Genomic DNA, 288,358 nt, shown 5'->3' on the forward strand with positions numbered 1-288,358 from the left:
GGGGAAGGAGGAGGAAAAAGAAGGGAGGGGGAGGGAAGGGGTCCCAAGAATAACTTTATTAATTAGTACAAAATGTATGGCTGAGATGGTTTATTTTATTATACATGTGGTTTTATTTGTGGTACGTTGGAATGCAAACCTTGGAATAATTCTTTAAAGTAAGGCTTTACCAAAAGCTATTTGAAAGTTACAAATCTCCAGGGGAGTTAATTTACAAGCACAGGCTAAAGCTGGCAGCTACTGGCCTGGGTGGATGAACTGTGACTATTACACTAGGCCCTAGAGTCCTGAAATCTTGGCTCTTCATCCTAGAATCCTCAGTAACTCACTGTGTGTAATAGGGACTCGCTTCCCTTGGGCTCTTGAAATTCTGCTTCAGTTCCATGACTGCTAATACAAGACTCAGCGCTACAAATAATCAAAATCTGAGGTCAAGGATTTCACCCCATTGAGCGGTAGGGGGCGACTCATGACTATGCCTTTTGTTTTTACCCCAGCTGGAAGAAAACCTTTCCTGCTTTCACAGGAAGTCATTCCTGAGATTGTGGGCTCCATTTCAGAATGAATTCCTTCTTTCATTATTTTTTATTTCTTATAACACAATCGATGCAGTAACAAAGACCAAAGCCTTATTTGAAGACCAAGTTAAAAACAAAAAACAAGTACAGGATGTGGTGCTGATCTAAGATTAGGATACAGCTCTGGGATGGGAGGGCTTCCCTTGTGGCTCAGCTGGTAAAGAATCCGCCTGCAATGCGGGAGACCTGGGTTCAATCCCTGGGTTAGGAAGATCCCCTGAAGAAGGGAACAGCTACCCACTCCAGTATTCTGACCTGGAGAATTCCATGGACTGTATTGTCCATCAGGTCACAAAGAGTTGGACACGACTGAGGGGCTTTCACTTTCATGCAATCATTTATGCTTTCATTCCATGAGTCAATGAGACACCTTCATTTTCTAAAATTGGAAAGATTTATGAATCAGAAAAAATATACAGTCTGATTATAATTCTGTTCCAATAATGAGAACTGACCACTCCCATTTGAGATGATATATGGTATGTTATGGCCCATTCATATCTTGGTTGATTTTTTAGCAATGTAAGCCTATTTTGAGGGGAAAGGCAAGTGTTCTTAGCACTTAAGTTTTTGTCGTTTAGCTGCTAAGTCATGTCCAACTCTTTTTCGACCCTGTAGACTATAGCCCTCCAGGCTCCATGGGATTTTCCAGGCAAGAGTACTGGAGTGGGTTGTCATTTCCTTAGGCCAGGTTTGTTCTTTCACAAAGAGCAGGGTCAAAATAAATGTCTTTGTATGAGATGGGGCTATTTTATCCTTGTATGGGAATGGAAAAATTAATGAGTCACATTTATTTCTTGGATAATTAGAAACCCCACCACCCCACGGCTCTGTCCCATAGCTCTTTCTCGTGGCAGCAATTATGGGGAATCGTAGCATCCATCATCATTCCTTCTACAGGGACTAGAGCTGTCCGTCTCCAGGCAAATGGACAAGGTTATGAGCAGAGAAGAGTCTCAGCATCATGGCAAGGCCTAAAACCTGCATTTGAAAGACTGGAGAGGAATGAGAAGCGAGTTCTTTCCCCAGGGGAAAGTGGTGATTCCATAATGTCAGACGAGTTCCAGTGAGAATAGTGAGGAAAGCTGAACAAAGCATCGAAGACAAGTGCGTGAAGGTGAATTACCCAGGTATTGAGGGTTTGAGGGCCAAGATCCTAGAAAAAAGGGTTAGTGGAGAATTTACTTTTGAGACATTTGCCCATTCTTAAGAGGCAGAGACGTTTCCAGCCTCTTACGCTGCTGCTGCTGCTGCTGCTGAGTCGCTTCAGTTGTGTCCGACTCTGTGCGACCCCATAGACAGCAGCCCACCAGGCTCTCCCGTCCCTGGAATTCTCCAGGCAAGAACACTGGAGTGGGTTGCCATTTCCTTCTCCTATAGCCTCTCACACTAAAGGGACAAAAATTGGAGTTCAGAGCCCCCAAGGAGGAGGAGCCCAGGTAATCACCTTGGGCCTTCGGCTGGGAGTTCCAATGCGCTACACCGAGGACTGGGGTGAAAATAGAGAAGCTCTCCCAAAAATTGAAACCCAGCTTCCAATCAGCTCAGTTTTTTGATTGGGTTAAGGCAAGGTTTCTCAGTCTCAGTGTTATTATCATTTGGGGGCAGCAAATGGGGCTTCCCCAGTAGCTCAGTGGGCAAAGAATCTGCCTGCAATACAGGAGACGAGGGTTCCATGCCAGGGTTGAGAAGATCCCCCAGAGAAGGGCATGGCAACCCACTCCAGTATTCTTGCCTGGAGAATCCCCATGGACAGAGGAGCCTGGCAGGCTACAGTTCATAGGATCACAAAGAGTTGGACACAACTGAAGCGACTTAGCACACACAAATGGGACCAGCCTGTGCATTGTAGGATGTTGAGCAGCCTCCCCTGGCTTCTACCACTAGAGGCTAGTAGCACCCTCTCCCAAGTTCTGACAACCCGAGACATCTCCAGGCATTGCCAGTGTCCCCTGGTGAACAGAATCCTCTCTGGTTTAAAACCAGAGTATGAGGGTATCTCCCCAGACCTTACTGCCTGCCAGAAACAGAAGTAAATCCTACCATCATCCAAAGCCTCAAATTATATCTGTAATTTTTTCATAAATGATATCCAGTACGGAATAAAAGCATCACTTTAAAATAGATGATAAAGTTGATAGACATGAAAAGAAATAGACAATCCACAATCATGGTGGGATATTTTAGAACACATTTTTAAGGAATGGATGGAATAAATAGAAAAAAAAATCAACAAGGTTTGGGCAATGGGGTTAATAACCTGTGAAGAAGGGAGAGTTTCTGGAAGGAAAGAGGAGGGCAGTTCCACAATGGTGAATGCAGGCTTGCTGGGGGAACAGGAGGCATTAGGGAAGATGAACAGATGGTAAGCAAAGACGTGTCTTTGTGGCCCACTTATGCTGAAAGCCTAACGCTGTAAGACCTCCTCACTGTGGGTGGTACAAGGGAACTGCCCAACTGAAGAGTTTTTCTGTTCATTCCTCTTAAGTCTATACTAGCTGCTCTGTGAGATCTCTGTTCATCTCAGTCCACAACTGTAGCCTCCATTGTGTTCAGTGATGCTTGTGTTAACAAAGACTAGTAAGGCAGGCAAAGGAGTGGTAAGTGCTTTCAAGATCAACTGGGGAGTATGTCTCCAACAGACCTGCAGCTGAATTCTCTTTTTCCCAGACCCCTCCCATGGAGGCACCAGCAGGTACCACCAGACTTAGCATCCTATTGTCTAAAGGCTGTTTTCAAATTAGGACACAGTAGGACTGACTATCCGGAGAAGGCAATGGCAAGCCACTCCAATACTCTTGCCTAGAAAATCCCATGGATAGAGGAGCCTGATAGGCTGCAGTCCGTGGGATCGCTAAGGGTCGGACACGACTGAGCGGCTTCACTTTCACTTTTCACTTTCACACATTGGAGAAGGAAATGGCAACCCACTCCAGTGTTCTTGCCTGGAGAATCCCAGGGACGGGGGAGCCTGGTGGGCTGCTGTCTATGGGGTCACACAGAGTCGGACACGACTGAAGTGACTTAGCAGCAGGACTGACTATCTGATTCCTGTTCCCACTCTCCCCTCGACGTGTTAGCAAAAGCCCTCCAGGACACAGAAGAGGAGCCTGTCCTTCCTGGGTTACATGGGTATTATTGATACATGCTATATGGCAGACATTATTCTAATCGCTGCCAAGATGCAGAGAGTATAAGACAGGACATAGAGACGGGTAAGACCTGTCTTACGGCAGAGACCTGTCTTTGCCTCCAGGGAGCTCCTCCCAGCCTAGTGGGGATGAAGGGGTGAGTGGAGGAAACCAAGTTAACCAATAGCTTGAACACAGTGTGTGGAGGCTGTGCATGGCAGAACATAATTTGCTAATAAAATGCAGGTATAATCGGGACAAGTAGTTCATGGAGAGAGAGGACAGTAGGTCAGGGGAATCTGGCTTAAGCATCTTCTGGACAGCAGGAGTAACATGAACAAAAGTCTGCAGATGGAAAAGCAACAAGTTCATTCAGAGAAAATTTTTTCTTAATATTTATTTTTATTTATGTGGCTATACCAGGTCTTAGTTGCACATGGAGAATCTAGTTCCCTGCTCAAGGATTGAACCCTGGTCTCCTGCACTGGGAGTGGAGTCTTAGCCACTGGACCACCAGGGAAGTTGCCATTCATGAAAAATTTACTCAATAGTTGTTGAGCACCTACTCTATACCAAGCATTGTGCTGGGAGGGAGACGGACATTGGCGAGCAAGACTCAGTCCTCCTCTCTAGGTTGCTTAGGGCTGATCCAGTAGGGAAGTTTGAAAAGGAAACAGGCGATTTCCAAGCCTTGATGGGGAGAAGTTCTACAGTGAGCTGTCTGGAGTAGCTAGAGCATGGAATGTAGGCAAAGAAGTAGTGGGAGATAGTGACTCCATCTGTCAGGTTAGGCCTTAGGCTTCCCAGATGGCACAGTGGTAAAGAATCCGCCTGCCAATGCAGGAGATGCCAAGAGTTGCGGGTTCAATCCCAGGGTGCAGAAGATCCCCTGGAGGAGGGCATGACAACTCCAGCATTCTTGCCTGGGAAATCCCATGAACAGAGGAGATTGGCAGGCTACAGTCCATGTGGTCCCAAAGAGTCCAATACGATTGTACATGCAAGCATATTATGCCTTAAAACTTAAGGTGAAGGAATTCCCTGGTGGTCCGGTGGCTAAGACTCTGTTCCCAATGCAGGGGGCCTGGGCTCGATCCCTGTCAGGGAACTAGATCCCACTTGATATAACTAAGAGTTCTCATGCTGCAACTAAATATCCCACATGCTGCCACTGAGATCTGGTGTAGCCAAATAAATAAATATTTACAAAAAAACCAAACTTAAGGTGAGGCTTTGTGTGTGTGTGTCAAATTTGATTGGTAATAGGGAGCAACTGATGTCTGTTGGACAGAGAATTTGTGCATTACACATGTGAGTTTTAGGCAAAATGCCGTCTTGTCCTTGATTCCTGCCTCCACCAAAGCCAAGTCAGAGGTCAAGGTGGAACGGACAGCAGCATGTGTGTGATTGATAGGGTGGATCTTGAGGCCTGAGTTCAAGCTTGTGGAGCCTGGAGGTCCCCTGTTAATATCCATCCTATCCCCACTGCCTGAGAAGATAAGATACCTGACTTGATGGAGAGTCGATACTCAGCAGCAGACACTCTATTTTTTTTTTCTGGAAAAAAACATTTTTTAAAAGCATGATCACTCTTTATTGCCCCAACTCATCTGCTAAAACCAGCATTTATAGTGCACATGTGAGCTATGTATATAAACTGCCAGAACATAACCAACCCCATCTTTGAAGCTCTGTATTAGAATCAGGTGCTGCTAAAGTCCAACAGGAAGCATTCACATACAGCGGTCAAATGCTACTAGCTAGTGACTTAGCAAGTCTGTGAGGCATTTGACATGACACATGATACCTTGAACCCAAGCTTCTAGCAGCCTGATAGAATGGCATGGAGGATTATGATGGAGCAGAGTCCTTGCGGCTCCTCTCTTACTGGGAGGCATGGTTAGTGGGGCAGCTGAGAAGAGACCCACTCTGACCTGGAGAGCAGATGCTAGTCAGATGCATCCATGCTGGTGACACTGGGCTCATGGGCTCTGTTCGTGGATGATCTCACCACCCACCTCTTCTGAGACCTTTCTTTATCCATTATCTCAACTGTCTTGTGTGTCCAACTTCTGTCTCTCACCTGATTTTCCCATCTGCATTAAAATATCCTCAAGTCACTGCTCCATCTCTCTCTTCCCTTGCAAAACCAAGTTTCTGGAGGGAGTTGTCTGCACTCACCACCTTTACTTCTTCACCTCCTGTTTTGTTCAAGTTCCTTTAGAATAGAGACTCATCTGGCTGGCACGAGGGAGCTGCCTCTTGCAGGGACACACAAGAAACTGTGTGCAAATCTCGAGTTAAGATAATGAAATAAAGCTAGTCCCGTAGAAACTTGGAATAAGGATGGCACGGCCATCAGGATCAAATGCTCCTCTCCCTTCCCCTGCCCTCCTCTCCTCTCTCTCTCTATTTCTCTCTGACCATCTCTTCTATTCTCCCAACTCTCTACATCTCACCTACCACCCTCTCATAAGGATGTCATCAGCTCCAGCCCACCTCAGAATCTTTAGCCTGGCTCCTACTGTCAACAGACATATGCCCAAGAGAGGTGCAATGTAATTAGCCTGGTAATTTCCTCAGTAGAGGTGAGGAGTCAGGTCTCTGACCTCATATTACAGGATGTGACTATCTAGGGCCAAGGGATCGTGCACAGGGCGGCCTCCGTTAGAAGGGTCTGCGGAGGAGGAGAGCAGACCATCAGAAGCATCTTTGTTTTCCTCCCATTCAGTCTTCAACCCAAGGCAATTGGCTTATGTGCTCAGCAGCCCAGAAGCTGCCCTCACTGAGGTCATAAACAACGCCTTTGTGGTTGAATCCAATGGCTAGTATTCATTTATTTCTGTCTATGAACGTTACAAGGCTTTTAAACTATTGACCCTTTCCCACTTCCTTTTCCTACAACTTTTGTGACATTTTAGTTCAGTTCAGTTGCTCAGTTGTGTCCGGCTCTTTGCGACCCCATGAACCACAGCACACATGGCCTCCCTGTCCATCACCAACTCCCTGAGTTCACTCAAACTCATGTCCATTGAGTCGGTGATGCCATCCAGCCATCTCATTCTCTGTCGTCCCTGTCTCCTCCTGCCCCCAATCCCTCCCAGCATCAGAGTCTTTTCCAGTGAGTCAACTTGTCGCATGAGGTGGCCAAAGTACTGGAGTTTCAGCTTTAGCATCAGTCCTTCCAATGAACACCCAGGATTGATCTCCTTTAGAATGGACTGGTTGGATCTCCTTGCAGTATAAGGGACTCTCAAGAGTCTTCTCCAACACCACAGTTCAAAAGCATCAATTCCTCGGTGATCAGCTTTCTTCACAGTCCAACTCTCACATCCATACATGACCACGGGAAAAACCATAGACTTGACTAGATGGACCTTGGTTGGCAAAGTAATGTCTCTGCTTTTTAGTATATTATCAAGGTTGGTCATAACTTTCCTTCCAAGCGGCAAGCATCTTTTAATTTCATGGCTGCAATCAGCATCTGCAGTGATTTTGGAGTCCAAAAAAATAAAGTCTGACACTGTTTCCACTGTTTCCCCATCTATTTGCCATGAAGTGATGGGACCAGATGCCATGATCTTCATTTTCTGAATGTTGAGCTTCAAGCCAGCCTTTTCACTCTTCTCTTTCACTTTCATCAAGAGGCGTTTTAGTTCCTCTTCACTTTCTGCCATCAGGGTGGTGTCATCTGCATATCTGAGGTTATTGATATTTCTCCAGGCAATCTTGATTCCAACTTGTGCTTCTTCCAGCCCAGCGTTCCTCATGATGTACTCTGCATATAAGTTAAATAAGCAGGGTGACAATATACAACCTTGACGTACTCCTTTTCCTATTTGGAACCAGCCTGTTGTTCCATGTTATCAGACTTAAAATAACAATATCACTCCTTAGCATTAAATATCTAAAATACCTAGTGTTCAGATTTCCAATTGCCTCACAAATGTCACAAGTTTTTAAAAACTTAGGATCTAAATGAAGTTTATACATTGTAATTATTGCTGTGTCTTTATCTTTTTAATTTTTTTACTTAAAAAATATTTATTTGTTTTTCTGTGCCTGATCTTAGTTCTGGCACGTGGGATCTTTGATCTTCATTGCAGCATGCAGGATCTTTTAGATTGGGGATGTAACCTCTCAGTTGTGGCTTGTGGAACCTAGTTCTCTGATCAGGAATTGGACCTGGGCCCCTTTCGTTGGGAGCGAGAAGGCTTAGCCACTGGACTACCAGGGAAGTTCTTGCTGTGTCTTTAAATGTCTTTAAATCTGTTTCTTCTCCTTCTCTCTCTTTCTTTTCCTTGCAGTTTATTTACTGAAATTAAGAGAAAAGAGACATATTGTCTTGTCCTGTAGTGATTCCCACATTCTGCGTTTTGCACCCCATGGTATCATTTAACTAGATGCTCAGTCTTCTGTATTTCTATACATTGGCCATTAGACTTAGAAAATCTTTTAGTCAGTTAGGGCCGTCATAACAACATACTGTAGGCTGGTTGGCTTCATCGGTAGAAATCTATTCCTCACAGTTCTGGTAGCTGGCAAGTCAGGGATGAGGGTGCCAGCATTGCTGGGTTCTATGAGGACCCTATTCCTGGCTTCCTGACGTGTCCTCACATGGTGGTGAGAGAGCTCTGATCTCTCCTCCTCTTCTTATCAGGACGCTAATTTCATCATGGGGGCCCCCACCCTCATGACCTCATTAAAGGGCCCACCTCCAAATAACATCACACTGGGAGTTAGGGCTTCAGCAAATAAGTTTGGTGGAAAGGGGGGCAGGGAGAGAGGAGTACAAACATTTAGTCCATAACAGAGAATATATTTTTTATTAGCAGCATCATTGCATCAGACTCTTAATATTTAGGATCTTAAGGTTGATTGGTTTTCCTTAGCAGTTTGAATTTCCTGGACAAGTAGACATGTCTAAATCTTATTACATTCTCCCCTATTTAAAATCCTTGGGCAATGCTCCCCTTTTCCTCAGGTTAAAGGCCACAGGAGTGATCTTGTGATTGTTCTCTGGCCACTGCAATTGGTCAAGGGGTGATTATGTGACCCAAGCTGTGCCAATCAGAGCCCTTTATCAGCCTCTTCTTCTGGAGCTGCTGAGACTCTCTTGTGCTATTTACTGACCCTAGGTGAGGCACAGAGGAATTCTTGTGAAAGTTCTCTTGTTTCCTTGAAGGGACTTCTGCACATGGTTCTTAATCCTGGCTGCACAGCCAGAGAGATTTTTTAAAACACACCAGCCCATGAAAGAAGCCAGACACTAAAGACCACATATTATGTGATTCCATTTTATGAAATATCCAGCAAATCCATAGTGAAAGAAAGTAACTTAGTGCTTACCAGGGGTTAGAGATGAGGAGAAATGGATGGTGACTGTGAATGGATCTGAGGTTTTTTGGGGGGATGATGAAAATGTTCTGGAATTATATAGCAATCATAAATGTATGACTTTGTGCATGTACTGCTAGTTGTACACTTTTGTGGGGTTTTTGTTTGTTTTATTTTTGGCTGTACTTTGCAACTTGTGGCTTCTAGTTCTCTGACCAGGGATTGGGTTCAGGTGCTTGGCAGTGAAAGTTCAGAGTACCAACCACTGGACCACCGGAGAATTCCCTGACTTGTATACTTTTAAAAGTTCATTTTATAGTAAATGAACTATTTCTCAACAAAACAATGTATAAGCCTAGACTCCCCCCAGGCGAGGATACTTTTGGAAAGCTCCCCAGATTATTCTAATAGCAGCAAGGCTTGAGACCCACTGTTAGAGTAACATACCTGCTCCCTTCTTCCCCACTCTCTTGCCTCCAGGAGAAGTGGAGTAACTAGACAGAGAGCTTTGAGTCTGCTTGCTTGACTTCCATCTCTGTACTTCCCTTACTCTTTCTCTTCCCTCTCTCTTTCTCTTCCCTCTCTCAGACCTGTTCTGCGGGAAAGATCTCAAGAAGCCCAGTTATGGCTGCAGATCTTAGTCTCTCTTATGGACTGAATTGTATTTCCCGCCATTCACATGTATTCACTTGGTGTGAATTTCTTTGGGCATAGGGCCTTTAACGGTTTCCCTGGTAGCTCAATTGGTAAAGAATCTGCCTGTAATGCAGGTGATCCTGATTTGATTCCTGGATTGGGAAGATCCCTTGGAGAAGGGATAGGTTACCCATTCCAGTATTCATGGGCTTCCCTGGTGGCTCAGGTGGTAAAGAATCTGCCTGCAATGCAGGAGACCTGGATTCGATCCCTGGGTTGGGAAGATACCCTGGAGGAGCGCATGGCAGCCCACTCCAATGGAGATTCTTGCCCACTCCAATGGAGAATCCCCATGGACAGAGGTGCCTGGTGGTCTACAGTCTATGGGGCCACAAAGAGTTGGACATGACTGAGTGACTAAGAACACAGCACAAGGTTAAATGAAGTCATCAGGGTGGGGCCTTGTCCTTGTTTAAAGAGGAAGACACACAAGGGATGAGTTCACACGGAGAAAAGACCATATGAAGAAAGAGAGAGGGTGCCATCTGCAAGCCAAGGGGAGAGTCTCAGGAAAAATCAAATGTGCCGACGCCAGCCTAGAGCATTCTGTTACTGCAGCCTTAGCAGACTAATTCAGTCTCCAATCCAGTTGTTTTGGTAATAGTGTAGGAGGTAGGCAGTCATATCTGTATATAATGATAATTTTGTCTTATCTTTTCTAATTGTTATGCCTCCAACTTTTAAAAATTGTGTTATTGCAGTGTCTAAACTTCCAGGAAAAATGCTGAATAATATGAGGAATAACAGACTTCCTTGTCCCGTTCCTTGACTTAATGAGACTGCCTCTAGTGTTTTATGGATAAATACGACGTTTGCTTGTCATTTCTGATTTCTAAATCAGATCGCTATAATGAAGTACCACAGACTGGGTAGCTTATAATCAACAAATATTTATTTCTTACAATCCTGGAGGCTGAAAGTCAGGGTGCCAGCATGGTGGGATGATAGCTCTCTTCTGGGTCACAGAGTTCTTATTTTATCATTATGTGGCTGAAGGTGTTAGCGATCTCTCTGGACCCTCTCTTCAGCTCAGTTCAGTTCAGTCGCTCAGTCGTGTCCGACTCTCCGTGACCCCATGAATCACAGCACGCCAGGCCTCCCTGTCCATCACCAACTCCCGGAGTTCACCCAAACTCATGTCTATTGAGTCGGTGATGCCATCCAGCCATCTCATTCTCTGTCATCCCTTTCTCCTCCTGCCCCCAATCCCTCCCAGCATCAGGGTCTTTTCCGGTGAGCCAACTCATTGCATGAAGTGGCCAAAGTATTGGAGCTTCAGCTTTAGCATCAGTCCTTCCAATGAACACCCAGGACTGATTTCCTTTAGAATGGACTGGGGCACTAATCCCATTCATAAGAACTCCATCTTCATGACTTAACCACCTTCCAAAGACCTCACCTACTAATATCATCACCTTTGGAGGTTAAGATTTCAACATAAGAATTTGGGGAGGTCACAAACATCCAGACTGTACCAGACACTTTTGTTCCAAATAACCCATCTTGACAAACTACCTTCTTCCTGCCCACCTGTCTGGACACTTCTAAGGTTTCCTCTGCACACTCACCAGACTATAAACAAAATGAACTATGGGCTATTTTTTGGACTGGCCACGCCCTTTCATGGCTTCATGCCTTTGTACATCCTCTTCTTAATTCCAAGAACACCCTTAACAATATTTAAACATCTGGCAAATGAAGAAGAACTAGATAAAATCTTATTTCCTCTTTAGACCCAGAACATAAAGAAGAGGGGCTTCCCACGTGGCACTAGTGGTAAAGAACCCACCCGTTGGGTTCAATCCCTTACAAAGATTCCCTGGAAATCCCAAGGAAATGGCAACCCACTCCAGCATTCTTTCCTGGAGAATCCCATGGACAGAGGAGCCTGGTGGGCTACAGTCCACAGGATCAAACAGAGTTGGCATGACTGAAGCAACTTAGCACAAGAAAGCACATAGGGAAAAAGATTCCTGCTTCTCTTCCTATTTGGGATAATATCAGAGGAAACATTCTCATCACCCTTGCTCTCTCCCAGGGGAGAGGTAGACAGGTTGATGGCACCACTCTCATCAGTGAGTTGGGTGACTGGTCTTAAAGGCGGGGCCCAGGCTCCACCCTTCTCTCACTTCCTGAGTTCACACATGGTGCTGGCCACATGGGTACGGTTAGTACCTCTTGACAGGGCCACCCTCCTCGGGGAGGAGGAAGCAGGGATCTGTCTTTGTCTCTTTTCTAACATCTCCCTGAGACTAGATGGGTAGATCCAATGACCCTTGCCCTGGGGTCCTGCTCTGTTCACTCAGCAGAGGAATAGGAGGACTATGTCTCCCTTGGGCCTAGGTTTAAGCATGTTCAAGTTCAGCTTTTACTGGAACTTCGCATGAAGGCTGGTTTTCTATTTCCTGTTTGGCTGGAGATCCTCAGACATATCCTATTCAGTTGGTGTTCAGCCTGGTGTGCGGGAAAGGTGAGAGACTCTCATCCAGCGCTCTCATCACATGCTTGCTGGGTAAATGAGGGAACTGACAGATGTCCTCCAGGCTCTCCCTGCTCTAGTCACGGTTACTATTTACTGAGTAACTTCTATGATCTCACTGCACCCTCTCAACAAGTCTATTGGCTTCCCAGGTGGCTCAGTGGTAAAGAATCTGCCTGACAGTGCAGAAGACTCAGGAGATGTAGGTTCAATCCCTGGGTGGGGAAGATCCCTGGGAGGAGGAAATGGCAACCCACTCCAGTATTTTTGCTTGGGAAATCCCTGGCAGACTACAGTCCATGGGGTTACAAAGAGTTGGATGCAACTGAGCACGGGCATGCAACAACTCTATCAAATGTGTATCATTATTTCTATTTTGTAAAAGAGGATATCCTCTATACCACTATCATACTAACTCTCCTAGAGAAATTCTCTGTTGTTGTTTTTTTTTAAAGTAGCCTCCAATGTGGAGAGAAGGGAACCCTTCCACACTGTTGGTGGGAATGTAAATTGGTACAGCCACTATGGAGAACAGTATGAAGGTTCCTTAAAAAGTTACAAATAGAGCTACTGTATGACCCTGCAATCCCACTTCTGGGCATATATCTGGAGAAAAACATGATCCAAAAAGATACAGGCACCCCAATGTTCATTGTAGTACTGTTTACAATAGCCAAGACATGAAAGCAACCTAAATGACCTAAACGTCCATTGACATAGGAATAGACAAAGAAGGTGTATGTGTGTGTCTGTGACACACAGACACACACACACACAATGGAATATTACTCTGCTGTTAAAAAGAATGAAATAATGCCATTTGCAGCAATGTGGATGGGACCTAGAGATTTTCATATTGAGTGAAGTACGTCAGACAGAGGACAAATACCAGATGACACACCTTATATGTGGAATCTAAAAAGGAATTACTCTAATGAACTTACTTACAAAATAGAAAAGATACTCACAGACTTAGAGAACGAACTTAACGATTGCCAGGAGAAGGGATCGTTTGGGAGTTTGGGATGGACAGGTACACACTGCTATATTAAAAATGCTAACCAACAAGGACCTACTGTATAGCACATGAAACTCTTCTCAGTGTTGTGTGGCAGCTTGGATGGGAGGGGAGTTTGGGTGAGTGGGATGACTGGTGTGTATATATAGCTGAATTCCTTTGCTGACAATCTGAAACTATCACAACATTGTTAATTGGCTATACCTCAATACAAAAGAAAAGGAGTACGTCAAGGCTGTATATTGTCACCCTGCTTATTTAACTTATATGCAGAGTACATCATGAGGAATGCTGGGCTGGAAGAAGCACAAGCTGGAATCAAGATTGCCAGGAGAAATATCAATAACCTCAGATATGCCGATGACCATCCTTATGGCAGAAAGTGAAGAAGAACTAAAAAGCCTCTTGATGAAAGTGAAAGAGGAGAGTGAAAAATTTGGCTTGATGCTCAACGTTCAGAAAACTAAGATATGGCATCTGGTCCCATCACTTCATGGCAAATAGATGGGGAAACAGTGGAAACAGTGGCTGACTTTATTTTTCTGGGCTCCAAAATCACTGCAGATGCTGATTGCAGCCATGAAATTCAGTTCAGTTCAGTTGCTCAGTTGTGTCCGACTCTCTGCGACCCCATGAATCACAGCACGCCAGGCCTCCCTGTCCATCACCAGCTCCCGGAGTTCACTCAAACTCAGGTCCACAGAGTCGGTGATGCCATTCAGCCAACTCATTCTCTGTCGTCCCCTTCTCCTCCCGCCGCCAACCTTTCCTAGCATCAGAGTCTTTTCCAGTGAGTCAACTCGTCGCATGAGGTGGCCAAAGTATTGCAGTTTCAGCTTTAGCATCAGTCCTTCCAATGAATACCCAGGATTGATCTCCTTTAGAATGGACTGGTTGGATCTCCTTGCAGTCCAAGGGACTCTCAAGAGTCTTCTCCAACACCACAGTTCAAAAGCATCAATTCTTCGGCGATCAGCTTTCTTCACAGTCCAACTTGCACATCCATACATGACCACGGGAAAAACCATAGCCCTGACTAGACGGACCTTTGTTGGTAAAGTAATGTCTCTGCTTTTTAATATGCTATCTAGGTTGGTCATAACTTTCCTTCCAAGGAGCAAGCGTCTTTTAATTTCATGGCTGCAATCAGCATCTGCAGTGATTTTGGAGCCCCCAAAAATAAAGTCTGACACTGTTTCCACTGTTTTTCCAGCTATTTCCCATGAAGTGATGGGACCAGAGGCCATGATTTATTGCCAAGTTCAGACTTAAATTGAAGCCACTAGACCATTCAGCCATGAAATTAAAAGACGCTTATTCCTTGGAAGGAAAATTATGAACAACCTAAACAGCATACTAAAAAGCAGAGACATTACTTTGCCAACAGAGGTCCATCTAGTCAAGGCTTTGGTTTTTCCAGTGGTCATGTATGGATGTGAGAGTTAGACTATAGAGAAAGCTGAGCACAGAAGAATTGATGCTTTTGACCTGTGGTGTTGGAGAAGACTCTTGGGAGTCCCTTGGACGGCAAGGAGATCCAACCAGTCCATCCTAAAGGAGATCAGTCCTGAGTGTTCACTGGAAGGACTGATGTTGAAGCTGAAACTCCAATACTTTGGCCACCTGATGCGAAGAGCTGACCCATTTGAAAAGACCCTGATGCTGGGAAAGATTGAGGGCAGGAGGAGAAGGGGACGACAGAGGATGAGATGGTTGGATGGCATCACCGACTCAATGGATATGGGTTTGGGTGGACCCCGGGAGTTGGTGATGGACAGGGAGGCCTGGTGTGCTGCAGTTCGTGGGGCCGCAAACAGTCAGACACGACTGAGCGACTGAACTGAACAATACAAAATAAAAAGTTTTTAAGAAGCAGGTCCCATTCCTCACAAAGCCGAGTCCTAGTGCCATCCATCTTCATTTTCCTGCTTTCTGGCAGCTCAGCCACTGCCTCACCTCTATATTGCGCTGGGTGTTACTGATCTTGCTGAAACATGCACTTTCCTGCCTTAGCTCCTGCTTTCATGCAGTCACAGATTTTATTGAGCACCTATTATGTGCTTGGTACTGAACCAGGGGCTGGGGACAAGGTGGGTCATGAAGAAAAATACAGTCTCTGCCCTCATGGGGCTTTCATGGACCAGGCCAACAGATTTGAACAAGCCCAGTGATTTAAACAAGTTCCAAAGGAGAACTGCAGGCTGAGTGTCTGTGAGACAGAGGGACATACCATAATTTGGCAAGCTGGGGAAGGCTGTTGTGAAGAAATGATGAATTTAAGCCTAGTTTTCCATGTGCTTGCTCAGGCCACCCTGAATATCTGGTGAATGGAAGAAGCTCAAACCTGGGGACTCTGTAAACAACAAGGTCCTACTGAACAGGGAACTATATTCAATATCCTGTGATAAACCATAATAGAAAAGACTATATGAATCACTTTGGTATACAGCAGAAATTAACACAGCACTGGAAATAAACTATACTTCAATAAATTTTTTAAAAATTAAAAAAATAAAAAAACTGGGACTCTATTGTCATTGTTTCCTTGCTAAGTCATATTTGATTCTTGCAACCCCATGAACTGTAGCCCACCAGGCTCTACTGTCCATGGGATTTTCCAGGCAAGAATAATGGATTGATTTGCCATTTTCTTCTCCACAGGATCTTCTCAACCCAAGGATCAAACCAGGGTCTCCTGCATTGGCAGGCAGATTCTTGATCCCTGAGCCACCAGAGAAGTCCAGACTCTATTACTAGCTGGTAATATTGCTTTGGCGAAAAAGGGCATTCGGGTTCCCGAACTAACTTTCTGGCCAACACGGTATTTTTGTGTTGCTTTTCAAAATCAGAATTACAGGTAATTGGTGTTAAAAGAACCCTGAGCCCAGAGTTAAGGTAGTCTTCCAGGTTAACTTTCTGTAGGCACATACCATTTGCCTAGCATTTATTAGATGAAGAGTGTTGAGCACTTTTGATGCATCAAGAACTCTGAGGACTGTGGTGACACCACACTGAATAAAATCTGGCCCCATCCTACATAGTGGAAAATATTGTCTTTTCTCTGTTGATTATAATTACTTGTTTGCCCTATAACCCAAATGTTTTATTGTTAGATTGTGTTCATGAGGGAAATTTATGAGCATACCATGAGTATATTTTTGAGTTGGTATAATTTCACTTCCTTCTTTCTCAAAACTTTTACTATTGGTAACACTGCACCAAAATTTCCCCTTTTTTTGAAAGCATGGCAGGGATATAGAAATTTCTTATATGAATGTGGAATTAGGTACAAAGAAGGAATCAGTGATTGTGATCAAGACACCTGGATTCTAGTGCCAGGTCCGCCCACAAATTAGCTGCATCAGTTTGAGCAAATTCCTTAAATTCTGTAGACTTTGGCCCTTCTTCTGTAAAATAAAGCTGTTAAACTAACCAAAAGTCCCCTCCCCCCTTAAATTTCTATGCTTTCAGGATTCTAGAGAGAATTATAAGGAAGAGAGAGTGAAACAGCTGGGACAATTAGGAAACTACTTCAAGAAATAAAAAAAGAAAATGAGGGGAAAGGAAAATTCCGACGAGAAAGAGCTAATACAAAAAATTTAGAACAGCAGAAAGGTAGAGAATCCACCTGCCAATTCAGAAGACTTGGGTTCGATCCCTGGGTCAGGACGATGCCCTGGAGAAAGAAATGGTAACCCACTTCAGCATTCTTGCTGGAGAATTCCATAGACACAGGAGCCTGGCAGGCTACAGTCCATGGGGTCACAAAGAGTGGACACAAGCACACGCATGAAAAGTAAAGCAAGGTAAAAAGGAGGAAATGGAAGCTAAAATGTTTTCAAAGGAATTGCAAATATAAATCATATGAAACTTCATTTTTTAAGCCAAAGAGGAAGAAGATGTCTGGTTATTTATATTTCTCTTACACTGAGATGAAATCTTTAGAAGTTCCTATGACTTGCCTCTCTAAACAATTCTAAAGAAAAAAAAAAAGAGCTAGTATTTTGTAACTACTTTGAGCTCTCAGCTTATTAATACTAGTAGACAGTTGTTGTGAGTGAATACGTGGTTTTTGAGAAGAGAGACAGAGAACGTTGTGGGCTAAAATGAGACAAAGTGGGGTCATACGTGAATGAATCATTCCGTTTTATCGGTTCTCCTCGAGACTAAGAAAGAACGATTACATTTCCCGACTTCCCTCAGCCTTCCAACAAAGCACAGTACAGGGGAGGGGAACACGGCTTAGCTCACAGCCACCTGACCCGCATGACAATGGGGCCCTGTTGCAGGGTGCTGTATGAGTGGCTTACTCGGATTCTGTTGGTCCATCAGAGGCAACACTGCACAAACAGAAACGGCAGTCCCTGAGCAAACCATCGCTTGGCACAGAAAGGAGGAAGGAAGCATCCATTCTGGGCTTTTCCCACCCTCTCTGCTCCTCTCTCTCAGTCCCAGTTAGCTTGCTCTTGTGGTCAGAAGCAGGCGGTAGCTCTCTGTCTCCTTCATCCTCTTAGGGGCTCAGAGACCCTGACATGTTCCTTGCATCCTCTCTCATTTTCCACATCCCTCAATAGGGGTGCTCGTGTGCATCATGTTAAGTAGCCTGAGGGTGCCTACCACAGAGTCTTATGCAGAATGAATGCCCCAAAAGGTTAATCATTCTTAGAATGTGTTTCCACTCCATGGACATGCTTTTTCCTTTTCAAAGAATAAGATGAATTGTTTAGAACAGAATACCACGTTTTGAAAGATTTCTCTGGAAAATGCTGTTACTAGTGCTAGGTATGGGAATATGAAATTTTTGTAATGGAAAAGTCATACAAGATATTACAGATAGATTCCATGGGACACTAAGTGTTAAGTCATAGAATCATGAATTTTGGATATGGGAAGAATAGAGAGCTTATTCGGAAAGGGAATCTAGGCCATTTCACCAGTAAATACGTTGTTAATCTCCCTTTTGCTATGGAAAATCATGACTTTTGGTGGTTTTGAGTAAACTGACCCACAATAGATGTGATCAAGTTAAGATGGGGTCATCAGTTCAGTTCAGTTCAGTTCAGTCGCTCAGTCGTGTCCAACTCTTTGCAACCCCATGAATCACAGCACATCAGGCCTCCCTGTTCATCACCAAATCCCGGAGTTCACTCAAACTCATGTCCATTGAGTCGGTGATGCCATCCAGCCATTTCATCCTCTGTTGTCCCCTTCTCCTCCCACCTTCAATCTTTCCCAGCATCAGGGTCTTTTCAAATGAGTCAGTTCTTCTCATCAGGTGGCCAAAGTATCGGAGTTCCAGCTTCAGCATCAGTCCTTCCAATGAATATTCAGAACTGATTTCCTTTAGATTGGACTGGCTGGATCTCCTTGCAGTCCAAGGGACTCTCAAGAATCTTCTCCAACACCACAGTTCAAAAGCATCAATTCTTCTGAGCTCAGCTTTCTTTATAGTCCAATCCTCACATCCATACATGACTACTGGAAAAACCATAGTCTTGACTAGATGGACCTTTGTTGGCAAAGTAATGTCTCTGCTTTTTAATATGCTGTCTAGGTTGGTCAAAACTTTTCTTCCAAGGAGTAAGCGTCTTTTTGTTTCATCATCTGCAGAGATTTTGGAGCCCAAAAAATAAAGTCTGCCACTATTTCCACTGTTTCCCCATCTATTTGCCATGAAGTGATGAGACCAGATGCCATGATCTTTGTTTTCTGAATGTTGAGCTTTAAGCCAACTTTTTCACTCTCCTCTTTGACTTTCATCAAGAGGCTCTTTAGTTCTTCTTCACTTTCTGCCATAAGGGTGGTGTCATCTGGATATCTGAGGTTACTGATATTTCTCCCAGCAATCTGGATTTCAGCTTGTGCTTCTTCCAGCCCAGCATTTCTCATGATGTACTCTGCGTATAAGTTAAATAAGCAGGGTGACAATATACAGCCTTGACGTACACCTTTTCTTATCTGGAACCAGTCTGTTGTTCCATGTCCAGTTCTAACTGTTGCTTCCTGACCTGGATATAGGTTTCCCAAGAGGCAGGTCAGGTGGTCTGGTATTCCCATCTCTTTCAGAATTTTCCACAGTTTATTGTGATCCACACATTCAAAGGCTTTGGCATACTCAATAAAGAATAAATAGATGTTTTTCTGGAACTCTCTTGCTTTTTCGATGATCCAGCGGATGTTGCAATTTGATTTCTGGTTCCTTTGCCTTTTCTAAAACCAGCTTGAACATCTGGAATTTCAAGGTTCTCTTGTCTATAGAATAGGACTACTTCTTGCTCTCACTAAATGTGAGGTTTCTGATGGAGATAACTATCAATACTTAGTATTTTATATTAGGATATTATACATTTGGGTTGGGGAACCTTTCAGATGGCTGAGTTGGTAAGAGCCCAGAAGAAAGCGAAGCGCTCTCTCTACAAGCCCTCTTTTGTGCAGCTCCATCGAGGGCAGGAGACCCTGCCAGAAGAAGCCAGGCACCACAAAATCATCTGTGAAGGCTGCTGATATTTTCACCCTGCTACCTCAAAATAGGAGCTTCCCAGGTGTCACAATGCAAAAGAATCTGCCTGCCAGTGCAGGAGAAGCAGGTTCGATCCCTGAATCAGGAAGATCCCCTGGAGAAGGAAGTGGCAACCCACTCCAATATTCTTGCCTGGGAAATCCCATGGACATGGAAGAGCCTAGAGGGCTATAGTCCATGGGGTCGCAAAGAATCCGGCACAACTTAGCAACTAAACAACAACCACCTCAAAATAAAAATACGTGTTTTAAGTATTTTGAGCTCTATAGAGATTGCTGTGGAAAATTAGAGGTAACAATATCTTCCTTTGCCTCCTTTTTTTTTTTTAAACTGGATTTCCCTTCCTCGAACTTGCTATTCATATCTTTCCCTCAAGACACCTTCTCCTTGGTACCTGGTGATAAATAATTCTTGTCCTGATGTCATTGGTGATTCCACAGCTGAGCAAAGGTATTATTTTTCCATTCTGTCAGGAACTCAGCTATTTATTTTCATTCATTCACAGACTTGTGGCTGAGAAGGATATTTTGGTTGAATCCATTCCCTTACTTGTTAGGTTGTAAAGATGAGTGTTAATGAAACACATCCCTAGTACTGTGGGCTTTTTTAAAAAAATGCGAAACCCTGTTTTACTATGTTAACCCCTGTTGACTTTATGCTTTTTTATTTTTAAACATCTCTCACCACTTACATTGAGTCATATAGAACCTGGAACTGCTACTAAGCCAATGACCTGAAAAAGGATCTGTGGCTTAATTACTTTAGTATTAGTGCTGAACTCTCTGGTCTCACTTTCCAACTCCAAAAATGGTTTTGTTTTGTCTGTTGAAGGAGGACTCTTCTCTCCTGGTGTTGAGAATATTTTTGTGTGCTTACTTTCCAGCTTCAGTGCTAATCCCCCCAAGGACATGGCTAGTATTCTTTTTCTTTGAGAGAGAAATATGAATAGTTATTTGGTTTTCTTTTCTTCTCCCCACATGACCCTTTGGCTTTCATTCTTTATCTGAAATGTAGGCTCTTTTTTGGCCCATCATTAACCTTTTCTCATGGGGTTTAAGAAGATGCTTTCTCACATTAGGTGCTAGTTATGCTTGAGGATTTTATGATTTAAAAAAAGTGATATTCACACTCATCTTGTCATTCACACTCTGTGCTATTTTTAGCAGACAGCAAGCTTGTTGTTTTAGATTTAATTAATAATGGAATTGAATTTCACAACTCTATTTTTTTCCATTCTCTCAGTGAGATACTTATAATAGGTCTCTAAAATCATCATTTTCAATAGATACTTTCATTTATCCAATCACCTTAGAGAACATATCACTTGTGGGTGGAAGTAAAAGTTACTCAGTTGTGTCCGACTCTTTGTGACCCCAGGGACTATACAGTCTGTGGAATTCTCCAGGCCAGAATACTGGAGCGGGTAGCCTTTCCCTTCTCCAGGGGATCTTCCCAACCCAGGGATCAAACCCAGGTCTCCCATATTGCAGGCAGTTTCTTTACCAGCTGAGCCACAGGGAAGCCCAAGAATACTGGAGTGGGTAGCCTATCCCTTCTCCAGGGGATCTTCCTGGATCCCTCTCTCCTACCTCCAGAGGTTTCTAGCCCTGGATTCTGGCTCCTGCCAGGAGGCTGAGCAAGCCAGGAAGGGAAGAATTCTGTTTGTGGTGTGTTTGTGCATGCACCCAACCCCAACATGTGTGTCCACGGGGTGAGTGGTGTGTGAGCATGTGTGTGAGCATGTGTGTGAGCATGTGTGTGTGCATGTCCCGGGGAATGAATGTGAACACATCTGTGCGTGCACTGAAAACACACCCCAGTGTGTCCACGTGTGTGTGCATGAGTCCATGTGTGCGCGTGGTGGCGACTCTAATTGCACTTTTGGTCTTCTTGCTCCAGGGGCCCCACGAGGCCCAGGGTGGCCACCTGCCCCCAAAATCCTGTGTGCTGACCAGGCCAGGTGACGAGACCTTGGCCTGTTTGTTGGCAGGACACCGAGAGCACTTCTATCATCTTAAAGGTTTTTCTGATTGAAGCTTTAAAAAAAAACAAATCAAACCAGGGTCTCCTGCATTGCAAGTGGATTCTTTACCAACTGAACTATGAGGGAAGCCCCATCACTTATGGGTAAATTTTTACAAGTATCTGGTTTATATGTGTCTATATTACTTTGTATATTTCACATTGTACTTAGAGAAAAGAGTCCACATCTTTTACGGTGACTGGATGGACCCCACGAATGGGAAAGGGGTGATGGGAAGAAGAGGGTAGAGTAGATAAGCTGATGATGAGCTCTTTGACTGATATTATTAGCTGAATTGTGTCCCCCCCAAGGAAATGGCAACCCACTCCAGTGTTCTTGCCTGGAGAATCCCAGGGACAGGGGAGCCTGGTAGGCTTCCGTCTATGGGGTCGCACAGAGTCGGACACGACTGAAGTGACTTAGCAGCAGCAGCAGCAAATTCTTATGCTGAAGTCCTGAGATTGTGACTGTATTTAGAGACAGGGCCTTTAAAGAAGTAGTCAAGGTAAAAATGAGGTTATCTGGGTGGGCCCTAATCCCAAATGAGTGGTGGCATCCTTATAACAAAAGATTAAGACACATACAGGGACTTCCCTGGTGGTCCAGTGGTTAAGACTTCACCTTTCACTGCAAGGGGTGAGGGTTTGATTCCCGGTCTGGGAGCTAAGATCCTACATACTTCTTGGTCAGAAAGCAAAAACATGAAACAGAAGCAACACTGTAACAAAGCCAATAAAGACTTTAAAAATGGTCCACATCAACATATCTTGAAAAAAAAGACACACACAGCGCACAACAGAGAGAGACAGTTGTGTAAGGACACAGCAAGAAGGCAGCCAACTGCAAGCCAAGGAGAGAGAACTCAGAAGAAATGAACCCTGACGACACTTTGAGCTTGGACTTCCAACCTCCGTAACCGAGGAAATAAATTTCTACTGTTTAAGCCACCCAGTCCTCAGTGCTTTGCTATGATGGCCCGAACTGCTCCTGGAGCTGGACACTGATTGCCAGGCCTTCCCTCCAGTGGAGCTCAGCTTGGAGGGCAGTGGGAGGGGCTTGGAGGAGAAGGGCAGTGGGAGGGGCTGAGATGTCAATTTGGAGATCTGCCTGGTACAACCCTGAAAGCTCAACAAAGTGTGTCATCATATATAGGCCGGCTTGCAGAAATGCGGCCCTCCTTGAGGGTAGAGAAGGGGAAACAGTGCATGTAAGAACATATACTCAGTATACAAATACACACTCCTGGGTCTAGGGGAGAGGGGTGACTCGGAGGGTGGCTGCAAATATTCACACTTTAATGATTTGGTTAGGGTTTCCCTGGTGGTTCAGTGGTAAAGAATCCGCCTGCCAATACAGGAGACTCAGGTTCAATCTCCAGGTCGGGAAGAACCCCTGGAGAAGGAAATGGCAACCCACAATCTCTCTGTCCATGGACAGAGGAGCCTGGAGGACTGCAGTCCACGGGTTGGCAAAGAGTCAGACACAAGTGAGTGACTAAACAACACAGTAAATTGGTTGCTGTCATACTCGAGTCCCTAATTACTGATGACTTTCCTAAGGAGTAACTATATCTCGACTTTCTAAAAATAGAAGGAAACAATACAATTAATTTGTACAGGCTTCTGTTACTCTCTGTATGGCTCTTTCTTAGTGATATGAGGAATCAGTATATTAAAAGGGACAGTAAAAGAAAATCAAGCCGTCCCAAAGAGACCTGTAAATCTTCCTTGGGCAAGTGCACTTGGTTCAGCAGTGTCCCTCTCTCCTCCAAATTCACATCCAGGAGGAACCTGTGAATGTGACCTTATTTGGAAACAGAGCTTTTGGCAGATATAATTAGTTGTTGAGATGATGTCATAGTGAGTTACAGTGGGCCCTAAATCCCATACGACTGGAGTCCTTATAAGAAGAGACGAACTGAGAGAGACACAAAAAAGTGGAGCGGGAAAGGCCATGTGACATCAGGGGCAGAGACTTGGAGTCCTGCAGCTGCAAGCCAAGAAATGTCATGGATTGCCGGAAGTCACCAGCAGCTTTGAAGGCGCAAGGAAGGATGCACTTCCAAGCCTCCGGACAGCATGTAGACCGGCCAATATCTGGATTTTGGACTCCTAACATCAGGAGAGATAGATTTCTATTGTTTTAAACCTCCTAATTTGTGGGACCTGATTATAGCAGCACCAGGAAACGGATACAGAAGGTGAGTAGGGCAGAGACAAGCATAGCGATTGACAAGTGTTTGATGGCTTGAAAGCATCCTACAGGTCCCAGTGAGAAACTTCACACCTGTAGTTCGTATTGTGTATGTGGGAAAGTGTCTAGCATAGACCCTTAGAAATAGCTCTCCCCTTCCTTTTATCATGTAAATATAGTAAATGAAAACTGCAGATTGATGTTCCGTGAGGACACCTTGAGGATATCCATTGTCTCAAATAAGATAACACATGTAAAGAATTTTATGGGCCTCTCCCGGTGACTCAGTGGTAAAGGATCCACCTGCCAATGCAGGGGACACTTGTTTGATTTCTGATCCAGGAAGATCCCGCAGACCTCAGAGCAGCTAAGCCCATGTCCCAGCTATTGAGCCTGTGCTCTAGAGCCTGGGAACCGCAATTGCTGAGCCCATGTGCCACAACTACTGAAGTCCGCATGTCCTTGAGCCCGTGCTCTGGAATGAGAGAAGCCACTGTGGTGAGAAGCCTAAGCGATAAAGAGTAGCCCTCACTCCCCGCAGCTAGAGAAAGCCTGTGCAGCGACAAAGACCTAGCACAGCCAGAACACAAGTAAATGTTTTTTAAAAAAAGAATTTTAGAATCAGAATGCTTCTGGGAGGTGATTATTGCACTTCTAGCATAAAGAATCTTCCATATTCTGATACAGAATAGTTGCTTTGGGATGGAAAATCTGCTAACTTTTGAGAGAAATCTTTCCCTTTATGAGAAGAATTATCATTTAGCAAAAGTTACAGAAATGGAAGTATTTGGGACTGTACTGTTTTCTTACATCTTTCAGATGTAAATTTGAAATGCGAAGCCCTGGTTTTAATGTTAAGTGTACTATAGGCTTGTCTTTTCTGCCAAAAGCAATTGTGTAAAGATGAGTGAGGTGTATATTTGAAGTTGGTTGTGAATGAAATAGCATCGTCCCTAAGTAGGGAATTAGAGAAAGGCTAGGCGGTGTGGTGGGAATCATGCTGGATTAGAAAATCCAAGGTTGGTTTCTGTTAAGCCTGATGTTGAAATGTGCTGCCTGATCTTATGGCAAACTGCTGCAACTCGCTGAGGCTTCATTCAGTTCAGTTCAGTTCAGTCGCTCAGTTATGTCCAACTCTTTGCGACTCCATGGACTGCAGCACGCCAGACTTCCCTGTCCATCACCGACTCCCAGAGCTTGCTCAAACTCATGTCCATCAAGTCGGTGATTCCATCCAACCATCTCATCCTCTGTCATCCCCTTCTCTTCCTGCCTTCAATCTTTCCCAGCATCAGGGTCTTTTCCAGTGAGTCAGTTCTTTGCATAAGGTGGCCAAAGTACTGGAGTTCCAGCTTCAGCATCAGTCCTTCCAATGAATATTCAGGACTGATTTCCTTTAGATTGGACTGGTTGGATCGCCTTGCAGTCCAAGGGACTCTCAAGAGTCTTCTCCAACACCACAGTTCAAAAGTGTCAACTCTTTGGTGCTCAGCTTTCTTTATTAGGCTAAATGATTGCTAGAGCTCTCTGTCATTCCACCACTGAGTGGGGAGGGGTCTGGCCATTGTAATGGGTTGAATGTGTGTGTGGGCTCAGTCACCAAGTTGTGTCTGACTCTTTTGTGACCCATGTACTGTAACCTGCCAGGCTCCTCTGTCCATGGGATTTCCCAGGCAAGAATACTGGAGTGGGTTGTCATTTCCTTCTCCAGGAAATCTTCCAGACCCAGGGATCGAATCCATGTCCTCTGCATTGTGAAAGTAAAAGTGAATGTCGCTTAGTTGTGTCCGGACTCTTTGCGACCCTGTGGACTATACAGTTCATGGAATTCTCCAGACCAGAATACTGGAGTGGGTAGCCTTTCCCTTCTCCAGGGGATCTTTCCAACCCAGGGATTGAACCCAGGTCTCCTGCATTGCAGGTGGATTCTTTGCCAGCTGAGCCACCAGGGAAGCCCAAGAATACTGGAGTGGGTAGCCTATCCCTTCTACAGGGTATCTTCCTGACCCAGGAATTGAACCAGGGTCTCCTGCATTGCAGGCAGATTCTTTACCAACGGATCTATCAGGGAAGCCTGTCTTCTTCATTGGCAGGTGGAAGGCAGGCAACAGACCCTCAAAAATGGGAGAGATGGAAAGGAGGAAACAGGTAGTGTCCATTCCGAGTATTCTCTGAAGGCCTAAACTGAGAGACTTTGCCCTACCCACCCCAACCTTGAGTGGCAGAAGGACTAGACTAAGTTAGATGAAGGCGAGGCTTCCAGCCTTTCTGCTGGACTGCTTTAGGTTCCTTATCTGACATTTCTGTAAAAGCTCAGTTTAAACCCCTGTAGCCAGCTATACCCGGAGAAGGCAATGGCAAGCCACTCCAGTACTATTGCCTAGAAAAATCCCATGGATGGAGGAGCCTGGTAGGCTGCAGTCCATGGGGTCGCTAAGGGTCAGACACGACTGAGTGACTTCACTTTCACTTTTCACTTTCACACATTGGAGAAGGAAATGGCAACCCACTCCAGTGTTCTTGCCTGGAGAATCCCAGGGACGGGGGAGCCTGGTGGGCTTCCATCTATGGGGTCACACAGAGTCGGATACGACTGAAGTGACTTAGCAGCAGCCAGCTATACCACAACAAATGCAATCACATGTTTCCAATCAAGAAGGAGGTTGAGGTAGATCTTAAAAGTCCTCATCATGGGACTTCCCTGTTGGGAAGGATACACCTGGTCAAGGAAATCCCTGGAAGCAAGCAAGGCACCAGGTGTTCCCATGGTTCATAGGTACCCAGGCTGACTCCCCACCAGCCCCCCAAACACAACCCAGAGCCAACAAAGGAACATTCTAAACATTCACAACAGGATGAAACCTGAAGTGATGGGTATTTGGGGAGATGGTGTAGGTCCTAATCTGTTGGAAGGGTTGAAATTTTCAAAACTGGAGCTGAGAGACATCAGACAGGAGGGGAAGTAAAGGAAGACAGGGGACTTCCCTGATGGTCCAGTGGCTAAGGGGGCCTTGGTTCAATCCCTAGTCAGGGAAGTAGATCCCACGTGCTGTAGCTAAGAGTTCGAATCCCACAACTTTCGATCCTGCATGCCACAACAATGACTCAGTGCAGCCAAAACAAACAAAGAAATATTAAAAAGTAAAGAACCAGGTGTTGTGTGGCAAGGCTCCTTCTGAATTCCACAAAGTGCAGCACACCTGGCACCTGGAGTGTTATGTTTCTTCCAAAGACAGTCTAGTCTAATATTACAAGATGAAAACAATTTCTTCCTATTAACAGTACTTCGGAATCCACTCCTGGAGCATCTGCAACCCTAGCATTATTGAACGAAAGAATTCTTCCTAGCTCTATTTTCACGATAAGGGCTCCACATTTAGCTGGGAATAGTTCTCTCTGAGTCATTTGGGATGCATGGTGCTATCCTTGAACATACTGTTTCTGATTTCTAAATTTATCTCTTGATAGAAGTGTGTGTGTGTGTTAACAGCTACATAACTGTTAGTGGATTAGAGAATTAGGGGTGGGACTTTGCTGGACTTGGGAAACTAAGATCCTGCATGCCACATGGCATGGCCAAAAAACAGGAAAAAAAGAGAGAGAGAGAGAGATTTAGGGGTAAGAGAAAGTATATCCAAATTCAGAAAGAGGGGAGGGGCTACAGTGTTGCAAGAGAATGACCAAAGGGGGAAAGGCAAATCAAAAGACGACAAAGAGCAGGCCCCAAATTCTCCTGGGATGGAGAGCATAAAACATTCTTTTATGCTAGTGTTGGGATCATGGTTTGTGGCACTGGAAGCTTTTCAACATATAGAGGGTCCTTTTTATAAAGAAGAATACAAAATAATGAATACAGAATTATGCAGAGGGCTTTGGATGAAATCCAAATGTCCTGAAAAGTGAAAGTGAAGAAGTCACTCAGTCATGTCCGACTCTTTGAGATCCCACTTGGTAGGACTGTAGCCTACCAGGCTCCTCTGTCCATGGGATTTTCCAGCAAGGGTGCTGGAGTGGGTTGCCATTTCCTTCTCCAGGGGATCTTCTCAATCCAGGGATCGAATCTGGGTCTCCCAAATTGCAGGCAGAGTCCTTTCCATCTGAGCCACCAGGAAAGCTCCTGAAGTCCTGAAGCTTAATGTAAAATAAGTAAGCAACCAAGATGTGTTATATGACACAAGGAAACAGCCATTATTTTGGAATAACTTAAATGGAATATTAAAACAAACAAAAGTCCTGAAGCTTAAGTTTTATTAGCCCCAGGGCAGATCCTCCATCTCCAGTGGGGAATTGTGCAGTTAGGTCATGACAGACGGCTGTTCTCTCCCTCCCTGTGCATGTCCTGCTCGACTAGGTCCTGCTTCTTTCATGTGATTATCCAATCCTCTTAATTTTAGGACTTAATTGGAACTGTCTACATGCTTGCCTCTGCCCCAGCCATTGGTTTGCCTTGTAACTGATAAACCAACCTGACATCAATCCTCCCTATAAATGTAGCCTCCTTCTCCCCTGAGTGGGGCTTCCCTGGTGGCTCAGTTGGTACAGACTCAGCCTGCAATGCAGGAGACCCAGGTTCAATCCCTGGATCAGGAAGATCCCCTGCAGAAGGGAGTGACAACCCACTCCAGTATTCTTGCCTGGAGAATCCCATGGACAGAGGAGCCTGGTGGGCTACAGTCCATAGAGTTGCATGACTGAGTGACTAACGTACTTCTCCCCTGAGTAAGAGATTTTTGCCTTGTCCTGCCTGCCTTTCACCGTCCACAGTGGGGGTGGCACTCTAGGACCCTTTTTTTCAGGAATGATAGGATATTGAATGAGGAATAGTGGACTCTGGGAGATGGTGATGGACAGGGAGGCCTGGCATGCTGTGATTCATGGGGTCGCGGAGAGTCAGGCACGACTGAGCGACTGCACTGAACTGAACTGAAGTTCTATCCAATAAACTGTTCATGTCCTGCAGCTGTCTCTTGGATCTCTCTTCAGTCTTGAGTCTGCGTAACTTCAAGGCTTGCAGGCCTGCAGGGTACAGCCTAAAAGGAATCCAGACCAACCTTCTTCTAGTTATATGATTAATATCTGTACTTCTACTTCAAAGTACAGATTTGAGGTAAAAGCATCTGAATCATACATACTAGCATATTTTGTCTTTAGCATATGTTACTATATGGGCTTCACAGGTGGTGCAGTGGTAAAGAATCTGCCTGCCAAAGCAGGAGACACAGGAGACTGGGGTTCCATCTCTGAGTTGGGAAGATCCCCTGGGGAAGAAAATGGCAACCCATTCCAGTATTCTTGCCTGTATATTCTCATGGACAGAGGAGCTTGGTAGTAGGGCTACGGTCTGTGGGGTGGCAGAGTTGGCCATGACTGAGCACAGACACATGTATGTTAATATATATGCCGTAGGTGTATCATAGATGTGTTAAAATATATGTAATATGTTAGAAATCTCTCAGGTTGAGGTCTAGAGGGGAAAACTTTACACATAAAGTACATTTTTAAAAAGTTATACAATAGAATTCTTTAACACTTTATAGCTTAGGACACCGTTTCAAAGACGAATTCCCTTAATCCTGACAATAAACTTGTGAAGAAAGTTATATATATATATTTTTTTTTATTAATTTATTTTTAATTTGAGGATAATTGCTTTACAATATTCTGTTGGCTTCTGCCATACAGCAATAGGAATCAGCCAAAGGTATATATATGTCCCCTCCCTCCTACCTCCCACTCCACCCTACGCCTCTATGCTGTCATAGAGCATCAGATTTGAGCTGCCTGCTTCATACAGCAAATTCCCACTGGCTATCTGTTTTACATATGGTAATGTATATGTTTCCATGTTACTCTTAATTTGTCTTAACAACAGTTTTATATTTTATCTGCAGTCTACATAGGGGAAATTGACTTGGAGAGCTGCCCAAGTACATCAGGCTTCCATTAATAGGGGTAGGGGGCAGGGTCCTAGGGCTCTGCTAGCTATCTGTTGGGGCTAGGGTAGGGGTGAGGGTAGAGAGAACGAGGCAAGAGGGTTCATCTAAACTGCCTGCCTCCTGACATGGAGCCTTCCTTTCTGTCTCTCTCCATCCCTTTGGACTTCTCAGCTCCAAGCTCGACAGGCAGAACAGTAAGTAATTTGCTCCAGATAGGCCAGGTCGGCAGAAATCAAGGGGCTGGTGTGGCTTTAGGGAATGCCTTCAGATCCAGAGCTTGTCCATCTCTGCAGGCAGAAAGTTCCGTGAAGCTTGCTCTCCTCCTCTGAGCCAGATTTCCAAACACGAAATCACAACAGAAGGGAAAGTCCAGATATTAGTCAGTGGCCTTTAAATGTAAGAGCCCCAGATAAAATTGTTTATGGGCCATGATTTTTTCCCATCCAAAATAAAAATAGTTTCACAGAATCCCAAGGGAGAAATAGGCCCATGCAGAAGTGATGGCATAGACTTGTTAGTGTCTGAATGTCCCCAGCCTGTCCCCTTTTTCCCACAGCTGGAGAGCTAGCCAGTTTAGCCGTCTATGTTTCCGCCCTCTCCCACCCTCCAAGGAAGGCCAGGCCTCTCTATGGGAAATAAGCCTAAGTCACCATGCAAGCGTGCTCAGTCGCTCAGTCGTGTCCTACTCTTTGCAAGCCCACGGACTGTGTAGTCCATCAGGCTCCTCTGCCCATGGAATTCTCCAGGCAAGAAGAGTGGGTTGCCATTCCCTTCTCCAGGGGATTTTCCCGATCCAGGGATCGAACCCAAGTTGACTGCATTGGAGGCGGATTCTTTACCATCTGAACACCAGGGAAGACATGGGCCTCATTGAAAACATTCCCTTGGAGACACTGCAAATCACATTGTATTATTCGCTGCCCCCACTCCCCAACCCTACATACCCCTCACTCCCTACGCTCATCCAGTCGGGAGCAGCCCAAACACCCTTTCCCCCAACACACACCCTTCACTGTGTTTCTGCAGGCACTTTGAAGAATTGATGTAAACTTCAGGGTAAAGAATGGAGTAGTATTAGGAAAATCCAAACCCTCAATTTCCTTGTCACTGGTGCTGCTCTATGAAAAGGTGAAACACTGTGAACGATTATTATTTAACCAGCAGAAGAAACAATGGGTTGAAAATGCACTGGGCAGCTTTTCCAAAGATGTACCAAGTTTCTACAGTCTACGGTCCATGGGGTCGCAAAGAGTCAGACACGACTGAGTGACTAAACACACACACACAATTCCACCTCTACCCCACCCCCAGCCCTGTTGCCATTGCTTTCCCATGCAGCACGAAGTCTTCTCTGAAAAACCTTTAAAATGACTATCTAACAGAAGGCATTACTGACAGTTATTACTGATTTACGATGTTAAAGGCCCCAACAGGCCATCAGCTTGAGAATTACAATTGTCAGAGGATGGACAAGCCACAGCTATTGCTGTGGTTTAAGAAAAGGTGCTAAAGGAAAAACTCTTCCTTATATTCTATTTAAAAGAGGATACAGGGCAGAAAAATGGCTTATTTACTTAACTACAGCTCACTTTGACAGCATTTAAGGTGTTAGGAAAACTCAAAAATATTAAGTTGTGTGTGTAGAATAAAAAGAGCTATGCCCTGGATTCCTGACTTGCCAAGGCAAAAGGTTCTAAATCCTGAGGTAATAAGTTACCTAAAAATATGTTTTTGTGTGTGGTGGAAGAATACCTTTTATACACACACATATTTAACTCTGTATTTTAATTTGAGGCATTAAAAACACATTAAAAATATCAAAAGAATATACAGAAATATAAAGTGAAAATTAAGTTTCTATTCGCCTTCAGGCCATTCCTGAGTGTCCCCCCAACCCCTTTTCCCATTCCTCAGAGGTAACCACATTTCCTGTGTTTTGTTTCAGAAATGTCCTGGGTTTATAAAAACAGAATATCTCTCCCACTCTCCCCCTTAAAAGCCCAAATGGGATACATTTAAGTACTGCTCTGCAACTTGGACCTTTTCTATTTAACAGTATCCTTTTTTTTTTTTTTTAATTAGCTTATTTAGAACTCTCTAATTTTTAAGCTATTTTTAAAATTGAAAAATAAATGCATAACAGAGGAAGTGAGAGACAGCTGTTTTTGGACAAATATGAAATTATCACTGTAAAGGGCTAATTATCTTTCCTCCAGAAGGAGAAAGACGAGATAGAGAAAACATATTTCATCTCCCCCCCACACACACACAGACACACACGCAAAAGCATTATTGCTGGTTTAAATAATAACGTGGGTCCTTGACAAGTCTGTCAGACTGTGCAACTAAAAAGCCAGAACTTATTAACCCCCAAAGTATAACAATGGAGGGAGAGATGATATTCTCTATTAAACAAAAGTATCTCTCATCTAGACCAATGTTGACTGTTTCCAGAGGGACTTCAGGGACTTTCTTCCAGTGCTTTTCAAATGAACAATATTACATATGTTAAAGTTCCAAAATGGTTGTTACAATTTCTAGTTGTCCTTCATAAAGTTATGGGAGGAGATATGGTAGTCAAATCCAGGAAATATTGGTGATGATTGGTTAAATGTGAAAACTTGGCTTGTGAGTATCTTAGGCTCTTAATGGTCCCAACTGCTGACTGAAGAAATCAGCAGTCTCCTGGCAGGCAGAATATACATTTAAAAAATATATATATCTTCTTTGGAAGATTTCTCATGTACAAATAAGACTGAAGAATGTTCTTGTAGACAAACAGCATACAAGACTGTAGACAAGTAGACAGAAGATGATGTTAAAAGCCAGATTTCACCATAGGACACTAGAGTCTAATGAGAACCCCCAAATCTCAGAAACAGTAAATGTGAGAATGAAAGACAAATCAATAATCAGAGTTGAGTCACTTACCATTATTATTTGTGTAAATTTAACTATGTGGACACATGTCCTCACATTCACTGATTTTAAGGCTGGAAAAACCCTCAGTGATCATCTCTTTTAAAAAGTAAGGAAACCGATGCTATAATACAGAACAGGCTAGAACCTAACTTCCTAGCGGACATACTTAAATTAGTATAAATGTATGATACATGTAAAGATACATAATATACATGATGGTCATTCATGTTTAAAAAACAGCATCGCACGAACTTTCTACCATAAACTGGGTGGCATCCTTTAAGGGCAGGAAGGTCTTGAATTAGGAAGTTGGAGAGTGATGAAGGATGGGGAGACCAGCCAGGTCTGGTAGAGTTGGCAGGTAAGCAGTACCCGAAGTTCAGGAGGTCTCCAGTGGACAAGGCAAGGCATCTGCAGCAGGAAACCGAGGGGCAACACTAGAGACACAGTGTTCATTCTTTCCACTCACTCTGCTTCCTGGGCTCCAGGCACCCCAAAGTCAAACATGCTTTCAGAGTGAGAGAAGAGAGCCATGTGCATCTGTGTCCAAAAGATTCCAGGAGCATCTTCAGCGTTTCTCTCTCTTAAGGACTCTGCTTGTTAAGCCTGGATTTACATACAGGTCATAAACCCCATTCCTGGGTATTAGTTGAAGACTGACGGGTGTGTTCTACTCAGCTGCTGTCAGGCAGATTTTTCCAATTAATTTCATTTAAAACAGTGGTGCTTAATCCTGGCTACACATCAGAATACTCTGGGGGAGCTTAGAGAAAGAAAATACTGCTGCCAGATCCCATCTCAACTAAATTCTGCTTTAACTGTTCTGAGATCCATTGGTAAATATGAAAAACTCCTTGCTGCTGCTGCTGCTGCTAAGTCACTTCAGTCGTGTCCGACTCTGTGCGACCCCATAGACGGCAGCCCACCAGGCTCCCCCGTCCCTGGGATTCTCCAGGCAAGAATACTGGAGTGGGTTGCCATCTCCTTCTCCAATGTGTGAAAGTGAAAAGTGAAAGTGAAGTTGCTCAGTCATGTCCGACTCATAGCAATCCCATGGACTGCAGCCTACCAGGCTTTTCCATCCACGGGATTTTCTAGGCAAGAGTACTGGAGTGGCTTGCCATTGCCTTCTCCGGAAAAACTCCTTAGGTGATTCTAATAAGTAGCCAGCGCTGGAATCGCTGATTTAAAACATCAGGGAAAGTTTCAATCAACTAATTAGTTGACTCAAAACGGTTACAGTAGCATTATTTTCTTCACATCTGGCAATATGATTAAAAAATAATGAAGTAATTTGCAGAACATTCTGTCATCATAAGACTTTCTCACTATTATTCCTTGTTGCTAAGGAAAGTCAACATACGACTGAATTCAATAATAAATCTGACACTGATGGTTCCACTGAATCTTTACCATCTTACTGCCATTATCTTCTTTGTCCAACTCACCTTATTTGCCATAGTAATCACTCCTTTTGACCTGCAGGCTGAGCTGTTTGGGCAGTCCAAAAGGCATAGTACTTATCAGAGATTCCAGGAGAGTTTGTCATCCTGTGACTTTCGGTGTTATGAAAATTCAACAGAGAAATTAGTGTGGACTGAAATAATTAGTCTAAAATCTGGAACTCCTTCCTAATTTTGGGCCCTCTCACTTTTATCTAGCAGAAGGTTAAAAGAATTGCCTTTCTCTTCTACCTTTTGTTTTTTTCTTCTTCCTTTCTAAGGCATTAGAAAAGGCAGGAGATAGACCAAGAAAGACTCACTGACTCATAAAACTGTCTTTTAGTTCAGCACCATCTGAGACCAAGAGCCTTCCCAAGATCACACAGCTAGATCACCCCTAGAGTGGGACATGGAACTGGGGACCTGACTCCCAAGCCCCATTCTGTTCAATACACCACCTGGCCTTTCAAGAGAGATCAAAGATACTTGGGAGGGCCTCCATCTTCCACAAGATGTTCTCCAGACATTTCATCCTTGTCAAACTAGACCCCTTTTACTTCCTTGGCATTAAGTCTTCTCACATGCATCCTGCTTAATTCGGGACATGATAGCTTATGAACTTTGCTCTCTTCCATCTCGTTATTAGAGCCCTGTGCAGTATTCTTGCCTGGAGAATCCCAGGGACAGAGGAGCCTGGTAGGCTGCCGTCTGTGGGGTCGCACAGAGTCGGACACGACTGAAGTGACTTAGCAGCAGCAGCAGCTGCTACTACCTAGTTTCTATTGTTACACGCTTCTTGTTGATTTGCATTTATTGAATGTTTGCTGTTGTCAAATGTCACAAGGTTCTAAGAGGAAATTCCAAAAGAGAAGACACTCCCGCTCGGAGGAGGAGAGTCTGGTTCTGGATAGACCCCATGGGTCGCATTTCCCAGCTCTCCTGTCTGGGTCTTTGCGGGCAGCTCAGGCCCGGGAACGAGGCGATTTAGGGCTGTACTTGGGGACTCGACCTGGCTTTTCTCAGTGCTGGTGAAAGTAACAAATAACCTGCCAGCATAGGAAGGAGACGAGGTCCCAGGAGGGGGCTTCTGCTCTAAGGGCCGCAGAGCAGCTGCGCCGCCAGCCTGACTCAACCAGGCCCGGGGTTCTGACCGTATCAGCCCGGGGAGGAAAGGAGCGCCCGCCAGGGGCGGGGCTTGAGAGGAGCCGTAGGAGGAGAGGGCTGGCCGGAAGGGAGAGAAGAGGCAGGAGAAAGAGCCTCGAGGGAGGAACCAGGAGGAGAAAGCCAGAAGAAGCCAGTGAAGAAAGCCGCGGGAAAGGTCAGCAAGAGGAACCGAAAGGTGAACTAGGCGAAAGGGGCGGGGAGGAAACGGGGAGGGGGCGGAGCCTGGGGAGTCGGGGGGCGTGGCCGGGAAGGGGTGGAGCAAGGAGGAGCCATGGGAGGTGCAGGGGGCGTGGCCGGGAAGGGGTGGAGCAAGGAGGAGCCAGGGGCGGGGTCGGGGCGGGGTGGGGCGGGGCCTGGGAAAGGGGCTGAGCCGGGGAGAGGCCTCCAAGGCCGCCGCCGCCGCCGCCGCCGCCGCCGCCGCCGGGGCGCGTTCTCCTCCCGCGGGTCGGTCAGCCGTGGCGCTTCCTCAGCCGCCGCTCCCTGAAGCGCGGGCTCAGGCGGCCCCGGCCGACGAGGTCTGCCCGCGCGAGCCGCCGCCGCCGCCGCCGCCGAGCCGCGGGCGCACCCGAGCCGCCGCCGCCTCCCTCGGCGTCCGGGGCCGGCATGGAGCTTTTCCAAGCTAAGGACCACTACATCCTGCAGCAGGGCGAGCGCGCGCTATGGTGCAGCCGCCGCGACGGCGGCCTCCAGCTCCGACCGGGTGAGGCTGGCGGCGGGGGGCGGGGGGCGCCCTGGGCGGGTCGGGGGGCGATGAGGGGGCGCGGCCGGGCCCCTCAGCCGGAGGCTGCGGATCGGGCGCCGCCTGCGGCCGTGGCGGGCGGGGCGGGCGCGAGCGAGGGCGCGAGATCTGTCATTATTTCCTGAGGGGAGGGAGCGCTCGCCGGGCCCCTGCCCCTCCGCGGGGGACAAAGGGCCGGCGACCCTCGTCCCTCCGAGCGCGCTTCCGCGTCGAGATCCGCTCCGCTGCCCGGGGAGAGGGGAACCCGAGTCAAGGCGCCCGCAGTCGGGGTCGGGCCGGCGCCCACCAGAAAGTTCGGGCGAGGTGCGCCTGGCCTTAAAGGCCGCCTCGTCTCGAGTGCCCTCTGACCCTCCTTCCGGGCAAGTTCTGGGTTCGAATCCCGGTCGCGCCAGTTTCCGTAGAAAGTCCTGCCGGAGCTTCAGTCCCTGTTCACATCTCTGTGTTGTTGGTCCCTTATCATTGTAGGCATGGCTTCATTCTGATTACCTCATAAGCACTCGATTTACAGCACCTTTTTTCTTTTTTAAATTTTAGTATCACAGTTAACCTGTAATGTTCAACTTTTATGTTTATGTGTGACTCAATATTGTGCGACACAGTCTCGTGGGTCCGTGTTTGGGTGTCGTGTAAGCTGTCATGAGATGCCTCACTCTACAACATTAGTTTGCGTTAGGAAAACTAGGTCACAGTGGTGAGTTAAGCAGGACAGTCCCTGCCCTCAAAGAGCTGACAGTCCAGGGGGCTGTTTCTCTGGAGGGGCTCGGGAGCCCCGCCCCGTCGAGGTTGCCGGTCTTTTTCCCTAATCACCGCAGAGATCTTTCCTTTTAGGAGATGTGAGAGAATAGGGTTCTTTAAGGAAATCGCGAGAGCATTTCGAGTTTACCTGTAATTCTTGTGTGTAATCTAGACAAAGAATTACGTGGTATGAATTGGAAAGTATGAAAGATACAAATCAGCCTTTTGTATATATCATAGCAGTTACCATGTATAGGAGGGTTTCCAAGGATTTGATCCCTTAATGTGTTATTCCCAATCCTCATAACAGCCTTACCAGGCAGGTGGTGGTATCCTCATTTTCAGGTGAGGAGACAGGTGTGAAAGGTTGAGTAACTTGCTGGAGGTCACAGAGAGGAGAATTGGCCCCCAAGACACTTGCTGACCGGTTCTACTACTTGCCTTGAAAGCTCTGGTGGTTGATTTACTAGAGCAGTGAAGGAGGACTTAGTTTTTTTTTTTTTCCCTAGTTTTTGGATGTATTTTCTTGCTATTACATTTTATTTCCTCTGTTCAGAAGGGAAGAGAAACTACTGCACCCAGATAAGATTCTTGATAATCTTGAGACAGACGGTGTTGTAGATAGGCTAATTTTGGCCAGTCTCCAGTCATTCTCTTCTGTTTTTCCTGATTTGATCATTTGCCTGGTCTTTCCCCCGACCCCCACCCCCAATGTTTGGGGAAGGCTTCAAGTGCAAACTGAGGGAAGGTAGATTGCAAAATTCTCCAGGCTGTCAAAGAGCCAGCTCTTTGGGTTCTAAGAGCTTAAAATTAACTATTTCAGCCAGATAGAACTTGACATCATCTTTAACTCACTGGACAGAACATTTTTCTGCACTTCATTTTCTCAGCTATAAAATGAGGGTTTGACTTTTTTGGTCTTTGTACATAATGAAATGTTTTTGAAACAATGCCAGTTTAAGTGTTTGTTCGGTGTGCCTCTTTGAGGACAAGAATTGACGTGTTTCATGGAAAACACTCAGGAAATCTCTAGGTCACTTGTGTGTCAGTATAGTGAATTGAGGCAGATATAAATAGGGGTGGGCGTGGTTGTCTCCATTTCTAGGGCTCCTCTCTCCTTTTCTCTCAGCTCCTAGGATTGATAGAGATGAACCAGACTGGTGGAATTACATGAAAGAAGCTAAGTCCTCTAAATAGATGACTTTAAGTGAATTATTTGTCATTCTGTTTGGTTTGTGTTCATTTCTTGTGCACAGAAACCTGTCCAGTCCTAATAGCTTTAGGGATAAGTTGCTCCCCTCAAGTGAAGTAAGTCAGCCCTCTTCCAGGGCTTCCCTGGTGGTTCAGATGGTAAAGAATCTGCCCCCAATGCGGGAGACCTGGGTTCGATCCCTGGGTCGGGAAGATCCCACAGAGAAGGAAATGGCTACCCACTGCATTATTCTTGCCTGGAGAATCCCGTGGATAGAGGAGCCTGGCGGGCTACAGTCCATGGGATTGCAGAGTCGAACACGATTGAGCAACAAATGCTGATACTGATTAGGGATAAGTTACTCCCCTCAAGTGAAGTAAGTCAACTCATAGGGTGATGGCTAGTAGCTTAACTTTCTAGTGGAAGAATACTTAAACCCATACTTCTGAGCTGAGGAAGCTCAGATGGGCTATAGTCTTAAGACTTTAAGGAAAATTAAGGGAAACCTGGGCCTATGTTTTGAATTAAGCTGTGTAATTTGAATTACCATTTATGTATCCAAAGTCCCTATCAGAAGGCAAATTAACTTTTTTCTGAGTAAATTGGTTGTAGTCTTTGCAATTAAGTTTATCTCACTTCTTGGATATAGCCAACCACAGCCAACTACTTCGGAGAAGGCAATGGCAAGCCACTCCAGTACTCTTGCCTAGAAAATCCCATGGATGGAGGAGCCTGGTAGGCTGCAGTCCGTGGGGTCGCTAAGGGTCGGACACGACTGAGCGACTTCACTTTCCTTTTTCACTTTCACACATTGGAGAAGGAAATGGCAACCCACTCCAGTGTTCTTGCCTGGAGAATCCCAGGGACGGGGGAGCCTGGTGGGCTTCCGTCTATGGGGTCACACAGAGTCAGACACGACTGAAGTGACTCAGCAGCAGCAGCAGCAGCAGCCAACTACTTTGGTCTAAAGTAGACCAAAAGCATAGAGGAAGGAAGAGGCCATTATCTTTCAGAAAAGCCTGTTTTGATCTTCAGGTGTTCAAGTACATATAGCAAGCAAATAAAGAACCTCATGCTCTAGACTTTAAATAGTTTATCCTATCTAGTACTCAAGACGGAGAAGGCAATGGCAAGCCACTCCAGTACTCTTGCCTAGAAAATCCCATGGACGGAGGAGCCTGGTAGGCTGCAGTCCATGGGGTCGCTACGAGTCAGACATGACTGAGCGACTTCACTTTCCCTTTTCACTTTCACACATTGGAGAAGGAAATGGCAACCCACTCCAGTGTTCTTGCCTGGAGAATCCCAGGGACGGGGAAGCCTGGTGGGCTGCCGTCTATGGGGTCACACAGAGTCGGACATGACTGAAGTGACTTAGCAGCAGCAGCAGTACTCAAGAGCCTTTCTAAAGAATGACTCTAGAATAATGAGCCCACTCATTGGAAAAGACCCTGATGCTGGGAAAAAGTGAAGGCAAAAGGAGACGGGGTCGGCAGAGGATGAGATAGATGGATGGAATCACTGACTCAACGGACGTGAGTTTGAGCAAACTCTGGGAGATAGTGGAGGACAGAGGAGCCTAGTGTGTTGCAGTCCATGGGGTCGCAAAGAGTCAGATATGACTTAGCAACTGTACAACAACTACAAAATGGAATGATGGCTTTTTAATTGTTAAAGTTTTTCAGATCTCTGTACACTAACTTAAAATTCTCCATTTTATTGGATCATTTCCCTCTGCTTTTACAGCCAGTTTTGCTGTTGTTTGTAATTAAAGCATTTATGATCTTTCATAGTTTCTTATTGATTATTCAACTGAATATGTTACTAGCCAGCTCCCTTTTGTTTCTAAAGGGCAGTATCATAAAACCAAAAGAGCCTGTGAACATTGTGATTTTTATGTTTGTGGCTATTGAACAACCTGAAATGGTATTCTTTTCTAGTGGTATCAGATGGATTATTATTGATATTTAAGGTTAAAATGACCATTTCCTTAGCTTTGAATGTTTATCTCTTTTCCTTATTTTGTAAGATTCTGTTTGGATGCCACCCCTTCTCTGTGCTCACCATAGTCTGCATTCCTGGGGCAGAATTGTTGGTCACCTTTTTGTGTTTCCAGGTGTTTTATACACTTGGTACATATTTTGTTTGTAGCTCTTACTGCTTCATATGAAAATAGTTTTGTTACTCCTTCTCCAGTAGACAGAACATTCCTCAAGTAAGGACTTTATTCTGCTTATCTTGGTGTCTCTGAGCCTGAGTGTTAGGACACAGAAGGCATTTTTGGTTGAGTTGAACTGAGTTAAATTAAGTTCAGGTTTTCTGTCAGTAATATCATTGTCATAAATATAGGATATTGTGTTATACTCACTCATTTCAGGGCCTATTTTGTATATCTTCTAACTAGGGTGGAAAATCTCTGTCCAGCTGAATAAGGAAATAAATGTGAGGAAAGATGCATTTCCACTTGTGATGTTTTTCTGATTTAACGTCACTTAAAAAAATTCTTTGTGATGGTATTCCTTATTTTCTTCTTTAATGTTGTTTACATTTTTTCTTCTAAATAGTTGAATATTTTTTCTGGTGTTTCCATTCTTTTAAGGATAATGCATAGTCTGGGATCATACTTAGAACTGCTTTTCGGGTTAGGGGCTTCCCTGGTGGCTCGTGAGATAGGAAACCTGAATTCTATTCCTGGGTCAGGAAGATCCCCTGAAGAAGGGAATGGCTACCCACTCCAGTATTCCTGCCTTGAGGATTCCGCGGACAGAGGAGCCTGGTGGGCTACAATCTGTGGGGTCATAGAGAGTCAGACACGACTGAGCGACTAACCCTTTCACTTTTTCACTATGTCTCTCTCAGGGTAGTGGCCACCAGAGGAAAGTATTTAGTTTTATTTTCAACCAGGGAAAATGGTAAAGTACTGTGTAAACATTCAGTAATCTTCTCAGAGTGGAGTTTCACTATCTGAGAATAAGGGCTGTAATTTAAAGACTTAAAAAGCAATGTAATACAGTCCACCGTTGGGGAAGGGTGATATGGTCTTATCTCTTTAATCTTAAAATTGCTTCCACTTGTCCTTGTAGGTTGTTCTGATAGACCACTGTTATATAATTTACTGCTGTGTATTGCTTCATTCTGAGACTAAGTGACCACAAAAAGATGGTAGAGCATGTCATACACGTAACATTCATAAGCATGTAAACTATTTAGAGATGAAACTCTGATAAATACAGGTGAACGGTTATTGGAGGGGATGCTAATTATTGTTAGAATGCACAGAAACATAAAAATGTGTTCATGTTTTTCCTAGTTATTTTTTGATAATGAAATTATTTTTAATATGTAGTATGAAACCTTTTTTGAATGAGAGCTTAGCTGCAGAACTGACCTCTAAATAGAACTTTTATCTCCTTTGCAAAATTATATTTTATGAAACTGTTCAGTTAAGCATTTTGTGTTATTTAATATTTACTTTGAAAAAAATTTTAACTTTACCTTTTAAAAAAATCATGTTTACTAAAAATTCACAAAGTACCATGACAAAATATTTTAATTTAACATTTTAATTTTAATTTAACAATTAGTTATTAAATATATTGTAAAAATCTTTTAAACCATTTTTGTTGCTGTTGAATAATCAGTTTTTTCTAGTGTCTGTAGTTTTCAGTTTCTTTTAAATTTTGCCAGGTTTATACCTTGAACACTTCTTACCCCATATTTTATATTTCTAACAGGCCAGCAATTAGATTGAGATCTGTAAACTTATTTTATGAACTTTTATTGTTACACATGCAAAGTAGAAAACACATCTTTCCAAAAACTTTCACCCTTTCTTTGGCTTTAAAAAAAAATAGTCTTTGTAGGGTGAATGATGACAGTTTTCAGAATCAAGTTTTACAGATAGAGGGAAGTTTTTGTGCATATTGTCTACTTTGTCAACTAAGATTAATAGTAGCTAATAACACTCTGTGACAACCTAGAGGGTTGGGAGGTGGGAGGGAGGTTCAAGAGTGAGGGGACATATGTATCCCTATGGCTGATTTGTGTTGATGTCTGGCAGAAACCCAACATAGTATTGTAAAACAATTTTCCTTCAATTAAAGATAAGTACATTAAAAATAGTAGCTAATAACAGCAGCTTTTATTTATTGAGTGTTTTTCTGAACCAGACACTGTTCTAAGCCCAGTATGTGTACTGTTTCATGTCATCCTCACAATAAAACTTAGTTTTTTCTAATTCTTATTTTATAGGGACAGAGAAGTAATTTGCCCAAGTTTAAAGAGTAAGAGGGAGAGCCAGACTTCCAACTCATTACTGACTCCAAAGCCAAGTTTTTCTCAATATTGACAACAATGTTTTATAAACCTACCTTCTTGACCACAAAGTTATAGGATTTATATATATATTTAATAATATTTATTTATGACTGTGCTGGGTTTTCATTACTGTGTGGGCTTTTCTCTTGGTGCACAAGCTTCAGTGGTTGTGGCTCCTGGGCGCACTCATTGTATTACCAGGGGCTTAGTTGCTCCGTGGCATGTAGAATCTTCATAGATCAGGGGTGGAACCTGTGTCTCCTTCGTTGGCAGGCGGATTCTTTACCACTGAGCCACCAGGGAACCCCTGGGATTTATATTTTTATGGGGAATATCTGAAACATGTCTGTAACAACCATACTCATTATCATATAGTCTATGTAGAGAATAAAATAGCCTCTCAAATGTCAAAATATGCTCATTGAGGAAGGATCTATGGATTGATAGAATAAAAGACTGATAATGGGACTACTGGCTCTTTGACGTTTCACCTGTCCTGACTCTTTTCTTGTAAAACTAGTTTATATAGTTACAGGGAATATTGTTTTTTTAATAGATTGACTAGTTTTTCCAGTTATGGTCAGTTTATCAGGTTCCTCAAGTTTTTAGAACATTTGGGGGTTGGGGAGGGAATAGATAGAGGGAAGATCTTGGAGCAGAAACATTGATAAGTACTGGATGGGAACTATTTCAGCTGGTGATGAGCAACCTGAAGCCTTCCCAGTCTAGCTTTGCAAGAGTTCCAGATCCAATTTCACAGACACCCTTTCAGAGACATAAAGCAGAGAGGGAATGGAGGAGGAAAAGTCTTTAGGGCACCCGCCTCCGAAGAGTGGAGGGACTGTTATAACATCACTGATTCCGAGGTGCTTGTGTTCTGACCAGGCCGTAACAGCAGAGACCAGGACTTGCCAAAGGCTGGCTTCAGAGGAGAGGCAATATTCAGGCCTTTAGGGCAGAGCATGAAGGTGTCAGGAACCAGGCTGCCCAGAGAGCTTGGTCTTTCCAGAATGTGACTAGATTGGTGCTGTTCCAGGATGTTCAGCCACATGGCTTCCCTTGTCCCACCTGGCCAGACTGACTCAGCCCACTCAGGAAGAGGGAGATGGAGAATTACTGTGTCCCTCCACGTGGCCCACTGCTGGTCTTCTGTAAAAATAGTAGGAATGAATGGAAGTAAGTCTAGTTTCTGGTTGACCCCATTTATCTTGAGCAGCAAAGAGGTTGTTGTGAGGATTAAATAGAGAACATAAAAACAGAGGACTAAAATGCTGCTGTCTTAACCAGCTTTTTAAAAGATGCTAATCTCTCATCATTTTATTCAGGAAAGGGAGGAATCTGAATTTTAGTTCTGTGGGATTCAACAGATCTTTTTTTGTTTTTAAATGAAAATAAGTGAGACCCAAAGACATTTTTTATTTTTCTCTATCTGGCCCTATGTCAAAAAATTGCTTGTTGCTGATTTTGGTTTTTATGATTTATGACAAAATTAGCTGATGTATTTGCAGATAGATAGAAGGCTATTGGAAAATCAAACTAATTTGGGTATAGTATTGATTGAGTGTATTCTCAGAGCCATAGTCTAACCTTGGTGTGGTTTTCTGGGGATTTAAATGTATTAGGTCTTTATAAACTGTATTATTATCTTTTTGTGCACCTTTATGTAAGCTGTACTATTCCTGTTCATATGTTTTAAGATATAACCCTTTAAAATCTAGCAAACACAAGTCTAAGAAGTAATCAAAATGTTTTAGAAAGTGAAAATCACTCAGTCGTGTCTGACTCTTTGTGACCCCATGGACTGTAGCCTACCAGGCTCCTCTGTCTGTAGAATTCTCCAGGCAAGAACACTGGAGTGGGTTGCCATTTTCTTCTCCAAGAATGTCTTAGAATCTCTAACAGATTACTCCTTAGCTGGGTTAAGTCATAATCATATGTGTCAGCTGACCATAATTGAGCTGAGGATGTTTGAATTAGATTATGTTTACCAAAATAGAGAAATAATACATTACTTCATTATCAGTAGATGTTGATAATACATTAAGTAATATTTAAGTCATATTTAAAAGGTGAGGGTTAACACTGAACATTTAGCATTATAGTACTATCACAACACATAGTGGTAGTATCTTAATTAAATCCCGTGCTCTGTTAAGATGACTCATTTTCTGGTTGCTGCGAGACCCTTAAAGGAACTGCTCTCATTCACAAAAAAGCATCCTCTCCTGCCAGATTTCTTTGAGGCTGGTTGAAGGAAGTACAGGTTGATTTTAGGTCAGTATTCCTTGTGTTTTCTTTTAAGTTACCTCATTTTAATTGCAAATTCTTTCAAATTTAACCTTGAATTTCTTTAACTTTATAGTGGGATATTTAAAAATACAAAGTGCATTATTTTATCTTTATGAAAATTTATGAATCTTATTCTTTGAAACCACATTTTTACTTACACTGAACTTCAAATTCCAGTTTCTGCAATGGTCAACATACATAATTTGAAATAGTCCTAACATCTAACTGAAATGTTGGGGCATTTTAAATATGCTACAGTGCTCTTAATTTTAGTAGTTTGCATGTATAATATTAATGATGCTTCATGGTGTCATTCATACATTGTTTTTATGCCAGATATATACAGTCTTCTCCCCATTTCCAGCATAATAGCCCTCCCCTCCCCCAGGGAACAGTTGTGATGGGCAGACCAAAGAGTTTCTAATTTGCTAGTCTCTCTCTGGGCACTTGTTTTTCTTGACTTCCAGGATTCATCTCCTGTAGCTGCATTTATCCCCCTTTGCACCTTTCAAATACTCCCCACCCCAACAACTAATTTAGTATTCTGTTTTGTTCTCCTTCCAAATTATATTAAGTCTGAAATTCTGTGAAGTCATCTACTTATTATTTCAACAAACCTTTATTGAAGATCTGACTGCTAGGCGTTGTGCCTGTATAAAAAGTTGGATAAAACACTCTCTGCCGTAGCCTAGGTAGTGGTCCAACAAGAGAAAGCCATACATAGGATTCTAGAGTGACAGAATCCCTTGGACTGCAAGAAGATCAAACCAGTCAATCCTAAAGGAGATCAGTCCTGAATATTCATTGGGAGGACTGATGCTGAAGCTGAAACTCCAATACTTGGGCCACCTGATTCGAAGAGCTGACTCGTTGGAAAAGACCCTGATGCTGGGAAAGATTGAAGGCAGGAGGAGAAGGGGATGACAGAGAATGAGATAGTTGGATGGCATCACTGACTTGATGGACATGAGTTTGAGCAAGCTCTGGGAGTTGGTGATGGACAGGGAAGCCTTGTGTGCTGCAGTCCCATGGGGTCGCAGAGTCAGACACCACTGAGCAACTGAATTGAACTGACTCAGAGTGACAGATACTATGATAGAGCTGAGTTCAGTGGGTGAACTGGATCTTGACATTCAAAGTCTCTGCTTTTTTCTAAGATAATGAAAATGTATTTTTCTCCCTAATAAAGAAATGGGAAGAAGGGAGTTCTTTGATTCCATGAAGTTCCTTCCAGCTGTAAATAGTCTGTAATTGTTTCTTATCTAAGAGTGGAAAGTCTTGAAAGAAACTGTCTATGTGACTGGTGAACTTTAATGGATTTTTTTTTTTTTTTGCCTTGCCAGAAATAACTTTGTATGCACAGTGCCTTGGTTCTAACTAAGTACTCAAAAAAAAAAAAAAAAAAAATTATGGGGATGACTAGTGCCTAACTGGCCAGACTGAAATAGTACAGTTTCTCCCCTGTACTCCCACCCCCACAGAACACTCTGCTATGGCCCCTGTTTGATCAGAAGCGGTTCTTGACTTGAGGCCAATTAAAATAGACCTGATGGTGTGTTTCTTTTCCATGGGGATTTTCTTGGTCCCTGTCTCCTGTACAATGTCACGAACCTCCGTCTAGAGTTCATCAGGCACTCTATCTATCAGATCTAGTCCCTTAAATCTATTTCTCACTTCCACTGTATAATCATAAGGGATTTGATTTAGGTCATATCTGAATGGTCTAGTGGTTTTCCCTACTTTCTTCAATTTAAGTCTGAATTTGGCAATAAGGAATTCATGATCTGAGCCACAGTCAGCTCCTGGTCTTCTTTTTGTTAACTGTATAGAGCTTCTCCATCTTTGGCTGCAAAGAATATAATCAATCTGATTTCGGTGTTGACCATCTGGTGATGTCCATGTGTAGAGTCTTCTCTTGTGTTGTTGGAAGAGGATGTTTGCTATGACCAGTGTGTTCTCTTGGCAAAACTCTATTAACCTTTGCCCTGCTTCATTTCGTGCTCCAAGGCCAAATTTGCCTGTTACTCCAGGTGTTTCTTGACTTCCTACTTTTGCATTCCAGTCCCCTATAATGAAAAGGACATCTTTTTGGGGTGTTAGTTCTAAAAGGTCTTGTAGGTCTTCATAGAACCATTCAACTTCGGCTCTTCAGCATTACTGGTTGGGACATAGGCCTGGATTACTGTAATAATGAATGGTTTGCCTTGGAAACGAACAGAAATCATTCTGTCATTTTTAAGATTGCATCCAAGTACTGCATTTCGGACTCTTTTGTTGACCATGATGGCTACTCCATTTCTTCTAAGGGATTCCTGCCCACAGTAGTAAATATAATGGTCATCTGAGTTCAATTCACCCATTCAGAGGAGAGTGAAAAGTTTGGCTTGAAGCTCAACATTCAGAAAACAAAGATCATAACATCTGATCCCATCACTTCATGGGAAATAGATGGAAAAACAGTGGAAACAGTGTCAGACTTTATTTTGGGGGGCTCCAAAATTACTGCGGAGGCTGATTTCAGCCATGAAATTAAAAGACGCTTACTCCTTGGAAGGAAAGTTATGACCAACCTAGATAGCATATTAAAAAGCAGAGACATTACTTTGCCAACCAAGGTCCATCTAGTCAAGGCTATGGTTTTTCCCGTGGTCATGTGTGGATGTGAGAGTTGGACTGTGAAGAAAGCTGATCGCCGAAGAATTGATGCTTTTGAACTGTGGTGCTGGAGAAGACTCTTGAGAGTCCCTTGGACTGCAAGGAGATCCAACCAGTCCATCCTAGAGGAGATCAGTCCTGGGTGTTCATTGGAAGAGCTGATGCTGAAGCTGAAACTGCAATACTTTGGCCACCTCATGCGAAGAGTTGACTCACTAGAAAAGAGTCTGATGCTGGGAAGGACTGGGGGCAGGAGGAGAAGGGGACGACAGAGAATGAGATGGCTGGATGGCATCACCGACTCTGTGGACATGAGTTTGAGTGAACTCCAGGAGTTGGTGATAGACAGGGAGGCCTGGCGTGCTGTGATTCATGGGGTTGCAAAGAGTCGGACACGACTGAGCGACTGAACTGAACTGAACTGATGGTGTGTTTGAAGGTAGAGCTTTTTGTTGGTAAGGACCTATGGTATCAGAATGACTATACAGACAATCCTAGATGGAAGAGAATAAGTTTTGAACAGTCTTAGGAAGTTATTTAAATACCAACAAAGACAAAGGTTACTTCTATTTTATGTTCAGAGTGCTAACTTTATGCTATTTTAATCTCACTTAGCAGCTCCAAACTGAGCTAAGGAAAATGCCAATTGTTAGCTCCCCCTATGCTCTTATTTAGCTCTCAAATCCTATTTCTGAAAGTCATATTTTTCTGAAGGACAGTTTTTGGGAGAGCAGAGGTCAGGAGTACATTGCAACACATTGCCATGTTTCTTGGGTGATGCCTTATGAATTTGTTATCCAAAGGTTTAGCTAAGCCTTCTTTGGACTGGTTATATTTTCAGTTTCCTAAGGTAATGAGTTGGGAAAATTGTCATTTAAGCTTGTACTTCCCTTCATTTATTTTCAAACTGTGTCTTTTCAATCTCTGTGCCCTATACTGGTATTCTGAATGTACTGTAAAGCCCACATCTTTTATAATCTTATATATATTCATCAGATCCTCTCAGGACCTAAGTCTTTTTCTTTAGTTGTCCTCTGTCCTTTTTTTGAGTTGCTCCAGGTCTTTCTTGAGATGTGGCAATTAGAGCTTTATACTTAAAAGAGAGAATCATAACAGTTTTTAGTTTGGATAGTGTAGAGTTAAAAAAATTTTTTTAAACTATTTTTACTTATTTATTTGACTGACCCAAGTCTTAGTTGCAGCATATGGGATCTAGTTCCCTGACCAGGGATCAAACCCTGGACCCCCTGCATTGGGAGCATGGAGTCTTAGCCACTAGACCACTAGGGAAATCCCCCTAAAAAAACAATTTTCTATTGAAGTATAGTTGATTTACAATGTTACGTTAATTTCTACAGTGTAGCAAAGTGACTCAGTTATACATATATATTCTTTTTTATATTCTTTTCCATTATAGTTTATCACAGGATATTGAATATGATTCCTGTGCTGTACAGTAGGACCTTGATGTTTATCCATCTTGTATATATCCTAGTTTGGTGCCGGGTTAAGAAGATCCCCTGGAGGAGGGCATGGAAACTCTCCAGTATTCTTGCCTGGAGAATCCCGTGGACAGAGGAGCTTGGTGGGCTACAGTCCATAGCGTCGCACAGAGGCCGACATGACTGAAGCAACTTAGCACGAACACGTGCATGCATATGTTAGTTTCAGTTCAATCACTCAGTTGTGTCCGACTCTTTGCGACCCCATGAATCACAGCACGCCGGGCCTCCCTGTCTATCACCAACTCCTGGAGTTCACTCAAACTCATGTCCATCAAGTCAGTGATGCCATCCAGCCATCTCATTCTCTGTTGTCCCCTTCTCCTCCTTCCCCCAATCCCTCCCAGCATCAGAGTCTTTACCAGTGAGTCAACTCGTCGCATGAGGTGGCCAAAGTATTGGAGCTTCAGCTTTAGCATCAGTCCTTCCAATGAACACCCAGGATTGATCTCCTCTAGAATGGACTGGTTGGATCTCCTTGCAGTCCAAGGGACTCTCAAGAGTCTTCTCCAGCACCACAGTTCAAAAGCATCAATTCTTCAGTGATCAGCTTTCTTCACAGTCCAACTCTCACATCCATACATGACCACGGGAAAAACCATAGCCTTGACTAGATGGACCTTGGTTGGCAAAGTAATGTCTCTGCTTTTTAATATGCTATCTAGGTTGGTCATAACTTTCCTTCCAAGGAGTAAGCGTCTTTTAATTTCATGGCTGCAATCAGCATCTGCAGTGATTTTGGAGCCCAAAAAAATAAAGTCTGACACTGTTTCCACTGTTTCCCCATCTATTTCCCATGAAGTGATGGGACCAGATACCATGATCTTTGTTTTCTGAATGTTGAGCTTCAGGCCAACCTTTTCACTCTCCTCTTTCACTTTCATCAAGAGGCCTTTGAGTTCCTCTTCACTTTCTGCCATAAGGGTGGTGTCATCTGCATATCTGAGGTTATTGATATTTCTCCCAGCAATCTTGATTCCAGCTTGTGCTTCTTCCAGCCCAGCATTCCTCATGATGTACTCTGCATATAAGTTAAATAAGCAGGGTGACAAGGTACAACCTTGAGGTACTCCTTTTCCTATTTGGAACCAGTCTGTTGTTCCATGTCCAGTTCTAACTGTTGCTTCCTGACCTGCATACAGGTTTCTCAAGAGGCAGGTCAGGTGGTCTGGTATTCCCATCTCTTTCAGAATTTCCCACAGTTTGTTGTGATCCACACAGTCAAAGGCTTTGGCATAGTCAATGAAGCAGAAATAGATGTTTTTCTGGAACTCTCTTGCTTTCTCCATGATCCAACGGATGTTGGCAATTTGATCTCTGGTTCCTCTGCCTTTTCTAAAACCAGCTTGAACATCTGGAAGTTCATGGTTCAGATATTGCTGAAGCTTGGCTTGGAGAATTTTGAGCATGACTTTACTAGCGTGTGAGATGAGTGCAGTTGTGCTTGATAAAGGACAGAAATGGTAGGGACCTAATAGAAGCAGAAGATATTAAGAAGAGGTGGCAAGAATACACAGAAGAACTGTACAAAAAAGATCTTCACAACCAAGATAATCATGATGGTGTGATCACTGACCTAGAGCCAGACATCTTGGAATGTGAAGACAAGTGGGCCTTAGAAAGCATCACTACGAACAAAGCTAGTGGAGGTGATGGAATTCCAATTGAGCTATTTCAAATCCTGAAGGATGATGCTGTGAAAGTGCTGCATTCAGTATGCCAACGAATTTGGGAAACTCAGCAGTGGCCACAGGACTGGAAAAGGTCAGTCTTCATTCCAATCCCTAAGAAAGGGAATGCCAAAGAATGCTCAAACTACCGCACAATTGCACTCATCTCACACGCTAGTAAAGTCATGCTCAAAATTCTCCAAGCCAGGCTTTGGCAATATGTTAGTTTACATTTGCTAATTCCAAACTCCCAATGCTTCCTTTTTCCAACCCCTCCTCTGGTAACCACAAGTCTTTTCCTCTGTGTTGGAGTCTATTTCTCTTTCATAGATTTGCTTATTTGTGTTGTATTTTAGATTCCACATTTAAGTGATATCATATGGTATTTGTATTATCTTTCTCTTTCTGACTTATTTTGCTTAGTATGATAATCTCTAAGTCCATCCATGTCGTAGTCCATGGTGTTTATATATATACCACATGTTTTTTTAACCATTCATCTGTTAATGGGCTTTTAGGTTGTTTCCCTGTCTTGAGTATTGTAAATAGTGCTGCTGTGAACATAGGGGTGCCTGTATCCCTTTGGATTATAGTTTTGTCAGGATGCCTACCCAGGAGTGGCTTACCTTTTAGTTTTTTGAGGACCCTCCATGTTGTTTTCTATAATAGTTACACCAATTTCCATTCCAGTCAACAGTGTAAGAGGGTTCTCTTTTCTCCACACCCTCTCCAACATTTGTTATTTGTAGACTTCTTATTGATGGCCATTCTGACCTGTGTGAGGTGGTATACCTTTTTGTAGTTTTGATTTGTATTTCTCTAATAATTAGTGATGTTAAGCATCTGTTCACATGTCTATTGGTCATCTGTATGTCTTCTTTGGAGATATGTCTATTTAGAACTTCTGCCCCAAAAAACACTTCCAAATATCCTTCATAATCAAAACCTTGTAGCCCTGTTGCTGCACTGTAATTATTAATAAATCCCTGTTTTAATGGAGAAGTCTAGAAATTCTTAGTATCCTTTTTCTAGGTATGTATCTCATCTTTTAACTGTTCTGAGTTTTTTTTTTTTCTTTCTATTTTTCCCTTAGGGTTACTTTTTAAAATGTATATATATTTTTATAGTAGCTTAACCAGCTTTTTGCCACTTCACTGTATTATGAGCTCTTTCTGCAGTTTATGGTACTTAATTACATGAAAATAGTTCAAAGCTTTGCCTGGACAGTCATCATCTTTGAATCAGACTGGTAGGATAAAACAGCTACTAATGCAGAGTCCAACTAGTAGCCTATAATCAGTTTGGCCTGTAATTCTCAACCTGGCTTACCTTAGAATCATCTGGAAGAAATTTACAAAATACCTATGCCTGGGCCCCACCCTGACCAACAGAGTCAGACTCTCCAGGTGTGGGGCCCAGGCATCAGTATTTATAAAGCTCCCAGATGATGACAATGATGGCCAGGATCCAGGGCCACTGAGCTGGAGTTCACACTGGGAAAGCAGCAGCTGCTAGAACTTTTAAATTGGATTAGCTCTTCAGCTTGCTGAATGCTGGGAAATAATTACTGTTAGAGTTGAGAGAAATGTGTATCAAATTTTGCATTTATAAGAAGGCAACTGAATCAAATTACTCCTTAACCTTTTCTTCTGGCCTAGTTAAATTTTGAGAATTGAAGTATGGATGAGATAACCACTGGACCTTCTAGTTCCTCATTGTAGAACCCTTTCCCTCATCTGTTTGACTTTGGTGTTGGTAATTGCCTTTTCAGAGCAATAATACCGTTTGTCTTTAGCAGGAAATGAAACTTGGGTCAGATTATGTATGCATACCTTGGACCTTTTTTTTTTTTTGACACAAGAGAAACTGCCTATAAACTTCAGCAGCTGTGTAAAGCCCAGGGTTGTTCTTGGGCTCAGAGAGCAACATCAGTTATGGCTCTTGGAATGAGTGACTCATGCTCTCTGCAAGCACACAGTACTTAATCACTTGTTTTCTGTATACCAGGAAGAGGTGGGCATATGAAAATAGAAGCCATGTACTGCCAAATGGGATCTGAAATAAGAGTGGAAATGTTGACCTAATGGGTCAGACAGTTGAGCTTATGAGAAAATACTTACGTTTTTGGGTGTATGTTCCTTTAATGATTTCACTAATTAAAATTTGGCATTATTTCCCAAATCCTACGCTTTTGTAATATGTAAGCAACTCTACTCTTTGCTAGATAATTTTGATAATCTGAAAATTTAAAACCTATTTGCAAACTTCAAATGTTTCTCTTTTGAAATTGTGTGCCACGTTGGAATATGCATTTCAAAGGAAGGATTAGAAGTCAGTACGGAGCAGATAAATTACCTGGCTATTCTTTGTGGAAGGACGAGCCCACTGGCCATTTTCACTGCCATTCCCATGCCTTCTGCCTCCGGAGTAACCATTAGTAATGGTGACAGGGTGTCCATTAATAAGCATATGCTAAGTTACAGTCCATGGGGTCGAAAAGAGTCAGATGCAGCTGAACTGAAGTTACTACATATGCTTAGACCAATATGGTTTATACTGGTCTCTGTGTGAACACTCTGCTACTGCTTTTATTTTTATTTCCTTAGTAACAGATTAAAAACTACACACATATTTTGAAGTGTCTGTTGTGTGTTAGACACTGCACCAGGCATAAAGTCATAGCAGATCAAAAAGACACACTTAGCCTCCCTTCTTGTGCCAGTTACGTCGCCTGCTTCAGACCTTCCTCCACTGGCTTGTCTCTTGTCTCTTTATTGGCGTGAGAAACTGTGAGCACTTCTTAGAGATTTTAAGATAATTTAAAGTTTCCCAAATTTTAGTTGTCTTTCATTGTGAGAAATCGCATCAGAAATCATCATTTATTACATTTGTTGAAAGATAAATACTTTTATTATTAAAAGTACCCCCCTAGCAGAGACTTGTGTTTTGGGACTTTTCTTATTTTTTAATATTTATTTTTAATTGGAGGATAATTAGTTTACAGTGTTGTACTGATTTCTTTTGCAGTATGAAGCAGCTATAAGTATAGCTTGAGTCTACCTCCCAGTCCCCCATCTCACCCTCTGTCATTACAGACCATCTTCCCACTGGCTGTCTATTTTACACATGGTAATGTTGTACTGCAAGGAGATCCAACCAGTCCATTCTAAAGGAGATCAATCCTGGGTGTTCATTGGAAGGACTGATGCTAAAGCTGAAACTCCAATACTTTGGCCACCTCATGCGACGAGTTGACTCACTGGAAAAGACTCTGATGCTGGGAGGAATTGAGGGCAGGAGGAGAAGGGGACGACAGAGAATGAGATGGCTGGATGGTATCACCGACTTGATGGACATGAGTTTGAGTGAACTCCAGGAGTTGGTGATAGACAGGGAGGCCTGGCGTGCTGTGATTCATGGGGTTGCAGACAGTCGGACACGACTGAGTGACTGAACTGAACTGAACTGAATGTATATATTTCAGTGGTACTCTCTTAATTTGTTCCATCTTTTCCTTCCCCGACTGTGTCCACAAGTCTGTTCTCTGTATCTGCGTCCCTATTCCTGCTCTGCAAATAGGTTCACCAGTAACATTTTTCTAGATTCCGTATGTATTTATTTTCTCTCTTTCTGACTGACTTTACTCTGTATAACAGGAGTCTAGGTTCATCCACCTCAGTTTAGCTGACTAAAATTTATTCCTTTTATAGCTGAGTAATATTCCTTGGTATATATGTACCACAACTGCTTTATCCATTCATCTGTAAATAGACATATAGGTTGCTTCCATGTCTTGGCTATTGTAAATACTTATGCAATGAACATTGGGGTACATATGTATTTTAGAATTGTGGGTTTTTTTAAGGGTATATTCTCAGTAGTGGGATTGCTGGGTCATGTGGTAGTTTTATACTTAGTTTAAGGAATATCCACACTGTTCTCCATAGTGACTGTATCAATTTGCATTACCAGCCACAGTGATTCCCTTTTCTCCACATCTTCTCCAGCATTTATTGTTTGTAGATATTTTGATGATGGCCATTCTGACCAGTGTGAGATGATACTTCATTGTAGTTTTGATATGCATTTCTCTAATTAAGGACAGAAGAGAAGCGAAAAGCAAAGGAGAAAAGGAAAGATATAAGCATCTGAATGCAGAGTTCCAAAGAATAGCAAGGAGAGATAAGAAAGCCTTCCTCAGTGATCAATGTATAGAAATAGAGGAAAGCAACAGAATGGGAAAGACAAGAGATCTCTTCAAGAAAATTAGAGATTCCAAGGGAATATTTCATGCAAAGATGGGCTCGATAAAGGACAGAAATGGTATGGACCTAACAGAAGCAGAAGATATTAAGAAGAGGTGGCAAGAATACACAGAAGAACTGTACAAAAAAGATCTTCATGACCAAGATAGTCACGATATCGTGATCACTGACCTAGAGCCAGACATCTTGGAATGTGAAGTCAAGTGGGCCTTAGAAAGCATCACTACGAACAAAGCTAGTGGAGGTGATGGAATTCCAGTTGAGCTATTTCAAATCTTGAAAGATGATGCTGTGAAAGTGCTGAACTCAATATGCCAGCGAATTTGGAAAACTCAGCAGTGGCCACAGGACTGGAAAAGATCAGTCTTCATTCCAATCCCAAAGAAAGGGAATGCCAAAGAATGCTCAAACTACTGCACAATTGCACTCATCTCACACGCTAGTAAAGTCATGCTCAAAATTCAGCAATATGTGAACCGTGAACTCCCAGATGTTCAAGCAGGTTTTAGAAAAGGCAGAGGCTGCTGCTGCTGCTAAGCCACTTCAGTTGTGTCCGACTCTGTGTGACCCCATAGACGGAAGCCCACCAGGCTCTCCCATCCCTGGGATTCTCCAGGCAAGAACACTGGAGTGGGTTGCCATTTCCTTCTCCAATGTGTGAAAGTGAAAAGTGAAAGTGAAGTCGCTCAGTCGTGTCCGACCCTTAGCGACCCCATGGACTGCAGCCTACCAGGCTCCTCCATCCATAGGATTTTCTAGGCAACAGTACTGGAGTGGCTTGCCATTGCCTTCTCCGAAGGCAGAGGCACCAGAGATCAAATTGCCAACATCCGCTGGATCATGGAAAAAGCAAGAGAGTTCCAGAAAAACATCCATTTCTGCTTCATTGACAATGCCAAAGCCTTTGACTGTGTGGATCACAATAAACTGTGGAAAATTCTAAAAGAGATGGGAATACCAGACCACCTGACCTGCCTCTTGAGAAACCTGTATGCAGGTCAGAAAGCAACAGTCAGAACTGTACATGGAACAACAGACTGGTTCCAAATAGGAAAAGGAGTACGTCAAGGCTGTACATTGTCACCTTGCTTATTTAACTTATATGCAGAATACATCATGGGGAACACTGGGCTGGAAGAAGCACAAGCTGCAATCAAGATTGCCGGAGAAATATCAATGACCTCAGATATGCAGATGCCACTACCCTTATGGCAGAAAGTGAAGAGGAACTAAAAAGCCTATTGATGAAAGTGAAAGGAGAGTGAAAAGGTTGGCTTGAAGCTCAACATTCAGAAAACAAAGATCATGGCATCTGGTCCCATCACTTCATGGGAAATAGATGGAAAAACAGTGGAAACAGTGTCAGACTATTTTTTTGGGCTCGAAAGTCACTGCAGATGCTGATTGCAGCCATGAAATTAAAAGACGCTTGCTCCTTGGAAGGAAAGTTATGACCAACCTTGATAGTATATTAAAAAGCAGAGACATTACTTTGCCAACCAAGGTCCGTCTAGTCAAGGCTATGGTTTTTCCCATGGTCATGTATGGATGTGAGAGTTGGACTGTGAAGAAAGCTGATCACCGAAGAATTGATGCTTTTGAACTGTGGTGCTGGAGAAGACTCTTGAGAGTCCCTTGGACTGCAAAGAGATCCAACCAGTCCATTCTAAAGGAGATCAATCCTGGGTGTTCATTGGAAGGACTGATGCTAAAGCTGAAACTGCAATACTTTGGCCACCTCATGCGACGAGTTGACTCACTGGAAAGGACTCTGATGCTGGGAGGGATTGGGGGCGGGAGGAGAAGGGGACGACCGAGAATGAGATGGCTGGATGGCATCACCGACTCTGTGGACATGAGTTTGAGTGAACTCCGGGAGTTGGTGATGGACAGGGAGGCCTGGCGTGCTGTGATTCATGGGGTCGCGGAGAGTCGGACATGACTGAGCGACTGAACTGAACTGAACTGAATCAAGAACAGTGTTGAGGGACCGTCTTTTAAAACAGTAATAACTTAAGATGTTAGTCTTATTAAAAGTCAAAGAGAATAAGCAATTGGTGGAAAAAGATTTCTAATTCACTCTTTCATGCCTGTTCCTATTTACCTATCTATCTGGTCCAGTAACCGTTGAATGAGTCCCTGTTGTGTGTCAAACCCTGTGCTAGGCTGCAGGTATGCATCCCATCCTTCCACAAACAACAGCCGTGTAATTGATCTGCTGCAGCAAATGTATTGCTTCCTAGCCCTTCTTTTGAAAAGTATATTCTGTAAACAAAATAGGTCTAGAATTAAATTGATAGAAAAATTGAGACTTGATAGTCTTCTTTTTGAGTCTTAGGAGTCTTTTAATTGGTAAGTTGAAATTTTACATTTATTATAATTAATAACAACAACGCTGCCTCTTACTCATCTTTTCCATTTGTTGTGCTTTTTCTCAGTTTTGTTGTTGTTGTTCTATCACCTTTTACTATGTTCCACTGGGTAGTATAAATTTTATTTTATTTTTTTTGTTTTTTGGATGGTGTGAATTTTTTCAGATGTCTTCTGTTGCTGATTAGAAGTTACCCATCCTGTTTTTCATTCTTGTGTTTCTCACAACTTCAGACCAGTACTTATTTTCACATATACAACTGAAGTCTACTGATGTCTGCAGCATATTAAAAAGCAGAGACAGTACTTTGCCAACAAAGGTCTGTCTAGTCAAAGCTGTGGTTTTTCCAGTGTCATGTATGGATATGAGAGTTGGACTCTGAGCGCTGAGAAAGCTGAGCGCTGAAGAATTGGTACTTTTGAACTGTGGTGTTGGAAAAGACTCTTGAGAGTTCCTTGGACAGCAAGGAGATCCAACCAGTCCGTCCTAAAGGAAATCAGTCCTGGGTGTTCATTGGAAGGACTGATGCTGAAGCTGAAACTCCAATACTTTGGCCACCTAATAAGAAGAACTAACTCACTGGAAAAGACCCTGATGCTGAGAAAGATTGAAGGCAGGAGGAGAAGAGGATGACAGAAGATGAGATGGTTGCATGGCATCACTGACTCAGTGAACATGGGTCTGAGTAAACTCCAGGAGTTGGTGATGGACAGGGAGACCTGGCGTGCTCCAGTCCATAGGGTCACAAAGAGTCGGACACAGCTGAGCGACTGAACTGAACTGATGTCTGTGTCTTTTCCCAAGCAATGTTTTAACCTCCATTTAGACTTTACCTCTTCTAGATTTTTACTCTCCAGTGTAAGGGACTTCGGGGAGGGTAGGAAGCTGGCAGTCATGCTTGATTTGCCATTTGGACCTGAATTGGGTTGCTAAAACTGAGACTGCATGCCTAATTTTGCGCTGCATCAGAGCCCTGTATCTATTTCACATTCTGGAAGAAACAGTTTTGGGGGCATATATAAGCATTGAGATATTTCATAAAACCTTTATTACTCTCAGAAAGCCTTTAGGGATTATGGCCTTACCATAAATTTTAATGCAAAAAAACATTGAAGTTTTTTAAAATATCCTTTCCTTTAAAAAAAAACCATATGTAGACCCTTGATAAAAAAGTCTATAGAGTGATTTATTGAGTGGTAGTGTTCTTGCCTGGAGAATCCCAGGGACAGGGGAGCCTGGTGGGCTTCCGTCTAAGGGGTCACACAGAGTCGTACACGACTGAAGTGACTCAGCAGCAGCAGCAGCAGCAGGAACCTGGAATTTTAAATGCATATACATTTCCCAACTTCAGGTAAAAGTTACTGAACATTTATGTGCCAGACATTGTGCTGGGTACTTTCACATAATTCTTTCATTTAATCCTCATGAAAATCCTGTAAATTAGATGGATTTCTGCTTTCGAAAGAGGAACCTGAAGTGGAAAGAGGTTCCGAGACTACAGTAGAGCTAGTAGGACTTTTCTCTTGGGGCGTGGAATGCCGGTTGTGCCCACATTGTGTAGAATCTCTTGACTCGCTCCAGCCTTTCATTTCCAGACTTGGCACCAGGCCGCCCTTGTGCCCACTCCTGTCATCTGGATCTCCAGCTTTAGGATTGCCCCTTTGGGTCCACTCTCTACATAGTGGCCCTAAAGTTCAATCTCACATGCAAATCTGCAAATTCCTCCTCTCCGGAGGAAGCAGCTCCTGAATTTACTGTCTGTGGTCCTCCTGAGTTGGTCCCTGTTTGGTTTTTCAGCCTTGTTCTTTCAGCTTCCTGCCTTTTACCTTAGGACCTTACCGTACCAAACCATTTAGAGTCTTCATTGCATTCAGTAAATATGTGAGTGTCTGTTATGTATTAAACAGTCTGCTCGCTGTGAGTCTGCCCAGGGCTTTTCTCATGACCCAGATTGGGGAGGTCCTGGTTCTCAACAAGGACAGCAGCAGTGGGGGATGGAGAGAAGTGAAACATCAGATATGAGGAGGTGGAGTCAGTAGGATTTGGTAAGGAAGGAAAGCATTTTGAATGTCTCCCAGGTTCTGGCTTCTGCAGCTGGAATGATGGTGGTGAGCTGCAAGACTCCATATAATTTTAAAATGAGAGCTTCATATCTGATGATGGTAGGGAAGCTTATGGTGTTAGAGGTATGATAGAGCGCTGGACTGAGAGTGAGAAATGGGGTTTCGGTTTTCACAACATGGGTAGTTAATATCGGACACTTTAACTTCTGCCAGCCATGATTATGTTTGTTTGAAATACTGCAGATGACTTTCACTTTGCCACTTCAGACACTGAACACTTTTAATGTGATTCAATGCAAATTATCTGACTCCAACCTACTTCTTCATTCTGAGTCATATGTTCAGTTGTCCGTTCAGCATTTTGAAGCCGGTGGTGTATGTATCATGCACTTGAGACATAAAGCTGAATAAGACCAGGTCTCAATGAATTTTCTGTTCTCGTTGGACTTCCTGTTCAGTCAGAGAGACGGGCAAATCAATAATTAGGTGCATTAAACCAAAATGATTTTCCAGGCAAGAGTACTGGAGTGGGTCGCCAGTGCCTTCTCCCATGGACAGAGGAGCCTGGTAGGCTGCAGTCCATGGGGTCGCTATGAGTCGGACACGACTGAGCGACTTCACTTTCACTTTTCACTTTCATGCATTGGAGAAGGAAATGGCAACCCGCTCCAGTGTTCTTGCCTGGAGAACCCCAGGGATGGGGCAGCCTGGTGGGCTGCCGTCTATGGGGTTGCACAGTCAGACAAGACTGAAGAGACTTAGCAGCAGCAGCAAACCAAAATGATAAGTCACGATGGATATATGAGCAGGGTCCAGGGGGCTCACAAGAGAGCCTGATCAGCTCTGCTGGGTGGGTGGAGAAGGGAATGTGTCAGGGAACACCGGTGACCCTTGTTCTGAGTCAGGAATGAAAAGCAGGCTGAAGTGGGTGGGGAGCAGCATTCCAGGCCCAACCCTCGGACACTTCTGGAAGATGAAGGATGCTGGGGGTGGGGAGGCAGGAAGAGAGTAGACAGGAGCAACCCATGCACAGCCTTGCAAGCTTTTCCAAGGAATTTGGACTTTGTTTCTCAGGCTGTGGGATGTAGGAGAAGTAATATGATTGGATTAACAGTGTTCTGTGTTGTATGTACTTACTTTTTTTAATGCCTGATATATTTGTTTTACAATATTAATCTTAGACAAACCAGATTTTAAGGCAAAAGAGCATTATTTCAAATAAGGGCAGTTCTTACATCCTGATGAACAGAGCAGTTCACCAGGAAGATATGATAATTCTGAATCTGTATATGCCTGAGAACATAGCTTCAAAAAATATAATGCAGAAATTACAAAGGAAAAACGGGAGGGGGGAATACATAAAGGATGAGATTTAAAAAACAAAGCAAAACAAAAAACCCTCTCAAACTGTCAATATTAGGCTAAGCAGCCAAATAATTAGCCAGTACACAGAGCAGTTGAATAAAGTAAAAAAGTTGATAATGAGCCCTTACCCCAGAGTGTGTTCATGTTTGAAGTAAGAAATACTTTTAAAATCCTGACCTGAACAGACACACATGTATGTATGCACCAGAAATAAAAGTTTTGTGAAATGTTTCTCCTTACATGGTGCCGTTTTTCTGTTTTCTGTTTCATTCCTGTTAGTGCTGATCTCATTGTACAAAACTGATAAAATGACCCACTAATGGATTGAATTGATGCCCTTTTTCTTGAAAACACTAAGCAAATATACATGCTTTTCAAGTACACACAGAACATTTGCAAACCGACTTTCTGGATCCTCCTCATGCCTAGCATCTGGTACTCCTTTTGTTCTGCCTCTGTCCTTCCCCCTGCTATAGAAAAGATGACTTTGACTCCTCTATTTTTACTGAGTCAAGGCCATTCGATACATGCATCTGCTTCTCAGCTCCATTTCTATATTTAGCCTTTTCATCTTTTCTTCCAGACTTAGTAAAAAGTAATATCTTTCCCCCCCACCCAGGGTTCACTTTTATACCTGTACTTTTGATTTTCATTTTCTTTTGTTTTCTTTTCCTCCTTTCATATCTCATCTGGTTCTTATACCTAGACGTTTCCCCTTGACCATCCCATCATAAACTCAATCTTAATGAACTTACCTGGTTCTCTCTTTGGATCTCAAAGATTATCACTGACTATTATTTTTAGTCAATTAGACCACAAAATATAGTTTTTTCTGTTTTTTTTTTTTAAGTGAAATTTTAATTTTCTTCAATGGCTGATATAGTCAAACGGTTCAAAATACCGTAGGTGCAAAAGGGTATTATTGAGGTAAGAGGTTTTCACCTGCCTTTTCTCCTAGCTACTATACACCCTGCTTTTTGTGCCTTGCTCCTTCTTACTCATCTCCGTCCTTGTCTTATCCGTTGCTGGAGAGGATAGCTGTTTCACTGTCATTTGTAAGTTTACCCTCTTCCTGTCCTTTGTGTAGCTTCCTTTAAGGTGTTTCATGTTAATCTCCTTCTGTACTGTCTTCACCTACTGCCCACCCTGCTCCCCAACCACCATATCCTTTCAAGCCAATACTCTTGTAATAAATAACCATCGAGCTCCTTTCCCTGTTCGTAATCTCCACCTCCTTTCAGTGCTGTCAGCTAATCCCTGGCTGCAGTCTTGTTTTACTTTTGTTATTTGCCTGCCAAGGCCTCCAGGAAGTAAAGTTCCTTAATTAGTCTTTTATTCAGGTCTCTCCTTATTGGCCTCAGTGTACTTTTTCTAATCTTCCCAATGAAGATCTCCACCATACTCACCGTACTCCTTGGTCTTCTGATATATATTGTTTGCTCCTTTATTTTTATATCTTCTCAGTGCCTGGTTCCTGAAATGTACCTGATAAGTATTTCCCCAGTGAAGGGGTGGGTACCAAAACAAACCTTGTACTTTCTTTCTGCCACATCATTCTTCTTTCTGATTTCCTTATGCTTGAAGTTCCACTTCTTCTATGTAACTGTCCATGACTGCTTTAGCGCTGACTTTTCATCCTCCTCCATATTCCTTGAGCTCATTTGATACCTGAGGGATAGACTCTTGCAACTGTGCTTGTTCATCTGGGGTCAAGGTGAGCTTATGAATAGCTGGAGCTCTTTCCTTAGCAGGGGCATCAGTGTTGGCAGAGGTTGAGATGTGGCCTGCCTGACAGGGATTCTGGTTATTTGAAAAGAAATCAGGATACTTCTAGTTTATACACCAACATGAATTCCAGGGTTAGGGTTAGATTTTTATAAATTAACAAAGGGGTAAAATTAATAAAAGATTGATAACAGATAAGGAACAACTTAGTGATCTTCCCTGTAACTCAGATGATAAGAATCTGCCTGCAGTGCAGGAGACTTGGGTTCGATTCCTGGGTCGCGAAGATCCTCTGGAGAAGGAAATGGCAGCCCACTCCAGTAGTCTTGCCTGGAGAATCCCATGGACAGAGGAGCCCGGCAAGCCACAGTCCGTGGGGTCGCAAAGAGTCGGACATGACTGAGCGACTGATACTACTGACACTAAGGAACAACTTGATAATAGAATAAGTGAAAAAATGATGGATAATGAAAGTGATTTGTATAAAAATTTAAAACTGAAAGTATTTACAAACATGTCAGAGTTGATGTCCTTAGTATAAAAACTCATAAATCCATAAAGAACATAAAAAAAATTCTTAGAAGATCAGAATAAGGAAATCATAGAAGAAGAACCATAAGCAGCCAGTTTTATAATTAAATGTTTAATCTTACCAGCAATGAAAAGAAAATAAACATCATTTAGGCAATGGATGCCATCACAATAGAAAAATTTACAAAGAAGTTCTAAATGGTGGCAAGCGTAAGAAGCATTTTCATATGCTTCTAGCAGAAATCTAACTTGGTGTATAACCTTTGTAGATAGTATTGAAAGCTTTAATTTTTTTTTAAAGTTTTCACCTACTGATTTCTTCCCTAAGAATTTGTCCTAAAACTATTAATTAGCAAATAAAATACTTGCATAATGTTCATCATTTATCACAGCCTTTTTTATAATATGGAAAAACTGGAAATGACTTAAATGCCCAAGAGTGAGAAAGTGCTTCCTTAAGTGGAAAATTAGACAGCTGTGAAGTTATAATTTTGAAGAGTATTTTAAAGATGTGAGAAAATACTCATGAAATATTATAAGAAAAGTTAGCGTATAGTGATATATATGCAATATTGCAGTTGGATATGCACACAAATATGTGATGTGAAATGTAGCAAAATGATATATCTGGGTGATAGGATGGAAGTGATAAAGTATTTTTTCCAGTCTTACAGTGTATTACTTTTATAAGAATGCATGTTACTTAAAATGTACATATTGTCTTATTGATTAGTTCCATGTATGTATAGATTCTGTATTTGGATGGTTCAGAGCACAGGCCATGTAGTACAGACATGCCTTTGAATTGCAGCTCTGCCCTTGGCCCATTGTGTGATATGGCCACTTTACTTTTCTAAGGCTGCATTTCCTCATCTGTGATTTGGGACCCTAGTACCTAACTGCTAGAGTCATCAGGATTAGAAATGATAGTATGTATAATAGCCTTTAAAAAATTAATTCTCTATTTTACTTTAATTCTTGCAATAAAAACAGAAGTCAACTTTTTTTTTGCCTCCCACTGAATATGTCATTAATAACAAAGATGTTCAAGATATAATAGTCAAAACTCAAATGAATTTGGAGACTATTAAATCTTTTGTAATTCTCCACATGAATTACAGATTGATTATACATTTCATTAAAATAGAATTTAAATGGTAATAATTAAAATGTAATTTAAATTTTCTGCTAAGAGAAATATTGTTTTCATTCTTGCTAATCTTTTCCTGCTATTGAGCCACCACTAATATTACCTTTATCTCCATGGGTATAACAGCCTTTTGTAGCCTGGGTTCCACAACAGAACTCAGCCCTAACGTCCTCAGGCCTCTATTGTGTGTAATGAATTATCTTCTCTTCTGTGTGTCTAGAATGGTATAGAAATGATCTACCATCCTTGGGAGAGTTGAGAATACAGTCATCTGAGTCAGTGTCTGGTTCTGTGGTTCAGAGACCCTGACTGGGATGCCTGGCACGTAGTAGGCACTCGGTATAAATAGAGTGATTCCTGTTGTTGCATAGGAGTCACATGAAAGAGAGCTGGCTTTCCGAATTTCTGTTTGGTGTTAGCTTCTTCGGGAAAGGATATTTTCTGGAGTGTGATTCAGTAAGTGGACGTCTCTGGGGGGTTTCTCAGTCCTTGTCTCTGGATCTGAGACTGGCTCTGGCAGTAGGACCTTGGATGACTCCTCTCTTTGCCCTCTTGTATTGTACCAGCCTCCTTCCTCCACTGCAGGGCGCCAAAGTACTGCCTCCCATCCAAGTAGAGTTTTAGAATGTCAGTTATCTTCCCATAACTGTCCTTATGTTAGAGAACTTACTCAGGCCTCGGATTTAATGCTTCTCTACATGGCTTGTTAGTAATGTATTCAGTTCTGGGTGTTGATACCTGCCTTTTTGGGTTGCTGATCATTTTTTAATACATTGTTAAAGACACTGTGTTTTTTAAATCATCTTGTGACTTTTCTGTGACATTTCTTTTTAAAATTTTTTATTTTTATACAGTGTTACAGGTTACTTTCCATTTACAGTTATCAGGAAATACTGGTTATATTCTGTGTGTTGTATTATATCCTTGAGCCCATCATCCCCCCAGTAGTTCGTACCTCCCCTTCCCTCACCTTTATCTTGTCCCTTCTGCTTTCCCTCTTCCCACTGGTAACCACTAGTTTGTTCTCTATAAAGATATTGTTTTAATGTTTTCCAATGAATACTTTCTCACGACTGCTTCTTATTTTATTTTAGCTACCGATCTGCTTCTTGCGTGGAATCCCATTTGTTTGGGGTTGGTAGAAGGTGTTATTGGAAAAATTCAGCTTCATTCAGGTATGTTTCTGTAAACTCCTTAAGCTTGTCAAATTTGATGTGGCATTCTATGACATTATTTTCTATGAGGATAAATGTAGATTCTGTAATGGCTTGGATTCCTTTACCTTAATTTTGGATCTACCCAAAGTGGGTATATTTTCATGTTGCAGAAACCAGTACTCGAGAAACCAAGCACCACACTTGGAGAGTTGGCGAACTCGTTTATTATGCCAGTGAGCCCAGAGGAGTTAACACTCCAAGCTCTGAGCCCCGAACAAAGGGATTACAGAGTTTTTATAGACAGACTGTAGTGGGCAACACTAGCTGTTTATAGACTGGTTTAAACTAAGGAGTTTTGTGAGTGCAGGAACAGTGGTCAAGATGGGGAAGGGGATGCCTGACCTGGACAGGCATGATTAAGCAGGTTTGCAGGGACTGGGCAGTTGCAAAGAGCAGGATAAGGGTGAGTGAGATAAACTCCAGTTCCTAGTATTACAAGTCCCCACTTTGTGAAACTACATGACCTACATGATCTAGACTTTGCAAGGGGCAAGCTGAGTTATAGAGGCAGAAGGAAAAGGAGGTTATGTAAAATTTTAACTTTTCCTCTTCATAAGTATAAGGGAAACAAAAATACAGGCATCCCTCGTTTTATTGTCCTTTGCAGATGTTGTGTTTTTTTTTTTTTTCAGATTGAAGGTTTATGGCAATTCTGAGTCCAACAAATACATTAGTGCCATTTTTCCAACAGCATTTGGTCATTTCATGTCTCTGTCACATTTAGGTAATTCACACAATATTTCAAACTTTATATTTGTTATGGTGATCTGTGATCAGTGATCTTTGTTACTGTTATGATTCACTGAAGGCTCAGATGATGGTTAACATTTTTTAGTAAGAAAGTATTTTTTAAATGAAGGATAGTTGATATACAGTGTTAGTTTCTGGTATATGGCAAAGTGATTTAGTTACATATGTATGTATACACACACACGCACACTTTCATGTTCTTTTATATTATATGTTAATATACTGAATATAGCTCCCAGTGTAATACAGTAGGATCTTGTTGTTTATCTATTTTATATTTATATATAGAAGTTTGTACCTGCTAATCCCAAACTCCTAGTTCATCCCTCCCCTATCCTTCTTCCCTTTGGTAACCATAAGTTTGTTTTTTAAGTCTATGAGTCTTTCTCTATTTCATAAATAAGTTCATTTGTGTTATGTTTTAGATTCCATGGGTAAGTGATAGCATATGGTGTTTGTCTTTCTCTTTCTGGCTTGTTTACATTATGATAATCTCTAGGTCTATCCATGTTGCTGCAAATGGCATTGTTGCATTCTTTATTAAGGCTGAATAGTTTTCTATTGCCTGTATACCACATCTTCTTTATCCATTTATCCGTTGATGGACATTTAGTTGCTTCCATGTCTTGGCTATTATAAATAAATAGTGCTGCTATGAACTTTGGTACATTGATATGTGTATCTTTTCAAATTATAGTGTTCTCTGGATATGTGCCCCGGAGTGAGATTATTGGATCATGTGGCAACTGTACTTTTCGTTTTTAAAGAAACCTCCATACTGTTTTCTATGTGGCTGTACCAATTTACATTCCCACCAACAGTGTTGGAAGGTTTCCTTTTCTCCACACCCTCTCCAACATTTGTTATTTGTAGACTTTTTAATAATGGCCATTCTGACTGGTGTGAGGTGGTACCTCATTGTTTTGATTTGCATTTCTCTAATAATTAGCATTGTTGAGCATGTGTTCAACTGTCGATTGGCCATCTGTATGTCTTCTTTGGAGAAATGTTAACTTAGGGTAATTTTTTGCCCATTTTTGATTGAGTTGTTTGTTTTTTTGTCACTGAGTTGTATGAGCTGTCTGTGTATTTTGGAAATTAAGCCCTTGTCAGTGACATGGTTTGCAAATATTTTCTCCTATTCTGTAGATTGTCTTTTCATTTTGTTTATGGCTTCCTTTGTTGTATAAAAGCTTATAAGTTTGGATTAAGTTCCACTTGTTTATTTTTGGTTTTATGTCTATTGCCTGGGGAGACTGACCTTAGAAAACAGTGGTATGATTTATGTTAGAGAATGTTTTGTCTTTGTTCTCTTCTAGGAGTTTTATGGTGTTGTATTATACTTAAACCATTTTGAGTTTATTTTTGTGTATAGTGTGAGGGTGTGTTTTAACTTCACTGATTTACATGAGCTGTCCAGCTTTTCCAACACCACTTGCTGAAGAACCTGTCTTTTCTCCATTGTAGTTAATATGTTCGGTGAAGAAGTACTTTTAATTAACGTATGTACATTTTTAGACATAATCCATCCACATTTAGTAGACTGCAGTTTGGTGTAAACAACTTTTATAGGCACTGGGAAACCAAAAAAATTTGTGTGACTTGTTTTATTGCTGTATTTGCTTCCTTGCAGTAGTCTGGAACGGAATGTACAGTATCTCCAAGGGATGCCTATAAAGCTTTAGAGAAAGGAGGCATAATATTAAAATCCTTTCTTCCTCTTAAACCCAGCAACTTATTAAATGCCTACTCTCAGGAATTGTGTTAGTTGATGGAATACAATAGTGAGCATAAACTGACCTGTTCCCATCCTCATGGAGCTTTCGGTTTAAGAGGGAAGACTAGACACTAGTGATTAATCACTGAAATAAGTGTATAATTATTTGTTAATTGTGATAGGTGCTCTGACAGATACACCAGCTTCACTGGTTTTGAGGGAGAATAGTGGGAATAAGGCTGGAGAGGTAGGCAGGTGGCAGACCAGGACTGATCGGCTTTGGTCAGCTGACTGTTCCTCATATAGTCAACTCTGGCCAGTGAAGAGAAGGGGCCTGTTAGTACACAGTGCGGTGCTTCTAGGAGTCCTGTCCAGGGAAGGCAAATTGATGGAAAGTCTAGTTCATTCACCAGATCCTCCCTTGGAAGGACAGGCACCTGTGCCCTGAGTTCAGAGGGAATTTTGTTAAAAGATAGGTGTTACATAGGCAGGTCCCAAAAAGTCATTAAAAGGACTAACTGAAATATTTTAAGCACTAAATTTAAATATATATTTTTTCTTTGTTATCGATTTTAATGTGAGTTAAGAGCTATAGGAAGCTTTGCTATTACTACTGTGCAATCAGGAGTGTAGCCACCTTTGTATGTTTTTAAAAATTCTTCTAAGGTAAAATTGTTGCGCATTTGGAAGCCGGGTTGATTTCTGAATGTAAAGCACAAATTGCATCAGTTCAGTTCAGTTGCTCAGTCATGTCAGACTCTTTGCGACCCCATGAATCACAGCACATCAGGCCTCTCTGTCCATCACCAACTCCCGGAGTTCACTCAAACTCATGTCCATCGAGCTGGTGATGCCATCCAGCCATCTCATTCTCTGTTGTCCCGTCTCCTTCCGCCCCCAATCCCTCCTAGAATCAGTCTTTTCCAATGAGTCAACTCGTCGCATGAGGTGGCCAAAGTATTGGAGTTTCAGCTTTAGCATCAGTCCTTCCAATGAACACCCAGGATTGATCTCCTCTAGAATGGATTGGTTGGATCTCCTTGCAGTCCAAGGGACTCTCAAGAGTCTTTTCTAGCACCACAGTTCAAAAGCATCAGTTCTTCGGCGCTCAGCTTTCTTCACAGTCCAACTCTCACATCCATACATGACCATGGGAAAAACCATAGCCTTGACTAGACGGACCTGGGTTGGCAAAGTCATGTCTCTGCTTTTTAGTATGCTATCTAGGTTGGTCATAACTTTCCTTCCAAGGAGTAAGTGTCTTTTAATTTCATGGACACTCTTAATTTCCTTTTGCTAATTTTTTGTTTATTTATAAAAACTGTTAAATATTTTATCGACACAAAGAGCTATTTGTCACCGATACACAGTATACTTGTAAATTAAACACATTTATCTACCACGTAGATTAAGAAATGAAACCAGTGTCTTTGGAACTCTCGCTGCCTTTCTTCAAGTGTCCCTTTCCCTTCAAGAGAATCTGTGATTTTGAATATTGTACTTATTAGCCCATTGATTTTCATTATTGCTTTTGTTACATATATATCCCTAAATAATATGGTGCTGCTGCTGCTGCTAAGTCACTTCAGTCATGTCTGACTCTGTGCAACCCCATAGACGGCAGCCCACCACTCTCTGCCAGCCCTGTGTTTCTCAAGGCAAGAACACTGGAGTGGGTTGCCATTTCCTTCTCCAGTGCATGAAAGTGGAAAGTGAAAGTGAAGTCACTCAGTCATGTTCGACTCTTCGCGACCTCATGGACTGCAGCCTACCAGGCTCCTCCGTCCATGGGATTTTCCAGGCAAGAGTACTAGAGTGGATATGGTGCTAAGTTTTGTATTTTGTAAATTTTGTATAAATGATGTTAAGCCACTTGTGTTCTTTCACTTGGTGCCCCTACTCACACAACTGGATACTTTTGAGATTTGTCCACTTTGATATATGAAACTTTAGTTCCTATCTTCACTATTGTATTACTGTATCATAATTTGTCCTTTTTCCCATCATTGGGTTTTTTGGGCATTTTTTTGCCATTAGAAATGAGACCACTGTGAGTGTTCTTGTACATTCTGTCTTTGGTAGTTTTAAATTCTTTCAGTACAAAGGAGAAAAGCATTCAGACATTGTGTAACATGCTAATAAGTATTTTAGTCACACTCTCCTACCTGTCCACATTTACATACGTATATTTTTAATTCATTTATATGCTGACAGGATAATTTCACAGTTGAATGTTCTGAGCTAAAATTCATTTTCTATTGTTTAAGTGAAGCGTGTGAAACTTTTGAGTTATTTTTCTCCAATTTCAGTTACATCTTGAAACAATGAATAAATCACTGACATGAGTCAAGAGACCTGAATTCAAGCTTTATTTATTAGAGCTTTGAGATATGAGAGAAATTACATAACATCTGTCTCATCTGTTGCTGTGTAATAAACTGCCACAAAAGTTTTAAAGCCTTAAAACAGTAACAGTTTATCATATCTCAAGTGCTGTGGGTTGACACGTGGCTCTTCTGCCCTTTTCGTGTGTTGGCCAGGGTCATCTGAGTGGCAGCACTCAGCTAGGGGTTTGCCTGAGGCATCTTAGTTTTCCTTCATGTATCATTCCTTCCATGTAGCTCATCTCACGAGGCCTCTTTTTGGGCCCTCTCTGTCTCCTGGATACCTGGACATCCTTTCAGGGTGCTGAGGTGACAAGTTCCAGTGTAGAAGGGCTTATTGAGCCTCTGCTTGCATCACTGAGCTTGCTAATATCCCATTGGTCAGAGGAGGTCACACAGCCAAACCCAGAACCAACATGGGAAGGGGCTTTGCAAGGGTTTGCATCCCAGGAGGCTAGTTCTCTGGGGCCCCCAATGCCCCAGAGCCTCTACTTCCTTGTAAACTATAAAACGAGTAAAAATAACTGCTCACTTTTTTTTCCTGAGGGTATTATGGGTCTCAAGGTAATATACCTCAAGGTGCTTAGTAAATTATCACTATTTTATCAGTTCTTTTGGTTGCAAATACAAACCTATCAGTTCATGCAAACAAGTTTTTATTAGAATTCAAGGGAACAAAAACAAAAAGCTGATTTGTTCAGGATCTGAAATTACATTTTGTGGCAGATAGTCTCTGACTGTCACTTGTCTCTGTACATCTCTTATACATTCTTGTCTTCTTTTGTGTTTTTGTGTTTCTGTGTTTGTGTATGTGAGATGAAATTTCTGTCCTTATGTGGTACTCAGACCGACCTTAGCCCTCAAGCCAACCAGCATCTGATGGACCCTATAATTTCTGGAGATTGACTGGCTCTCTAGTTAAGACCCTAGGGAAGAGACCCTTTTTGGCTCAGTTTGAGTCAGGGGCCTTCCCTGGTCACAAAGTTCAAACATGCCCGCTGCACTAAGCAGGACAGTCAGTCAAAGCAGAAGGGTTTGAACTTGACAAAGAAACCCCAAGTCATTTCCTAAAGCAATATACAAATATGCTACTGGTTGGTGAGTTTGATGCAGTGAACGTATGGTCATTGGGCGGGTGGGGGCATTTCCTTTGGTCTTTTGTGGTCGGCCCCTGCTTACATGCGCCTTCCCTCCTTGTACCTCATGCCTTTCTTTGGACCAAAAAGAAGTTGGTGGGCAGTGTAGATACCTGTCATGTAGGATATTTTGGAAGGAGGAAAAGCGAGGGAATAGAGTGAACTAGAGAATATAATAAAGAAAATATTAAAAAGAAGCAGGGCTGGGCAAGTTTTTCACACTCCTAATCTCTGCACTTCCTCCCCCCTCCCCCGCCCCACCCTCTCTTGTCGCATCACTTCTAAGGTTTGGCTGTTAAGAAAGGATACAGGGGAAAGAAAGGATACAGGGGAAAAAACAAAGGAAAATCTCTTTTCTGGGCCCCTGCTGCTCTTTCCCTCACCCAGAGAACTGCAGCCCCACCCTGTGTACCACTCCACGCCGGCTCCCATGCTCTGAGCATCCATCTTGCTCTTCCCGCCTTCTCTTTCTTCATCCTCTGTCCTGGGCATGCCTCATTTCCTCCCCACCCTGTGTTCCACCTGAGCTCTTGCTTTGACCACACTATCAGCTTGCCTGCTGGGCAGTGTGCTCCTGATATGTGTTAGAACTGAAATATTGGCTCCAAGTGCACTTTCTCACGGGAGCATCTTACCTTCTGGGGGTAGAAGATGAGTGGAAGATGTCTGTACTTAAACTCCTTCTCACTCCTCTTTCCCTCCTACTTATTCTCTACATATTAATGCATGAAGTTTTGTTCTTGCCTAGTGAGATGGGAACAAAAGTTTACTTGAACAGTTGTCATTGACAGTCTAAAAGCGGCGTGGGTGAGCTGTGACTGTCATCAAGCAGTCGTGACTTTGGAACGGCGTTAGTTTGCTAGGCTGCCGCAGCCTAGTTCCTCAAACTTGGGGCTTAAACAAATTTATTTTCTTGTCGTTCTGGAGGCTTAAAGTCTAAGATCTAGTCGTCAGGGTTGGTCTCTTCTGAGGCCTCTTTTGTTGGCTTGTAGATGTCTATCTTCTTGTGTCTTCACGTTATTTTCTCTCTGTGTGTTTGTCTCCAGGTTTCCTCTTATAAGGACACCGGTCATTAGGGACTAGAGCGCACCCTAATGACCTCATTTAACTTAATTACGGCTTTAAAGATCCCATTCTTTAAAACAGGCTCTGGGGGTTAGGACTCCAACATAATGAATTTTAAGGGGACCTAATTCAATCCGTAATAGGAACCTAACATCCTCTGGAATGCTCACTACAAAAGCATGTCCAGGAGAATTCTCACCTTTGCATCTGCCCTTTTATTTTACAGTGGAATAGGCCATTCCCCAAGTATCACTGAGTAGGCACTGGCCCCAGCACTGGACTAACCTTGAGGTCACATGATTGCCTTGGATCAGGTTATTCATCCAAGCCTCAGTTGCTGGGTGATGACACCACCTAGATATGGTTATGGTAAGTTTAATAAACTCTCATTAAGTGCTTAGCATGGCTTCTGATAATAGTAGGTATTCAATAGATGCTGGCTATTATTATTATTTTTTCCCTTAGTTTTAAAGGTAAAACATATCACTAGAGAATACTTAAGTTCTGGATGTATAATTTTGAATAAATGTTAAACTTAGACTGTTTTTTCCAGCAACACTAAGTTTTACTGAAACTAATGATACTAACGTCACTAAAAGACGACATGGTGGGGATTATGAAAGCAGTGTTTTTAGAAGAGAAGTATTCGCAGCATTAGTGAAAGTTATACTCTGTAAGTTGTGTGCCCGTTTAGAAAAATGTATGGTAGAAAAGAATTTAGAAGTATTATTTGGTTGTGGAATCCTTTGCTGATAACTGCCCTTCCTTTTATAGCAAGCTCTGCCCCTCAAATTGTTCTATTAACGCTGGTGCCTAGAAAACAAACTATTTAGAATAGTTGGCCTTTCTCCAGTCTGGAAGGTCTCTTCCCCCAGACACTTGCAGGCAGGTAGACTTTCAGCCAGGGTCTAATGAGCCTATCTTGACAGCCTGAAGTTGTCTGACTCTGCTTTGATCGGTTGGGATTTATTAGGATGAGGAACAGAAAGTCGAAGGAACATGTAATGTGCTAAATAGATGAAGGAAAAGTAAAACTCCATGAAAAATCATTGTCTTCTATTCCTGTAGTGTCCAGGAGGAAGTCAGAATGATGGTCAGATCTTACCACAATTGTAACGACACATTAATTTTTTATCTTCTTCTTTTCTGTTTGTCTTCTTCTTCCCTCTCTAGAGGATAAGCTCGAAGACAGGGGCTGTGTTTGTTGTGCTCATTGCTGTATCCCCCTGTTCAGTGGCTATTCAAAAATATTCAGCACATAATTATTTAACAGATATTTAGAGAGTGCCTGTTGTATGCTGGGGGCTACAGGGTGAACAAAATGCAAAGCTTCCAGGAGCATAGAGTCAAATCCAAGAGCTAGATATTAATTGCCCAGTCAGAGTTTTATTATAAACTTAAGCTTCTGAAGAAGACAAATGTGAGATATTATGAAGCACAGAGCAGAGGGCGTGACTGGTGGGGATGGGGTTCCTGGATGGAAGGCATCCCTGAGGAATTGATGTCTCAGCTGAGGCCTGAAATGTGTTTTCTCAGTCACGAGGATCTTTTTGCACATGGCTTACTCTGCCAACAACTGTTCTCCTCTCACTTTCCCCACCCTGACTCTGTCCAAATTGCCCTACTGAAATAGTTCTGACTTCGACTCACATCACCTCTGTAGGAACGTCCTCCATCCAGAGAATGGTATGTCATCACACAGATCACCTTGAAAAGATGGCTTGCGTGCTAATTGCGTCAGTTGTGTCCAACTCTGTGTGACCCTATGGAATGTAGCCCGCCAGACCCCTCTGTCCATGGGGTTCTCCAGCAAGAATACTGGAGTGGGTGTCTATGCCCTCCTCCAGGGGTTTTTCCAAACCCAGAGATCCAACCCACCTCTTTTATGTATCTACACTAGTGACACCTGGGAAACCCCCAAGATGGCTTGAGGCTGGAGGTTTTAAATGTATTACAGAAGCTCTTTAAAATCTACAGTAGTCCTCCCCCTGTCCTGCCCCGGTCCGTAGTTTCCCTTTCTGAAGTTTCAGTTACCTGTGGTCAGCTGTGGTCCAAAAATATTAAATGGAAAATTCCAGAAATAAACAGTTCACAAGTTGTAAATTGCATGGTGTCCTGAGTGGTGTGATATCTCTGTGCCCTCTGGGATATGAATCATCCCTTTGTCCAGCGTATCCACACAGTATGTTTCCAGCCCATTTAGTCACATAACTGGTTCACTTATCAGATTGGCTGTTGGTATCATAGTGCTGTGTTCAAGTAACACTTATTTTACTTAGTAATGACCCCAGTGTTCAAGAAGGAATGTGTATATAAGGTTTGGTTCTATCTGCAGTTTCAGGCATCTGCTGAGAGTCCTGGAATGTATCCCCTGTGGGTATGTGTCCTGAAGACTGCGCATGCGTGGGTGCTAATTTGCTTTAGTTGTGTCTGACTCTTTGTGACCCCATGGACTGGAACCCGCCAGGCTCCTCTGTCCATGGTATTCTCCAGGCAAGAATACCGGAGTGGGTTGCCATTTCCTCCTCCAAGGTATCTTCCCAACCCAGGGATTGAACCTGTGTCTCTTAGGTCTCCTGAATTGGCAGGTGGGTTCTTTACCACTAGTTCCACGAGGATAAGTTTGTTAGGCTATGAAATATCTGACCATAAAATGCAAATGTATCCACAGTGCATTCAGAACTAGTTTGAAGAGAGAATTGTCAGGAATCCTGATTTATTTAGCAATAGGGGCTCTTCGTTTAGTAATTACGAGAATTACTACTCCTAGTATTGAACAGCTACAGACACAATTCACTCAAGTCTCTCCCATTCATTAAAATAGTATCACCATCTGCTTCTCTACTTTTAAAGTGGTGAGGATATCGAGATCCTTAAAATGGTACAATGTATTATATATATAATTTTTAAAGTGTGATTTTGGTCCCTTGCTGTCTATGGAGACTTTGCTGTGACATTCAATGATATGAAATATTTTTATACCTACAGTGTGAATGAATGGAATGTCACCAGCATTGCTTTCATAGTTTCTAAAAAGCCACTAGAAAGGCCCACGCTTTAGGGGCACTAGAGAAAAGGGAAGAGAAGCCTGGCAGGGCCCCTGCTTGAGGCCTGCTTCTTGGGCACGGCCTTTAGATAGTACTTCTGTTTAAATATGAGTTTCATAGTCTGTGTACAATTGCATTGTGGGAGAAGATTGTTTTATTTCTACTGATGATTCATAGAAACATGTAAGGATTGTGATAATGGTTGCACAACTACAAGTTCATTAAAATCATTGGCTTATTTATACTTAAAATGAGTGAATTTTATGGTATATAAATTATATCTCAAAAAAGCCACTGAAACATTTGTCAGAATACTTTTTTGTATCCTTTTGTCATTACTTCTGATTTTATCTTAATAATTAATCTACCTTTTGGTAACTTAAAGGTGACTTTTTTCATTTCTAAAGTTACTTTGAGGGAAGAATCTTAAAGATTAACAGTATTATTTGTCATATAACATTTCTACCAGATAATCTGAAGTGTAACTTAAAAAGTCGTTTTATATTCAGTTTTTCATGGCTTCCCTTATGGCTCAGCTGGTAAAGAATCCACCTGCAATGCGGGAGACCTGGGTTTGATCCCTGGGTTGGGAAGATCCCCTGGAGAAGGGAAAGGCTACCCACTCCAGTATTCCGGCCTGGAGAATTCCATGGACTGTATAGTCCATGGGATCACAAACAGTCGGACACAACTGAGCGACTTTGATTCATGAGTGTCTCAGAACTCGTGAATTTTGGAGGTAAGATTCATGTTGGTGACTAGGTTCCTGGTTAACCCTTAAAAGATTCTTTCACTGTAGTTTAGCTGATCTATTCAGTTAATAGCTTTGGGTCTTGAAAGCAGGCGGGCTACACGGCCAGGGGCTCCTTTCTTTGGCATCTTCTGGTTGCTCTTGTTTGCTTCTGTCTTCCTTTTACTCTCTCCCCAGGTACCTAGGTGCTTGAATGACCCTTCCCTCCTCTCTTTGCTCCCCTCTATCTACTCCATTACTTTATGCTTCAGAATTTCCCATCACCTCCCTTGTCCCTGATCTGTGCTCCAGTCTCCTTGTGGATGGTTCCACCTCCCTGGTAGGAGCAGTGCTTGAATGAGACACATGAAGGTGACCCACAGTTCTCAGCTTTCCCATGGGCATCAGACAAGCATGCTGCTTAGTTCTGAGCATATCCCTGACAGATTTCTATATCCTGAGGCAGAGAGATATGTTAGAGGTTGGCCAGCTTGCCTCTTCTGTTTCAGTCATTCTGCTGTCCAGTTATAAATGAACTTGTTCTTAAACTCCAGTTGTTTTCTCAGTGATTTCTATGGCAGTGATATTAAAAGTTCTTAACTGCATAAAGAGAAGAATCTGGTAAAGGTAAGAGTGACTGAGTGGATGTATGAGCCACCTATAAAGGTGTTTCCTATATTTATATTCTTTCCTCCTTTATGTTCTTATTAAGGTTTTTATATTATTGAACATTCCACTCCAGTACTCTTGCCTAGAAAATCCCATGGATGGAAGAGCCTGGTAGACTGCAGTCCATGGGGTCGCTAAGGGTCGGACACGACTGAGCGACTTCGCTTTCACTTTTCACTTTCCACTTTCACACATTGGAGAAGGAAATGGCAACCCACTCCAGTGTTCTTGCCTGGAGAATCCCAGGGACAGGGGAGCCTGGTGGGCTTCCGTCTGTGGGGTCACACAGAGTCGGACACGACTGAAGTGACTTAGCAGCAGCAGCAGCATCTTCCTGAACATTTTGAAGTGATTATAATAAAATTATTATCAGGTCTAATTGTGTTTTAAAAAGGATATTTTTGATTAAAAAAAAAACTCACTTACTTAGATGTGGCCAGTATCAGCCATCCAGGGCAGAAAATGAAGGTTATTCATCTAATTGACTTTGACTTGGCTCTCAGGTTTGTTACAGCCTGTGGGCTTGTGTTCCCTCAAGCAGAGAGGCCTGTAACCTCCAACCTCACAGCATACTTGTGTCATTCCTCAAAACAGTAGTTTATCTTCATGATGATAAACCTTCACCGTTGCTGCTGCTGCTGCTAAGTCACTTCAGTCGTGTCCAACTCTGTATGACCCCATAGACGGAAGCCCACCAGGCTCCCCCATCCCTGGGATTCTCCAGGCAAGAACACTGGAGTGGGTTGCCATTTGCTTCTCCAATGTGTGAAAGTGAAAAGTGAAAGTGAAGTCGCTCAGTCGTGTCCGACCCTAGCGACCCCACAGACTGCAGCCTACTAGGCTCCTCCATCCATGGGATTTTCTAGGCAAGAGTACTGGAGTGGCTTGCCATTGCCTTCTCCGAAACCTTCACCGTAAATAACCCCAATTATATTTAGTATGCTGGGGTTTAACAGATAGGAAAGTATGTAATAGATTAACATTTTAAATAAACATGTAAGGAAACATCTTACTTAGCACTTTAGCAAGAGAAAGTTATGTGGAAAATGTACTCTTGTAATAGAAACTCATTTTGCCCATTGATACTTAGACTTTTGTAGTTTTTTTAGGACTGTTACAGATAGAATAGCCTTTATATTTTTATAGATTATAATAGATTAATTTTATGGCAGGTCATTATTAGGGATGTTGTTATTAGGCTGTTTGAATTCATAGGTTAAGCTGAATATGCTTCTGATTGCACCATTTGGTACCTTTGAAATGGACCCTAATAAATGTACCTCATGTCCCAGACACTCTCCTTATGAGTCACTGTCGGTTTTCTGTATGCGCAGACTTAGGACACTTTAGTAGGCAATAGAGCAATCAATCAAGAAACACTGAGTAACTCCTATGTTTGGAAGATGAACAAATTAATGATTGACTCTCTGATCACTGAGAATATTAGAAGCCCAATGTGATGTACTTTTAACTACAGATATCTGACAGTGGAAAAAAACAGCATTGTTGTGTGGTGGTATTGTATTTCTACTTACTTGATGTCCAGTGGTATACGATGGTCCTTGAAATATATTCAAAGGAATATACTACTTTGTTTCTATTAGGGAAAGTATTTTTCTTGATGTGGTTTTTAAAAAATAGAAATGGCCTTAAATAGAAAGCAAAAAATTATATTAAACATACCATGAATCCATATCTTTTAGTAGAAATTTAAATTCATGCAGTTTAGTTGCTCAGTCATGTCCCACTCTTTGTGACTGCATGGATTGTAGCCTGCCAGGCTCCTCTGTCCATGGAATTCTCCAGGCAAGAATTGAGTAGATAGCCATTCCCTTCTCTAAGGGATCTTCCTGATGCAGGTATTGAACCCAGGTCTCCTGCGTTGCAGGCAGATTCTTTGCCATCTGAGCATAAACTTACATAAAATCTGTAGACTTATGTTTATATTCATTTAAAAGTACTAAATGGCCAATTAATAGCTTATGCAATAGGTATCAATGAAGTAGGTTTTATGAACACAGTGAACTGAATTTAAATTCCTACCAAAGATTTATTTTAAAAAAAGAAAAGGCAGGATCCTTCAAATTGGAACATAATTTATCTTGAGATAAGCCATAGTGGCTCCGTAGTAAAGAATCAACCTGCCAATGCCGGAGATGCAGGTTCAACCCCTGGGTCGGGAATATCCCCTGCAGAAGAAGATGGCAACCCACTCCTGTTTTCTTGTCTGGGAAATCCCATAGACAGAAGAGCCTGGCAGGCTATAGTCCATGACGTCACAAAAGAGTCAGAAATTACTTAGTGACTAAACAACAAAGCCATTAAGACATTACCCAATGATTAGATTCTCTTAGAATGCATAGTGTGTTACTGTGCTATATAACAGGTCTTTAAAGATACTTCGTACATTTTAAAAAATGAGATCAAGAGAAACTAGTCAGAGATTGTTTCTGACAGTCACAATATCAAGAAATACTTTGAACTGCAAGAGAAAAAATATGAAGAAAACCACACTTGAGCATCTCATAGTAAAACTGGTAAAAGCTGAAGTCAAAGAAAACATCCTGAAGCAGCCAAAGAAAAGCTACATGTTAAATTCAACGGTATTCAATAAAACTTTGGTAGGAACAGTGGAAGCTGGAAGACAGTGGAATGATACCTTCAAAGTGCCTGTCTAGGATTTTATACCTTCAAAAATTAAGGAAAAAAAAGACATTTTGAGCCAAACAAACTGAATTTGTCACCGCCAGTATCTGCACTAAAATAAATACTAAGGAGTTCTTCAGGTGAAAGGAAAATGATTCCAGATAGGAGCGCGGAAATGTTGGAAGGAACGTAAAACAATGGAAAGAGTAAATGTTGGTAAATTTAAACAAAGTTAGCTTTATATGAGGTTTAAAATTAACACAGAATGAAAACACACAACAATAATCGTAACTATAGTGAGCTAAAAAAGACTGGTGTTCTCAGGTCCTTTCCCTGTCCAGGAACTGGCAAAAGTACTTATTTACATTAGGCTTTTGTAAGTTAGGGCTCATGTTGTCAGACCCTACAATATAACCACTAATAGAATAATAAAAGATTGTAAAAAGCACTCAATCCAAAAGAAGACAAGGAAAGAAAGTATATAGAAGAGGTGAAGAAATGGTAAGATGGTAGAATGATTCTTAAATATTTAAAAAATTACATTACATATAAATGGACTCGTTTAGTCACTAAGTCAAGTCTGACTTCTTTGTGATCCCATGGAGTGTTGCCCGCCAAGCTCCTCTGTCCATGGGATTTCCCAGGCAAGAATACACCTGCATTGGCAGGCAGGTTCTTTACCACTGAGCCACCAGGGAAGCCCATGAATGGATTTAGTAGTTAAAAAGCAAAGCTATTCATAATGGAAAAATAAAATTCATCTACAAGCTACTTTTAAGACAAATACGTTAAGTATATGTATATGTGTAGAGAAAGGCCAAAGTAAAAGGATAGAAAAAAGAGAAACCAAGCAAATGCTAACCTACTGAAAACGGATGTGCTCGTAATAATATCAAAACAGACTTTAAGGCAAGAAGCATAAGCAGATATACATTTCAAAAACAGCCAAAGTTCAAGTCACCAGAAAGATAAAGCAGTGTTAAATTTGTGAGCACCTAAGCCTTAAAGTATAAAAGGAGCAGTGAGTCATTTGGCTTAAATTTATTAGTTCAGAGTGTCAACTTGAAATGGCAGAGAAACACATAAGTATTCTTATTGTCAGCTTGACACAGAAGAAAGGAAAAGTGAGCCAACTATAATTGCCTTTCCTAATTCTCTTTTTCCTTCACAGCAGCACATTTCCATCCTCTGATTTGTCTGGTTCAAATGCGGACTCTAAGCTCTTACTAGAGGCATAATCTGCAGAAGCTCTTCAAGAATTTAAATATTGGTTATTGAATATTATGTTAGGACTTTGGAGTATGTAGTAAATAAATGTTAGTAGTTTGGCATGTGGATATAATTGTAAATTCTTTTGTGTATAAGCTTGCTTGAAACTCAACATTAAAATATACTAAGGTCATGGCATCTGGTCCCATCACTTTATAGTAAACTGAAGGGGAAAAATTGGAAGCAGTTACAGATTTTATTTTCTCGGGCTCCATGGTGACTGCAGCCATGAAATTAAAAGACTCTTGTTTCTTGGAATGAAAGCTAGACAGCATATTAAAAAGAAGATACATCACTTTGCCAACAAAGGTCCATATAGACAAAGCTATGGCTTTTTCCAGTAGTTGTGTGTGGCTATGAGCATTGGACCATAAAGAAGGCTGAGTACCGAAAAAATGTTATTGTTGAATTGTCTTAAAAATCCCACTGAACCGGTCAAATCAGAAACAGTCTTGGAAAAAGGCGAGCCAGAAGGAAAAAAAAAAAATCAGAAAAACAAAATTATTTTCACACAGATACTTCACTCACTTCAAGTGTCTGGCACAGAGAATATGTACTGTGTATGTATTTCTGTCAGTAGGAGCTCTTTTAATTGAACCTTACTTAAGATTAACCAACATTCCTCACTGCCTCTGCAGAATGTATTGGTAGATGTGTTGGATGCTCTAAAGGCTGGTGGAGACTGGGTAGGAAGCCCTCTGTCTTCTGGTAGATAATGGGTTGTGTTTATTTCCATACCTGTTCATACTTGTTTTACTTGATACTGTAATTACATAACTAAATAAACCCATCAACTGTAAATACAAAAGGAATGCCTTCCTGTTTCTATGAAGGCTAAACTGAATGCTTTGAAAAGACTGTATTGCACTGAAAAAAAAATGCTAGGGCTTATTCTCAAAGAACATGGGATTTTATTTCCTGGACTAGGGACTGAACTATGGCCCTTGTAATGGAAGCTCAGAGTTCTAACCACTAGACTGCTGGAAAATTCCCTAAATTATGCATATTTAAAAAATCATTGGTGGTACTTTCTCAGTGGTCCAGGGGTTGAGTCCATCTTGCAATGCAGGGGATGTGGGTTTGATCCTTGGTCAGGGAACTGATATCCCATATGCTGAGGGGTGACTGAGCCCTTGAGCCGAGACTACTGAGCCTGCACACCACAACTAAGATCTGATGCAACTATAAATAAGGAAATATTTTTTAAAAGTCGTTGTTAAGCTCAAGTAAAATTGAAAGGACTAATACCAGCAATGGTAACCAGTTGTTCTTTCTCTGCTAGTCTTATATGAGAGAACTCATAAAGTGGGGTTTGGATTAGATTTAAAGAATTTCCATGGAATGGGGAACAGTGGTGAAAGGGAATATTAATTTTATATGTAATGTTTACATTTTTAAACACATGGAATGTATTCTTTTATTTTCTGTATGATTAACATTAATAAAAATAAAGGATTGCTAGACATACATTGTTGGATCAAATGCTTATCTTTTCTATTGATGCATGTCAGTAGAATGGATAGCCACGTTGAGAAATATTAGATGCAGTACTTAGAGGTGAGGTGGTGAGTAGGGAGAAAAGATTTTCATACAGTGGTGGTTTAGTCACCAAGTTGTGTCCGACTCTTGCAACCCCATGAACTGTAGCCTGCCAGGCTCCCCTGTCCATGGTATTCTCCAGACAAGAATACTGAAGTGGGTTGCCATTTCCTTCTCCAGGGGATCTTCCCGACCCAGGAATCGAACCCAGGTCTCCTGCATTGCAGGCAGTTGATTTATCGACTGAGCTATGAGGGAAGCCCCTAATTTTAATTTTAGAAAAAAAGGTTTTTTTGAATAAAAATCTTTCTCCTGCAATTGCTTTCCCTGATATAACTGAGTCAGTTATTGTATAGGGCAAGCAATTGAATCTTTTCCAGGACTATTGTTTTACTTGCCCTAACTGGTCATGCTTTTCAAGATAATCACTTCCTAGTAAGTTTTCTTATCTGGCTGGGGAAGTCACATTTTTTGTCTTTTTTTTTTTTTTTAAAGGAGTCAGGGTTACAAACTTGATGTTTTCCCCCATTGTAATATATTTTAAAAGTTGAGGAAATATCTTTATACCAAAAGACCTTGCTAGAATAAATTACCTTTGACCCTTGGTTATACTACATATCCAGATCTCAGTGTGATGGCTTTAATTAAGCCAAGTTTCTTTTTATGGTGGGTAATATAAATTAATGCAATAACCTGCTTTGGTGCTTTTAAAAGCTTCATTACAAAATTGTGCTTGACTGGATAGAGACTGCTAAACAATAGTAATGCTATACTTTTGCAATTTTCTTAGCTTAAAATTCAAACTAGAGAAAATATATTTGGATCATTTAACCCTGTAACTAACATACTCATTTTTGCTGGATTTCCAGGCTTCTATGTGTTTACTGTTGTGTTTGTTTCACCAACGGCAAAATAATTAGAGGAATACCGATTGCTGTTATTTCCCAAGAGATTTTTTGTTTTGCTTTGCTTTCTAGAATCAACCTATAAATCTTAGTGTCCAGTTCAAGTTTTTCATTTTCTTTCCATTTTGTTAGTTTTACTTGCTTCTTTAAACACTATTTCAAGTACCTATATCTCTGTGTTTGGTAGAAAATATACTTTTTAGTTTATTCACTGTTCTAGTAAAGTAAGACTCCTAGCAAGTTTTTTTGTTCTTTAGAAGCCTTTTTTAAAATTGGGATAAAATTGACACACCATAAAATGCACTCTTTTAACATTGTAATTCACTGGGCTTCTCTGGTGGCTAAGAGGTTAAAGCATCTGCCCGCAATGCGGGAGACCTGGGTTCGATCCCTGGGTCAGGAAGATCCCCTGGAGAAGTAAATGGCAACCTGCTCCAGTATTCTTGCCTGGAGAATCCCATGGATGGAAGAGCCTGGTGGGCTACAGTCCACGGGGTCGCAAAGAGTCAGACACTACTGAGCGAATGCTGCTGCTGCTGTAAGGTTGTATTATCCTACCATCACTGCTATGTAACTCCAGTGTATTTTCATCATCCCAAGTTACTTAGATTATAACTAGTATATATCAGTTTTCTTGTCTATCTTACTTTTAGTTTTTTTGTTTTGATCAGTGTGTGAGACTGAAAACAGTAAGGCAGGAAACTGTATAGTGAAAGACTTATGAGATATTAACCCAGTTCAATTTGTAGAGCTGGTTGCAAGTCAACTACAAAAAGGTGTTTTTATCCATGCTCTCCACATTCCCAGCGTCTAAATTATTTCAAAGCAGGTTCCAGGTAGATACATTTGTCTGCAGATACTTCAGTATGTATTTCAACACTAGTTATTGGCATACCATACTTTCCCCCTCTTTGTCACTGTTAACTTAGATGCCCGTTTTTACATGGGTCTCTGTCTGCTGTGTTCTTTTCTAGTACTCATTTGTCCATTCCTATACCAACACCACATTGTTTTATTTACCATAGCTTTATAGTATGTTTTGCTACCTGGTAAACATTAACTCTTAATAATATGGAGTATAAAAATTATTTAATCCTCCTAGGTACTCTTTGAAATAGGCAATTTTCCCCCATTTTACAGGTGAGAAATCAAGAATTGGAACAGTTAAATATTATGCTGAAGTACATGATAAATAGTGGAGCTAAAATTTGAGTCTGAGTTCTGACGTCTAAGTCAGAACACATTGAGGCTTTTCTGAAAAGGGAAACTATTGTTTTTTTTGGTTCCTTGTTGTTTGAGATCATTTACATTGTATTTTCTCAGATTTAATCTTCGTTATAACCCTCACGTATTTTGAACTTAAGTCTGTAATGTTTTAAGTGATTTTAAGTTTGTAAGTTGAATTTCAGTATTGACAACACCAGCATTTTTGTGTAAAAAGCGTGCTTTTTGTTTTCCCAAGTGAGTCTATGAATGGGGTAAAACCTCTGTGTTTGAAATTTGGTATTTTTGGTACTACGCCATTAGATGGCATATGAGAAGGACATTTCTCACATTTGATTGTGTACATTGTGTTTTTGTCATTGCTGTAATTTTTTAAAATTGCAGCTCATAATGTTAATAAGAAGACAAGAAGGCGTAAACTAGGAAGAGGGCTTCCTAATGTTGGCTTGACTTGTCTTATCCTCTGCCAACACTCTAAATTGTTCCATGTAAAATAAAAGTTATTCTTGTAAGATTAAGAGATTTGTGGTAAGGGCTTCCTTTTACTCGACTGGCTGTATTAACATTCAAGTGTACTGTGTATTATGTGCTTTATTATGTGTTAGGTTTACTGTGTGTTAAATGCTTGGTAACCTTAATCCGTGCCTGATGTACTTCCCAGTACATGGTGGGTCCTTGGTTAAAGTTTAATGATCATGAATAATGAAATGACTTACAAAAGCCTTGAAACTTTGGAGTGAATTTACACCCTACTTTATAAAGACTTATGAAACATTTCCAAACTCTTGCACTTATGAAATGTTTAATGCACATCTCCAAAGCACTATGCCTAAAATGAAAGTGGATTAGTATTTGGGAGAAAAATGGAAGAAATTAAAATACTGTATCTTTTTTAAAAATATTTTTTCATAAGCACAGTATATATCCACAATGCTGTTTTTCTATAATAAGAAATTTCTGAAACATTGTTTCAATAGTTTTGGGGTTTTTTGGTACTAATTAGGTAGTATTTTTAAAGGATATAGTCTCAAAATGAAAAATTGCTTTTGCATGCTGGCTTTCATAGACTATTTCATTGAAATAAAAACCTTTTGTGGAAAGTAGAAATTTGGATTGAAAAGATAACTGATGGGCCTCTAGGCATTTTCTTTCCTTCCTTTCTTATATTTATTAAGTATTTCCTTAATTTGTTTTATACCCCTCTCCCACTTTCATCAATATATTTATTTACTTATTTGCTCAATCCTAGTGTGTACATGAATCAGCACCAGAAGCAGTGTGTACATGAAGTAGTTCTGGAATTGCTAACCCATATTCTTCTGACAAATAACTTGCTCACCAGAGTACAGTATTGTTTGTATACAGTATCTTTTTGTCTTTATCTTTATAAAATACTGTTTTCCAAAGTTACTTAGGTTAGTTTTTTTTCTTCCTTGTCTCCTATAGTGGGTTACATTTTCCATTTATAATGGTGTTGGGTTACTCTGCATTTCATCTTGGGTTCCCTCCATATTCTGATTAATTTGAACCATTTATTTTTGAGGAGATGTAAAACATTATCATGGTTCAAAGAGTCAGAAGTATGTCAAAGGGTGTACTTGGAGAGCTGTCTGTTCCGGTCCCTTTTATCTCATTCCTGTTTTCCTTCTATCTCATTTCCACCTACCCCTTGTTAGGTAACCAATCTCGTTAATTTCTAATTTTTCTCTCCTCTCTTTTTCTATACAAATTAGCAAATATATTTTTCTCTTTTTTTTTTTTTTACAGAAAGGGTAGTGTACTCTAGCTACTCCATTGTGCTTTGATTTAATACTATATCTTATTATATTAATAATAATAAAGATATTAATACATGAATGATATATCCAATTTATCCCCTTATCAGTTTATAGAATGCTTTGAATTCTTTTTTATGGCTAATTCTTTATAGTACTCTATTGCATAGATGTGCCATAGTTGATTCAACCATTCTTTGGGCATTCAAGTTGTTTCTACTAGTTTGCAGTTAGACTGCTGCAGTGAATAGATTTGAGTGTATATATTTTTGTTTAGTTGTGATGTATCTTGAGGGTAAATTCACAAGCATGGGATTGCTGGGTTAAATGGTAAGTGGGTATGTTTTAATGTTTGTTATAGTAAAATTAACATCTGGACAAGTTGTATCTGTTTGTGTTCTCACAAGCGCTGTGAGGGTGCCTGATCCCATAGCCTTGTTAGAATGTGCTGTCATAACAATACTTTTTTATTATCCCCAAGCTGATGGGTAAGAATGGTATCAAAACATTTTAATTTTGCATCTCCATTGAACATCTTTTCATAGGTTTTAGGGCCATTTTTCCATCTTTGCTGTGCTCTTTACTAAAGGACTGTGGGCTTCCCTGATGGCTCAGTTGGTAAAGAATCCGCCTGCAATGCAGGAGACCCCAGATTGACTCCTGGGTCGTGAAGATCCGCTGGAGAAGGGATAGGCCACCCACTCCAGTGTTCTTGGGCTTCCCTGGTGGTTCAGCTGGTAAAGAATCCACCTGCAATGTGGGAGACCTGGGTTCGATCCCTGGATTGGGAAGATCCCCTGGAGAAGGGAAAGGCTACCCATTCCAGTATTCTGGCCTGGAGAATTCCTGCATCTTGAGGATCACAGATGGACACGACTGAGCCACTTTGACTTCCACTTTCACCAAAGGATTGTACTGTTTGCATACTGTGTTACTCAGCTTCAGCTTGCTAGGAAAGCAGTACTTTATAGAAACCAGACATTAAATATGCCTTTTCTCTTTCAGATCTTCCATGGTGGCTTATTTTAATTCGGCAGAAAGCCTTGGTGGGCAAACTTCCAGGTGACCATGAAGTCTGTAAAGTAACCAAAATTGCTGTACTATCACTTTCTGAAATGGAACCTCAGGATCTGGAGCTAGAGGTAAGTTGAAGTTTCAGGAAATTTCATGGCAACTTGATATAGGTATAATGCCAACTATGAGGATTTGATTTAATGGACCAGAATCATAGAGTTCTAGAGCTGAGTATCTTTAAAGTAATTGAGTCCTGTGTTTTCAGACTTTGGTGTGGAACCTTTGTTTAAACCTATGAAAGCCAGTATGGAAGTTGCATAGAAGCAGAGTTGCACTGGTTGAGATGGTGATGGGGGAAGAGCTTCTCCTTGGGGCCCTTCCTACTTTGCCTTTTCTCGAAACCCACCTCTGCTTCTGGGGACCCCTGTATGTGTTAGGCACTCAGTTGTGACTGACTCTTTGCAACACCATGGACTGAAGCCCACTGGATTCCTCTGTCCATGGGATTCTCCAGTCAAGGATACTGGAGTGGGTTGCCATTTCCTTTTCCAGGGGATCTTCCTGACCCAGGGACTGAACTCAGGGCTTCCACATTGCAGGCAGATTGTTGACCGTCTGAGTCACTAGAGCACATTTTGAAAACTGATTTGGGCTGAGGAGAGGCAGGAAGGTTAGATTTAACTTCTTCTGTATCTTCTTTTATCTATATGTCTTGAAATTTTTCTAAAGCTATATTTCTCTTGTAATTTGTTTTCTTAAAGTTGAGTTTTTTGTTTTTTTAAAGAAGAAATAAAAAAAAAAACCCACTGACCTAGTAGACTTTCATTTTCTGAAAGGAAACCAGGCCCACAAGTTGAGTAAGTTAGGGCCAAGATAATGAGATTGCCCAGGGCCAGTGTTTGTCTCCACACGGGCAGAAATAACCCATGAAAGCACTTGTATCCTGTCTACTATCAGTGTGGGGATGTGGCATCTAGGGGTGTCATTACACTGCCATCGTCCTGGCCTAATTTGATCACTATGTGATGTACCAGACAGGCCCTGAGGGTTAAATGGATAATCATATTCCATCCTTTGCGCCATCCTATGAAGTAGGCACTGCTATAATTCATGTTGCACAGGTGAAGAGAAGGTTTGGCAAGGATTAATCACACAGCTGGCTCGTGGTGGGTCTAGACCTGGACTTAGGCCGTCTGTTCCTGTATCCCTTTGCTGGGCCTGCCTCCCTGTTACCTGAACCGCAGGTAGCAGGTAGCATAGTGTCCACTGCCCCACAACTCAGTATGTGTTTTCTTGGCTGAACTTTTGAGAAGGAAATTTGGGGACAGGGTTAAATTATTTAAAAAAATACATAAGGCATAACTTAGAGATACTATGGGTTTGGTTCCAGACCATTGCAATAAAGCAAATAATTATAATAACATGAATTTTTTGGTTTCTCAGTGTGTATATGAGATATGTTTATATTCCACTATAGTCTGTTAAGTGTACAAGAGCATTATGCCTAAAAAAAAAATACATACCTTAATTTAAAAATACTATTGCTAAGATACTAAATGTGTGCTTAGTCACTCAGTTGTGTCTGACTCTTTGTGAGACCATGAACTACAGCCTGCCAGGCTCCTCTGTCCATGGGGATTCTCCAGGCAAGAATAGTGGAGTGGGTTGCCATGCCCTCCTCCAAGGGATCTTCCCAACCTAGGGATCGAACCCAGGTCTCCCACATTGTACACGGATTCTTTACCATCTGAGCTACCAGAGAAGCCCTCACCACCATCTGAGTTTTCAAGGAGTCAGTCTTTTCACTGTAACGTCAAAGATCACCATAACAAACATGATGATAATGAGAAAGTTTGAAATCTTGTGGGAAATTACCAAAATGTGAGATGCATGAAGTGAGCAAATGCTGCTGGAAAAACAGTGCCGATAAACTTGTTCATTGCGATTGCCACTAACCTCTTAATTTTTTTTTTTTTCTTAAAAAGCATCTGCGAAGCACAATAAAACAGGGTATGCCATAACAATATAGTAACTTTTGTGCTTCAGATCTTTCTGGCAGTTTGACAGTCTAACAAACCAGTATTAAAATGAATTTAGGAGGACACTGATACTCTGTTATAGGAATAAAAAAAAAGATGCAAGTACTTATTTCCTTTAATTGGTACTAGAGATAGAATACTATTCACTATTGCTGCTCCTCAGACAAGTAACTTCGGTGGCAACTGGCCTGTTATAAACAAGTGTTTGCAGTTTTTGTTTGCATTTTATTTTAGCAAAGAGCAGACTAAAAAAATTTTAATCCATCGATTAAGCCAGTAAACTTGTGTCTTTTGGATGATTGTTGACAAATTGAAAGATCAGCACGGCTTCCTGTTACCAGTGTTGGTCTTGAACGTGAGCACTCCTTGGGCAGCGTGCTGGTTTGAGCAGTAAGCTGGGGGCCTGGACAGTTAGATTTAGAGCAGAGACCAGCTCCTCAGCGCCTTGGTCGCCTGTTAGTCATCAGTTTGCACATCTGGCACCCCCAGTTCTGGGGAAATGAACTATCCTCATCCAGAGGCCTGCATGGGATGCCTAGTGGACTTTTCAGGAAGATGCTGTTCGTGGCCATCAGTCTGTATCATTTGAGATTGTTGGTGTTGTTCTTCAGTCACTGAGTCGTGTCCAGCTCTTTGCAATCCTATGGACTGCAGCACACCAGACTTTGCTGTCCTTCACCATCTCCCAGAGTTTGTTCAAACTCATGTCCGTTGAATCAGTGATGCTATCTAACCATCTCACCCTCTGCCACCCCTGTCTCCTTTTACTTCCAGTCTTTCCCAGAATCAGGGTCTTTTCCAATGAATTGGGTCTTCGCATCAGGTGGCCAAGGAATTGGAGCTTCAGCTTCAGCTGACTATTTTATAGATGGTGGTTGGTGGAGGAGGAGGAATCTTTAGGAAATAACATTTAATGGAATTTTAAAACAAAAAAAATGTGACTGTGATGACAGTTTTTTAAATGTCTTCATTCTGAAGACTTTTCCTTTTCTTTCTTGACACTCTCAAGTAAATGAGATCATCTTCACATACAAATGAAAATGAGATAGTCCCACGTAGCTGAGTGTTTTTACAATACTGTTGGACAATCTGAGCGATGGCATTTCCCAGGGTACTAAAAGCACAGTCCATGTTAAGAGCTGGAAATATATAATGACCCTTGCTAATTAGGGATAAATGTGATTATAGATAAAGTATTTCCAGATCCCAGTTTAGTGAGTTTGGCATGGCTTTCTCTCAGGAGAATATAATTTTAGAAATTTGCATTTAAGCCTTTTTCTCCTTCCTTTAATCCTGTTTTCTGTTAATGGAGGTTTACGACAGTGGACAATAGAAGGGCAAAGAGCAGCTCTGTTGAAAATCACAAACTGTTTGCTTGTTTTCTGACATGTTAATTTAAATCTTTAGTATTCTTATTCTAGTTTCCATATAACGTCAGTTAAAAAGAGCATTTAGAAGCATGATAAATTTTTGTGGGGCTTTTTATTTTTGATTATATAGTAAATTGTAACTGAGGAGGAGGAAAAATATTCTCCCACATAGAAATGATCACTGTCAATATTCTGGTTTTTAAAAACAATTTAGTTTTAATTGAAGGATAATGGTTTTACAATATTATATTGGTTTCTGTCATATATCAACATGAATCAGCCATTGGGATACATATGTCCCCTGGTTTTCATTTGTCTCCAGCTCTTTGGAGGAGCAATATTTCAGATTTTCAGGGTAGTTTTTATATTTTGCATCTTTGCATATTTTTCCTACTTCTATTAGTTAAAAAATTCCTGTTATTTTTCATGACCATATGTATCTTATGCACGTAAGACTTTCTTAAATGAAGCTGACTCTTAGGTCTTCCTGAAAGTGAAAGTCACTTAGTCATATTTGACTTTTTGCAACCCATGGACTATACAGTCCATGGAATTCTCCAGGCCAGAATACTGAAGTGGGTGGCCTTTCCCTTTTCCAGGGGATCTTCCCAACCCAGGAATCGAACCGGGATCTCCTACATTGCAGGCGGATTCTTTACCAACTGAGCTATCAGGGAATCCTAGGTCTTCTTAGTATGTCTTTATAATTTGGACATCTGTGTCTGTGTTTGAATACCCACTGCTTTCTACCTTTCCCCTTAGAACCCCTGGTTTATTGTGGTCACTGTTCTCAGATTTTCTAGCTTTTTCTGTCATTGGAGCAGAAGCATTTTGTTACAGAGTTGGGAATTAATAGAATTTCTAGTTTTCTACTCCAGTTGACTTTTTACTTTACTTGTATGGCTTATTATGTTTGCCAATTCTTAACATAATTTTCATACTATACAGTTCATCCATTTAAAGCACATAATTCAGTGGTGTTTAGTATATTCACAGATTTGTAACCATCACTGCAGTTAATTTTAGAACATTTTCATGACTCTAAAAATAACCCTGCACTCATTAGCAGTCACTCACTTTCCTCCAAACCCCAGGCAAAACCTGGGCAACCACTAATCTACTTTCTGTGTCTATATAAATTTCTCTATTCTGAACATTTCTTCTACATGGCATAGAATATGTAGCCTTTTGTGCCCAGCTTCTTTTATTTATGTTTTCAAGGTTCATGCTTGTTGTAGCATGTGTCAGTACTTAGTTTCTTTTTATCCCTTTGTATGGATACACCACATTTTATTTATCCTTTCATCAGTTGATGGACATTCGGGTTGTTTTCACTTTGGGGCTGTTTGTGACTAATATTGCTGTATATTTATATACATGTTTCTGTACGTAACAAAACTTGTACATTTATGTATAAGTTTTTGGTGGACGTTGTTTTCATTTCTCTTGTGAGAAAAAGAAATTCTATACCTAGGAAGGGAGTTGCTGTATTATATAGTAACTCTGGGTTTAACCTTTTGAGGATCTGTCAGACTGTTTTTCAAAGCAGTGTGCCATTTAAAAAAGAAAAGATCTATGCAAGGATGTGAAGAATCTTTGGAGTTCAAATAGATGAGAACATAGATATTCTTTTGGAAAAACATCCTTTAAAGTTTTATAGGCTTATGTTCCATATCTGCATATCTTATTTGCTGTATCTCGTTGCTTTAATAGATAGCTGCATCATTTTCCATATTTGGTTTCCCATTAGACATCTGTTTAAAATTTTAGCTCCTGATGGACATAGATAGATATCAACTTATAAAGTAAAATCATTTGTTTTCCTTTCCCTCTACAGCAGCAGCAGTAGCATCAGCCCTTAATCTTGGTTGTAAACTCTAAGTGGTTAGAGCAGTAGAAATACTAGGGGAGCATTGTGGTGCTGTGGTTGTGGTTTTCTTTTTGAGATTGTGTGTATTGATGTTGTGATAAGGGCGTAAGCACATATTATGCAGAACTGGCTGGGCCTCTGGAAAAGGGAAGGTGATCCTACTGTACACGCTGTGTGTTGTAATCCCAAGAGTTCTGTCTAAACAAAGCACCTTAAGACTGGAAGGAATCCCGAGAAGTTATTTTCTATATTCTTATTTCTTGGTAGGACTGAACTTAACCTTTAAAAAAAGATAGTGAACCTATTTGCAGTGGAGCAATGGAGACGCAGACAGAGAACAGATGTGTAGACACGGTGCGGGAGAGGAGAGGGTGGGATGAATGGAGAGAGGAGCAAGGAAACATATACGTTGCCATACATAAAATAGATAGGAATTTGCTGTATGATTCAGGGAACTCAAACCAGGGTTCTGGGGCAACCTAGAGGGTTAGGATGGGGTGGGAGGTGGGAGGGAAGTTCAAGAGGGAGGAGACATATGTGTAACTATGGCTGAGTCATGTTGATATATGGCAGAAACAGCACAATGTTATAAAGCAATTATCCTTCAATTAAAAATAAATTTTATAAAATGAGATAGTGGTCATGCTTTCTTTTCTAAAGTTAACTATATATATATGCTGACTGTCACTGACAAGTGCTCAGTCGTGTCCGACTCTTTACAACCCCATGGACTGTAGCCCACCAGGCTCCTCTGTCCATGGGATTTTTTTCCAGGCAAGAATACTGGAGTGGGTTGGCATTTCCTTCTTCAGGGGATCTTCCTGAACCAGGGATCGAACCTGGGTCTCTTGCATCTTCTGCATTGGCAGGCAGGCAGATTCTTTACCACTATCTATGTATATGGGTGATTCTAAAATATTCACTGAAAATTTTTATGTTTAAAGTAATTTTAAATTTCTCTTTAGAAAAATCAACTTTAAGAGAGATGGTATGGTGACTTCATGCTCTGCTGTGCAAATCACAATCCTTATCTGAAACCTTTGAGGCTGTATTTATTTTAGAATTCAGGTTTTGAGGGCTTTCCAAAAGGTTATTCCATGTATTTTATTATATGGGCAGTTAGTCTGGGATATTACCCTACAATACTACACATTCATACTTCTTAAAAAATCATATAAATATTCATTCTGAGGAAGGTAAATGATTATAAGTAGCCTCTCTTTTGGGGTTATTTTATCATTAGATGAGCTTGTAGCAAACTTTAAAAATAACCTTTCAAGTTTTAGCATTTTTTGAAGTTGTTGGTAAGGAAGTTAAGGGATATTGGGCCTCTATCAACTCTGTTCCAAGCCCAGGAGAGTAGATTAAAAAAAGAGAAAAGAAAAACAAGGAAGACACTGCCAGGCCTAGAGGGAAACTGTGCATCTTATCTTCATGGGCCAAAAATGGAATGGTAGCTCAAATAGAGGCCAGAGGCCTCCTAGGTTCTGGATCCATAAGTAGGCAGTGGTGGGTGGAAACTTGGTCCCTACACAGTGAGAAAAAGTGAAAGTGTTAGTCACTCAGTCTTGTGACTCTTTGCGACCCTATTGAGTCTAGCCCACCAGGCTCCTCTGTCCATGGGATTCTCTAGGCAAGAATACTGGAGTGTGTAACCATTCCCTTCTCCAGGCAATCTATACACAATAAAGGGAACTAAACGGAAGCCTGGCACCCTTTTCAGTACTTGAAGCCTAGAGTGCTTCAGGTGGTGCTGGAGTGGACCCCCCAGTTCATGAAAGGAGGCTGTTAGGTTTTCTGCTCTAAGTGGGATGATTGTGCATAAAAGAATTCTTCAGTCTGTTAAGCCAGTAGCACCTCCCTTGAGAAGCAATGGTTTAGGCAAAAGATACGGATCTGAATTAACAATAGCAATCAGCATGAAATAGTTGGGGTTGATAGAAGAGACTTTATCAGGGAGAGTAATGGAAGATGACTCGAAGGTTTCTTGCTTAAGTGGTACAGTTGGTGGTATTGCCTGAGATAGGGCATGCCAGAGAAGGAACAGGATTTGGGAAATAGACGTTGGTCAGTTTTGGAGATGCTGAACTTGAGAGACTAGTGTCAATAGTGGGGAAATGTCTTTTTGGGTCATGAGCTCACAGCAAAAGACTAGCGTTAGAAATGTGGCGTTAAACATAGCAGTAGTTAAAATGAGGATGTGTGCGTTAGTTGCTCAGTCGTGTCTGACTCTGCAACCCCACAGACTATAGCTCACCAGGCTTCTCTGTCCATGGGATTCTCCATGCAAGAATACTGGAGTGGGTTGCCATTCCCTTCTCCAGAGGACAGAGGATGAAATTTTCTCAGCAGAGCATGAAGGATGGGCAGAGAGCTAAGGATGGATGTCAGGAACCACCATCATGTTTAGAGAGAGAGATGCTAGGGCGAGAAGGAACAGTCAGGGGTCTGGTAAGAGCCCAGAGAGATGGGTTCATGGGGACCAGAGGAAAAGACAGCAGGAAGTGGTCATTATCGCCACATTCTTTGCTTTGTCCTTTTCAGAGGTGGGGGGAGGGGTCCTTGTTTCACTCTGCCTCAGGAATTTCATTGGGTCGTCACTTCTCGATCTACCCCAATCAGACTAGCATCCGCACACTTCCAAGGACTATGGCATAGAGATTTCAGCGTTGAGGAATGATGGAAAAAAAAAAGATTCAGTAAACTTCAGTAGGAAAAGATGGTAGGAAAGGAGCTAGTAGAGAGAGTTTGCAATAGAGTAAAGGGGAATGAATGACAGGACAAGGTCCCAGTCCTTAAGGGGAGACAGTGGGAAGCTAGCCTTGCAGGGAAAAACAACTCCCGTCCTTGTGCAAATGAGGAGAGTGTGGGTGCAGGCTAGGTGTGCTGCTACAAGATTACTTTAGAATAGCTAGACATTTCGAATCATCTCTGATGTATTCCTGGGGGAAACTCTTGGTGGCTTGAATGCTCTTAAGGAATAACTGTGTCTGACAGATGCATAATATTCTGTTGGAATATTGAAATTGTAATAACTTATAACTAGGTTTGAGGCATGTTTTCTGATTTTTTTAAGAAAAGAAAGTGCAGCAGCAACAGGGGACTAACAGAGCTTCTTGGCTGTCCCAGGAATTCTGAGCTAACCAACGTCAAGGGGTGTGAGGTATATTCATGGAAAAAGGGAAGTGATGGTTTCCCAAGACTACTCTTATGACCTATGTGTGAATCTGGAGGTTACCACTTCATATTTGTAACATCAGAGCCCATTCATTCATTTAACAAAGGTTTTTTTTGTGTGTGTGACCTCCTGTACCAGGTACTGCTAAGGCCCCTGGAGAGATGAGTCAATAAAGCAAAGGTCTCTGGTGAACGTGGGGCAGGCAATAAACATTAACATGATTTTGTTCTGTCTTATGTTGAAAAGTAATCAATGCTATGGGAAATAAAAATTGAGTGCAGTAAGAGTGGTGGGTGGAGTGCCAGGCGCAGAGATTATGGTGAGATATCTCGGGAGATGTCTGGAGGGCATCACCGACTCAATGGACATGAGTCTGAGCAAACTCCGGGAGATGGTGAAGGACAGGGAAACCTGGCATGCTGCAGTCCACGGGGTCACAAGGAGTCGGACACGACTGAGCAACTGAACAACATTTGGGAAGAGGATGAACAGCTAGAACAAAGGCCCTGAGGTGAAAGTAGCCCTGACGTGTGGGGAGCAGCAGGTAGCCGATGTGGGCGGAGCGGAGTAAGCAAAGGGAAGAGATGAAGGCAGGGAGGGAAGGTGAGGGTCTAGTTTTGGATGTGTTGAGTGTGAGGTGCCTGATGGAAATCCGAGTGGAAATGTTGGCGTTTGTGGTTCTAGAATTTGGGAGAACGGGGCTAGAAATATACCACTGAGAGGGAAGGATTGGTATGTCGATGGTATTAGAAGCCGGGAGACTGGATGAAATCGCTGAGAAAGTGGATGCAGATAGGACTGAACCTGGAGGTGCCAAGATGTTAGGACGTGAAGTGGTTGGGAAGGAACCAGTAAAAGAGGTAAAGAGTGCCAGTGGAAGTCAGGTGAGACAGTGTATCAGAGAAGACGAGGGACAGAGGAACTGTGTCAGATGCTACTGAGGAATCCGCATTGCATTTAGCCAAGGAGACTGCATGGGTCACACTGAAGAGAGGTTAAGGTGGAATGGTGGGGGCCGAAGCCAAGTTGCAGTGGGCTGGGGAGAGAACAGGAGGAGAGGAGTTGAAGGCAGTGAGGCTTATAAAGAAGTAGGATCCTAGCTGGCACAGGAAGGTGTTAGAGGAGAGAAATATCTGTGTTTCCGTGCTGGTCGAGTGATCAGGCAGAAAGAAGGGAACAGAGAGAATTGCTGGAGCAACATCCATATGCTTGATTCTCTCTCCTTCCCCGTCATGTCATGATCTGGTTAGTTTTGCTTGTGTGTGTGCTAAGTTGCTTCAGTCGTGTTTGACTCTTTGGGATCCCACAGACTGTAGCCCATCAGGCTCCTCTGTCCATGGGATTCTCCAGGCAAGAATACTGGAGTGGGTTGCCATTCCCTCCTCCTGGGGATCTTCCTGACCCAGGGATCAAACCAGAATCTGCTGTGGCGCTTACATTGCAGGTGGATTCTTTGCCTTTGAGCCACCGAGGAAACCCTTGGAAGAAAAATTTAGGTTAGTTCGGGTTTCAGCAGGATGACTGTAGATCTTTTTTACTTCCCCTTGGGTTCCCTTGTCTTCCCCTGGTAGGCCAGGAGGAGTGTAAAGTTGTAGTCATGTTGTAAAACCCATGTAAATTGAGTGTTTGATAGCCAGAGCTTTAAAAAGACATAAAACCCATAAGATTGCGTTACATGTAAATTCTTGGTTCAATTATCAGTCTCCACTTCCAATCTGATAAAACAGGAACAGCCTCCTTCCTTTTTTAAAAAAATGACTATCAGAACTTGAACTAGGACTTCTCTGGTGGTCCAGTGGTTAAGAATTCGCTTTGCAGTGCAGGGGACACAGGTTCAGTCCCTGGTCTGGGGTGAGCCTGTGCTCTGCAACAGGAGAAGTCACCATAGCAAGAAACCTGTGCATCAAAACTGGAGAGTAGGCCCAGCTGGCTGCAACTCGAGAAAGCACCCCCGTTACAGCAGTGAAGACCCAGCACAGCCAAGAATAAATAATTAGTAATTAAAGGAAAAACCCAACTTGGACTAGTTTTTGCTCTCCTTGTTTTTCTCATCCTGTTTATTATCTAGTAATAGTTATTTTGTAAGTAAGACACTACTAATAATAAGCATATAGTAAATGTTACCTCCTAACAGGGTTCTGCCACTTAGCACAGCAATAAAACCAGTGTATTGAAAAAATAGAATTAGTCTGCATATGGTTAATAGAATCCATGTGTCCCCTTCCGAATGTTTGGTTTGTGTGTTGAGTCACATGAAATTATATGTAAAATGCTCAACTCTAACCAGATAGTCGTCTCTAGAACCTTTGTGCCTTTCTCTTGTCTAAACCTTTCCATCCTCTTCCTCTCCTTGTGGGTTAGACTGCTCATTTCCTGCAGCTCCAACTTTTTGGTTCTCCAAATTTAATCTCTTGACCCAACGAGTGTGTTTTTATGCTGATTTTATCAGTGTGTGTGTGAGGATAGAAGGGGAAAGAGTAGTTGAAATGTTCAGATTTTAAGATTCCTAATAGAGCAGACTCTTGGCATCTTCTCACCCAACACACTCCACTAACTAGCGTTAATATTTAGCACAAATTGCTGTAAAGAAATGTTCCTAGAGCATAAAGAATGTGTATATTGCACTCATTTTAATCTTGTGTGCCTGTACATGTTCAATTCACTTCAGTCGTGTCCAACTCTTTGCAACCCCATGGACTGTAGTCCACCAGCCTGCCCTGTCCATAGGATTATCCATGGCAAGTATACTGGAGTGGGTTGCCATATGCCCTCCTCTAGGGGATCTTCTCCTGAGTCTCCTGCATTGGCAGGCAGATTCTTTGCCACTGAGCCACCTGGGAAATCTTAGATACCAATTTTTAAAGCATTAATGAACCCCAACCAGAGTGTTTTATTCTTCAGTTATGTTAGATAAGAGCTTACTATAACCCCCAAGTATGTCCTGCCCTGTATTTTTGCTTGTGCTCTGCTGTAGCTTTCTAATCCTTGAAGCCACAGCTGTGTTTTCTAGTATCAGTGGACTACTTGGTCATTTTACTTGCTGTTAAGGTTTTAACCACAATGCTTGAGCAGTAGCTACACTTGTGCACTCATGCTGGAACATTTAGCAAGCAGATATTAGTAATAATGAATTCTCTTTCTCTTCCTAATTATGTAGCTCTGCAAGAAGCATCATTTTGGAATTAACAAACCAGAGAAGATTATACCATCTCCTGATGACTCAAAGTTTCTACTGAAGACCTTTACGCATATTAAATCCAATGTGTCTGCTCCTAATAAAAAGAAAGTAAGAGTTCGACTGATATGGGCTTGGAGTTCATCTTTGATTAGTTTTAAATGGAGGGGCAGCTCTCCTGCTAGGAGACTTATTTTCAGACTACTCATCATCTTAAAGCACTGTCCCTGCATGTCCTTGGGATTATTTTTCACTTTTCTCCTAGGGAGTTGTGTGGTATTCACACAATGCCTTGCATTTAATTCCTGCAGTAATAGTAGATGCATTTCTTATAGGTTAAGGAAAGTAAAGAAAAGGAGAAGCTGGAGAGAAGATTACTCGAGGAGTTGCTGAAGATGTTCATGGACTCGGAATCCTTTTACTATAGCTTGACCTATGACCTGACCAATTCCGTGCAGAGGCAAAGTGCTGGGGCGGACCCCCGTCCCCTCTGGCAAAAGGTACACCTCACAGCTCAGAGCAGGGTTTGCCCCAGAGCAATTTATGGACCTGTTTGGCCTCTGTGGGAAAACTAAAACAACATGTTTCTGACCCATTTGTTTTTTACCTTTTTCAGGTTGATGACCGATTTTTTTGGAATAAGTATATGATACAAGACCTTACTGAGATTGGTGTGAGTAGTTGTTTCTGAAATATTCTTAGGTAGTTATAATTGTTAAGCAAATATTTTTAAGTTGTACTAAAAGAAATTTAAAAACTCACATAATGTTTTACCCTGTAGAATGGGAATCATTTAGCTAGGGAAAACCAAGATACTGTTTTAAGGTGGTTCTCAATTCAACTATATGGCCACAGACTTATCTTTTTAGCAGGTTCCCATAGGACTTTAAAGCTATGGAACTCATAATTTAAAGCTATGGAACTCATATCCATAGAGTTCCTCTAAAAGATATTTTTTTTTACCCATTGGAAATGTTGAAGCCCAGTTTTCCTTTAGTGAGATAGTGAAGTGAAGTCGCTCAGTTATGTCCAACTCTTTGCAACCCCATGGACTGTAGCCTGCCAGGCTCCTCCATCCGTGGAATTTTCCAGGCAAAAATACTGGAGTGGGTTTCCATTTCCTTCTCCAGAGGATCTGCACGACCCAGGGATCAAACCTAGATCTCCTGCATTGCAGGCAGACTCTTACCGTCTGAGCCACTAGGGAATCCCAGTTATTAAATGTTCCTGATTCCTCATTTGCATTTATTGCTGGAACAAAATTACAAATAATGAGAATGGTAATGAAAATAATGAATGTGGATAGATCTTCGCCTCACTGTTTTCAACTCTAATCACCTTCCTGAGATCCTGTCTACAGGCTCCATAAAACAGAACTGTGAGGGGGCTTGGAAGATATGGTTGTAGAAAAAGGGCTGGATTTGAAGGTGATGCTGAGATCTGTATCAAGGGTAGATACAGATATGGAGACGGGAGAAAGAGGGACAAAGAACAGCTTCTCTGGAGCACTTTCCATCCTTTACTGTCCCCGGATACAGTCAGTTGAGAAATTTTCTGAGTGTTGTTAGTCTCAAAGACTAAGAGGAGATCTTTGCCTTTAATTAATACTTACCTAAATACATTGGATGACTTTTTAAAATATTTATGGAAATGATTTTTTTTGGTTCATTGACTGCTTAGATTTTAACTGGGCACAAAGCAAGACTTTGTCTAAACTAGAAAGTAGAATAGACCTTTGTGTTTCATAACTAAGTGATCAAAGTTGGTTTTACTAAAGGTTTAATACAGTTGTGAGTTGAAAAGCAACCTTTAAGCTATATCTCCTTTTATACCAACAGGAATAACCGTACTAGCTACATTTGTTAAATCCTTACTATAAGCAGGCAGGCATTTTATTCATTTAATCTTCACAGTAACCTTATGAGGTTGTTGTCTTATTTCACAAAGCAGAATGTCTGGAGCCCTGGAGAGGTTAAGTCATTCTCCTGAGCGAGGCAGTAAGTGGTGGAGCCTGAATTTGTACCCAGCCATCCTATTTGCATCCTATGCGCTGGTCCCTCTCAGGCAGCTCTTCTTGAATGACCACCATAAAGGAAATGAAAGGCTCTGCCCCCTCCCTCCCTTCATTCCTTAGTGTTCTCCAATAAGTAGAAAATATGGTTAAAGAATGGGACGTTTCTGCTTCTAATAAACTAGCAAGTATGTGATGTCCACTGCTTGGATTTAAGGAAGTAGCAGTGTTGCACAGAATAGGAATAACATGGTGTTCATATTATTTTCAGACACGAGATGTGGACTTTTGGATCATTCCCATCATCCAAGGTTTTGTGCAGATTGAAGAGCTTGTGGTTAATTATAATGAGTCATCTGACGATGAGAAAAGCAGCCCAGAGACCCCGCCTCAGGAGTCCACCTGTGTAGATGACATTCACCCACGATTTCTAGTGGCTCTCATTTCACGCCGAAGTAGACACAGAGCGGGTAAGTGGAGGGCTGTGATAGTGTGCAAGTCAGATCCAGGCGAGAGTGGAACATTGCAGATGAATTGAAATGCTAATGGAAATAATGGATTTGGAAAAACAGCTTCAAAGTGCTCAGTGACTCTCAATAGTGTGGTGTAATTGGGGACCAATTTTTTGGAGAGAAGTGATTGGGAGAGTGTTAACAAAAGGGGAAAGAAAAGGAGGTATATTGTGGAAAAGAGCAGAAAGTCACTTGGGATGTGATTCTAAATAATTGTTCCTACTGACAGCCTATGTCACTGTAATAAATCCTTAGTGCTAGCACCTTTGGGAAAACCCTCCTCTTTCAGTTCACAGGCATTATCTCAGCTTCAGCTTTTAAAAACACTGGTGAGTACAGGCATGATTTGGAGTGAGTTGATACTGTGCTGCCAGGCAGTTGCCTGTTAGATCCCCAAGGCTATCCTGAAAGAAACACATATTTAAAAAAACTTTTTATCTGGTATCGGGCTGTAGCCAATTAACAATATTGTGATAGTTTCAGGTGAACAGTGAAAGGGCTTGGTCATCCATGTACATGTATCCATTCTCCCTCAAGCCAGACTAATTTTTAAAATTTTTGCTGTTTTAATTTTTTTTTAGGAATGCGTTATAAGCGAAGAGGAGTGGATAAAAATGGAAATGTTGCAAATTATGTGGAGACTGAGCAGTTAATTCACGTGCATAATCACACTCTGTCGTTTATTCAGACGCGAGGCTCTGTGCCTGTCTTCTGGAGCCAGGTTGGGTATAGATATAATCCAAGACCTCGGCTGGACAGAAGTAAGCCTGTCAGTTATTTGGTTTGCAAACGATGATTTCAGAGGAGATGTTTTTAAAATCCTAGATACTTTATATCTAGACAGTTCATTTAAGACGGTAGCTGGTACACTGAGATTTAATCATGATATAATAATCTCAAAAGCATTAATGATGGTGGTTGCTGACAATTTAAGTAATTAACAATAAAAATTTCAAAGTAGAGCATTGCATAGTTTATTTCACAGATTTTAATTTGTTGTTTCTTTGAAGAATATTACAATGCTTAATTTTGGAAAAGTGTAAATATAGCCAGTATATGTAGAAGCAGGAAATACCTTAACGAGACAGTGTCTTCATGGAATAGGTAGAATCTCTTTTTAGATGTTTGCTGTGAAAGGTTTGTTGTTTGAAATATTAAGGATTTAATTTCTTCAAGTATTTTAACCGAATAGCTAAATCATATTAATCTAATTAGATTACTCAAAGGGACTGATTTTAAAATTGTTTACAGAATATTTTTCACTCAAAACTTAATTCATATTTGTGAGACTTCAGCAAACTTTAATTTTTAATATCCTTGCTTTAAGGGATTTTTATTAATGTATTATAAACTACATGAAACCTTTTCTGACAAGTTGGTTGAATATATAAATAAATGCCATGGTTTCATAGTTGACATCTTCAGTATGTTTCAGTTTAGTCTAATTGGGGAAAAAAGAGAAATCAAATCTTCAGCTTAGCATTTCATTTTAAAATACTAGTTTTAGACAATTTGAGTTACATTTGGGCTGTCAGTGTTTAAAGTAAGAGTAAAGATGGAATAGACACTAAACTCTGTCTTACACATGGGAAGGAAAAATAGATTTTGTATCACTTCTTTGTAGGTGAAAAGGACACGGTTGCCTATTTCTGTGCCCATTTCGAAGAACAACTGAAAATTTACAAAAAACAGGTGGGATTTCATCTGTAGTAATAAGTGTTCCTTCATATTTTTAGAAATGGTTGTGCATCTGTTTAAATTTCATGAAGATAACGACATACGGCTCATAATTAAGTAAAACGGCATTTGTCATGAAGTTAAGAAACACATAAGCTAAGAGTGTTCTTAGTATTCTTTAATAGTTATTGAGTCAGCTACTTTAGACTGTTTTAGATGAGATTAGTCTGCTATCAGTTATCACAGTCTAAGCTATATGTAGAGTGAGATGAAAGGCACCTTTCAGGTCTACCTCTTTGAGGTAACAATTAGAAATATCCTTCAGTATCTTTTTTTCTCTGCACACCTTTCTTGTGTATTCATACAGTCAATATGTAGATATGTGAACATATAAACCAAAATCATTTGAGAACTGTTGGGTAAAATACAATTTCAATAAGATGACCAGATTTCATAGAGATTAATATAGAATAATCAGTGACCCTTCTTATCTATTAGCAGTGACCAGTGTGAAGGTATAATGCCATGGGATGCATTTTTATAACCACAGCACAAATAGGAAGAAATAGCCTGAAATCTATTGAACATACAAAAAAGATAGCATATATATGAGGGGAGGGAGGTGTTGGGAGGGGAAGTCTACTGGAGAACATAGAAGAAAACATGAATAAACAGAGAGACAATACCATGTTCCTGGACGGAAAGACTCAATATTGAATAGGCCTCAGTTCTTGCAAAGTTAATATATAAATGTTTTGCAGTCCCAAAGACAGTCAAGGAAATCCTCACTTTGAAAAAGATTATATGAAGTGTGAAAAGAAGAAATAAAGGCAGGTAACTGGGGAAATGAGAACTGCCACACATTGCTGGAGGTCAAACCAATCAATCCTAAAGGAAATCAGTCCTGAATATTCGTTAGAAGGACTGATGTTGAAGCTCCAGTACTTTGGCTAACTGATGTGAAGAGCTGACTCATTGCAAAAGTCCCTGATGCTGGGAAAGATTGAGGGCAAGAGAGGATGAGATAGTTGGATGATGTCACCATCTCAGTGGACGTGAATTTGAACAAACTCCGAGAGCTAGAGAAGGACATGGAAGCCTGGCATGCCACAATCCATGGGGTTGCAAAGAGTTGAATATGATTTAGCAACTGAAGAGCAGCAACACTTCACTGGGAGGAGCATAAATTGCTGTGGCCATTTTTGAATAGTATTATCAATCAAAATAAAATATGCTTATACTGTTAGTATCGTAATTTGCTTTTTGGCCCTACATGGCATATACAGAAATCAGTTCCAGAAAGATATGGATCTAAATATGAAAGGTTAAACAATAAGCCTTTTAAAGGAAAATATTGCATTTAGACCATCTTTTGACCTTGAATCTTAAACAAGGTTTTAAAAGAACTAACCGTAATAAAAAAGTAGACTTTACTAAATTTTTTATTTTTATTAAAACTTTATTGAATTATCATATATTTTCAATATTAAAACACTACAAGTGGTATATTATTTATTAAAATGAAATAAGATTTTAAAAGTACCAACCATAATGAAAAATTGGTAATTTGACTTTACTAAAATAAATTCTTGATTATTAGAAAGCACCATTAAGAGAATGGAAAGGCAATTCAGAAAGTTGCAGAAGACATATATATATGACAAAGGGCTTATATCTAGAATACCTTAAGAATGCCTTCAAATTCATAAAAGGTGTACAACCCAAAAGAAAACTGGACAAAAGACTTGAGCAGATTATTCATGACAAAGGATAGTCCAAGTACAATAGACAGGAAAAGGTACTGCACTTTGTTAATCATTGGGGAAATGCAAATTAAAACCACCACTCACACACTAGGATGACTGAGAAAAAGATGGAAAATACAGGTTGTGTCAAGGATGTGGAGCAGCCATAACTCTAATACAAATTAAACAAAAAACTTAAATCTCCCTGAGAGAAACATGTTCAGTCAAGGAGGCATGTATTCAGTTCAGTTCAGTAGCTCAGTCGTGTCCGACTCTCCGCGACCCCATGAATCACAGCACGCCAGGCCTCCCTGTCCATCACCAACTCCCGGAGTTCACTCAAACTCATGTCCATCGAGTCGGTGATGCCATCCAGCCATCTCATTCTCTGTCGTCCCCTTCTCCTCCCGCCCCCAGTCCTTCCCAGCATCAGAGTCTTTTCCAGTGAGTCAACTCTCGTCTCATGAGGTGGCCAAAGTATTGCAGTTTCAGCTTTAGCATCAGTCCTTCCAGTGAACACCCAGGACTGATCTCCTTTAGGATGGACTGGTTGGATCTCCTTGCAGTCCAAGGGACTCTCAAGAGTCTTCTCCAGCATCACAATTCAAAAGCATCAATTCTTCGGTGATCAACTTTCTTCACAGTCCAACACTCACATCCATACATGACCACTGGAAAAACCATAGCCTTGACTAGACGGACCTGGGTTGGCAATGTCTCTGCTTTTTAATATGCTGTCTAGGTTTGTCATAACTTTCCTTCCAAGAAGTAAGCGTCTTTTAATTTCATGGCTGCAGTCAGCATCCGCAGTGATTTTGGAGCCCCAAAAAATAAAATATGACACTGTTTCCCCATCTATTTCCCATGAAGTGATGGGACCAGATGCCACGATCTTCGTTTTCTGAAGGTTGAGCTTCAAGCCAACTTTTTCACTCTTCTCTTTCACTTTCATCAAGAGGCTCTTCAGTTCCTCTTCACTTTCTGCCATAAGGGTGGTGTCATCTGCGTATCTGAGGTTATAAACCTCCTTTATTGCAGCTTTAAAAAAACCCTAATTGTTCATTAGGCATTCAATGGACAAAGTACAGCATATCTAAAGTGTTCAAATAGTTAAAAATGATGAGATGCATCTGTGTGTACTAATGTGAAAATATCTTAAAATCATATAGTGGAGTGAGAGGAAAACTATATAACAGCATATGGCATGTCACCACTTAAAAATCCCACAAAACAAAACTGTGCCATTTATACATATGCAGTTCTCTTCCATATATATGTTTGTCTCACCTACATATGGCATGCACATTTTTTTAGGGATGTGCTTAGGTGGCCTGAAAGGGTACACTTCAAACTTGTAGCAGGATTTCCCTTCAGGGAAAGCTGTGGACTAGGTGTGCTCAGGAAGGATATGACCTTTATCCACATTTAAATTTTTTACAATCTGAAAAAAATTTCATGTATGTGCAGTATGTGTAGTTAGAAGTAGTACTGTGGGCTTCCCGGGTGGCTCTTGGAGAAGGCAGTGGCACCCCAGTCCAGTACTCTTGCCTGGAAAATCCCATGGACGGAGGAGCCTGGTAGGCTGCAGTCCCTGGGGTTGCTAAGAGTCAGACACGACTGAGCGACTTCACTTTCACTTTTCACTTTCATGCCTTGGAGAAGGAAATTGCAACCCACTCCAGTGTTCTTGCCTGGAGAATCCCAGGGACGGAGGATCCCGGTGGGCTGCCGTCTATGGGGTCACACAGAGTTGGACACGACTGAAGCGACTTAGCAGCAGCAGCAGGTGGCTCTAGTGGTAAAGAACCTGCCTGCCAATGCAGGAGACACAGAGTTGTGGGTTTGATCCCTGAGTCAGGTGTCAAAAAATCCCCTGGAGGAGGAAATGGCAATGCACTCCTGTATTCTTGCCTGGAAAATCCCATGGAAGGGGAGCTTGGCAGACTACAGTCCATGGGGCTAAAAAGAGTCAGACACGATTAAGCTCAACAGAGCCAATAAGTAGTATCACCTACTTACAGTGGTAACACCTAATTGTTATAAAAATTGAAGTAATACTGAGATATGTAAAGAAAGGAGAAGAAATAATTTCTTGACCACCCTTCTTGCTCCCTGCTGACTTTCATGACCTGTTTGTGCACCTCAGTCTCATGGGCGTAGGTATTAGCAGTCATCTGTTCCTTTCTAACAGTACCCCAAGGGTGTCCTTTTATCCAGCCTCATCCCTTGGGGAATTGTTCTGGGAGGTAGTCCTGTGGTTTGTCTGACTCAGTCACGGTGTTGCTACTGTTGCTCTTGCCTGTGGTTGGTATAGGTGTGGGCCAGTGTATGTTTTTGGCACTTTGACCAGCAAGGTCTGATGTGAAGAGAAGTCTGCTGGGAGGCTCCAGGCAAGATTTCTTGTTCTAATAAAAAGAGATGCAGGAACCCACAGTCCCTCTGTGGTGGTTGTGTCTGGATTTGACTGGTAGCTGCAACTTTAACCAGGCTAGTTCACTAGCTTGAAGATTGATCAATATGTGAAAGATGGTAGAACAAAAGAGCTGGTATTGGTAACTACTGAATAAAGCAGTTCCAGAGCCATGCAACCTCCAGACTTCTGAGGTTCAGAACAGACTTCTGTCCTGAGATTTGAGTCAGGGATTTGTTATTTGCAGCAAAGAAACATCTTGACACGTGCATATATATGCATTCGAAATTTAAGTCAAAAGAAGGCTATAAGCTATACCATATACATCGTTCTGCAACTGTTTTTACATAGTAACTGATCGCCGTTATTCAACCAGTTCTCCACTGGTGGACCTTTAGGATAGTTTCTGCTTGCTATTCTAAAATTCCCCACAGAACATCTTTTACACGTTTTGAAATATGTATGTGCTTTATAGACTGAATTTCTAGAAGTGATATGGCTGGATCAAACATTCAGTTCAGTTGCTCAGTTGTGTCCGACTCTTTGCGCCTCTATAGACTGCAGCACGCCAGGCATCCCTGTCCATCACCAACTTCCGGAGCTTGCTCAAACTCATGTACATCAAGTTGGTAATGCCATCCAACCATCTCATCCTCTTTGTCCCCTTCTCCTCCTGTCTTCAGTGTTCCCCAGCATCAGGGTATTTTCTGATGAGTCAGTTCTTTGCATCAGGCAGCCAGAGTATTGGAGCTTCAGCTTCAGCATCAGTCCTTCCAATGAATGTTCAGGATTGATTTCCTTTACGATTGACTGGTTTTATCTCCTTGCAGTCTAAGGGATCACACATTAGATTAACTTTAGGTTGATGTTCACCACTCAGTTGCTTCCAGAGAGATCATTCCAGTTTATACTCTTAGCAGTGAGAGCCGGTACCTATTTCTCCACATATTCACCATGCTGTCCATATTTAGTATTCGGTTTTTGCCTGTCTATAGATTAAAACTGGTTTTCTGTTTTAAAATTTACATATCATTATTAACGAAGTTGCAAATCTCATGTATATTGGCTATTTGTCTATTTTCTCTTCTGAATATCTTCTGAATCCTTTACCTGTATTTTTCTTACTGAATTTATAGCACTCTATATTTTAATGGTTTTTGTGTTGCAGGTATATTCCCCTAGGTAGTCCTCTGTTTTTCTTAATGTTTTCTTACACTGTCATTTGGTACACAGAGGTTTTAAATGTTCATGTTGTCACATCTGTCCATCTTTTTCTTTATGCTCTCTGGTTTTTATTATGCTTGGAAAGTCCTGTGATATCCTACAACTAGGGAAAAATCATGCCAACATTCTTCTTGCTTTTTTATAACTTGAAGAAAAAATATATAGATCATTAATGCATCTAGAATTTCTTTATATATAATGAAGGGGCTAACTTAAGTCCCCCCCATGTAAATAAGACAGTTATCCCAATATCATTTATAGTATGCCACTATAGTATATAATAGTATAGTAATATATAGTATCTACAGTATAGTCTGTGTATAGTATAGTCTTGTATATTTCTTTAAAAATTATTCTAGAGCTTTAAAATATCTATCATAAAGGAACTTGTTTTCATTATGTATTCTAATAAGTTATTACACATGTATAATGTGTAAAACTATTCTTGCCATTGATGTAAATTTTCATAAACCTAAGTGTAATAAATGAAAATCTAATTTTATAGGGGAAAAAACGGATGCTTGAGTGGATTAATTTCTAAACCTGGGTAGAAAATATTTCTCAAACATAACTCTAAATAAATTCAGTGAAAATCATGAGTCTCAGATCTGATTAACTGAACTTTTTCTTTTTCCCCACTCTCACAGGTTATTATTAATTTGGTAGACCAGGCAGGAAGAGAGAAAATAATTGGTGATGCTTACCTGAAACAAGTGTTGCTCTTTAACAACTCACACCTCACCTATGTTTCATTTGATTTCCATGAGCACTGGTAAGATGGCTTCCTGAAAAATTGTATAAATCTTAATTATGTTGAATTGGTTCATAGTGCTTTTCAGGTCAACTATATCCTTCTACTTTTCTATCCATTCTATTAATTTTTGAGAGTTTGATATTGAAACTCCAAATAAAAATCTTAATTTCTCTACTTAAAAGAATTGTAATGTATAGTAGAACTATATGTAACTTTGTTCTGTATTTTCCAAGTCTCCTATAAATGTGTTATCATACTTTCATAATTTAAAAAAAAGAGAAAAAAAAGATGGCTTCCTGATATGAGTTTTGATCAGGTCCAGTATTTGTAGTAGTTGCTGCCACAGAGGCCTTAGTTTTTCTTCTCTTTTTTTATTGGGAAGAAAATCTTGTTCTCATTGTTAGAAAGGAGAGGATGATCATTTCTTAGTCCCATTTTCATATTGGTTTTATTTTACCAAAAAATTTTAGTTAATTCTTCCTGAAATATTCAGTCTTCTTGTTCCAAAATGACTTCAAGACTTAGAGTTCCTTTTTCCCTTTTATCCTTCACTTAATCAGTGGAGCTTTTTCTTTCTGCTTGAGTTTGAGCCTGGCAGGAGTAATAGCGTTCCCTTACTTAAAACTCATCCTGCTGGCTCGTCTTCATACTCCATTAGTAATAATGCTCTCCCTTGGGATAAGTTCACTAGTTATCTGGAAAACAGCGATCATTTTGATGGTAATTTTAACTTGTGTGTATTCTGAAAGAACATTTCTTTTGTCATAAGCCTGGCTCTAGTGTTGGTTCATTTACCTATGTATTGAAAACTTTGGTGGGGAAAGAAGCTTCCGGTGGCTGTGATGTGTTTCAGTGTACTCTTAAGCATATTTTCTTTCATAATACAGATTACTTGTAAATATTTATATAATTTCCCATATAATTTAAAGTAGTATTAATCTCATTTTTACAGTAATAATTTTAATTTTTCTGAGTAGTCTTAGATATCATATCTTAAGCTTAAAAAATAGTCTTAAAGATGTTTTTCTTTCTTTTGGCATATATTTTAGCCGAGGAATGAAGTTTGAGAATGTCCAAACACTAACAGATGCCATTCATGACATTATTCTTGACATGAAGTGGTGTTGGTAGGTATTTCATAAGAAATCAGTTTGACAAACTCTTGGTCTGTCAAATCATATGTTTTTTGTCTAGTACCACCAAGCGTGGCTTCCCTGGTGGCTCAGAGGTTAAAGTGTCTGCCTCCAATGTGGGAGACCCGGGTTCGATCCCTGGGTCGGGAAGATCCCCTGGAGAAGGAAACGGTAACCCACTCCAGTATTCTTGCCTGGAGAATCCCATGGACGGAGAAGCCTGGTAGGCTACAGTCCATAGGGTCGCATAGAGTTGGACAGGACTGAGCGACGGAACGGAACGGAACCACCAAGCGTTAAAATAATAGCAGGCTGGGAAAGAAATTTTGTTTTTGTTTCACTTCCAGATTCCTATTCTCCTTTTGAAAAGTATTAGTCGTTAGGCATTGTTAGCTTTGAACAGGAAGAAGGTGTCAGATGATTGGCAAAATGGAGCAAAGTGCTCTATGACTGTTCTTTAATTCCTTCTAATGCTCTGTCCTCTACATTTATTCTTGGTCCCTAACATGGGAAGGAAGGCTTAGAGGTATTTGGTCTCAATTTTGAGACATTTAAAAATTGGAGAAGAAAAATGATTCTCAGACTATAGGAGGGAGAAGCAGGAAGGAGAAATTGGCTTAAACGACAGAAGAGAACATTTGATTAGATTTTAAGGCCACAGGTGGCCAGAGGAATTAGATGAGTGAGGCAAATGATTCCACCCTGGGTGGTAGAGTGAATTAGTCTGTACAAGCTCATTTAGATTCATTTCTGCTTGAAGTCAAAAAGCAGGGAACAGGATGTTGTTTTAAAGTGCCTTCTGGTTTTAAATGTGTAGAAAAGCATAGCTGAGGTTGTGTCAGCTCTGCTTAGTAATTGTGTGACTCAGGAAAGTCACTCTGCATCTCATTTTTTTTTTCCCAAAATGAGGGTAATATCTTCCTTGTCAGGTTATTGTATAAATTAACAATAATGTCTACGAAGTTCTCGGTATTGCCTGCCACATGATATTTCAAGCAATTAACCAGTGTTGCTGTTGTTATTATTATACTGTAAAGAATTGTGGGTTTTGAAAACTTTTAGGTATTTCCTATTGTAAAGTAACTCCATACTGTTTTTGAAAAGGGTTGATCAAGCTGGAGTAATATGTAAACAAGAAGGAATTTTTCGAGTTAATTGCATGGACTGCCTGGATCGCACCAATGTGGTCCAAGCTGCCATTGCACGCGTGGTCATGGAACAACAGGTAATTTTGGAGTCCACTGGATTGTAAATATTCATTTCTGATTTTTTCACCTGAAAACAGGTAGCTAAAATCTTCCTGCCATAGAACATTTACAGCATGCAACCATCCTTGTTGCTTTAAAACCTGGAAAGTACAACCTTTGCTAGAAATCAGTTGAATCAGGTGGTGTTTTCTTAAGTACTCATTTCAAAAACATGCGGCCCAAAATTTAATAATGTAGTGGGTGGCACTGTGTAGTCATTTACTTTTTTCTCTCAGCTACACACCCTCTGCCTGTTCTTGGAGCATAGGGTATGCACACCACTTTTCTGCTCGACCACCTGCTTCCATGTCAGGCTCTGCCAGTAGGGGCTTTCAAAGAAGACTGTGAGGCTGAAGGAGGAAAAAGGGACAAGTTTGTTCACCTGTGTTATATTCCCATCATCAGCACCCTCTCTGGGGCTGTGGGTCCTTTGGCATCACAGAACCAGCCTCTTCCCTTTGTGCTCCAAACCTCTTGGTGGCACCTGTTTCCTGTAGTTATTACATCTCTTACCTCTGTGTCTCCTTTTAGATCTTTCATCCTTCCAACACCTGGGTAATGAAATCCGAAGGTTGATATTCCTCGCATGGTGTTTTGTTTTGTTTTCCTGCTAGAGCCTTGTGACTGTCCTTAGAGGAAGTCTTCTACTGTTGCATTGAAGCAGCTCGGCTTTGGTGATGAAGCCCTGGCCCTACCTCATGCTAGGTGTTGACCCCATGCAAAGAACTCAGCCTCTCCAAACTTCTTTCTTTTCTTCCATAAAATGAGAGTACTAAAGGGTATTGATTGCATAGACTTGTTATGAGGAATAAATGAGATCATTTATTTTAGAAAGCTCTTAGCATATGGCACCAGACTTAACCTTTACTGAGTACTTACTGCTCTGCTACTATTAATGTTACTGTTGTTTCTATATGATTTTTTTGATAGTTAGCTTCACTTCATTGCCAGATTTCAAAAAAAGATACAATAGTATGAGTCTATACATTAAAAATGACACCAGAACAGTATGAATGTTTTATTCTGTTTATTCAGATGCAGCAGTTCATAAAGCTGTCTCTCAAGTGGTGCTTTACTTTGAAAAAGTCTGAAAACGTTTCTTGAAGGGTCCTAAATTGTACGTGCATGTGCTTCCTTTCTCTGCAGTATGTTTTATACTATGGTTTCCTGGCTTATCTGCAGTTAATCTACCAATGCATTCATTTTAGCTGAAAAAATTAGGTGTGATGCCCCCAGAGCAGCCATTACCAGTGAAGTGCAATCGGATTTATCAGATAATGTGGGCCAACAATGGTGACTCCATTAGCAGACAGTATGCTGGGACAGCTGCTCTGAAGGTGAGTATCTGTAGCCAGCATCTGTGGGTCATTCTGTGGGACACAGGGTGTGGTTTAAAACCGACTTGGTTTTTGAGAGAAAAGCCTGTGGGTTTCAGGTGGTAGGTCTATGTAGTTGACTCTGGAATGTTTGGGTAAGGCAGGGGTCACACTTCCAAATTCCTGCAGGTGCCGAGTAGTGTGACTTGAACTGGCCACTCATTAGCTTAAAGGGAGAGATGGGCGATGAGTACCTGAGAAAGCGCATGTGATGACTCACTCAGGAAGGTGCTGTTCTGCTGCTTCCTAATGGGGCTAGAGGCCCAGTGTTGCCAGAGCTCCCAGTTTTCAAGGGAGTTTGGAAATCTGCAATTTCATATGTAATAGTTGGTTTTTAAAACTGTATACAGACAAAATAAAACATGTCGGTTGGTGGGATTTGGATCCCTAGTATAATTTGCCTCCTCTAAATTTGAATCCCAACCCGGCCACTTAACTAGCTCTGTGACTGTGGGCAAGTCACTTAAATTCTCTGTGTCTGTCTCTTCATTTATAAAACAGGAGTAATTTTAGGCTCACTTCAAAAAAAGTGGTGTGGGATTATATGAGCTAATACGTTAGAGCTTAGATTGTTCCCTGACACACCGTAAATGGTGAAGAAATGTTTTATTATCTTTTTGTGATTGTTTTACATAAAGTCTTTTGAGGATCCTACCAAGCTGATCTTCACAGAATTGAATGTAAACATAAAATACAGTCACTGGTTCCTAGTCACTCCCTCTCTTGGCAGTAGGAAGCGGTTGAATCAGTTTAAATTAGGCTGATGGTTATTTTCCTTCAAGGTAAATAGTTCACCCCAGAATATTTGTTATAACAAATCCTGAATAAAATCCTAAAGACTCCACCAGAAAACTGTTAGAACTAATAAATTAATTCAGTGAAGTTGCAGGATACAAAATCAACCTATGAAAATCGGTTATTTCTGTATACTAATAGAGATTATCTAAAAAAGAAAACAACCCCATTTATAATAGCATCAAAAACAATAAAATACTAAGGAATAAATTTAAACAAGAAGGTAAAAGATCTGTACACTAAAAACTAAGACATTGATAAAAGAAATTGAAAGCACAAATAAGTGGAAGATAGCCCAGGTGATGGCTTAGAAAAATTAGTATTAAAATACTACCCAAAGCCATCTTCAGATTCAGTGTAATCTCTATCAAAATTCCATTGGGATTTTCTACTAGAATAGAAAAAACAGTCCTAAAATTCATTTGGAAACACATGAGACCCCTAATAGCCAAAGCAATCTTGAGAAAGAACAAAACTGGATGCATCCTACTTCTGATTTCAAACTATATTGGAAAGTTGTAGTAATCAACCCAGTATAGTACTGGCATAAAAACAGGCACAAAGACCAATGGCATAGAACCAAGAGCCCAGAAACAAACCTACATGTGTACAGTCAACCAATAATTTAACAAGGGAGCCAAGAATAGTCAATAGGGAAATGATAGTCTCTTCACTAAATGGTGTTGGGAAACTTAAATATTCACATGCACAATTACTAAACTGGACACCATTCACAAAACTTGAATTGAAATAGGTTAAAGACTTAAATGTAAGACCTGAAACTTTACTCCTACAAGAAAACATAGGGAAACATTTCATGACTTGGTCTTAGCAGTAATTTTTTTTACTGACACCAAAAGCACAAGAAGAAAAGTAAAAATAAACAAGTGGGACAACATCAAACAAAAAATGTTTTGCATAGCAAAGTAAGTAATCAACAGAATGAAAAGACAACTCATGGAATGGGAGAAAATATTTGCAAACCATATGTCTGAGAAAGGGTTAATATCCCAAATATGTAAAGAAGTAATGCCACTCAATAGAAAAAAAAAACAAACTGATTTTAAAATGGGCAAAGATTTGAACATTTTTCCAAAGAAGATATACAAATGGCCAGCAGGTACATAAAAAAATGCTCAATGCCAGTAATCCTCAGGGAAATGGAAATCAAAACCACAATGAGCTATCACCTGTTGGAATGGCTGTTATCTAAAAGGCAAGAGATAACAAGGTTGGCAGAAAGCTCACCCTTGTACATTGTTGGTGGGCATGTGAATTGGCATAGCCATTATGGGAAATGGTAAGGAGGTTCCTCAAAAAATTAAAAATGGGACATATGATCCATCAGTCCTGTTTTATAAATATATACCCAGAGAAAATGACATCAATATCTGGAAGAAAGCCTCTTCCAGATACTCTTGTGTTCATCGTAGCACTATTCACAGTAGTCAGGATCTGGGAAGAACCTAAGCATCTGATGCAGAATGAATGACTAAAGAAGATGTTGACGAGGGAAGCAGCCATACAAAATTAGATATGTATATATATATAAAACGGAATGTTCAGTCATAAAAGGAAGAAAGTCCTGGGATTTCTCTGGTGGTCCAGTGGTAGGGAGTCTGCCTGCCAATGCAAAGCATACAAGTTTGACCCTGGTCCGAGAAGATCCCACATGCCAAGGAGGAACCAAGCCCGTTTGCCCCAACTCCAGAACCCACTTGGTAGAACCTGTGAATCGTATCTACTGAAGCCCAGGTGCCTACCCATGCTCCACAAGAGAAGCCACTGTAACAGGAAGACTGCACACAGCAATGTAGACCTATCGTAGCCAAAAATAAATAAATAGTTTACTTAAAAGAAAACGATATCCTGACATTTTTAGCAACATGGATGAACCTTGAGGGTATTACGTTAAGTGAAAAAGTGAAATCAGGCAAACAGAGAAAGACAAGTAATGCATGATCTCTGAACTTCCCTGGTGCTCCAGTGGTTAAGAATCTGCCTCCCAGTCAATGCAGGAGACACGGGGTTCAATTCTTGGTGTGGGAAAATCCAACAGGCCATGAAGTGACTAAGCCCATGTGCCTCAGCTGCTGACACTGGCCCCTAGAGCCCATGCTCCACAACGAGAGAAGTCTGCACAGAAAGTAAAGAACGCCTGCGCGCAGCAGCGAAGACGCAGCATCGCCAAAATAAATCAAAATAATGCGTGAGCTCACTTACATGTGCAATTTTAAACGTCAGACTCACAGAAACACTGAGCCTGATGGTTACCAGAGGATGGCGTAAATGGGGAGAGACTGGTCAGAGTACAAACTTTCACTCCTGAGTTCTGGGGATCTAAAGTGCAGCGTGGTGACTATAATTAACAATACTATATACACAAAATACCATACCGTACACCTTAAACTTCTGCAGGGGTATGCTCTAATTATACAAAGCTGGACAAAGAGGAATACTTTTTTCCTTTGATATTAAAATTCTTTAGATGCAGCATTCATGTCTCTCTTTTCCATAATAGAGTCCTGTTGCTAAATTAATATTTTCTGTGAATGACCTAATTGGCAACATGTTCTTCCTAAATTGTCAGTTTTAGGACAGGGCCCATTTCTAAGATTGCCTTGGATGGAAATAGTGGGGTTGGGATGGGGGAAAAAAGAGACTGCTTTCCCTACCTCTCTAGGGACTTGCTCTGACACCTTTGTTGTGAGAACCAAGAGAAAACAATTATATCTTTATTGGATCATTCTACAGGGATTGTAATGTGCAGCAAGGTATGGAAACCTCTGCTCTGTCTATATGTACACACAACCACATACACAGGTTAAATACTGTTGTAATAAGCTCTAGGGAACTGTCCACATTTTCCCCCATCAGATATTTGTGTGTTTTGAATATCATACCAGTGGAGGCTTGAAAATCTTTGTTTTGTTATATATAGGTTTTGACCTATAAGTTCTAGATATTCTACAGACTGCCAAGAATGGCTTTACCTTAAAGCACCATCTAACTGTGAAGGTAGATAACACCAATAGCGTGTTTAGTTATTTGACATGCTTGGATCTGAGTCAAATACTGGTAGATATTTTAATAACATTATTTGGAAATTGTAACAGCCTGTAGAATTCCAGTCTTGAATCAAAAGCCCACACTGACTTCAGGAACATTTTTGTGTTTGCATAAATTGTCAAAGTGACTTTATTCTTGACAGGGTGACTTTACAAGGACAGGAGAAAGGAAGTTAGCAGGAGTTATGAAAGATGGTGTTAACTCGGCAAATAGGTATTACCTGAATCGATTTAAGGATGCTTACAGGCAAGCTGTTATAGGTAAGTAACACAAATGTCTTTCTTTAAAATTTGTTATACTTTCTGTGACTAACATTTTACAGTAACCAACTTCATTAACATAATCCATATGTTTTATAATACACTTGTGTTTCTACATTGAACATCTTACCCAATAAATCAAATTTTTACAAGATTAGAATCTGACAAATTTTTTAGGCTGGAGTAGCAAAAGAAACTGCTCATTTCCATACATATTTGTCAATTTGTTATTCATGTAACAGAAGGCAAGGTTGAGGCTTCTGGATTATGGAATATGGTGCCCTAAAACCTCATCAAGTAAAAACTCCATATTCTGTTTTCCTATTACTCAAGCCTGAGAGATAAAATGATTTTCTTTGTCTGATATTTATCATGTGTTCTTGCTGTGGACAAATACGCTATCCTTCCTTATAAGCATGATTTAACAGGGTGTTAGGATATCAGACTATCCTAACCAATTCTTATCATTATTTAAGAGAAAAAATGGAGGGTGAATTGCCGAGTGGAATTCATGCCACAGCATATTTTTTTTTTTAATGTGACTTTAAATTTAATTTCCATGAAAGTATTACCTTTAAGGATTAAAGTAAATGTGGAGTATTCTGGATTAGAACCAAACATAACAGTTTGTCATATGGTCTCTGCTGCTGCTGCTGCTGCTAAGTCACTTCAGTCGTGTCCGACTCTGTGTGACCCCATAGACGGAAGCCCACCAGGCTCCCCCGTCCCTGGGATTCTCCAGGCAAGAACACTGGAGTGGGTTGCCATTTCCTTCTCCAGTGTGTGAAAGTGAAAAGTGAAAGTGAAGTCGCTCAGTCGTGTCCGACCCTTAGCGACCCCACGGACTGCAGCCTACCAGGCTCCTCCATCCATGGGATTTTCTAGGCAATAGTACTGGAGTGGCTTGCCATTGCCTTCTCCGATATGGTCTCTAGGAATATTTTAAAAATCCTATTTTTTTAACCTAATTATTTATTATATATGAAATAGTAGGGCCCACACATAGGCAATTTAGGAATTTGAGAGGTCTGATGTAATTAAGTTTGGTTCATTTGCCACAGATATGGTATGTACTGATAGTAAAATTGGATTTTAGCAGTTTTTTCAAGGAAAAATTAATACATTTTTTTTTCTGTTGGTTGATCTAGTAATTCAGTTAGGTCACTGAGAACTCAGATTCTGTTCCTTTTCTCATTTTGACCATCAAAAATATCAGCTTCATCCTAATCCTGAAGCTAAATCTCTTCCAAGTCGAGAGAGACGGGCTAGTAGCAGTCTGGGCTCACTGCTACTCCATAAAAGGCCAGTGGTTGGCAATTCTCTCCCAGAAGCCTCTAGTCTTACTGTCCCAAACGCATGTAAGGAGTGGGATTGCAATGATTTTGTTAATAAGCCTTGAGCTGCATCCTACACCAGGAAGAAGTTAACTTGTCTGTTCAGTTCCTTTGCTCAACTTAAAATTGGCTTATTTGTCTTTTTATTATTAAGTTGTAGAAATTCTTTTATTATTGATAATAATAATTCTTTTATTATTGAGTTGTAGGGCTTTCCTAGTAGCTCAGTTGGTAAAGAATCTGCCTGCGATGCAGGAGACCTGGGTTCAATCCCTGGGTCGGGAAGATCCCCTGGAGAAGGAAATGGCAACTCACTCCAGTACTCTTGCCTGGAGAATCCCATGGACAGAGGAACCTGATGGACTACAGTCCCTGGGATCGCAGAGTCAGACATGACTGCAACTAACTTTCACTTTCAGGAATTCTTTATATATTCTTGGATACAGGTCCCTTATAGATGATTTTTAAATATTCACTTCTCTCTGGGTTGCCTTTTAACTGTCATGGAGTTTTCCTTTGAAACACAAAAGTTTCTAATTTTGATGGTGTCTAGTTTGTCTTTTGGTTGCTTGTGATTTTAGTTTCATATGAAAAAAAAACATGCCTAGTCCAAGGTCACAAAGATTTATGCCTGTTTTTTAAAATGAGAGTCTTATTGTTTTAGGTCTTGTATTCTCTTTTGCTTTTAAAAAATGTATTAGTAAACTAAGAAAATGATAGATATCAACACTTTCTACTCTAGATTTGATGCAAGGCATTCCAGTGACAGAAGATCTTTATTCCATATTTACCAAGGAAAAAGAGCATGAAGCTTTGCATAAGGAAAATCAGAGAAGCCACCAGGAACTAATTAGCCAACTCTTACAGAGTTACATGAAGTTACTGCTGCCTGATAATGAAAAGTTCCATGGTGGCTGGGCCCTTATTGACTGTGACCCCAGGTAAGTTGGAGTGGTGTCCTGGTGACTAATGTGCTTAAATTTCTGATGTTAAGCTGTCCTAATTATTGCTAGCAGTTGTCCATAAAGCTGTGAGCATGGATGCAAAGTGCATGGCAGTTCCCAAATACATGGCTGGTACTAAGGCAAGCTGACAAGGCACTCAACTTTGGCTGTAAAATTAAAGGGGCACTAAAAAATTCAGTAATGAGGTAAAATATTATAATGTAATATCTGATTTTTTAAAAACCCAAATTGTGAAACTACAATTCAAAGATTGTTTCATGGTTCTTCCCCTGCTCCCAGCCCCAACCCATGTCCCAGAAACTAGGTTTATTGTATTAATGCACAGAACCACCGCGTGCACCAGGAGGTTTAATGATGCTAGTTACTTTGCTGGGTTGTTAAGTGGTCCTGGTCTTTCATAAAATAAATAGGCCAACTAATACTCTACATTCTTTTTTAAACAAAAACCATCCACTTTCAAGTGGTTCTTTAAAATATCAGCTGAATGGCAGGATCCAAATTTATCCCCCAGATTGCTTGCTTTCAGGCTAAAACCTAAAATTATAATTTTCAATATTATGAATCAGAAACACTTCAGAAAATTGTAAACCAAGCTTTGAGAGTAAAAGGCTCTATTTAGAGTTTATCTTCTTTTACATTTCATATGTTTTTTAATAAAGGGGGCATAAAACAAGCTTGCAAGAACAATAGAATGCAAGGGAGTGTTCACATATATGACAATAAATAAAAAGCGCGCGGGAGTCCTTCCTGACTTCAGGTTCATGGATTATTTCGCTTGGTTAGTCAGTACTGTATGTATGGATGCAATGTTTGGACTCTTAAGCGATGAGGTTTTCTGCCCATTTGAATTTCCAAAGTATATGTCTCCATCTTCGTTGTTGTTGTCGGATATTTATTAGGCTGCCTCGGGTCTTAGTTGCCACATGTGGTTCTTCATTGTGTCCTGTGGGAGCTTTCGTTGTAGCACGTGGACTCTAGTTGTAGAGCAAGGGCTCAGTAGTTACGACGCGAGGGCTCAGTTGCCCGACCAGGGATCGAACCCGTATTCTCCACAATGCAAGGCGGATTTGTAACCACTAGACCACCAGGGAGGTCCCTATATTGCCATCTTGATTAGACAGTTCTTTAAGAACTATCCTTCTTATGAGAGATACTTTGTGGTTATCATCCTTTCTATTACTACTAAAATTTGTTTAAATTTGCTACTGGTATTTATCATTTGCAAGGCTTAAAGATTTTCTGGATGGTGGATAGTTTTCCTTTTATCTTGAAGGGAGATGTTTGGAAACCTGCCGTTGGGCTATCTGAGGTTGCTAGAGAGCCTTTATACAGTCTGTCTACTGAGCCAGAGATGTGGACCCAGAACAGGTGGCCCCTGGTTGAGGACAGCAAGAGTAGCTCTTGGAGGGGCTTTGCAGGCTCAGATCCTGGACAGCCTGTGGTGGCCTCAGTCCCTCCGGTTTGGGGGTGCAACAGTTTGCACCTGTCTGCTTCCAGCTGCATGTATGGTTTTTTAAAACACATGTGTGTGTGTGAGAAGTTTCAGTCGTGTCTGACTCTTTGCGACCCCGTGGACTGTAGCCCGCCAGGCTCCTCTGTCCATGGGATTCTCCAGGCAAGAATACTAGAGTGGCTTGCCATGCCCTCCTCCAGGGGATCTTCCTGACCCAGGGATCAAACTCGTGTCTCTTATATCTCCTGCAGTGGCAGGGGGGTTCTTTACCACTGCTGCCACCCAGGAAGCCCCAAAATACCTTTATTGAGATGTGATTCGTATAGCATACATTTCATCCATTTTAAGTATATAATTGGGTGGTTTTAGAATATGCTGAATATTGTAAGACCATCATTTTGGTCAGTTTTAGAACATTTTAATCACCACAAAGAGAATCCTTATACTCCATCCCCACCCTCACCCCCTAAGCAACCACTAATCTCCTTTTCTCTCTCTGGATATGTGAATTCTGGACACTTCATATAAATGTAATCATGTAATATGTGGCCTTTGTGACTGGCTTCATTCACTTAGCATGATGTTCCATGGGTCATGGATATTGGGCCATGTAGCAGAACTTCATTCCTTTTCATGGCTGAATAGTATTTCATTGTATGGATAGGCCATGTTTTCTTTTTTTACTCTTCTTTTGGGCATTTATGTTTCCACCTTCTGGCTCTTCTGTTGCAAACAGTGATGCTGTGAATACTTATAAACAAGTTTTTGTTTGAACACCTGTTTTTCTTTTGGGTATATACCTAGGAGAGGAGATTGCCAGGCTACTATGCTTAATTTTTAAGAAACCAGCAAACTATTTTCTTTGCTGGCTGCACCATTTTACATTTCCACGAGTAATGTGTGAGGGTTCCAGTTTTTCCATGTCCTCACCCACACTTTTTTTTCCCATGTTTATTGCAGTCATCCTAGTGGATGTGAAGTATCGGCGCGTTGTGGTTTTGACTTGCATTTCCCTCATGACAGATGATGCTGAAGATTTTTTCTTGGGTTTGTTGGGTATTTGTATGTCTTCCTCAGAAAAATGTCTATTCAAATCCTTTGCTCATTTAAAAAACTGGGTTGTTTTTTTCTTGTTGAGTTGGGCCACATATTTTTCTCATAAAGCTTTATAGGAATGGAGCTGGGATTAGGGTGAGGCACGCGAGAGAGAGTTGGACAGGTTGCAGAGTCGGATCCTATCTTTATTTGAAATGTTGGATGTTTTGTTTATCATGGTATGTTTGCATTAATTTTGATTTTTAAAAAATTCTGCATTAAAAACTTTCATTGATGTCAGGTTTTTTTTTGGCACCCCCATAAATTTTGCGCCAGAAACCAGTGCCTTACTGACTTCACTGCAGTTATGGTCCTCTTTAATTTTAAACATTTTAAAACAGTTACGGCGAGCCGTTTACAAATGCTCGGTCCTGCCTGCGCAGGCAGCAAGAATGGCTGCCCTTCCCTTTTCCTTGATCTCCCAGGGCTCTAGTTGGAACTGTCCAGCCACCGTCGGGCCTTCGTATGTTAAACCCCCAAGCAAAGCTCAGTTCATTTCCCGCAGACAGCCGCTGGCTGCAGATCAGACCTATGGTCGTCCCGCACCCTTTCCCGTCCACGTGGCCGCTGCTGCCGCAGGGAGAGCTGACTCGAGTGACAGCCCGTAAGCTCCAGGTGGTGCACTGGTGGCTGAAGGAGGACTATTTAATGTGACAGGAAATCGGGGGACCGTCCAGGTGCCCTTCAGTATCTGCACAAAGCCCACTCTATTTTGTCCAACTCGGCCCCGCTTTTTCTTACACTGAGAGCAGCTGACTACTGGTACTCGTGCTAGTGGACTCACGGGGAGCGCGGCAACCTGCTGTCGGGCGCGCGGCAGTGCGGGGAGGTGCTTAGTCCCGGTGCCGCAGGCCGCCTCTGGGGAGGAGGGACGGCTCTTCACCAAGATGTTCGTGCAGCACTCTCCCGGGACCCGGGCGGGGGCCGAGCCCACCTCAGCTTCCCTGCGGGATCGGGGCCGCCCCCTCCTCTGGACGTGGGCGGTGCTGGAGGGGCTGCGCCTGCGCGCTGGGCGCACCGCGTGGGCGGCGGAAGAGCGCCGCGTTTGCGGGCGGGACTTGGCGCGGCCGCGCTGCAGTTGCCGCAGTGGCTGCAGGCGTGAGGTCGGCGCGGGTGGCTGTGACTGAGCTTTGGCTACTTGACGGACGGACTGACGGACCGACTGACCGACCAGATGCCGCGCTCCCACCGGCCTCCTCCAACCGCTCAGCGGCAGGCGAACGCCACAGGCAATGCCGCCGGCAACGCTGCCGAGCCCAAGCCCGAAGGCGGCAGTCTGGCGACCACTTTCAAGATTTTTCTCCTTTTTGCAGGACTGATGGTTAAAGTTCCTGTGGGGTTGTATTTTTCCTGCAAATTGCTGCTCTTCCAAAGCCTCCTGTTAATGTCCCCCGATGACAGTGGCTTTTACGCGACCATTGTCGCGGTGGTGGGGCTGCATGTGGTGCTGGCGGTGTTCGTGTTCATCGTGTGGAAGGAGGGCATGCCTGACTGGCGGGAAGAGAAAAACGAGTAGCGCGGCCCTTCCCTCCGAGCTGCAGGCGAGGGGCGGGCGAGCACCAAGAGGGGTTTTCTTTCTTTTGTCTGTTTAAAAAAAAAAAAGTGGGGGTTAGGTTTTGTTTATTTCTGTTTAAGTGGGGCAGAGGGTGGTGGGGAGGGAAATTAAGTATTTACTGCAGCTTATACTTAAGTAAAAATGCGGGTGGGGGAGGGCTGAATTCTTTCTCGATTGCCTGTGACGTGCCAAGTGCTTTTCTTCCTAGACGTAATGCTTTTGACTGAGAACATGTTTGACCAATGTAAATATTCGTGTCAAAATACAAGCTATGATAAAGTAGCACTATTTAGTAGTTGTAGAATTTTTTTTTTCATATTAAACTACGTGTCGTGATTTTACTACGTGATTAAACTACGTAATTTTTATGGCTTGGCTCAAGCGACAGTTTTAAGAGCGCAGGTAAGCACCAATGCGCAAAACTACATTGTATGTTATTGGTGTTCGTCTACGTTATTCTCGGTGAGGCTGCCAAGATCGTAGAATAGATGGTTTTCTCTTTCCAGTTGGTTGGTTGGTTGGTTACTGCTCGTATTTTGGATCAATCTGTGTATTAGTTGGGTTCTGACTTCTTCAGTCTAATTAGTTGTATTTGAGGGGCATGTTGTTGGTGTAAATTGAGGTCAGTTTGTTATTTTAGATTAAGATTGTTCCAGTTATGGTGCAACAGATGCCCCTGGTGTGCAATTTAAGATCTTGGTGAAATTTTCTCTTTAGTACCTGTTAAACAATGATCTCATTCTTAAGCAGATTATGTAGGTGACTTTACTTAAATTCCATCTACTAGTCATTTTTCCCCCTATTGTTTTCCATTTGTTTTTCAGAAGCATTTGGTCAGTTTTTGCAAATAGCTATGAAATTCTAAGGTATTTCTATTCTAAGAAATATCTACCCCAGCAATGGAATTTTAAGAACCAATATAAGTGTGCAGATTAATTTTCATCTTTTGATTGGAAAGCTGTTTTAATAGTTGATATTTGATTAAAAGGTTGAGTTCAGATTCTACCCATGTTACCTGTTGAGTATTTGTGGATTTCACGTTGACTTTTTAAAAAAAAGTTAGTATTTGGTTTAATGGTTCATCAGTACTCAGTTTCTAACCCTTACTGTGATATTTGACTTTAGAGTGGAGATAAAATACAGCAAAGTGGACTTAGAATAAGGAAATGTTTACTTATTCCCTAAAAGCTGTGTAAATTAATCTGTAGTTTTTAAAAAAAGCAAAATAGTTTGGTTTGGTTCCATTTTTGCACATAAATGTTTTATTCACGTACAAGTCTTTCAAAGGATACATTCTGCATGGGTGTAAACACACGGTAAGTGTGCAGTGTAACTTGAAGATTAGGTCACGTGAGATGATCTAGATAATTTCTCTTTTCTCAGCCTGATATTTTCCTTTCTTTACAATCCTTATCCCCTCCACCATCCTGCGGTTCCCCCTCCTCCCCACATACCACTATCCTATTTCCCCTGAACCCTCCCTTCTCCTTGGCTACTCAACTCCAGTCCTTCCCTCCACCTACCCCCCCTTCCTAAACTGTGTTCCTGGTTTGGTTTTGTTTTTTTAATCTCCAAATGGATAGACTGTGTACATTTAACTTCAGAAGTAGGGCTCATTGATTACTTCCCCCCCAACCCTAGCCTCCACCAATCTTTTATCATAAGGGGATCTGATATAGGAAAAATGTAGATGAAAATGAAAGTATTTAATTCCTTGTGTCACGTTTGTTTAGCCTCATTGATGCTACTCACAGAGATGTGGATGTGCTGTTACTGCTTTCTAACTCTGCATACTACGTGGCCTAGTAAGTTGCTTATTGATTTAAAGCTTTTCCTTTTTTCATGTGAGTAAATATCCTTTTTAGATTTTGTAACACAAAAAGTTAAGAATCTAGTTTTGCTATATATTTTAAGAAATTTCACTGAACCCCTTTATCTTACATAATTGTCACATCACTCTTATCAATTTGAAAATGTGATTTTAGAGTTTATTTATAATCTGTATTTTTGTAATAGTGTTCTTTGAGTATTTGATAGTATCTCCTATAGATCTCAAGTTCTGATGTATTCTACATATTTTTATTGTAATTGACCATATACCATGATTTTTTATTACCATACCATAGTTAAATGTTTCCCCATTGTTAGGCATTAACATACTTTTATCTTTTTTGCTGTGAGGAATGAGACAGCTATGTACAGATAACTGTGTATGTGTACACATGCACTTCTCTGATTATAAGGATATGATGAATTAGGACTTTTTATGCCTTAGAAATGACACCCAGTTCCTCATAGCCTTAACCAGAATTATTTTTCTCAAATACACAGTCACTTTCTTTTTGGTCTGGTATGAACTGTCATTTTTCAGTCCTTGCCCAGGTGCCTGTTGGCATTGATCATTTTTGATTTTGGATGTCAAATTTATCTGCCAAATCAGGAATACGTAGCTTCAGTATGTGTTTTGCTTTCCTTTTAGGTTAAGTTTTAGGCTTGTTGGTTTTAGTTTTTGTAAGAGCTTTTGTAAAACTGAATTTAATTTTGCTTTGTAATTGATTTCTTTTAGTGTAAGATCTATAAACTGATTTTCATTTAGCTATTGAGCTATATATATACATATAAAATTTCATAACTCTTTACCCCAGAATGTATTGTGTTGTGGAAGACTTTGCCTGCATAATGGTTGTTGCTATTATGCCTCAGCTGACCAGCCAAATATGGTTTTGATTTTAATCTTCTTCTTACTCCCTTTCCCTTTGTCTAGTTATGATGATGAAGTTGACAAAGTAAACCAGTATCAACGACTAAGTCTTGAAGACCTGGAAAAAATAGAAATAGGTAAAATTTTAAGATACTCATCAGGTCATAGAAAACAAATACTGTTTCTTCCAAGAGTGGGTTGTTGTTGAAGCAACTGGTATAACATCTTACTGGAATCAGAAAGGAGTTGTCTAAGTAGTCCATTTCTTAAGATTACCTTTTATATTTTAGAGATGAGTGGTGGATACATAATAATAATTGTTTCTTTCATTACTTGTCCTGTGAAGATTAAACTTGGAGTCTAGAAAGTTTAAATATTTGAGACTGAAGAATTTTTATTTATAGTCTTATTAGACCAAGTCATCATGATAAATGTGTGCTTATTCAGATGAAAAAAAGTGCTAAATAATTGATTGATGAATCAATCATCAATATTTTGAAGTATTTTGGGTATCAAAATATCAGTATTTTGAAGATACAGAAGAAAGTGAATGTTACGTGAAAGACTAACACATATTCATCTGGGTTGTCAGGTCCTGAACCCACTCTTTTTGGTAAGCCAAAGTTCTCCTGCATGCGACTGCACTACAGATATAAAGAAGCAAGCGGCTATTTCCACACACTGAGAGCTGTAGTGCGGAACCCAGAAGAGGATGGAAAAGGTAATGGAGGTGCAAGTGTTCAGTTATATCTGCCTTTATAAGCCCGAGTACAACTGGGGACTGTACAGACCATTATACAAGTGAGTGATCAGGAAAAATACCTTTGTGATTTGAGATCTCGAAATAGCACCTTTGTTCCCGGCAGTGCAGAGACACAAATTGATTAGATAGTTTGGGCAAGGGAATCTCTTATGGGAATTCTGAGTGTGTTTGGCCATTTGAGTGTGATGGTCAAACCATCACACTTTTCCTACCACGTACACCTCTCATGGATAATAGTCAGGGACAACGCCTGCCTGTCTTGTTCTTGCCTGTTGTCTCAGCTCTGGCACAGCGTTTGGACAGATGAGAGTTTATTTCTGAATAAACTTTTAATTCCAATTGATTTGGTTCTTTTGTTGTTCATTTAGTTTTCTGTTAACATTTTAGAACATTTTGAATTGGTGAGGGGGGTGAAGAACAAGCAGTATGTTTCCATCAGTTGTAACAAGCTTCTATTATAAAATCAAAAACTACATTTAGAGTTCTGAGTTAGAACTGCTGGTTTTTAAATGTTTTTGCTAAAGTGGAATGCAATTACATTTGGGTTTCAGACACCCTTCAGTGCATTGCGGAGATGCTGCAGATCACCAAGCAAGCCATGGGATTAGATGTACCTATAATAGAGAAAAAGCTTGAGAGGTAAGTATACCACTTTGCATATAAGTGTCTTTATTCTACAGAGAAAATTAAAGTTTTACTTCTTTTAAAGTATCTGCAAAATGAAGAGAAATCACATTATGATATTGTGTTGGTTAATTTAGAGGGGGACGGATCATATCTTTGTGGATCAAAAAGTAATAATTTTGTTTAAATTATGACCACAAGTGATATGTTTTAAAACTGAGAGGGAGCATTCAAATTTAAATAACTTTTTAGAGAAAATAACCAGCCGGTATATTTTAAACACTAGGTTAATTTGGGAAAATAAAGCCTATAAACAAATTATTTTACATTTTGAATTTGTGGGTTTTCCATCTAATGAGCAGGTTTTAAGGTCCAAATTCCACTAGAAAGGAGGACCATCTGGTCATCTAGAGAAAAATTTTCAGTCTTCTGTTAGAAATAATTATTTCAGTAGCTTTTTACAAAAGCAATACTATATTCAGTAACTAAATTAACATAATTTTTATGAAATATTCTCATGATCAGTGATCCTGTGTGACCAAGTGTTGAACTCGTGTACTGAGAGGTGTGGTGAATAGGACTGCCTTTTTCTCATTTCTAGCAACCAGGAGGGCTGGCTAAGGAGAAAACAGATTATTTATGTTAAATGTCCCAAGTCTTCTCAGATAGCCCACAGGAAGCATACGGAAATGGAGCTCCTTCCCCTTTCTTCTCTGCCTGAATTCAACCAAAGTGCAATGTGTGTAGACCAGCTTTAGTTAAAATGCTGTAAATATCCATTTATAGTCAGTGTCTCCTTTGCTGGTGGTTTAGATCGTGGATGTGGTGGATCTGTGCTCCCCCAGACTGTAGTGAGTCACCACATATGGCTGTTTTGAAATATGAATAGTTTGAATTTTGGGGTGTGGGGTTTTTGGGGAAAGAAATTCTGAGAATAATGCAAAAACAGAGGTTGAAGCTACCATTAGGCTTCCCTGCCTCCTCCCCTGCCTCCCCTCCTCTCTGAATGCCAGGGAGAACAGTTGAAGGAAGCATGCCATCACAAATGATGATGAGTTGTAAAGACAAAAGGTCCAAGAGAACATAACTCATCTAATTACTGTGAAGAGCTTCAAGAAGTGGGATGAAGATCCTGTGGAGGTAGTGTTCCTCCAGGGTGGTTCTTCAGTACCCCATGTGGCCTGCTTGAGGGAGAAGACAGCTCACTCGGGAGGTGTCTGTGGCCTGCTTGCTGGACCTGGGGTTAAAGTCGCACAGCGTGCCACCTCTTCCCTCTCAGTGCCTGCAGATGACTCATCAGTGTCACTGAGCAAAGGCTTCTGCTGCCCTGTTATAAAATATAAAATACTTCTTCACTGGTCATTTCAAAGACTTAAGTTTGAGAAAGATGAAGATACCTGATTAATCATCTCTTATTACGAATTATGTGTTGAAATGACAAATTTTTGTATATAAAATTGTATATAGCCCACATGTTTGTATTGGACATTAATGCTCTAGCATCAAGTCAAAGGAGTTATCTAGATTTGTCATTAAGCAGTATGCTACTTTTAAGGAATTGAGGCCAACTTGAGTTTTCACTTACATTAATAATTGGAACTGTCATATTCCATGGGAAATTAACTTTTTTCCTTTCTAATCTGTAGGAAGAGCAGTAAACCTCATGAAGACATCATTGGCATCAGATCTCAAAACCAAGGCTCTTTGGCCCAGGGAAAAAAATTTTTAATGAGCAAATTTTCATCTCTAAATCAAAAAGTGAAACAGACCAAATCCAATGTAAACATTGGCAATCTACGAAAGCTAGGAAACTTCACAAAACCTGAAATGAAAGTTAACTTTCTAAAACCAAATTTAAAAGTAAATCTTTGGAAATCAGATAGTAGTCTTGAAACCATGGAAAACACAAGTGTGATGGATAATAAAGCCCAGGCAGAGTCAGAAGGGGAAATCTCTTCAGATAATGATTCATATCACTCTGATGAGTTTCTTACAAATTCCAAGTCTGATGAAGACAGGCAGCTAACTAACTCTTTAGAGAACGTAGGGCCAATAGACTATGTTCTTCCTAGTTGTGGCATTATTGCTTCAGCACCTCGGTTAGGCAGTCGATCCCAGTCTATTAGCAGCACTGATATCAGCATTCATGTTCCTTCAGAGGTTACTATTGCTCATGACAGTGGGCTTGGAAAAGGCCACGAGTCTTCTTTGAAGAAAAGTCCTTCTGCTGACAACATACACACATTGACTGGCTTTGCCAAGCCTGTGGATATTTACTGCCACAGATTTGTTCAAGATGCACAAAACAAAATGACCCAGCCATCAGAAACCAGCTCTGTTTCTCAGCAGGCTAGTGAGGAAGGAAATCAAATGACCAATCAAGTTTCTAGTGAAGAAACTCAGTTTGAATCGACGGAACAGCTACCTTCTCGACCTTCTCAATTAGACGTGTCTTTTTCTGCAGCAGGCCCACAGTTTTTGTCAGTTGAACCAGTGCATTCAGTTGTATCTCAAAAGACCCCCGGCTCTGAATCTGGCACGCTTGAACTTGAGAGAGGGCTTCATGTAACTTCTTCTCCTTCAGAGAGCTGTAGCAGCAGAGCAGTCTCTCCTTTTGCAAAGATTCGAAGTTCTATGGTCCAGGTTGCTAACATTACCCAGGCTGGGTTAACCCAGGGGATAAACTTTGCAGTGGCAAAGGTTCAGAAGAGCCCTGTAGATCCTGAAGTAGTTAATGAAGTCCAGCAAAATGAACTTAAAAATATGTTTACACAATGCCAGACACGAATAATTCAGATTTAGTTAAGTGCTATATGTGAATCTAGGGATCACAAATTCTAATTACATTAATTTGGAAAGGTTTTTAAAACACTGAACCTGAGCAGATTTTCAAGTTTGAGAGCTAGGACAATGGAAGTGCATCATCCTAGAACAGGACCTAAGTAGCTTATACACTACAGAGCAGTTTGTCTCTTTGCAAGTAATTCAGGAATAGATTACTTTGGGACATAATAATATGAAACCTTTTGGAGTGGGTGGGTGGGTAGAATGTATGAAGTAGACTCACAGGGTAGACACGGATCCTTTTAGATAAGTAGCATTTTTTATAACTTACTGTTCTGTCAGCTCATTTCTGTGTGTTAACCTCTACAAGTTAAATTCTTCGTTTTGTGTCTTTAAGTGTTACTAGTATGGAGAAGCATTTTAATGTAAAAACTATTGGTTTAATTTTTGATGGCTTAACCATTTCCTATAGAGTTACGGCTAATCGCACTGGAATCAAGGACTGTATGCCCATTTGATCCTAATTTTCCCCATTCTACTTAAATAAATTTAAAATATTTCTACCTTGTATACCCCAAAGTCTAAGAGCATTAAGACCTGTCTGCCATGAAACCTGAGATATCAGATATGAATACCAGCACCTATTAATTTTGTTCTCTCTTCAGATATGTTAAAAATATACACATTGGATGCTAGTAAAGCTTGAAAGAAGTTTTCAAGTTGTAACTTTTTGCAAGGTGCAGTCCATAACATCTTATATAGGCTCTCGAAACTACTGAATATTTTAGCCTGAAGCACGACTGTAACATTGACCATGTGGAACCAGGGCCATGTCTGTAAGCCCATACAGTAAGAAAGTTGCACGTCTTATTCCAAACAAGTATTGGTGTTTCTGGTATCTTTACAGCCTTACTCTGTTGAAGTGATTCTCAGCTAAACATTATGTCTGTTGTAACTTTGATAAGTATTTCCACTTTTGTTATTTATTAGTGGTATCTTTTTTGAAGTGTCAGATGTTGTGACTATTTAAAATAAAATATCATAATTTAAAGTGATAATGTGTATGAGAATTCCTTGAATAACATTTTGAAGATAAGGGTTTAAGTCAGACTGAAGAATTCAGAAACAAAGGTTAGTAAGTTGGCTATAACTGAAACTCTTGATCCCAGCCTTTCCAAATACTTCATTCTTAAAGTGTTATGATTTTAAAAATTAAACATCAAAACTGAACATGTACTCTTACCATCTTTTCTCGAAACTATTAAGGTATCCTACAACATGAGAGGAAATAAAGTCAAGGTCAGGTGATAAAAGTGTATTTTAAGCTCCAAGGAAATTAATTCCACAGAGATTTTTGAAAACTAAAATTAAGGAGGTAATGTTTAAATCCAGTCAAGGTGTTTAAATCCAGTTTCCTGGTGCTTCAAATCGGGTTAATACTGCATTAGATCAACAAACTGTTCCCATGGAGAAAAGGACTTCTGAAGCCCAGGGTACCAATCTCTTACTGAGTGGGCCCTCAGAGGGGAGACACCACACTGAAGTTTATCTCTGGTAATGATTTTCCACACAGAAGATCACATGGGATGAGTCTCATAATTCATGAAAAACAGCCCAAAGTACTAGTAATTTCGTAAGCTTTATTTATTTGAAAGAGGGTTTTCCTTTCAAGGGAACTTTTCTGTAAGACCAGGCAAATTATGTACTTCTCTTTGGTAAATTACAATCCACATTGGCACAGTAAACACACGGTAACTAATCTACTCTGTTGAAGTTTATTCTCACAAATCCAGCTGAGCCTTTCCTTTATTTCTAAAAGTTTAAGTAAAGTCTAGTCTACCAGTTATAAAAATGAAAACCAGTTAGAATTCTAAGTATAAACAGATTATTTACATTAGTTTATAAAAATAGATTTGAGCTTAGGAAAAGTTAAAGAACTAATAATTTCCACTTCAGTTCACGAGGCATAGTAGACTGCTCCATTTTCAAGGCTGACCCTGTTTTTTCTTAGTTTAGGCCTTGGGGCCAGGGGGATGCCAAATTTAAGTAATCATTTAGCTGATCTCTAATGTTTCTATTACTGACTGAAGAAACTAATTTTTATATGTAACCGGTGGTAGCGTAAAAAAGTAACGTTCTAACCTTTCCAAAGAGTCTTGATGCCACAATTATACTACTATGCTGTATCAATTTGCTTTCTAGCTATGGATATTTTTGTTCCTTTAAGAATTTGTTAAAACTAATTTGGTGATTACCTGCTGCTATTACCTACCTACATACAATTTTATCAGGGCATTCCTGGACTAGCAGATGTTAGTTGATCTAATACATCTGAAACTAATGGATAAACAAGTTCAAAATGCAAGATAATCTCAAAGCAACTAAATGACATTTATTAGGAAAAGAATAAAAACCCATTTTTTTTCTGAAGAAGGCATTTTTAAAAAAAATTACTTTGTTCTCTTCTTCTTTGGGCAAAACAACTTCACAGGGCAGGCAGCATTTCCTTTAAGTGAGTCCCATAAACAGTGGTTCCCAAATGCACTGGAGTGAAATGACAAAAATAAGGACAATACAGTGTTTTTTTTTTTTTCCCTTCCAAAAAAGCTACATTTATTCCATTTAAAGGACTCTCTCTTGTTCTGAGACTGTTCTTTTATGGGAAAAGTGATAATACAGTGACTTCTTTCAGATTACTTGGCAAAATAAATTGGCAACTCTCAATTCCCCACAATTTTTGGAAATACAACTGGTCCATGAAACCCAAAAGTCTGGGAACCACTGCCATTTAAAGACTTGCTTTGCATGTTGTTAACAACTATTAAATAAATGGAAAAAAGGTGTGGTCCAATGTCTGGGAAATGATACTACATATGTAAGTTAATGGCAAGTATGCTCCATTCCCCAAACTTGGACCACTATACATATTCAGACCCATTGTTCACTGGAGAGACAAAAATCTGAAGTGAACAATTCCTTTGACTTTGGAATTGCAACAGTTTTCTTCAAATGATACTCACATTTCTTATTTCAACAGAGTCTGGCCTATGACTTAGCTGAAGCTAAGGAAACTAAGGAAATGGTATATCAGCAACATTATCAATATTAAATTTTTAATATCAAATACATTTTTGTACATTGTTACTAATTTATATAATTATAAAACAAAATTCAAAAGCTCCATAAAATCAGTAAGGTAAAAGCCCTTACTGAATATTATATAAACTTTAGATGTTACCAGGCGTGATTTCAGGAAAAGTCATTGGTTTCTTTGATACAAATTATCTACAAAACAACATGATATAAATGATATTTGAATTTTACAATAATGTGGCTACAATTTGCCATTACTCTTTAATAGATGTCAGACCTTTAAAGTTCATTTCCATTGACACATTTCTGCTGTTGAAGCCTGGCTCTTCTTAAAGACTCCAGCTGCTTGGCTCTTAGCCATCGCTCTCTTGACAGCGTAGTCTGCCCAGCACTGAGAGACAAAAACCTGGTTTGAAATACAGAAACAAATCAGACTCTAGACCTAGAATGAGACCTTAAAAAAAATTGGTTTAGAAGTTTTTTTAAGAATGTTTTTGTGGGAGACAAGACCATCTAGTAGCTACCCAGCTCAACAGCCAAGTTAAGCCTTCTACAGAGGAATCCTTTCAGAGTCAGATTTGGAGGGCGAGTCCCTCTTTGAGTGGGGCTTCCCTGGTGGCTCAGATGGTAAAGAATCTGCCTGCAATGCCGGAGACTGGGGTTCGATCCTTGGGTCAGGAAGATCCTCTGGAGAAGTGAATGGCTACCCACTCCAGGATTCTTGACTGGAGAACTCCATGGATAGAAAAGCCTGGCAGGCTACAGTCCACGGGGTTGCAAAGAGTCAGACACAACTTCATGACTAATACTTGCACTTTCTTCCCTTTGAGTGGAGAACAAGGAGCATGCCTTGTCCACCGAAGTGATCTCTGGCCAAACGTAATTCCCCCTCCGTGAGCCATTTCACAAGGGGGTTTTAGAAGGGAACAGTTCATTTCCATTTTTGTAAGTCTGCCTCAGTTATCCTAAATAAGGAGAGTTAGCCACAGGTCAGAGAAGGAAATGGCAACCCACTCCAGTGTTCATGCCTGGAGAATCCCAGGACGGCGGAGTCTGGTGGGCTGCTGTCTATGGGGTTGCACAGAGTCAGACATGACTGAAGCGACTTAGCAGCAGCAGCAGCCACAGGTCGCTGAAAAGGACAGGGACTGACTCACCGAGCTACGATGAGTAACTGGTGGAGATCGTCGGCAGTGATGCTCTGAGGATCATTCTTGCGCATCTCCACAAAGTCATCTTCAACTGCCTTTATCAAAACAGTAAATGAGCTTTGAAGTTATTCTTTATGAGGAAATGATATTTGCCTTTTGTAGGGAAAAGGATTCTTTACCAAGCTAACGATGGTCCCTGCCCAATGTGAAAATGAGGTCAGCCCTGCACCTTGAACAAATGAGACAGTATGGGTAAAAGGACCTAAAACCAAACTTAACACCAAATTATACCACTGAGGAGAGTACTGGAAACAAAATAACAAAACTCAAGACTCATTTGAGAAGGTCAGACAGATACAAACCAGCAATTCGCATAGCAAAACATGATGCCTTTAAATACAGGGAAGAGAGATGTCAGCAAAACTGGCCAAGTTAGGACCTCTGAAAACTCCCCCACCATTAAAGAGAACAAGAACGCTGGCAAAAATGATCTCAATCAGCTCCTTCAATCCTAGAAATTAACCAGACCCCTGAAACAAACCGGGGAGCATTTTCTCCAAGAAAGACAAAAGAACATTGTGCTTTGAGGCATTTAAATTTGCCCTATTCCCTTCCCATCTCCAAGCAACTGTGAAAACAGTCTGGCAACCACTGGAGAGGCTGGTGGGGCTGGAGCTCTGTCAAAGCACCATTCCCAGGGAACTGTCATTACCTGACTGCCTGGTGGTTCTTCGGAAGAACAAGGCTTTTTTTTTTTTAAAATTGAAGAATAATTGCTTTACTGTCTTGCTATCTTTACCAGACTGGGAGCTTGTTCAGTGTGAACAGATTGTCTCCCCCCACCCTACCCCCCACTGAGTGTTTATCAGAAACAATCAGAAGCAATTATTGACCACCTCAGCTGCCCCAGATCCTGGATAGTAGATGGGGCAAACAGCAGGCTAACGTAAACCATTAAAAAGAAAATCTAGGAATGAAGTGCCCATAGATTCCCCTGACCACCAGGAATTTACAAGGCCACACACATGCACAGGGCTGTGCACGATCTGAGCCTGAGCAGGCAGGCCATAAGCTCTCACTCCTCAACAACCGTGATGCTCTGTGCGAGCAGAAGACAAAGGCTAGGGCAGAGTTGTAAACTGCATGGCTGAGTGCCGAAGATTTGCCCCACCATGGACACAGAGTCCCTTGGCTTATACTAGGAGACTGCTTGCAAGCATCTAAGGAAATTACATTGCTCTCCAATCACTGACCACTGAACTAACTGAGGGAGACTTCTGTGCCCACATACAATTAAGAATACAGACTTTTAGAGATCAGTTCAGAAAAGTCACTCAGCAACAAACAGCAACAACAACAAACCCTAGGGCAGGGGAGACTCTGCCAGAGCAGAGGTGCCAGATTATATTATTTAAAGCACCAGAAAGCCATACAAAGAAACAAGAATGCCTGGCCCACTTTGTGGGAAAATAAGAAGTCTTGAGGAAACCTAAACATTGGAGTTACTCACCAAGACCTTAAATCAGCTGTTTTAAATATATTCAGAGAACTAAAGGGAGCCAGGAGTAAAGAACTGCAAGCATGAGAATGATATCAAATACAAAATATCAATAAAGAGTAATTACTTGAAAACAGATTCTGAAGTTGAAAAATACACCTTAAATTAAAAATTCACTTGAAAGGCTCAACAGCAGAATTTAACTGGCAGAGATTCAGAAAATCTGTAGACAGGCTGACCAAGATTATCTGAACAGAGCCTCAAAGACCTGTGGGACCCATCGAGTGTACCATACACACACCTGAGAATGCCAGGGAGGAGGGGGAAAGGGGCAGGAAGAAGCTTAAATAATGGTCAAACATGTACCAAATGTCTTGAAAACGTCCCCGAAGTGTGCATTCATCTGCATATCCAAGAAACTCAATAAACTGAGAGTAGGATAGACCCAGAGATCCACTTCTAGACACATCACAGCTCAACTGTCAAGAGCCAGAGAGAATCTTTAAACGACAAGAGAAAAATGACTCACTACTACTGTACAAAGAATCCTCTCCCTGGAAACTCACTTCTTATCACAAAGTCCAAAAGGCAGCTGGAGGACTCACTCACAGTGCTGAAAGAACAAGCCTATGAACTAGGAATTCCACACCCAACAAAATCAGTCGACTTTCAAAAATTAAGGAGTTAAGACATTCCCAGACAAGCAAACACAGAATTTGCCACAAGCAGACCCCTTACAGAATAACCCTGAGGAATATGAAAGCTCTCCAGGCTGAAGTGAGACTAACTTGGAGCCATGTAAGATCAGTGGTGAGGGCATCCACACGGGTAAATACAAAAGGTAGTATAAATGTCTCTAAAGACAACTGTATAAAACAATAATTATAAATGTGTTGACAGACAAACAATATAAAGATGTAATCTGAAAGATAATAAAGCACAAAGAAAGAAATGGAATTATGAAGGAGCAAAGCTTTTGCATACTATTTGTAAACTGGCATTAATCCTAAATTAATCCCAGATTATCATAATTAAGATGTTAATATAGCTCCCAAGGCAACTACTAACGAAAAAAAATTTGTGTCACAGAAGACAAAATTAAAGTTGTACACTAGTAATATCTATTTCAAACAAAAGACATTAACAGAGGAACAGAGGAACAAAAGACATTATGACACAGAAAACAAATAGCAAAATTACCTTATCAGTAATTACAGTAAATGTAAATTGATTACTCCAATTCAACACAGAGAAACCCTTTGTTTTAACGCAAACACACCTTGGTTATTTCATCAGAGATGCTATAATCCAGGAACCTCAGAAGGGTCAGATAGATGCGGAATTTATTCAGCACGGAGGGCAGCACCGCTGCGAGAAGGCTGTCCATATACTCCTCTACGTTTGGCGGCAGCAGCTGAGGCTGTAAGTGGATCTGGCAGTCTGCCTAAAAAGAGAAACAGTACACAGTACTTTCCAAGTTCCTAAATTAATCTAAATTTTCAGGGGATGCCTCAGCTCTATCAGACCCCCAAGGGAAACAGGAAATGTGATTTATTATTAGGGGGAGGTCACGTTTTAATATTAACTGATGTGAACTGTAACTACCCAGCAACAATGACCAAAGCTAGCCTTTCTTGGTTACTTATGTTTCCTCAGTGCTATCAGTAAGCATACAGAAAGAGAGTGCATCTCTACAAAGAGGCTAATTACAACGTTTTAGATGTTTCCTTCGTCATGGAGTATGCACTGTGTCTTACTGAACTGGATTTCTAGACACCACATAAAGCAAATCACACTTTGACCACAGAAACTCACCACTGGGCCACCTCGTTCTCATTCACAGGCAGCCCCTCATATATCACGGGTGAGCACATTACACAAAGCAACTAGATGTCTTTCAAGCAACTGGGCGTATTTCTCACCATTAAAAGACTCAGAAGTAAAAGCGCTCTTCCATGAAGCACTGAAGTAAACAGGCTGATTAGGAACATTCTAAAGGGAACTCTCAAATATTTCTCACCAAAGACTGGCAGAAAACAGTGGAACAGAGGCAACAAGAACCAAGGCCTGGATGTTAATCAGGCAATTTACAGACAGCTTCTACTTTCTCTCCCTATGTATGTGGGTTTCTATGGCCAACAGCTTTCTTTCCTTGCCTTGTGATTTTCTTTCTAGATATGAGGTGTTCATCCCAGAGAACCAAAATATTCAATTTCCTCATTAATAATCAGCAGCCACAATTTTGAAACAAGTTTAGCTTATTAAACTGCTTGTTAGCAGTGCCAAGATCTCTTTCCAGTAACTGCCCTCCATTTCAAAATGACCCTTCGTACCGGTAGGAGCGATCGTCCCTCTGAAGTAATAAAAACATTAATGTTGCAGGGAAATTCCATCTGGTGGTAGCTGAAGTCATAATCCACCTTCTGCCAAGTTATTAGGTTGCTCAGGGCAGTCACATTATGAACACCTACAACAGCAAGAAAATAATTTTTCAGTCGCTTGATTTTAATTACTTAACCAAATTAGTTTTGCTGACATTTATAATAAGACATGAGATTTCTACTGCTTTAAAAAAGTATGAGAGGCACTGTCCAATTTTCTAAATGACCATTAACTAAGAGGGTTCACAGACAATATTTGTCAAGATAGATAAAACATATTTCTGGAGCCAAGATTCCCTACCCACTCATCCACCCAAAATTTACTATCAAGCATCTGGTGTGCAATTAGACAGAAAATAATTCCCAAAAAAGTAAGGTTACTTTGTATGTGATGTGTTCACAGGGCCAAAATAATCTGGCAGGACCAAAACGATTTTTATACAGAGATGAAGTTATTGAATTTTAACAAATTTATACTCATTTTTTTTTAGCCCTGGGCTTGTGGCTCAGAAGTTAAAGCGTCTGCCTGCAACGTGGGAGACCTGGGTTCGACCCCTGGGTTGGGAAGTTCCCCTGGAGAAGGAAATGGCAACCCACTCCAGTATTCTTGCCTGGAGAATCCCATGGATGGAGGAGCCTGGTGGGCTACAGTCCACAGGGTCGCAAAAGAGTCGGATACGACTAAGTGACTTCACTTCATACTCATTTTTGCCTTAATTCTACCCAATCTAACACTGCTTTTTCCACCTTTACCTCCTGAACTGATCACTGATGATGCTGCTGCCAAGTCGCTTCAATCGTGTCCGACTCTGTGCGACCCCACAGACAGCAGCCCACCAGGCTCCCCCATCCCTGGGATTCTCCAGGCAAGAACACTGGAGTGGGTTGCCATTGCCTTCTCCGAACTGATCACTAGCAAAGTGTCTTTTGCATTCTCATTTGAGCAAAGGTAAAGCAATCTGCTTTCTTATAATTTCATAACATGTTCCATAACATTTAGTTCAAGCCATTTAATCTACTAAACTTTTTTATTCTTTTGGAAAAAAGTTTAATCACATTGGTTGGTAAAAAAATGTTTCATTAGGTCTTTTCTACAACTTTTCTTTTCAGATAATATAGGACTAAAGGCAAAGCCTCCTCCCTTGCAGCCATTAAAAAGCTATATCACTTACTTATATCATGGTACAATTTTCATACCATCATAAAACATAGCTGATGTACACAACTTGTTTGTTTACCATGTAAGCTTTACCTAAATTCACAGAGCAAGCCTTTATCTTAAATATCTGTGAAGTGTGACTCTGCCCTTGTTCATGGTTATATTTTTAGAAAACCATTACCCAGCCAGGCCTCACTGGGACTTAGAAACAGTGGGGAAATGTCCGTGCACACACCTGGTGTGTCCAGCTGCCCCTGCTCCAGAAGAGTCTCGTCAATTACAAGCGAAGTGTTGCTGGGCAGCTGCAGGAGCCCGCTGACCAAGCGATTGGCTGCATAGTCTTTGTGGGGAATGAACTTCAAGTGGTTCATGTTCTCTATAGTCATCTGCAGACGAAAAGACTGCAAAGAGAAATTCTCTAGTTACCAAGTTTCCCTCTTTTAAGAAAATATGTATTTGGAGTTAAACACTACCTTTTATATGGAAAGAAAGATCTTATCAATTTCTAAGGGAGTATGCTCATGGTTTCTGGAGCTCTCAGAAGCAAAAATTTCTACATCCTAAGTAAGGTTACTTAGGTTTCTGGAGCTCTCAGAAGCAAATATGTCTACATCCTAAGTAGATTACTTCTGTCCTAAGTAAGAATTTCTCTGATTCTATGAGCTTCTTTATTCTCAACTGTCATGTTCAGTATTCCTGGAGAATAATTTTTATTTTACTAGTGAACCAGAAACAAATCATAGACAACTGAGATATATATTGGTATATGTATCTCAATTTTACCCAGAGGCTTAAAAAAAGAAGTATCGCTAGAAGCTTGCTAAGACCCATTTATGGGGTCCCATGAGGTCAAAATCCTGGATAAAGGATCCATTCAGTGTGCAAGAGAGACCAACGAATTTATGAGAGCAGAGCATAAAAAGCTCACTGATGAGATCTCAGATTTCACACTTGCAACTCTTTTTGAAGAAAATACCACATGGACAGTTTTTTGTTCAGTACCAGAACATCCAAAAAGAACATCTACAGTTATCTGAAAAGGCTGTTAAAACAGTCCTTCCTTCGCCAGCTACTTTTTCATCTGTGTGAGGCCAGCTTTCCTTTGTATACTTCAGTCAAAACATCATGTTACAACAGACTGACTGCAGAAACAGATATGCCAATCCAGCTGTCTATTAATCCAGACCTTCCAGAGACTGGCAAAAACTTAAAACAATGTCACTTTTATCACTGATAATTTTTTTGTTTGGAAGAAATAGCTATTTTCACAAAAACATTTTACTTTTGTTCATATATAATTGATTTGTTTTCAATGACTATCTTAGTATGTCTTTAATTTCTAACATGGTAAATTGAGGATACAAACAATCCACATAAACAATATCTGAGTCCTCAATGATTTTTTAAGAGTGTAAAGTAAGTCAAGGAGAGTGAGGAATGCTGGTCTATTTGGTCTACTGCTGTGTTTCTTAAGGGCCCAAAAGACACTGAATAAACACTGGTTAAATGAATGATCTACATCAATCTCTTAAATTTCCAAAGTAAGGTGTGATAAGCATTGCCAGGCACACAACTAATCAGAAGCCATTCCCCTAAGATCTTACCGCCACACAAACATCTTCATTCCAGATGCCCTGGCAAATAAAGGCAGCTTGACTTTCAAACAGTTGGGCAGCAGAGATAAAGTTATTTCCTCAACTAAAAAGAATTATGCTCCTACAATTTAGAGTTAACTGACATTTAAAATCTTAACGCACACAGAGAATACCAAACTGTACAAACGAACTGGCACCAGAGGAGAGTACAGCGTTAAAGGAATTACGACAGCTGTAGGAACCGTTACTCAAAGAAATACAAGCTAAGGCAACAAAGGAAAAGTGAAATGTTTAGAGGTAAGTACATTTTAAATTATGAAACTGGGAAGGCTTTGTTTCCCCTTAATGAGATCTATTAAAATCTCAAAGTTAAATATTTGGGTTGAATGAAAGACCATTGGATGGACTTTTAAAATGTACTTAGGTTTATAACGTGTTTATATTGATCTTACTGCTGGAACCAGATGTTGAATAATTCTATATAAGTGTTCCGTGAAGGTACTATTCCTTGGACAACCACTCAAGTTAACCGTAAATTTTCCTAGTGGAAGAACATCTCTTCTTGTATATCTAGAAAAAAAAAAAGGTAAGACACTCAGGTGATTTCCTGATCTCCATCAAAAGGCAAACAAAGAAAAATTAGCTTAATACTGTCATTAAAAATAAAGCAGATTAACTAACTGATACCATCTCTGATCAGCTTTTTTAAAAAACAGAAAAAAAATGAAAGTAATAGCCAGTACTTAAGGGCTGGTATTGTTCTTCTACCACGGGCCAGGTACTGTTCTAAGTACTTTATAATTTAATTCCCAAACACTCTGAGGGAGGTAATATTATTTTCATTTTACAGATGAGAAATCTGAGGCATTTTAAATAATGTATCCAGCCATGCAGTGGCAGAGCTGGCCTTGAATGCAGCCGTAGTTCCAGCATCTATGCATTCAGGCATTATGTACTACTGTCTCAAATCCTGCCCGAGGAAAGATTTATTAGGACAAACATGTTTACCACAGAGTTAACTGAGAAAAACTAGGGAGGCCTAACATTTAGGGGAAAAGTACAACTGTCTATAATGAAATATACTGTACAGCCAGTAAAAGGCTCAAGAAGAATTATGATAGAAGAATGTTTAATATTTATCAATGATAAAAGCAAGCTAATGATCTATTTAGAATATAACTGAGACCCAAGTAGGGAGGTATACATATGCAAACAGAAAAAGAAGGTATCATCAGCTACCAAGGTCTGTTAACTGATACCATCTCTAAGTGGTGAGATTACAGTCAGTCTCTGCTTTCTTCTTTATGCCCTTGGAGCTTACTGAAGGCACGCACTTCACTTTGCAATTGGAAAACAAAGGGCTTCAGTGAGCTGAGAGGCAGAGGGGCTCCCGTCCATGCAGTGAGACGTGCACCCAGCGGGCTCGCAGACCGCAGACAGAGCCTCAGGATGTGTAACAGGGGACTCAGAGACTGCAAAAACGACAGGACAGCTAACTGTACTCATCAGCTGGCTCTATACCTAGTTTCAGCTCTGAAATTTAAGGAGATACAATCAAAATGCTACCCGTGACCCTGAGAAAAGCTGAAAAAAGGAACATCTGAGATTAGGTGTAACAGCTGTTGCACTGAACAAATAAAAACCATCAGGTGATGGAGCCTAATAAACAAAACAAATTATCTCAGAAACCTTCCTCTTCTTTGTCCCTCTCAACAAAACACCAAACTCCCAGGAACACAGCACTTACACGGTAGAGATGAGATGTAATATAAGGTACTCAGCGGCCAAGCTGTCTCCCAGAAGGGCATGAGTGAGGAACCCAAGCAGTTCTGCTCTGACTGGAGACAATTCGGACATGAAACCGGAAACGACTGCAGAGAGAAGGGCGAGCAGACTCAGCACACACACCAGGCCCTCTCGCGTCTCTGGCTGAAAAGTAACTACGAACAAAGCACTGCACACCAGCAGATAACGAGCAGGGACTTCAAATACTGGCCCACAAGTGATGCCAACTGTCAAAACAAGACAAGGGGGTATACCTTTTGGGAGGGGCCTCATTTTAATGAAGAGAATTAACACAAAGGAAAATGGGCAAAGCGATGCTGACCGCTGGAGGAGCTTTTCCTGACGACCGAGCACCTGACCGACAGCTCCACAAAGCGCAGCTCCCGCACGCCAGGCGAGTCTGGGCCACGAGGCGTCAGCACTTACACTTACAGGTCTTGCTCTCCTCCTTATTAAGGCAGGCAGGCAGTAAGGGGTTGATATGCTGCAGCTTCTGGGCCAAGACCACGTGGATCCTTGGCACTAAGGAGGCAGGAGGGCTGTGCACCCTCTGCTCCTCGGCCATGTCCGTGCATTCCATCGGGTCCAGCAGCGAGGAGGCGTCCCTGCCGAGAGATGACAGAGGCGGCAGCTGTACACACGTAAAAATAACATCCATCTCTGAAAATGAAATGAGAACTCAAGCCGAGGACAGTTCCACCTGCACGTCCCCTGAGAGAACAGAAAATGCTCCTCCTCGTCATAAACTGTTACATGACAGATTTCCGGCTATCTCCGTATGTCATATTATGATAAAGGTGTATGCATGTACATGTGTGTACCAACTGTAACAATGTGATCAAAAAGAACTTCACCAGGAAGAGGACACCGTACCTCCAGACGCGATGCACTGAGAAGAACAGACCACTTTGTAGTTTCCTACCCAAAATGCACAGCCGCAATCTGATCACAAGGAAACAGCAGATAAACCCCAACGGACACACGTCCCACAAAGTAACTAGTCTATATTCTTCAAAAGTGTCGCAAGTCTGCTCTGCCATGTGAGGACACAGCAACAAGACAGCCATCTACAAGCTAGGAAACGGGCCCTCACTAAATGCTGGTGTCTCAACCTTGGTGCCTCCGTACTATGAGAGATGAATTTCTCACAGTGTCAAGAAAAGTGTCAATACATTGAAGGACAGGAAAAGAAAAGAAAAGGAAGTATCAAGGCCTTGAAGGACAACTAAGAGCTGGAGACCGCTCCAGGTTAATGCAACGAGTGATCTTATGGATCCTGGACCAAGAAAAAGACTGTCAGAAAGAACAACGCTGAGACACTTAGTGAAATTTAGCGTGGACTATGGTTAGTGTACTGTGTATTCACGGCAAATTTCCAAACTTTGTAGCTATACTCTGATTATATATGAAATATGGACACAGCAAGTATTTAGGATATGACATACACAACTTACTCTCAAGGGTTTCCAAAAACTACATATGTATAAAAATGTCTGTATATAAAAATAAGCACAAATGATGACGAAACAAATAGAGCCTAAGTGTTAACAAACTGTAAATCTGAATGAAGGGAAAAGGGAGTTCTTTATATAACCATCCTCTCAAACTTTGAAATTATTTCAAAATAGACTCACCTTTCATCATTATTCAGTATACTTAGCACAGGATCCACAGAGAGTATGCCATATAACTCAAGAACATCGTTTACTTTAAAACAATCCCAGTCTTCATAGACCTAACAAGAGGCCACACAAAATCAGTTAGGACTCAATGACATCAAAAAAGCATAAGATATTAGCCTTGAAGTAGTAATAACCAGAAAGTGAACCTTACAGCATCTCCTTTATTTGATACATGGAGACCAAGGGAGGTAAGGCTCTTACCTGAAGCCATTTTGCTGGTTAGCAAATAACAGCTAAAACACGGGACTCCTTTTTCCCTTTACTTCAGAGAAAAGCTTTTCCCAAAGGATGAACTAAAACTAGAAACATAAATTATCTCAAAATCTATTAACTACACTGAGAGACGGGGAAAACTGAGTATTATTAACTTTGGCCTTATTCACAAGCTCTGCAGTATTAGGACTGACATAGACTTCAAATGGCCCTGAGGCTTCTCACAATAAAAAGCCAAACCTTCAAAGCGGCGTATCAAGATGGACATTAGAAACTGTCACAGCCTCTTACTGGTGAGACCTAAGAGAAGCATAGAAGGAAAAACGCACTAATTCTGGTTCCTGTGTTGCACAGCTGAGGTGCCATTTAACTTAAAACCTTCACAACTAAGAATGGAAATTCTCACTGATTGTTTCTGAAACTTGTATCACTTATTCACTGCTCATGATTAAAAAGCAGAATGAGCAAGAGAGGGGAACAAACTGTTATCAGATTTTCTTCTACCTTATTTCAAATCTAATTGATAAGAAAAGAAAAGAATGGCGAAAATAAAGCAGCAATTACTAAATTAGAAAAATAATGCCCCCTCCCTGCCATACACATATCCACATCTCACTGGAATCCTTGAATATGTTACCTTACATGTAAAAGGGATTTATATAAATTAAAGGACCTTAAGATGGGAATATTACTCTGGACTGCATGAGTGGGCTTGATCTAATTACTCACGTCCTTAAAATCAGAGAATCCTTCCTACCTATGGCCAGAGGGAGATGAGACTATGAAAAAATGGTCAGAGTGCTGGCTGTATTACTGCTGCCCTGGAAGATGGAGGAAGGGGTCACAAGCCTCTAGAAGCTGGAAAAGGCTAGAAGAGAGATTGCCCCCTGGAGTCTTCAGAGAGGAACCAATCTTGCAGCCACTTTCATTTTATCCCCAGTGAGATTCACATTGGACTTCTGGCCTGAAGCCTCTAAGATGATAAATTTTGTTATTTTAAGCCCCCTAAATTTGTGGCAATTTGTTACAGCAGCAAGAGAAAACTCGCTAACACAAATGCTAAGACTTTTCTGTTTTAATTTCTGAGATACTTAGCACATCTCTGTCAGCATCAGACCCGTCAAAGACTTTCTTACCTTCACGAGGCATGCAGGACCCTTCTCTCCTGGCAATGGAAAATTCAGATCAAAAGGAGAAGAGAGGTTTAGGGAGCTCAGCTGTTGTCCAGAAGAGGCTTCAGTTTCTAAACGTTTTGGCTCGCCACACCATTGAAGACCACCAACATTCCCTAAATTCAAAGGGACAGCATTGCACATCGTCATTTCAAAGGCTTCCTGGAGATAAAGAACATTCCTAAACAGCCTTTTGCGTTTGACTGAAATGATATTTCTGAGCTTTCAAACTTCAAGTTGTTCCCATTTTAAAGGAAGTAACACACATTAGAAGCCCTTTTGACCTATAAAGGGAACAAACATTACGAAGATCTGGAAGTGTGATCACCTTCCCCTGCAATAAAACGGCAACAGATTCTGCCCCCCCCATCAAATCTCCTAAATGTTAACTTTAAAAGTTAATATTTAATAGGGTTATTTAACGTCTTTGACCCAATGAGTATATGGGTCTACAGACAACAAAAACACTTTGGGAGAATATATTTCTACTTACTAAGCAGAATAAAACCACATAGCAATAAACATATTTACTAAACAACTATTAACTTCCACTATGTACCAGGAATCAGACTAATTGCTGGGGCTACAAAGATCATTTAAAGATAGCCTGTACCCCTAAAGTAGTTACAATTTAGGACTGGTAAGTAGTTAGAATTAAAATATAGCCTGCCATACCACACTATGCTGCTAGCAACAAAAAGAATAAGCTACCGATATTAGCAACAACTTGGACAGACCTCAGGGAAATTATGCTGAATGACAAAAGCTAATCTATAAAGTCTATATACTATATGATTCCATCTATATAATATTCACAAATGACAAAATTATAGGGATGAAGAACAAATTAGTCGTTGCCCGGGGGGAGGCAGAGAGGCAGGAGAGGTAGATGTGATTATAAAAGGGCAACATAAAAGATCCAGGTAATGAACTGTTCTGTATTCTGACTGTGGTAGTGGTCACATGAATCTAGATATGTGATGAAACTGCACACACTAATGCACAAAAATAAGTGCATGTAAAAATGTGAATTCTGAATAAGGTCTATGGACCATATCAACATCCATTTCCTGGTTATGATATTCTACCATAATTATGCAAGATGTTATAATTATATAAGATGTTGACCCACTTGAAACTGCATCAAGGATATATGGGGATCTCTCTGTATTACTTTTTTTTATAAGTGCATGTGATTCTACACTTATCTCCAAAACAGCTTAATATATACATATATATATATACAACAGTCTGATAGATTGCCTAGAAACCAACAAGGTTAAATGTTAGTCGCTCAGCTGCGTCTGACTCTTTGTGACCCCATGAACTGTAGCCCTCAAGGCTCTGTCCGTGGAATTTTCCTGGCAATAATACGGGAGTGGGTTGCCATTCCCCTCTCCAGGGGATCTTCCCAACCCACGTATTGAACCCGGGTCTCCCCCATTGCAGGCAGATTCTTCACTGTCTCAAACACAAGGCAAGACACAAACAAGGGAGAACTTTAAAACACTAAAGCGCTCAGATGCATTCAAAGCCCTGAAGTCTGACATTCACACAAAAGGGGCAAGAAATAGAAAGACGCATCCACAGCTTAAATGTTAAGAAAGAGAATTACCATATGTCCTGGATTCTAATATGTATTTAGGTTACTGTGATGATGCACCATTAATTTTAATAAACATTTGGGAGTGAGTAGAGAAAAAGAAAGAATACTATTACATTTGCATATATTTGGTGTCATTTAAAAAATATTAAAATATGCCTTAGCTTAAAGAAATACAGTAATATGAACTTATAAAGTAGAATAATATATGGTTAAATGAAACTCAGTAGTAAATCTTTGTTTACCACTGACTGCTGTATTTGCTCTCTCAACCCATCCTTCAGATTAACTCATTTGTTTTACTTCCTCTGCCTTTAAGAAGTGACAGGACATAAAAGGAGAAATGAAGACAAACTTATCTACCTGCCATATGAAGGAATTCACTGCTTATAAAAACTGTGATTGGCAAATCAATAATGACATATACCAATTCTGAAATTCTCTTAGAAAAGATCAACTTTCGGCTTGTATAATCAGAATTACTTGTATTTTAATTATATTTTAATACATAAACTACTACAAACCTACTTTAAATAAAAACAAACAGAAACGTGACTATTCTAAGGGTTATTTACTTTAAAGTTTAGGAATAAATAATCCAGCGTACCAAAACTTCACGTTTTTCCTCCAATGTGCTCAGTCTTACTAAGTTAGAGCATTATTATTTCAGAAAGAAAATAAGAAAGGATGTTTTCAGATACAAATAAGTCATTTTTAGAGTAGAGCACTATGCTTTTATATTACTTAAAGGCTGAGATAAAAAATAAATATGAAGAAACACAAAAGCCCTTTTCGAGCTTCCCAACTTGAGACCCTTAACACCTGACAGCAGAGTAGCCACTTCCAAGTGATGCCTAACTGCTCAATTATGAAGCACAGACTGACCAGAGAGCAACTGTTAAAGCTCTCAGAGCTGTCTATAATTCTGGTAAACCTGAAAGCAAAGTTGTCAAATCACTGCCAGCTCCTAAATCTACAGCTATATTATAGAACTACGAATTCTGAATATGAATCCATTGCAGGAGAGCAGAAGTCTCCAGAAAGCGGGATGGCACACACTACCTGCTTGTCTGGCACCCATATTCTGGTCTTTCTGTTTATTGGGCTGCAGATCCATATCTTCATCATCTTCATAGCTCCTCTTGTGACGGCTGGGAGTGTAAGACGTTGAAGGGCTGACTCGAGCTTGGTTGGCATTAACATAGGCGTTAAATGAAGGGTTAAAGAAAGATCTCCATGAACTGGGGAATATCCTAGAATTATGCTACCTCCAAGACTAATAATAGACTACTTCTACTTTGGTAGCTTACTACTTACTACTTTGGTAGCTTGGTTAAAATAAAAAAAATTTTTTTAAAGAAGACTGAGGTATACAAAAAATAAGCTACAAGGATATATTGCATAGCACCACAAATATAGGCAATATTTTATAATAAATATGAAGTAAAATCTACCAAAATTTTTGAATCATTATGTTGCACCTGAAATTAATACACTATTGTAAACCACTATACCTCAATATATTAAAAAAAAAAGAAACAAGAATAAAAAAAATTATTTTTTCCAGCTAACTTGAGGTAAAAAGACTAAGCTTAAAAAAAAAATCCATGTGAATTGTGGTCTCTTCAATTAAGAAAGTTATCAGGAAGCATTCAACACATAAGAGGGTTCAGATAAAGGATATTTCTTTTACCCACATAGACTCCCCAGGCACTGGAACACAGTAGAATGTCTGTCTTTCCAACGTAGTAGTTCGTGGAGAGTTTAAATCAACTTCTTGCTGAGGCTATGATGTTCACAAAATTTTATTTATTAAAAAACTTAAAAAAATTAGCAACTGTGTTTCCAAGTTGTTTATACAATCACAGTAAATACTTCATATTGAGTTAATTAACAAGCAACTACTAAACCTAAACTATTATTTTTGAAATGAAAACTGACATAAAATCACTTCAAATGCAATAATCAATACAGTGTGTGCAGCCTGAGATGGTGTGTATAAGCAAGGTGGGTTTTGTTTTTCTTTCTCTCCTTCCAGGGCCAAAGTCTCCTTTTCCTGGTACGGTGCTCTTACTTACAACTCTTCAGCTACAGCACGAACTCTTGCTCAGTGTGTCCCACTCTGCGACCCTGTGGACCGTAGCCTGCCAGGGTCCTGTCCATGGGAATTCTCCAGGCAAGAATACTGGAGTGGGTTGTCATGCCCTCCTCCAGGGGATCTTCCCAACCTAAGGATCGAATGCAGGTCTCCTGCACTGCAGGTGGATTCTTTACTGTCTGAGCCACCAGGGAGGTGCAATTAATACTGCACCTTCCATCAAATCCAAAATACACAATACCCTAGGTTACAAAATTAAATCCCTAAAATAAACACATTATTTTGTTAAATTTTTTTCAAAGACAACACTCATAGTAATCCCACTGTCTCTCTCACAGGAATGTTATCAGCATTACCCTATCAAATAGGAATTTAATGATATACTTCTTATGAGGCTGCTCTGAGATGAGATTTAAAAATCAGATATTATTCATTACAAAAGGTATATTCTCTGTTTCAAATACACTTAGAAAGTCTTAAGTACAGATAGGTAGAGGACCCAAGATGTGATATTAAAAAGAAATTATTTCAAGATACTCATATTACTTTTACAGTAAAAAAAAAAAATTCCTTACAAGTAAACACAATCTATATTCTATCTTGTAAGAGAAAAACAAAGAAAAGAAAGAATTCCAGAGACATCAACTGAGTCTGAGATGGTATGTGCAAGCAAAGTGGCTTTTGTTTCTTTCTTTCCAGGGCCAAAGTCCCCTTTTCCTGGTATGGTGTTCTTACTTATGACTCTTCAGAAACACAGCACAAACTCTTTGCCTTTGGGAGTATCACAGATGGACACCCTCGTCTATTTTATTTTCCCATTTCCAGATGTTGAGATTACTGAGTTAGAGAGACACTGCATTATCGTGTACTAGAAGAAAAATTGTGTATTAATTTACCAGCCTAATATAACTTAGGGATCCATAAACAGGAATGCAGGAAACATTTATAAAGTTGATTCATTAGACTCAGCACAACAATGTATTACTATGTCATGGAAACACCCTTAAAAGAAAAAAGACACTGGGAGACCTGGAGGGCATCAAAAGATTAAACGAATTCATCTTTCACAAGTCCATTACTCTAAGTACGTGTAGGAAGTTATACTTCTTTCTCTACAGAAACCTTCCTAATTAGGGCCATTCTTCCATTCAGATCAGCCTGCTGAGCTAGAATATTTATTCCAGGATTTTGTCTTCTTTCTTCTTCCCTTTCCCATTATTGATATGTAGGAGAGTTTCTATCACTTCCTTTGTATCAGAGAAGGCTTAAGTTTATTTTTTCCTTTTCAGGAAAAGAGGGCAGGATTTAATCAAATTTAATGAAGCACGTGTAGGGGCTTCCCTGGCAGTTCAGGGGTTAGGACTCCTTGCTACCAGTGTAGGAGGTGTTGATTTGATCCCTGGTCAGGGAACTAAGATTCCACATGCTGTGCAGCATGGCCAGAAGAAAAAAAAAAAAAACGGTATAAAAATATTAAGCGCATGCAAAGCCCTAAAGTAATGTTCTTTCATTTTTCTTCTACTCTTCATTTTAAAGAACTTAAGTAATTTTTAAAAGCAAGTATATAGATATTAGGAAAAGAAAGGAATTAACTTTGTCATTTACAATATTCCACCTTCTAAGACATTTTTAGATCATCAAAAAAAAAAATCATATCAGAGAAACTCAAGTAAAAGGCAAATAAACAAAACATTTCACGTGACTTCTTAGAACTAACTTATATACAAGGTAAGAAAATTTATGATCGACCAAAGGAAAATAATATTCCCTGCCCAGGAAAAAATGCTCATTAAAAAGTTTTTTATATATTTTAAGTATACATACCCCACACTCTGCTACATCTCTATATTTTCCAAAATGAAGAACCTATGACCCAAACAAAAAATAACAGTATATCAACATATCAGACTCAAAACTGCCACAGACAACACAAGGAGAAAGCCAATCCTACTAACTGAAAACACTCAGCTTCATGAAAGAAGCAGTACGTACACGTGCTTTTGTGTTTCGGTTAACAGTTTCATAAACGCCCATGTAAAATTCAGGGTCAAACATATCCTGAACCATGCAACGAAACTTCACAAAACTGTTAGGCTTCAAATAATGAAGAGGAACTTCATTCAGTGATGGTACCTTAAAGGAAAACAAACAATCAAGTCAAAACAGCCTGTGTATAAAACGTTAGGCAAATACACATATATATCCAGACAAACTGCCATCCCCAGCTACCCACCCCACACACAAAATCAAGCCCCATCAGGGAGCCAAATGATTTCAACGGTCAACAACACAACTGCTGAACAAAAGTCCTTCCCGCATTCTTGTAAGTTCAGCTCGTATGATGACATTTGATTATAATGGCAAAGGATGCTTTTCCTTCAGAACACTTTCTATTTAGCAGAAAGGCATTTGCTTTGTTGAGCTCTTCTCTTAAAACTCCTACAAGTAATTCTTTAAAATGAAGGTAATAAAAGATCATCGAAGCTCTCACAAGTACCCCCTTTTTTATCGTGCTCAGTTACTGCCACCTAGAGGTTCCAGTATAGAAGAATTTATTTGCTTGAATTTAAATTGCAAGAGACCAAAATCTTTTAACACATATGCACTTAAGGCAGAGGGCGGTACAAGTTAACTCATATATTTTTAAGTTATATGTGGATCACTACTGTGAGAAATTGGAAGTCTGCCCAACCCTCGCCCGCCCACCCACCCCCAGCAAACAGCAATAATAAGCTTACCCATTTAGGAGCATTATTCTCCTTCAGCTTTTCCTTAAAATATTCTATTACTTTCTTCTCCCAGTCAGGATTAACCCCATTTTGAGCTGAAAGAAAAAGATGCTTTTCAAAGCTGAAGGTACAATCTATAATAAAAGACTGTTGACACATTAGTTTAGGGTGCCTTACTGGAAGCATTGCACAAGACACCAGAAGCTGCCAGGCTGGGGGGGCTGGATATTACAATCGGGGTGAGGCCGAGGCCCTGCAGGCTCTCAGGTGCTAACAATCTCCTGAGAGCTTCTCCACAGTGAGAGACGAGGCCCCCAACAAAGCAGCACAGGAACCATCACCTGAAAAGCACTCTGCTCCTTGAAAACATTTTAATACAGATTTTAAAAACTTTTGCAATTACCTAAAATGAAAAGCAGAGCATGTTCTTCTTCTGTTTTTTTTTCTTTAAACTTTTTATTTGGGAATAATTTAAAACTTCCAAAAAGTCAAAATGAAAATTACAAAGAACACCTGTACCCTCGCCCCCATTTACTTTATTCTTTGCTTGCTCTCTCTCCCTCTCCCACATTTTTCTCACTTGAGCTTACATTACACACACATCATTTATTTTTACCTTTAAATAGTACTTGGGCTTCCCTGGTGGCTCAGCTGGTAAAGAATTCGCCTGCAATGCAGGAGACCTAGGTTCGATCCCTGAGTTGGGAAGATCCCCTGGAGAAGGGAAACGCTACCCAACTCCAGTATTCTGGCCTGGAGAATTCCATGGACTGTATAATCCAAGGGGCCAGAAAGAGTCGGACGCGACTGAGCGACTTTCACTTAAATAGTACAGTGTGTTTCCTAAGAATAAGGAGATTATCTTGCATAACCACGGTACTTGCTATCAATCTCAGGAAATTCGAAATCGATACCAAACTATTTTTATCAAGTCTACCATGCATATTTCAACTTGTCTCCCGACCCAATACTATTGTTTATTGTACTTTTTCCACTTCAGTACAGATCCAGTTTAGGATCACATGCTGCTTTCTGCTATCTTTTTTTTTCCTTTTAATCTGTTTTTATTCCGGAACAGTTCCTCAATCTTTATCTTTTATGACACTGATAATGAAGAATACAAACCCATTATAAAAAAACAGAATGTTCCTCACTGGGTCTGTCTGATGTTTCCTTATGCATAGACTGCAGTTACATGTTACCAGTCAGAGTGCTACAGAAGCATGCGGTGTCCTTGCATGGCTGTGCGTGCTTCATTTAGACAGGAGATATTCATCTTCTCTTCATGTGTGATGTTAATTTTCACCACTCAGTAGAAGTGACAGCCAAGTTCTCCACAGTAGTCACTTTCCCCTTCTCTCCTCTAGTAAGCAATCTACAGGAGATACCTCAGGACCAAACAAGCAATTTTCATGAAACTTGCCCCGCTCCCAAGATTCAGCACACCTCTTGCAATGACGATTGCAAAATAAGAGAAAGGTTTTTGATGTCATGTTAAAGATCAGAAACCAGCTTTTTAAAAATCATGGGAACTGGCCAAGACTAAAAAGTGAATCATCAAAGAAACAAACAAACCCAGGAATATATACATAGGCATGTTTTCACGAATTAGAACTACCTAACCAGAGTGGGCGGAGAAGGCAATGGCAAGCCACTCCAGTACTCTTGCCTAGAAAATCCCATGGATGGAGGAGCCTGGTAGGCTACAGTTCGTGGGGTTGCTAAGTGTCAGACACGACTGAGCTACTTCACTTTCACTTTTCACTTTCACACATGGAGAAGGAAATGGCAGCCCACTCCAGTGTTCTTGCCTGGAGAATCCCAGGGACGGGGGAGCCTGGTGGGCTTCCATCTATGGGGTCACACAGAGTCGGACACGACTGAAGTGACTTAGCAGCAGCAGCAGCAGCAACCAGAGTGGGTCAATACTTCCACAAGCATGGGTACCACATACATCACACGAGTGCCATGGAAATGTGGTGCTAAGGAATTCTGCTTTTGTTATACAGCTCATTCTGTTAGAAACACTCATAAGATCCTGCCAATACCTGCTGTAGCAGAGAGTCCTAATGCTTTCACTTAACTGAGCAAAGGATAATTATTAAAAAGCATTCATGGAGGTGAAAGCGCCTTCAGTAATTCTGACTGCTGCTGCGAAGTCACTTCAGTCGTGTCCAACTCTTAGCGACTCCATGGACTGCGGCCCACCAGGCTCCTCCGCCCATGGGATTTTCCAGGCAAGAGTGCTGGAGTGGGTTGCCATTGCCTTCTCCGGATTCTGACTGCAATGAGGGTTAAATCCTTGTGTGTGTATGTCAGTCGCTTTGTCATGTCCATCTATTTGGAACCCCATGGACTGTAGGCCCCCAGGCTCCTCTATCCATGGGATTTCCCAGGCAAGAATACTGGAGTGGGTTGCTATTTCCTTCTCCAGGGCATCTTCTCAATCTGGGTCTCCCACACTGCAGATGGGTTCTTTATCAACTGAGCGACAGCAAAGCCCCCAAGGGTTAAATCTACTACTAGTAAACTGGTCCTCCAAGGGTAGCTTCCCAGAGCAGCAGCACGAGCACCACCTGAGCGGTTGTTAGGAAGGCAACTCTTCAGCCCACCCCAGAGCTACGGAGTGAGAACCTCTGGGGGTGAGGCCTAACAAGTCATGCTTTAAAGTACCCTCTAGGTGATGCTGATGAACACTGAGATTTGAGAAGCACTGCTCTACTAAATGCATGCCAACAAAGGATCACTGAATGGGGTTGGGGGGGGGGGCAATGGACTAGCCTGGGTATTTCCTCTTCTAGTCAAAATGGATGTTTCCTACAAGCAGACAATACCACCAACACCACCATTCTGACTGCATCTGTGTAAGAAGGTTGAATACACCACATCACAGGTGATGAAGCTACATCAAAGAGTGACTAGGAAGCAGCAAGTTACTTCGAAGTAACTTACATGTTATGAAATGTTAAAACATCTGGTATTGCAGAACAATTTAAGGACTGCAACAGAGAATTCCAAAATTCTCAGGAGTACAGTAACTACCCATTATGTATTAAGCCTACTTTATGCCCAGCACTTTGTCAAATGCGATCAGGATCCTTAGAATTGAAGGAACTTAGAGCTAAGACAGGGCTTCCCAGGTGGCTCAGTGGTAAAGAATCCTCCTGCCAACGCAGGAGACGTGGGTTTGATCCCTGGGTCAGGAAGATCTGGAGGTGCATGCAAGCACATGAAAGCTAAGATAAGTGATGGGCAGAATAACGGACAAAAGCAAAGAGGAGAAAATAATGAAGGTCAAAATATCTCAGAGAGGGCTTCTGAAAGAGGTGTTTGAGCCAGGCCTGGGAAGAGGGGCAGAACGGAACCATGTTGAGGTATGAGAGGTGGGCATATTGCAGACACAGGGCATTCTGGGGCGGGAACACTAATAGTAAGCCAAAGCCAAGGACGGACATACCAGAAATTCAAATACGCCAGCACAAAGTGGCTGGAAAAGAACAAAGCTAACGAACAAAAGGAAGATGAGACCAAACACATCAGAGTTTTCAATGTCAGGCTACAGATCCACTCTCTGTTCATCAACAATTCACCTTTACATTCCCAGGCTCTAGCAAGGGCCTGGGACACAGCTACTGGAGTCAGAGAAATCAACATTCAATAGACAAAACACAGAGGAAAGCAGGCTGTTTTGCAAGACTAGCACCCATTTCCCCTTTTTCTAGCAACAGTGCCTCTTCTGAGGAGGAACCACAGCACCCTCACTCTCAGCCCCGGGGCGGACCTGACGGAGGCCTCACGGTAGTTCTGATGATCAGGTCAGGGGGGCCTCAGTCAAGGACAACCCTGGGTGTAAGGCTCAGCAGCTGAGTCCAACAAATCCCACAGCTGCCCGTGGCCACAGTGACCGAGGTCTGTCTGCAAAGGAAACCACCCCACGGGAAAGTGGAGTAGAGAGGCTGATTTCTACAGTATTTGGCTGGAGTTGAGCCAGACATTAGCCCACTCAGGAACTGTTACCTGAAACAATGTGTTCATCCTCCTTGGTTTAAGCAGAATCGACTTGGGCCACGGGCAACCAAGAATGCTGCTGAGCACACACCTATCACTACCATCTTTCTCATGAACTCCCGGCCGTCTGAACGTGAGCACCCCTGCACTCTCTTGCCCTAGTTTAAGTGGTCAGAGGAACTGAGGAACAAAAGACAGACACACTTTCACACTCTCACCAACAGCCTATGAGAGGTCCAAGGCTCTGCCTCAATACTTCGTCTTGTCAATCTTTTTAATACGCATCATATACCAAATTAATGTTTTTGTTTCTAGTGTGACATAGACATCAAGGCTCATTTTTTTTCAGAAAGATATCTATTTGTTCCAGCCTTAAAGGACTTTCTAGTGGTAAATTGCTTTGGCAAACGGAACAATTAACTGTCACACAATTACCAAACAGAAAACGTGCAAAAAAATAACCACTCACTCAACATATGCCACAAAATCATGGTCAAAGACGAGGAACTTCACTCATACGCTGTCAATCTTTCTTCCTATAGAATTAGCAAACTTGCATGGGTTCAAGTTCATCATTGATGAGAAACAGATGTTGTAATTGGGGAAAGTCTTCTCGCTGGCCCTCAGTAGCAACAGATGAGATTTTTTAAATAAGTAAGTAAATTCCCGTGATACTACAGTCACACTCAACTCCTGTTTTTATGTTACCGTATTCTGTTAAACTGGTAAGAGTTGTCTATCCTTATGCCAATACCATATTGTCTTAATCACTATTAGGCGGTGATGTTCTTCATCTTTGCTTTCAAGTTTGTCTTGATTATTCTAGATTCTCAACATTTCTAAGTAATTCTGAAGAACACCTGAAAACAACTGCTGAAATTTCTATCAAATTATATTTTGATGTTTAAATTTCAGTTTGATTATATATTGCATGTATAGATTTGAGGAGAACTAAGATATAAGAAGAACTTGACCTGCTGTTGCTAACTTTGAAGACTGAAGGGGGCCGCAACACAAGAAATTAGCCAAACTCTAGAAGCAGTAAAAAAAAGGCAAGGAAGTAAGTCTCCCCTAGAGGCTGCAGAAAGGAAGGCAGACCTATGGACAACTTGATTTTATCCCAGTGACACCCACATCAGACTTCTGGCCTCCAGAACTGTAAGATAATAAATCTGTAACAAAAGCTGGAGAGGGTGTGGAGAAAAGGGAGCCCTCTTACACTGTTGGTGGGAATGATAAGTTGGTGTAGCCACTATGGAAAACAGTTTGGAGGTTTTTTAAAAAAAAAAAACAAAACTAACTAAAAATTAGAGTTGCCACATGAACCAGCAATCCCACTCCTGGGCATATACTGGGACAAAACTATAGTTCAAAAAGATACCGTATCCTGTGACAAATCATAATGGAAAAGAATATTAAAAAGAATATATATAATATATATAACTGAATCACTTTCCTATACAGCAGAAATTAACACAACACTGTAAACCAACCATATTACAATAAAAAATAAATTTATGTTGTTTTAAGCAATTAAATTTATGGTAATTGATTACAGTAGAAATAGGAAATTAATAGTGTATTTTTTAAAGAATTGGTCTATTTCATCCAAGTTGTTGAATTTATATCCGTAGAGCTGTTTGTATTACTCTTTTCCTGTCTGTATTATTCTTTCACGTCTCTAATGATATCTGCTCTTTCAAAATAGTACAGCAACTTTGGAACAGTTTGGCAGTTTCATACAGGGGCTTCCCAGGTGGCACTAGTGATAAAGAGCCTGCCTTCCAATGCAGGAGACATAGAGACGCAGGTTCAATCCCTGAGCCAGGAAGATCCCCTGGAGAAGGACATGGCAAAAAGAAAAAAAGGATTCTCTTATTATTCCCATTTTACAGATGATAAAATTGAGGTACAGAAAGGTTAACTGACATGTTCACCCTCAAGGTTAGAAAGTAGGAGGGGTCAAGCAGTGACCTAGTACAGAAGTGGTAGGAGTGGTCTAGCTTAAGTGCTAGCAATAGGAGATACCTTTCCTGCAGAGAATTTAAAAATAATAAAACCAACTAAAATCCATTTCACTTCTACCATCACTATGAATTAACCATTCTAAACAATGTCAGTGATAAAATATTTTTCCTTTGAAAATCTTCTGCTGGTATAAATCCTAAACAAAATTGTGACTACTGCTGAGTTATATACAGACTTCCCTGGTGGCTCAGACGGTAAAGAATCTGCCCACAATGCAGGAGGCCCAAATTTGAACCCTGGCTCGGGAAGATCCCCTGGAGAAGGGAATGGCTGCCCACTCCAGTATTCTTGCCTGGAGAATTCCACAGACAGAGAAGCCTGGAGGGCCTACAGTCCATAGGGCTACAATTACTACATTTTTACTATTTACCCTTTAATAAATATCTCATTCGACACAGAAGTTTATTTGAAGAACCTCTGTTACATTTTGTGACCCCATGGACAGGCTACTCTGTCCTTCACTATCTCCCAGAGTTTGCTCAAAATTCATGTACATTGAGTTGGTGATGCTAGCTAACCATCTCATCCACTGTTATATATTTAGCTCCCAAAACAGACTCAGCCACATGCATTTGTCTGGACAGTAAATTTCTAAGTGGTATGTGAGTGCGTGCCCAGTCATGGCTGACCCTTTGCGACCTCAGGGACTGTAGCCTGCTAGGCTCCTCTGCCTGTGGAAATTTTCCTGACAAGAATACTGATGTGGGTGGCCATTTCCTTCTCCAGGGGACCTTCCCAACTGAGCGCTTAAACCCGCATCTCCTGCATTGGCAGATGGATTCTGTATCACTGAGCCACCTGGGAAGCCCTCTAAGTGGTACAGACTAGTCCAAACTTGGTTAGAGCAGTTAGCATCCCTCAAGCCCTATGATACTCTAGAGTCCTACAGGTATACGAAATATTTTAAATAAACAAACAATAACCCAGTGATTGTAAAGATGAAGGAGAACTCGAATTATTTCAATTCTACCTTCCACGGGACAACCTGAACAACTTTTTGTGTTTAACATTTTAAACAGTGAAATAGTATGAAGTGAGAGGTGCAATAGGTGCAAATTTTGCTCCTAAGTGAACATTTTACTGAATTTGAATCGTATCTTAATATAGAAATATATTTTTCTTAAGGGCTTGCTTTCCTGGTAGCTCAGCTGGTAAAGAATCCACCTGCAATGCAGGAGACCCCGGCTGATTCCTGGGTTGCAAAGATTCCCTGGAGAAGGCATAGGCTACCCACTCCAGTATTTATGAGCTTCCCTGGTGGCTCGGACCGTAAAGAATCTGCCTGCAGTGTGGGAGACCTGGGTTCGATCCCTGGGTTGGGAAGATGTCCTGGAAAAGGGCATGGCAACCTACTCCAGTATTCTTGCCTGGATAATCCCCATGGACAGAGGAGCATGGTGGGCTACAGTCCATGGGGTCCCAAAGAGTCAGACATTACTGAGCAATTAAGCATAGCACATTTTCTTAAACAGCTATTTGTTTTACAGTAAAGAATGAATCAAGAAAATGTTAGTAACATCAGTGGAAAGATTTCTAATTTGTGTCTTTTGTAGAAGTTTCAGTTTTATCAAAATTCATTTATAATTGAACTGTTTATATAAAATATTATTATATTGAATTATAACTAAAAGACCAAAATTCAAACTATTTAGTAGGTATAAACACTATTGAGATAATAGTTGAGCTTTTTGTCTGCAGAAACTTGTTACTCTTAATACAAAAAATTCATTAATTATACAAGACTATTAAAATCTAAAGTGTGGTACCTGTACCAACATGAAATAACATCGTCATAACAGAACAATCACAAAAAAATTCTAAAATAATCAGGGTTGATGAAGAAGTTGATAGAAACAATGTCTAGATTGAATCTGAGGTATGTAATTACCTTAAACACTGCACATAGCTTCATTCATGATTATTACTGAAAGTAATTCTGGAGTATAAAGAAAGGAAGTATTAAAAAATGATTAGAGCTAAATGCCCTGGGTATGGCCCTGTAGCTAAGAAGCAGTTTGGCTTTAGAATCTGAAATCTTTACTATTCTCTATTACCCAAAGAACTAAATGCACTACAGATTCAATGCAATCCCCACCATAATGCTAACTGCTTTTTTTGCAGCAATGACAGATTCTAAATTCATATGGAAATACAAAGGATTCTGAAGAGTCAAAACTATCTTTAAAAAAGAGAACAACAACAAAGTTGGAGGACTCATGCTTCATCATTTTAAAACTGGCCACAAAGCTACAGAAATCAAGACAACATAGTACTGACAGAAGGGTAAACATACAGATCAACAGAATGGCGCTGAGAGGTCAGAACGTATAACGCTATACGTCTACGGTCAACTGATACACACACACACACAGTTTAAAAAAAAAAAAACAAAAAACAAAGCTGCCAGACTGAATCAGTGGGGAAAGCATAGTCTTTCTCAACAAAAAGTGCTGGGGGAGCTTCCAGGATGGTGGAGGCAACCACATGCTGAAAAGGTAGCACACCGAAGTTTCATGGAGACAGAAGCTTTCCACAAGGGACCCTACCAGACCTTGCCCTATGTTCCTTTTCATCTGCGTACTATGAGATCCTTCAGAATAAACTGGTAAATGTGAAAACACACACACACAAGGTGCTGTGACAACTAGATATGCACATGCAAAAGAATCCCTACCTCATACCATCATCCACAAAAATTAATTCAAAATGGATCCGAGACCTAAATGTAAGGAGCTAAAACTACAAAATTCTAAGAAAGAACACAGATATATATCTTTGTGACCTTGCATCAGACAATCGTTTCTTAAATATGGTACCAAAAGCATAAGCAACTAAAGGAAAAATAAATTGGACATCATCAAAATAAAAAATCTGCATCAGAAGATGTTATCAAGAAAGTGAAAAGGCAATTTATAGAACAGGTGAAAATATTTCTAAAACATATATCCGATAAGGGTCTAATATACAGAATATATAAAGAACCCTTATAATGCAACAATACAAGACAAAACCCCAATTAAAAAATCTACAAAGGGGAATTCCGTGGAGGTGCAGTGGTTAGGATTCTGGGCTTTCAATGCCAAGGGCATGGGTTCAATCCCTGGTCAGGGAACTAAGATTTGGGAAGCAGCTGCATGGTGTGGTCAAAAAATAAAAATCTGCAAAGAATTTGAAAAGACATTTCTCCAAATGAGATATACAAAAGGCCTATATGCATATGAACAGATACAATATACTATTACATTACAGTAACGCAAACTGAAATCATAATGAGATACCACTTCACCCCCATTAGGATAGCTATTATTAAGATGTTGAAGTGGACTGGAGAAATTGGAACCCTCATACTTTGCTGGTGGAAATGTAAAATGGTGCAGATACTTTGGGGAAAAGTTCTAACATGAAATTACCATATGGCCCAGCAATCATACGCCGAGGCATATTCCCAAGAGAATTGAAAACATGTATTCACACAAAAACCATGTGCATTTATAGCAGCACTATTCACAATAGCCACGTGTCCACCTATGGAGAAATGGATAAACAAAACATGGCATATTCGCGCTATGGAGCAGTATTTGCAGTCATGGAAAGGAATGCAGTACTCAGATGCTACAACACGTATGAACCTCAACAACATTATGCTAAGTTAAAGAAACCAGACACAAGAGGCCATACATTGCATGGTTCCATTTATATGAAATGTCCAGACTAGGTAAACCATGGACAGAAGTCAATGAGTGGTTTTAAGAGGATGGTGGATGGGGCAATCAGGAGTGACTGCTAACATATATGGGGCTTCTTTCTGGGGTAACAGTAATGACATGCTGATGGCTGCACACTCACAATGAATAAATTAAAAACCACTGAACTGTACATTTTAAAACGGTGAATTTTATATCTCAATGCAAAAAAAAAAGAACTACAATCGGAAACAGTTAAAGAAGTGGGACCCTCAGTGGGAGAAAAGCAGCACACGCTTATTCCACTCTTCATTTTATAATGTAATACTTTTTTAACCATATGCAAGTTATTATTTAATAATTTAAAAATTCATATACATACACGTTTATATCTATATATACGCGCGTGTGTGTGTGTATATATACATGCCTTTTGCCATGGCTCTCCAATTCATGCCTCCCTGAGAACTTCCCCCAGTGGTGAGGTGTGGGGCTCAATGGTTCTGACCATCCATTACGTAACACTGCCCTGGCAGTGGCTGACTGGCCCATGAGTGAACCATTGACTCCATGCTAGGCCAATCAGAGCCTCTAACCCTAAAATCTGGGATTAAGATAAAGCTGCTGGAACTTTTCTGGCAGTTCATCTGCTAAGACTCTGCACTCCCCATACAGGGTGCCGAGGTTTGAACCCGGGTCAGGGAATAGATCCCACATGCCTCAGCCAGAGACCTGCACGCCGCAACAACTGAAGGTCCTGCATGCTGCAACTGAGATCGGGCATAGCCAAAAAAATACTTTTAGAAAAAATAAAGATGACAGCTCAAGCGGGCTGGAACTGACAAGTGAAACCGAGAGCCCTGGACTAGAGAAAGGTAAAGTTTGTGTGCAGAAATGAACATAGCCTAGGGGAGAAAACTGAGATGTGTTGCTTGGTTGGATTTCTGCTGGCTTTCCAATTTCACTCAGTAGTCTCTTGGGTTACCAAACCACCTGCCCTGCCTTTGGATTCTATAGCCTTAACACAAATTACTTTTTTTTCAATGGCCTAACAGGGGCCTGAATATTCATTGGAAGGACTGATGCTGAAGCTGAAACTCCAATTTTGGCCACCTGATGTGAAGAACTGACTCATTTGAAAAGCCCCTGATGCTGGGAAAGATTGAAGGTGGGAGGAGAAGGGGACGACAGAGGATGAGATGGTTGGATGGCATCACTGACTCAATGGACATGAGTTTGAGTAAGCTCTGGGAGTTGGTGATGGACAGGGAAGCCTGGCGTGCTGCAGTCCACGGGGTTGCAAAGAGTTGGACATGACTGAGCAACTGAACTGAACAAGGGAAAGGTGGTAAGAAGTCCAAGGTGGGTACAGACAAAAAAGGAGTGAACTACTGGTTTAGAATCATGGTGACAACAAAAAAGCAGACAGACTTTTAGATGATTTTACTATTGCTTTAAATTCTCTAAAATGCTAGTGATTAGATACTACTCCCTTCTCTCCTCCACACATCAATGACCTTTTTCTTTATGAGCTAGTCTAATTCTAGTTCTGTTAGATATGACCAAAGTGCCTTGAATATAATGGAAACTAATGATCTTGACCCAACCAACAATCTGAACATAAAGAAATCTGAGTTGATAAGCATTCCTACTTATTCTGAAATTAACTCAGCTATTAATTCAAGTGAAAAAAATTCATTTTTTAAAATGAAAAAAAGATTAAAAGAAAAAAATGTACAAAACTTTTTTTTTTCCTCATTTACAATGCCTGCTTCTGTTTAAGGGAAGTAAGTTTTTACAGGTTACTAATGAACAATCACTGTGGGGATTATGCACATAATAGAACTCAATATGAGCTTCCCGTAAAGAATGCACCTGCAATGCAGGAGACCGGGGTTTGATCCCTGGGTTGGGAAGTTGCCCTGGAGAAGGAAACAGCAACCCACTCCAGAATCCCACGGACAGAGGAGTCTGGCGGGCTACAGTCCATAAGAGTCGGACATGACTGAGCGATTCACACACACACAGAGTTCAATAAAGTATTTCTAAATCTTAAGTCTATGGACCTCAATGTTCTATATGTAAAATCTTTTAAAAACTGGAACAGAAACAGAAAAAGCATTTTATGAAAGCTTACAGGGAAAAATTTACATATGAACAATTGTAATATGGCAGATACAAATTCAAAATATGCATTGGTTCACAAAGATGAATTATGATTCATATAGTTGTAACTGTAGTCACTAAGAGAATTTCAAAATTTCTTATTTGAACCAAGAAAAAAGAATTAGCATTTGCATGTGAAAGTAACTCATACCTGGTATGATCACTTTCTCTGAACCAATATAATGTCCACCAAGACTGTCTTTAGTTAAGATTTGTGGTGACAGTAACCATCGCAGTTTACACCATTTCTGATTGATTAATCAGTCTTTTCACTGCCTCTGCTCAACAAATATTCACAGAGCAGTCTTTAAAAAAAAAAATCTTATTTTTTGGCTGAGGAGCATGTGGGATCTTGGTCCCCTAACCAGGAATTGAACCTGTACCCTGTACATTACAACTGCGGAGCCTTAACCACTGGACCACCAGAAAATCCCTTTGGAGCATTTTTGATGTACAGGTATATTCTAGGCAAATAAAACAGATACACATCCTAAAATCTCCAGGGTTAAAACACAGACAAGGAACCCAGGAAACAAGTGATTTCAACAACATGCTTAACAAGTTAATTTCCAGGCTTCACAGGATCCTATAATTACATGCAGCAGAAGTTACCTAACTCAGGTTCCCAAAGAATAAGATTTAGCCAGGAAAATTGAAGTAGGAGAGGAAGTTGTGACCAGGCAAAGGAAACAGCCTATGCAGAAAGCCTAGTGGCATGGTTTAAGATCAAAGAACTAGAAGAAGGTTCCGTGCGAGGGGGAATACAGTGATGAGGTCTGAGAGCTGGGCAATGTGCCTTCCCAGTTGTGTCTGACTCTTTGCAGACCACCAGCCTTCTTGGTTCACGGGATTCTGCCGGGAAGAATACTGGAGTGGGGTTGTCATTTCCTTCTCCAAGGGATCTTCCTGACCCAAGGATCGAACCTTCGTCTCCGGGGTTGCCTGCATCACAGGTGAATTCTTTACCACTGAGACACCAGAGCTGGGCAGGGGTGGGGCCAAAAGGCCTCATAAACCACAAAAGATAAGTATTACTTTTCTCTCTGGGGGAAAAATGGATTTAAAACAATTTCCTATTAGACCAAAAAGAGTCTACAAGTTTAACACCTCACTTCTCACACAAACATACCTGTAATGTTGTTATTATAAAGCTATCCAATCCCATATATTCACAGTGATAGGAAAATGTAGCAAAATATACATTATACATCAAACTAGCTTTTACAAAAACATCATGACTGTAAGACAGGATTAGTTTCTCCTCTGCAAGACACAACCTGTATGAGAATAAGACATTCTAGAGGAAAAACACATCAACAAGGTCCAGGTCACCAACAATACACAAACTTCACAAAATACTGTAGAGCCAGTGTTTTATATCCAAATTACACCTTCTATACGATAATGAGTTGTTTGCCTCTTAGGGTCCTAAAAGCAGGAGACAAAATCTGACACAAATACATTCAAATATATACCAAATATAAAATCATCTCATTTATCCAGCCAGACTAGGACAGGAATATTTCTCATAAATTTTCTAAACATCAATTAAGCACCAAAACTTACTTTTGAATGATTTTCCCTAAAAAGCGTCTCTGTGTCTGCACCCTCTTAAACCTACTGTGCAATTTAATCTTCACTCCACATTTTAAGGCCATTATTTTGGAAAACAATTATGGGTTCTGGTATTCATTATGAGCATCAATTACTAGGATTTAGTAGAGAGACATATGCCCCTTTTTGAAAAAGGTCCTGGATGGATATACAGGGATTAAAAAAAAAATTTTTTTTTAAACACTATGTACGTAGTTTGAAATTTCTCCTTTAATAGGTTGTCAGTGTTTACTAGCTACAATCTGGATGCCTACCCAGGGCTTTTCCTAATTTGCTGCCTCTAGTTTCAGCCTGGGAAACCAGATAACAAGTTCAAACCACAAGGAAAAGGAATAAAGAGTTGCTGAGTGAGCCTTTCCTGCAAGAAATACATTTTCTGCCATCCGTTTTGGCTGCTGGAGACTATTTAGCTTCTTAATAAGCGTTCACACTAATATTCCACAAGGTCTTAAGTGAGGAAGGCCACTTTACAAGTTCAAGTTACCTCCTGACAAGTCAAGTGTTCTGATCTTACACACTGATTTCTGGTTGGGTTTGCCTCCACCACTCCTAAGTGCAAAAGACATGCGGGGTGGGGCCAAAATGCCTAGTGAACGGCAACCAGACTTAAGTTTTCCTTAGTGTACCCTACCCGAAAAGTGTCATTAACCATGATTGCAAGTGAAATTTCCTGAGTTTGCCTGCCACATGCTAAGCTCTTTCTATGCATGAACGCATTTGAGTTCGTTCACCATTTCTTGCTAGCTCTGGCCCAAGAAGAGATGGGGAGACGAGACAGGTTTTAAAGGTGTCCTAACGGAAAAAATCTAAGTTATCACAATAAATCTTATCTCGAAAAGGGAGAATGTATGTAATACAGGAGTTACAGCCAACTTCTGCAGCGAGCGAGCGAGCGAGCACTCCCCCCACACACCGGAAGTTTTGAAATGTCCTGCGGGCTTCCCATAGGCAAAGTGCTTTTCCCTTCAGCCCATCTCTGCGGGTCCTCCCGAGAGCTTCGAGGACCCCCCGCCTCGGAGTCCGGCCGCACGCGGGGCTCGGGGGCCGCCCTCGGGGCCACGAAGGGGGAAGCGCGGCCGTCAATCAGGCCGGCCGCCGGCTCCTGGCGGCGTAACCTTGGCCGCTCGCGAGTCGCGAATCGGGCAGGTGGGAGGCACCTGCGGCCCGGGCCCCGGCGGCCGCGGCCCGGAGCCTCCCGGCGGGAGGGGGCTGCCGGGCGCCGGCCGGCGCAGGCCCGGCTGCCGTCTCGGCCGCTCGAGCCCTCGAGGCGGCCGCGCCTGGGGGCCGCGCGGCAGGGTCCGGGCCGCGGGGGCTCGGTGAGCTCGGCGGCCCGCCCGCCCCCCGGCGCCGCCACTCACCGAAGAAGCCCTGCACGATGCCCAGCGGGTGGCTGAGCCAATCCTCCCCACAGGGCATCTCGCCGGCGGGCCGGGGCCGGCGCGGCCCGGGCGTCCCGCGCGCCGCTGCTCCTCGGCGGGGGCTCGGCCGCTCCTCGCCCGCGCCCTCCCACGCAGGGGCAGCCTCGCGGCGCGGGCCGCCCGGCCTCGCCGCGCCTCAGCGAACGGCGGCGGCGGCTGTGAGGCGCTGCCGGCGACGGGCAGGCGGCGCGTGCGGGCCCCCAGCCTCCACTTCGCACAATGGCGGGAAACAGGCGCCGCCGCCGCCGACCGCGCTGCCGGCGACCTGGGTGGAGCTCGCGCTGGGAGGGGCGGCGGGGGCGCGCGGCGCGGCCCCGCGGCGGGGGGCGGGGCGGTCCTGCTCCGGGGCGGGGCCGCAGCTCGGCGGGGCGGGGCCGCGGCGGCAGCGGGCGGCCGCCATCTTGGAGGCGGGCGAGGGGACGGGCAGGGGCGGCCCCGCGGGCACGCCGCGTGGCTGCTTGAGGGCTGCGTATTGCTCGGTGTCCCTCTGCAGTCTCGAAAGGAGAGACTCCCGAAGTCTGGTTTATCTGTTTATAGTGGCGAGGCCTTGCGCAGCTCGGAGACCGCAACAGTCCAAAAGCACAAGCGCAAAGAGACCTCAGAGTTATCTCTGGGCAAGATTAGAAGCTAACGTTGCCTCTGCTGTCTGCTCGCCTCATCCCACTTCTTGGTCCGTTTTTTTTTTTTTTTTTTTTAATGGCCAATGGCAACTCTTTTGTTTGGTTCCCTACTAGAAACCCTATGTAGTGACTTTCCTCCACTGGATCAAGTCTTCCCTCGACTGGATCAAGACAGTGGCATCTCTACACAGAAAAGATCTGGTTAATAGTAACCTTTGAATGAGGAAATTTGGAAAATATCCAAGTTCTGTAATGAAACAGCCCCTAGATCTGGAATATATCGGAGAAAAACCTCACTCTCATAACCTGAAATACACCGTATTAACAGAAGGATGATCTGAATGCGACCATCTCCACTCCCCAAAAAGTGGGGAGCTGGACAACTGAACTCAGATCTCAAGCCCTCCTTAGGGCAAAAGGGTTTATTTTGTATCTGTCACTGTGAACTAATTACATTCCTCTGAATCTGGTGGTCAAGGCTGGTTGAATCTCCGGATATGGAAACTGAAGCTATGGAGACCTGACCACGCAGGGCCCTCTGTACTATTTCGTACCATTTTACATAAGGAACTCTGGCATCCACAGATATGTGTTCTGTTCCTGGAACCAATTGCCTGCAATTGATACCAGGGAGTGACTGTGATTGGCATATTATACTATACATCTGGCTCTTATGAATTTGGGTGAGCTGAGAAAACGGTTTCAAATCTCTGGCATTACTACTTCTTTCATTCATTCATTTAGCAGAGAAGGGCTCAAGATTCCTGGTATTGAATAGAGAAATCTCCTATTTAGGTTTGTGGCCAGTAAAATGCAAATTAAATGTATGTCATGGACATCTGCTTTTAGATTATAATAATTTCAATTTGCTGTATATGAAATTGCAGCTGGACACCAATTCAGCAGTGGCTAAGAACACTTCAGCTTTTGGTTTTTCCCTCTGTAGTCAGTGATTTGTAGACAATTGTTCAGATTTAACTTTAAGAGACACTGTGATCCTACTGAAACGTAATTATTTTATAATATGAATAATTTCACCCTCTAATTTTCCTGTGGCAAGATGTTTTGACACTACTAATGAGTGGTTATGACAACTTAAAAGGCCAAGGGAAGGTCCATGAGAGTACTTCTCTATGGCAAGATTTTTTTTCCCACCGCTGGCAATCACACTTCCCCACTCTCAAGTCTGTATTTTTAAGAAGGGCATTAAGGGACTTCTGTGATGGTCCAGTGGTTAAGAATTTGCCTCCCAATGCAGGGGACACAAGTTCGATCCTTTGTGGGGAAACTAAAATTCCACATGCTGAGGGCAACTAAGTTGGTGGGCTACAACTACTGAGCCCACACACTCTAGAGCCTGTGTACCACAAGAAGAGAAGCCCCCATGGACTGCAACAAAGACCCACTGTCTTCATGTTATGTACAGTTCAGTGAGAGACTTATTACTGAATAATTATCCATTTACAACCATGATAGGTACCGGGGAAGAAAAAGTGAAGTGCTATAAAAGGAATGAATAGCACCATCTAGTCTAGTGAGGGAGGGTTTTGGGGAAAGGATCCTTCAGGGATTTCCTGAAAATGTGACATTTTTCACTAGGACTTGAAAGATAAATAAGAGTTAGCTAGGAGAAAAGCGTGAGGGTAATTTTCCAACCGCAAGGAGATCCAACCAGTCCATTCTAAGGGAGATCGATCCTGGGTGTTCATTGGAGGGACTGATGCTGAAGCTGAAACTGCAATACTGTGGCCACCTCATGCGACGAGTTGACTCACTGGAAAAGACTCTGATGCTGGGAAAGGTTGGGGGCGGGAGGAGAAGGGGACGACTGAGAATGAGATGGCTGGATGGCATCACCGACTCTGTGGACATGAGTTTGAGTGAGCTCCGGGAGTTGGTGATGGACAGGGAGGCCTGGCGTTCTGTGATTCATGGGGTCGCGGAGAGTCGGACAAGACTGAGCGACTGAACTGAACTGAACTGAATTTTCCAAGTCTTAAGGCAAGGAAAACAAAAACTTGAATAGAAAATTAAACATCACAATTTATGTCATGACAAAGCTCTCAAGAGTATTTAACAGCATAATAATGTTAAATTAGAATATTTACCTAAGCAACATTATAATTTAACTTTAGGAAGCTAAGGGGATGAGGATGTATAGGATTCACATATGTGATAGGATAAAGAAGACGTAAACCTCATCTTAAACCTGGGAAGTCAACACATAATTCAAAGGAGAAAAAAAGGAAAACTCAGAAGTGACAACATAATGTTAATCTGAAAATACAGAAATACTGAAACAATCAGCAGAAAGAATTGAATGTCGTTGCCTCCAGGATGGGGTGAAAGTTTCTTGTAAACATTAGTTTATTTTCTATATACTCAGCATGAATTCAACCTCAGCTGCACTGAAATTTCCACTAGACTAAGATCTTTGAAGCAGTGATTTTGGTATTTTTATGCTGTATTGTTCCCAAGTACCTAGAACAGTGTCTGACGTCATAGATGTGCAATAAATAGTTGCTGAATGGATAATGCATACTTTCCATCAATTGCCTAAATCTCCTTTCTAAATAGACACATTGAGTATTTTTAAATTAATTAATTTTAATTTTGGCTGCTCTGAGTCTTCATTGTGGCAAGCAGGGGCTCCTCTCTAGTTGAGGTGTGTGGGCTTATTGTGGTGGCTTCTCTTGTGGTAGAACACAGGCTCTAGCATGTGCAGGGTCAGTGATTGTGGGCTTAGCTGCCACGTGGCATATGGACTCTTCCTGGAACAGGTATTAAACCTGTGTCCCCTGCATTGGCAAGCGGATTCTTAACCACTTCCCCAGGGAAGTCACATCAGGTATTTTATATACATTATTTTCTTGGACATCTTTCCCAAAGTCCTTTGTCCTGTTCCAGTCTGGTTTGTTGCCCTCTACTTCTGGTGCAAAACTGTCTTCTTAGGATCTCCCACCACCATTATCCTAAAGATTCTCTTCTTTAGGATTCATCTTTTCATTGAAACTGCAAAAAAATATGTTTTCTCCTTTCAGTGTTGTGGAAAGGTTGTCCTGGGAAGAAATGCATTTCCTAGCTACGAAGTGCAGGGGAGGTTGGTTGCCTGGCTAGGAACTACATTTCCCAGGCTTCTTTGATGCTAGGCAGGGATATATGACTAGGTTTACCAAAGAAGCACAAGGGAAAGTGTATCTGGAACTTCCACTTCAATTTCTTAAGAATTTGGCCTTGGATATGTTCTTTGTTCTTTCCTGATGGATGGGGTGGTGATGTCTAGAATGACCTTGTGCTAAAGCCAGCCTAGATTTTCATGTGAACATTGCATTCTGAGATAGCTTTTTTTTTTTTTTTTTTACAGCTGCTAGCATTACTCTAAATAATACAGAAATTATTTTCAGAAGTGATATGCTACCATAACAAAGAGAAAATGCATAATGTGGCCCTAGTTTAGTGCTTGGATAGTGGATGACAATAGATGAAAGACAAAATGCCCCAGGGAATGCAGACAATCATTTATTCGGGGTGTTGGCAATAGAGAGAACACACATTCAGGAGAGGTTTTTTTTCTTTTTTTGCACTGGGTCTGTGTTGCTGTACATGAAGTTTCTCTAGTTGCAGGGAGTGGGGACTACTCTCCAGTTGTGGTGAGCAGGCTTCTCATTGTGGGGGTGACTTCTCTTGTTACAGAGCACAGGCTCTAGGGTACATGAGCTCAATAGTTGTGGCGCTCAGGCTTACTTGCCCCAAGGCATGTGGAATCTTCTAGGACCAGGGATGAACCCACATCCCCTGCAACGGCAGGGAGATTTTTAACCTCCGGACCACCAGTGACCTCCCTCAGGAACATTTTAAAGAGTTACATTTGGAGATTTTATAAAAGAGTCACTGAGGATGGGGTAAGTCTTATTTTGGTATGTGCAAGAGCCTCCTTTACAGTTAGCCCTTTCTTAGAAAACAAAAGGGAGGAGTAATTTATTTTTTGACCATGCTGTATGGCTTGCAGGATCCTCGTTTCCTGACCAGGGATTGAACCTAGGCCCCTGCAGTGAAAGCGCCAAATGATAACCACTGGACTGCCAGGGTATTTCCAAGGAGGAATTTCTAACCATCCCTATTTTCTCGGGAGTGAGGGAAACAAATAGGAAAGTTGGCACTTACCAACCCATTGTTCTGTCAGAGGATATGGGTCAGAGTTCTATTGTTAAATGCAGTCTGGCTATTGTTTGTGTATTCGGTCTCCCAGATATATTGTACAAACCACATATGTAATTTAAAAGTTAAATTTTAAAAAGTAAAAAGAAACAAGTAACACTTTAAAAAAAAATGAGCTGAGTTTCTGAATACATTTAAAAGGATAGATAGTTCTTTCAATCGGAGAAGGCAATGGCACCCCACTCCAGTACTCTTGCCTGGAAAATCCCATGGACGGAGGAGCCTGGTAGGCTGCAGTTCATGGGGTTACTAGGAGTTAGACACGACTGAGTGACTTCACTCCAGTATTCTTGCCTGGAGAATCCTAGGGACAGGGGAGCCTGGCGGGCTGCCGTCTATGGGGTTGCAGAGTCAGACACGACTGAAGCGACTTAGCAGCAGCAGCAGCAGTCCTTTCAATGGAGAGAAAAGGAACAGACATTGCTCTGGCACAGAGTGGTAACACTAATTTTAATAATATATTTAACCCAGTATGGGTTTCCCTTGTGTCTCAGCTGGTAAAGAATCTGCCTGCAATGTGGGAGACCTGGGTTCGATCCCTGGGTTGGGAAGATTCCCTGGAGAAAGGAAAGGCTACCCACTAGATTATTCTGGCCTGGAGAATTCCATGGACTCATGGAGTCACAAAGAGACACGACTGGGCAACTTTCACTTTCACTTTAACACAACATATAAAAATATTGTAATCTGTACAAATAATCCATGTGAAGGCTATTATCTTTTTTTAATCTAATTCGTCAAAATCCAGAGTGTATTATATACTGATAGCACATCTCAATTCAAATAGCCACATTTCTAATGCTTAGTAACCACAGGTGGGCACAGCTACAAGATCAGGAGAGCTGTAAGCACAGGAGAAATTGGGGCCTTCCTGGATTAAAAAAAAAACAATGTGGTATTCAAACTCAAGGAGAGTTTACTCAAAGGTGTTTTCAAGGATCAGTCCTTTTAGACTTCTCAGGTAAACTAAAGAATCTAGCTTCGTAGCAAAGGTCAGATCAAGATTGTAGCTTGGTTTTAAATGACCTCAAGTTAACCCCCACTGAAAGTCACTCAGTCATGAGCGACTCTTTTTGCCCCCCATGGACTATACATTCCATAGAATTCTCCAGGCCAGAATACTGGAGTGGGTAGCCTTTTCCTTCTCCAAGGAATCTTCCCAACCCAGGGATCGAACCCAGGTCTCCCACACTGCAGGCAGATTCTTTAACAGCTGAGCCACAAGGGAAGCCCAAGAATATTGGAGTGGGTATCTATCCCTTCTCCAGAGGATCTTCCTGACCCAGGAATTGAACCGGGGTCTCCTGCATTGCAGGCATATTCTTTACCAACTGAGCTATCAGGGAAGCCACAGTAACCACTGTTAGGCTCAGAGAAAAAAGAGCTCAGGTCAGACACGGAAGTTACTTTACTGGAAACAGCAAACCAGGGGCTGGCCTGAAAGAGTCTGTAACTGTTCAAGCCTGAAAGCAAGTTTCAGGCTTCAGACTCATACCAACAGGAAGTAAACTGCCAAAGCTGTACTGCCCCTAATGAGGATGTACTTCCCAATGCCACTTCACTTATGGCCTTGGATGACCACGGTCAAGGAGAAGCCCCCCAGAGGGCAAAGCCAGGGCCAGTAAGGACTGTGGATGGGGGAGTTATTTACAGAAAACCAAACCAAAGACAGCCAGGACTAACCACAAATATTCTCCACTGTCAGGGCAGGGGTATTTTCAGTTTTTGCCTAGAAGGGCTCAATCATTTCTATGAAAGAGAGATTACTGTGCTTTCCATTCCTCTTTGATTCCTAGTGGGAGTCTCCATTGCACTTACCCTGTTCTTGCTCCACAACCGTCTATTGAGTGTCTCGTAGTCACAGCTCCTGAGGAACTACATCCAGAATCACTGGGAAAAGCTGAGCTGCCCAGAGATCCTGGACTTTTAAGCTGAAGGCAGCTGGTTGCCACTCTTGGTGCACGAGTATGTTCCATTTGTGAAGAAGGCTTGGTAAATGGTGGCCAGAAGGATAGACTGCCATGGCAGTTATCATTTGCCCACCAAAACCTTCCTCCTCCATTGTTACAGAACTGTAGTCACCAGCATTGTGGCTACCCAAGTGTAAGAAGAGGTGGCAAGAATACACAGAAGAACTGTACAAAAAAGATCTTCAAGACCAAGATAGTCATGATGGTGTGATCACTCACCTAGAGCGAGACATCCTGGAATGTGACAGTCAAGTGGGCCTTAGGAAGCATCACTAGGAGCAAAGCTAGTGGAGGTGATGGAATTCCAGTTGAGCTATTTCAAATCCTGAAAGATGATGCTGTGAAAGTGCTGCACTCAATATGCCAGCAAATTTGGAAAACTCAGCAGTGGCCACAGGACTGGAAAAGGTCAGTCTTCATTCCACTCCCAAAGAAAGGCAATGCCAAAGAATGTTCAAACTACCGCACAATTGCACTCATCTCACACGCTAGTAAAGTCATGCTCAAAATTCTCCAAGCCAGGCTTCAGCAATAGGTGAACCGTGAACTTCCAGATGTTCAAGCTGGTTTTAGAAAAGGCAGAGGAACCAGAGATCAAATTGCCAACATCTGCTGAATCATGGAAAAAGCAAGAGAGTTCCAGGAAAACATCTATTTGTGCTTCATTGACTATGCCAAAGCCTTTGACTGTGTGGATCACAACAAACTGTGGAACATTCTGAAAGAGATGGGAATACCAGACCACCTGACCTGCCTCTTGAGAAACCTGTATGCAGGTCAGGAAGCAACAGTTAGAACTGGACATGGAACAACAGACTGGTTCCAAATAGGAAAAGGAGTACGTCAAGGTTGTATATTGTCACCCTGCTTATTTAACTTCTACTCAGAGTACATCATGAGGAACGCTGGGCTGGAGGAAGCACAAGCTGGAATCAAGATTGCCGGGAGAAATATCAATAACGTCAGATATGCAGATGACACTACCCTTATGGCAGAAAGTGAAGAGGAACTCAAAAGCCTCTTGATGAAAGTGAAAGAGGAGAGTGAAAAGGTTGGCTTGAAGCTCAACATTCAGAAAACAAAGATCATGGTATCTGGTCCCATCACTTCATGGGAAATAGACGGGGAAACAGTGGAAACAGTGTCAGACTTTATTTTTGGGGGCTCCAAAATCACTGAAGATGCTGATTGCAGCCATGAAATTAAAAGATGCTTACTCCTTGGAAGGAAAGTTATGACAAACCTAGATAGCATATTAAAAAGCAGAGACATTACTTTGCCAACCAAGGTCCGTCTAGTCAAGACTATGGTTTATCCAGTGGTCATGTATGGATGTGAGAGTTGGACTGTGAAGAAAGCTGATCGCCAAAGAAATGATGCTTTTGAATTGTGGTGTTGAAGACTCTTGAGAGTCCCTTGGACTGCAAGGAGATCCAACCAGTCCATTCTGGGGGAGATCAGTCCTGGGTGTTCATTGGAAGGGCTGATGCTAAAGCTGAAACTCCAATACTTTGGCCACCTCATGCAACGAGTTGACTCACTGGAAAAGACTCTGATGCTGGGAGGGATTGGGGGCAGGAGGAGAAGGGGACGACAGAGAATGAGATGGCTGGATGGCATCATCGACTCGATGGACATGAGTTTGAGTGAACTCCGGGAGTTGGTGATGGACAGGGAGGCCTGGCGTGCTGTGATTCATGGGGTCGCAGAGAGTTGGACACAACTGAGCGACTGAACTGAAGTGTGGAGTGTTATTTCCCAGTTCTTCTTGTACCCAAAGGGAGTGCCTTTTGTTGAAGTTCACACTAGTGGAATGTGACCAAAAGTGATGTGTGTTAATTTCTGTCTCACTTCTGTTAAGGGACATTTGGACTCTGTGGCAGTCCAGTGGTTATGACTCCGTGCTTTCACTGCAGAGGGCATGGGTTGTATCCTGGTTGGGGAACGAAGATCCCATACACCTCACAGTGTGGCCAGAAAAACAACATGGGACATTTGTCTCTGAATTGAGCTCACCTCTTCTTACTGCCTTGGGGGGCAGCCTCAGAAGCGCTATGTTGAAGACAAAAGCTGGTCACCAACATGTATTCTTGTGTGAGTGAGAAAGGAACATTTGTTTGAACCTTTGCATTTTTGGGTCTTTTTGTTTGGGAATGTGCTTGAATCCCCCTGTACACCTGTGTTGGATATCCTGTTACTTGCAGCCCATATAGGAAGACTTAGCCTTATTCCTTTATTTTTAGTGGAGCCCCTCCGTCATATTCTTAGAAAGTGTGCTTGAGAGGTAAATATTTTGGGAGTTGAATTTCTTTGCATCTGACCGTTTTTATTCTCTTGGAATCTGTATAGATCTTTGTCTCCTGTGCTCAGATGTGTTTTTTCAGCTATGGTGCTGAATTCTGATCCACCCCCCCCACCCCCTTTTAAGATTAAAAAATTTTTATTTTTGGCTGTGCTGGGTCTTCCTTGCTTTGCGCAGGCTTTCTGTAGTTGTGGTGAGTGGGGCTACTTCTCATTGCAGTGCACGGGCTTTAGGGGCGTGACCTTCAGTAGTTGCAGCACAAGGGCTCAGTAGTTGCAGTGTGATGGCTTAGCTGTTTCTCGGCTTGTGGAAGCTTCCCGGACCAGAGATTGAACTCTGTCCCAGGTGGCTGCCAATGCAGGAGACGAAAGAGACATAAGTTCAATCCCTGGGTCGAGATGATCCCCTGGAGAAGGAAATGGCAGCCCACTCCAGTATTCTTGCCTGGAGAATCCCTTGGACAGAGGAGCCTGGCTGGCTGCAGTCCGTGGGGTTGCAGTGAGTTGGAGATTACTGAGTAACAGGGCACAGCAGTGCCACCAGGGAATTCCAGAGATTTTTTTTTTTTTAAATGGGTCATTTTTAAAGTCCTTCCCAGATTTATTACAATGTGGCTTCTGTTTTATGTTTTTTTGGCCATGAGGCATGTGGGATCTTGGCTTCCTGACCAGAGATCAAACCGGCCTCCCCTGCATTGGAATGCAAACTCTGAACAACTGGACTGCCAGGGAAGTCCCACTAAACACTTTTAATTAGGAAACCTGTATCCTTCATTTCTGGATATAAACTTTTTTCTTGATGATTCCCTCCCCTGCATGTTCTGTCTTTTTTAGCAGAGCTCTTAAAATGCAAATACTGGCTTTTCTTGCCTGGTACTCTAATTTTCTTGTTTCTCGCCTAGCTTCCATCTGTTTGTCTTTTTGTTTTCTTTTCTGAGAAAATTTCTCGTATTTATTTTCCTTATACTTACTTTCTTGTTTGTTCCCTAAATATTTCTTTTCTTTCTCAAACAGCACCCCGATCCTGTTTCTTGGTTGCAGATCCCTCTGAAGATATTACTGATAGATTTTTAAAAGTCCCTGCCTTCCCGTGTGGGTTATTTCTTCTAAATTACCATTTCCTGTTCCTTTTGTGGGTTATGTTTGGATCACTGTCTTTGAGGCTGACTCTTCTCAATCATGTGGTAAATATACTTAAAGTGTGGGGACTGCCTCCCACCTGTGCTTCTTCTGATCACACCTGTCAGCCTGAATTAATACCCAGCATGTCACCTTGTATAGAAAGCAACACAAACCCTCCTCCAAAAGAATGGCCATTTCTGACATCGACAGAGCATGAGGCTCTTTGCCCACTACCCACAATTTCCAAATCAGTCACATGTGAGCTGATGCCTCCTACATCTCATTTCAAGCCCGGACTTCTTTCTTCAGTTTTAGAGCCATCTATCTAATTGCTGGGTATCTCCATTTTTATGTTCCACTTTGTCCTCCTGTTGCTCTGTGTTCCCTGAATCAGAAATTAGCACACTTTTCCTCCAGTCGCCTGTGTCTCGTCCTCCCTGTTTACCTGCCTTGCCAGGTGGATGCGAGTATGGAAGAGAGGGTTGCTGTTCCCTCGTGTGTGAACTGTCAGGACTCTGCTGGTCTGGCCATTCTTATATCCCCCATGTCCAGCACAAGGGCAAGTTCACATAACAGAATTTGCTGAATGAATGCCTGAACAAAAAAGTGTGGGGACTTAAAAGGTGTTTGGGAGCTCAGAGCAGGTAAATGGGTCTGATGGTTATTTTTTTTCTAGATGAGTTTATTTTTATATGAAGCAATTCAGTCGCTCAATCGTGTCCGACTCTTTGCAACACCATGGACTGCAGCACGCCAGGCTTCCCTGTCCATCACCAACTCCCGGAGCTTGCTCAAACTCATGCCCATCAAGTCGGTGATGCCATCCAACCATCTCAGCCTCGGTTGTGCCCTTCTCCTCCCACCTTCATTCTTTCCCAGCATCAGGGTCTTTTCTAATGAGTCAGTTCTTCACCTCAGGTGGCCAAAGTATTGGAACTTCGGCTTCAGCATCCATCCTTCCAATGAATATTCAGAACTGACTTCCTTTAGGATTGACTGATTTGATCTCCTTGCAGCCCAAGGGACTCTCAAGAGTCTTCTCCAGTACCACAGTTCAAAAGCATTAATTTTATAAAAATATTTATATGAATATTTCATGGAAGTAGGAATGTAGCGAGAGGGTCTGGGTAGTAGAATAAAAAATTTAAGTAGAGATTCGTAGGTGTTTCTCTATTTACATCTGGGATCAGCCTTTCCCAACTTCGGGCTCAGGAGCGGCCCATTTCTGCTGCCTGTACGCAGACGCACCCCTGGGCACACTTGGCGTTGCCCACAGGGCAGCAGGAGCAGCAGCTCTGATTGCAGGAGATGCATTTGCAGGAGCAAATACTAAGAGTGGGGGCAGGTGCAGGAACCACCAGATGCTCACAAGCACTTAAGGTTCATTTTGAGCTGAGTTGAGGCTAGATGTCCAAATCAGTGGCCAAGAAGAGATATTTGGGCTAGTGGCAGGGGAATTCTGGGCTAGCTGATTGTGAGATAAATTATGGGGTGATCTGCCTGGGCTTCCCAGATGGCTCAGTGGTAAACAACCTGCCTGCCAATGCCGGAGATGCAGGTTTGATCCCTGGGTCTGGAAGATCCTCTGGAGGAGGAAATGGCAACCCACTCCAGTATTCTTGCCTGGAAAATTCCATGGAAAGAAGAACCCGGCGGGCTACAGTTCATGGCTTTGCAAAGAGCCGGATACGACTGAACAACTGAGCACAGCACACGCTGCCTGGGCTGTCTTCCTGGGGAGCCCTGATTTAATTATCGCTAGATGTTTGTTCACATGACCCCAAGAAGAGTCTTCTAATGTCCTGCTGAGAGGTTGAAGACCTGGCAGCTAGTGTTTTGGGAGCTAAGTGGAAAATTGGGCTGGGATTGTGGAAGAGAGTGTTTTATTACTCAGTATGTACATATTTGCTCAATCTTCCTCCTGTTTTGGGCTTCCCTGGTGGCTCAGACAGTAAAGAATCTGCCTGCAATGGAGGAGACCCAGGTTTGATCCCTGGGTGGGGAAGATCCCTTGGAGAAGGGAATGGCAGCCAACTCCAATTTTCTTGCCTGGGAAATCCATGGACAGAGGAGCCTGGCGGACTACAGTCTAGGATTGTGGAAGTGTTTTATTACTTAGTATGTACATAGTTGCTTAATCTTCCTTCTCTTTTACCCTGTCCAGAAGGAAAACTCAGTCCTCTTCCTTTAAGGGGGACGGTCAGTAGTCTAGTTATTGAGAGCAGGGTGGGGAGGGGATCTGTTTAAAAAGTTTTCTCCAATCCTCCTAATTCCAGGACCTCTGTTTTCCACTGGACCGCCACTTTCAGAGGGTGCCCGAGATTATCAGGTCCTCAACTTTTTGGTGATCCTATGGTGCAAATAATGTTGCCTTTGAGCTCTCCCCATTATTGGTTTGCTAAATCATCTACTACTTGCCCTTTGTTTTTTGTTTTTTTTTTTGGGTGCCTTTCAAAATCTTGTTGCTGTCAAATCTTCCCACATTCTCCTCATCCTTATGGGTGTATGCCTAAAAACAAACAAACAACAACAACAACAACAAATCAAACAAAACTGTGCTTTCAACAGAGTTTTAGGAAGAAAATGAAGATCCAGCTGCTCAGTCTGACATCTTTGCCCAGAAATCACTCCTGTCTCTGTTCATTCTGACTGCAATTGCTCTACTTTGAGTCACCATCATTGCTCAGCTGGTCACTGCAGCAGGCTTCCCACTCTTCTCTCTACTTTCAGGCTTGCTCTTTCCTTATCTATTTTGTTACACTGAAGTCAGCGTGAACTTTCTGCAGAACAAATATTATTTCTCCACCCGCCTTTAAACCTTTCTTTCAGTCCCTTTTGTTCTTAACTTGTAAGGACCGTGTATCAGCTGGCCTTGCTCTACTTTTCATTCTCATCTCCAGGCTTTCTCCCACTTGCCCATGCTGTAACTCAGGTTTCTTTTATTACACTCAAATATGGCATCTTAAGGCATCCCTACATACTATAATTTTATCTGTTAATTGTCTCTTACCACAACCTCCAATCCCTCTCCTCCAGCTTTTCTGGTTAACTTCTACTCATTCACTTTCAGGTGTCAACTTAAATATGTTTTCTTCAGGAAAGCCTTTCATGTGGCTCCAGACAAGGTAAGCCCTTTGTTGATGGTCTGATTGTTCTAAATACTTGCTATCCCTCCCCTAGAAAGGTTACAACTCCCTCTCCTGATGGTGTCAGTATTCCACATAAGACACTTTTGGAAACTTTACATTATCACTTTCATCACAGTTTACTGTTATTGTGTGTTTAGTTGTCTGTCTTTCTGATCAGACTGTAAGCTGCAAGAAGGAAAGGTCCTGTGTCTATCTTATGCACTACGTATCCCCAGGGTTTAGTATACTGCCTTGACCACCCACAGTAATGGCAAAGACCCCCTCGCCAAACTCTACCATGGCTGCTAACAGCTCAAGGCCATGTCCCCAGGATGAACCCTGTCCCCCTTAAAATGCCTGCATGAGAAAGCTCAACATTGCAGGGAGACTTGACACTTCTGACCTAAACCAGGTGATAGGCGTAGAGGTCCCTGAACCTCCTTTAAGTAGTTATTTTAGAAAGTCAGCAACTATAAATCTTCTTTCTGCCCCTTTGAGATATAAAGCTTTTATCACCCAGAACTGTATTCTCAAGGACTTGACAGCTCCTCCCAGCCTGGTGGATGCCAGCATGCATGCTACGTTACTTAGTCGAGTCTGCCTCTTTGTGACCCCATGGACTATAGCCCGCCAGGCTCCTCTGTCCATGGGATTCTCCAGGCAAGAATACTGGAGTGGGTTGCCATGCCCTCCTCCAGGGGATCTTTCCCACCCGGGGACTGAACCCACATCTCTTACGTCTTCTGCATTGGTAGGTGGGTTCTTTACCATTAGTGCCACCTGGGAAGCCTGGTGGATACCTTGCTTTAACTTGTACCACTGACTGTCATGAAGATATGAAAAGTTAATTCCTGGAGATCCAACCAGTCCATTCTAAGGGAGATCGATCCTGGGTGTTCATTGGAAGGACTGATGCTAAAGCTGAAACTCCAATACTTTGGGCACCTCATGCGACGAGTTGACTCACTGGAAAAGACTCTGATGCTGGGAAAGGTTGGGGGCGGGAGGAGGAGGGGACGACCAAGAATGAGATGGCTAGATGGCATCACCAACTCTGTGGACATGAGTTTGAGTGAACTCCGGGAGTTGGTGATGGACAGGGAGGCCTGGCGTGCTGTGATTCATGGGGTCGCGGAGAGTCGGACACGACTGAGCGACTGAACTGAACTGAACAAACCTGGGTGGCCAAGTCACATGTACCAGCAACCCATGGCACCCTTCAGTGCTTTCCTTAGCTTTTAGGTTTTATTCTTTTGACATTAAGCATACTAAATAGTTATTAAGTAATAAATTCAGCCATGAAATTAAAAGACGCTTGCTCCTTGGAAGGAAAGTTATGACCAGCCTAGATAGCATATTAAAGAGCAGGGACATTACTTTGCCAACCAAGGTCCGTCTAGTCAAGGCTATGGTTTTTCCCGTGGTCATGTATGGATGTGAGAGTTGGACTGTGAAGAAAGCTGATCGCTGAAGAATTGATGCTTTTGAATTGTGGTGTTGAAGACTCTTGAGAGTCCCTTGGACTGCAAGGAGATCCAACCAGTCCATTCTAGAGGAGATCAATCCTGGGTGTTCATTGGAAGGACTTATGCTAAAGCTGAAACTCCAATACTTTGGCCACCTCATGCAACGAGTTGACTCACTGGAAAAGACTTTGATGCTGGGAGCGATTGGGGGTAGGAGGAGACTGGGAAGACAGAGAATGAGGTGGCTGGATGGCATCACCGACTTGATGGACATGAGTTTGAGTGAACTCCGGGAGTTGGTGATGGACAGGGAGGCCTGGCGTGCTGTGGTTCATGGGGTCGCTAAGAGTCGGACATGACTGAGCGACTGAACTGAACTGAACTGATGTTAAAAAGCAGACATTACTTTCCCGACAAAGGTCCATCTAGTCAAAGCTATGGTTTTTCCAGTAGTCATGTATGGATGTGAGAATTGGACCATAAAGAAAGCTGAGCACCAAAGAATTGATGTTTTTGAACCATGGTGTTGGAGAAGACTCTTGAGAGCCCCTTGGACTGCAAGGAGATCCAACAAGTCAATCCTAAAGGAAATTAGTCCTAAATATTCATTGGAAGGACTGATACCAAAGCTCAGATATTTTGGCCACCTGTTTTGAAGAACTGACTCACTGGAAAAGACCATGATGCTGGGAAAGATAGAAGAAGGTAGGAGGAGAAGGGAAGGACAGAGGATGAGATGGTTGGATGGCATCACTGACTCAATGGACAGGAGTTTGAGCAAGCTCTGGGAGTTGATAACGGATAGGGAAGCCTGGCGTGCTGCAGTCCATGGAGTCGCAAAGAGTTGGATATGACTGAGTGACTGAACTGGTGTGAACAGATGAGGGACAGGATAGTTTTGTTATTTCAAAGCTTTCTTTGGGGTCTCTCCTTTCACATTCTCCCACCCTCCAAGAAGTTATGTTATTTTTTTCTTTCATAATCTAACTATATGAAAGATAATCACATCCAAATTATCCACAGTGTATTTTAGGATTAAACTAGTCAGATTATAAAGAGAGGTGGACGGGCTTCCCTGGTGGCTCAGAGGTTAAAGCGTCTGCCTCCAATGCGGGAGACTCGGGTTCGATCCCTGGGTCGGGAAGATCCCCTGGAGAAGGAAATGAAATGGTAACCCACTCCAGTATTCTTGCCTGGAGAATCCCATGGACGGAGAAGCCTGGTAGGCTACAGTCCACGGGGTTGCAAAGAGTCAGACATGACTGAGCGACTGAACGGAACGGAAAGAGGTGGACACGACTTAGCCACTGAACCATCACCACCAATATAGAAAGGTGTTAAAAAGTCACACACCCAGACAGCAATTCCCTCTTTTCGCTTTTTGGCTTAAAATCTTCAAAAGTTTTACCATTTCTTTTTTTCCCCTTCTGGTGAAAACAAAAACCATCCAAAATTTATTCTCCAACAGACAGCAGCAGCAGATAAAAACTACAGGGGTTTCTCCACAGATCATGCATTCACGAGACATTATTAGCTAACAAATGAGAAATCCTCTGGTGTATTTTCTGTAACAATATCCACTAAGTTTTACCATTTCAATTTCTGGACCAATGACAAGAATTCAGTCCAGTATAGAAAGTGTGGATGGGTAAGATGTGGATGTTTGGTCAGAGCGGGTGAGTGGGTCTATACCTTGGCTATAAATGGCCCCCACGCCTCTAGTCCTCCCTTGGTCGGCTGCTAGCAATCTGTTACCTACACCTGCGGGCTTTCGCAGTTCCTCAAAATCTTACCTAGTTAAATGCTCCTGTGGGTACTTTATGGAAGCACTGAGCGCCCCCCGCAACCCTAGAGCCGCAGTGTCGATTCGTACTTTGATTCACAAACAGCAGCACCCCATCTCCCACGCTCCAGCCCCAGCCTCTTCGGCCCCGCCCGGGCAGTGGCCGAGGTTGTCACGTGCTAGGACCCGGGCGCGAAGTCGGCGGCGCCATGTTACTTTCTGGCGGCCCCGTTGGAGAAGGCAAAGGGAAGTTGAGCGGCCGCCCGGCGTTCCGGCTCTTGTGCGCAAGTGCGGAAGTGTGTTGGCCTCGACCGCGCTCAGTTTCCGGCCGGTGGTTCCGCACCGGCCGCTCGTAGACGTGTAACGGACGGTGGGCCGCAGCCATGGCCGAGAGGAAACCTAACGGTGGCGGTGGCGCCGCTTCGGCCTCCTCGTCGGGCACTAACTTACTTTTCTCCTCCTCGGCCACGGAGTTCAGCTTCAACGTGCCCTTTATCCCCGTCACCCAAGCCGCCGCTGCCTCGGCCTCCCTGCTCTTGCCCGGAGGTAGTAAGGAGATGGAGATCCGGTTGGGCAAGTGTGGGCCGGGGGCGTGAGGTGAAGGGTCGGACAGGAGGGTTTCCTTTGCCTGGATCCGACCCTCTGCTACCTTGTCAGGGCAGTTAGTGGCTAGATTTGAGTAGCCTGGGGACCTTGGGGTCTTGGGGGCGGGGGCCAAGCTCTTCGTCGAAGGGACTGTTCAAGTGCTGGCCACTCCTGCACTGGCGTTCCTCACTTTTTTGTTGAACATCTCCTGGTGAGCCAGGTGCTTGCAGGGAAGGTAGAATAAATTAGTGCCCCCTCTCCTCGGATACAGTAGACTATCTCTTAGGATAGGCTCGTCATACTTGCAAAGCAGAGGTCTAGAACACAGTCATCTTTCAAGGCCGTGCGTCGTTTTCTCTTAGAAGCTCTTGCTTGTTCTCTTAGGTACCCACGCCTATGTGCACCTTAGCACTTAGTCCGTATCTTTATTAGTGTCTGCGGAGCTTGCGTTTTCAAGATTATGCGGCATAACCCGGAGCTGGTGTTTAGGAGCACCGACTGTATTCCAACCCTAGCCCTAGCAGTAACTTGCTGTGTGATCTCAGGCATGTTACTTAAGCTCTCTGTGCTTCGTTTTCCATACATATACAGCCTCCCAGGGCTGTCATGAGAATTGAATTGATTTTTGTGAAGCACTGAGTATAGCGTCTGGCACATCATGTTGCATAAATGTTTGTAAAGTAAGCACGTCTGCCTGTTTATTTGGACTGTGAGCTATGTGAAGTTCGCAGCTATGACTTATTTACCTTTTTATTTCTAGGATCTTGTTTAGTGCCCAGCACATAGCTCCTCAGGAAATGGTGAATATTTTTCTCTTGAATAATTTATTCTTATTTGGAGGACCAAGGAAAGTTTAATGGAGTGGTGAAAAAGGGCAAACCGGAGCAGTACACGATGGTTCTTTTTCTCTGGTGTCATGTTTCTTCTTGGTGCTTACCGCCTGACATGTCCACATCTTTGTTTATCTTGTCCCACTAGCATGTAAGCTCCAGGAGAGAGCAGGAGCTTATACCTGGAACACATCCTGGTATGCTGTAAGCAGATTTTTTTCTGTAGAAACTTGAATGAGTGAAAGGGTGGGAGTTAGGAATATGTTTGTCTTGTTTTGATATATGGCTGAAAGGTTCCACATTGCCATTTTTGGTGGAGGACCAGTATGGCTGGAGCAGAATGTTTTTGGCGGTTGCGGGAATAAATCAGGCTGTACATGGGGTTCTCTTACCATGCTCTGCTTCACAAATGTTTGGTTCATGCCCATGTTCCTTTATAATGTTTTGTTTGTGCCTGTCACTGTCAATAAATGGTAAACATTTTCATTGTCAAGTAGAGGGTAACTTACCTGTCTTGAAAACTATTGTTTTTTGGAGATGGTTTATTTTTTAATAAGAAAATTAGTTTTAAAACTAAAATTCTTTAACAGATATTTTTCTACCTTTGACAAAGATTTGATCGTTAGAAGTCCACTCAGTGAATTTCCAGAGAGAAGGAGTAACCTATGGCATTGGAAGCAGTGATGCATCAGTGTCAGCGAAAGAGGCATACCGGAAGCAGTTTCATTCTCTCAGCAGGCCTGGATTGAGCAGCTTGTTTGCCGGGCCCTATTCAAGGTGTCAGAGAGACAGAGAGGAGCAGATAGCATTGTCCCCAGTGACTGCACATTTTTACAGACACACTGTACCCAGCTGTGTTAAGTAGTTGAGGTCTAGGTTTGTGATGGCTGGAAAGAGGGATTGATAGGCTGCTGTGAGAGCCGTGACTGTCAGGCTGGCTGACCAGGGAGCGGACATCCCTTAGACCTTCAGAACTTTACAGAGGAGGTGATTCTTGAGCTGAGTGTTGACGGATACATAGAAATTAGGAAGTCTGGGGAGACAGGCATTTGTAAAAGTCTGGAGGTGTGAGAGAAACCTGCAGATTTGGTGGGATTTCGAGGTGGGTGCTCACATTCTCTCCCCCACCCCAACTCTTTCCCTCTTGGCCAGTCCACCTCTCCACCCCCTACCCCCTCTCCCCCAGGTCCATATGACTAGAGTGAATGCAGGGGAGTGGCTCAAGTGGTTAGTGGGGGAACCAGGTCATGAATGGCCTCATACAGCACATTGAGGAGTTCATAGTACATCCTGTGTGGTTTGCGGGTGCCCTTGAAGGGTTCTAAAGTGGCATTAGAGATGTGTTTCAGGAAGACTGGAGTTTTCTGAGATTGCACCAAAGTAAAGCTGACTGTAGCAGAAGTGTCCAGTCTGGATGCCACTGTGAGTCAGGCAGGAGCGAGTGGCACTCTAGCCCTGGTCAGCCATGTAGGGTGTGAAGAGCAGGAAACAGAAGTAAGAGATTTTTATACCATCAGACTGTTGGGACTTAGTGACTCACTGAGGGCCAGACTGTCCAGTGTACAGGCTCTTTATCTGTTCAGTTTCAGCTCCAAGATACAGCTCTACCTGGCATATAATAGATACTGTGTACTTCTTTAATTGAAGATCTAAATGATTAAATGGAAGAGAGGGAGGAGTCTCAGAGAGGAGGTTTCTGGTTTTCATGTCTGGATGGATGTTGGTAGACATCTGTTGAGGTAGTGAGATTGTAAAAGGAGCACATGAAGGGGGACAGTTAAGATGTTAATCTAGGTTTACTAAGCTTGAGATGGATGTGTCTGAACCTGCCAAAAGTACTGAGGAAGCAGTTGGAAAATAGGTTCTGGGACACATACGATCAGTCTCCGTTTGGGACAGAGTTGGGAGTGTCACAAGTATATAGGTGCTTATTAAAGTTACGGGTCTTGATGTCAAAGGTGTCCACATGTAATTAGAAAGTGCCCCTGAAGTGAGACTGGCAGCTTGTTGAGATCAGTATTTTGTTTGTAAATGATGCTAATCAGAGAAAAGTTTCTTGTATCAGATTGATCCCAAGTTGCTTTAACGGATGAAGGATACCGCAGAGTTTTTCCCCCTGCTTTCAGATGTTGAGAGATGAACTGAAGTCTGAGTCCAGATGAGGTTCAGGGAATGGAGAGAGAGGATAGGAAGCAGAAATGTATCAGAGAAGTAGAATGATAGAAAGCAGAAAGGGGGCCTTGCTCAGGAAGTGATATTTTAATTACGAAGAAACAGTTCAGAGGGGTATTTTGAATAGAGGAGTATATCAGTTAAATTGATGTGTGAAATACAACTGGGAGCAGCCTAACAGCTGAAGGCCACGTTCAGCAGTAGAGGTCAAGAAGGAGCTCAGAGCTTGAAAGGTCACACTTTGGGAGATTTCAAGGACAGGGACCACAGCCTGCCTGTGTGTTGGGAAGGGGTCCACCGTTCTGATCTGCTCTGTGCCTCCAGTGGTGGGAGATTAGAGAGGTTTGAAGATAAGGGGTTGAGATGGGAGAAAGAAAGATTAGGAAGAGAAAGGTGACGTTCCAAGCTAAGGACTCATAAGAGTTTCTAAGGAAAACTAGGTGACTTTTTAGCCCGTGTAGAAGGAAAATATTATTTTACAACTTGGTAGTGAAAGAGAGAATAAAATAATATAGTTTGGTGCCAAAATACCAACAGTGAAGATCAAGTTTGGCAAAGGGAAGTGAGGAGATCTTCCCTTTGTTAGAAGTGACTTTTTTTTTTAGTGATTGTCATTCTCTAATGACGAGTTACCTGGTTGTGGTACTGTGTGCTTTTAGGGATGGTAATGAATGGTTGACCTACTTTGCCTCGGGAATGCCAGCACCTCATGTTCACTTGTATAATGAGTGTTTTGTAGGTAAGAACCCTGACACACCTCTTCTTGTCAATAGAGTTAATATCTGTACTTTAGCTTCTTGTTGTTACTGTATAAATAAAGTTCTGTGTATTTGGGTAGTGGAATAATGTTTGAATTGTTTCCTACTAGAAAAAAAAAACATTCAAAATAACATCTAAAGCTAGTAGGTACAAATTTTGTTTCCATTTTTTGAAAAATTCTCCTGTATACAAATATGGGCTTCCCTAGTAGCTCAAATGGTAAAGAATCTGCAGGAATTCAGGAAACCAGGGTTATATACAAATATGTCTACATAATTTATACATATCTACCAAATAAATAGTATGTAACTATTTATATTTATTTTAAAAGTATGGAAAAGTATGTATCAACATATTAATAGCATTAACAGTGATTGTTTCTGGAAAGTGAGCTTATGACTAAGTTGCAAGGTTTCCCTCCTTTTGTTGTTTCTTACTGGTATTTTCTAGTTTTTCATTTCAAAGAAAAAAAGCAAGTTTTTCATTATTGTTTTTAAGGTAGAAATGTAAGTCTGAGCAACAAAATAAGAGGTGTAATTGGTAGACCTGCCATATAGAATCTTATCCACAGAGTGACAGCATCCCTTTAAACCATGTGCCCTCCTGTTCCCTTGCAGAGGATTCCACCGATGTGGGTGAGGAGGACAGCTTCCTTGGGCAGACTTCTGCTCACACGTCTACCCCACAGACATTTAGTTACTTCTCTCAGGTATCAAGCAGTAGTGATCCTTTTGGGAATATTGGACAGTCCCCGTTAACAACTGCAGCAGCATCAGCTGGACAATCCGCCTGCTCCAAGCCCCCAACAGCTCTGCCTTTTACAACTGGGTCCCAAGATGTGTCGAACGCATTTTCATCATCCATTTCGAAGGTGCAATATGGTGCTCCACCTGCTTCACAAATGGGAATAAATCCTTACCTGCCTTCTCAGCCTAGTAATCTCCCTCCTTTGAATTTTGGGAGCCCACCGCAAGGAACTCCCCAACAAGGATACAATCCGTATCGCCACACGGCTGTAAGCAGCAGGGCTAATCCTTACATCGCACCACCGCAGCTGCAGCAGTGCCAGACACCAGCTCATCCCTCCCATCCTCCGCCCTCCGCACCCCCCGTTCAGATGTACCAGGTGCCTCCAGGATCTTTGCCGCCGGTGCGAAGACATGCTTTATATCTTTATATCATTCACTAATTCTAATCCCTCTCTCATTTTTACTTGTGCTTTGATGACACACTGTTTTCAGAGGTTTCTTTTTTTTTGTGAGCTATATGTTTTGAAGTAAACAATCTTCTAAAAGTAGCTCATTGAATGGTTCATTTTTAGGTTATATTTTCTATTTATGGAGGTAATAATTTATTTTAATGCATTAACCGTATGCCAGTATTACCAGATTTAATGTAAGGTACCAATAACATATCTGGAGATATGTGAGGGTCGAAGGAATTATTATCAGCTTCTCTTTTTTAAATTATACTATCCGATCAAAACGCTCAATTACTGAGACTAAAATTGATTACTCCAATAATTTATTTACATTTATAAAGTTTGAATCTAGACAGATTATCTCAGACAGATGATGGAATAACTTTTTCCTTGGGTATATTTTATGAAATTGCTTTATGCTTTTTTTCCCCCCACTAATTATTCACCTGACTTCCAATGGGAAATGAACTGAATCAGAAAAAGGGAAATGATTGAAAGGAAAAGTTAAGAACCCGGTGTGGCAGGGATAATGGTGGTGTAGTCAGTGGCGATAGAGAATGGGTTCCATTTTACCATTTAATCTAAATCATACCAGTATACAGACTTGGTAATGGTGGATTTCAGCAGATTGGTAGCATGTAATGTAAGTTAGTATACTTGTTTGCTGATGAAATTTTGAAGTGTTCTGATTAAAAATGTTTAAATAATTTTAAGTAAACTGTTGCAAAAATTAAAAATAGGACAAAGAACACCCCAGTACTCTAACTCAGGTTCCCAGTCACGAACATTTGTTCTCTCCTTTATGAACATGCACACTGACATGTGTTGGGGCATCCTCTCCTCCCCCGTTTCTTTCTCATGCTGTATATGTGCAGTTTTGGGGGGAAACATTTGAAGATCAGTTACATACATTATAGGTCTTCCCTGGTGGCTCAGCTGGGGAAGAATCCACCTGAAATGCAGGAGACCTGGGTTTGATCCCTGGATTGGGAAGATCCCTTGGAGAAGGGAACAGCTACCAACTCCAGTATTCTGGCCTGTAGAATTCCATGGACTGTGTAGTCCATCGGGTCGCAGAGAGTTGTATACAACTGAGCGACTTTCACTTTGACTTACATACATGATGATTCTTTATTCCTAGATACTTTAGTGTGTATTAATATTTCCTAAGAATAAGTATTCTTTTTTTGCTTGGCCACATTAATCAACCTCAGTAAATTTAACATTGATGGAATATTTTGAAATTTTTTAATAAAAATTGTATTCTGCCTTTAAAAAGTATTTTTACTATACAGAATTTGAGAAATGACTAATAGCCAATGAGTAAAAATTGCCACGAGAAAACCTTGTTTTTAGTTTTTATATCTTTATCTTTTTTCTAGATAAACGTAGTTTTTCCTCGACAAACATTATATATGTTTTTTATGTCAACATAGTTTAGATGTTAAGATTTTTTTCTAAAGCATTTTTAATCTTTCTAGAGAATTCCAGTATATGAGTAAAAGATGATTTATTTAATTGGGTTTCTGGTAGGTCTTTAGATTGTATCCAGTGATTGTTATAAATAATCTTTTGGTATATGTCCTTGTTGGTAAATTTTTACAGTTATGTCTTTAGGATGAATTCTTAGAAATGGAATTGGTAGGTCAAGGAATATGAATTATTATTTTTTTTGGCCATGCCTCATGGGTTGTGGGATCTTAGTTCCCGAACCAGGGATGACCCAGACCCTTAGCAGTGAAAGCAACAAGTCCTAACCACTGGACTGCCACAGAATCCTCTAGGATTATGTGTGCCTTAAAGATGAAATAAATGACAGGAAGTATACTGCTGGATTCATTTCTATAAAGGTGTTAGTTTACTTTGCCATCAGTGTGAAAAAGCCTTGTTCACTTTCCAGCTGGCATGGGTTTTGTTAGAGTTTTTAAAAAATTTAATTGCTCTGGGGCTTAGTTATTAAATAGCTGTCCAGAGAAATAATTAAGAATAATTATTACTAATGTCAGTTTGGTTCTGCAGCATACACAGAATTGTTTCTTTGGACTGACTGATGGTCCTGTCTTTTGTCCCCCCCAGATCCCTCCTTCAGTGCAGGCAGGGTTGCCCCCTCCAGTCCAACAGCAGGCACCTGCCAGACCTGCGGGACCCCCTGTGCAAGTGCCGCCTCCTTTTCTCCTTCAAAACCAGTATGAACCTGTCCAGCCCCACTGGTTTTACTGCAAGGAGATAGAATACAAACAACTATGGATGCCTTTCAGTGTTTTTGACTCTTTGAATCTTGAAGAAATCTATAATTCAGGTAAGTGTGGGTCCTGCATCATTTGTATCTGAGGAAGAGTGGAATGAAGAGTAAGTATCCATGGCCTCCTTTTTATGAATGTCACTTTCTTTCATCCTGTAGACCTCAGCAGCCTGTGTACCTTAAGGTGATGATACTTTTAATAATACACTTGTATTATTAAGTTCTGGGTTATTTGAGTAAGGTATTTGAAGACATGTTTTAATAATTTTTTGTTTAAAGTTATTTTAAATCCAAGAAATAAAGTTGTTCATAAAATCCAGGTGTCAGTTTTCTTATTTCCTTTTTTTGTTTGTAGCTAGAGGGCAATGTGGGAGACCTGGGTTCAGTACCTGGGTTGGGAAGATCTCCTGGAGAAGAGAAAGGCTACCTACTCGAGTATTTTTGGCCTGGAGAATTCCATGGATTGTATAGTCCATGGGGTCACAAAGAGTTGGACATGACTGAGTGATTTTCACTTTCACTTCATAGGGCATTTATAAAGCATTTTCTATGGAACTCTTGTTCCTTCAGATAAGAGTTTTAAAAATGCTATAACTACATCCATCTCTCTGTCTCTGTTTTTTTTCCTGGAGCAGGAACATCCATCTCTTGAGGCGGTGCACAGGAGTAGGTTAAGACTCTGAGAAGTTTTCACTATAGAAATAGGTTTTTTTGTTTATCCTGAAGATATTTCATCTTAGGACTTAAAAATCACCTGTTCTTTAGCAGTATGTTCATGGAGCATGTGCTGCTTTGATATATAGAGAAAAGGCCTACCAGTTATTGGAATTATTTCATGATGCTTTTATATTTTGCTCTGGTTATTTCTTCTCCACTTAAAAGAGTCATCATTTTGAGCAGCACAGATTAATCTTTTTTTTTTTTTCTTTTTTTTAGCACAGATTAATCTTAAAATTCTGTTTTTGAATAGAAATGGGCTTCGTTCTTTGTCTTTAATTTTAGACGAGTCACCATATTCATTATTTAATACTTTTAAATGTGCCTTGTAACTGTTCAGTTAAAATGTGGACTTTGTTCTCCAGTCCAGCCAGACCCTGAGAGTGTGGTCCTTGGCACTGATGGAGGACGCTACGATGTCTACCTCTATGACCGGATGCGGAAAGCTGTGTACTGGGAAGAGGAGCCAGCTGAAGTGAGACGCTGTACTTGGTTCTACAAAGGTGACACAGACAGCAGATTTATTCCCTATACAGAGGAGTTCAGTGAAAAGCTGGAGGTACGTGGGCTTTATTCTTTTATGCCTTTCTTTAAAACCCATTGACTCTGTATACATTGGAGCCTCATGTAACAACACCTCTCACAGTGGAGTGGACTTTATTTACAGGATACCTCATCTTGACCCTATTCACAAAGAAGACTACTTTTTAAGTAATGTCATCGTTTTTGAAGTGCTAATTGTGGTCTTGGTGTCTGAAGATAGAATGTTTTTCAGGGAAACACTACAGATCTAATATAATAAGATATTATATCAAACCTTTAAAAGAACTTAGGCTGATGGGATCTGCTGCTACTAATACATGCGAAGCATATGGGTGTTTTTCAAATTAATATTCAGTAAAAGGGTTTATGAAAATAAACATAAGAATGGGAATAGATGTTGTCAGACTTTTTAACCATCTTAAAACTGGTGGTTAATGTTGCTTTACATAATAGTGTTAATTTATTGTTGTTAAAATTTTCTTAATGAGTATTTAAATATTTGAAATAAGTTAATTTATCTGCATACATGGGCATGATAAAGGACAGAAATGAAAAAGACCTAATAGCTAACAGAAGCAGAAGAGATTATGAAGAGGTAGCAGGAACATACAGAAGAACTATACAAGAGAGATCTTAATGACCTGGATAACCACTATGGTGTGTTTACTCACCTAGAGCCAGACATCCTGTAGTGTGAAGTCAAGTGGGCTTCAGGTAGCATTAGAAGTATAATTGACAGGCAGTGAACTATACATATTTATGATATGTATATGATTCAGAAAGTTTGGGCATATCTATACGCCTGGAGAATCCCAGGGAAGGGGGAGCCTGGTGGGCTGCCGGCTGCAGTCGGACACGACTGAAGTGACTTAGCAGCAGCAGCATACACCTGTGAAACCACCACCACAAACTAGTTAGGAAACCTGTTGTCCCTTTTTGCCTTTTCATACTGTTCATGGGGATCTCCTGACAAGAGTACTGGAATGGGTTGCTATTCCCTCCTCTGGTGGACCATGTTTTGTCAGAACTCTTCACTCTGACTCATCTGTCTTGGGTGACCCTGCATGGCATGCCTCACTGAATTATGCAAGCCCCTTTGCCAGGACAGGGCTGTGATCTGTGAAGGGGATCCTTTAAGAAGAGGTGGCAAGAATACACAGAAGAACTATACAAAAATGGTCTAATGACCTGGATAACCATGATGGTGTGGTCACTCACCTAGAGCTGGACATCCTCGAGTGTGAAGTCAAGTGGGCCTTAGGAAGCATTACTGTGAACAAGGCTAGTGAAGGTGATGGAATTTTATCTGAGTTATTTCAAATCCTAAAAGGTAATGCTGTTTAAGTGCTGTACCAAATATGTTAGCAACTTTGGAAAACTGAACAGTGGCCACAGGACTGGAAAATGTCACTCCAATCCCAAAGAAGGACAATGCCAAAGAATGTTCAAACTGCCATACAGTTGCTCTCATTTCACATGCTAGTAAGGTTGTGCTCAAAATCCTTCAAGCTAGGCTTCAGTAGTACGTGAACTGAGAACTTCCAGATGTACAGGCTGGATTTAGAAAAGGCAGAGGAACCAGAGATCAAATTGCCAACATTTGTTGGATCATGGAGAAAGCAAGGGAATTCTAGAAAAACATGCTCTTCTGCTTTGTTGACTCAGCTAAAGCTTTTGACTGTGTGGATCACTTCAAACTGGAAAATCTTAAAGAAATGAGAATACCAGACCACCTTACCTGTCTCCTAAGAAACCTGTATTTGGGTCAAGAAGCAATACTTAGAACCAGATATAGAACAGTGGACTGGTTCAGAATTGGGAAAGGAGTACAACAAAGCTGTAAATTGTCACCCTGCTTATTTAACTTATATACAGAGTACATTATGCACAGTGCCGGGCTGGATGAAGCACAAACTGGAATCAAGATTGCTGGGAGAAACATCAACAACCTCACATATGCAGATGATACCACTTTAATGGCGGCAGAAAGTGAAGAGGAACTAGAGTCTCTTGAAGAGGGTGAAAGAGGAGAGTGAAAAAGCTGGTCTAAAACTCAGCATTCAATAAACTAAGATCATGGCATCTGGTCCTATCACTTCATGGCAAATAGAAGGGGAAAAAGTGGAAGCAGTGGCTGGTTTTATTTTCTTGGGCTCCAAAATCACTGTGGGTGGTGACTGCAGCCATGAAATTAAAATACTGTTGCTCCTTGGAAGGAAAATTATGACAGACCTAGGCAGTGTCTTAAAAAGTAGAGACATCACTTTGCTGACAAAGGTCTGTCTAGCTATGATTTTTCTAGTAGTCATATGGTAGTCTAGTAGTGAGAGTTGGACCATGAAGAAGGCTAAGCACTGAAGACTTGATGCTTTCAAATTGTGATGCTGGAGAAGACTCTTGAGAGTCCCTTGGACAGCAAGGGGATCAAACCAGTCAATCCTAAAGGAAAGCAACCCTGAGTATTCATTGGAAAGACTGATTCTGAAGCTTCAGTGCTTTGGCCACGTGATGCAAAGGGCTAACGCACTGGAAAAGACCCTGATGCTGGGAAAGAGTGAAGGCAGAAGGAGGAGGGGAGGCAGAGGATGGGATGGTTCGATAGCATCACTGACTCAGCTGACATGAATATGAGCAAATCCAGGCGATGGTGAAGGACGGGGCCTCCTGGTGTGCTGCGGTCTGTAGGGCTGCAGAGAGTCAGATTAGCAACTGAACAACAACAAAGAAATTAATAGGCAACTCTAAACTTTGGTTTTCACCTCTGTCTAATGGGGATAACGTTATTTAGGGCTGATTAAAAGCAGTTGATCAAATGAGGTACTGTATGTAAAATGTTAAGTTTGGTAACCACTTAGTAAATGAGATCTGCTATTATTGTTATTTTACTATCATTGTTAATAATTTTCTTCTACACTTTCTGTTAATGTGACATAGATTTGTCTTACTGGATTGTATATTTCCATTGTAGGCTGAATATAAGAAAGCTGTAACCACAAATCAGTGGCACCGAAGATTAGAGTTTCCAAGTGGAGAGACAATTGTTATGCACAATCCAAAGGTAGTGATATTGCTTAAGATATTAAAATGTTTAGGTTTTAAAAAATTATTATTTTGCTGAATGTGTTTGATAAGTGTTTATTTTTATTCTTCAGTAGGGATGTATTTATAACAAGTGCATTGCATGGATGATGGAAAAATAAATGAAATTTAAATTTCTCTCACTAAGTTTCTGTTTATGGTAGCACATTAGCTTAAGCTTAGTATGCATCATTGAAATTAAGCTTGACAAGTTTTTGTACTTGACCCAAGGTCAGCAGACTTTTCTGTGAAGGGTCCGAGAGTAAATATTTAAGGCTTTGTAGGCCATGTAGTCTCTGAAAGTGTATTGGTATTTAGGCAGTATGTAAACCAATGGGCATGGCTGTTTTCAATAAAACAAACAATATTTCAATTAAAACAATATTTCAGTATTTTCATTTGCTTATAAAAGTGAGTGGTAGGCCAGGTTTGACCTGTGGCAATAGTTTGCCTACCTTGCCCTTGAGAGTGGTTTGTTTTAAACTATACAGTAAAAATACAGTAAAAATCCCCTAGTTTTGCCTCTTAATGGTAACCATGCTTATTCTTTTTTAATTGTTTTTTTTTAAACTCTTGTTTTTATATAAACACACAAAACTTTGCATACCATCTTACATGCGTTCATTTTTTTAGGGGGAGGGAGAGATTGATGTTAAACTATCATTTTGCTTTTTTAATTGACGTATAGTTGATTTATACAATATATTGGTTTCAGGTGTAGAGCATTGGGACTCAGTAATTAGATTATTATACTCCATTGGAAGTTGTTACAAGATAATGTCTGTAATTCCTTGTGCTGTGCAATATATCCTTATAGCTTATCTATTTTATATGTAGTAGATTGTGTCTCTTAATCCCCTACCTCTAGCTTGTGTTATTCCTTTCCCTCTCCCTAGTTGTTAAACTGCTTTGCTTTTTTTGTTTTTTTAAATCTATGAGTCTTTCTGTTTTTCTATATACATTAATTTGTTTTATTTTTTAGAGTCCACAGATAAGTGATATAGTATTTGTCTTTTCTGACTTAATTTCACTACACATGTTTTCTAGGTCTATCCATGTTGCTGTAGATGGAAGAATTTCATTCTTTTTTATGGCTAATATTCCATTGTGTATGTGTATTTCTCTATATCTGTGTGTCTGTCCAACATCTTCTTTATCCACTTGTCTGTTGATGGATACTTGGATTGCTTCCATATCTTGACTGGTGTAACTAGAATTGCTGTGAACTTTTAAGTTTTTTGGTTTAAGTTTATTACTAGGTATTTTATTTTGGAAGAGATTTTAAGTGGGATTTTTTCTTTTTTTTCCTCTTTTAGGCCATTATTAGTGTATAGAAAAGAAACAGGGTTATGTATATTAATTCTTGTATTCTGCCACTTTACTGAATTCATATATCAGTTCTAATAGTTTTTTGGTGGAGACTTTAGGATTTTCTGTATAGTGTCATGTCATATGCAAAGAGTGGCAGTTTTACTTCTTCCTTTCCAGTTTGGATGCCTTTTGTTTCTTTTTGTAATCTGATTGCTGTAGCCGGACTTCCAATACTATGTTAAATAGAGGTGGCAGGAGTGGGCATCTTTGTCTTGTTTACAGTTTGGAGGAAATAACCATCAGCTTTTCACCACTGAGTATGATATTAGTGGTGGGTTTTTTCATATATGGCCTTTGTTATGTTGAGATATGTTCTCTTTGTACCAACTTTGATGAGAGTTTTGTTAGGAATGGGTGTTGAATTTTGGTTGTTATTTCTCCTTTTTTATTTCTTATTTTGTTTAGTTGTGTCCTCTTCTTGGTAAACCTGGTTAACGGTTCATCAATTTTGTTTCTTTTTCAAAAAACCAGCTCTTGGTTTCATTGCTCTTTCTTATTGTTTACTTTGGTCTCTTATTTATTTCCTCTCTCATCTTAATTAGTTCTTTCCTTCTGCTGACTTTGGACTTCATTTTTTTCTTCTTTTTCTGATTCCTTTAGATGGTAGGTTAGGTTGTTTGACATTTTTCCTTATGACACTGGACTAAATTTAATACAATGGATTTAACAGAATAGTGTATGTCTTCCTGAAAAGTGGTAGGTAAGTCCAAATTTGACATTGAAATTGAATTTGCACTTTGTTATTTAGAGGATTTTGTGTTTATAAAACTAAGATTCCTCTACTGCAGGTAATTTTTCTTTAATTTCTTACATGTACACCTAGAAGTTTGTTATATTTTTAAATCAAGACAAACTACTTATTTAGTTGTATTATTTTTCAACACAAGCACTGGAAATAATGGTATTGACTTGCTTAATATTAATGGTTACTGAACACCAGCAAGACTGCTAGAAAACTGATTTTTGGAGGAGGAGTATAAGAACTTGATTTGTCAGCTATACTATAAAGTAGTTTATCGTGTATTGAAATAAGTTATTTAATTTATAGTGGAAATGAATTTGGTAGTGAGTTCTGTCATAATCCTTCTCTGTATCTTGAAGGTTATTGTTCAGTTCCAGCCTTCCTCAGTGCCTGATGAATGGGGGACCACACAAGATGGACAGACAAGGCCTAGGGTTGTAAAGCGTGGAATTGATGATAATCTTGATGAAATTCCTGATGGTGTGTATAATTTGTTTAGGATCAAGATCATTTTTAAACTTTTCTAGTTTAAAATGATGAGAAAAGCAAACAGTTATTAGGATTACTTGCCATATTTGAATGAAATAATGAATGAAATAATGAATGAAATGAAACAATCTGAATGATTATTCAGATTAAATCTGAATCAATCTACAATCTGAATGAAATAATCAGAGTAAAATAGTGGATTTAGCTTGAAAATGTTCATTATAGTGTGTATAAATCTAACAGAGAAGGACTTTGGGAAAAGATTGTAAGTTGTATATTGGCAGATTGCTTCTCCATGTGGGGCTTAGTGCCCTGGGCAGTTCTGGAGAAATGACAAGGTTATGGAGCCCCTAGAGCTACAAAACTGATGGTTGTCACTGGCTCATGGCTTCTCTGGTGAGCTGCTTTCTCCACTCCTTGGTCTAGTTCACTGATGTATGCCAAGATGGACTTTGAGCTTTCTAATTTTGGCAAGTTTGTGATGAAAAAAGGGATATTGAATATTGCTACTCGTTTAATAAAACCTAAACTAGTCTCCAGCTTGTGTATGTTTGTATGATGGATGTGTGCATGTCTGTCTGCCTTTTGCAGGAGAAATGCCTCAGGTTGACCATTTGGTGTTCATGGTACATGGCATTGGACCTGTGTGTGACTTGCGCTTTAGAAGCATTATTGAATGTGGTAAGTGTTAGTCACTTTATTTCATGAAATGATTTGAAAACTATTAAAGAACTTTAAGCCTTCATTTTAAAGCGTTTCCAGCTATATACTGTTGGCTGATGTACTGTCAGAGGAGATTGAACTGATCACTGGGCAATACTAATTTGTAGTTGTTTTGCTCTTATGACATTTGTAACTCATAAAATCCTAGACTGTGAAGAATGATCAGAGATCTTGAAAATAATTTAGTCCTTCTGACAGCCTCTGCCTGAACACTTTTAGCTACTAGGAACACCTACACGTTGAACTGATTTTTGGTGGATTAGTTGTGAGAAGTTGTTTAAAGGAACTATGAATTTGTCTGTTTTACATAAATAAAAAGCTATGCATTTTATTTTTTCATTTGCAGTAATAGTTCATATTTATTAAATATTTGGTGTGTGCCAAGTATGTTGCATGTTTTGTATCATTTAACCCTCATAATAACCTTTGGAGGTATAGGTGCTGTTACTGTCATCTTTGCTGTTTGTAAGGAACTGAGGCCCAGGGTGTGAGTTAACCTCTCCTGTGTCTCAGTCTGGGAGGTTCTGGAGCAGGTTAATTTGACTCCTGAGTCTACCTACAGTGCTTTTCTGCCTGCCAGTAGTGGTAGTTGAGCTAATATTTTTCAGTCATTATCTATTTCTGTAAAATAATGGAAGAACTTCTTAGAGATTGTTTTTTTTCTTTTCTGAACTAAATTTTGTCATTCTTTGAAAAGTTAGTGCTACAAAAAATACTGGTATAATTGAGGTGATTGCTGACTGCTTACCAAGGTAGCAGAATTTAATCAGGTACATTTGTCTTCCCTGATTTTTTTTTTTTCTTTAAGTGGATGATTTTAGGGTGGTTTCTCTAAAATTGCTGCAGACACATTTCAAGAAATCTTTAGATGATCGGAAAGTAAGCAGAGTGGAGTTCCTTCCAGTTCACTGGCACAGTTCCTTGGGTGGAGATGCCACAGGTGTTGACAGGTTTGTGGATTTTGATAACTTGGTTTTCAGATTAGTCAGGATTAGATTCAAATTTTAAGCTATCATATAAAGTAGTTTATTATGACTTCAACAAGTAACACTAAAAAGCTTTGATTATATATTTGCTCTTATATATGATTAAATGCTGTTAAGTTTATGTGCTACTTTGTATGAGTGCATTCCTGATTATATATGTATGTGGTGTGTATATTTCTATTGCAAATACTTAAGAGAATCTAAAAAACTTAAACTGGTTTTAATCTGTAGTGTTTTTTTTTTTTTCTATAGTGGTTCAGACATGGGACTGTCCTGTACATTGTAGCGTGTTGAACAGTACCCTTGGCCTCTACCCTCCAGATAAGAGTAACTCAACCTTACCTCTGATTTAACAACCAAAAATGTCTCTAGTCACTGCCAGATGTGCCCTGGGGGCAGAGTTGCCCCTAGTTGAGAACCGCTGGTTTAGATGATTGTTTCTCAGTGGAGACTCTTCTGGCAGGACAGTTGTCATGAAAGACTGTTGTGTGTACTGTAGGTCATTTAATATCCTTAGTCTAAATGCCACTAACTGCCAGCAACACTTACCAGGCACTGTGACAACTAAAAAGGCCTCCACTTAATTTTGATTGCTTCCATTTGGGAACCATAGATTTAGGAAATATTTCTGCTAGGGACACAGAGCTGATAACATACTTGGATTTTAGTGAACGTCATGATGTTTCAGGGCACATGTTTTAATAAAACTAACCTACAAACATTTTATCATGTGAGGCCCTGTACAGAGGATGAGATGGTTGGATGGCATCACCGACTCAATGGACATGAGTTTGAGTAAACTCTGAGAGTTGGTGATGGACAGGGAAGCCTGACATGCTGCAGTCCTTGGGGTCTCAAAGAGTCGGACACGACTGAGCGACTGAACTGAGCTGAGGCCCTGTTATGGGGCTGTTTTCTTTCTCTCTGGGTGTTCCTGAAGTACGCTGGGCTGTGTCCTGAAATGTGACCATCTCAAATCAGGAAAGATTTCATTCTCTTAAACTCCTTTCTTAGTGTCTTGCTACATTCTCTGTTGTCCTTGCCACCCACAGTTTTTGTCAAGTATCCTGATTTCCAGTAGATTGGAAGAAAAATGAAAGTTAGGCTTTCCTCTTTAAAAATGAAGTAAAGATCTTTGTTTTGGCCTTATTTTATATGGTAACTTTAGAGAATCCACAAATTCATAGTATAGTTATAGGCACAAGTTGGTAACATTTTTGATTTATCTTGATTTATTTACAATAACTGTCTGAAATCAACTCATAATTAGCCTGTGAGTTTTTTTTTTCCTCAGTGTATTTTCAGGATTCACAATCAAAACTTTTATAAACTCATATTTAAGGTGGTTACTAAGTATACTTTTTTCTTTCTAAATAGGAATATTAAGAAAATCACTTTACCGAGTATTGGTCGATTTCGTCACTTTACCAATGAGACCTTGCTAGACATTTTATTTTACAATAGCCCCACCTACTGTCAGACGATTGTGGAGAAAGTGGGATTGGAGATAAACCGTCTGTATGCACTCTTCATGAGTCGGAACCCTGACTTTAAAGGAGGGATCTCTGTTGCTGGTCACAGCTTAGGTGAAACTTTTAAATTTCCACATTTAAAGTACAATTTTTGTTGCATCGTCACTGTTTTCAGTGTGGGTGACATGGTTCGTTAGAGATCTAGAATTATAGGTTTTCAATTTTATAAAAGGTAGAAGTGAATGCTTTGAGTTTACATTCTACCTTTTGCTATTCACCTTTCATGTTGCCTAGGAATGCTTTATATTTTAATTTATTCCGCTATTTGGTAAAGCAAGAATATTAATTATCAGATCTTGATTAGCATCTAACTTTACGTGACTTCCTCTTGGGACTTTGAACAAAAAGAGTAGGAGAATTTATTTAGTGTTATAGAAGCACCTGGTACATTATAAAACAAAAAGCAAAATGCTTCTTTTTTTTTTTTAAGGCTCTTTAATATTGTTTGACATCCTGTCTAATCAAAAAGATTTGAGCTTATCAAAGTCTCCTGTGCCTTTTGCTGTTGCTAATGGAGTTGTGAAGCAACCACATTTTCAGGAAAAGCAGGTATGGCCCACTAACATCTAGATTTAGAGTTTGAGCTAAAGAGCTTTTCAAAATCTGAACTGATTTTATGTAACAAAACTCCTTGAGGTTTACAAGTATGATGGAACCATAGAGCTTGTTTGAGTTTCTCACTTGTCTTCCTTATGGATTATACATTTAAATGTGATAGAATGTTTAAGGTTTCTTTAAAAAATGTGAAGTAAATTATTGTACGAAATGGGGAATACAAATTTAGTAATTTTAGTAATTTTCTGAATATTCAAACTTGGAATAACAAACTGCCAAAAATTATGATTTATGTATGGAACAGAATTAAGATTTTTCCATAGATCAGAAGATGTTTTATGGGAGTTTTTCTGAACTTTGTAATGTTCTCCCAACTTTTTTTTAAAAAGATACCTGAAGAGCCAAAGCTGACATTGGATGAGTCTTGTGACCTTGATGTTGAAAATGAAGAAGTCTTGACTTTGCAAGAAACTCTGGAAGCACTTAGCCTCTCTGAATATGTTAGCACTTTTGAAAAGGAAAAGATTGATATGGAATCTCTGGTACTGATGATAGTTTGATTCATTTTTGTCTGAAACTTTTCCTGTGTATGAGATGGAAAATTATTAAGATTTAAGCCCTTTTACATCACAGTGAAAGCAGAGACTTAAATGTTTAAAAAATTGAAAAAATCAGGAGAACTGTTTTTTTTAAATAATCTGGGAAGACTTTTCTAAGTATAACAAAACCCACAAGCCATAAGGAAAAAACAGTTGTGTAGTATGGGATGCCATAAACAGTATCTAAAGGCCAGTGATAGGTTAAGAAGACAATTTGGAGCACACCTCATAGACAGAGTGTTTATTTCCTTATTATTCAAAGTTGCTGCAAATTAACTACACAAAAACCATCAACACAGTAGGAAGACAGGCAGAGGATATGAACAGATGCATATGGAACATAAAACAAGAAGCAACTTCTTATCAAGAAACTTGAGAAAAATAGGAATTAAAAGTGCAGTGAGATTTTTTTTTTTAACCTATCAGTTTGGCAAGAATATTAAGAGTTTGATATTAATTCCTGGCCAGGATAACAGGAAATAGGTACTGATACATATTGGAGTAAGAGCGTAAATTGATCCAAGCTCTATGGAGGGCAGTCTAACAACATCTTTTATTATTTTTAAAATATTTATTTATTTGACTACACCAGGTTTTAATTGCAGTATGTGGTATCTTGTTCCCTGACCAGGGATCAAACCTGGGCACCCTGCATTAGGAGCATGGAGTCTCAGCCACTGGGCCACCAGAGAAGTCCTATCTTTTAAAATACAAAGAATGTATACACTTAAGTCCAGCAGTTTCACTGTCAAGGGTATTTCCTATGAAAAAATACTCACATAGTATTTCCAAGGATACTCACTGTAGCACTATTTGTAATAGCAGCACCTTAGGAACACTTGTGTCCCCTAGTAGGGTGCCAGTGAAATCATTTATGGTGCATGCACACAGTGGCGAACCCTGCAGCTGTTGAATGAACAGGGCAGTGCCAGAGGGATTGGTGTGGAATGATCTCTAAGGTTTGTTATGTGAAAAGACGAAAATTCAGACCTGTTTGTGTGTAGGTTTGTTGTTCAGTCACTAAGTCGTGTCTTACTCTTTGCGATTCCTTGGACTGTAGCGCGCCAGGCTTGCCTGTCCTACACTATCTCCCAGAGTTGCTCAAATGCATATCCATTGAGTTGGTGATGTGTATAAGTTACACCCATGGAAAAACACGGGATGCTGTGTATACATAAGATACCTCTGGACGGAGAGCAAGTTGCCTGCAGTATCTGCTCAGAGGACTGGGTGGTTGGGGTGGGTGGAGGGAGGAAACTTCGTTTACACTTGAAGTAACTTTTGATTCTGTACAACCATGTGTGTATTTTCTGTTTAAAATTGAGAGAATGATTTAGATGTGGAGGCTGAAGATTTTACCACCAAAATTAGTTCATAATTAAAAATTACTGAGGGTGGGGGTAAAAAAATTGCCTGGGATGTTCAGTTACCTTAGATGATACAGTTTCTTTTCATAATTTCCTTTTTTCAGTTCATGTATCATTAGATTGACTAATGTGCTTGTCTGTTTTCTTTTAAAGCTTATGTGTACAGTGGATGATCTGAAGGAAATGGGGATACCGCTTGGACCCAGAAAGAAGATAGCTAACTTTGTAAAACATAAAGCTGTCAAACTGGTAAGGTTCATTTCTGCTCCTAAAAGAAAACACAATTATCTCTGACTAGCTTGTTTATATTTTGGAAATTTTTGTTCATACCGTTATGGTTAGGCCAGTTACTGTGCTCCTTGCCCAAGGGAACAGTAATCGAGTTGATGGAAGCCCACATGTGGGAGTTAACCAGAACTGGGTTTAAATTCTAATTAAATTCCACTTCCTGGTTTTCCTGGGGCTGATCACATTTCAGGGTAAAGGACTTTCAGTTTTTAAATTGGTATTTGCGTATTTCCCAGTGCAACACTGGATAAGTCCTAGACAAATAGATGAGCTTGGTGACCTTAATTTCCAGTTCAACTGCTCATTAACTATATATTCATGAGGAATTTGCTTAACTTTTCTGGTCCTTGGTTTCCTTCATTTCTACAGTGGGAGTGATAATGCCTTCCTTACAGGATTGCAGAGTGGATGGAGCCATGCATGTATAGCTAATCACCCAATAAATATTAGCTCATTTTCTGTCTTTCTAATCCTTCTCACCATCTAAAGAGATAAAAAGAACACACACATACATCTCATTAAATAATAACCAAAAAGCAAAAATTGTTAGCAATCCAAAACACAGCAGTAACAGCAACAACTAAAAAGCATTTAAGAAGAAGTAAAACAATTGGGAATAACTTACTTGTTTTATTTAATTTTCATTAAGTTAACTATACAGAGATTTTCTGTAAACTTAGAAAAAGTTGGTAGCATTTAGGGCAGGTATTTTGTTTTTATTGTATATTAATTAACATGGTTCTCATTGACCTTTCCATCTTTTAAACTTCTGTGGTTCTTTACTTTGGAAAGAACTTAACATGCCCCTTTATGTGTAATGCGATTATAAAGTCATAGGACAGAGTTGTGATTAGCTAAGCAGTTGAGTTTTTCAGCATTTTCCGAGTATATCTTTTGGATCAGGGATGTGCTGGATCCTTGGGATCTGGAGACGAACTGTGCAGTCAGTAGTCTAGTTGGTGGGGGAGATTTGACCACAAAGGAAGTATTGGTCCTCTGACAGTGCTGTCTGTGCTGTCAGAGCCAGGTGAGGCCTGGCTGTGGGAGAAGGGACAGGGGCTGGTGAGGGAAAACTTGCCCCAGGTGTTGGTGAATGAACCTGAAGGAGGGGTGGGGTCAGGGGAAATGGCTTTCCAGGAGGGGGCAAGTATTTTTCTGCAGTGGAAACAGCAAGGGGACTGAGAATAGGGCAGGGGAGAGGGTCCCAAAGGCCCGAATAGTGGAAGTGGCAGCTGGTCCTCAAATGTATTCTCATGGCCGTGAAAGGCATGGTGCTTTTTAAACTAACACCATGAAATGCTGACTTGCTTATTAATTTTTGTCACAAATTATGATTTAGCACCAAATCATTTATTTAGTCTAAATTTTAATTTTTTACTTCAGAAATGTTAAAATTTAAAGCTATGTGCTATAATCCACATTACCAGGGTCTTCTGCATTACAGGTGGATTCTTCACCAACTGAACTATAAGGGAAGTCCCTATAAAATTTCAACCATGAGCAAATGTGCTTATAATAAATAATAAATGAGTTTTTAGACATTGATTCCTTCCTGGTTTTTCCGTTAATATTTGCTGTCTTTTGCCATTGGTTAGGGCCTACTGGCTGATACACAGTACTAAAGGAAGAAAAAGCTGGAGCAAATCTTAAAGCTGAGACAATCCCATTATCAACCTGAATTTTACGTTAATGTGTGTGTGTGTGAGAGAGAGAGAGAGAACTGGGCCACATTTTAGCCGCCGCGTAAAGCCACTGGGTCAGTTCTAAGGGACACGGTGTGAGAGCCACTGCTCTGGGTCAATGGAGCAGTCAGGGCACTTCCATGACTTGGGCTGGTGTTTTAGAGTTCACTTGGTTACAGTGTAGAGGGTGTGAAGCTGGAGGCTGTTGGGAATCTCAGCATAGTCACTAATTATACAGTGACTCAGAAATGGTTGGGGTGTAATAGGAAACGGAAAAGAAGGGTGCGACTCAAAACACATTTTAGACATAGGATAGTGTTTGTGATGGTTGATTGAAGGTGATGATGAAGACTGAGTTGAGAGGCAGCATCTCTGGTGAGCACAGTGGTCACACCAAAACCAGGACACCACAAGTGTGTCCACACTGTGGACACCAGCCTGTGCTCTCCACCTGTAAGCACGTTCGTCTGCATGTGCACATCAGTGAAGCACAGGCCTGTGAAAACAGAGAAAAACAAAAAATGAGAAGCTAGATTTCCAGGCCCTGCATCTGCCCTTGATTTTATATTTCAATAAAAGGAAAACAAGAAAAGTGTTCTATGTATAGTTCCTGAAAAGTCTCTAGAAGAAATTTGGTTTGGTTCCTGTAGTAGCTTGGATATATCAGTTATGGCACTTATCAGAATGTTTTGAAAGGGGTAAAACCTATGAAGTCATCTTATTTTTTAAATTAAAAAATAATTGCCTCTGAATGAACCGTGATACTTTCTCAGCCGTGTTACCATTGATTGCTCTATTTTTCATTGTTAACAAGGTGCTGCTGGATCAATAATGAGATAAAATGGTACATCCTATTGATTTACTGTAATTGAAAAGTTAGCCCATTATTTTTAATAAGGAGATCAGGTATTTGTGACCTGAACTTTTCTTTCCCCTTTGTAAACCATCTTAATCATTTTCCTTTGAAAGGAAATAATTCTTAGTGCTGGGAATATTGATTGTCTAGTATGTGTATGTTGGCTCACTTTGTTTTCAAGTTACTGCCTCTGTCTAAGAGGGAAACAAAACAGCAGTTTGCAGTAGGACAGTTTAGGATCTGTTTAGACAGTTCTCTTAGCAATTTAGATTGTTAAGTTGTATGAGTATAATGGGAGGTACTTCGATGCAAGAAAGCAACTTTGAACTGAAGAACGTTGGTGACGTTCTTCAGTTTGTGTTTTAGGTTTAATCTTGTGGTGTCTCCAAAGGGCAGAGATAACAAGGCCATCCAGACCTTCATGGTGGGATCAGTTCCCAGATGGCTGGCGGAGAACTTTCTTTTTGCTGTATCATCTCTTGAGTTAGCCAGTTGGACCTGTTTCCAGGTTTCCTAGTATTTGGAACTCACTGACGGGCAGGAGCAGTCAGAGCAGCTGTTGGGTTTAGGCACTGTCAGCGATGTTCAGACAGAGGCTTACCCAGGCGTCACAGCTTGGGGAGTGAGGACCACTGAGGCCTGTGCCTGTGGGGGTCGGCAGATCCACCGTGGCGGCTGTCCACATTCCGCTGACACTGTCGCCGCGTCCCGGGGCGCGACCGCAAACCAACACGGGCGGGTTTTGTCTCGGTACTGTAGTGCTACAGCCGTTCTGTTGATGCTCCCAAAGATTTTCTTTCCTGACTTCTCTATGAAACACATAGATCTTGAGCATTCTGTTCAGTAAGCATGACGATTTTTGCACCTTGATGGACAGGGAGGCCTGGCGTGCTGTGATTCATGGGGTCGCAAAGAGTCGGACACGACTGAGCGACTGAACGGAACTGAACTGAATCACCAGCCAAAACCAGAAATAGAACATTTTTGTCACTCAGTTCTCTCATGCTTCTTTCTAATCAGCTCCTCTTGCCATACAGCTCCTCTTCTGAATCTGATCACTATCGAATAGTTTTGCCTGTTCTAGAAGTTTATATAAATGGAACCAACACTGAAAATTCTTTTGTATCTTTCTTCTTTTACTCATAATAGTGTTTTTAAGATCCATGCAGTTGTAGTTTTATTTGAAGTTTACTTCTTTTTATTTCTGAGTAGTTATTCCACTGTATGAATGTACCACAATGTGTTCTTTACAGAATGCTTTTGAGGAAAACTTGTCAATGGCTTCATATAGACGTAAGAATATAAGCATGTTGAATGAATAAATTTCTTAAGTTTACACCTCTTTATAGGAAGTATATATTTCACAGTTACATAAGTACTTCTAAAATTATCTGGCTAAAGTTGAGATCATTAAGGAAGAAGTTGGTATTTTTAAAAAAACTGCTATTAAAATTTTAAATTACATAAGAAGTGTAGGGCACAGAGTATAATAGCTAATATTTAGATTTAATTGTAGCTGTTTTCGCCACATTTTTCTTTGTTCTTAATTTTCTTTTTCTTAAGAATTTTAAAGTAGCTTATAGACATCATGGCATTTTTTCCCTTGAATATTTAGTATGTGTCTCTAAAAGAACATTTCTCTGATTAACCACAATGCTTTCATTCTTATGCCTAAGAAATTACTAATCATTCCTTAATATTATATGGATATTTCATAGTGATAGCTGATAACTTTTTCCCCTTAGTTATATTATGAAATTTTGGTATGTCGCAGGAAGAGAAAAAAGCAGCATTGGAAAAGAAGGCAGTGGTGGCCACTTCAGCAAAAGGACAGGAGGAAAGTGCTCAGAAAGCTAAAGACGTGGCTTCTCCTCCCTCAGACTCGAATGAGTCCAAGAGGAGGCTCCCGCTTGGAGCGTCCGTCTCTTCTGTGCGTGTTGATTATGAGGCCTTTGAAGTTGGCACCGGACAGGCAAGTCAACACACTGACTCAGGCTGTGTGGTTTATGTTGGAATCACTTACCTGGGTTATTTGGGCGACTTTAAATTCTTTAAATATTTATTCAACAATTTTTTGGGGGGAGGGTGAAAAAAACTGATTTTCTCTTAATAAAAACAGTATGCTTTCATAATGTTAAAAATAAGGGATTGAATGTGTACTGAACATAGCACCTCGCCTTTGAAATTGTCTCTATTTAAATCTTTTTACCCCTCAGTTTTATAGCATTCAGTGTCTCAGCCACTAGAAATAGAAGTGGTGACAGAAAATTATTTTCAGAGTATGCTTAAACTTTATTACTCATAGTTCTTCCCTGAGGGAAATAGTTTCTGGAAAAACCTACCAAGTATTGATAATGCTGCATTTAATGATAAATTTGTTTCATAGTGGCTTAAAAGTATTAAAATCTTTTTAGAGAAGGTTACTTTATAATTGTATGGTTCTAATCTCTTAAGTGAGTTCATGACTGATTTAAAGAAGGCAGAAAATATTGCTGGATGTTTGATACAGCCTATTCAAACTTTTAAGCCTAATTATTTCATAAAATTTGCATTTAAAAGGATTTTTATTTCTTTAACTTACTTATTTGGCTTGCCTACTCCAGAGCAAATGAGCTTAGTAGTTACAACTGGCAGGCTCAGTTGCCCCATGGCATATGGGATCTTAGTTCCCTGACCAGGGATCAAACCTGAGTTCCCTACATTGCAAGGCCTGCAAGGTGGATCCTTAACCACTGGACCACTAGTGAAGTGAAAGTCTCTCAGTCGTGTCTGACTTCTTGCAGCCCCATGGACTGTTGCCTGCCAGGCTCCTCTGTCTATGGAATTCTCCAGGCCAGAATCCTGGAGTGGGTTGCTGTTCCCTTCTCCAGGGGATCTTCCCAACCCAGGTCTCCTGCATTGCAGGTGGATTCTTTACCATCTGAGCCACCAGGAAAGTCCCCAAAAATGTCTTCTTAAAATATGAGCAAACTTGAACAGACTTTAGCAAATAAAGGACAGATACTTTCTCAGCTGCATGTAAAGGCTGGAGTTTGAAGGTTTGTGGAGACAGGGCCTCCCCATCACCAGGACGCTTTCACCGCCTGCTTCTCCTTGGAAGTGTTGGCCTCTGTGAACGTCGAATTGTGGGTGTTGGTGGTTCTGGACTCCCCTCCTCATAGCTTCATCACCATAGAGGTAAAGGAATCTACCTAATAGGTCCAGTTAAGAAACTTAAGGAAGGATTTTATTTGACCTGACTTGAGTCTCAAGTCCATTCTGGACCAATATCACTGCCTGGGGAGTGGGGTGTGGTTTGATTGACCCAGTCCAGGTTACATGCCATCTCCTTTGTTACCCAGAGGGTTGTTGTGGTAATCCACAGTGTGCATCATTCATGCCAGAAGGCCAGAAAGCACTGATTAAGGAAGAGATTGGGGGGGAAAAAAATCTCATAATCTCCTTCAGTTCAGTTCAGTTCAGTTCAGTCGCTCAGTCATGTCCGACTCCGCGACCCCATGAATCACAGCACGCCAGACCTCCCTGTCCATCACCAACTCCTGGAGTTCACTCAAACTCATGTCCATCGAGTCAGTGATGCCATCCAGCCATCTCATTCTCTGTCGTCCCCTTCTCCTCCCGCCCCCAACCTTTCCCAGCATCAGAGTCTTTTCCAGTGAGTCAACTCGTCGCATGAGGTGGCCAAAGTATTGCAGTTTCAGCTTTAGCATCAGTCCTTCCAATGAACACCCTTCAGTTCAGTTCAGTTCAGTTCAGTTGCTCAGTCGTGTCTGACTCTTCGTGACCCCATGAATCACAGCACGCCAGGCCTTCCTGTCCATCACCAACTCCCGGAGTTCACTCAAACTCATGTCCATCAAGTCGGTGATGCCATCCAGCCATCTCATTCTCTGTCGTCCCCTTCTCCTCCCACCCCCAATCCCTCCCAGCATAACCATGACTAATTACCATAAGCAGTTTGAACAAGGCCTTCTGGACTCTTGAGCATATATTTACATATCTATTTTAATAAAAATGAAAAATACTAGAACATTATACGGGAACCCTTGACTTATGATGGGGTTACGTCCTGATTAACGCATTATAACCTGAAAATACCCAAAGTCAAAAATGCGTTTAATACACCTAACCTGCCCAGCATCAGAACATTAAACATTAAATGTGCTCAGAACACTTAACATTAGCCTACAGTTGGGCAGAATTACCCAACACAGAGCCCATTTTTTAAATAGGCTGCCATAACAAACTGTCACAACCTGGGTGGTCTTAATCACCATAAACTTACTGTCTCACAGTTCTGGAGGCTGGAAGTCCATGACTCAGGTGTCAGCAGGGCCTTGCTCCCCTCTGGAGCCCTGTAGGGACACCCTTTCTTGCCTCTTTCCCTTCTGATGGTTTGCCAGCACTGGTTAGCATCCTTTGGTTTAAGTGTGCTTCACCCCCCAACCCCATTCTTCCATTTTCATGTGGCCACCTCCCTTTGTCTTCATGTCACTTCCCTGTCTCTGTGTCCAGGTTTCTCCTTTTTATAATGACACCAGTCACTGGATTTAGGGCCCACGTTAATGCTGTAATGATTCTATTTCCAAAGAAAGTCTGAGGTACTGGTACAATTCTCTTTGGGGGGAACACATTCAATCCATAATATTGGACCTGTAGGCAGTTTTTCACTCTATTAAGCAATCCAATGATAAACAGTTCTAAACGAATTTTCTGTGAACATTTTTTATTCTTTCTTGCAGTTACATAAGTGGAAGTATTTATAGCTGGGCCTAAAGCTGTGAACACAAGAATGTTAATAGTTATTTCTTCTTGCCCCTGGAAAGTTTGTACTCCCACTGGCAGCTTATAAGACTGCCTCTCTCTCTTCTCCCTTGCTAGTACTATCATTATTGTTTAGAAATGTCATATTCTTACTTTTATAACTTCTTCTAAAGAAATAATTTTTTCACATGCAAATAGGAGTTTTTAATTTTTTTTTTTTTTAGTATTTTTATTTATATATGTGCTAACTGTATCTCACTGTGTTTCTTTGAGCACTAGAGAGGTTAGATGTTTTGTTTTCTGGTTTTTATGCTTTTTTCCAATGATGTACTAGTGTACCTATTTTTCCATTGGGTTGCTTTTCTCTTTACTGGTACTGAAGAATTCTTTATATATTAGGGATATTGGCCCCTTCATGTGAATATTTTTTCCAGTTTATAATTTTTTTAACCTTATTTTTCTCCCTGGAACTGAGGGAAGATGCATAATACTGAGAGCACCTCCTTTGTGGTCCCCATCAGTGGCAGAAACTATTGAATTTGAAAATTTAGGGGCAAACTAAGGGATGTGAAGTCTAGACTTCGTTAGAAGGGCAGCCTAGTTAGTACAAAGAGCTTTGAATTTGGGGTTAGACGTCATTCTGGAACTCACCATGTGCTCCTGGCTAAGTGCCGTCACCCACTTGGGCTTCACTGTCTTTGTCTGATACGTGGGCATGAGGGTCCCTGCCATGCCCTCTGCTCTCAGTGGACCTATGTCATGCCCTTGATTATGCCATTCATTGTTCTTCATCCTCAGGATACTGAAATGATGAAGACATAAGTTCTGTCACTGAGCAGCAAACAAAAGAGCTTTGTAAACTACAGAGAGCTGTCCGAATGTGGGTGCTTTCTCTTATGCTAACAGTTCTCTGTGAGCCGAAAGGCTCCATGTGAACTTCCCCTACACAGGAGCTCTTTGGGGATAAATCATCTTTCTAATGGAGAGAAACATGCCTAATGAATGAGGATGGTAGTTATAATAGAAGTCACAGTCATTGAATGCTTACGTGGATTTGGTTATTAAGTGTGGTTTTTCAACCACATTGTGAGTTTGGCATTGTCATGATGCCCATTTTATAGATGAGGAAACCGAGGTGGAGGCAAGAGAGATTGAGAAACTTGCCTGAAGACACACAGTGGGGAGTGGAGTCAGGGCTCAAACCCAGGCAGTTTGATTCTAGAGTCTGCAGTTTTGACCACATTTATAACTAACATAGAGGTGATACTTCTGTACACTATATATTTTATGCTTTATACAATAAGTGAAAGTCTAGTTAGAGGATGTAATTGTGTATAAAGATTTCAGAGGGAAATTTTTTGGTCCTTTTGTGCTAGCAGCAGCTGTCCATTACAGTGATCATTAGCATCGTAAGCCACACCTTGCAGAGCATCATCTGTATTGGGGTGCTTTTAATTAAGTGCAGTTTTAGTTGAACCTTTGATATTTGTATTTCATGACACTGAAATGACTGTCTTTCATTGTTTTCTGATTCTTCCTAGGTTTCTGTTGTTTACAGCTCCTTAGACTTTGAACCAGAGATTTTCTTTGCCTTGGGATCTCCAATTGGTATGTTTCTCACTATTCGAGGAGTGGATAGGATAGATGAAAACTACAGGCTTCCTACCTGCAAAGGATTCTTCAATATTTATCACCCCGTGAGTGACTTGCATTTACTTCTGCTTTGAGGAAGACAAAGCACTAGTCCTCTTTATCCTGATAGAGTCTCAGATTCTTATTTCTTAGGAATTAACACTGATTTTGATTTTGTACAACTCAGCCCTCTGACCTAAAACATACAGTCTGATACTTTGCAATAAACTTTTTACCAGAAAGCCTTTGTTCAAGGAAATGATTCTTTTGTTTTGTTTGCAAAGTAATTTTCTCCACAAACTGAAAAGTCGTCTTATAATTACCGGTATTTGAATAAGGTGTGAATTAAAAATCTCTGGTTTGTGAGTTATTTGTTTTCTCACTTAACTAAGATACATAACTCTAAACAGCTTTTCATGAATTTCTGATTCTTCTGTTTGTAGCTTGACCCAGTGGCATACCGATTAGAACCTATGATTGTGCCAGATTTGGACCTAAAGGCAGTTCTCATTCCACATCACAAAGGCAGAAAAAGACTTCACTTAGGTAAAGAGAAAGTGCTGGTAAAACTCATTTCCTTCCTGTCATTTTGTGACCTTTCATTTAATGATTTGTGTTCTTCCTGCTGTTTGTAATAAGTTAGAGCATTTTAACACGAAGCTCTTATTTAAGTGCCTACTACTACGTTCAGAACCTGTTTACTAAGTATTTGGAGGAGCTATGAAGTTACAAAAGAGTTTCTTCTCCTTGATGATTTCTTCTTGATAATATTTGATATTTGTTGATATAATTGTTGATATAATGAGGAATGGGAGAAGTTGGTGATAAAGTGAGATGCATACATTTTGATAAAATTTGGTAAAAGTTTTTGAAATTGGGAAGCAGTTATTTTTGAACTAAAGACCAAACCACCAAGAAATAAATTTGATGCTCAGTCATGTGAGCTGTTTTTTCCTTGGTAACTATAAATAAACTCTTTCTTTTAAAAAAATTTTATTGAACAAAATGGATTGATAATAATTCCAAGTAGGGTTTAGGTTTCTTTTACGCCTATTAATGGTGTATATTACTCTTATTCATAGATTTAAAAGAAGGAAAAGTGATCATGCCCTCTTATTTAAATTTTTGTTCTTTTTTTTTCTTTAAGCTTGCATCATGCTTTTCAGACGTAATTAACTTTTGAAGTTAAAATGAGAAACTTGATACTTTGATGTTCTTAAGATTTGGAATTAAAATATGATTTATTAGACAAAAGTAGAAAAAGTAAAGGGGCAGTAGTTTCTTCATTTTTAAATTAGGAGTTTAAATTGTGATTATATCAGAATCTCAAATTCTCAAAACCATTCACCAATACATATTAGAAAAACAGTCATCTTTTTAGTATTGTGGGCCCATTTTTGACTTATAGTATAAAAAAAGGCCCATAAATGTGCTTATACATTGTTATGGTATTTGAATTTTTTTTTTTTTTTTTTGAGAGAGGAAATGTATAGGTTTAGGCTGGATCAAGTTTAGTCATTAAAAAAATGATAGAGTAAGACTCCACAGAACATTTTAACATGTTGAGTGTTCTTGGCTGAGAAACTCCCATGTATTTGACATTTAAAAGAATAGTAAGAGGTCTTATCCAGTCTGAGAATAGTGTAACTTGTGTTTTAATTTTTGTGGTACAGAATTTTACCCAGTAACTAATACCTTGTTATGTCTTAATCTCTTTAGAGTTGAAAGAAAGTCTCTCTCGTATGGGATCTGATTTGAAGCAGGGTTTCATTAGTTCTCTGAAAAGTGCTTGGCAGACATTAAACGAGTTTGCCCGTGCTCATACCTCTTCAACTCAGTTGCAAGAAGAATTGGAGAAGGTTGCCAATCAGATCAAAGAAGAAGAAGAAAAGCAAGTAGTTGAAGGTAAATTTGACATTTAAGGCATTTTCCAGTGCAAAAATTATTTGTGAACAAAGCACACATAAATTGTTTGATGATGCTTTTCCATTATAGTCCTTTTTGTTGAAATGTAGAGGCTCTTCCTATAAAGGAAAATCTGTTTGTACAAACTGTACTTCAAAATGCATGTCATCCTTTCTTTTTAAACTAGGTTTTGGGCTGATAGTTGCAGGTTTTACTCTGCTGCTGTTTAGTTGCTAAGTCGTGTCTGACTCTTTGCAACCCCATGGACTGTAGCCCACCAGGCTCCTGTCCATGGGATTCTCCGGGCAAGAATACTAGGGTGGGTTGCCATTTCCTCCTCCAGGGGATCTTCCTGACCCAGGGATTGAGCCTGCTTCTCCTGCATCTCCTACACTGGCATGAAGATTCTTTACCACTGAGCCACCTGGGAAGCCCAGGTTTTACTGTACAGGCTTTAAATTTTGTTGAGATTTTTAAGGCCAGAATGGAATGTCGGAGTTGAGAACTAAGTTGGTATTCAGGCATCTGAATGACCCCCTGGTTCTGTGTCTGACTGTGTCACTGTAGACTCTACATGCAATGTCAAGTCGTTGTGCCGTGATGTTTTTGATTCTTTCAGGTTCTAATTCTGTTTCCTTTCTCTCTGCAATGCTCTCTCACCCCTTTTCTTCAAAACTCCTGTCAGCTGGTTGGCTCTCTCTCCTCTCTCCCGGGCAGCCAGCCCCTCTCCCCCTGGCTCTTTGGAGGAATGGGAAGTGAGCCTGGTAGCTCCCCAGGCTGCTGCGTGTGTCAAGCAATTTTCTCTTGAGCCCAGAAAGTCAGCTAAAGTCAAAGGATAATGATTAAGTGATTGACTTTGATATTGAAATGGTTTGAATTCTAGCAGAAAAGATTGTTGAAAGTCCAGATTTTTCCAAGGATGAGGACTACTTAGGAAAGGTTGGAATGTTGAACGGAGGCCGTCGAATTGACTACGTTCTTCAAGAAAAGCCAATAGAGAGTTTTAATGAATATCTTTTCGCACTTCAGAGTCACTTATGCTATTGGTAAGTATTTTCACCTTTGATATTGTTCATGTGGTCTTTAGGTGCCAGCACATACTCCAGTTCTGTGAGATTCTTGCTGAATTAGCATTTATTACGGAATATTAATTTGAATGCCCATATATTCAAAATCAGTATTTTTCCCCATTAGCTTAGTTATCCACCAGATGGCAGTATGTCACCTGCTTTGGACGGAAGGCCTTTGGTTCTTACACATGTTGTTGGGATGCCTTTCAGAATGGGAGTGGAAGGGACTTTGAGCGCCATCCTTTCACATATCCTCTGTCACCAAGGAGAACGGCAGCACAGCTGTTTTGTTGCTGATCAGCTTTTATCCATTTTTTAAGGACAGCTCTGAGATTATACAACTTTGTTTTCATTTGCCCTCCTTAGGTAGAGTTGCATAGAACCAAAGCTGCCTTTCCACCTTTATGCATAGAGGTTAATTTCTTATTATCTCTTAAGTAAGTGTACTTTTATTTTTAATAGGGAATCAGAAGATACTGCTCTGTTATTACTTAAAGAAATTTATCGAACAATGAACATTAGTCCAGAACAGCCCCAGCATTGATTGGACTTCAGCTTCACTGTGTGAGTTTATCTTTATTTTGTGTATAAATTCTGAAGTCTTCATTCTGAGGCTTTTTTTTTTTTTTTGGCTGCACCCTGCAACATGTAGGATCTTAGTTCCTTGACCAGGGATCAAACCTGGGCCCCCTTTGTTGGGAGTAGAGTCTTAACTCCTGGACCACCAGGGGAGTCCCATGTCTTTCTCTTCCTCTCTTAGTCACCTGGCAAAATCTTAATCCTAGTAAACCCAGTTGTCTCTTACTCTGAACCTCACCCGAGTAGCAGCACATGGCCAGAAAAGAGTCAGGCAATTATGCTAACTGTACTCGCTTCAAATCTATGACCAAACCAATGGGCAGTCAAGCCTGCAGTATAGTTCTGCCACACTTGGCTGGTAAATTCCCTTCCCCACACCCTGAGGTGACTGTTATTTTGCTCCTCTCTCCTCACGTTTCCCACAGCCCTTGACCGTGACCCTACTCTCACACACTTTGGAGAGAAGCCAGAGAACCCCGCTCTGACCACCGCCAAATTTACCCACCCTTCTAACCTTTATATCTGTGATTTTCCCACATTCACCCACCCAGCATCTATCCATCATTTGCTGAGCACTTTACTTACCTGCTGAGTGCCTAGACCCTGAGGGTCACAGCAATGGACTACACAGTCTCTGCCCTCAAGGATCTTCTTTCCTCTAGGGGAGGACAGACAGTAAATAAACAATGGAAGTGAGTCAGATGGTTAAAAATAGAGCAGCAGGATAAGGGGGAGAGGGAATACCTTTGAGATGGGAACAAGTTGCTATTGTATATAAAGTGGCAGGGGACATCCTTAATGATAGAATGTCATTGGAGCAACTGAGCCAGGTGGATATCTGGGGAAAGAAGATCATCTCAGATAGAATATATATCAGAATAAAAGAGCTGCCTCATTCTTTTTAGTGATTGTGTCATATTTCATTGTCTATTCCACCACAGTTTGTTTTAACCATTCCTTACTGTTGGGCATATAGGTTTACTAGTATGAACAGTGCTTCAGAGATACATTATAGTTAATAGTTGTATTTTATTCATTGTTCTTTTTATTAAAATCCCTAATTTATCTACCATTGTTGCATGTTTAGGTGATTTTCCAATTTTTCTCTATTATAAATAATTCTTAACATGTAGTTGTACATACTTTTTGTGCATCTCTGACTGTTTGCTTGGCCTAAATTCCTAGAAGAAGCATTGTTAAATCTAAGAGTTGTCACATTTTAAAAAGATTTTGATCTGTATTTATTGGGAAGTTATATTTCAGAAGGGTTGCAGAAGTTTCATAGCTACTGTCAGTATAAGTGCTAGTTTTTCTCTACTCTTGTCCATATTGGTTATTACTGTTTTTTAAAGTTTTGCTAATTTGATAGCTAGAAATTGTTATGCACACATGCTGAGTCTCTTCATTCATGGCCGACTCTGCAGTCCTATGGACTGTACCCCTCCATCTCCCCAGGCAAGAGTACTGGAGTGGGGTGCCATGCCTTCATCCAGGAGATCTTTCCCACATAGATCAAACCCGTGTCTCTTCTGTCTCCTTCATTGGCAGCCTGGTTCTTTACCACTAGCGCTACCTGGTTGTTACAGCATTGTTTCATTTTGCATTTCTGTTACTAGTGAAATTTAGCATGTTTAGTGTTTTTCACTGTCCATTTCTTGTTTTGTCAGTTGGCTGTTTTTCACCCTTATGCTTTTTTCTGGAGGTGGCGGGGTATGATATTTTTGCTTCTTATTGATTTATAGTTTTGATAGTTAAAGAAATTAATATTTTGTCATTACAGGTTTTATTTTTTTGAGTTTGGCATTTGCCTTCTAATAAATAAATACCCCCTTTTATTTTTTGGGGGTAGGATCAGGGAGCATGTTTTAAAAATGTGCAGGCCAGTCTTTTAATATTATTTAGGTAGTTACATTTATTTTATTTTAGTTTTTATATGGTTTTGTTTTTTCACCTGACTTTATAGTTTTGAAGGATATGGTATAGAGAGGAAAATACTTAATCTTTTTGCCTGTGCCATATATTGAATAATGTACCTTTTTGTTGTTGGTTTGATGATTTTATCATGTGCTGTTGACTTTTTTTATTCATATACCCAATATTTGTTTTCTAACATCTTTTATATTGAGTTATTTATCTGTCTACCATATTTTACTGATTTCAAACATATTTTTTGCATTTCAGCATCTTTACATTTGGAATGCATCTTAAAAAGCAGCTGTTGCCTTAATGAAAGTTGAGTTCTCCCTGAGAGGGTTTGAGTTTTCTTTTACCAGTCACTGGGGGGCACTGTTAGTCTGAGTCTTACGAAACTAACCGCTTGAGATTTTCTTGGCCTGTGCTGATAGTGTGCACTCAGGTCATAAAATCTGTAGGCTGGTGGGGGTGGAGGCACCAGGTCAATATCAAGGAATTTCCCCTCCTTGTTGTCAGAAGTGGTCTGCAGCATCTTTGCTTTCTTTCTGGAGGAAGCATTATTATTTTTATTATTATATTTTTACCCCTCTTCGAGGCTGTTTGGGATTTGATATCCCCACTTTTTGTGAGGGTCTCTGTGCCTTTTAGACTCCCTAAACCGGGCATCTTTTCTTTACATGATGCATAAAACAATGTTGCATCTTACAGTTGACACTGTCTTAGATTCAGTGAAAGTTTTTAATATCTGATGGTCCAATTTCTTAGGATACCATTGTCTTGGCTATTATTTCAAATGAATTTTGAAATGATTTAACTTTCCCTGACATTCTTTCTGCACAAAACAAAGCAGAACAAACAAAATCAAACCATAGCAGTTCTAGGACTGTGACATCATCACCTGCTCTGAAAAATTAAGACCCTTTCATCTTACACATGATTTGTTCTCTGTAATTGTTTTATTTCTTCTTATACATGGTTGTAAAACTTAAGCAAGAGCTTAGTTCCTAACAGTATACTGACACTATAAAATAATTTAAAATCTTAATAGGTCCTTCTATACGTGGTTCATTCAAGCATCGACAGTTTTGCTGAATTTTTTTTCTGTCCTTTAATTTTAGAATCACTCTTTAAAAAGCCTCAGATTAACCTGACAGATAATTCACCTTATGTTTTATCTTTTATTTTTTGTACTCATTTTGTTATAAAGATTATTAAACTAGTTAACCTCACTGAACACTCCCTGATGCCCGTCTGTCCCTCCAGAAGGCCTGTCTGAGGACTTTGTGTTCATGGGCCGTGTTCTCCCAGGCAGTTTGCAGTGTGTGTTTGTTGCTTGACAGTGTGTTCTTTTATTTCAGAAAGGAATGACAATGAGTTTTTGTGTTATGTCTATAAGTTTGTAAAGTTGACCCAGGATTCTTTTTTTCTTTTCAAGACTCTCTTGTCTTTACAGAAGCTTGCAGTCTAAATTACAGTGCTGAGAAAATCCTCAGAGGACATTCCCAGTCCGCTCCTGGGATGGCTGACAGAAACGTGATTCATCGACAGTTCCTGTGCTGTCATTCTTAGATGTAGGGGTTCATTTTAAAGAAAACATGCAGAACAAAAAGACAGTGAAAAAAATCAGTACCACATTTGGACTGTGTAGTTGAGAAAAAGAAATGTTTAAAATGATGCAGTTTAAAACTCCTCAGATCAGTTTAATTGTACAGTTGTCAAAGTAATATGTGATATCAATGAAGAATATTTGTTGCATGCAATCGGTTGTTTCTTTTTCCTAAAAAACTATTGTTAGTGGTCTATTAAACTTGCATTTTAAAATTAATGTAGTATGTTCTACAGACTTCTCAAGAAACTATAATACAGTTTTTAAAAATATATGTTCAACTTTTTAAATGTGAATTATAGTTTGGGCTGCTTTAATGCAGGGTTATTTGTATTTGTTAAGCGGAAGTAACCCAAATCACTTCTGTTCCAAGCTCTGCTGTGGTCTGGGAGCCTTCCAGGCCGTTGCTGGGAGGAGAATGGTGAGAGGAAGTGAGACACTCCTCACTTCACGGAAGTCCTGTGAACGCTGTCCCAGCGGCGCTTCTGCTAGCAGCAGGGAGCAAGCGAGAAGTTTCCCCATTTGTCACTATGGTAGCTGTGCAGTCGCCTTATTGCTGAAGTTACAGTTAATGTGAGAACCACAGTAGAGTTTTTTTGGGTTTTGGGTTTTTTTGCCTTGTATTAATTTCACTTATACCAAAGTATTGAAAGTATGAACTTCTAGACTGTAGCTTTACTTCATGAAAAGACTGTTCTGTGATATTTTACTTTGTTTTACTGTAACTTCAGTTATCTAAATATTTTCCTAGTATTCCATGGGAATGCTGATTTGCGTTTGTTATGCAGTAGGGACGTTTGACACTGTTTACATAGTTCTCATGGAACAGAGAATTTTTTGAAAGCCACATATGATACACATTTTTTGTGTATATATATTAGTGTGAATAAAACAGTAACATCAGTGCATTTTTCTAAAGCAGAAAACTTCTGTAATTTTCTTGTCTTCCTTAAAAGTATTCCTTTGAGTTCAGTGTTCATTTTCTTTTCGTTGTGAGCACCTGCTCTATAGTTAATGTCTAACTATAGCATTTGCTCCTAATAATAGAATTAGGACAGTAGAGGTTTTGAACTGCGGCTGACCCCAGACAACATATGTTCCAACCACCTTATTCTGCATCCAAGGACACAACACTAAATGCCTTTCTCAGGCTGCTGGTGGCAGATCTGGGCTACAGTACGGTTCCACCCACTCCCTTTTGGCCTTCATTTCTCGACACCAGTGCTATTACTTTTCACTTAATTTCCTCCTAACTTCCCCAACTGATGAAATAAAGAAAAATAAGAGTTATTTATGTATATTTTAATAAAATCCAGTTTGATTTTTCAACTTACAACTGGTTTTGCCTGTATTATTCAACCTATGTTTTGTGAACATTGAGCAGAGGAGAAACTCTTGAACTAGTGTCCATAGTAGAAACATACACCAGCACAGTTTTAGGAATCTTGTGATTTTAACACTTCAGAAGATATAAAGTAGAATTTGGGGGGTGGGGGCCATGTATTTATATCTTCAGTTTCTTAAAAAAACAAATCTAAAGTCAAAACGGTCTGAGGGCAGAGTCTCTTTATTAGCATATTGTTCACTGTTATAACCACCCTGCCTGGCACAGTCTTGTCACAAAGTGAGGCACTCTCCAAATATTTGTTGAATAAAATTTAAAAAATCAGAAGTAGAATTAAATAAGAGACCTTAGAATGACTGTTCAGACCAAACCCTTTACAAATTACATATTTTCTTTAATTTTGCTTTCTTTGTAATATATTTATTATTTTTGTCTGCGCAGGTGTTTGTTGCTGCTCTTGGGCTTTCTCTAGCTGCGGTGCAAGGCTTTCTAATTGTTATGACTTCTCTCGTTGCAGAGCATGGATGGGCTCTAGGTGCTCAGGCTTTAGTAGTTGTGGCCCACGGGCTTAGTTGCCCTGAGGCATGTGGAATCTTCCCAGACCAGGGATCGAACCTGCGTTCCCTGCACTGCAAAGGTGAATTTTTAAGCCCTGGACCACCAGGAAAGCTCCCCATTTAAAAATTTTAGATGAGAGTGTAGCTGTTGAGTAAAGCTTGACCTCCTCCTTTCCCCCAGCAGCTCGTCCTCTCCTAGGACCCTCCTACCCAGCCCTAACCTGGGTTGATGCTCTCATTTTCTTCCAGTGAGGGAAGTCAAGTCTCTAGTGATACTAAAATTGTTTCATATGCAGAGTTTGGGACTAAAGTTAAAAAGCATCAGTGTCTGAAATTGAAGGTCAAAGAGTTGTTGTAAAACCAGTAAGGACAACCTAGGTCTGGTTTGTTAACGTGGCCGTAGTGAAAGGAAAGTTATCTTCCAAGTCTGATGGGCCTGTGTGTTTTGTGATTTCACCGGATAAGGAGTTTTCTCAAAACCAGAGTGTGGCTATAGTATTGATAAAAGAAAACTTGACAGGTTATATTGATTTTTGAGGTAAGTCTTGGGAAAGGTGGGCTTTACAGAGACACTTGAAAACGAGGACAGAGAGTGTCGACAGTGCTCTCCTGGCGAGGATGATCCTCTATTCAACACAGCGACTCACAGCACTGTAAACAGAGTGCTGGAGATGAGCACTGTCCTGGCAGTTCCAGAGTCGTCGATCTTGGTATTTATTTTACTGTTTCAGGTTTTTGACTTGAGGCATCTAACTTCCTGAGTGTTGAGCCTCGTTTCACTGAACATCATTCTCGTGGTGACTTGTTTTCCACGTAGATCTTCCCGTCTGGAAAGAGGGTGCTTTGAGCTGCAGACACTGGATGCTCTGGTTTTACTCCAAGTTAATGGTTCTCATTGTGACAATAATTTGGCGCTGGTTAGTATGAGTTATTAATAGTTCCCCAGGGCAGGTCCTCTAAGGCGAATTGATAGAATTTGGTTCCTTTATGAGTTATGACAAACCTAGGCAGCATACTAAAAGTAAGAGACTTTACTTTGCTGACAAAGTGTCTGTCTAGTCAAAGCTATGGTTTTTCCAGTAGTCATGTATGAATGTGAAAGTTGGACCGTAAAGAAGGGTGAACACCAAAGAATTGATGCTTTTGAGCTGTGGTGTTGGAGAAGACTCTTGAGAGTCCCTTGGACTGCAAGGAGACCAAACCAGTCCATCCTAAAGGAAATCAGTCCTGAATGTTCATTGGAAGGACTGATGCTGAAGCTGAGGCTTCAATACTTTGGCCACCTGATGCGAAGAGCCAATTCATTAGAAAAGACTCCGATGCTGGGAAAGATTGAAGGCAGGAGGAAAAGGGGACGACAGAGGATGAGATGGTTGGATGACATCGCCGACTCCACGGACATGAGTTTGAGCAAGCTCCGGGAGATGGTGAAGGACAAGGAGGCCTGGCGTGCTGCAGTCCGTGGGGTCACAGAGTCACATGGCTGAGCAACTGAACAACGAGCTGAGGTGCTGACATAGCATTTCTACTCTTGTCCGTCTCCCTGCAAAGCACCAGAGGGACCGCCAGTTGACCTGTCTCCTTGCTCTTTCTATAAGACTTCCAACAGGTATCAGTCTTTTTCTTGTATTTCACCTCTAAAGTGAGCTTTCCAGAATCTTGACAGTATGTTAAAGAACTCTGGTGCCCACCTCCCTTTGTGTCCAAGCTCTCTACCTCTTAGCTGTGGGACCCGTGCAAGGTCGTTTTCTCCTAAGCTCTTGGCAAAGTGTTTCTGATCAATTTCCTCTTTCATGAAATTCCTCAACGTCACAGTTGTTGTGAAGCTTAAACGAAAATATGAGTAAGAGTATAGTGGTTCTGGGCTTCAGTAAGCACTCAGAACATTAGCTAATTATCACTACTGTTGCTTTCTATCATGAGCGCTCAGGTTCAGGAAAGACCCGCGTCTTTATGCCACTTGCAGTCCTCCCTGGGCTGCACTTGGCCAGGTTTCTTGTCTCTGAGGGATGCCAGGAGGGCGAGCATCCTCCACAGATGCCAGGTGACTGGGGAGGACACAGGAAATGTGGAGCCAGTTGGGGTGGGGCTAGGGGCGGAGTTGGTAATGCTCATGAGTCTGTCTTCATGCAGGTCAGTGGGACTCTTAGAAAGCACCTTTGAATAACTTCTGCGTGCCCTGATTGTCTAAGCGCCTTTTGGTGTGAGGGTCGAAAAAACACGTTTTCCTTCCTAAATTCTGCCTTCTTTTCTACCCGATATTTTATTTTCCTGCTTTAAAACACCAACTCTGCTGCAGATTTTCTCAAACCTATTGGCCCCACGGACAGAAGAGCCTGGCGGGCTACATCCCATGGGGTCGCAAAGAGTCAGACAAGACAAGTGACTTGGCATGCATGCAGCATTGGCCCCACAGAGCTCTGAGAGTGACGTCATGTTGTTAACACTAGTGGGCGCTCGTGAGGCAGTGCGGCCTCTTCATTTCATGCTTCCTTCTTGCAAGTCTCAAAGCAAGTGAAACGCGTTTAGACAGTATTCACACTTCATGACAGTAAGCGGTCACAGTATATGTTTAACACAGGAAACCTCAGAGTGACCTATAGAACAGACCAGGGATTAGCGAGGATGCATCCTGGAGACAGTGGCCAGTGCTGCATATTTGCTAGGGGCTGAGCTGCAGTTCAGGTTCATGGACAGGTGGAATCGTTGTACCGGGGGTGACCCACTGTGTTTTTCTTTCACTTATCCTATTAAAGAACAACTTTTGAAAAGTTTTATCGTAGAGATTTTCATATAGTCCAAAGTGTGGAGAATGGTGTAATGAATTGCCATGGGTGGACCCCTGCCCTCGCCTCTGGTGGTGCCGGGGTCTACCTCTCTGTCACCTAAAAGGCAGGTGAGCAGTGGCAGCCAGGGCCAAGCGGGGAAAGAGAGTGCATTCAAGTGCATTCAAGACGTGGAAAGACCTGAGCGGGAAACGGCATCACACAGTGGGGCAACTGGAAGAGTAGGTCGTGCATGAAACACGGTAACAGCTGTTTGAATGTGTTGAGTACAGTTTTCATTCAAATTGGTTTGAAGACAACATTTCTGGTGGTGCTGTTTCTTTCTGTAAGCCTCTTGCTGGCGCTTGCTCTTGCTGAAAGGAACGTGGTTCGGAATATTGGACAGTGCTCACTACCAGCTGAGAGGTGCTCCTCTTCTCCTGCTCCTCTCGGAGCCTGTGCCCAGCTCTCTCTGAGACCCGCCTGCTACTCTTTCCAAGGAGTGTTTATCAGCCAGTAGGTAAAAAACTGTTTCGGAGAGCACTTCTCACTCTTGGAGAAGCTTCATGTGAAAGAGGCTGTAATAGTTCTGAATGTTACTCCTTAGAATAGAACTGCGGAGAGGAATTTGTGTTTTGGGGTGTGGACTGTGTTTCAGGCGCTGTGCAAACTCTTCCATGTCTACAGAAACCCGATGGGAGTAGGTTTATTCTTCCATTTTATGGATGAGAGAACCGAGGCTCACAGAAGCTAGCCATCTTGCCAGGGCCACACAGTTAATGGCAGGGAAGAATAAAGTGTACTGAAGACTCAAAAATAGAAGGAGATCTCTTCTATAGAAAGATGCTTGCAAATTGCCTCTTTTTGAAACACCTAGGCAGTAACAACACTACCTCCCCTTGCTTTTCTTTTTTCCTCCCACAAACAAAAGCATTTTCAAAGAATCCTTTGAAAGAAAAGGGTAAGTTTTAGGCGATGTGGATTATAATTCGCTTTGTTGTTTGCACCTGGAGTGTTTTGTCTTCTTCATGTAGGGGGTAAAAGCCTCGTGTTAGTGGAGATTCCCAAATATTGGTCTGAACAGGACCTAAATGTTTGCATAACTACCCTTTGAACTGAAACAAGAAATAAGTGGAAAGATGGTCTTTTGTCCTTAAAAAAAGAGTGTAAAGGTGTCCTAGCCTGTGTGCCCACCTGAATGTCTCAGTGACTGGTCCCAGGTTTTAGATGTTCCCTTGGGGTTGGTTCTCCATTCTCACTGCCATCACCCTGGATTTCCTTTAGCCCAGGCCCCCGAGACACCGTGCAACCCTCCAGCATCCTCTGCCCTCCCCTTTCCCTGTTGGGGGCTTTCTCTGGTTCAGAATTTCCTGTCCTCCTCTCTCTGCTGCCCCAGCCTCTCTGCTGCCTTTCCTGCTGCTCCCTCAGTATGAACCAAGCTGGCTATTCATTCTCCCAGTTTGCTGTTCCTTTATCATCCTTTCCCGGCCTCTGCAGGAGACCAGAGCCTCAGGCTCCCACCATCTCCGCAAAGCCTCTGCCTTCCAGAAACCCTAAATAGGGCGGCTTCCCCAGTGCTGCTTGGTGATGTTGTTTTTTTTTAGATAGTACAGTTTGAATTTTATTTTATTTTATTTTTTTTACTGCCTATGTACTGACATTTTATTTTTAGTTTTTTTTTTACAGTTCATAACTTTTATAAATAAATTAAATGTACAGTGAATAAGTTCTCTGAAATATTTCAATATTTCTGCAGGTTTAGTAACATCGTAAAATACATTTCAACTAAAATTCACAAATCTAAAAACCTGTTAGGCATTTTTAGGCGTTTTAAGATGGAAATGAAGACCAATGTTACATCGTAATATGCCAATTACAAATAGTACTTCAAATAGCAAATACTACAGTTTGTCCCAAACTTTAAAAACTATTCATGAACTCAACACTGAACTATTGATGGCTATGAGAATTGTTTCCTAGCCTTTTTGAAAATTTCAACCCATTTACGTTTAAGGTAATTATTGATAAGTACGATCCCGTAGCCATTTTCTTTATTGCTTTGGGTTCAAGTATATACACTCTTTCTGTGTATCCTGTCTATAGAAGATCCTTTAGCATTTGTTGGAGAGCTGGTTTGGTGATGCTGAATTCCCTCAGCTTTTGCTTGTCTGTAAAGCTTTTGATTTCTCCTTCATATTTGAATGAGATCCTTGCTGGGTATAGTAATCTGGGCTGTAGGGTATTTTCTTTCATCACTTTAAGTATGTCTTGCCACTCCCTTCTGGCCTGAAGAGTTTCTGTTGAAAGATCAGCTGTTATCCTTATGGGAATCCCCTTATGCGTTATTTGCTGCTTTTCCCTTGCTGCTTTTAATATTTGTTCTTTGTGTTTGATCTTTGTTAATTTGATTAATATGTGTCTTGGAGTATTTCGCCTTGGGTTTATCCTGTTGGGGACTCTCTGGGTTTCTTGGACTTGGGTGATTATTTCTTTCCCCATTTTTGGGAAGTTTTCAACTATTATCTCCTCAAGTATTCTCTCATGGTCTTTCTTTTTGTCTTCTTCTTCTGGGACTCCTATGATTCGAATGTTGGAGCGTTTAACATTGTCCCAGAGGACTCTAATATTGTCCTCATTTCTTTTAATTCGTTTTTCTTTTTTCCTCTCTGTTTCATTTATTTCTACAATTCTATCTTCTAGTTCGCTTATCCTGTCTTCTGCCTCTGTTATTCTACTGTTTGTTCCCTCCAGAGTGTTTCTGATCTCATCTATTGCATTATTCATTGTATATTGACTCTTTTTTATTTCTTCTAAGTCCTTATTAAATCTTTCTTCCATCTTCTCAATCCTTTTCTCCAGGTTATTTATCTGTAACTCCATTTTGCTTTCAAGATTTTGAATCATTTTCACCATCAAAATTTGAAATTCTTTATCAGGTAAATTCCCTATATCTTCTTCTTTTGTTTGTGTTGGTGGGCAATTATCTTGCTCCTTTACTTGCTGGGTATTTCTCTGCCTCTTCATCTTGCTTATATTGCTTTGCTTGGGGTGGCCTTTCCCTCTTCTTACAGTTTGTGGAGTTCTCTTTATTACATAGTTTCTTCGCTGTGTGTGGGGTTGGATGGGTGACTTGTCCGGGTTCCCTGGTTAGGGAAGCATGTGTCGGTGTTCTGGTGGGTGGAGCTGGATTTCTTCTCTCTCCTTTCGAAGACAATGGGCTGCTTTTCTGGGAGCCTGATGTCCTCTGCCAGTATTCAGAAGTTGTTTTGTGGACTTTACTCCACGTTCAAATGTTCTTTTGATGAATTTGTGGGGGAGAGAGTGGTCTTGCCATCTTATCCCTCCGCCATCTTGTTCCTTCCTCCCCAGAACACTGGATTCTTATATTCCACTTGGTCGTGGAGTATCTCTTCCCAGCTGCTCCAGCAAGGCGCAGCCGCTGTACCTTACCTTGGACGAGGGGTATCTCCTCAAGGCCGTGCCTCCTGCTTTGAATGTGGAGCAGCTCCTCTCAGCCCTCCGGTGCCCAAGCAGCCACCGCCTCCTGAACGTGGTACAGCTCCTCTCCTGCTTGGTGATGTTGAATCAACGTTTTACCCTGGTTTGGTCAAAGGTGTCTTAACTCAAAGAGCACCGTTCAACAGGGGAGAATGATTAGCACCAGATTCCAGCCTCCACATCAGAGGGAGGCAAAGCCCCAGGGCACAGAAAGGCCGGTAAGAACGCCTTTCCTCTCCTCTTCTCTGAGGCCGGTGGCCTCTGCCTCGCTGTCTTCCACCTGCACCCCTCCCCAAACACAGCGGGAACGTGAGTTTCTCATCTTGCAGCTACATCTTGACCCTCGTGGGCATCCGTCAGGTAAGAGGAAGGCTTCATGTGTAGATTGCAGCAAGTGGCTGGCGAGGGAAGGAGGTGCATGGTTCTAAACATGCAGTTACCTGGTAAGGTGTCCTTTATAGGCTGGAAGTTCCTATTAAGGATCTGGATTTAATGCTTTCTGTTCTCCCTATTTAATAAAAAAAGCATCTTATTACAAAACTTTTCCTGTGAAAAGGTACATTATAAAATCCCCTCCCCGCTCAAAGTATCAGTTCAGTCCAGTCTCACAGTCGTGTCCGACTCCGCGAGTTGTGCCCATGGACTGCAGCACGCCAGGCCTCCCTGTCCATCACCAACTCCCGGAGTTTACCCAAACTTATGTCCATCGAGTCAGTGATGCCATCTAACTGTCTCATCCTCTATCGTCCCCTTCTCTTCCCGCCTTCAATCTTTCCTGGCATCAGGGTCTTTTCCAATGAGTAAGTTCTTTGCATCAGGTGGCCAAAGTATTGGAGTTTCAGCTTCAGCATCTGTCCTTCCAATGAATATTCAGGACTGATTTCCTTTAGGATGGACTGGTTGGATCTCCTTGCAGTCCAAAGGACTCTCGAGAGTTTTCTCCAACACCACAGTTCAAAAGCATCAATTCTTCAGTGCTCAGCTTTCTTTATAGTCCAACTCTCACATCCATGCATGACTACTGGAGAAACCATAGCTTTGACTAGACGGACCTTTATTGGCAAAGTAGTCTCTGCTTTTTAATATGCTGTCTCGGTTGGTCATAGCTTTTCTTCCAAGGAGCAAGAGTCTTTTAATTTCATGGCTGCAATCAGCATCTGCAGTGATTTTGGAGCCCAAAAAATAAAGTCTGACACTGTTTCCATTGTTTCCTCATCTGTCTGCCATAAAGTGATGGGACCAGATGCCATGATTTTAGTTTTCTGAATGTTGAGTTTTAAGCCAACTTTTTCACTCTCCTCTTTCACTTTCATCAAGAGGCTCTTTAGTTCTTCTTCACTTTCTGCCATAAGTGTGGTGTCATCTGCATATCTGAGGTTATTGATATTTCTCCCAGCAATCTTGATTCTAGCTTGTGCTTCACCCAGCCTGGCATTTCACATGCTGTACTCTGCATAGAAGTTAAATAAGCTGGGTGAAAATATACAGCCTTTTCATACTCCTTTCCCGATTTGGAACCATTCTGTTGTTCCATGTCCAGTTCTAACTGTTGCTTCTTGACCTGCATACAGATTTCTCAAGAGGCAGATCAGGTGGTCTGGTATTCCCATCTCTTTAAACTGTAATTTTTCCCAAAGTATCATCTCAGGACAAAATACTTAGTTTCTTTAAATAATATCTGTGATAGCTTTTATTAGATAGGCTTTTCTGGATACCATCCAGAAATTCTTAACTTGTCTGTTTTGAAGGTTTATGTCATTTTCATTAGAAATTCTTTAGGTAGGTCGTGGGTGTGAGAGGGAGGGAGTTTATTCAGTATTCGGTAGGCCAACTCTTCAGTCTTATAATTCAAAACATACACTTGTAATAGACAGTTGTTTATTTTTTGAGGTTGTGTCTCATTTCTTTTAGCTCAAGTACCTTTCACTGAGCTCCCGTTAAAATTCATTTTCCGATGCCGCTTTTCATTTTTACACAACTTTCAGAATCAAGCCCTCAAAGCCTCCACTTTTTTTACCTCCTTTCCCAGTCAGTTTTGTCAGCACCTGAGTCTACTCAGGCTGTGATCTTTGGATGACTGTGTGATTATCTCCCTCTGTCATTCCTTCTTATTGCCTGGGGCCTGTGGAGTTTTATTCTCTAGAAAATGACAATATTTTGCCAACTGAAAATTAGAGTTTACCTCGACTGTACACGATGAGTTTTGAATGGGTGAATTTGAGTCTCAGTCCCCTCCAGGCAGGTGAAATCTGTAAAGATGAAGGTTTCTGAATCCTCGGGCATCGATAGTTGAACATGTGCTGCTTATCTGCAGAGAATTAAATCCAGTCTGCTGGCTGGATTGTAGAGTCACGTCTGTCATGACATATCTTAAAGTTCTGGAAAGAACTTTCTTGAATTGCAAGAGTGAATGTGTGCAGTTAGCTAGAACTAAATTCCCATTTGCCAGACCCCAAAGGGAAATGCATATTTAAAGAAGTTTTTATTTCATAGCTGTTGTTTAGCTTTGCAAAGTGCAGATCCCAACCAACTTTAAAGTGTTCAGTTTTATTTTTTTGCTTTTGAATTTTATTTCATTTTAAGAGTGTCACATCTAAAGAAAAGACACTGTTTTTCATAAGACATATTTAGTATGGCGAAGTAAAGAACAAGATCAGTTTTTCTTAAAACTGCTTTAAGTCAAGAAAACATTTCACAAAAATATATGCTTTAATTTCTATAAACAATGTGTGTGTTAACAATATTTGTCGAAAATGTTCACTTCACATTAATAAATTTCACAGTTTTAATTTTTGTCTGGAATTAACTATCCCATCCTTTTTAGCTGTGGAAGAAATTACTCCACAGATTTTTCTTTGATGAATTTTTAGCAAGTTAAAATATCTGAAAAGGTCATGAACAGGTAAGTCACTAAAACAGACTCATACACTTGAAATAAAATGTTCATCCTCATTACTTACCTTAAAAATACAAATTAAAATGTAAATGAAGGGACCTGTTTTTTTAACTGCTCATAATGCCAAATTGGAGAAGGAAATGGCAACCCACTCCAGTGTTCCTGCCTGAAGAATCCCAGGGACTGGGGAGCCTGGTGGGCTTCCGTCTATGGGGTCGCACAGAGTCGGACACGACTGAAGTGACTTAGCAATGCCAAATTAAAAAAAAGATTGGCATGAAAGCTCATCCATTGCTGGCAGAAATATCAACTGATACTTCTTTTCCAGAAGACAATTTGGTGTAATATGTATCAAGAGCCTTAAAATGGTCTATACCTTTTAACCCGGTAATTTCACTCTGAGAAACAGAGTCTTTAAAAAAATGGACAAAAATTATATATCCTGGATTGTTCATCCTGGGAGAGTTACAGAGTGAAAGTCTGGAAACAAATGTTCAGGGTAGTTTAAACAAAATTACATGGTCAGTTTGGGAAGAAGTTGGAGGAGAAGTGGGAAGAAGACTTGGAAATTCACAAATTTCTAGTTTTGGCCACGAAGAGCCTTATTGGACAATAACAGCCCATGGACAGTTTGACCTAAGTCTGTATTTCTGTAACTATAAGAACAGCCCAGTTGTATCACTGCCAGGCAGGCTGGCAGCACTACCTGTACAAGGTCAGTTTGTCAGACAGGGTCGCTATCCTAGCACAGATGACGCTAACTAGAAATAGCCCAGTCTGGGAGATCAGTGGATGTGCATCGCTTGAACTGTGGCTGGAGCTGGGGGCACAGGAATCCTCCTAACAAGTCCTCGGCAATCTGAGGATCAGAAAGGGAAGGGGCCTGGTCAGGGTCGCAGATGGTGACGAATCCAGCATTGCAATCTCCTGAGCCCAAGTTCATTTGTGTCCATTTTGAATCCCAAAGAGAATAGCTTCTTTATATGTAACTCTGGCATTTGTGGCATCAGAATGGCATTGGCCCATTTTATAGATAAGGAAACTGAGATCAGCAACATGGAGTGACCTATCCAAGATCACATTATAAGTAACTGGTAGCATTGTAGTCAGAGTAGAGAAAATAAAATTTTTTAAAAAATGAGATGAAAATTCAAGCTTTTAGTTTTCCTCCAATGTTTGGACAAAGTCTTGGAGGTTGCCAACCAATATTCTTTCTTTAGTGGATTTGGAAGAGAGAAGTGTGTTATCATCTAAAAAAAATTTCTCCTATTCTTCACGTGTGGCTGTGTCTCCCACAATATCCTTCCCTTGTCTTTTTCTGCCTCATATAACTGTTGATAAGGTACCACTGGGGACCTGGGACAGCTGTTTCTTCACTCTAGTGACTTGTGGAAACATTTTGTTTTTTCTCCCTATGGGCAGATACTACCTACCTGTCCAACACTCCTGCTTTGGTGCTTTGTCAGGATCCCACATTTGTCCCACCTGAGGGAACATGTGTGGTGGTGATGATGGATATTTTTTTTCCGATGCAAAATACAGTCTTAAAACTTTATAAACTTTAGTCAGATCCATAAAAAAATCTTTACAAGCAGCTTTAATAGTTACCGTTACTCCTTTTCCTGAGCCTTACTTTCCTCTTGGCAGAAGACTTTCATGAACTTTTTGCATTTGATATTTGCACTAATTAAGGGAGGGAGACAAGCTGGGGATGAGCATCTCCACCTTTAATTAGATGAGAGAACCGAGATTCCCAGAGGTGCTGTGACTTGTCTGAAGTGACCCAGAGGAGTGAGTGGTGAAGCTGGGACTTGAACTCAAGTCTTCTCCCTCAAAGTCCAGTCCTCCGTGGAATCATTTTGTTTCTGTGTGGAAATACATTATTTATCATACAGACAATTCTCACAGGCCTTAAAATTTGTAAACATGAAATAGCTCTTGGCATTGTGTTGGCCTGACGATATGGAAAACGCAGAGAAGCATAAATGAGAAAATAACAATTACACATATTCTACTCTCACCGTTTTGCATTTTTCCTTAGTAAAATGAGATCACATTATAATATTTGGAACTTCCTTTTTTCATTTACTGTTTCTTGAATTTTTTTCTGTTACGGGAACAATCTTCTATAAAGCCAAATCAATTTTTACTTTCATCTGTTTTTTGTTGTTTTCAGTTTTCCATACATACATGTATGTGTGTGCGTGTGTATAGAGATGGATACACCATACATACATCATAGAGGCTGATCAGATAGATCAACTTTTTTTTTTACTGTTTTTTAAAGAAGTGAATTATTTATTTTTGACTGTGCTGGGTCTTTGTTACTGCGAGGGCTTTTCTCTAGTTGTGGTGCTTGAGCTTCTTATTGCCGTGGCTTCTCTTGTTGCAGAGCGCAGGCTCGAGGGCTCGTGGGCTTCAGTAGTTGTGGCTCCCAGCTCTAGAGCACAGACTCAGTAGTTGTGGCTCGCGGGCTTAGTTGCCCCGAGGCATGTGGGATCTTTCTGGATCAGGGATTGAACCTGTGTCTCCTGCAATGACAGGTGAATTCTTTTAGCACTGAGCCACCAGGGAAGCCCCCTGGTGATGAGCCTTTTGATGAACCTCCTTTCAGAGGAAGCTTTGTGAACATGTGAATTCGATTTTAAATTCAATCACTGAACAGGTGTACGATTTCTCAGAGGTCAAATGATATAGGAAGTTGCGAAGGAAATAAGACTTTGTTCCCTTGATTTTATTTGAGTCTTTTTACAACTTCTCTCAACCTTAAAATCACCTTCAAGATTCTGTTTCCTGAATGGTAGTTTTGGTATCTCCCAACCTGTATGTTTCAAGTAGATTTAATTCAGTCACTTAGCTACCTAGTAAAGTGGTGGTTCTATTTTTTTTCAGGCCAAAATTAATTCTGCTAAAAAACTAAATAAAAAATAAACGAGACAGTGATGGGAAATATGAATTCTAGAAGGCATTCCTCTGTTAGAACACATTGACCTTTTTTTCTTTAACCAAAAGGGGGTAAATTGTTTCTAAACCACAAACTGGTTTCACCAGTGGATGCCATTTAAGTATGGCTTACATATATGATCATGTAAGTCTAATGATCCAGTTTCTGACCCTTCAGAATCTTCTGGAAAGGCTTCCAAGTTCAGGAAGTTTTGAGTTGTCTTGTTTATGCTGTGTCTATGATTTGTATTGCATTCATTTGTTTTCATTTGGGGCACACATCTTACTTTAGAACTTGATCTGACTTATGTAGCTAATGTTAGCAATCTTTTAAATCTCTTTTGTAGTATTTGTTCATTTCACTTATTTGCTCATTTAAAAATGAAATTCGTTGAATTTGAAAAATAGATAAATGTATGTGGATAACTGAATCACTTTGGTGCACACCTGAAACTCGCAACTCATAGTTAATCAACTACGTGCTGTGCTGTGCTTAGTCATTTAGTCTAGTCTAACTCTTTGCGACCCCATTGACTGTAGCCTGCCAGGCTTCTTTGTCCATGGGATCCTCCAGATAAGAATACTGGAGTGGGTTGCCATGCCCTCCTCCTAACCCAGGGATTGAACCCAGGTCTCCCAAGTTGCAGGTGGATTCTTTACCATCTGAGCCACCAAGGAAGCCCAAGAATACTGCAGTGGGTAGCCCATCCCTTCTCCAGGGGATCTTCCTGACCCAGGAATCGAGCCAGGGTCTCCTTCGTTGCAGGTGGATTCTTTACCAGCTGAGCTACCAGGGAAGACCCTAATAAACTATACTCCAATATAAAATAAAAAGTTAAAAAATGAAATTTGCCTTTGAACTTAAAACTTTAATTTCAGAGCATGTAATTATTGGCTTTAGTGTATTGTTTCCTCACAAATCTGTTCAGACTCTCTATTTACATTCTAAAAGCCTTAAATCCAAATTATGTATATGAGAAGGGAAGAAGGGGAGCAGAGTAACCCACCTAATGTTGTCTCTCACAAAGCAATAGTATTTTCCAGAATATTCTTGTTCCTTTTTAGCTTTTTTCCCTGCCCAATTTTTATCATCCAACTCATAACGTATTTGAGTTGTGATGCCATGAGGGAGACTTCCACTTTTGGTGATGGTAGACTAGCTGATTGTACACCAACCCTCCCACTAAAAACGACTAGAAAATATACAGAAAAAGTGTTTGAAGGTAGCAGAGACCTACCAAAGAAGCAAGGTACAAGGGATTCTGAAAAATACTCCAACCACTTCAACTGGGACTTCTAACAATCTATTCCTTCAGATGGGGATAAAATAGAAGTAGAGCAGCCCTCATACGGACCGTGGCCCAGATTTACATTGGCTTAATCCTTGATTGTAAAGTGGTCTACCCCTCTCCAAACTGCCTGCAAGAGGCAAAACACATTTTTCGGGGAAGGAAGATAACATCATCTAGATCTTCAAATTTACTGTATAGTTTTTCATACATGATAACTAATCTATATGACTAAAAACCGAAAAAAAAAAAAAAGACCTATAGTACATCCAGACATTGGAGTTTCTTAGACACAGATTTAACATAACAGTGATTAATATTGTCAAGAAATAGGATGACAATTTGGAGATTTCTGGATCCAGGTTCAGTCCCAGGGTTGGGCAGATTCCCTGGAGAAGGGAATGGCGACCCACTCCAGTATTCTTGCCTGGAGAATTCCATTGACAGAGGAGCCTGGTGGGCTATAGTCCATGGGGTTGCAAAGAGTTGGACATGACTGAGTGACTAAGAATTTTAGAGAACTATATATATATATATATAGTTCTAAATATATATATATAAGCTCTCTCTATATAGTTCTAAATATATACACACACACACATATATATAACTGAAAGGAAATTCTAGAACTGAGCACTTTAGTAATGGAAGGTAAGAAGTCAGTAGTGGATTTCATACCAGGTAGGACATAACTGAAGAGACGAATAGTGGATTGGAAAGAAGGTCAGAAAGAAATAGACTGAAACTCACAGAGGAGAAAGAAAACACAGGACAGAGTGTCAGAGAGATATGGAATATGATGGAAAATCTAAATGTGTGTAATTGGGGTCCACAAAGCAAGGAGGGCAGAGAGAGCATTATTCAAAGAGAGAATGAGGATTTTCCAAAACTGGTGAATGGTTTCAAGAAACACTCTAAACCCTCGTCTGGACACAAACAAAGAAAACCACTGACTAAGGCACACCGAGGTAAAATGCTTGGTGGCTTAAAATCACTACTTCAGTTGCTATTTGGCAAGAATGTCTTCACCTCAGTGGGCAGCACCGTGGCTAAGAATTTCCACAACTGCTTCCAGAGCTTTGCCTTTAAATTCTTACCAGACACATCTCTCTTTGGGGGTACAATCTAAGGACCAGCTTCTGACCTTGGTAAGATCTCGGCGCACCCAGAGGTGGAGTTCTCTTCTCGCGGCACTTTTGTCTGTGATCCCAGGGGAGAAATGCTCAGTGCCTAGTGTGCCCAGTCTGGTCTCCCACTGAGGGGCTGGAAACAGACTGCCTTATTTTTTTTTTGGCTGTGCCTCTCAGCTTGTGGGATCGTAGTTCCCCGACCAGGGATTGAACCAGTCAGCAGTGAGAGTGTGGAGTCCTAACCACTGGACCGCCAGGGAATGCCCAGGTCTCCTGTCTGTGTTCCACCACTTCCTCATCGTGTGATCTCACTGCTTGAAGCTTTTCGGTCCTAAAATGTACAATACAGATGATAATGGCTATTTATACCTTTTAGGGGTATTATGAGCATTAGATGCGTTCATGGATGTGAAGTTTTGACATGCAGGAATTAATGGAATCAGTGAATGAGTTTATCTTTAAATCTCCTTGACCCAAGTCTTCAGTCTGATTGGCAGCCACATATTCCTTCCTTAATAATAGCTGAGGCTTCTTCAGATTTTTGTGCCTGGCTCATCCCAGTGGGAAGTAACATGAAAGGAGAGGAGGTGGTTTACATTTTATATCAGAGGAGAGAGCTTAAAAATTAATCTCCTTAAGTATGTACAAGAGTTGGTGAACTTCACCTTTCAAAAGAAGTGAACATTGAAGTTAGAAAGTTTCTGAAGAGAACCAGAGAAATCAGATCCTGATAAGATCAAATAAACCACCTAGATTGTTAAACATTGCCACTCTTACTACCCTGACCCAATTTAAATTTGGTTCCTGTTTCTGCCTTAAAAAAAAAAAATCGATGCATAAAATACACCATTTTCTCTATCATAAAATTCTTTAATAACAATTCCATTAATTTGGATCCTGTATTCCTGATTCAGCTGCCTTCTGACTCCTGTTAACTCCTTGACTGATGCATTTTAATATATGCATATGAACTCATACACATTTTCTATAATTATTATACTGAAAAATATTTTATTCTCATTGTGTTCCTTCTCTTTAGGTAAATACATAGTTATATAACAAATTGCATAAAATTGGAAATTAAAATAAATCTCACTCAAAGAGTATTTCTAACCACTATTAGCATCAACTTGTCTGATATTTGGCTCTCTATTCACAGAATTAAAAGAAATCTCCATCCACAGAGCACTGATTGTATCAGGCTCTGGGAGAAGCCATCACTGTGCTGTATCTCATTTGGACTTCACAGCAACCTGGAGAGGTCTTTACTTTAGCCCAGGCATCATTTATTTTTTTCACTAGGCAGAAATTTCATTTTAATACAATATAAAATTACTATTATTTTTGGCTTCACTGCAAAAGATTATGCCCTGTGGGATCTTAGTTCACCAACCAGGGATTGAACTCATATCCCCTACAGAGGAAGCACGGAGTCCTCACCACTGTACCACCAAGGAAGTCCCATGAATATAAAATTATACAGAAGTAATATGAGATATCTTAGTCTGTTGAACTGCTATACAAACTACCCCGCACTGGGTGTATTATAAACAGCAGAAATTTGTTTCTTACAGTTTTAGAAGCTGAGAAGTCCAAGATGAAGATGTCAGTAGATTCAGTGTCTTGTGAGAGCCCACTTCCTGATTTGTAGATGGCTGTCTTCTCACTGTGTCCTCACACGTCAGCAGGGGTGAAGGAGCTTCCTGGGGTCTTTTTCATAAGGGTACTAATCCCTTTTGTGAGGACTCCACCCTCGTGACCTAATTACCTTCTAAAGGCTCCATTTCCTAATATCATCACATTCAGTTCAGTTCAGTTCTGTCACTCAGTCATGTCCGACCCCATGAACCACAGCACGCCAGGCCTCCCTATCCATCACCAATTCCCAGAGTCGGTGATGCCATCCAACCATCTCATCCTCTGCCATCCCCTTCTCCTCCTGCCCTCAATCGTTCCCAGCATCAGGGTGTTTTCAAATGAGTCAGCTCTTCGCATCAGGTGGCCAAAGTATTGGAGTTTCAGCTTCAACATCAGTCCTTCCAATGAACACCCAGGACTGATCTCCTTTAGGATGGACTGGTTGGATCTCCTTGCAGTCCAAGGGACTCTCAGAGTTTTCTCCAACACCACAGTTCAAAAGCATCAAATCTTTGGTTCTCAGCTTTCTTTATAGTCCAACTCTCACATCCATACTGGAAAAACCGTAGCGTTGACTAGACGGACCTTTGTTCACAAAGTTGGAGGCTATGATGTCAACATATGGACTTGGGGGAAACATACATGTTCAGTCTGTCGCACCAGGTAAAAAGTGAATTTTTCACTCTATCCCTTGTCCTAGTCCCTCTCTTATTTATATTTCTTTGCAACGTTTCCTCAGTACTTTGTAATTTTTGTTGCTGTGGATGTGATGATTTTTTTAAAAACAATTTCAAGTTGGATATTTTTAGTACATGGGCAAGTATTGATTATTATTCATAATCTCATGTCAGTTGCCTCTTTACTGTTATGAGTACTAATAATTTTCAGTTGTTTTCCTTTCATATTTACTGAACATCAGTTTTCTCATCTGCGAAATGAAGATAGTGTTGCAGAGCTTTAATAAGGATCAAATGAGATAAAGAAGCTGAACTTAGTGCCCAGCTCTGTGGGGGCTTGATTAATATTAACTTGCAGTCTCACTTCCACCATCCTCATGATAAGATATTTTCTTCATGACTCCCTTCACTGATTGTGGGAAAAAGGATCATGGAGAAATGATTTGATCAGAAAAGGCTCTACTTACAGTTGCTGATACAGAAAGACCGACATCAATCAAGAGGCTACTAATAGTTTTTTGGTTTTTTTTTTTAGTCTTTACATGCTTAAAAAATTGTGGCAAAATTCACCTAACATAAAATGTACCATCTTAACCATTTTAAGTGTAGTATTGTCTCATGAAATATTTTCACATTGTTGTGCAACCATTGGCTTCGTCCATCTGCAGAACTCTTTTCATCATGCAAAACTGAAACTCCATACCCATCAGCAGTAACTTGCCACTCCCTTCCAAATGCTGGCAGCCACAGTGACAGCCACTGTTCTGCTTTCTGTGTCTATGAATTTGGTGACTCTAGGTACCTCATGTAAGTGGAAACATACATTATTTGTCCTTTTGTGTCTAGCTTATTTCATTGGACATAATGTCCAGACTTCCCTGGTGGCTCAGATGGTAAAGAATCTGCCTGCAATGCAGGAGACCTAGTTTCAATCACTGGGTGGGGAAGATACCCTGGAGAAAGGAATGGCTACCCACTTCAGTATTCTTGCCTGGAGAATTCCATGGATAGAGGAGCCTGGAAGGCTGAAGTCCCTGGGGTCACGAAGAAGTGAACACCACTGAACAACTAACACCTTCATGTCTTCAAGGTTCATCTATATTGTAGCGTTTGTCAGACTATCCTACCTTTTTAAAGCTGAAAAATATCCTAGTGTATTAATATGTACATACTACATTTTGTTTATCCATTCATCTGCCAGTAAACACTGGGCTTGTCCCACACCTTGGTTATTGTGAATACTTCTGCTTTGTAGGTGAACAAATAGCGCTTTGAGTCCTAGGTTTCAGTTCTTTGATGTATATATGGCAGTGGGGTTTTGAAAGCTAGAGCACATTAAGGATGAAATTCGTGTGTGCCTTCTTCGGTTTCTGTAGCCCTTGGAAGAACGGCCTGACCAGCAGACCTTTGGCATCTTAGGCTGCCGTGGCAGAAAGGAGGGGTCTTCAGTTGACTGTCATTATGTGTTGAGCTTTCAAAGCCCCCACCAGCTTGCTGTCTCAACACTTGTGGCTGCAGAAAGTGCTGGACAAATGCAAGATTTGCTGCTGCTGTTGCTACTCACAAATGTATATTTTTCTATTTTATTGTGTAATTCCAACCACTAATATGACCCTGCACAATGTAGAAGCTGCAATCAAGCATTCACATGTGGCTTCCAGGAAAATAAAAATGCAGCAGGAAGCAGCAGCATCAGGAAAAAGAAATCACTGGGAAAGACTCACAATATGAAATGCCTTGGCTGTTTTTTCCCTCCCTCCCACCTTCATTTAAATGCCCTGTATTATTCAGTGCAGCATTGTTTGTAATGGCAGAGACTGTAAACAACCTCGCTGTCTATCAGTGGGAAATGCTTAGATAAATCACACTTCTCCACACTGTGTGAGATTGTAGTGCTATAAAAAAGATGCTCGACCTTTTTGTAGAGAAAGATCTCCCAGATAGTTAAGTGAAATAACATAGGTGAAATGCTGGTTAGATTGTAGAGTATGCTGTCCTTTGCAGAAAAAGTGAGCATTAAGACTGTGTGTTGTGTATTTATAATACATTCTTACCCATGTTTGTGTATATATATATATATACTTTTGCTTATATAACGAAACTCTGAAATGATGACAAACCATTATCAATGGTTATATTTGGGGATGGGAAGATTTTCACAGTATCACTTTTAAGATATATTTTTTGTTCCTAAACCTTGTGAATAGATCACTTTTTGAAAATCAAGAGAGAGTGTTTGTATTTTCCCACCAGCCTGACCATGCTGCTGCTAAGTCACTTCAGTCGTGTCCGACTCTGCGTGACCCCATAGACGGCAGCCCACCAGGCTCCCCCGTCCCCGGGATTCTCCAGGCAAGAACACTGGAGTGGGTTGCCATTTCCTTCTCCAATGTGTGAAAGTGAAAAGTGAAAGTGAAGTCACTCAGTTGTGTCCGACCCTTAGCGACCCCATGGACTGCAGCCTACCAGGCTCTTCCGTCCATGGGATTTTCTAGGCAAGAGTACTGGAGTGGCTTGCCATTGCCTTCTCCGATTTCTTCTTCTCTTAATTTAAATTTGATTTACAGGCAACAAACAGTTGCACAATATCTTGTAAGAAAAAACACATCTCTGTTATGGGCTGTTGATAATTTATTTTCTGGTCAAGGAAACCAACCACTTCTGAATCTGACCCTGGAGATGCTGGGAGGAGTTAGGGAGGGATGGGTGCTCAAAACCTCCCTCTACAGCTGACCCTAAACTCTTGGGAGAAAGGGGAGAGATGGGTTCAAGATAGGAAGCCAAAGCCATGGCGGACTGGGGCTGGTTATACTTGGGCTTTCTCTCTCTCTTACATTACCATGGTGAACCAGGGCAATTTGCAAAACTTTGGTTTATATGGCTGGGTCAGAACTCAGGTTGTTTGAAACCCTAAAATCTAAATCAGTTCATAAATTGGCAGGCGGGTGAACATGCTGATTGACTGAGTGCCCACTGCCATGTGCCCAGAGCGCCTATCACTGCTCTCCCTGCAGGGTGCCCAGGCAAGAAGTGCGTGAGTTTGGAAAGCACCAGTTGGGACCTTCTGTGTCTGTATCTCCAACTCACCTGGAGAAGCACAAGGTAGGGCTTATTCTCCCTACCAGAGAGCCATCACTGGCCAAGGAGTAGTTAGTCTTAAGGGAATAATGGTGAATGCAGAAGAACAATTAAGAGACTTGAGGAGAAGCCACCTAAACGTCCATTGACAGAGGAATGGATAAAGAAGCTGTGGTACATATATACAATGGAATATTACTCAGCCATTAAAAAGAATGAAATAATGCCATTTGAGTAACATGGATGGATCTAGAGATTGTCATACTGAGTGAAGAAAGTCAGAGAAAGAAATATCCTATGATATCCTTTATATGTGGAATCTAAAAAGAAATGATACAAATGAGTTTAAATGATACTAATGAACTTATTTACAAAACAGGAACAGACTCACAGACTTAGAGAATGAACTTATGGTTTGGGTCGGGAAAGAATGGGGGTAAGGGATAGTTTTTGACTCTGTAAATTAGATAGATGAATGAAACTTCAAGAATAGCTGAGACATCCTGGGGACAAAAAGGAGCAAAGAAAGATCACTAACACTATCAGATATTAATATATATTACAGACCCAGACTTAAAACCAGGCCCGATTGAACAGAAAACATCTAGAAATAGACCCTGTATAAATTGGGTTTTGGTATTTTATAGAGCTAGGGAAAAGATGGATTATTTAGTAAATAATCTTGGCTTGTTATCTGGAGATAAAGTTGGATCCTCATCTCTACTATATACAGAAATAAACTCCTGGTGGATTAAAGACCTGACTTTAAAAATAAAAGCGCTATGTTATAGAAAAAAATGTAGCTAATTCTTTATGATCTTGAGTGGTGGAGGATTTCTTAATAGGATGCTCAAAGTGTATATACTAAAGAAAACAATAGACTCGAATTGAATTTAAAACAGACTTTTTTGGCTGCTGTTAATAGGCAGATATCATCAAAGTAAATAGATGACAGCTGGTAATATGCATGTTCAACATCTATGACTGGAAAGCAATGAACTTCTAGAGTGTGGGGAAAAACATCTAACACTCAGTATAGAAAAAGGGAACTAAATTAGGAAAAAGAACTAAAAGGGAAATTACATGAATGGGCAAGTTACAGAAGAGTAAGCCTGAATGAATGATACATATCCAAAGAGATGCTCAACATCAGTCAGAAAAACACAAATTGAAATAGTAATGAGACCCTATGTCCATTTGATAGCAAAAAAAAAAAAGTTTTCCAGTTTATGTCACTCCCCTGTGTTAAAACTTTCACACGCACCCATGTCACCTGCCTGATGGACCACACACTCACCTCTCCACTTCCCTCCTTTGCTTCCTCTCATCAGACTTGCCTTTTAGTATAAAAGGCAAGTTACTCTAGTAACTATGGAGATTGGAGAGAGAAGATCCTAGAAAAAGAATGAGTACTTAGAAGCCCACTGAAATCGAATAGGAAAGAGAGGCCTAGACTTGGATACCAAAGAGAGGGTCAAAGTGCAGAAACACCGAGAGAGAAGGAAGGATGCCCAGGCCCTTGCTGGGGGCAAGGGGAGGTTGCGAACGGCTTCTAAGGTTTGTCTCCCCAACGTGTCACATGGCGGTGCCGCTTGTCAAGACGGAGAGGAGAAAGCCTAGGTCTCTTTTCACTATGTTGAGGCTGAGATAGCCATGGCACCTTCAGGAGGAGCTGTAGAGTTGTGGTTGGCTATGACGGCTTGGCATCTAGAAGGGTGACCTGGGCAGAGGTGTCGGTTTATGGGTGTCATCACTCCATAGGACGCAGTTAACATCATTTGCTTCAGTGAGACTGAGCCATAAGGCAAATAGCTTCCCTTTGTTCCTAAAGATGCTAACTACTGAATTTTTATTTTTTGCAGGACTAGGATGACCCCCTCACCCCCAATTTGACCACCTCATTTTATTTTTTGTCACATGATAAAGCTCACCTCTTGTTTTAGAGTCACACTTCATTGTTTGAAAAACTACTGATTGAAGTCAGTGGTGAAGATAATTAAACTGCTTTACCTGGAGTTCAAATTCATGACTTTGGCCTCTTTAGTACTGTTGCTTTAACTAGCCAGAGACTTAATATCTGAATCTGCTATCTGGCATGAAAATAAATGAACTTGAAAGTGAAAAAGTCTTCTTATTATACTTGTTTATTAGATGACATTTTGAATGAGTTGTAGGTTAAAGTGATAATTGCTGTTACTAGAACTTCCAGGTTATTGATATTTGAGGATTTATGATCTAGAGTTACTTTCTAGTACTAATAAGTATACAAATTCAAGTTACAAAGTTCTAGAAAAGTACTGTGAACTAATTAGAGGCACTTGCTATATAAACAATTGTGATATAATAGGAATTATGATTTTTCTCTCAGGCTGTTATCTGTGGATAGTCTTTCAGTGTAGACATTGAGCTGAGAACACGGGAACATGGGATTTGGGACTTCCCTGGTGGTCCAGTGGTTAAGACTCCACGTTTCCACTGCAAGGGGCATGGGTTCAATCCTTGGTAGGGGAACTAAGATTCCCACATGCCGCTTGGCTAACAATAATGCAGTACCATTTATTAAAAAAAAAAAAAATAGAACATGGAATTTGGAGGCAGACTTGAGACCTAGGTCTTCCACTTACTGTGTGTCCTCTTAGGCTGTGGTTCAAAGATGGCTAGGGCAGTTCCAAACATCCAGAAGCATCAAAAGGGAGTTTTTCTTCCTGCATCTATGTGAGTTATTGAGAGACCTTTCCCAGAAAGCTAATGCATACTTCCCTTCATGTCTCAGTGGCTAGCACTGCACTGCATGCCCTGTCCTGAGCCAGTCATTGCAAGGAGGGCATGGAACTTTTACGTTTGGCTAGACCATGTCTGTCAGGTTCCAAAAAGTCACGATCCTGTGTCTGGGTGTGCGTCTGTCTGCATCCACTGTCAGTTGTATTTTCACCCTGCTGACTCATCCTTTAAATTCTGAAAAATGTTATTGAATCATAAATAAGTTAATTTTCTTCCCTTTGGTTTTTCTGTTCTCTCCTTCTGGGAGTACCCCTCTTATGTGAGTGTTGAACCTCCTGGACTGGTCTACTATTCTTTCTCTAATATTTTTCATCCCTTTGGAGTTTTGTTTTCTGAGTTTTTCATTTTGGCTCCTAAAGATTTAACACCCAAGAGACCCCCTCCCACTTTCTTCTTTGTGCTCAGGGAAAGTGAAAGTCGCTCAGTCATGTCCGAGTCTTTGCGACCCCGTGGACTATACAGTCCATGGGATTCTCCAGGCCAGAATACTGGCGTGGGAAGCCTCTTCTCCAGGGGATCTTCCCAACCCAGGGATTGAACCCAGGTCTCCCGCATTGTAGGTAGATTCTTTACCAGCTGAGCCACCAGGGAAGTCCCATTTTTATAGCATCCTGTTCTAATTTCATGGAGATAAACTATTCTTTTATTGTTCTGAGAATATTAAATGTGGCTTTGAAGCTTTTGTTCTTTAGAGTGTCTGCTTCTTCTAAATTGCTTTTTGCTATTTTTGGTGTCTTTCATGTTAAGGATTTTACTCAAATATCTAATAATTATTTTTAAGCTTGAGACCCCAAGAACCCCTGTGGGACTGGGCTTGTTGATAGAGGGCCTCCCCATGGGTGGAAGGACCCTTTCACTGGGGATTCCTCACTCTCTCCTGTCTTTATGCCTTTCCATTTGAATTGGCCGGAGGAGAATTTTAAATTCTCCCTCTTGGGGTTAGAAGTCTGGTCTCCCCTGGGTTCTGAGTCAGGGAGGAGAGCTGAGTGTCTCAACATGAACATGTAGATCAGTCTTATTTTCAGGATCTTACTCTGTCCCTCGACTAGGGCTGGTGCCCCCATCTTTTTATACCCATTCAAATGAATACACCTCCCATTTTCTGCCAAGGTGGGGGAGCGGCAGCTGCGGAAAAGCATCACGCTGGGGAGAGCATCTAGGAGATCTCAGAAAAACTGAGAAGATGGTGTAGTGTTCCCTTACACCCAGCACTCAGTTCCCATTATTAGCATCTTACACTGGTATGATTCATTTGTTACAATTAATAAACTGATACTGGTGCATTATTAATCTTTTAAATTTTTGGCCACATTCTGCTGCATGTGGGATCTTAGTTCTCTGATCAGGGGTCAAACCCATGCCCCCTGCATTTGGGAGCACGGAGTCTTAACCCCAGGACCACCAGGGAAGTCCCATAAGCATTTCTAAAATATGATTTTGCTTATTTATTTTTCTTTCTGACTGGGGGGGTGTCTTTGTTGCTGCATGGGCTTTTCTCTGGTTGCAGAGAGCGAGGCGACTCCCTAGTTGCAGTGCACAGGCTTCTCTTGTTGCGGCACACGGGCTCTAGGGCATTCGGGCTTCAGGGGTTGCGGCATGTGGGCTCAGTAGTTGTGGCACATGGGCTCAGTTGCTCTGCAGCCTGGCATGTAGGATCTTCCTGAATCAGGGATCGAACCCACATCTCCTGCATTGGTAGGCGGATTCTTTACCGCTGAGCCACCGGGGAAGCCCCATAAGCATTTTAAATAAATGAGTGAGTCTCCGTAGTCTTCAGAGGACTTAGGATTGTGCCTTCTTATACTAAGTCCTAAACAAATAATAACTGTTTGCCACACACGTTACCAAATGCTTTACTACCATAGCAGAATAAATAAGCATGCAACTAAGTCACAGAAGATGAGAATCGCAACTTTCAAAGACACAGTACTCTGCTTCCTCCGGATGAGTAGCTTTTATTTAATGCTTGTGAGTTATTCCTTTCAGTCAAGCCTAATGCAGTTGGAAGGAAGATGCTAGAATGGGCACAGCAACTGCCCTCCTAGAAACAGCATGCTGAATAAGTAGGGTGTGTCTAGGTGCCAAGGAAAGGAAGGAGAAATGAAGTCAGGTTCTCAGGAGCAATGTATGCGGAGAAAAACATCGCAAGTTAACAACACTAGGGAAGAAAATACAGATTCCTAGGGCTCACCTCTGCCTCTTTGAAACCTAAAGCCTGAGCACAGAAAACTTTATTCTAATTAAATACAACTTCATTTTAATCCACTTCAGAATTTTCATCCATCTCTTTTACATTTGAATTTTAAGATTTCACTCTTTAATATTGTTATTCATATTACTACTCACATTTTGGTTAAAATGCCAAGTGCAAATCATTTGTTGGACTTTTGCACAGTGGGGAGAGGTGGAGGATTGATGGCACCATCTGGGAAGTTCTAGCTTAATGGAATTTGGGAAATGAGATGAGCCGAGTTGGTGATGTCTATGGCTGAAAACGATAATGCCTTCCAGTGGCAGCCCAATTGACATTATTATTAAAGCCTATATACATATATTTTAGAAATAATAATAAATTGGAGTTGAACTTTTGGATCCTCTCCCAGGTTAAACTCCTCGAATGTTTATCTTATAGAAGACACAGAAAGAATTTGAGTTTAGACCTATATATTTATCTAAGTGCAGTGAGTGACCATTTTTTTTTTTTTTTGTTGTTGTTGTATATTTTCTGTCGGGAAAAAGCAAAAATGTGCTTCAGAGCAAAACACAGAAAAAGTCATTAAAATAAAAATTCAGGATTGAGACTCTGTAATATATTTTGCTAGTGGCAGCAAAAAGCCCAATAAATCAGGTCTATTTGTTCACTTTCTTTATAATTGATTTTCCATATTTTTCAGCAAGTCATGGAAAATTCAGCTTTAGATATGTCTGTTTTTATCTATGACCTACTGTGGGAAGAAATTACTTGTGTCCATATTTTAAATTATTTGCCCTCATGAAATTTTCATGGTCTTTCCTCCAGATTGCTCTTCCATAAAAGGGCTCATTCATTTATTCACCCATTGCTTGTAAACGCCTTGCGTTGGACTCCCGGGGTTAGCTCAGTGTCTGACGTATGGTGGCATTTTACACGTATTTGATAGATGAAAAAATGTTGCCTACACGCACACAACATCGTTTTGAATGTATTTCCTAAGACATGGTCCCTTGCGATGTTCATTTTCTTTCCCTACAGGCTCTCCCTTTCTTTGCCAGGGAAAGAGCTTTTTTAAAAAGCTATTTTTAATTGGAAGATAACAATTGCTTTACAGTATTGCGTTGGTTTCTGCCATATATCAACATGCATCAGTCATAGGTATACATATGTCCCCTCCCTCTTGAGGTTCCCTCCCATCTCCCACCCCATCCCACCTTGCTAGGTTGTCACAGAGCACTGGATTTGAGCTCCTTGAGTCATGATAATGAAAGGACTTTTAACTCGGTTCTGCCTTTAGAAGGGAGGGACTTCTCCTTGCCACAGTTCCCTCTTCTTACTGGTTGGAGTGTAGACAAGATGTTGAGCTATTGTAGACAGATAAAGGCAACGTTCTTGAGGATGGAGAGTCACAGATAGCAGGTGCCTGGATCCCTGCATGACACAACGGAGCCAAGCTGCCCTCCAGCCCCCACGCTGCCCCTGCAGCATTACATGAGAGAGAAATGAACTCCCATCTTTTTAAAGCCGTTGTTATTTGGAGATGTTTCTTACACAGCAGCTAAATCTGTTTTTTAACCATACAGTTCTCAGGGCATTTAACTCTAGAAGGGTTGAAATTGTTAGTTCCTTGGTCTTGTCTGACTTTTTGCAATCCCATGGACTGTAGCCCACCAGGCTCATCTTTCATGGAATTCTCCAGGCAAGAATATTGGATTGGGGAGCCATTCTCTGCTCCAGGGGAACTTCCTGACCCAGGGATTGAACCTCGGTCTCCTGCATTGCAGGCAGATTCTTTACCACCTGAGCCACCAGGGAAGCCCACAAAGGTTGAGCTGTTCTTCAATAACCGTAATGTATACCAGGATGAGAGAAATTCCATGAGAGAGTTCAATAAATGCTCTGAGAGTTTAGAGGAGGGAGGGTTCACACCACCCATTAGGAGAGCAAATTAAGTGTGCTTTAGATATTAGGATGTCTGAATTTTTAAGTTTTTTAAAAATAATTTTATTTATTTATGATTTCGCTGCCCTGGGTCTTGGTTGCGGCACATGGGGTCTAGTCCCCTGACCAGGGATTGAACCCGGGCCCCCTTCATCGGGAGCTTGGAGTCTTAGCCACTGGACCACCAGGGAAGTCCCACAGATGTCTGAATTCTGGTGAGTAGCATTACTCTAGGGTTTGATGGCCATGGATATTGTTATTCATGGTACCTTAACTGCCTGCCTTACCTTGCTTGTCTGTCTGGCACAAAGTTGCCACCTTCAGATTTGGGCAAAGCAGACAGACCTTCCAGAGGGCCTGGGGAGAGGGAGGGGTCAGTGTGCACTCAGCTTGCATGCAGAACAAAGAGACTGACCAAGCTCTCTCTAGGTAAATGGATTCTGACCCTTGCAAATTATCAAGATGGCCAGGAGATGTGAGATCGGACAGATGTTGGGGTTCAGATTCTACCTTTACCATTTCCCAGCTGTGAGCAAAAGATTGTGATAGCTGAGATCTGGCTCTGTGGGTTCAAATCTCTGTTCCACCCTCAGGACCCATGAGATCATGGCGATTGGTTTTACCTCTCGTGTCCTGATTTCCTGTGGGATAAGAGTTGAGGAGTGTTGAGGAGATTAAGTGAAAACTCCTGATAATATCAAGTCTCTAACACACATTTAATGCTTAGTATGTGCTAGGCACACATTTATGTATCTATTTAATTTGTATATAAAGAAAATAGTGTCTGGCATATAATAAATATATAACAAATATTACCTATGATTGTTGTTGTTTTTAATGACAACTTCCTGTGATTTAATAGCCTCAGTTTACATACATGTAAAACACAGGTGATAATACTTACCTTCTTGTCCTCATTTATAACATGAAGACCTCTTAGGGTCATAAGATTATGTCTGTAAAACACCTGCAAAATGTCTGGTAAGCAGTAAGATCAACATTATTAAGCACCTTTTAAAGTAAGTCTCTAAAAAATATTTCCTCATACATTTCCTGTGCACTTCTAAGGCAAGTATGTGCAGATCTGTTCAACGCAGACTCGAGGAGAGAGGAAGCCAGGCGCATAGGTGAAATAGTGTTTGGCCAAGCACTATGCTACACTGACGGCCTTGGTAAGGATTTTGTGGCAAAGATACAGAGAATTCCCACCCAGTGTCCGGGGTGGGAAATAGTAGTTGCCATTTATTGAGGCCTTCTATGTGGCTCGCTAAGGCCCTGGGGGGAGACTGTGTCCCTTCCGATGGTCAAGAAGAGTGAGGTTCAGAGAAGGTAACTTACCTGTCCACAGTCTCTCAGTTGGCCTGGAACCTACTGTACACACCCTCTGGGTTCCTGTTCAATCCTTTTCTGGCTGAAGTGCCAGGGGCATGGCCAATGGGCCAGGCAGGAATGGGGGGATGGTGAGCTTGGCTCGCCTGGAGGCTCCTGCCCACGTGTGAGTGTCAGTAGATCCCCTGGCCCTCTGACAGCCTCTGACTGTCTCAGAAGGTGCCCAAGCAAAGTATTAATAACCTCAGACCCTGTGGTGGTCCCTTGGGATCTTCCCTGCATCTTCCAGGACCTGGCTAACTCTCAGTCACTAGGGATAAAACCCTCTTTCAGCTGGAATGGGAGAACTCTTAGCACGGTGTCTCCCAGTCTTATGGTGTCATAGAAAGCATTGAAATCGTAGGAAAGAGGGCTCTGAGCTGACCACTCATTTTGGAGGCTCTTTGAAAGCACGGTTCTCTTTCTCTTGCCTTTCTGGATCTCTGGAAGGGTTGTGGGGACTGTGAGGACCCTCTTAGTTCCCGACCATTCTTCCTGCTCTCCCTGTGTGGTTTATTTCCTGGGCCTTGTGGCACCAGGGACAAAGTAGAAGATGCCCAGTGCTCCAGGTGGGACAGGTGAGGCTCGGTTCTTTCCCCTCTGGGATTTCTAATCCATCTGGGTCTCCACCTTCAACACCTTCTCTTCTGGGAGCAGAGCCCAAAGCCGGGCTTCTTTGGGCCCTCCCTTCCTCTTCACCTCTCTGCCCCCTTTTCCAGCTCCAGGGTAAGAGAATAGATGGGGAGGGCAAAGGTGGGGAATCGCTTCTGCCAGATAGCACTGCTCTTTAGATTTTTAAAAATTTGGACCGTACCCTTTGCCCTTAGATGCAAATAATTTATTGTCTCCATTGTCTGGACATGACCTGGCCACAGCCCCTGGGACATAAACGCAGTCCACTTTTTATGATCCAAAGAGACTGTGGGTAGAGGGAGTATGGGGCCAAAGGGCACGATTCCTGCGTCACAAGGTCATCCAGCTGCCTTTCTTTGCTTGGAGTGAGCATGTGTGTGTGTGTTTCCATCCTTCCTTTGCGTCCCGCATCCTTAATGTGATGAGACACATTTCACCGAGTCCCTTTGTACAGAAACTATTGTGATTGTGTGTTTCTGTTATTTGGTATGTATTTACTATAATACTCTGTTACTAGGTTTTAGCATGTATGAATTTTTCTGTGTTAAAGAGTTTGGGGATCATTTCCCCAAGAACCCATCGGCCATGTTTTACACCTAGAACATGTGTCAGAAGTTTATAGGATTTAGGACAAGCTCAGGGACAGGTTTCATAAATAAGGGTAGTGGATGGTTCAGCCTTATTATCTTTTGTTGTTCAGTTGCTCAGTTGTATCCGACTCTTTGCGACCCCATGGACTGTAGCACACAAGGCTTCCCTGTTCTTCACTATCTCCCGGAGTTTGCTCATGTCTACTGAGGCGGTGATGCCATCCAACCATCTCATCTTCTGCTGTCCCCTTCTCCTCCTGCCTTCAGTCTTTTCCAGAATCAGGGTCTTTTCTAATGACTCAGCTCTTCACATCAAGTGGCCAAAGTATTGGGAGTTTCAGCTTATCATATACTTATCATATACATATTATTTAGCACAAGCTTATCATATACTCTTTACCCATCCTCCCTGTTCAGGGCATCAGGCTCAGTAATTCCCACCTTGTCACAGTGAGCCTCTGTGTGGTGACTGAGGTTGGCTTTGCAGATGCTACCTGTATTTAAGTTGATTTAAAGAAATGAAAGCTATGTTACGTCTCAAGATTTATTGTTGCACATTCATATGTATTGGAGAAGGAAATGGCAACCCACTCCAGCGTTCTTGCCTGGAGAATCCCAGGGACAGGGAGTCTGGTGGGCTGCTGTCTATGGGGTCGCACAGAGTGGGACACGACTGAAGCGACTTAGCAGCAGCAGCAGGCATCTGTTAGCCCACATCTGTGGGCTAATTTGACATCATGGCACTGTAGGACTATATTCCAACCTCCCCATCGAGTTGCATTGTTTTTTCATAATTTCAGAGAATCTCTCTCTGAAATCCCAAAGTTCTTATCTTGCCTATCTCATGTGATTTATAGGCCAATCAGATGAGTAGTTATTTTAAACACCCTTTAGTTTACTCTTTAAGAGGGCTCACGGGCTGCCTTGAAAACAAAATGTGACTGTTTTGAAGATGCTTTTAATGTATGCTAAAGACATTTTGTTTAAGGAACAAATTCTGTGGTTTTGTAAAGAGAGGCCAAATGGAAATTAAACTCCTTATGGAAATATCAGTGGGCATGCTTACCTCCCTAACATAAATTCAAGCCTACATGATTTGAGTGTTATGATGCTATTTATCTCTTTGAACAGAGTAAAATGGTAGTGTATGTGACAAAATTAGAGTCTAAAGCTCCTTTTTCTACATGAAATTATAGAGAAAAACATCAGATGCTTTGCCTAGTACCTGCTCCCCACCCATGTGTCTTTCTCCTGCTTCCTCAGTACATTCTAAAACTGCCTGCAAGGTTCACAGGAAATGTATTGTGGTCTCAAAGCTGTCAGGACTAACTACTGATTCATCTATTTTTCTGGCTCATCACCTTTTTCTTCTGAGGGATTAATCTTACAGACTCCAAGATGTAAGAATAAGTCTGATTCTGTAAGGATGAGAGGAAAAATGAGTGAATGGAATTTGGCCATAGTTGCTGGCTTCATGCCTTTATGTTCCTGTCACTGGGATGACATGCTATGATAAAATCCATTTCTTTTATGGGAATTTCTTTTTACAGAAGTACAGAGGCGCCACATGTCAGTAACTTAGTTCCCAGATTAGTGAAGACCTTGAAATCCTGTCCTCTATAAAACAGTGGGAAGTTTCCCTTCCAAAGTCAACTTAAATATCTGACAATTAGAAAAAAATTCTAATGGTGGGGGGCGTAGAGCTTAATAAGATCTAATTCTAAAAGCTATGCAGTGTTACATTTAATGAAAGGGCAAACCATATCTTAGAGGATCACAACAACTATTCCCTGGAACCATACTTATTTCTTCACAGTTCTTCATGACAGTTGATCAGGGTTTAAAAGTCACAGAGGGATGGGTTGAATTTGTACTTGCACTGTGTCTATTGGTGAAGAAATTCTCTAAGTACAAGGTTCCTGTCAGCAGGCAATAATGACCTTGCTGTTGCTATCTTTTATCTCTATCATAGTTCCGGAAGCCTCAGGTTTTCAGTCGCACCGTGTTCCTATTGTGATGTAAACTGCCAAAAATATAACAAGAAATAATCTTAGGAGATATACAGATGGTTTTTCAAGTTTAGGTGGCTATATATTTAAAGTAGTTGAAAAAATACAGCTAGAACACTAAACCAATCCATTCAGATATTGTATAACTCTTTGAAATAAAGTAGATGATTAAAATGAAAGTAAGGAGCCTGATGGCCGACAGTCCGCAGGGTTGCAAAGAGTCAGACACGACTGAAGCGATTTAGCATGCATGCACACACGCATTAAGTAAATAGTAGTTTGAGTGATACATGAAAATGGCAAAAAGCATACACATGGTATGGAAATGACCGCAGCATGAGAAACTGTGAATTAATGGAGTCTCCCTGGATCTAGCAGGCTGATGCTGCTTATCTGTCTCAGTGTTTGGCTGCGTTGGGTCTTAGTTGCAGCCTATGGGGCCTGTTGGTGGGGCCTGTGAGTTCAGTGGTTGCTGTGCTCTGGCTTAGTTGCCCTGTGACATGTGGGATCTTAGTCTCCCGACAAGGCATCAGACCTGCTTCCCTTGCATTGCAAGGCATATTCCTAACCATTGGACCACCAAGGAGGTCCCAGGGTGATACTATCTTTTAACTTTAAAATTTCATTTTGATTAAGATAGACCTCAAAGATTAAGATAGATAATCCCAATGGTTTAACATCACGGGGAACCTGAAGAGAATGTTCAGTTGTTGACCTTAGCTTCTGATTTACCACCTGCTGTATCTTATGTTCTGTTGTTGTAGGCACCTTATTTTATATAATAGCGCAGACTCTGGATTCCTGACTCTATTTTTTTGTGTGTGTGAACTCAAATTTACTCAACTACCATGAACCTTTTTTTTTCACTTGTAAAGTGGGGAAAAATAGTAGCTGCCTTGGGAGGGTCTTCTTAAGATTAATAAGCCAAAGGACACCAGGGATATAGGCTGTTACGAAGTGAAGCATTGACCAAATACTAGCTGTTAGTTTTGGGCTTCCCCAGTGGTTCAGTGGTAAAGAATCCGCCTGCAATGTAGCAGCTGCAGGAGACACAGGTTTGATCCCTGGGTTGGGAAGATCTCCTGGAGGAGGGCTTGGCAATCCACTCCAATATTTTTTCCTGGAGAATCCCATGGACAGAGGAGCCTGGTGGGTTACAGTGCATAGAGTCCCAAAGAGCTGGACATGATTGAAGTGACTTAGCATGCACACACGCACACATTATTGTTTTATGTTTCTGAAAAGTTGTGTAAAGATAGTGGTTTATATATAAAATTTCATTTATCATGCCACAAAATAGCTTATTTAAAAGAAATGCTTGGCGAATCCCACTGTGAAGCAATAATTGCTATGAAATGTACTGTATTTTTGGACAGAATGGGCAGAAGGTGAGGCTGTTCTTAGAAACACAGAAGTTATGTAAAGTTTTAAAGGCATTTATTTTCACTGTTTCTCACTGTGACTTGGCACAAAGAAAGGTACTTTAAAAAGTAATGTAAGTTAGCTCGGGATTCTTGAAGGCAAATATTTGAAACTGTATGTGTAAGACTTCAGGATGATGGCCTGTATAATGACAAAAAGTACTTCTACATTTCTCCTGGGAATCTTTTAGAGGAACTCTAGGTTATGGCACTTGAAAGCAAGGTTTTGGTTTCCATTGTCTTTAGCATCATTTGAATAGGGTTCAATTTCATCCTTTAAAAAGTTTGTAAGGTATCAAACATTTTGCAGTTAAGTATGTCATATATTTTTACTTGGAAAAGGTTTTTTTTTTTTTTTTAAATTTAATTCAGTTCAGCTGCTCAGTCATGTCCAACTCTTTGCAACCCCATGGATGGCAGCATGCCAAGCTTCCCTTTTATCACCAACTCCTGGAGACTACTCAAACTCATGTCCATTGCGTTGGTGATGCCACCCAACCATCTCATCCTCTGTCGTCCCCTTCTCCTCCTGCCTTCAGTCTTTCCTGGCATCAGGGTCTTTTCCAATGAGTCAGTTCATCACATCAGGTGGCCAAAGTATTGGAGTTTCAGCTTCAGCATCAGTCCTTCCAATGAATATTCAGGACTGATTTCCTTCAGGATGGACTGGTTGGATCTCCTTGCAGTCCAAGGGACTCTCAAGAGTTTTCTCCAACACCACAGTTCAAAAGCATCAATTCTTCGGGCTCAGCTTTCTCTATAGTCCAACTCTCACATCCATGCATGAGTACTGGAAAAACCATAGCTTTGACTAGACATCACTTTCTTGGTAATGTCTCTGCTTTTTAATATGCTGTCTAGGTTTGTCATAGCTTTTCTTCCAAGGAGCAAGCGTCTTTTAATTTCACGGGCTGCAGTTAATTAATTGACTAATTATTTACTTTTTGTCTGTGCTCAGTCTTCACTGCTGTGTGCAGGTGTTCTCTGGTTGCGGCGGGCAGGGGTTACTCTCTAGTTGTGGTACGTGGACTTCTCATTGTGGTGGCTCCTGTTGTTGTGGAGCACAGGCTCTAGGGTGCTTAGACTTCAGCAGTTGCAGTGCATGGGCTTAGTTGCTCCATGGCAGGTGGGATTTTCCTGGACCAGGGATTGAACCCATGTCCCCTGCATTGGCAGACGGATTCTTAACCACTGGATGCCAGGGAAGTCCCTGGAAGAGTATTTTGTTTCTAGCTGTTTAGGTAGGGCTACATGTAGAAGCACAGAATTTTTAGAGTTGGAAGAAACCTGAGGTATTGTTGAGTCACCTCCTTCCTGGTCTTTCTGTCACAGAGCCCTACTGAAGTTCACCACCTTGTCCATGTTACCCAACTAGGTAGTAATTCTTCTAATGTACTACCCCAGGCCCAGTTCTTTTTAGACTGGTCACTCATTAAGCTTCCAAATCCTAAGTTTTTTAGTCCTGTCAAATTCCTTACACATTTATTGCTTCTTTGTCCAAAAAGTATAAAAGTTGCCTGCTTTGACTACTTTTTAGGCCCCATTTCTATAAGACCTCCATGTGCCCAAGTGAAAATTAGTTTCTTTTTTCTCCCGTCAGTCAGCCTTGTGTCAATTTTATTATTACTGCAGCCACAAGAACTCGAGAGGGGTAGAAGGGGAAATTTCCCCTCCCCAAGCATGCATAAGGGTGAGAGAGCCTTAAAACCAGGGAGAATTGCTAGAGACAGGACCTGCATGGCTGGGTGTTCAGGAATTTTCTTTTCCTAACTGACTCATTGGGAGACTCTCCCAATGAGAACCTGGAGACAAATAAGTGATAGAAAAATTATCCTGGTGCTTCTTTTCACGAAGAAAGAGAAAAGTTCTAGCATGCTAAAGACCAAACCCCTGGTTTATAAAGGGGTTGATCTCTACTTTGCTATTGCAAGAAGAAAGGATAAAAATATCTATGTTGATTAAATCTCTGGGTATTGTGGCCCATTTCTCTTTTCATCTCTTGCCTGCAGGTTTATGGTTCCAGCAGCCTTGATTAGTTCATGATGTTCATTTTATTTGTTTATTTATGTTGAGCTCCACTCTGTACCTCTCTCTGGCCCAACTTGTTTGATGCATCATAAATATTAATGAGCTAATCTTTCCTACTGACAACAACAAAGAGGAGGAAGTATTTGGGCCTTCTCTCTGTGCCTACATGTCTCCCCAAATGAGTCTCAATTCACAAATAGAGGCTTTGGATTAAAACAAGCCATGCTTACCTATATGGGGAAAGAATCTAAAATCGAATGGTATGTGTATAACTGATTCACTTTGCTGTATCCCTGAAGCTAACAGCACTGTAAATCAACTATATTCCAATGAGAATTAAAAAAGCAAGCAAACAAAAAGCAAGTCATCTTGAGAGAGTTCTGAAAGGGGAAGTATCAGACACTCACTTTTAGTGTGAAATACATCGGTTTTCTCCCAATACCAAGTTGAAAGCTACACTTAGGAAGCGATTTACCTATTTTGGGAGTGGAGAAGGAAGTGGGAGTAGGGCAAAGGAAAAGGGTATTGTGGCTCACAGGGGTGCTTTGGGCAGTTCAGAACACACCAGAGAATTGCTGGTGGTGTCCGGATGCTGGTTCCGGGAGCAGACTGAGGAGGCTGGTGATTTAGTCCAGTATAAGAAGAGCTTCTTTAATTAAGGAATAATTGTATGGACATTTTAATTTTTGCTCCTTTGTATTTATTAGATCCTGTATAGAATAATTCTATGTGTTGATTAGAAAATCATCCAGAAATAGCCTGGTGGGACTTTTGCTCTTTCATTTAGACAGCTGTCTGGTGGGAGAAAGATGATGCCCAGCAAATTGGACGTTTGCACAGGGAAATTTTTGCCTTGGCCAGCTGTGCTGTTAACCTTCCACCTGGTGGCTAATTGCCTGTGGATCTCAGACGCTGAAGCTAATTAGAAGACGAAAAATTAGAAATCTCAGTAAATGGGACATTCTGAAGATCTTTAGAAAACTTTTGTTTCCTCCCAAAGCAAGTTTCACTAACATTTATCTTTTGCTATTATGAAAGAAAGTATGATCTAAATGTCCTTGCATGAGTAAGTCTCCAAGATATATTTTGCCTTACTAATGTTATCAGTATTTTTTGGTCACACTGTGTAGCATGTGGGTTCTTTATTCTCTGACTAGGGATCGAACTCATGCCCCTGCATTGGGAGCACTGAGTCTTAACCACTGGACCACCAGGGAAGTCCCTTCTGAGGTTAAGACAACAAAATAGGTTTCAGGACTAAGCCTTAAGCATGATACACACACACACACACACACACACACACACTGTTACAGATCTTCTATAAGTAAATACAAGAATATATGGATATAAAGTAGCTGTCACAGAAGAACTATACAAAAAAGATCTTAATGTCCCAGATAACCATGATGGTGTGATCACTCACCTAGAGCCAGACATCCTGGAATGTAAATACAAGTGGGTCTTAGGAAGCATCACCACGAACAAAGCTAGTAGAGGTGGTGGAATTCCAGTTGAGCTATTTCAAATCCTAAAAGATAATGCTGTGAAAGTGCTGCACTCAATATGCCAGCAAATTTGGAAAACTCAGCACTGGCCACAGGACTGGAAAAGGTCAGTTTTCACTCCAACCCCAAAGAAAAGCAATGCCAAAAAATGGTCAAAGTATCGCACAATTGCACTCATTTCACATACTAGCCAAGTAATGCTCAAAATTCTCCAAGCCAGGCTTCAATAGTAAGTGAACTGAGACCTTCCAGATGTTCAAGCTGTATTCAGTAAAGGCAGAGGAACCAGAGATCAAATTGCCAACATCCATTGGATCACTGCAAAAGCAAGAGTTCCAGAAAAACATCTACTTCTGCTTTATTGATTACTCCAAATCCTTTGACTGTGTATGCCACAACAAATTGTGGAAAATTCTTAAAGAGCTGGGGATACCAGACCACCTGATCTGCCCCATGAGAAATCGGAATACAGGTCAAGAGGCAACAATTAGAACTGTATATGGAACAATAGACTGGTTCCAAATAGGGAAAGGAGTATATCAAGGCTGTATATTGTTACCCTGCTTATTTAACTTATATGCAGAGTACGTCATGCGAAATGCTGGGCTCAGTGAAGTATAAGCTGGAATCCAGATTGCTGGGAGAAATATCAATAACCTCAGATATGCAGATGACACTACTCTTAGGGCAGAAGGCAAAGAGGCACTAAAGAGCCTCTTGATGAAAGTGGAAGAGGAGAGTGAAAAAGCTGGCTTAAAACAACATTCAGAAAACTAAGATCATGGCATCTGGTCCCATCACTTCATGGGAAATAGATGGGGAAACAATGGAAACAGTGACAGACTTTATTTTCTTGGGCTCCAAAATCACTGCAGATGGTGACTACAGTCATGGCATTAAAAGATGCTTGCTCCTTGGAAGAAAAGCTATGACAAACCTAGACAGCATATTAAAAAGCAGAGATATTACTTTACTGACAAATATCTGTATAGTCAAAGGTATGGTTTTTCCAGTAGTCATGTATGGATGTGAGATTTGGACCATAAAGAAAGCTGAGTGCTGAAGAATTGATGCTTTTAAACCATGGTGCTGGAGAAGACTCTTGAGAGTCCCTTGGACAGCTAGGAGATCCAACCAGTTCATCCTAAAGGAAATCAGTCCTGAATATTCCTTGGAAGGAGTGATGCTGAAGCTCCAATACTTTGGCAACCTGATGGGAAGAACTGATTCATTTGAAAAGACCGTGATGCTGGGAAAGACTGAAGACAGGAGAAGGGGACGACAGAGGACAAGATGGTTGGATGTCGTCACCGACTTGATGGACATGAGTTTGAGCAAGCTCTGGCAGTTGGTGATGGACAGGGAAGCCTGGCATGCTGCAGTCCATGGGGTCCCAAAGAGTCAGATGTGGCTGAACGACTGAGCTGAACTGAACTAAAAGTAACTGTCTCATGAAGCTGTTATGAGGATTAAAAAAAGGTGATGGACATAAAATTCCTAGAACAATGTAAATATGTGCAAATATATTATACAGTGTAAATATGTAAAAAATGTTAACTACTACTGTGATGTAATGCATTTAGAATGACTTGTACTGAAGCTGTAGTTGTTAACAGTGGGGTGGGGTGGATGGATGAATTGGGCTGTAGCCAGATCTTTAATGTGTTAATACTTCTGCAATAAGGAAATATGTTCATGTGACTTGTATAATTAAAAAGGAATTTAATAGATCTTAAAAGCAGATATACTGACTAAAATTTTAAGATCAAATATCATAAGCAGGGCTGCCCTTGGACCTGGGCAGAGGGGATCTTGCCCTGAGCCCTGCGTTTTAGAGAGTCCTGCATCTTAGAGAACACGTGGGCAGCTTTGTCACTTAGGAACGGTATGATTTAATGCTAATTAAAAACCCAAGCATCTGCTTTTTGTGACGAGCTCCATTCAGGTCCTAGGGAAAAGATTGTGCGGGTCTTTTGCCCTTGAACAAAGGCAACTGCCCCCAAATGCCAAAAGGATGAGGCTTGTGCTGCTGCCTGTGTGGGAACTGCTTTATTACATAAGGATTTGAGCAGCAGAGCACTGAGGTAAAGAAGAGATAATTAAATTAATTTATCAATAATTAACTTACAATAGATTCTTGCATAAAGAGTTATTGTTTCCCAGTAGTGGCAACATTAATTTTCTTCTCTTTGTGTTCCAATCCTTGGTTCCAGGGATATCATAAATTAGCATGGTATTTGCAATCATTACACATGGCAGCTGCAGAATATTCTACAATATTAAAACAATGCATGAAGAAAAAGAGAAAGTGTTAGTTGCTCAGTCATGTCCAACTTTCTGAGACCCTATGGACTGTAGCCTGCTAGGCTCCTCCATCCATGGAATTCTCCAGGCAAGAATACTGGAGTGGGTTGCTATTCCTTTCTGCACGGGATCTTCCCTACCCTGTGATTGAACCTGAGCCTCCTGCATTACAGGCAGATTCCTTACCATCTGAGCCACCAGAGAAGCTCTAAGCTCTGCATATTATTTTTCAACCAATGAAGCATGATGTCTATTTTTTTATATAGGCATCTGCATGGAAATTGAATGCTAAAATTATGAATAGTTTTACTTCTATAATATATATTTAATATGCCTTGATTACATTTTCAAAAAATTAAATGACCTTAGTTTTAAGTACTTTTGATTTAAAATTTTTATCTTCATTGATTAAAAGTTTTATTTTTGCCCATATGCTTCCTCCCCAGCACTTTGGAATATGTTAGGAAAAAAAAACCCTATTTTAAAAGCATAAAATAATTTCAATTTAAACATTTTATTGTTTTCTTTTAACTTGTATTTTTAATGAAAAGTTATTCCAATTTTGTACATTGGAATATTACTACATTCTGATAATTTATTCATTTAGGCCATTGCTATCAATAGCACAGAAATTATGTGAAAATTGTAGAAATATAATTATGATTTCCCTGAAATGAAGTCAAGAAACAATTTATGAAATAAAGGTAATTAATAATAACGCATATCTTTCTGACTTATCAGTGTTAGAGCATTAATTGAACACCCTGATTTGGGAAATAATACATTCGGTTGTGTTTGACATTTTGCCAGCCTTCAGGCACATACAAGCATGACTTTGGGACTTCCCTGGGAGTCCAGTGATTGAGACTCTGCTTCCACTGCAGGGGATGCGTGTTCCGTCCCTAACTGGGGAGTAAGAGCCTCGCACGCTGCTCGCAGTGTGGCCAAAAGAAAGTAAAACACCCAAGCCTAACTTTATACGTGTTTTAGGTTTTGTCATTATGGAAGTGTGCTTGTGTGAGTAGGAGGATAAAACACATTTAGCAGCCTGATAGCTTTTAGTTTTTAGATTCAAGAACAAGACTCTCCACCTGAACTTTCAACCTGAAGTCCTGTGCGTGACAGAGGTGGATCTGAGAGTACACAGCGTCTTAAGCCACTGGGACTGTTTACTCTGGACCACTCATTTGCCAAGTTCCTTGCTTCACCCCGAACTGCCCAGGTTGACCCATGGGAGAACGAAGGGGTCAGCTCAGAGCATGACCACGAGGCTGGGCACCTGAGAGGATGGGCCCTTCTGCCCTTTCTCTTTCTCCCTGCAGCTTCGTCACTTGCCTCCTTGCCACAGCTCGTGGGGGTGTTCTCCTGAATCTTTTGGTGAAACCATAGCCTTTTCCTCTCTTCGGTTCTGCTTCTATAAAGCTTATCCTTTCAGATGATTGCCAACTAATTCCTGCCAAATCCTTCGCTGATAATTAAAATCTGAACCAAAATGGGGTTAAGGAAAATGCTTTCTAGAGATTGTTGAAATTATAGAGGGCAGTGTTTTTCCCTGTGTTCTCAGAGTTGAATTTAGACATTTAAAAACATCGACTGAAATCATGGAAGGTTATTTTTTAGAAATTTCCTCTCAGCTCTCTGATCATCTTGGGAAGAATGCTTCAATTTGTTGCCAGTGTGTATGCTAATATCTCTTCTAGGCAATTCCTGTCCCTCCCTTTTTTATTTAAAAGTCAACTTTATTGAGATAAATTTACTTAAAATAAAGCACACCAGTTTTAATTGCGGTGAATTTGATAAATGTATACAAATAACCACCAACAAAATCAACACAGAACATTTCCACCACATCCAACTTCCTTGTGCCCGTGATTGTCAATCTGTCTCCACTTCAGGCCCCAGGCAATTACTGATCTGTTTCTATCACTCTAGAGTTGATTGCATTTTCTAGAATTTAACATGTATGGAATCACACAGGATATATGTATTTTGTGCCTGGCTTCTTTCATTCTATATAATATTTTTCAGATTCATCTATATTGTGTGTATTAGTAGTGTGTTCGTTTTTATTGCTAAGTAGTGGTCTTTTGTATGGGTATATCAAAGTTTGTTGCTCTGTTCACCTTTTCATGGCTATTTGGATGTTTTCAGTTTGGGGCTGTCATGAATAATGAACATCTGCATGCATGTTTTGTGTGGAAATATGCATTCATTTCTTTTGAGTAAGCAGCTAGGATTGGAATTGCTGGTTCTTATAGTATCTGTACATTACCTTTATAAGAAGCTGACTTATATCATTTTATACTCCCACCATCAATTTGTAAGAGTTCAAGTTGCTCCCCATCTTTATCAACACTTGTTAGTGTCAGTCTTTTTAATTTTAGCTATTTAGTGGGTATGTGTGGTATTCCACTGTGATTTTAACTTGTGTTTCCCTGCTGATAATTGTGCTTATTTCCCATTCATATATCTTCTTTGGTAAAGTGTCTATTCAAATTTTTTGACCATTTGTTTTATTCTTATTGAGTTGTAAGAATTATTTTATATATTTTGGGTAGATATAAGTTTTGTAAATATTTTCTTCCAGCCTGTGGCTTGTCTTTATTGTCTTAACAATAAAAAGTGGTTTTTGAAGCAGAAAATGTAAATATTGATGCAGTCCAATTTATTAATTTTAAAACATTAAAAAAATAAGTTGTGTTTTTTGTGTCTTACTTAAGAAATGTTTGCTTAACCCAAACCCTAAAATTTTTTTTTTGATTTCTTTTATTTGTAAGTTTTATGGTATTAACCCTCGGTGTGTGTGTGTGTGTGTGTGACTCTTTTTGTTTGACTCTTTGTGACCCCATGGACTGTAGCCACCAGGCTCCTCTGTCCATGGTATTTTCCAGGCAAGAATACTGGAGTGGGTTGCTATTTCCTCCTCCATAACAATAGCAACAACAAAATCTATCTGACCTTAGACACTGACACTGAACTTAGAGGTATAAAATGGCAGGAAGTTAATGCTCACTGCCCATCAGAGATGGCATGCTAGGGGTTAAGTTGTAATCTCTCTGTAGGACTAGTTCTTTTAAGACAGGATATCCCTCTTGCTGATATGAAAAGAAGAAATATTTAATGGTTTTATACCAGATGCCCAGGATCCAATTCTCCTGTCTTTTGATTGATAGTGTGACCCTTATCTGAGATGTATCCCAGTTTCAGCAGATAAGACAAGGTAATTGTGCATTTATTTGCCACCTGCCTTCCATAGAAGCAGGTAGAACTCAAGCCGAGCACAAAGCTGAGTCAGGTCAGAAGGGCATCAGCGTTCATAGTCTGAATCTGTTCCCCAGAGCATATGGTCTATTTCAGGAGACAAAGACTTGATTAACTAAGCTGGCCCTGGGTTCCAACGGAAAACCCAGAGCAAGAGTGTCACGGCAGGGCATATAGGACAGGTGGGTGGGTGGTGTGATTTACTATTTGGCAAGTTACCTGAGAGTCAGCTGCCCCGTTCCCCAATATCGACATGGAAAATGGAGTGTTCACAGCCATTGTGTTCCACTTATTGAAGTTGAGTTGCTTATACTTCAGGCGGATTTGCTGAGCTGCACCTCCTTTTGGCCTATGTGCCAATAGATTTTTGTTGACTTAAACTGTCCTGCACTGCATTCCTTCAGCAATCAACCTATTACACAAATTCTACTCCTTTTTTCACATGGCAACTGTGTGGTAGCACGGTTAACAGGGGCTGCGTTCTTTGGAGCAGAGCTCCCATTGTTATTCTGCTGCTGCTGCTGCTGAGTTGCTTCAATTGTGTCCGACTCTGTGCGACCCCACAGACGGCAGCCCACCAGGCTCCCCCGTCCCTGGGATTCTCCAGGCAAGAACACTGGAGTGGGTTGCCATTTCCTTCTCCAATGCACGAAAGTGAAAAGTGAAAGTGAAGTCGCTCAGTTGTGTCCGACTCTTAGTGACCCCATGGACTGCAGCCTACCAGGCTCCTCCATCCTCGGGATTTTCCAGGCAAGAGTACTGGAGTGGGGTGCCATTGCCTTCTCTGGTTGTTTGTCTAAGTCCTATCTAATCTTGCCTTCCCAAGGTGCAAAGTCTGGGAGATAAGGGCTACCATTCACAAAAACTAGCTTCTGATTGTTATCAGCCAGTTTATTCTGAGAGCATTTTCCCCCATCATTGTTTGTGAAATTGATTAAGACAGGATAAGTAAAATTAGGAAATGTTAAAACTCTGAAAGAGCAATAGTGAAAAAAGAAACCTTAATTTATTTTATAGAGCATTTTTAATGAATTCGTACCTCAGGTGAAAAATAATATACAACATGAGATTCTTCCCCTAAATAAGAAAACTGTGCATAGATGTGCATAGGTGTGTGTTTGTATAGGGTATGTGTGTGTGTGTGTGTGTGTGTGTGTTTATGGCCAGGGCACTCTCCCCAGCACTGATGTTGACTCAAAATGTCAGGCTGGGACTTCCCTGGCGGTCCAGTGGTTAGACTGTGCTCTTTCAGTGCAGGGACTGCAGGTTCGATCCCTGGTCAGGGAACTCGATCTCACAAGCTGTGTGGCCAAAAAAAGAAAATAATTTTAGGCTGGTTATTAGCACTGAATTTGACCTTGAAGCTCACGCAACTTCAAACCTTAAACTTTGCAGGTGAGGAAGCTGGACTCAGAGTGGTGAGGTGACCTTTCCGAGAGTCCACGGCCTCTACGTAGCAGTGACCAGAGGAGCTCAGATTCCACAGTTTTAATCTTTTGAGGGGTTTCCTTACCTAGTGTAAAAAATGCATGGCATAGGCTTTGTTTTAAACGGTTTCTTTTCAAAAAACTGTCTTTCTCTGATTAGAATTTGACTTGCCATTCTTATTTGCTCAGGACTCACAGGGTCTCTGGAATTCAGGACTTCGGCGGAAACCAGGGAAGTTCAGGAAAACCAGGATGTCTGTGACCCTGTTGCAAGGGTTTGCAGCTTTTCATCTGGATGGTTTTGTCCATTTTCCTGGTGACCTGTGACTTCTGGCCTGTGCTACATGAAAGGAAATAGATAACTCTGTTCTGTGACAAGGAAGAGACAAGTTGGGGCTCTGTCTGGGCTGTGAGCACCCAAATCCTTCTCCCCTACACCCAGTTCAGTCTGTCTTTTCAGGCTCAGTCACCTCCTTTCCCACCTGCCCTGACCACTGTGGTGGTTGTCAGACACCTCACTGATTGGCAGGAATGATTTCTGTACGAACCATTTCACCCTATGCCATCAAGCACTGCAGTGATTTAATCAAGGTCTCTGATTTCACGTGGGCGGGTTTTATTCCTTCGAAGATCTTGTGAGCCCCTTGCAGGCAGGAGGTAAGGCCACCGTGTCCTGGCCGGGTGAGGATCCTGGTCTCTGGAGCCCATTTGCTTTAGAGTCCTGGTGCTCTGCCCTTTGTTAGTGAAGTGATCTGGGCAAGTCATCTAAAACTCTGTCTCTCAGTTTACTTCTGTGTAATGGAGAATAATAGTATCACTTCTGGAGGTGTCATGAGAATTCACTGACGCCCACAAATTGCATACAGCGGCACCTGACACATGGCCCGTAGGCTGCCATGAGTGAGGTCTCAGTAGATTCTGTGCTTGCTGGCTGATTTGAATGCATATTCACATGGCTAATTTCCTTACCTTTGACTTTGACTTGCAAGCTCTGCACTTTGAAAGTGAGCCTTGATGACCTGGAGGAGTGGGATGGGAGTGCGGAGGGAGGGGAGATATACAATTATGCTCCGATGCGTTGTATGGCAGGAACCAACACAACACTGTAAAGCAATTATCCTCCAATTATAAAAAATAAATTTTTTGAGAGAAATTGCAATGGAATTAAAAAAAAAAGTGATCCTAGTGGTGGAGAACATTCCTTGCCACCTAGGCTGTTAAAGGATTCTGTGGGGTTCGTTAGAATTCTAACTGCAGCGAAGCTTGCTTTGAAATAGAATCTTTAAGCATAAGGCCATCTGAGAGTGTCCGCTTGAAGATTACTCTTTATAAGTAATGCTTTTCCATCTTTGAACTGACCATTTAATATTAGCAAGTTATCAATTAAAAATAGTTTAAGAGCATGTTAAAAGGACAGCTAATTTTAATTCATTGGAATGGATCTTTATTTTATTTGATATACGATTTGAATTTTATGGCTGAAATAAAAGGTTAAAGCTGATAGGTAACTGAAACAGAATATGTGCATCATGGGAACTTAACTTTTAATTTTTTATACACCTTGGTGTAATTAATAAAACATTTCTTACAGCAGAATTGCATGACTGCATGAATCCATGAACTCCCTGAGTGTCAAAGCAAATCAGATTACGGCAATCCTCCTCTAAAGAATAAAACTGTTCAAATTGCAGGGGCCGGTTAATTCTTGGCTTCGGAACAAAGAATCTGTGCCATCTTTGGAAGAGGGAATAGACATTTTCTGCATTCTCTTCACCTGTAAGAAATCCAGCCAAAGCTGGTGACAGCGTACTTGTCTGCCCAGCCCCTTCACACTCTTCCTATGTTAAGCGAGGTTTCCCTGGTGGCTCAGATGGTAAAGAATCCGCCTGCAATGCAGGAGATGAGATAGAATTCGATCCCTGGGTGGGGAAGATCCCCTGGAGAAGGGAATGGCTACCCACTCGAGTATTCTTGCCTGCAGAATTCCATGGACAGAGGAGCCTGGTGGGCACGACTGACCGACTAACACTTTCACTTTCTGTTAATGGAGCACCTCCCCCTTCTTTGGGGTGCAGCCCTTTCTCCCCAACTGTGTATTTGGGGCTGCCCTTCATAATACCCCAAATCCCTGACCCCTGCCATAGGCACCTGATCAGCCTGGGTCCTACATGTCTGTATGAGTTTCTAGGACTGCTATAACAAAATACCGCAGAGCAGGTGGCTCACCATAACACCGTTAGAAGTCAAATATGAGGATGTTGTCAATGCTGGCCCCTCTGGGAGGCCCTGAAAGGGGGTCTGCTCCACACCTCTTGCACCGTCTTCTGTGTGTGTTTGTGTGTATGTGTGTGCTCAGTTGTGTCCAACTCTTTGTGACCCTGTGGACCGTAGCCTGTCCATGGGATTTCTCAGGCAAGAATCCTAGAGTGAATTGCCATTTCCTTCTCCGGGGGACCCCGTGTCTCTCACGCCTCCTGCATTTGCAGGCAGATTCTTTACCACTGAACCACCTGGGAAGCCATAGCTTCTGGTGGTTGCTGGTGATCCTTGACATGCCTTGGTTTGTTGATGCATCTCTCTAATTTCAGCCTCTGTCATCACATGGTAATCTCCCTGTGTGTGTATGTCCATGTCCAAATTTCCCTCATCTTTTAAGGGCACCAGCCGTTGGATTAGAGACCACTCGGATCCAGAGTGACCTCTTCTTAACTTAATTACATCTGCAAAGACCCTGTTTCCAAACAAGATTAGAGTCTCATGATATCAGGAATTAGGACTTGAATCTGTCTTTTGGGGACAGAATTCAACCCACCACAGCTTCTTCCCCATGGTGAGTGGTCCAATGATAATCATTGTACCCAAACTGGGCCAGTTGGAGTCTCCCATTGAAGCTTTGGGGAACATCCTTTTTTTACCCCCTCTCTTCCTTCCTTTCTTCTTCTTCTTTTTAATAAATAATTATCTATTTATTTACTTGGGTGCATAGAGTCACACGGGCTTAGCTGCCCCATGGCATGTGGGATCTTAGTTCCCCCACCGGGGATAGAACCCACGTCCCCTGCATTGGAAGGCAGATTCTTAACCAGTGGACCACCAGGGAAGTTCCCATTCTTGTTCTCTGCCTGAGACAATCATGGCCGAGCTGCTGGTCATCATGAGTCCAGCCTTGTGGAGAAGGTTGCCTGAGAGGGTGGAGCCCAGGAGCAGAGAAAAGCAGAGAGAAAAGACAGTCCTGATGACACTCAGGTTATTCTATCCCGACTCCGATTTCCTTGGCTTTCTCACATGAGCCATGAGATATATTTGAGGTAATTTTTCAGTCATTCTCAGCCTGAGGACCCTAAAATAATACAATTTAAAAAGGTCCTAGGATTTTGTGAGAAACAACCCTAAAATGGGAGCGCTGTCTCCCAGAAAGAGAGGGCTTAGCCAGGTTCGCTCCAAAGCACGTTTGTTTGCTTGGCAAGTAGTGATGTGTGTGGGCAGGGATGGCTCCTGTCTTCCAGGTCATGTAGAGATGCCCGTTGCTCTGGATCACCACAGAGGTGGGTTCAAACTCTGACTTCATTAATTTTTCTTTCCCTCTGTTGATGCAGTCCAAGCGCGGGTTGGAAAAGAATTTCCAGACACAGAGCATTTCAAAAGGGAGTGAGTTTATTAAGAACCAAGAGCAGAGATAAAATGGGCCCTGCAAATGCAGTGGGCCAACCTCCTGACAGACCAGGGAAAGCTGACTGTTTTTGTGGGTTAATAGCCAATTAAAAAAATAATTAATTAATTATTTTACTTTACAATATTGTATTGATTTTGCCATACATCGACATGAATCCACCCTGGGTGTACATGTGTCCCCCATCCTGAACCCCCCTCCCACCTCCCTCCCCATCCATCCCTCTGGGTCATCCCAGTGCACCAGCCCCAAGCACCCTGTGTCATGCATCAAACCTGGACTGGTGATTCATTTCACATATGATATTTCACATATTTCAATGCCATTCTCCCATATCATCCCGCCCTGCCCTCTCCCACAGAGTCCAAAAAACTGTCCAATACATCTGTGTCTCTTTTGCTGTCTCACTTACAGGGTTTTCGTTACCATCTTTCTAAATTCCATATATATGCGTTTTTCTTTCTGGCTTACTTCACTCTGTATAATAGGCTCCAGTTTCATCCACCTCATTAGAACTGATTCAAATGTATTCTATTTAATTGCTGAGTAATATTCCATTGTGTATATGTACCACAGCTTTCTTATCCATTCATCTTCTGATGGACATCTAGGTTGCTTCCATGTCCTGGCTAATAGCCAATTTTTATAGCTTCAGGGCAAAGCAAATTTCTGCTAGAAGTTTGGTGTTAAGTGACTGGTTGGGATGCTATAGGGTATTTACTGGAGCGGGCATCTTTACTTAACTGGGAGTCAGGAAGGTAGTTAGTGATGATCAGGGGGCTTTTGGCAAGGTTACAAAGGGGTCAGTCAGCTTCAGAGGTGACCTTGGTTCTGGACTCTGCTTCTGTGGCCTTGGGGCAGGACTCAACACCCTCCTGCAGGCTTATTCTGTCCCACTATCATTTTCATATGAGTTTACAAAAGAAAACTTTTCTTGAGATCCTAAGAACAAACGAATGACGTAGAATGATGTGCTTTCCCCAGGATGACACGAGTGCTATAATAACATAAGAGTGTCTTGCCCAATTGTCTGATTCGTTGCAAGAGTACAGAGGTCACAATCCAACATCCCCGAAAAACTTTCTGCCATCCAGTGACATTTGGCATGCAGGAGTCTACCTTCGTGTCGAACTTGCTGGACACTTTTGGCTGCAAATAGCAAGAGCTTCAATATTAAGGAGCTTCTTATCTCACACAGCAAGAGATGCAGACATAGGGCTTCCTTTGGTGGCATCATTAAGTCTCTGTCGCTTCCTACGTTTCTGCTTTCCAAGTAGGGATATGCAGGTTTTTTAAAGTTATTCAGTTTTTAATTGAAGGATAATTGCTTTACAGTATTCTGTTGGTTTCTGCCAAATATCAACATGAATCAGCCATAGGTATACCTCCCTCTTGAACCTCCCTCCCCATCCCAGCCTGCTAGTTTGTTACAGAGTCCCGGTTTGAGTTTCCTGAGTCATACAGCAAATCCCCAAATTCATGTTGGCTATTTTCCATATGGTAATGTCTGTTTCCATGTTATTCTTTCCAGACATCCCACCCTTCCTGACCACCCCCCGAACCCCATGCCGTGTCCATAAGTTTGTTCTCTAGGTTGGGGGCATGCAGTTTTGAGGTCTTTAGCCCGGTGGGGCCCCCTAGGCATGGCAAAGCAATAAAGCTATTCTCTTCTAACTTCACCCCAAAACTCTGAGACTTAATTCGGTGCCAGGGTATGGAGGTGAGGCTGGATTCAGCTTCAACTGTCGTGGGCATAGAAAGCTGGCAGGAGCCTCTTCCCTTCCTGCCAGGCTCCTGATCATGTTGCATCTGCTGCCTTGGCCACCTCTGGCTCCCTCAGTTATGTCCAGCTGCTGCTGCTTACGTGCAGATCCCTCTTGGGCCATGACCAAACTCTTCATGGCTCCCCCATACTCTCCAAGCACTCATGCAGGGGGTAGGAAATTCAGTGCATGTGTGGTGGGACCATTGCAACCCTAGGACCCAGCACAGCACCTCCCCAGGGCAGGTACCTCCAAATATTGGTGGAACAGGTCCATTTATATCCATGGACCACTGAATGTTATGTATTACCCTGCATACAACCTCTACGCTTTTTTGCTGTGGAAGGGTGTATTCATTTTTGAGGACTTCTATAACCAAGTCTGGTATTCCCATCTCTTTCAGAATGTTCCACAGTTTATTGTGATCCACACAGTCAAAGGCTTTGACATAGTCAATGAAGCAGAAATAGATGTTTTTCTGGAACTCTCTTGCTTTCTCCATGATCCAGCGGATGTTGGCAATTTGATCTCTGATTCCTCTGCCTTTTCTAAAACCTGCTTGAACATCTGGAAGTTCACGATTCACATATTGCTGAAGCCTGGCTTGGAGAATTTTGAGCATGACTTTACTAGCGTGTGAGATGAGTGCAATTGTGCGGTAGTTTGAGCATTCTTTGGCATTGCCTTTCTTTGGGATTGGAATGAAGACTGACCTTTTCCAGTCCTGTGGCCAATTCTGAGTTTTCCAAATTTGCTGGCATATTGAGTGCAGCACTTTCACAGCATCATCTTTCAGGATTTGAGCTATTCCAATAGCTCAATTGGAATTCCATCACCTCCACTAGCTTTGTTCGTAGTGATGCTCTCTAAGGCCCACTTGACTTCACATTCCAAGATGTCTGGCTCCAGGTGAGTGATCACACCATCGTGATTATCTTCGTCATGAAGATCTTTTTTTGTATAGTTCTTCTGTGTATTCTTGCCACCTCTTCTTAATATCTTCTGCTTCTGTTAGGTCCATACCATTTCTGTCCTTTATCGAGCCCATCTTTGCATGAAATGCTCCCTTGATATCTTTAATTTAAGCAACAGTTAGAACTGGACATGGAACAACAGACTGGTTCCAAATAGGAAAAGGAGTAGGTCAAGGTTGTATATTGTCACCCTGCTTATTTAACTTATATGCAGAGTACATCATGAGGAACGCTGGGCTGGAAGAAGCACAAGCTGCAATCAAGATTGCCGGGAGAAATATCAATAACCTCAGATATGCAGATGACACCACCCTTATGGGAGAAAGTGAAGAGGAACTAAAAAGCCTCTTGAGGAAAGTGAAAGAGGAGAGTGAAAAGGTTGGCTTGAAGCTCAACATTCAGAAAATGAAGACCATGGCATCTGGTCCCATCACTTCATGGGAAATAGATGGGGAAACAGTGGAAATCATGTCAGACTATATTTTTTGGGGCTCCAAAATCACTGCAGATGCTGACTGCAGCCAGGAAATTAAAAGATGCTTACTCTTTGGAAGGAAAGTTATGACCAACCTAGATAGCATATTAAAAAGCAGAGACAATACTTTGCCTACCAAGGTCCGCCTAGTCAAGGCTATGGTTTTTCCCGTGGTCATGTATGGATGTGAGAGTTGGACTGTGAAGAAAGCTGATCGCTGAAGAATTGATGCTTTTGAACTGTGGTGCTGGAGAAGACTCTTGAGAGTCCCTTGGACTGCAAGGAGATCCAACCAGTCCATTCTAAAGGAGATCAGTCCTGGGTGTTCATTGGAAGGACTGATGCTAAAGCTGAAACTGCAATACTTTGGCCACCTCATGCGACGAATTGACTCACTGGAAAAGACTCTGATGCTGGGAGGGATTGGGGGTGGGAGGAGACGGGGACGACAGAGAATGAGATGGCTGGATGGCATCACCGACTCGATGGACATGAGTTTGAGTGAACTCTGGGAGTTGGTGATGGACAGGGAGGCCTGGCGTGCTGTGATTCATGGGGTCGCAAAGAGTCGGACACGACTGAGCGACTGAACTGAACTGAACTGATAACTAAGTAGCACAAACAGGGTGGCTGAGACAGAAACTATCTCACAGCTCTGGAGTACATAAAACTGAGAAGGACCCTATGATGCTTTTCTGGGTACAAAAGACCCCCTGTGTTCCCTGTTTGTAAAAAAGCAAGGCTTTAGTCTCCATGTCTTCCCTGGGTTCCAGAGAGCAGACTCAAACAGGTTATGAATTAGGGAAGTGAGAAAATGCAGAAACAAAAGAAAATCAGTCAAGCAAGAAAAGTAATGATAGCTTAAACAATAGTTCAGATAAATTTAATATAAATTAAATTTAAAAATTAAAAGAAACTGAGCTTTTACTGCTGTGGACCCAGGTTCAATCATTGGTTGGGTAACTAAGATCCCACGTGCCACAAGCCATGGTCAAAAAAAAAATTCAGAACACCTAGTGTTGGAAAGAGATGGAGCAATCTTACACATGCGTACATTATACAAAAGGAAACACCACTTTGAAAACAGTTTGGCAGTTTCTTAAAAGTTAATCACATTAATCATATACTCATCCTGTGATTCATTCATGCACTCCTAGATATTTATCTAAGAGAAATAAAATATGTCTACAAAAATCTTCAGAAAAAAATTAAAAAACTGAAAAATAGAATGCAGTTCAGATAATGAAACAGAGTCCAAGCTCCTCTTCAAGGGATTTCATAACAATCTCATACATATTTTTGAGTTAAGACCTCGCACCCAGGTGGAGGATGATACTCCATGCTGACCTTGTAGACCCTACACTGGTTGGAACCAGGTTGGTGCTTGAGTCCTGAAACACCACCATGTTCCCTCACCACCAACCAATCAGAAGAAAATCATGCATCCTCCAGCCCTCACCCTGAATGTTGCCTTTTAAAAGCTTTCCCTGAGAACATACTTATACCCATGGCTGATTCATGATGAAGTATGGCAGGAACCAACACAATATTGGAAAGCAATTATCCTTCAATTAAAAATAAAATACAATTAAAAAAACTCTTCCCTGAAAGTCACTGGGAGCTAGGTCTTCTGGGCATGAGCTGCCTGTTCTCCTTGCTTGGTACCTGACTTTTAACTCTGCAGTGACTCTAAGTAAGGTTGCATTCTGAAGTACTGGGATTAGGACTTGAAACATGACTTTGGCAGGAGGAACATAATTCAACCCGTAACAGAGAGTTACCAGGTGTATAGTTGCTGTTCCTTGGCCTCAGTTTTGTTGCTCTCTCTCCATTTATTAATATGTTAGAAAAGGTTGAAGCTTATATAGATTTCTTTAAAGTATGGACACAGCTTTCCTTGAGGAGGACCAATGAAATGAGTGTTCCTCACATTAACAAAACTAGAATTTTTGATTTTGTCTGAAAATGGCAACCAAGGCTAAGAATCTACTTTTTTTAATATAAAAATTATTTATTTATTTTATTTGACTGTCCTGGGTCTTAGCAGTGTCATGTGGGATCTAGTTCTTTGACCAGGGATTCAAACCAGGCCCCCTGCACTGGGAGCATGAAGTCTTAGCCCCTGAACCACCAGGGAAGTCCCAAGAATCTTAGAGATCTGATAAATCGTGCTATTTCATCTCGACCTTGCGTATCTGTGAATAAACCATATTTTCTCTTTGAAATCAGTGAATTGTTTGCATGAGAATACCTCATTCTTAGCTGCGTGCCTTTAAGCAAAATGTAGTTCTGTCTTGTGACTGGATGGACACAGTTGACACAAAGTTTGCCAGAAGAAACTGGAGAAGATAGAAATAGCAAATCTTGTCTCTAGTACTTGCTCTGATAGGAGCTGCTGTTAAGCCCTGAACGCATCCAACCGCCCCTCAGTCCCGCTAGGGGGCTGCTGTTAACAATCATCCTGTTTACCGGTTCAGAGACGAGACGATGCACAGAACGGCCAGCAGATGGCGCCAGAGCTGAACTTGAATGCAGGCAGCCTCGTCCCTAGCTGCTAAGGCACGGGGTTGATTCTGATGCTGTAAATTTTGGGCTTGTGTGTCTGCGGCACAAAAAAGCCAGACTCCGACAGCCACAAAGTAAGTCTGCAGCAAAGTCAGGATTTATTGCACACCAAGCAAGGGAGTGGGCGACAAACCTCCGAGCCGCTCCAACCTGGTCTTTGAGTTAGGGTTTTTTTTTTCTTAAAAAGGGAAAGAACAGAGAGACCAGGATCAATCATGTGACATTTCTATGACTTTCCTTAATTGAGGTTTTGAAGTCAGGATGCCTGTGGTTTATGATTCTTTGGCCAGGTGGTCCATGGCTTGGGGGTCTGTTAGTTCATTTTGACCTAGAGAAGCAACCGGAGTTTGTGGTTAAAGGTAATATCTACAACAGCAATTTCAGCACATTAATGATATTATCGACAACAGCAATTTTAGTACAATAATGGTGGTATGGACAAGAGCAATTTTAGTCATCTGGCTGGTGGATTAGGTTCAATAAGCTCAGGGTTGAGATCAGAGTGGACAGAAAGGGAACGAAATTTTGGAGAGGGAGTTGAATCATAAACTTAGCTTTGAGGGGACGGGGTTTCAACACCTCACTTTAATCTTGGCCATCGCCCGCAGCCTCTCGGGGAATACACATCCCCGGTGGGAACACAGCTACCTTGCAGGGGGCTTTTGAAGAGCTTGTTACTGGGAGCAGGGGAAACACGGCTACCTCTGCAGGAAACCTTTGAAAGAGCATGGTGTTGAGAGTGGAAACCGACATGGATTATGGTTAATTTTTGCCGCCTATGTTTCTGGCTAAGAAGCTGTCCTGATAAGATGCTAGACTTAGCCATGCGCCTGCCAACAGTGCCAGAGCCCTGGCCTGCCAGGCAGCTGAGGCCCTGGCCCTGCCCCTGTGCTGGCCCTGAAGTGTCCCCTCTCCAGGTATCCACTGGGACCCCATCCCCTTTGGAAGTCCTCCAGCTCCACGGTCTCCCTGGCCTGTGGCTGCTGCTCTCTGAGGGTCTCCGTTTGTTAACAGCTTCCTCGGGGTTTGAGGCAGAGAAAAGAAGCTAATACCTCGTGTGGAATTTGGCAGAGGAGAGGCTGGCAGGAGCAAGGTTGAAACAAGTGGCTGAGATGCATGGAGGGGATCCGTCGCCCTGCTTGGCTGGTGTCAGCCCCCAGCTCCTGGCCTGGCAGCATCAGTAGTGCCTTCAGAAATGGTAAGGACAGACAGACACTGCTTGTCACTGGGAAACAAATCTGAAGGCGTGGTCTTCAAGGCCGTGGCGAAGATGTGCACACGTTTTACTTGGGGAGAGGGAGGAAAAGGGCACCTCTGCTTCCCGTGAAGTGACACAGGGTGTGCGCCACGGAGCCCCAGTCAGGACACACCAGAGGCTGCGACAGTTTTCAGAGCCCAGAGGATCTGCTTAAGGAATGGGCTTTTTGGTGGCTGGTTAAAGGGTGGGGGGTACGAAGGAAGAAGAAAGGTGAGAGGGACCAGATGGGGTGAGGGGGAGAAAAACTGCAAGTGGCCGGGCTTACCGTCTTGCCTGGGGCTTATCTGGAAATTTTGCCTTGGGGTTGGCTCACTGTTGCGACTAACAGTTATGGAGGAATGGAAAGAACTGGCCTCTGTGAGTGACTAAGTCATTTATAGACAGATACACACCTCTGTTTTCCTAACTGTAAAATGGGCCAATAGCTTGCTAGGATGGCATAGGGCTCGGAGTGTGTTTTGCAGCTGCAGCACTTCTGGGGTCCCCATCCAGCTCTGATGCTTTCTGTGTGAACTTGAGCATCTCTAAGCCTAGACAGTCTCTCAGCAGCGAGTGAGAGAAATACACTGGAATTGGGGATGGAAGAGATCTCGGTGGGACCTACCTGCTGAAAAGGGGGACCTGAGTTCTCCACGCTGAAACGTGATCTTAGAAATGATGCCCATGTCAATCTGACTCATGTTTTTTGGGTTTGAATGGATAAAACAGAAGTTAGCCAGAGCAGATTCTAGAGAACAGAATTAGTTCTGCTTGGGATTGCATGAGACGAATCAGCAGTAGCTTGTCAAAAAGCTGTATGTGGGACTAGAGTCTTGGGGACCAACCACCATATGTTAATGACTAAATTTAGTTTTGTGAGTATCTGCATACATGTGATGAGAATTTAACTTCTAATCTTCTCACAATGCTGCGTCTATCTATGACATGTTAAAAACAGAATCCAAGCGAGTAAGTTTGAAGGTCTCATTGGCTTCATTGAGTGACTGATGAACCGGGTAGCATTCCATCGAGCCATTAGGAGGACACTCGGAGAAGGATGTACAGAATGGGAGGTTTTTATAGGGAGAAGGGTGGGACAAGGGAGCGATTAGCAAAAGAAGAGCAAAGATCTTTTTCAGGCCAGGACATCTTTTCTGAGGGGAGGAGGAAGGAAATGGTAAGGATTTTATGGAACAGATGGCCTCTTCTGCTGGGTGAGGGGAGGTATGGAGTGCCCCCACATGACAGACTGGCTCACTGGCTCTGACTGGAACATTCCACACAGGTTGATTAAGATTATGTTTCTGGGGAAAGTTGAAGCTGCAGTTAAGTCAGGTGTTTGGTGTAAGTTTGGTATCATGGGCTTTAGCACAAGTGATGCCATTTTGACCCTATGGTTTTCTCTCTAACACTAGTTTAAACTCAGGAAAGATGAAGGGTTTAAGAGGTTTATTCCAGCTAAAATCCATCTGAACTCAAGTCTCAAGTGGTCCAGGTCAGCCTGAGCAAGCATTGTCTTTGTAAAAAGTTCCTGAGGTGGTTTCTTCCCATTGTGAGTTCTCTTATACAGTGTTTGCCTATTTTTCTGGGACTTGGTTTCAGATTTTACAGTGTTTCTCTGCCCTACCCTCCATTCTGACACATCTTAGGCATAACAAAATTTGGTTGAATGGAATGAAATTCTAAAAATGGTGAAGATGGTGGCAACTTGGGTTGAATCAAATTAGATTCTGCTCAGCCATTCAGTTTCTCATGGGAACCTTTTTTTAAAAAAAATGTTTATTTATTTTTGGCTGTGCTGGGTCTTCATTGCCACGCAGGCTTTTCTCTAGTTGCACTGAGCGTAGGCTACTTTCTAACAGCGATGCACTGGCTTCTCATTGCAGCGGCTTCTCTTGCTGCAGAGCTCAGGCTCTAGGCCCTCAGGCTTCAGTAGTTGCAGCTCCCTGGCTCTAGAACACAGGCCCAGCAGTTGTGATGCACAGGCTTAGTTGCTCTGGCACATGTGGGATCTTCCTGGATCAGGATCCAACCCATGTCTCCTGCATTGGCAGGTAGATTCTTTATCACTGAGCCATCAGGGAAGCCCTCTCGTGGGAACCTTTTAAAATAAAAAGTCTGGAGCTTTTCTGAATCACGGGTCTCTCTAAGAGCCTGAGGAAACTTTTGACTGTTTTTTTAGGTTTTGCAATTAAATACAACATATTGTAAGAAATTCCAGAGTGTTTATAAACTCAGGTTGTCCGTCTCTGTTTAAGCATCTAAATGCAAAGTTCTGTCTTTCTCATGTTCCTTGATGTGAATGAAGAGAAGAACGCTGTGTTCATGGCTGGAGGCAAGTAGAGATGGACTGTCAGTATCTTATTATTTTGATGGATTTCTCCCCCCCCCCACAAAGATGTGCAGAATATTCCAGAGTGAGCGGAGGAAGACAAATATAGTGGTATCCAGTCTTTAGGGCTTGTTTTGGTTACGGATCTTCTAGTTATCAATTTGATGTATGAATGTTTATTTTTTTGGTTTATTTCCTTCCTGCTTCTCAAGGAAGATAATAGTAGGAGATTTGGTCAGAAAACCCAAACAACTCAGAGTGCATGTATTATAGTGAAATCTGTGCCTGAATCTGCTGAAAATAGGCCCCAGGTAAAGGAGTCTTTAGAATAATCACATGTGTTTCCCTATCAAAGCTGATAAATTAGATTGCCGCCCCCCCCCAATATCTAGGAATTTCTGAGTGAAGATACTGCTCAAGTGTAGTTTTCAGGTTGGCATTCCTGCTTCCAACTTTGCATGATTGCTTATGGATTACTTTGCATGTGTTCTCAGATATGTCTATTTTCTAGCCACTGTCCTGTGCAAATATTTGACTTGGAAAGAGTGTGTATGAGGTAAGGCTGCGAGTTCTAGTAATGCTGCCAGATCATTCTATGTGGGAAGAATTCCACTAGAAAACACCCATTCTTTCATCCACTGAGTTGGCTTTGAGCATGCTTAAGTCAATTAGATGCCATTCTGATCATGGTCAGCAGAGTTGTCTTAGAGTCCTGATAAATCGCTTTACAAGTCAAGAATTTCACACTGCAGGGTATTGCTTGGTGGGGAGTAAGAGATGAGATGAGTAGCCTGGGATTCATTATTGATGCACTTGTGTAGAACTTTCCTTAGAGTCTTGTGTAGGCATGCTATAACGCAAATCTTATGAAGCCTGAAACAGCACAAAGTGAACTTTCCCGGGTTCTCAGATTCCCTAATTTAGTTAAAACTCAGGTTTCTCTCTGTGGCGAGGTTGGACCTTGAATACAGAAGCAGGTTTATGACTTAAGCTTGTGAGCTCCATGGTGCCCAGTGCTTGCAAGAACCCTAGGAGCCATCTAGAGTTGGGGGACGGCTTTGATCTCCCACCCTCAGCTGGCTCAACAAGAGATAGACATAGCAAAAAAAAGAACTTTTGGAGGTGTTGCCATTTGAAGTTTTTTTTTTTTTTTGCAAAAAAATGTTGAAAAGTAGAATATTGTGGCTGAGAGTTTTCCTGCTCCACTAAATGTATAGTTCTTCGATTAAATTCATATCGCCTCAGAAGATTATGACCCTTCCAGAAGATTTTATGCTTCACTTTTGAGTGCTGTGGAGGATGAGAGGCCTGCTCTCATAATTTTGGTTTTATTAGAAGCATTTATCACACTGTCCTCTTACTTTTGTATTAAAATTTCCATATGACATCTTTAAAAGACATAAAGTAAAATCTTTGTTTTATTGCAAAATTCTTTTTGATTGAAGTGAAAGTCACAGGACATAAAATTGACCATTTTAAAGTGAAAAATTCAGTGGCATTTAGTAGATTTGCAGTGTCTATTCCAAACATTTTCATCACCCCACAAGGAAATACTGGACACATTAAGCAGCTGCTTTCTATTCCCCCCTCTCCCTAGATCCTGGCAGCAGCCCTCTGCATTTTCCCTCTGTGGATTTATCTACTCTATATTCATATAAATGAAATCATATAATATGCAATATTTTTGTGGCTTATTTCACTTAGAATAATGTTTATTCTAATATTTTATTAGAAGTTTTTCCACATAGCAGCATGTATTAAAACTCCATTCAATTTTATGGTTTATCCACATAGCGGCATGTATTAAAACTCCATTCATTTTTACGGTTGAATAATATACTATTGTATGGATCCGCTACATTTGGTTGATCCTTTCATCTCTTCATGGACATTTGGGCTGTTCTCACCTTTGACTGAATGCTTTGTTTTGGAATTAGATGCATAGGGCACTAATGTGGCAACTCACATGATGGCAGGATTCTATGAAGAAGAATCACTCCATGGTATACACAGCAAGTGAGTACCAATAGTTCTGTAGGAGATGGAAAGAGAAACATGTTCCTGGTAACTGGCTAGTCTGTGATGAAGACTGGAATGGCTCTGCACTGGCTCACTTTGGTCCTCAAGATTGATTAGACAAGGTGTAATATACACTGATTAGCAATATTTCCAACCCTGCCTTGCTTCGTGAAAAGTGAAAGTGTTATTTGCTCAGACCCTATGGACTGTAGCCCGCCAGGCTCCTCTGTCCCTGGGATTTCCCAGACAAAAATACTGAAGTGGGTAGCCATTCCTTCTCCAGTAGATCTTCCTGACCCGGGGATCAAACCTGAGTCTCCTGTATTGCAGGCAGTTGCTTTACCCTCTGGGACACCAGGGAAGCCCTGTTTCATAGTTACCATTAAAAAAAAATCATCCATAATTCAATATAAAAACATTTCTTTTCATATGTATACTTGCCTGCCACAGAACATTTGTCTTTATTCAGTAGACTTTTCAATAGATTTTTATCAAGTCAGCTTTCCTGAAACAACCCACAGTGAAATTCTACAAATAAACTACATTTCCTCTCACTCACTTATACCGATAAGAAGTCAAAGATGGAGGAATCCTTTGGCTTCAGTTTTAAGTCCTCCAATGGCAAGACTTTTCAGTTGTGGGTGGGGGCATATTCCAAGACCTTACCACTGAGACCTTTCCCTTGAAAAAACAAAAAGATAAGAGCTGACCTATTTTCTGCCATCAAAATTTGATAGACTCTTTTGATTCATTTAAAATACCTGGACTCAGCACTTATAAAACTTTTCCTTTTCTGACCCAATGGAGAAATTCACCTTAATAAGAACCAGTCAAGCAGATTGCATGCTCAGATTCAGATGTTTTTTGTTTTTAAACCACTTCATGTCAGTTAATCGGAAAAGAATCTTTACTGGCCATTTGTTAGAGCATCAATGTAATTTTTAGGGATGTGTCCTAGGGAAGCCCAAGTGGGGTTGCATAGAACAGTGCCTCTGTCTCTGCCTCCAGAGGGAGCCCCCAAGGGCTGTTCATTATCTTCTCAAGTCTTGGTGATTTATAGTTTACATCCTAGTCTCAGAGAATACAGACCTCATGAACCCCAAGGTGAATGGCTTTGCTGCTGGTAATCTGGTTTGCAATGTTATTGCTTTCAGGGGATTCCTAATGTGGCCTTAGATATATGGTCTCATGTCAAATTCCAGTGGAGAAGCAAGGAATAATGCTCTTCCATTTGCTTCTAGCCTTAGGTTCCAGTTTCCAGTTTCATGACAGGTAACAAGAGAGTAACAAAAGACGCAAATATTCTTAGAACAATGAAAAAGGTACATGGGAACTTAATGAAATGTGGCCCCATGTTTTCAGTCAGTTTTCTTACCGTCCTTTTGGGTCCCGATCACACCATTCTCAGTCCATCTTTTTCTTAGGCACCCACTGCGGGGACTGTGGGTGATTTTGAATCTGACACCCTTGGTTCTGGGTTCTACCACTTAGCATCTGCATCACATTGAACAAGTTACTTAACACCTTTAAATATCAATCTCATCTGTAAGGTGGCAATAATTCCTAAGGGTTAATGTGAGGATTAAGTGAGATGGTACACATAAAATGCTGAGCCCAGGCCTAGCTACTTAAGGGCACAGTAAAAGGTCCATATTATTGTTATTTAAATAAATGCCAACCACGTCACTCAAGTTCAGTTCTTTGAGAAAAAAACCCACCTGAAATATATGATATGGTTTAGAATTACACGTTCATGTCAGCAGGTAACATCAAGACCATGATAATGAGTGCAACTTTATATTTCAGAGCAACATAATGTTGATAAATGGAGCAACTGCAAATTCAAATGGAAAAATTTGCTTTGCTGGAAGAAGCGGTGCCAGAGATTCTAAGCAGGATGAATATGTGTGAAACTGACTGAAGTTGACTGCCGAGAAACAGAATTTCATGGGCAAGAACATTAAAAAAATTTAAATGAAGTTAAAAAAATATAGCTGACAATGATCAGAAATTAAAAAAAAATATGGTTGACAATGACTAATAATAATTGCATAGGTTACTAGCAGGAATTTACCTTTTTGACAATTTACATATACGTCCAACAAACATCTATGGAATTTCTAAGACCAGCCACACAAAGCAGTGGCTCTAGGGGGCCAAGTCCCTGTTCTCAGCGAGCTCATGGTCTGACTTTGTGCAGAACACGTTGGGAGTGGAGAGTTGGCAAACCTGAACCAGACAGATTAACAGGAGAAAAAGAAACTAATTTTAGTTCTTGCACTTGGAAGTCTTAAAGAAATATGACCTAAGAAGTGGCCAAAGCAAGCAGCTTTTATGCTTTTTAGACAAAGAAGAAATAAATTCAAGAGGAACTGACAGGACAAAGCAGAGCCATCTAAAGAGGTGAAGTTGATTGTCGAGGATCTTGAAGTGAAGAGACCAAAGTGATTCAAAGAGAGAGAGAGAGAGAAGGAGACAAAACCCCCGAGTCACCGAGGAGGGAGACGCGCTGGAGATGGACCTCTGGGAACAGGGCGAGGACCGTCGTGGTGAGCAGGTGGGCCTGAGCATCTGGTGTCACTGGTGCCTAGGGGCAAGGCTGGGGGATGACAGAGGACGGGGACCAAGTGGCAGGGACCACATGTCTTCAAGTCTCGGACTCCATCCGTAGGTCATAGGAAATCACAGAAAAACTTTCCACACAGGAACCATGAGGTCAGGATTCTGGGTGCTGTTAATCTTTTGCTTCAATTTTAGAAAATTCTGATTCTCTTTCATTAATTTTCTCTCTTTCTTTGTCCTTCTACATATTCAATAAGAAAACAGGGTGATGATAAGTAAATGTTGATTTTTCTACCTTGCACTGGAGGAAGAGCAATTGCTGCTTTGCGAAGCATTTTCCCATCTGCTGTGTCATCTCAGGCTCCTCCCAGGAAGAGAGCTGTTAGCTGAGAGATTTGGGAGATTTTGACCTGTAGGTCTTCCTAGGTGTTGCTAGTGGTAAAGAACCCTGCCGGCCAATGCAGGAGACATGAGATATGGGTTCAATCCCTGGGCTGGGAAGATTCCCTGGAGAAGGGTATGGCAACCCACTCTAGTACTCTTGCTTGGAGAAATCCCATGGACAGAGGAGCCTGACGGGCTACAGTCCATGGTGTCACAAAGAATCAGACATGACTGAAATGACTTAGCATGAATGCATTTTGAGCTGTCAGTAAGGGAGGCCACTCCTGAGACAGTGGGGTGCCTTTCTGCATGTTCCCAAGAGACTTGTTAAGGGCCGGTTTCCTTTCTTAGGCTAACTTCTCCTTTCTGTTATCTTGATATTACTAGTTTTGCAGGAGAATTCTGTGCCCATGGTCCTCTAGCATCTCTGCTTCCTTCTAGACACAGATTTGGTTTATTATCTATCAATCCACCCATCTAACATGTATTGTTTATTTATTATCCTTTGCTCTTTTCCTTTCAAGTTCCTCTAATAATCATCTTTGGCTCATTAGATGTCTTCTAATTAATATTCTTTTGGCTGCAGATAATAAAAATCATTTGAGCTAGTTTCAGCAGATAGAATTCTTTGGAAGGGTCTTGGGGTCTATGGCAGAACCCAAGAACAGGGACCTGAATAGGTCTCAGCAAAGACTAGAGTCAGGAACTGAGTACGTAGAAAGCTGCTGCCAACAGCCTCTGCGATCTCCAGCTCCCCACACCCACCCACCCTAGTAAGGCTAGGGGGCCTCCCTTGGTCTTCATGCCAAATCCCTGTCGTAGAGGCTTTTGGTCTGCGGTCGGGGAACTGGAGGGAGGTCTTTCTGTATGAACATGACCGTTGCCACTGCAGGTCTATGGATGGAGAGGAGAGGGCAATTCCTCAAGAGTGATCGGGGAAGAAACCAATTAGACAAGGAATTAGACCATATGAAATATGATTTCGCTATGTTTTTTTAATAGAGGCTGGCAATTTTTTTCTAGGAAGAAATTTTGCTGCAAAGAATACCAACAGAGGCTGGAATATTTTTGTTGGCATTTGAAAAGAAGAACTTATTGTCCTTTCTAAGGCTCATGAAAATCATTCAAGTTATTATATTTATTCCCTTCATTTTCTTTGCACGGATCTCCTTCCTCTTGACCCTTCTGATCCAAATATCCTATAATCCTTTCCCTTGGTTCTTTCTCATCACTTAAGTTTCAGAAGTATGTGCGTCTGTGTGTGTGTGTGTGTGTGTGTATACACTGAGCTGAACCTGGTGTTCAGACATGTCTGGGCATGGGTAATAATGGGTGGGCAGAGGGCTATGGACTGGAAGTGGTGGAGGAGAGATCTTTGTGTCTGAGCTGAGGGAGGACCTGGATTGAGCACAGCAAGGCTCCCATCTTGCAGATTTGCCCAGGTTCAGACTCAAGGACTTAGCCCCTTGGAGGGCGTGGCTACCAGTGGAAGCTGTAGGAACTAGTGAGGTCCTGGGGTGCAGGTCACACTTCAGCGTGTGGTGTACTTCCCTCTCGTGCATGGAACAGTGTGGCATGGGGGTGGCGAGGACCCCAAGGACAGCATTGACTTGGTCCTCGTGTTGGAAGCCACCGTGTGCTCTCTATGCTCCTGACGTCATGGAACACCTCTTACACAACAGATGGAAAGCTCAGCCCCACTAACATGGACTTCTTTTCAGGGCTGAGTCTCAGCAGTCCTGGGGGTGACTCTGGGAACCTCAGAACCAAACCCAGGAATGCTATGAGGTCTGAACTGTAAGTTAGGCTACCCAAATGGGCCCCCATGTCACTGTTTCTGTGTAACATGGTAGCAACCTGCCAAAATCTTAACTTTTGAAATGTAGATGCCCTGCCTTATTCCAGGAAAGCTATTAGAATCTCTATAACAATACATTTAGTTTGACAAGACTGAAAAAAAAAAAGATGAGTAAAGAAATTGAGATCAAAGGAAAATAAGGATATGAAAGACCCGAAGAAGCCCAAGGTGAGGTTTGCACATAAAGTGCCCTTGTTATGATCCCAAGTGTGTGGCTGAGCTTCTCAGCCCCTAAAGCTCAGGAATAAATAAGATTCATGACATGTAAAAGATTAAAAGCAAACCAGTGGTTTGGAGAAGTGCAGCTATTTTTGTTACCGAGAGTGGAGACATTTCTCCTGTGAGTCTTCAATAGGAGGCCCAGTGTGATGTAGCAAATAATATCCTCAAAAACACCCATATGGAATATATAATAATATATAATGATGAGCTTCCCAGGGTTGTTTTTCATAGTGTCTTTCAATGTAGGTCAAATATAGTGAAAAAATATAGTTTAGTAAAAACTTGTATATGGGAAGCAAAAATGGTTCAATTATTTCCAAAGATCTGGCTGACTTAAAGGTTGCATTTAAAACTGAAGGAAAGAGTGGGCGGTGTGTTCTCTAAGCAGTCTTTCATCAATATTACTTTTTGCAGTTAAGTTCAGGTTTCTAAGTATAGGCTAGTACTGAGTTTGATTGGTCTGTTCTTTGACAAGTAGAGACATAGCACTGACCAAGTCATCCTTCAAGGGCCAGTTCCTTGCAGTGGAGATGAGATGGGCATCCTCTTAAGAAAACTGGAGGTCTCACCAGGACAAGTGCCTGTGCTGAGGCCGGTCCGCCCGCCCACGGAGGTGGCTCACAGAAGTACCTGTTGGCAGGGCCAAATTTTTCCTTAGAGAGCAATTCAGGATCTGTTGTAACATGTGGATAATGGCTGATTAGAACCCCAATGTATTTTTTTAATAGTTATTTTTATTTATTTATTTGGCCATGCTGGGTTGTAGCTCTGGCATGTGGGATCTAGTTCCCTGACCAGGGAATGAACCTGGGCCCCCCTGCATGGGGAGTGCAGAGTCTTAGCCACTGAACCATTAGGAAAGTCCCTAAAGCCCCAGAGTTTTATGTCAGTCTTAGCTGTCGGACACGACTGAGCGACTGAACTAACTAACTAACTAGCTGTGCTCAGTCGCTTCAGTTGTGTCTGACTCTTTGCAACCCTATGGACTGTAGCTCACCAGGTTCCTCTATCCATGGGATTTCCTGGCAGGAATGCTGGAGTGGGTTGCATGCCCTCCTCCAGGGGATCTTCCTGTCCCAGGGATTGAACATGCATCGCCCACATCTCCTGCATTGGAGGTGAATTCTTTACTGCTGAGCCACTGGGGAAGCCCTAGTTTTAGCTGCTGCTAAGTCACTTCAGTCGTGTCCGACTCTGTGTGACCCCATAGACCGAAGCCCACCAGGCTCCCCCGTTCCTGGGATTCTCCAGGCAAGAACACTGGAGTGGGTTGCCATTTCCTTCTCCAAGTTTTAGCTGGGAAAACCTTTAAAGCAGATTCATGCATTGTGTGCATTGCTGAGGTCCTACACTGTACTAAGGATTAGTAACAGAGGCAAATTCCTTGCCTTCCTGGAGTTTGCGATCTGCTGGATGGAAGATGGAGAGCATTGAAGTAAATGAATGAATACATAAAAAAAAATAATGACAAGCTGTGCTAAGGGCTTGGATAGGGTAAGAGGAGAGGGGAGATCACCACATTACGTGAGGTGAGAAAGCCCTTCCGAGGAGGAAACTTTTAGACTGTGATCTGAACAAGACCCTGACCTTGCTAAAGTCTGGGAAAAGAGCCTTCAGGAAGAAGCAATGTCAGGAGACCGGACTGAGGCAGGAAGGGCTTGGTGGGGAAGGCACTGAGGGCAGATTTGTGCAGCTGGAGCCCGGGAACGGTGGAGAAGGCGTGAGATGGGGCTGAGAGGCAGTGGGGGCCTGGTGGAGGAGCCCTGGTCAGGACACAAGACAGTCTTGGTTGTCTGAGCTTTCTGAACTTGAAGCATCATACTTGTTTGTGAAGTCTTTAAAATGGCTCGGTTGCAAAGTATGCCGTTAGGGAACTCAACAAGTAAATATGCTGTCCGAGTTGCTTAGTATAATCTGTGTGTGTTTAGTCGCTTCTCTCTCCATGGGGATTCTCCAGGCAAGAATACTGGAGTGGGTTGCCATGCCCTCCTTCAGCGAATCTTTCCAACCCAGGGATCGAACCCAGGTCTCCCGAATTGCAAACGGATTCTTTACCATCTGAGCCATCAGGGAAGCCCTGGCTGTATAACCGTTATACTTAAAAGCAGAGTGATTTTTATGCTGTGTGAATTAGATCTCAGTTAAAAGAAATTATGAGGGCAAGGGTCATATCTTGGTGATCAACGTGGCATATAGCCAGTTGGTGCTCAGTAAATGATTAGAAAAAAAGGTTGATTTTGGAAAGGCTGATGTTCAGTCCTTTGGGTAGTCCTTGTCCAGTGTGGTCAGTTGTCTGTTTCAGCCCCTTGTTTGTGACAATGCCCTGTTCATACA

The 288,358-nt window shown here is 41.3% G+C and overlaps 3 protein-coding genes across 14 annotated transcripts; 2 read left to right on the forward strand and 1 right to left on the reverse strand.

Moving 5' to 3' along the window:
• Positions 1 to 35,815: 35,815 nt before the first annotated feature.
• INPP5F (inositol polyphosphate-5-phosphatase F) lies at positions 35,816 to 131,248 on the forward strand. 5 transcript variants are annotated; one of them, XM_088842373.1, is made up of 21 exons: positions 35,817 to 36,139; positions 65,103 to 65,183; positions 87,087 to 87,223; positions 98,710 to 98,838; positions 99,063 to 99,227; positions 99,344 to 99,400; positions 101,010 to 101,208; positions 101,832 to 102,011; positions 102,875 to 102,942; positions 108,954 to 109,078; positions 110,110 to 110,187; positions 111,298 to 111,418; positions 111,972 to 111,995; positions 112,649 to 112,777; positions 116,823 to 116,940; positions 119,017 to 119,215; positions 125,076 to 125,147; positions 126,107 to 126,180; positions 126,636 to 126,764; positions 127,358 to 127,445; positions 129,077 to 131,248. In XM_088842373.1, the coding sequence occupies exons 1-21, from the start codon at positions 36,043 to 36,045 to the stop codon at positions 130,230 to 130,232; spliced, it is 3,426 nt and encodes a 1,141-aa protein (XP_088698499.1). In that variant the 5' UTR covers positions 35,817 to 36,042; the 3' UTR covers positions 130,233 to 131,248. The 5 variants fall into 5 exon arrangements, with proteins under 5 accessions (XP_088698502.1, XP_088698499.1, XP_088698500.1 ...); XM_088842372.1 differs by lacking the exon at positions 111,972 to 111,995 and adding an exon at positions 65,858 to 65,949 and having other exon boundaries at positions 35,818 to 36,139; positions 129,077 to 131,245; XM_088842374.1 differs by lacking the exon at positions 111,972 to 111,995 and having other exon boundaries at positions 129,077 to 131,247.
• MCMBP (minichromosome maintenance complex binding protein) lies at positions 123,165 to 167,561 on the reverse strand. Of its 4 annotated transcripts, none has more exons than XM_055424533.2 (17): positions 167,231 to 167,561; positions 152,383 to 152,468; positions 151,637 to 151,777; positions 151,469 to 151,510; positions 149,231 to 149,332; positions 148,609 to 148,753; positions 145,908 to 146,059; positions 144,511 to 144,611; positions 143,303 to 143,481; positions 142,839 to 142,962; positions 141,544 to 141,661; positions 139,732 to 139,897; positions 138,290 to 138,423; positions 137,236 to 137,400; positions 134,465 to 134,553; positions 133,585 to 133,713; positions 123,165 to 123,371 (listed from the first exon to the last, which is right to left on the reverse strand). In XM_055424533.2, the coding sequence occupies exons 1-16, from the start codon at positions 167,286 to 167,288 to the stop codon at positions 133,587 to 133,589; spliced, it is 1,929 nt and encodes a 642-aa protein (XP_055280508.1). In that variant the 5' UTR covers positions 167,289 to 167,561; the 3' UTR covers positions 123,165 to 123,371; positions 133,585 to 133,586. The 4 variants fall into 4 exon arrangements, with proteins under 4 accessions (XP_055280508.1, XP_055280507.1, XP_055280509.1 ...); XM_055424532.2 differs by lacking the exon at positions 123,165 to 123,371 and adding an exon at positions 131,835 to 132,758; XM_055424534.2 differs by lacking the exon at positions 123,165 to 123,371 and having other exon boundaries at positions 131,835 to 133,713; positions 143,309 to 143,481.
• Positions 167,562 to 184,212: 16,651 nt separating this feature from the next.
• Positions 184,213 to 221,042, forward strand: SEC23IP (SEC23 interacting protein). 5 transcript variants are annotated; one of them, XM_055424528.2, is made up of 20 exons: positions 184,334 to 184,444; positions 188,145 to 188,224; positions 188,862 to 189,394; positions 191,522 to 191,744; positions 192,770 to 192,963; positions 195,916 to 196,005; positions 198,498 to 198,618; positions 199,219 to 199,308; positions 200,159 to 200,300; positions 201,714 to 201,922; positions 202,299 to 202,417; positions 202,813 to 202,965; positions 204,543 to 204,638; positions 208,990 to 209,187; positions 213,521 to 213,676; positions 214,055 to 214,157; positions 215,331 to 215,516; positions 216,400 to 216,562; positions 217,049 to 217,150; positions 220,515 to 221,042. In XM_055424528.2, exons 2-19 carry the CDS (start codon positions 188,182 to 188,184, stop codon positions 217,128 to 217,130), a joined length of 2,901 nt encoding a protein of 966 aa, XP_055280503.1. In that variant the 5' UTR covers positions 184,334 to 184,444; positions 188,145 to 188,181; the 3' UTR covers positions 217,131 to 217,150; positions 220,515 to 221,042. The 5 variants fall into 5 exon arrangements, with proteins under 5 accessions (XP_055280498.1, XP_055280499.1, XP_055280502.1 ...); XM_055424523.2 differs by lacking the exon at positions 188,145 to 188,224 and having other exon boundaries at positions 184,213 to 184,444; XM_055424524.2 differs by lacking the exon at positions 188,145 to 188,224 and having other exon boundaries at positions 184,213 to 184,444; positions 220,533 to 221,042.
• Positions 221,043 to 288,358: the final 67,316 nt, after the last annotated feature.

This window comes from Moschus berezovskii, chromosome 12 (genome assembly GCF_049115385.1).
Source record: "Moschus berezovskii isolate FMDL1 chromosome 12, NW_MosBer_1.0, whole genome shotgun sequence".
Classification (NCBI taxonomy): domain Eukaryota; kingdom Metazoa; phylum Chordata; class Mammalia; order Artiodactyla; family Moschidae; genus Moschus; species Moschus berezovskii.

Excerpts from the sequence above, each read along its gene's own strand:
- INPP5F (XM_088842372.1), top strand. The coding sequence starts at position 36,099 with ATGGTGCAGCCGCCGCGACGGCGGCCTCCAGCTCCGACCGG. Across the intron at positions 65,184-65,857 it reads AAAAATTCAGCTTCATTCAG|ATTGAAGGTTTATGGCAATT; the intron begins GTATGTTTCTGT and ends TTTTTTTTTCAG. Across the intron at positions 110,188-111,297 it reads CTTGACATGAAGTGGTGTTG|GGTTGATCAAGCTGGAGTAA; the intron begins GTAGGTATTTCA and ends GTTTTTGAAAAG.
- MCMBP (XM_055424533.2), bottom strand. The coding sequence starts at position 167,288 with ATGCCCTGTGGGGAGGATTGGCTCAGCCACCCGCTGGGCATCGTGCAG. Across the intron at positions 144,612-145,907 it reads GTCCTGCATGCCTCGTGAAG|GTCTATGAAGACTGGGATTG; the intron begins GTAAGAAAGTCT and ends GCCTCTTGTTAG. Across the intron at positions 142,963-143,302 it reads GGAGAGCAAGACCTGTAAGT|TCGTTTCCGGTTTCATGTCC; the intron begins GTAAGTGCTGAC and ends TTCTCTCTGCAG.
- SEC23IP (XM_055424523.2), top strand. The coding sequence starts at position 184,282 with ATGGCCGAGAGGAAACCTAACGGTGGCGGTGGCGCCGCTTCGGCCTCC. Across the intron at positions 202,418-202,812 it reads CACATTTTCAGGAAAAGCAG|ATACCTGAAGAGCCAAAGCT; the intron begins GTATGGCCCACT and ends TTTTTTAAAAAG. Across the intron at positions 202,966-204,542 it reads AGATTGATATGGAATCTCTG|CTTATGTGTACAGTGGATGA; the intron begins GTACTGATGATA and ends TTTCTTTTAAAG.